The 288,358-nt window shown below is 40.9% G+C and overlaps 3 protein-coding genes across 5 annotated transcripts; 2 read left to right on the top strand and 1 right to left on the bottom strand.

The window, feature by feature from the left end:
* Window positions 1–629: 629 nt before the first annotated feature.
* On the bottom strand, window positions 630–88,495 carry snx17 (sorting nexin 17). Its single transcript, XM_048531027.2, has 15 exons — window positions 88,313–88,495; window positions 58,562–58,636; window positions 57,449–57,566; window positions 56,308–56,372; window positions 53,953–54,063; window positions 40,962–41,049; window positions 36,224–36,311; window positions 30,288–30,357; window positions 28,744–28,836; window positions 18,356–18,559; window positions 17,947–18,069; window positions 14,022–14,099; window positions 8,499–8,573; window positions 6,909–6,950; window positions 630–2,409 (listed from the first exon to the last, which is right to left on the bottom strand). Exons 1-15 carry the CDS (start codon window positions 88,370–88,372, stop codon window positions 2,296–2,298), a joined length of 1,404 nt encoding a protein of 467 aa, XP_048386984.1. The 5' UTR covers window positions 88,373–88,495; the 3' UTR covers window positions 630–2,295.
* A 142-nt stretch (window positions 88,496–88,637) lies between these two features.
* eif2b4 (eukaryotic translation initiation factor 2B, subunit 4 delta) lies at window positions 88,638–136,530 on the top strand. Of its 3 annotated transcripts, none has more exons than XM_048531022.1 (13): window positions 88,638–88,885; window positions 97,774–97,805; window positions 108,865–109,015; window positions 110,677–110,865; window positions 111,549–111,631; window positions 119,831–119,922; window positions 122,228–122,342; window positions 126,314–126,390; window positions 129,814–129,916; window positions 132,429–132,556; window positions 133,566–133,740; window positions 134,885–135,065; window positions 136,227–136,530. In XM_048531022.1, the coding sequence occupies exons 1-13, from the start codon at window positions 88,822–88,824 to the stop codon at window positions 136,421–136,423; spliced, it is 1,587 nt and encodes a 528-aa protein (XP_048386979.1). In that variant the 5' UTR covers window positions 88,638–88,821; the 3' UTR covers window positions 136,424–136,530. The 3 variants fall into 3 exon arrangements, with proteins under 3 accessions (XP_048386979.1, XP_048386977.1, XP_048386978.1); XM_048531020.1 differs by lacking the exon at window positions 88,638–88,885 and adding an exon at window positions 95,641–95,747; XM_048531021.1 differs by lacking the exon at window positions 88,638–88,885 and adding an exon at window positions 95,641–95,747 and having other exon boundaries at window positions 110,680–110,865.
* An 18,513-nt stretch (window positions 136,531–155,043) lies between these two features.
* LOC132209559 (putative proline-rich protein 21) lies at window positions 155,044–156,087 on the top strand. Its single transcript, XM_059645692.1, has one exon. The coding sequence runs from the start codon at window positions 155,044–155,046 to the stop codon at window positions 156,085–156,087; it is 1,044 nt and encodes a 347-aa protein (XP_059501675.1).
* The last annotated feature ends 132,271 nt before the right edge of the window (window positions 156,088–288,358 follow it).

Below are 288,358 nucleotides of genomic sequence, written 5' to 3' on the forward strand. Positions count from 1 at the left end.
ATGCATGTATGAACTGATATTTACAATGTTGTCACAATGAGTTACCCTCACACTACATCAAATTTTATTTTTGATCATTCATTTTATCTTCCAGTTTTGTCATAACAGGCTTTGAATTCAATACTCTTCCCAACAGTTGTTTATTTTTGTTAGTTCTTCTATTGATGTACAATTTTCAGTCACCTCTCTATGGGATTTATGCAGATGACTGCAACCACTGCATTTTCAGAGAAAGCTTTACAACAAAATTGCACCAGATTTTTTTTGCATCATTATGTTGAAAAATTATCTGCCAAAATTTAACAGGGTAAGCAATCAATGACTGGAATCAAGGCAACATTGTTTCAGGATATGGTTGTATAGGCATGAATTATTTTTCTTTGGGCTACTTAAAACGGGTTCTGATCCTGACAAATGGCTACAAGTGAAACAAAAGGTATAAAAAAACACTGCTGGCACCGTTATATTTTTACTAACAAGTTTAAGGGGGTAGGAAGGGCTTAGTTTAATAGTAACTAATATTAAACATGATAATTGTCAGTGAAGCGAAGTACCAATACCAGAATGGTGATTTAAGAGAATGAGACAGCAATTAAAACTTGTTAACTAACAGAGAACTTAAAAGCTGGTAAAGCATTTGCATTTATTTTTGCTCAGACTGGTGGATGGCTAGTGGTTTTAAGACAGTCAACAGTTGAATTATTGAGAACATCTAAAATAGATGTTACACCTTGGTATAAGGAGAAACGTACCACTTTTAGCAACAATAAGAATGGGCTCAATCTTAATCTGTATCATACTTGCACTCATGCTACGTGCTCAATATTTCAGCTAAGAAGCAATCTTCTGGTACCTCTTCTTACCCATGTTATCGCTTAAAACACTTAACAATAGAGTTCAGTCAGATTGCATGGAGGAAACCTCAATAAGATGGATGTACTCATTAGAATACAACAGGGATTTTCATTTTAAAATACTTAAATGCTTCACAGCTGACTTCACATCATAAATAACCTTAGTAAGCATAGATTAAATAATTAAAATGGAAATATGCAAAAAAACCAAACTCCGGTTGTTCAGTTTGGTGCTAAAGGTCTCAAACAGCATTTAGGAAAGGGGTAAATAAATGATTGCAACCCCTGTAGGTTTTGCATTTGTCAACAATGCAATGCTGAGGGCTTCAGCAGAATCAGTATGTCTTGCCTGCTGCAGTATCTCTACAAATAACATTTCATTTGGATTAAATTGTTACAATTTGGCCCAAAATTGCTCGAATTGTTTTGGTTTTCCATACGCCTTGTTCTGAAGATGCAGATATTGTTCAAACGGGTTTAAATTTGCAAGATGGATAGGGTAAGCACACTGACATACCAGCGTGTCAATACAAGGGCTAAAATAATCAAACCATTCCTAAAATTAGGATTAGCCCCTTGTGGCCTATTCAATGAAAGTGACAATGATCTAGATACACCCTCCAAATTCCTGCAGTTGAAGCCAAGACTGCAGACCAAAATTAAATCGAAGTAACTGAACAATTTGTCTTGTGCAAGTATAATATCAGGTCACTAAGTGGAATTAAGTATATTATTGCGCAGATAAACATTTAATAAAGTTCATACAGATGGAAATATGATTGACACCAGCCATAAGCCACCAGCATAATGTACAACTATTGCAATGAAGAGATAACAGACACTTTGATCTTGCATTGAATGAACAAATATTCAGAATGTACAGTAAATTTTGCCACAGTGATCACCATTGAAAAATAGGCTATACTTTTCTCTGCAACCTAGATTACATTTAAGTAGCCAATATGGTGCTTTACATCTAAAAGAAATCTTTAGTTTCTACACTAGCTGGGTGCTCTGGCTTGGCAACAAAATCACTGCTACAATTCTGTAAACAATTTAGTGTCATCATTCTTTTCGTAAAGTAGAAGACATTTCAACTAAGTTCAGTCTGCAATGAGTTTCCAGGTATCATTGAGAAATACTGTTAACTGCCATTGATATTTTGTGTAAACACAAGAGAATCTTATGAATTTTCAAAAGAAATTTGAGCTGTTGTGCAAAATACTCTAGTAAACGATAATTTGGTGTTAATCACGATCACAAACAACAGATCATGAGCATTTAACTTTGTTGCTTCTTGACACATATGACACATGATGACATCTTCCGAACAACAATCATGGTTCAATCCTTCGGTAGATTCTGTGCAAACTGATCAGATGCAAGTGCAAGATTTCAATTTTCCCCCAGGCAATCAGTGAATGGTTCACCTGGAAAAACTTCACAAATCATCATCACCAATTCCCTCAAAGGCATAGTTACCATGGAAGTCATTTGCACTGATGTCATTGGAGGAAGTTCCGATTCCCCGGATGCTAACAGAAGACAGTTTACTCTGCAAAATGATAGATGGAGTAAAAGATATAAATTGGTGAATAAAATGCTTAAGTTGACAAAAAAAACTAAGTTTAAAATATTCACAACAATTGAAAATATTTTATGCTTGAACAAGTTAGCATTGTATTCACAATTTGACAAACTGAACTAGTGGATAATTTGTAAATTCGGTATTAAATAGATCAACACAGTATTACAAAGAATAAAGAAAATTACAAGCACAGGAACTGGCCCTTTGGCCCTCCAAGCCTGCAGCGATCCAGATCCTCTACCTAAACCTATCACCTATTTTCCAAGGATCTGTCCCCTGCCCATTCATGTATGTCTAGATACATCTTAAATAACGCTATCGTGCCTGCCTCTACCACCTCCGCTGACAACGCATTCCAGGCACCCACCACACACTGCGTAAAGAAGTTTCCATGCATATCTCCCTTAAACATTTCCCCTCTCAACTTGAAATCATGAGCTTTAGTAATTGAATCCCCCACACTCGGAAAAAGCTTCTTGCAATCCACCCTGTATGCCTCTCATGATTTTGTAGACCTCAATCGGGTCCCCCCTCAACCACTGTCTTTCTAATGTAAATAATCCTAATCTACTCAAGTTCTCTTCATAGCTACTTCCCTCCATATCAGGCAAACCTTCTGTGTAGCCCCCTCCAAAGCACTCACATCCTTTTGGTACTAGATGCAAAAGCATGCATCCAGGCTTTCAGGTCTTTGTTCTGCAGATTATAGAAAGATGTAGGAGAAACAGGGTAGTGCTGACGGGAGATTTTAATTTTCCCAACGTTGATGGGGATTCACTTAGTGTTGGGGTTTGGATGGAGCAGAATTTATCAGGAGCATCCAGGAGGTTTTATGGAACAGTATGTAAACAGTCAAACTTGGGACGGGGCCATACTGGACCTGGTGTTGGGGAATGAGCCCAGCCAGGCGGTTGAAGTTTCAGTAGGGCATTACTTTGGGAACAGTGATCACAATTCTGTAAGTTTTAGAATACTCATGTACAAAGATGAGAGTGGTCCTCAAGGAGGAGTGCTAAATTGGGGGAAGGCCAACGATAGCAAAATGTGACAGGAGCTGGGGAATGTGAATTGGGAGCAGCTGTTTGAGGGTAAATCCACATTTGATGTGTGACAGGCTTTAAAAGAGAGGATGATTAGAGTGCATGACAGACATGCTCCTGTGAAAATGAGGGATAGGAAGAGCAAGATTAGGAAACCATGGACGACAGGTGAAATTGTGAGACTAGCAAAGAGGAAAAAGGTAGCATAACGACTAGGCAACCAAAAACAGACAAAGCTTTGGAAGAATATGGGGAAAGTAGGACCAATCTGAAATGAGGAACTAAGAGGGCTAAAAGGGGTCATGAAATGTCTTTAGCAAACAAGGTTAAGGAATATCCCAAACCCTTTTATTCGTTATACAAGGAGCAAAAGGGTAACTAGAGAAAGCGTTGTCCATTCAAGGACAAAGGAGAGAAATCATGCGAGGAGTCAGAGAAAATCAGTGAGATTCTTAATGAGTACTGTGTGTCGGTATTCACCAAGGAGAGGGACATGACCGATATTGAGGTTAGGGATAGATGTTTGATTACTCTCGGTCAAGTCAACCTGGGGGGGGGGGGGGGGGGGGTGCGGCGCAGTGGTAGTGTTGGGTATTATAAAAGGCATATGGTGGACAAGTCCCCAGGTCCGGATAGGATTTATCCCAGGTTACTGAGGGAAGTGAGAGAAGAAATAGCTGGGGCCTTAACAACAGCAGCATCCTTGAGCACAGGTGAGGTCCCAGAGGAATGGAGAATTGCGAATATTCTCTTTGTTTAAGAAGGGTCGTAAGGATAATTCAGGTAATCATAGACAGATAAGCCTGACATCAGTGGTGGGGAAGCTGCTGGAGAAGATACTAAGGGATAGGAACTATTTATATTTGGAAGAAAATGGGCTTATTAGTGATAAACAGCATGGCTTTATGCAGGGTAGGTCATGTCTTACCAATTGAACAGAATTCTTTGAGGAAGTGACAAAATTGATAGATGAGGGAAAGGCTGTAGATGTCACATACATGGACTTCAGTAAGGTGTTTGATAAGATTCCCCATGGTAGGCTGATGGAGAAAGTGAAGTCGCATGATGTCCAGGGTGTACTAGCTGGATGGATAGAGAACTGACTGGGCAACAGGAGACAGAGTTGTAATGGGAGGGAGTTTCACAAAATAGAGAACTGAGAGGTGATCCACAGGGATCCGTGTTAGGACCACTGTTGTTTGTGATATACAGAAATGATCTGGAGAAAGGTATAGGTAGTCTGATTAGCAAGTCTGCAGATGACACTAAGATTAGTGGAGTAGCAGACAGTGAAGGGGACTGTCGGAGAATGCAGCAGAATATAGACAGATCGGAGAGTTGGGTGGAGAAACGGCAGATGGAGTTCAATCCAGGCAAATGCGAGGCGGTGCATTTTGGAAGATCCAATTCAAGAGCGAACTATATGGAAAAGCCCTGGGGAAAACTGAAGCACAGAGAGATCTGGATGTTCAGGTCCATTGTACCCTGAAGGTGGAAACGCAGGTGGATAGAGTGGTCAAGGCGGCATACGGCATACATCGGACGGGATATTGAGTACAAGAGTTGGCAGGTCACGTTACAGTTGTATAGGACTTCGGTTTGACTACATTTGAAATACTGCACAGAGTTCTGGTCACCACATTACCAAAAGGATGTGGATGCTTTGGACAGGGTGCAGAGAAGGTTCACCAGGATGTTGTCTGGTATGGAGGGTGCTAGCTATGAAGAGAAGTTGAGTAGATTAGGATTATTTACATTTGAAAGACGGTGGTTGAAGGGGGAACCTAATTGAGGTCTACAAAATCATGAGGGGTATAGACGGGGTGGATAGCAAGAAGTTCCCGCCTCCCACCCCAGAGTGGGGGAACTCAATTAGTAAGGTCATGATTTCAAGGTGAGAGAGGAAAGGTTCAAGGAAGATATGTGTGGAAAGTTCTTTACGCAGAGGGTGGTGGGTGCCTGGAACGCATTGCCAGCAGAGGTGGTAGAGGCGTTATTTAAAATGTATCTAGACAGATACATGAATGGGCAGGGAGCAGAGGGATACAGATCCTTGGAAAATAGCTGACAGGTTTAGGTAGAGGATCTGGATCGATGTAGGCTTAGAGGGCCAAAGGGTCTGTGCTGCAATCATCTTTGTTCTGTTCTCATACTGCCTCAGTTTTTTTTAATAGTCAATTTTACAGCATGGAAACAAGCCCTTAGTCCAGCTCATCCATGCTGACCAGATATTCAAATCCGACCTAGTCCCATTTTCAGCATTTGGCCCATTCCCCTGTAAATCATTCTTATTTACGTACTCATACAGACATCTTTTAAAAGTTAACTGTGCCCACCTCCACCACAATGTGAAAAAGTTGCCCCTCAAGTCCCTTTTAAATCTTCCCCCCAACTCACCTGAAACCTATGCTCTCTAGTTTTGAGATTCCTATTCTGGGGAAAAGGACTTGGTTATTTATCCTGCATACAACTTCATGATTTTATAAACCTCTATAAGCTAACTCCCAAGCCTCTGAAACTCCAGGGGAAAAGAGCCCCAGCATATCTCTTTTGCCTAAACCTTCCAAGCCCTGACAACATCATTGCAAATTTTTACTGAACCTTTTCAATTTTAACAACATCTTTCCTATAGCAGGGAGGCCAGAAGAGAATGCAGTACTTTAAAAGTTGCTTTACAAATATCCTGGTAGCTGCAACGTGACATCCCAACTCCTTTATTTAATGCACTGAACTATGAAGGCGAGCATGCCAAACACTTTGTTTACCACGCTGTCTACCTCAGACTTCATTTTAAGGAAGTACGCATCTGCACCCTTAGGTCTCTGCCTTCGGCAACACTTCCCTGGACCTTACTATTAAGTGTGCAAGTCCTGCCCTGATTTGCCTTAGATAAATGTGAGGTGTTGCATTTTGGTAAGTTAAACTCAGTCTGCCACCTACAGCCCATCTGATCAAGGATCTGTTGTACATTGAGGTAACCTTCTGTGCTATCCACTACACCACTAATTTTCATCAACGATGGCTATTAATGCAGAAAAATATCCATGGAGCTAACTTTTCCTGTCTTAAATATTCTAAAAAAAATGGTGCGCTCTGGAAAGTACAGCAATTCTTTTGATGAGTGGAGTAACTACAATCTGAAACGTAACATGTAATTCACCACATCTCAATACACTTGCCTTTTGATATTAACCAGTAGGCAATGTCTGTATTAGTCAAATTACATGGAAAAGTAGCACACGCTGAAGATAGTTCGTGTTTATAATGTACACTCAAGCAGCACCAACCAGATTGATGGTTATCTAAATCTTCTACGTTAAGTTGAAAGAACACTTAGACATTATTAGACCTAAGATAGTAGCAGACCAACATTCAGTCTGCAAATTAAATGTCCCGTTTCAAGTCAGCTTGAATAATTTTACTCACTGAGAGTTTGACAATAGGTTCTCTGTTTGAATCAGGAGAATCCTAAAGAAATTAAAAAACAGTTATACGAAGAGTAACAAACCATGAGCTTAAAGAAGTTCTTTGAACAGCAATTAATTTCATCATTTACTTCAAGGAAATACTAACAAAATCCAGAAATCATTGCTACAGTGACAACTGATGCTTTTTCAATTTTTTTGCAAGGTCAGTAAATGAAATATATCAATTATATTGCTGCTGCAAATCATATTTAAGGTGAGACGGTTATGTCAGTGAGGTTAAAAATCAAATTGTCAACTGTAGTCACACAGTTACTTTGTACTCTAAGCGAGATCACAAGTTATATTGCTTATTTATTTTACATGGTTCCAGTCATATACTTTTTTTTTTGTAGTTTTCCTTCCTGGGCACAAATATTGCTGGTAAAGGCTGTATTTATTGCTCATTCACAACTGTTCACAAAAGTGGTGGTTCGCCCCCTTCTTCAACAGCTGTATTCAATGAAGACCAAGAGAGACAGGATCAGAAATAGGCTGTTTAGCCTGGAGTCTGCTCTGCCAATCAATTAGATCATGGCTGATCTGATAATCCGTAACTCCACTTTCTTGCTTTATCCTCATAACCTTTGAATCCCTTAATGATTACAAGTCCATATCTCTTAATCTTGAATATTCTTAATAAGCAAGCCTTTGCAGGGAAGAATTCCAGATTCACTACCCACAGAAGTAATTCATCATCTGAGCCTTAAATAGGTGATCCTTTATTGTGAGATTATATAAATGGTTCTATGCTCTCCAAGTGGGAAGAAAACTCTCACTACCTACCCTGTCAATTCACCAGAGAATCTTAGATTTACTCATGGATTCTACACTTTGGTTGTTCAATACAAAATTACTTCTTACAAATAAAGTAAAAATGAGATCAGAACATTAAGAATGCTGCATTACCTTCTTTCACTTTTTGCCCATACCTTCTAAATGTCCTTGAATAGTCTGTCACACTTAGTCACTCTGCGGCAGTCTCTTTAATAGCAATTAAAATTTACCCATTATTTTCCAGGCTGAAATGTATTCATTTCTTTGTCTCCAAAATTCTCTCTCTTTTTGGACTCCATCTCCACCTGCTGTTTACTCCTTCCCTCTCCCTCTCCTCCTTCTTTAGCAAATATACCAATCTTTTTCCAGCTACAATTAGTTCTGAACTGTCATCACTGGACCCGAAGTAGGTTATGCTTTCTCTCCAAAGATGCCGCCAGACCTGTTGATTTTTATTTTTTTCTCTCCCCCAGCAGCGTGCTTTTGACTTCTGGCATCCACAGTTCTTTGGCTTTCTTTAAAAATTTAACAGAACTGCTTTTGACGCCTATGCATCAGCATAGCAGTTTTGTATGCACATGATATAGGATGAAAGTCACAAGATGATCACAATACAAAGCCCCAATTTCATCATTAGCCTTTTGCATTGTAGATGGTGAAGTCCAAGCTAGACAAGGGAGTTCTTAAATCCTCGATGAACATGGCAGCAAAAAGACACTTCTTTTTACTCAATTTATTGAGTGGTAAACAAAACTGCAAAGAAAAATGTTCTAACCAGGAGTGGGGGAGATTTCACAGCTTGTTGGCTGTCTGACCGATGTAACGCACCATTCATGCGCTTCTTTAGCATCTAAAATTTGAAGAAAATAGAAAACATTACAAATTTAAACATGGTTCGTTCTGACTGAACCCCCATTTGTCTACAGCTGAAACAAAGCGAGGATTTGATTGTCACCCTCAAGGAAGCAATAATTATTTGTGAATTAGAAGAAAGTTTACAGTGGGGCTTCATGGGGTTGACATGACGACTCCCGTTCTTCCTGATCTATGTTAATAACCTACACCTTAGCACATAGGATAATTTCAAAAGGTGTGGATGATATAAAACTTGCCAGTTGTGCTGGTGACAAGGTCAATCTGGAACTTCAAAAGAATTGAGCAAAAAGTGGCAAATGCACTTTTTTGCAAAGGAGTATGAAGTGATTCAATTGGGTAGGAAGAATGTCGAGAATGTGAAATAGTTGGTACAATTCAAGAGGGTGCAGGAGTAATGAAACTGGCTGCTAAGTGCATGAATTACTAAAGGTGGTGAGGCAGATTGAGAGAGTACTTAATAAAACATTCACCATTAACGGTGGCAGAAAATACAAATGCTGGGAAATTATGCTAAACCTAGAGACACCAATTTGGCCTCAATTGGTGCATTAGCCCCAGTTCTGGGTACCATACGTTAACATTGGAAAAGCATTGTATGCAGAGGAGATTCACAACAGTAATCCCAGGGATGAGGAACTTGAATCACGTACATCGAATAAAGATGATGGGAATGGTTTCCTTGGAGCACAGGGAGCTGGAAGGAGATATGATAAATAGTCAGAAGCATGAGGAGCTGGAGAAACTGTTCACATTGATGGAAGGATTTGGATTAAGTGGGTGCGGATTTATGGTAATTGGCAAAAGTAGCACTAGTGACAAGAGGAAAGCTTTTTCAATCAGAGCAGTAGAGGCAGATTCAGAACATTCAACAGGAAATTGGTTTATGATCTGAAGAGGAAGCATGTGCAGGGCTACAGGGAGAACATGAGTGGCATTATTAGGTCAACTGTTCTCTTAAGATCCCAGCACAGACATGAGGCAAGTGGTTTCTGCTCTGCTGTCCACTTTGTGATCTACCAGCTTAAACCTGGACTTAGACTCCTGCTGTTACGTAAAGCATACATTAATTGAGTCACTAGTCTTTTCTCAGCACTGCCTTGCAAACACAGCCTCCATCTGCAGAAGGCCAAATGCAGCAGGTGTACTGAAATACAATAACTCAAGTCACACATGGTACCATTCCTTTCTCATTGACATCATCCAGGACAAAGCAGTCCACTTAACTGGCAGCACATCTACATGAATCCACTCCCTCCACCACTGATGCTCAGTAGCACTGTGTACTATACACAAAATGCACTGCAGAAATTCACTAAACAGAGCAACTTTCAAACCCACAATTATTTCCATGTAGAAGGGCAAGGGCAACGGATGCATGGGAATACCACCACCTGCAAGTTCCCTTCCAACCATTCATCAATCTGAGATAATAAAGTGTGAAGCTGGATGAACACAGCAGGCCAAGCAGCATCTCAGGAGCACGAAAGCTGACGTTACGGGCCTAGACCCTTCATCAGAGAGGGGGATGGGGTGAGGGTTCTGGAATAAATAGGGAGAGAGGGGGAGGCGGACCGAAGATGGAGAGGAAAGAAGATAGGTGGACAGGAGAGTATAGGTGGGGAGGTAGGGAGGGGATAGGTCAGTCCAGGGAAGACAGACAGGTCAAGGAGGTGGGATAAGGTTAGTAGGTAGGAAATGGAGGTGCGGCTTGGGGTGGGAGGAAGGGATGGGTGAGAGGAAGAACAGGTTAGAGAGGCAGAGACAGGCTGGGCTGGTTTTGGGATGCAGTGGGGGGAGGGGATGAACTGGGCTGGTTTTGGGATGCGGTGGGGGTTGGGTCTAGGCCCGAAACGTTAGCTTTTGTGCTCCTGAGATGCTGCTTGGCCTGCCTGTGTTCATCCAGCTTCACACTTTATTATCTTGGATTCTCCAGCATCTGCAGTTCCCATTATCACTCATTCAACAATCTGACTTGAAATATACCAATTCTTCACTGTTGCTGGGTCAACAATCCTGTGATTCCCTCCCTAAGAGCATTGTGGGTCAACCTACAGCATGTGGACTGCAGTGGTTCAAAGAAGGCAGCTCACCTCCACCTTCTCAAAGGCAAGTGGAGACAGGCTAGCCAACATTAATGTGCACATTTCATGAATGAATTTTTTCAAAAAGCATTATAGAAGCATCTTCAAACATATAACTGTGGTCTCATTCATTGTGCCACCACCTTCTCAGGGATATCTAGTGATGAGTACTAAATTGGCAAGGACATCCATTTTTCAACAACTGATTTTTAAAAAACCTCCCTCAAAGAATTCACTGAACTTTGATGCGTCAGCGCAGCATCATGTACGCTTTTGAACAATAATGCCTAATACTACTTATGCTTAGAATGAGGATCACTTTTCCTTCTGACAATACTCCTGTCAAACGTTGTGAAGTATTTTTTTTGCCACATTAAAAATATACTAACGCATGCTACTGATACTGAGGCAGGTTAATGCTCACAATATTCTAATGTTTCTGAGACCAATACAATATACATGCTGAGCTAACAAGGTGTAGACCTGGATGAACACATCAGGCCAAGCAGCAGAGGAGTAGGAAAGCTGACGTTTCGGGCCTAGACCCTTCTTCAGAAATGGGGGAGGGGAAGGGGATTCTGAAAGAAATAGGGAGAGAGGGGGAGGCGGAGGCGGATAGGAGATGAATAAAGGAAAAAGATTGCTGGAGAGGAGACAGACAGGTCGAACAGGCGGGGTGGCGCCAGTAAAGGTGAGTGTAGGTGTGCAGTTAGGGAGCGGATAGGTCAGTCCAGGGAGGACGGACAGGTCAAGGGGGCGGGATGAGCCTAGTAGGTAGGGGGTAGGGGTGCGGCTTGAGGTGGGAGGAAGAATAAGTTAGGGAGGCAGGGACAAGCTGGGCTAGTTTTAGGATGTGGGAGTGGGAGGGGAGATTTTGAAGCTTGTGAAGTCCACATTGATATTATTGTGCTGCAGGGTTCCTAAGCAAAATATGAGATGCTGTTCCTGCAGCCTTCGGGTGGCATCGCTGTGGCACTGCAGGAGGCCCAGGATGGACATGTCATCTACGGAATGGGAGGGGAAGTTGAAATGGTTTGCGACTGGGAGGTGCAATTGCTTAGTGCGAACCAAGCATAGGTGTTCCATAGACACGTCCTCCTACCGCCCCCTTGATCATGACCCCACCCTCGGCCACCAAAATGGCATCTCCCAGACCACTCATGACCTCATCACTTCAGGTAACCTCCCACCCACAGCCTCCAACCTCATCATACCCCAATCCACACTGCCTGCTTCTATCTCCTTCCCAAAATCCACAAACCTGACTGTCCTGGTCGACCTATTGTCTCCTCCTGCTCTTGCCCACTGAAGTTATCTTTACTTATCTCGACTCCATTTGCTTCCCCTTGGTCCAGTAACTCCTCATCAATGTCTGTGACACCACCCATGCCCTCCACCTCCTCAAATTCCCATTCCCTGGTCCCCAACACCTCATCTTTACCATGGACTTCCAGTCCCTATACACCTGGATTCCCCATGCAGACAGCCTAAACGCTCTCCACTTCTTCCTGTGCCGCAGGCCCAACCAGTCCCCCCCCACTGACACCCTTATCCACTTAGCCGAACTTGTCCACATCCTTAACAACTTCTATTTCAATTCTTCCAACCTCCTACAGACAAAGGGGGTGACCATGGATACCCGCCTAGGCCCAAGCTATGCCTGCCTCTTTGTAGGTTGAGTGGAACAATCCCTCTTCCATAGCTACACTGGCCCTAAACCCCACGTCTTCCTCCGTTACATTGATGCCTGTATCAGCGCCGCCTCGTGTTCCCACGGGGAGCTCCAACAGTTCATTCCCTTCACCAACACCTTCCACCCCAACCTTAAGTTCACCTGGACCATCTCTGATACCTCTCTCTCCTTCCTGGATCTCTGTTTCAATCTCTGGCAACCACCTGGAAACTGATATCCACTTCAAGCCCACCGACTTCCACAGCTGCCTAGAATACACTTCCCTCCATCTGCCTTCCAGCAAAAATGCCAGCCCCGATTCCAATTACTTCGCCTCCAGCACATCTGCTCCCAGGATGAGACATTCCACTCCCGTACATCTTGGATGTCCTTGTTTTTCAAAGACCACGACATACCCCCTCAGTGGTAGAGAATGCCTTCGACCGTGTCTCTCACATTTCGCATAACTCATCCCTCACACCCCGTCCCCGCAATAACAACCAAAACAGAATCCCCCTCATCCTCATGTACCACCCCACCAATTTCCGGATCCAAAGCATCATCCTCCGACACTTCTGCCATCTGCAATCTGACCCGACCGCCAAAGGCATTTTTTCCTCCACAACCTTATCTGCTTTCCAGAGGGGCCACTGTCTCTGTGACTTCCTTGTCCGCTCCACACTCCCCTCCAGCCCCACCACACTTGGCACTTTTCCCTGCAACCACAGGAAGTGCTACACCTGCCCCTGCACCTCCCCCATCACGACCTTCCATATCAAGCAGATGTTTACCTGCACATCTGCTAACGTGGTATACTGTATCTACTGTTCCAGATGTGGCCTCCTCTACATCGGGGAAATTAAGCCGAGGCTTGGGGACTGCTTTGCGGACCACCTACGTTCGGTTCGCACTAAACAAGCGCACCTCCCAGTCGCGAACCATTTCAGCTCCCCCTCCCATTCCCTAGACGACATGTCCATCCTGGGCCTCCTGCAGTGCCACAACGATGCCACCCAAAGGCTGCAGGAACAGCATCTCATTTTTTGCTTGGGAACCCTGCAGCCCAAGGGTATCCATGTGGACTTCACAAGCTTCAAAATCTCTCCTCCCCCAATTGCATCCCAAAACCAGCCCAGCTCGTCCCCACCTCCCTAACCATTCCTCCCAACTCAAGCCCCACCCCCATATCCTACCCACTAACCTCATCCGTCCTCCTTGACCTGTCTGTCCTCCCTGGACTGGCCTATCCCCTCCCTAACTCCCACCTACACTCACCTTTATTGGCTCCACCCCCACCTCCTTGACCTGTCTGTCTCCTCTCCAGCTATCTTCTCCTTTGTCCATTTTCTAACGGCCTCCCTCTCTCTCCCTATTTAATTCAGAAACATCTTCCCCTTCCCCATTTCTGAAGAGGAGTCTAGGCCCAAAATGTCAGCTTTCGGCTCCTCTGGTGGTGCTTGGCCTGCTGTGTTCATCCAGCTCTACACCTTGTTATCTCAGATTCTCCAGCATCTGCAGTTCCTACTATCCCTGAAACAGGATACGTGCTGCACATTTTCCGTTAGGCATGAGACATGACACCATACACTAGGCTTGTGGGATATACTCTTGCTTAAACTTTATACGGGCATCTGACCTAAGAAACAAACATTTTAAAAAATTAGTTTACCTTCTTTATATTGCCACCTGATTTCTTCACCATGAGCTCATCCACCATTGCTTGCAAAGAAATACTCATCATTATTGCCTAATAAAAAAAACCAAAAACAAATCAGAACAAATTTCAACTCTCAGCAGCATACTGAATCAGTGCATGTACTACTGTACTTTTACATTGTTACATGCTGTTTAGGATAGCAAACACTGGAACATTACTGTGTTGTGTCACATAATTTTGAAGTGCTGCCATTAAAGTTGGATAACATTACAGCTGAAAGCGCAGACTGCTGATGGGACCCGGCAGGAGCCTAAAAGGGGGAAATGTTTAGAGAACAGAGGATGTGAATAGCACTGGACACTGCATAAAACTGCAAGTCAGTATCGGCTAGGCCTGCATTAAAAAAAACCTGTCTTTAAAGGTAGTGCTGAATTTGAGAAAAAGTCAAAACACCAAATTCATGGAAATTAGCAATATAATTACTAGCTTTCCGGGTTGTTGAAACAACAACAGATTCATCTATACAGAAAATAGTGGTGTTAATGTTTTGAATGCAATGACCCTTCGTCAGTGCTGACTTGAAATGTTAAATATTTTCTTTTTAGATACTGCCAGATCTGAATTTCTGCTTTTGTTTTGGCTCTTCAGTGTCCGCCATTCTTTGTTTTGTTATAATTCTATCAAGGTTACTTAAAGTAAATCGTGTCGCCTGACAAATAATGAACATCTGCAAATGTCACCAAGGAAAATTACATTCTGCCTCAATTATAAATAAGTCTGGATAAACAAAGTTGGACAACTATTCACGGGTGTAAGTTTGCTCGCTGAGCTGGAAGGTTCGTTTTCAGATGTTTCATCACCATTCTAGGTAACATCATCAGTGAGCCTCCGGTGATGCGGTGGTGATATGTCCTGCTTTCTATTTGTGTGTTCAGGTTTCCTTGGGTTGGTGATGTCGTTTCCTGTCTAGAATAGTGACGAAACATCTGAAAACGAACCTTCCAGCTCAGCGAGCAAACTTACATCTAGAACCTCAACCTGAGCTACAAATTTTCTCAAAACTCGCTAACTACTCACCATCTGTCCTTCAAGGCCTATTGGTCCCTATTAGGCCACTAGTACTTGACATTTATCTACTTAAATGTGTGCCTTGAGTCAGTCAATCAATTGATAAAAAGACTCAATGAAAATCAAAAGACCTGTGGAAGCAGTAAATGAGGAACAAAAACAGATGTTGTTAGAAAAGCTCAGCAGGTTTGGCAGCATCTGTGAAGAAAAAAAAAAGTCAGAGTTAAGGTTTCAGGTCAGTGGCCCTTCCTGACAGCTGGAGTTTTTCTTTAAATGCTGCCAGACCTGCTGAGCTTTTCTAGCAACTTCCATTTTTGTTCATGATAAAATGGCTCAGCTTGTTGAGCCAAATAAGAAAGCAGACAGAACTTGGATCAGACTAAGCATACAAGCAATTGTGCTTTTGACAGCCTCACTGTAAATTATACTAAGATCTTCGAAAATAGATGTCAAAACTTCAAAAAGTCAAAAGAAATAAGAATAAAAAAATTACACCAAATCTAGTTTATTTTGAAGGCACTAAACTTTTGGATTTTAACAGTGTTAAGAGGACTTCAGATGCAAAAATAACGACAGCAATAACATATTTGTAAGTTTGGTTGGCTGCACAAAAGGATGGAAGAAAAGAAATGTAATGACAATAAAGATCAATAACCCCACAAGTCATCTCAGAGATATTCCTGATGGATACAGATGACCAAACTCTAAAACCATTAAACTCAAGCATAACCTCATGCATTAGTTACTCGCACCAGGAGATAGCTTTATTGTTAAAGCTGTTGATGTATAAAGGATTTTAACTGCAAATGTAATTTTGCTAACTTGATTAGAGATTTAAGAGAAATGTTAAAAATGAGGGATATAGGGAGAGTAACTACAGAAGATTGACGGAAAGGTCAAGAATCAGATGATAGCAAGATAAGGTGAAGGCAAAAACAACAGGAACACAATTTTTCTTTTCGAATACAAGTGTTTACAATCTTTAAAGCGCTGCCTGAGACCTGAGTATGGCAGAAGCAGATTCCACTACTATCAGAGGGAAAAGCATGAGCCACCTAAATCAGAAAAAAGCCTTGCAGTATATAGGAAAAAAGTAGGACAACAAAGCTATGAGTTGCTTTTACAAACAGCTAGCATGGATGGCACCTGCTAAACTAGCTCCTTCCATGATGTAACTGTTTGACAAAAAATGATGAGTATTCAGTAAAATTATTATAAGGCAAATTCTGATGTTGAGATACTGCAACATACTTAAATTATGCCATGTTTATAAAGTTTAAAATTGGCCAGTTATTTGGAAATTTCCAAATGGCTGCATTATTCATGCTTTTTTGAGGCATTAGCAACGTTAATGCATGAATTTTTGTATTTTGAAGTTTTTGTAGACTTCAGCATCACTATCTCACTCTCAATTACATCATGCCTTTGTAGTGAATAGTTGGCTTATGTTAAATTGAGGCCTTTTCTTAAGCTTTAACGATCAAAGATAAAGTTTCAGACAATTAATGAATTAAAGCAAAATAAATCAAACATTCATTGATACTGTTAAATTAATATCCTTTGCATTAATTATGACTCAAATTTTCTAGCATTATGATGGATCTAGAAAGGAGGGGTGGCAATTAAAGAAACAAAAATCATTTAGCCAACACAACTGGGATAACTTAAACACTTCTATGGACGGAAAAAAATTCTACTAGTGTTTGAAGTTCAGTAATTGTTAAAATTGAACAAGTTAACAGTATGAATGATTTCTGTAACACATTCAGTATGACCCCAGCATTGTTCTTCCCAAATTTACTCCGCACTAACAATAGTGACCAAGATACCTAAAAACATAGCCATGGCAGATGTTAAGCTGATGACCAGTAATTTCTTTTCTTTCTCCTTTTGTTGAATAGATAAGTTACATTCAATATTTTCCAATCTAAAGGAACCTTCCCGAACCAAGAGTGTTTCATAAAATTAAAGTGGAATGCATCAATTATTTTAACACCACTTATGATCTGCAAATGAAGCCGATCAGGACTTAGCAACTTGTGAGCCTGCTATTGCATGTATTTGCTCAGTTCCACTTCCTGGCGACTGTGATTTTCTTCAGTTCCTTTCTCCCACTGCCTTCAGTTACGTCTGGGATGCTATTTGTATGTACTACAGTCGATCTCTATCTCCCCATTTTCCATCAATTCCTTTCTATAGGACCAATCTCATTTGATTAACTCCTCTTTTAAATATAGAAAATATTTAAAATAGAAAATCTAATTATTTTATATTTCTAGAAATTTTCTTTCGTGTTCCAACTTAGCTGAGGCATTACATCAGCCGTGAGCCTACTGAATGAAGGGCGGGCCAAATGGCCTAATTCTCCTCGCAATTTATATTTCTGGATTCATACAAACTTTTTTTTGATGCTTTGCCGCCAACCAAAGCTATTACACATGACTTAAAACAGATCCAAATTCAACCGTCACTATCTTTAATGTGATGAGATTCACAAATGAACAAAAACTGAAAGAACTGTGGATGCTCTAAATCAGGGGGGACAAAAAGTTGCTGGAAAAGCTGAGCAGGTCTGGCAGCATCTGGGAAGGTAAAAACAGAGTTACTATTTTGGGCCCAGTGACCCGAAACATTAACTGTTTTTAGCTTCACAGAGACTGCCAGGCCTACAAAGCTTTTCCAGCAACTTCGTTTTTGTTCACAAATGAACGTTAACCTTGAAGACCCTTCTAAGTAAAAGTGGATAGTTATTTCAGGAGTTCTGTGATCCAGTCATTCTAGCATTGTCAAAGTGAACAGCTCACTTATTTTGTTATTAAGGCACCATAAGTAAAATATTTTAATATTCAAAATCAATAATATGCCTCACCTGGGGGCTAGAAATAGTCACCCACTGGAGTCGGTCTTTGCTCATCAGATATTCAAAAGCCAATTCCAATTTGGTCTCTGTTTTTCCTGGGATGTTTGCAGTGCCATTTGTTACAGGAACTTGCTAGTGTTTAAAAACAACAAAATAATTAAATATACAAGCATGCTGAAACAAATTTGAATTTAGTTCAACATTTTGATTATCCAGAAAACAAATTCATAGTTTCTGCAGCAATTAAAATCATTGTAATTTTAAATTTAATACAAGCAACTCTTGCTCAAAATCAAGGGAAGAATTTAACTCTTAATTTTTACTTTTTTTTTAAGAAGTTGTGAACTTTCTGTGGAGAGTTTTTTTTAAGAAATAAAAAGGGACAGTAAGGTGTTTAAAAACCTTCTATAATACTTACTGAGGAAGTAACACGCCAGCATCTCATGCGCGTGACCTTGAAACTACCTTCTTTGATTTGGTCATTGGGTAACTTGACATGAAAATTTAGTTCATTATTACCGGCGCTGACTATTACATGACATTCTCTCTCTGGAAAATCAGTGATGCATGGGTCAAACTTGATATATCCATAATACTTCAGCGTTTGAGCGAGGCTGATAAACTGCACAAAAGCACAAATATTTACATCTTTACAGACAGTACCTTTAAAGTTGACAAAATCCTTTGCTAAAATGGAAAATAAAAAGATGTACACTAAAAGAAAGACTAAAAACATTGTTTCTTTACATCAGGAAGGCAGAAGTCTACAGCATGGTGACACTATTTTCTTTTAAAACACACCACACAAAGAGAAAATAAAACATTTATCTTGCCTTAGATTCGCTCAGGATTTTCCAAAACATTCTGTGGCCAAGGAAGTACTTTTGACACTGTGCTAATATAGGAATTACAAGCAATGCAAGTAAAGCAAGGCTAACACACAGCAATGAAATAAACAGCCAAGTTATTTCGTAAAGTGCTGATTACAAAAAAGCAGAAACTTTGTTCGCTCTCTCTGACAAAGGCACTTGCCTGTAACCATAAAGTACGCCTAACTTTGTGATGTAAGCTGTTTGGCCTACGTTTTCCCACACAGTCCTCCAGGCTTTTAATCAGCTATGAGATCGATTTGGACATAGTGTTGATGTTCCGATAATTTACACAGAGTCATTGAAGACCATCAGGTTTAAGAACAAAGAAAACTACAGCACAGGAACAGGCCTTTTGGCCCTCCAAATGTACACCTCTATACAGATCCTCTATATAAACCTGTCAGCTATTTTCCAAGGATCTGTATCCCTCTGCTCCCTTCCCGTTCATGTATCTGTCTAGATACATCTTAAATGACACTATCGCGCCTGCATTTACCACCTCTGCTAGCAATGCATTCCAGGCACCCACCACCCTCTGCGTAAAGAACTTTCCATGCATATCTCCCTTAAAAATTTCCCCTCTCACCTTGAAATCGTGACCCTAGTAATTGAGACCCCTACCCTGGGAGAAAGCTATCCACCTTGTCTATAACCGCTCATGATTTTGTAGACCTCAGTCAGGTTCCCCCAATAATCTCCATCTTTACAATATAAATAATCCTAATCTACACAATCTTTCTCTTTAGCTAGCTAGGAAGATGATCAGCAAACTCCACTTGCTTTGACTCAGCTCGATGTCATCGTCTTGGAGTATGACTTCCACTAACTTCCGTACCTGTGCTGCCTTGAGGATTAAGCCTGTAGTGGTGTTGTTTTATTTGAACAGCCTTCCCATCCTATTTTTATGTACACCCCCATAGTGCTGCAACAAGCCTTTCAATGCAATTCTCTGTTCCTGAGACAAACAGCTTACTACCCTATCTCAGTCTTTCAGGACTTCCTTATTATTCAGTTCATTCTGAGGCACATCAAAATCCACATCATCTGGATTTGATTCCCTGTCATATTAATATTTCATTATGTTCATATAACACCCAATAATTTTTTCTTCCCTATCTGTCCTCTTTACCAGATAATTCACCTGACTTAGCTTCTCAACCTGATATGGATCACTCAACCTTGGAGGCATCTCTACCACTGATACCATCACCAATACTTTATCCTCATGGGCAAACATGCGAGTTTTATCCGCTTCTTGCTTCATTATGTGCTGCACCACCTTCAGATAGTGTCCAGCTACTCTGTTTAATCTCTCAGCTCAGATGCATAATCCAACTGTGAAACTTCTGACTCCAGACCTATCCGCTTTTCATTAATTTTAAAAGGCCCTATTAGTGCCCAAATATCAATTCAAATGTAGTAAAAACAGTTGTTTCATTTGGAGCATCTCCAATAGTAAATAATATAAATAGGATACCCTTATCCCAATCAATTGGGTAAACCTGGCAATAAGCTGTCAGTATGGTCTTTTGGTTCTGATGCCACCTTTTTAATGCTCCCTGGGATTCAGGACGGTATGCACTTGACTTAAAGTGTTGGATGTATAAGCTATCCATGACCTTCTCAAATAGTTTGGCAGTAAAACTGGAGCCTTCGTCTGACTGGATCTCCCTGGGTCCAACATAATGGGTAAAGAAAGTAAGCAACTCCTCCCCAGCCTTCTTTGCCTTGACAGTCCATAATGGAGTTGCCCCTGGAAATCTGAGAGACAAATTCATTATGGTCAGCAAACACTGGTTCCTACTTTTAGTTTGAGAGAGGAGACCTACACAATAAATCATGACCCGTGTGAAAGGTTTTTCAAATTGTGGGAATTGGCATCAAAGGTGCTGGTTTTATTATTGTCTGTGGCTTTCCTGGTATTTGACATATGACAGCAATCAGCAACATAATCTGATGAACTTCTGCCTACTTCTCTGCACTAACCTACTACGGTCTCTGTTTCCATCTTAGGATTCTAACCTCAAGGTAAGAACATTGTAAAATACATTGATTCCTTTTCTGAGTAGGCTTATGATAGAAATCTTTTGTCGTCTCATTTTTGTTGTAACTCCATTACTCTTTCAGAGCTAAACACCTTTGCTTGATCCTCTACTTGTTTGAGTTTTTCCTTTACCATTTCATCAACCAGAGTGTCAGCTAACTGGACTTCAATTTTTTTGTCTTTCCCTTCTGACTTTAACTTCTCATTCTGGACTGGTCACCACAGAGTCTGGAAAAATTCTAGGTTTTTTTTAAAACTCCTCAGTTCCCTGGTTTTCTTTTGGCTTCTCCAATCCCATGGGCATTACTCCAACCTCTCAGCCAGGTAGGGTGTTTTCAAAAACAAACTGTATTCCTGGAACAGACACTTTCAGTTGCTCCCACTGTCACTTCCCCAGTCTTGGTTGAGCTTTCCAACCTTATCTTACAGAGGGGAACACTAAATCTCTCTTCATTTATCCTACAGATCATCAGTTTCTCAGGTAACATTTCACGAGTACAAATACTTTAATCTCTTACTTTTAGAGACTGACCAACTCCTGTATCTCAATATTTTAACTTCGTTACCTTCTTCCCCTGTTCTTCCTGCATAAACCTCACCCACAGGGGTGAAGTCTTTGAAGAGATTGGACACTATTACTATCTGGCCCATGACTAGGCTGTGCACTTTCCTACAGTTCCTAGATTTCTCTTGGGATTTCTTTCATCATCGCAACTAATCCCATTGGTTTGGCCTCTTTTACCACATCCTTCTACCCAGAGCCTCTTTCAATCCACCAGCACTGTGACTGTGTGTGTTCACCTCTCACAGTGGAAACACCTGAGGCCTTTTGCTTCTTTTTCGCCCTCTTTGGGTTACTTTTTCCATGTGATAAACTGTTCCCAGCATGATCTACTTTTTGTTTTTCATCGAAGGATCTCCTTTGTCCCCCAATTTCTATCCCTCACAGAATAAAATTGCTGTGATAAGCTAGATTTTGATTTATGTACTAACACACATTCATTCACCATTTCTGCGGATCTTCTCACTGTTTTAGCTTCCTGTTCCTCAAGTCTGATCTCTTTTGGAAGTTTTTAAACTCTTCCAGCAGAATAATCTAAGACCCTCATATGTCTTTTCTACGTTCATGCTCTCATACATCTATTGAAGTTGTTATGTTTAATTCTTTCAAATTCAACACAAGAATGACTTGTTTCCTTTCTTATATTTCTGAACTGCAGTGTGTGTTTCTGGTACCAAAACAGCCTGCTTTACTTCTTCATATTCTCTTGACACCTCGCCTAACAGCACTGCACACAACTCATTATCCCTATCAACCAAGTTGATCTGAATTAACATTACCCACAGTCTCTGGCCAGTTCATCCATTTAGTCAATCTCTCAAAGAAAAGGAAAATGGCTTCTACACCTTTTCCTCAACTGTTGGTAATGTACTGAGTTTTTTTTAATACAAAAAGACATAAGACATTAATCCCCAAGTTTGTTTAAATCTGCTGGGACCTTTCATAACCCAAACCCAATCAAATTTTATCCAAATCTGTTCAGATCCCACACATGATCAGGCCAGGTTTGGATTCTAGCTACCAATCTGTTATAAAGAAGTGGTAAAGTGGAAGAAATCCATGATACTCACTTTACAAGCTACTAATAACAACTTGTTTAACTAACTCTAATTAGTGAGCAACTTAACAGAGAACAAATTAACAGAACTACTAACAAACGGAACAATTCCCTCCTCAACTATTCCCGAATAAAACAAAATTCTAATCGTACGATGTTTCAATAAATATCAGTCCCACTTACATAAACCAAAAGAAAAACAAAGAAAATTAAACTTATGCTCTCAAAATTACAGCCAGAATAGGTCTTCCCGAATGTTCTTAGCCTTCTCCGTCCTTTTCCATTCACAAATATTTTTTCCCATCGAGTGAGTCAGGAATATTAGTTAAGAGAGCCATTGTAACTTAATTTAGATGGTGCTACTCAGAGCTTAGAGATTTCTTCGAAAGCCAGATTTTCTCTCTTCAGATGGCAATTTGCTCTGAAACAGATTTTCAGGTGCCTTCTTCTTTTACACCCTTGATAACCTATTAATGTCCTAGAGTAGAAATTGGTTCTTGGTTGTCAAAATCAGATTTAGAATTAATTTGGTTTTGGCCTCTAGGGCCTGGCTTAAATTTACGGACTAAATTCAAAAACCTGTTGCCTTGCTAAAAATGCTGCTTTGCCTGCTAATGGTATATCCTTTTGATACAATGTTTCAATGTCAAGAACTCTGCACATGTTGCTGACCGTAGCCAATTTTTTTTTTAAGGTTTGGAGATTGAAAAGAATCTTTCAAAGAAACCACACACTCTTTCACCCATCATTTTACTAAAATTCTAACATCATGCCTTCCAATCCACAAATGCTACACCCAACTTTGCAACACTGTGCTAAATGGGTAGATTTTGAACAGATCCAACAACTCAAGATGGGGCACATACAACGCACTGTGGGCTACCAGTAGCAGCAGTGCACTCCAACAATCTTCAGCCTCATGGCCCAGCAAAGACCCCACTATCATTATCATCAAGCTAGGCACAAGACCCTGGTTCAACGGAAGGTGTAGAGTGCATGCCTGCAGCAGTGCCATGCATATAAAAAATGATGTGCCAAGCCGAACCTACAAAACATAACTGCTTGCTTGGCAAATAGCGTAAGCAGCTAGTAACGCAATCAAGTGACTACAAAACCAGTGCGGTCTTATCTCTGCAATCCCGGCCACCGCTAGTCATGAGCAGTAGTGGTCAATTAAACAATTCACTAGAGGAGGGGCCTCCACAAGAATCCCCATTCTCAATAATGGAGTCCAGGATATCAATGCAAAAGTTAAAACTCAAGCATAAGCAACAACTGTCAGCCAGAAGTATTGAAAGGATGATCCATTTCGGCCTTCTTCAGAGGTCAATCACATTTACAGCTGCCAGTCTTCAGCCAATTCAATTCACTCCACACGGTATCAACAAACAGTTGAAGGTACCAGATACTGCAAAGGTCTTGCCAATAACACTGAAGATGACTGCTTCAGAACTTTCTGCAATTTTTGCCAGGTTGTTCCAGTACAATTATAACACTGACATCTACCTGTTCAGATGGAGAAATGCTCCTGTAGTCAAAAAGCAGGAAAAATACAACATGCCCAATTACCACTCCATCAGTCTACTCTGAATCACCAGAGGCAAGATGTCATCACTGCTATCAAGCAGCACTTGCTTAGAAATAACCTGTTCATTGAATCTCAGCTCAGGCGCTGCCAAGGCCTCTGATCATTTGACCTCATTATAACTTTTGTCCAAACAGGGCCACAACAGCCAAATTCCAGAGATGAAGTGAGTGATTGCCCTTGACATTAAAGCTGCATTAGACTGAGTATGGAATCAAAGGATTCTCACAAACTGCAATCAGAATCAGGGGAAAGTTTTCTGCTGGTTGGAATCTTACCTGACACAAAAGGAAGATGGTTGTGATATTTGGAAGTCAGTCATCTCAGCTCCAGAACATCTTTGCAGAAGTTCCTCAGCACAGTATCCTTGGATCAGATATTTTCAGCTGCTTCAGTAACCTTCCTTCCACAAGGTCAGAAATGGGGATGTTCACTGATGACTGCACATTTGTGACTCCTCAAATAATGAAGCAGTCCATGTTTAAATGCAACAAAATCAAGAAAAATATCCAAATTTGCGCTGACAGGTGGCAAGTAACATTCACACCATACTATTTCCAAGCACTGACCCTGAACAGAGAATCTAACCATTACTCCTCAATATTCAATACTATCACCACTGAATTCCTCCCTATCAACATTCTGGGTCCTACCATTGAACTGACCTAGTCACGCAAGTACTGCAGCTACAAGAGCAGATCAGAGTCTAGGAACCTTTCAGTAACTGAATTGACTCCCCAAACCCTTTTTACAGTACAAGACAGAAGTGTGATGAAATATTCCCCACTTGCTTAGGCGAGGTGTAGCTCCAACAACAAACAGCAGCAAAATTACTCAAGTGCAAGGAGACTGAAGTGCAAGACAGATTGAAACTAATGTAGAACCCCAAAAACATTGGCTCTATCTTAAGCTTCACTACTATTCAACAAATGTAATCTTTTAAAACTGCCACCAGAGCACACTGTCATTTTTTGCTTCATTCAACAGTGAAGTTAATCAAAAAAATTAACTTTCAAGTTCGTATGTACAATTTTCAAATGACTGAGTGTAGGTTCTAACATTCACAAAAGGCTGCTGGTAGCCAATTTACTGCATCATCATACTGATAACATTAAATAATCTGAAACATGTACTTGAAAAGTTTAAAAGGAGATATACATCAAATATTCATCACAATATGGTATTCAGATGACACGTAAGACTGTTATGCAAAACCTATTTTCACTAAGCTTTAATTTTGTTCCATCAAAATGAGCCTATCAATTGCTAACCCTAATACCTTGATGACTGAGCAGGTATTCATGAAATAGGTAAAAACAGAATAAGGCTACCTTGTATCAAAGCTTTTAATGCTTGTGCTTCAAAAATACATGCATTTATGCATAAAAAGTCCAGGAACAGGCACGGAAAGAAGGGAAATAGTGAAGTATCCAACTGACACCAATAACAGAAAAATCAGGATAAGGAATGCAGGCAATGGTAAAATATTACATACTTTTCCCCAATATACCAAGATAAGAACTATGATAGGAGACATTAATGAGGTCAAAGAAATAAAATTATCCTAAGATTGAAAAGGTGTGGTTTGAATGAATCAAGTTTACAGAGGATAAAAACTTCTGTCCACATTGATAGCATCCTTACATAAAAGTGTTGGAGGATAGGTGACTGAGGATTTCTTACATAAAAAGATATTAAGCAGAATAACAGGAAGCTGACTACACGCCATGGAATTTAAAATAGATTCAGATCAGTAGCAAGGTACAAAGTTGTGTTTCACATAGATCAGTAACTGGAGCATGGTTGTTCAATATCTACACAAAATGTGATGGTCTCAGGAAATAGAAGGTCACCAGATGCCATCAGATTGGGGGTGTCGTTAATGTAGAGGACTGCAATAAAGAACACAGAACTGTACAGCACAGTACAGGGCCCTTCAACCCACAATGTTGTGCTGACGTATTATCCTAGTAAATTCAATCTAACCTGCATACCCGACATTTTACTACCCTCCATGTGTCTATCCACAAGTCGCTTAAAAGTCTCAAGTCTCCACTACCACTGCCTCCAGCGCATTCCACATGCCCACCACTCTGAAGAATCTACCTCTGACATCTCCCCTATACCTTCCTCCAATCACCTTTAAATTAAGTCTCCTCATAACAGCCATTTCAAAGAGAGGAATAAATGAGCAAAGCTTGCAGAATGGGGATTTAATTGCTAAAGCACAGATAACTCAACAGGTAGAACAATTTGGTAGCAATTCAGAGGGTACATGCTCATCAGGAAATAGTATACATGGAGTACAACAGCAGATAAATAAATTGAAGTAGTGACCCAGGTTGACAAGATCATTGAAGCAGCAAGGAAAGCACAGGAGTTTGTTTCAAAACAGAATTGAAAAGCAGAAAGGCTGCGAAAAACATCTTTGAAACATTGGTTGAAGTACTATGCAGTTCATAGCTACATATTCTATTAAAAATACTAGTAAGAGTGCAATAGAAATCCATAATCATTATATAAAAATTGAAGAGGTTATCCCCATCAGCAATTTCTGAACGGCCTTCTCTTTCTACAAAGAAAAAGAAATAGATGTGAAGGAAGGCCAAGTAGAGTCCTTTTAAGATTAAAGAAAGGGCTTGATATAGTAGCAAAACAAAAAATACACTTGTGGATAAGACTAGAACTGTCCTAAATCTAAAAATAGTCACCAATAAAATTTCAGACTTAAATAGCATAGTTCAAATATATTGTGCAAATCCACCAGAAGAAATAATTACTTTGCATTGTTACAAGTGTCTCATTTTATCATTTGTGTTTGAGTGCAACTTTTTTCTAGGAATTAAATTTTTAATTACAAAAACAAATGACAAACTGACCGAAGATATTGGCAAATAACTTTAAAATAACCACAACTCAAAACTTAGCCCATGTTCACTTAAAAAGGTTTGAAGTTGGAGGTGTGAAAACAAACTGATAGTCAATTCTTGGCTGCACAATGGAGACAGACTCTGGGAAGACTGCAGCCAGAAATAAAAGTTATTCATCTGGGTCCCAAAATTCATCATAGAATCCCTAGTGTGGAAACAGACCATTTCGGCCCAACAAATCCACACCACTCCTCCGAAGAGCATCCCACACTGACTCTCACCCCTACCCCTGCATTTCCCCACGTCTAACCCACCTAACCTAAATATCCCTGGACACTATGGGCAATTCAGCATACTCAAACCACCTACCCTGCACATCTTTAGACTGTTGGAGAAAACCAAAGCACCTGGAGGAAACCCACGCAGACACGGGGAGAATGTGCAAACTCCACACAGGCAGTTGCCAGAGGGTGGAATTGAACCCAGGTCCCTGGCGCTGTGAGACAGCAGTGCTAAGCACAGAGCCACCATGCCACCCAAATTGGAGGGATGTTTTGAATAGTTTTACTGTATCTGGGACATCCTAGATGTGGCATTTTGCCACGGGGATAGATTGCAGGGTCATTTTCTTCTTATTTGGGTATCATTTGTGCACTTGTTGCACAAAAATTGCTTCATCTTCGGCATAAATTTCAGATGGCAGTGACGTCTATGCTTGCAATGTGGGGTGGAGATCACATTTTGGCTAGAAAGAAGTTGGAATTTTTGCATGGCAACAAGGGCCATTAAGTATCGGGTGCTGCTCAGAATAGCATCAATATTGAGGAGAATCAAAGTAAATTTATGAAGAGATAATGGCAAACTTTGTTTAGACCTAGGAAGAATCCTCAAAATTCTGTCACATATGGGAAGCTTGTGTAGAAATGCAAGTGGAACTGAAAGTTATGTTGAAACAAAGAAAAGCTAATGCTGAAGAGGAGATTGAACTAGAATTGTTTTAATATGACTTTCCCCTTAGATATCAACGTTAACACTCTGATCAGTTCACAATAATCTAATTGCTCAGACAGCAAGTCCATCATGGATTGCTGTAACTTCACCACAACAGATAAAAACTATCCCATGAACTTAGTAAAAGGGATAGAAATGACTGACATGAGGGGTAGGGAATGTTTAAAAAGCAAACGTTTCAATAAAAAGGTTGATTGAAAAGGTTTTAACGGAGGGAGAAAAGAAAGATGCAGAAAGGTTTCAAAAATGATTATGCAGGTGGGGTTTAGGCAGCTGAAAACTTTGCTTTTGAGCAACTGAATGAGAAATTTAGATTACGCATCGGATGACAGGGAGCCAGTACACACAGGTGAGAACAGGAGGAACAGTATTTATTAAATAGCTGAAATCGAATTTGAATAATATAGGATGGAACACTGCCCAATGAGAAGAAATGATTTCCATATGTATTTGGCAAACTTATAAGAAGTTATTTTGCAGTTAGTGAATTTACATGAAATACTTAACAAACACATATTTGTGATTTTATCGATGTTAATTATGTCACAGTGAGGTTTTCCAGAAATACTGTCAAGATCATTTCAAAGCTACAATTAAATGCCATAATTGCAAATTTCTATTTTTCACTGTGGAGCTAAAACATTTCCACAGTACCCTCTGTCCACCTACATCATAATGAAATTATGCATCAAAAATTGTTAAAATGGCAAGAAATTAAGAAATTGAGAATAAATGCTAGTTTTCAAAAACAGCTTTCCTTCTGTACTGATCACTCTGTGTTCACTCTTCACACCAGAGTCCTAACCTCTTTTTTGGAGCCTTTTTCTTGAAGTGATTTCAGCTGTCGGTGTTGCTCCTTATTGACCAGGATCCACCCTCGTTCAATATCAGCCACAGTCTATGACAAAGGAATTATTTCAGTGAATAAAAACCAGCTTTTGAAAGTGTAGTTGACATGCATAATCAAGACAGCAGTAGCATGGATGCATGCCTCCGGCAGGAGCTTTCACTGAGGAAGGATCATGCAGGTAGGCAACTGTAAACATATGACATGAGAAATTTTGAATCAAATGACCATTTATTTCACATCACCTGTCTCGTCCCATAAAAATATGGAATTCACATTTGTGCCTTGAAGATGTTAATCACCTGAACAGGAAACCTCAGTTGAATGGATTGTAGATATGTTTATAAAAATGTAATTTACAGTGCACCTTGGGACAAATTATAACAGATGATTCTGAACAATGGAATAAAAACAGAATTTAATCACATGACATCCCAAAGCATTTCATGCCTAAATTTCTAACAGTTCTAACTAACAATCTCTGTAATAATGTAGGAAAATACAGTAGCCCATTTGAGCACATCAAGATCCCACAAACAGCATGGAGATACAACTCTAGGCTATGATACTTGGTGATCATACATGAAAGAATTGGTTTAGTCATTCTGCCACTATTTAATAATAGTGTACTGGAACACAGGAACACAAGTAAGTCATTCAGCCCTTGAGCCTATTCCACCAATGAGATTATGATCTGTGACTTCATACAGTATACCTGCCTTTGGTCTACATCCCTTGATATTTTTGCACAACAAAAAATTTATTGACCTCATTTAAAATTACCAAGTGACCCAGTATCCGGCGTTGTTTGAGGAAGAGTTCCATCCTGTGCACAAAACTGCTTCTGAACAACTCTCCTGAATGGTCTGGCCCTAATTCTCAGGTAATGTCCCCTAGTTCTAGAATCACCAACTAATTAAAATAATTTACTTGATCAACCTGGTCATCGATGCAAAGCAGACATTTAAAACCTCCACTGTGCCCCTGTATGCGCAGCAAATCCTAACTGTCTTCAATTTAAAAGACGACATAACGAATATAACATCTTGTAGAAGACAATCCTAAAATGGTGTTTACGCTCAAGCAGTGAACTGTTCAGACTACTCCACAGGCCACTCTTCTGCTTCCTTCATTTTAAAAATGGAACTTCTCCATCATTTGGTGCTACAGTAAATGGTCAGGAATGTTCAAAATAGTTTAGATTAAGAAAATATATTTATGATTATTTTTTCTAACAAAACAGATTTTGTCAAGTAAAATGTGAGGGGAGATAAAAATGTAGGATATATTAAAAAAATGAAGGAAGTGAAGAAGAGAAATGATAGAATATTTCAATAAAAAAAGCAAGGGAAAGGAAAACACATTCTTCTGTGACTCTTGGCGTTCTTAATTTTGATACGCTAACTGAAAAACAAAATGAAGACTAAATCAACATTGAAGACTTCAATCTGATTACAATGCTTGAGTTGCATCAAATACTTGGCAACTAAGACTCCTCCTACCTGAGCATATAATAGACTCAATCCAACCCGATTTTCCATAACATCATCATCATAAGCAGTGTCCCAATAGCTGTAAACAAAACATGGTTATCAGTACAAGGTAATTATTTGCATGTGTGGTATCTCAAACAATCGACGATGGATTTAAAGGTCATCATTAGACTCTTCATTCCAGATTTTTACTGAATTTGAATTTCACCATCTACCTTCCCCACATTATTAGCTGGGTTCTAGATTAACAGTGATAATACCACTGGGCTCTCACTGCCCCTATAAAAGCAAAATACTGTGGATGCTGCAATTTGAAATTAAACATTGAAAAGGCAGACTAAGGTCAGGCAGCAATTGTGGAGAGAACACAGTTAATGTTTCAGGGCTGTGATCAGAGTACCAGCAGTATGTTTTTAATTCACAAGTACTTGTGTTAAAGGGCTACAAAATGGAAATGTTAAACAATTTCTCCATTATCAGATGCCACCAGATCTGAGTATATCAGCACTTTGTTTATATTCCATAAATATGAGTTCTGAGGGAGGTGGCTGAGGAAATAGCAGAGGCTTTGGTCGTGATCTTTCAAACGTCACTGGAGTTGGGAAAAGTCCCAGATGATTGGAAAATTGCAGTTGTAACTCCCTTGTTTAAGAAACGATCAAGGCAAAAGATGGAAAATTGTAGGCCGATTAAGTAGTTGGTAAAATTCTTGAACCCATTGTCAAGGATGACATTTCTAAATTCCTGGAAGTGCAGGGTCAGATTAAAACAAGTCAGCATGGTTTTAGTAAGGGGAGGTCGTGCCTGACAAACCTGTTAGAATTCTTTGAAGAGGTAACAAGTATGTTAGACCAGGGAAACCCAGTAGATGTTATCTATCTAGACTTCCAAAAGGCCTTTGATACAGTGCCTCACGGGAGGCTGCTGAGCAAGGTGAGGGCCCATGGTGTTCGAGGTGAGCTACTGGCTTGGATTGAGGATTGGCTGTCTGACAGAAGGCAGAGAGTTGGGGGATAAGAGGCTCTTTCTCGGAATGGCAACCGGTGACGAGCGGTGTCCCGCAGGGTTCAGTGTTGGGGCCACAGCTGTTCACCTTATATATTAATGATCTGGATGATGGGACTGGGGGCATTCTGGCAAAGTTTGCCGATGATACGACGATAGGTGGACAGGCAGGTAGTACTGAGGAGGTGGGGAAGCTGCAGAAAGATTTAGACAGTTAGGAGAGTGGTCCAGGAAATGGCTGATAAAATTCAATGTGAGTAAATGTGAGGTTTTGCACTTTGGAAAAAAGAATACAGGCATGGACTATTTACTAAATGGTGAGAAAATGCGCAAATCAGAAGTGCAAAGGGATCTGGGAGTGTTGGTCCAGGATTCTCTAATGGTTAACTTGCAGGTAGAGTCCGTAATTAAGAAAGCGAATGTAATGTTGTCGTTTATCTCAAGTGGGTTGGAATATAAAAGCAGCGATGTGCTTCTGAGGCTTTATAAGGGTCTAGTTAGGCCCCATTTAGAATACTGTGTCCAATTTTGGGTCCCACACCTCAGGAAGGACATACTGGCATTGGAGCGCGTCCTGCGTAGATTCACACGGATGATCCCTGGAATGGTAGGTTTAACGCATGATGAACGGCTAAGGATCCTGGGATTGTACTCATTAGAGATAGAAGGTTGACGGGAGATCTAATAGAAACTTACAAGATAACGTATGGTTTAGAAGGGGTGGGCACTAGGAAGTTGTTCCCATTAGGTGGGGAGACTAGGACCCGTGGACACAGCCTTAAAATTAGACGGGATAAATTTAAAACTGAAATGAGACGACATTTCTTCAGCCAGAGAGTGGTGGGTTTATGGAATTCATTGCCGCAGAGTGCAGTGGAGGCCGGGACGTTGAATGCCTTCAAGGCAGAGATCGACAAGTTCTTGATCTCAAAAGGAATCAAGGGCTACGGGGAGAGTGCAGGGAAGTGGTGTTGAAATGCCCATCAGCCATGATTTAAATGGCAAAGTGGACTTGATGGACCAAATGGCTCCATTCCTATGTCTTATGGTCTTATGCACTAATGTTGCTTGGTATTTCATATAAAAGGAACATTACTGCAGACAGGCACATACTTGCAATTACCAAAAAAACTCTTCCTAGCCAAATTTGACAGCTGATTTGAAGCTATGCTATCCAGCACGTGAGCCACCAAAATAGCAGACCAAATAATTACAGTTGACTTGGGTCTTTTGTTGAAATGTTAATTTTGTTTCAGACTATCTTCGTTTACTTCATGATCATTGAGTGAAACTTGACCAACTGACATGGTCAAATTATTGCTGAAACAATTTAAAGTCAGTGCTTCTGCTCCTTTTCAAAAATTACTGCAGCCGATGCAAGTCTCAGGCATTAAATACAGACAACTGAATTAAAAATAGAAAGAAAACATCCATATTCCATCACCAACTTGAGCGTAATTGAGTCATTACACAGAAGAAAGGCACTCACATTTCTAAGATCATCTCCGAAGAGAACAAAAAGGCACTGGTGGTAATGTTACTGTAATGTTACTGTAATAGTAACAAAGATCCAGGTTACTGCCAAAGACAGATTATGGGTTCAAATTACATCATGGCAGAATGTGAAACATGAAATTAATAAACTGAAATTAAGAGCAACTTTAATGGTGACCCTCAGAATAGTGTCAGGTGTCATTTCGCTAATGCTCTTTGGGGAAGGAAATGTGCCATCGTCACCTGCGTGTCTGGCTTGCATAAATCAAACTCACTGTGAAGTTGGCTCTTCAATGTCTCGTTGAATCAAACCACGAAGTCTGAAGAAAGGAATGAGACTGAATGGAGCAACTAACGTTGACCTAGTCACTGGAAATTACAGACAAAACCAGCTTGTTGACACTGCAAAGTCTTATCTCTCAACATCTGCTGGCTTCTGCTGAAATTGGGAGAGCTGCCTGACATTCTTATGCTATCATATTTCATTGTGTCCCAGACACCACCATCACCATGCCTGCACACATCCTGGCCCATTATCAAATCAGAATCACTGGTAGTGGTAGTGGCGGGGCAGTGACATTCAGTTAAGTAGTTGGGAACACAACACTGACACTAGATTTGAAGAGGTTTCTAGGGATCAGGTCAAACATTGACTAGGAAGCTTCTTACTGCTTATCACCTACCTTTACCCGCTTTAGCTGAATTAGTACTTCCCAATGTTGAACACTATTTGGAGAAAACATATTGCTAGACAAGGGTATAAGACGTAGAGAACTTCAATATCTACCACAGACAGTGGCTTAGTAGCACCACTACTGACTGAGCAGGCCAAGTCATGAAGTATATAACTATTAGACCAGGTCTTTTGAAGGCAAGAAAAACAAAAGAAAAACTTGCTTAACCCAATTCTTGCCATCAACCGTTACAGATGTGTCGGTCCATGAAACCAAATCCCCATCATATTGTGCGGCACCATCACTGTACCATCTGGAACAGTTTCAAACAGACCAAACAACTCAAAACTGGGAACTGATGCAGTGCTGTGGATGAGTAGCAGCACCATGCTAACCTCACAGCTTGGGATTATTCCCTCCAGTGCACCATTACTACCAAGACATGGGAAAAACCCTTAACTCAATGGAGAGTGCCGAAGGGCCAGAAGCAGCACAAGCATACCTAGAAATGTCATTTTGGCGAAACTACACAGGACCATGGATGGGAAACAGCAGAAGCAGAATGCAATAGACACGGTTAAGCCTATATCATTAGCAACAGATCTGACCAAAGCTCTGTAATCTTGGTGCAGCCAGTCATGGATGGTGGTGGACAGTTAATTATCAAGAGGCAGATCCACAAATATTCCCAGCCTCAGCAATGCAACAGCCAGACACATGAAGTGCTGCATCTAGCATCAGATAGAAGTGTTAAGGGGATGATTCCTTCTCAGCCTCTTGAATGTCCCTAGTAACACGGATACCAATCTTGAGCCAATTTTACTTGTATTAAGAAATAATTGATAGCATTGGATATTGCAAAGCATATGGGCTCTGACAACGTAACAGTAGTGCTGAAGATGCGCTCTAAACAGAAGCGTCTCTAGCCAAGCTGTTTCATTATATCTATAGACATTGCTATTTACAGAGAAACCAGGTCAAATCCAACCCATGTCAGTCACTACTCAGTCAGCCCATTCTTGATCAAAGTGCTGGAAGCAGTTGCTGACAGAGCTTCAGTGGCATCGGTCAGCAATCATCTACTCATGACATTCAATTTGAGTTTCAAAAAAGAGCCTTTCTGCTATAGACCCCATAGCAGCCCAGGTCCAAATACAGTCAAAGAGCTAAATTCCTGAGACAAGAGAACAATGACTGTGCTCAATAACAAGGCATTATAGAGAGCACAAAGGAACTTGGTGGTGGTTGTTGGGGTCAATCATTTAAGTCCCAGAACATCAGTGAAGGAGTTAGTCAGGGTAGTTTCCTAGGGTCAAACAGCCTCAGCTACTTCAATGACAGTCCCTCCATCGTGAGGTCAGAAGTGGAGATGTTTGTCGATGTCTACACAATATCTAATACCATAGTTAACCCTCAGATGAGAAACAGCCTTTGCCCAAACAGAACAAAACCTGCACAATACCCAGTCTAGGGTTGATAAATGGCAAATAAAATGTGTCACATTCACGCACGCTTCAACAAGTGAGAATCTCATCATTATTCTTTAGTGTTCAATAGCATTAACATTGCTAAATCTCCCTAAGATCCTGAGGGTTGCCTACTGATCAGAAACTGAACTGATTGCCATCTAAGTATTGTGGCTACAACAGCAATGCAGAAGTTAGGAACCCTGCAACGAGTAACTCAGCTCGAGTCTCTCGGATGCCTACCCATCATCTACAAGGCGTGAGTCAGGAATACTCCCCAGTTGCCTAGACGAGGGCAGCTCAAGCACTGCAACACCATCCAGGACAAAGCAGCCCTCTTGATTACAGCCCCAATCATGACCTTCAACAAACACTCCCTTCACCAATGTGCAGTGTCAGGAGTACGTACCATCTACAAACAATTCAGTGTCAATTTTTAAACAGAAGCCAAAGTGGAAGATACATTAGGAATATACTACCAGAGAAAATAAAAACCTCAACAAATCATTCGCACATGCTAATATATAGGCAGACTAGATTTAAAGCAAAAACAAGCTTATTAAGAAACAAGATGAACTTGTTAAATGATAACTTGATAAAATAGAACACAAAATGAATTGACTCATGGTGCAGGGTAGTCAATGGGAATGACTTTAAACAATGTTTAAATCACAAGGATGGCTATGAATTATTCTCATTGATATTCCAAGCGGTGATGCCCAATTCATTGAAAATTCTCCTTTCTCTACCTACTCGAAATTATGTTTGGCAAGAGAAGCAAGAAATTTTTCAGCAACTAAAGAAATTGATCATTTAAATGCAATCTCTTATTTTTACAGTAGGAAAAAGTATTAAAACAATAAACGAGGTCTCAATTTAAGTAAAAGGTAAACAGATAGAAAGATTCACCCGAAGAATTTAACAGCAAAACAAAACATTGTTTATAAAAGTAATAACTATGTCACCAAGAAAACTAAAAGGATTCACATTACATATCTGAAACATTCTATAGTGCAAGATCAGCAGCATACTTACTACCTGTTAGTACAAACAACATCTTAAAACTGGTGTTTAAGGGTTACAGAATTCTTGATCTGATTTGGTAACTTGCTTTCCTTTTATTAAGCAGATAACTAAATGTAAAGACGATCAGTGCTCACCATTTAACCAAACTCTCACTGCAGTAATGTTCTAAATCAAATCGGAACAAAATGTACCACCACAACAGAAAGCAGTAATTTACTAAATATCAAACTACAGGAAACAGCATCGAGTAATAATTTAAAATATAACATTAATTTATCACCTCTTTCGCAGCACAATTCTATACTCTGTGTTTTTCAAACTTGTAATCGAAATATATGGCAGTTCAAACTCCTGCAGCTTGCGTACAACTGAAAAGTAACAAAACAATTCATAAAGTTGAAATTAGTAAGGATTGAAAATCTCGATCAATATCCAAATAAACATCATGGAGTATTCTTTCAGATTATACATTGATGTTTCTTTTCTAGTTGCCTATGTCACCACTTTTTTTTATTAAACTAGCGCAAGGCAAAATTAAGTGACATAAGATTAAAAGACAAGATGGGGTTAGAGGGAAAAAATAAAGGGATAGCAGGGAAGGAGATATGGGAGCAGGCAAGCAGTCACCAGGTACACTGAAATGAAGGAGTGTATGAAAGAGATACAATTAGCATTAACTCGCCATTTGAGTTGCACTATGCAACTTGATCATGGTGAATCAGGTGCAGCTTACTCTTTCAGATCAACTAGGGCATACAAAGTGGCAAAACTAATCATAGCTGGAGAGTTTTTTGTTAGAAATCACAAGAGGATGACTAGAAAGCCAATTGAAAAGATAAAATTGGTTTTAAAAATAAATGGACAAATATGAAAACACACCAAGTGCTTCTATGGGTATATACAAAGATCGAATAGGTAAACTATGTGTGGGACCCTGCGAGGATGAAACTGGGGATTTAACAACAGGAAATGGAAATGATCATTTAAACCAAGATTTTGCATCGTACTTCACTGTTGAGGACACTATGAGCGTCCCAAAAACAACAGGTAATACAAAAACACAATCTTTGTCACAAGGGACAAAGTATTGACAAATTAAAGTCACCAAGACCTAATAACCTGCAAAGGGTAGGGAGGGAAGTGGCTGCAAAGAAAACGAGAGCATTTGTTAAAATATTCCAGAAACATTTTAGTGGATTGGAAAACCATTAATGTGACACCTGTTTTCAAGCAGAGGGAGGGAGACAGGGAGACAAACAGCAGGAAATTATTGGCTAGTTAACCTAACATCTCTTGTTGGGAAAATGCTAGAATTCATTAAGAAACAGCATTTAATAAAGCTAAACGCAATCAAATAGTCAACACGATTGTGTAAAAGGGAAATCATATTTGCCAAATTTGATTATTCTTTGAGGATATAACAAGTTGATACAGGGAAACTAGCACATCTAGTGTATTAGAGATAACAAGTGTAGAGGTGGATGAACACAGCAGGTCAGCAGCATCAGAGGAGCAGGAAGGCTGACATTTTGGGCCTAGACTGTTCTTCAGCCTTCCTGCTCCTCTGATGCTGCTTAGCCTGCTGTGTTCATCCAGCTCTACACCTTGTTATCTCAGATTCTCCAGCATCTGCAGTTCCTAATATCTTTGAAACACCTAGTGTATTTCCATTTACAGAAGGCATTCAATAAGGTGCCATAAAAGATTATCTCACAATACTTGTCTCCGTTCTATAGAGCAACATTCTGAAACTTGAAAGGGTTCAGAAAAGATTTACAAGGATGTTGCCAGTGTTGGAGGGTTTGAGCAATAGGGAGAGGCTGAATAGGCTGGGGCTATGTTCACTGGTGCATCAGAGGCTGAGAGGTGACCTTATCGAGGTTTATAAAATCGTGAGGGGCATGAATAGAAAAATAGACAAAATCTTTTTCCTGGGGTGGGTGAGTCCAAAACCAGAAGGGATAGGGTGAAGGTGAGAGGGGGGGAAAAAAAAAACTTAACGAGGGACCTGAAGGGCATGTTTTTTCCCCCACAGAGAGGGAGGTGCATGTACGGAATAAACTGCCAGAGAATGCGGTGGCGGAGGCTGGCACAATTATCACATTTAAAAGGGTATGTGGATGGGTTTGTGCATAGTCCTCTAAACCCCTCCTATCAGCCAAATGGGACTAGATTTATCTAGGATATCTGGTCAGCGGGGATGAGTTCGATCGATGTGTCTATTTCCATGCTGTATATCTCTATGACTCCATAAGATAGTAGCTCAATGTAGTAGGGTTAATATAGGTACATGGATTGAAGGTTGGATAAGACAGATGACCGGAGTCTGGAATAATGGATCAACTTTAGGTTGGAAAGGTGCAAATAGTGGAGTGCCACAAGGATGAGTTCTAGGGCCTCAATTATCTACCACCTATAACAATAATAATTGAGAGGACAGCTAGAGTCTAATGCATCCACAATTCGGCGATATAAAAATAAGTGGGACGGCATGCAATGATGAAGACAGAAGGAATCTGCAAGTAGTATAGATAAGTTGAAAAATTGGGCAAAAACTTGGGAGATGAAGTTTAATGCAAAGTATAAAGTCATGCACCTTGGCAAGAATAATCAAAAGGCAGATTATTTAAAAAGAGGGAGATTCCAAAGAAATTGCAGTAGAGAGACAGGATATTACTGTGAATGAAATGCAGGTGCATTAAGTAATTAAGGTGACAAATGGAATTTTGGTCTCAAAAGCTCAGGGCTTGAAATTTAAAATAGCGAAGTCTTATAACAAAAACTTGAGGACTTGGTGAGGTCACATTTGAAATACTTTGTACAGTCTTGATTCCCCTATTTAAGAAAGGATGTACACACATTGGAGTGATTCAGGAGAGATTCACCAGGCACATATCTGGAATTAACAGCTGACTTGATCTTGCTGAAACATACAAGATTCAGAGAAGGTTTATCAGAGTAGATAGAGAACTTTTCCACTAGGGGGGAATCTTGAAAAACAAAGTCAAAAGGGACATTAATTTAAAAATGAGATGCAAAGGAATTTCTTCTCCCATAATATAGTGAACATATGGGATTCTCAATCCCAAAGACACGTGGAAGCTAGATCACAAAAGATTTAGAGGTGGCCGCTTTGACAGGAAAGAGGAGATAGACAAGGCCTATATCCCCCGGAGTTTAGAAGAGGTAGGAGGTAATTTAATTGAATCCCTGAAGGGACTTGACAAGGTGGATGTTCAAAGGATGTGACCTCTTATGAGAGAATATAGAAGTAAGAGCCACCATTTAAAAATAAGAGGATATCCATTTAAAAGGGAGTTGAAGAAACTGTTCTGCCTTTGGAATTCCCTTCTTTGAGCAGCAGTGGATGCAGAATCATTAAATATTTTAAGGCAGAGGTAGTAGATTCTTTATTACCAAGGGGATGAAAGAATATTGGGGATTGCAGAGTTGAGGTTAAAAATCAGATCAGCCATGATCTTACTGAATGGTGAAGCAGGCTCACAAGGCCTTTTGTTCATCATTTGTATGAGAGACCTGGATAAATTCTTGAAATATTTGAGACGTGCGGGCTACGATGAAAGAGAGTTTGAGGCCTGGGACCAGACCAGGTGGTTATCTTATTGAATGGCAGGGCAAGCATGAGAGATCAAATGGCCCACATCTGTTGCATCTCTTATACTTTATGTACTTCACAGAAGCAAGTCAGGTTTTAAGGGTATTTTGGCACTCAAAATACATGACAAAGTTTGTAACAGTTTTTCCACCCATAAGTCATTAGAGCTTTGATCCACCTGATTTTAAGAGCATCTGCCCAATAGATCTGGGTCACTCTTTCCTTGGAGTGTAGGGGCTGAGGGGGTAATCTTAGAAAGCTGTATAAAATCACGAGGGGCACAGATTGGTGAACAGCCAGGGTCTTTTCTCCAGGCTAGGGGAACCTATGAGCGTTAGCTTTGACCTAAAGGTCAGAGCGGAAAAATTTAAAAAAGGGACAAGGGGAGCAACATTTCTCAGAGAGGGTGTTGCTTATATGTAATAAGCTGCCAGGGGAAGTGATGGAGGCTAGTGCAATTATAACGGTTAAAAGACATTTGTACAGGTACATGGGCAGGAAAGGTTCAGAGTGATAAAGGGCCAAACACGGGCAAATAGGACTTGCTCAGCTTAGGAAACCTGGTCAGCAGAGAGGAGTTAGGCCAAAAGGGTCTGTTTCTATGCTGTACTATTCTATTTCCGATTTGGCATACTGATTTTTGCAGCATTGCCGACACTCAATCCTTCAATCTCGGATTTAATTAAAAATACTGAGCACCTGTTTTCAAAAATAAACACTTCAAAATCATGCCACGATGGGCTTGTAGAACTGACAGGAAAAGGATACAATCTAAACTGCAATGTATTCTACAAAGAGTGGATATGATAGAGTGCTAATTACTGTCTTTGTCAACACAGTTATTATTGTTAGTTCACCTATTTCTTCCTATTTTGGAAGAGATGTAAGACTAATTAATTCTCTGGCAGAATTATGAGCAGTCAGGACTTTCTGCGAAGAGTTAATTTCCTTGTTTTTTTGGGCTCTCCAATCACACCAAGGAAGTCAAGAAAACATGCAAACATGCTTCTGAGTATTCAAAACCTAGCCGCTAAATGAACGTGCAATCTTGGATGTCACTTCTTACAAAGGATCATCTGTCTTACACTTCAACAATTTCCAAGATGGTAGAATATCTACCAATATCTAGAATATCAATTTCTATGACATGGCCATGAAAAGGAAGAAATAGAACTAAAAATAGCAACAGTAGAAATCAAAGTTCATTACCCACAAATTAGCAGTTTTTGCTCAAGTTTCATTTTCAGTTCTAACAGAAATGAAAAGTCAACTAGGACCAAGATTTTCCAACTAAATATATGGATGCAAGTTTAGGTTGATAGCTTACACTGTAAAAGATTTAACTGAAGGGAGCAATGTGTAGATATTAAAATCAGACAGGCAATTTAATCCATAAACTTACAAGAACAACTATCACTTCCTTCCCGGATAAGAAAAAGGCTGAAGTATCCGACCAGATCATCAGGAAGGTCCAGCTTTGCTGCAACTGCCTTTAAAAACAAAGAGTCAAAATGCCTCTGCAAATAATGTTAAAATTAATTCAAGTTAAGTTCCAGAGATACCAACATACAAATCAGAAGCATGAAATAGGCCACTCAGCTTCTTCATTCAGTTCTAACATTCAGTAGGACTACAGCTGATCAGATTATTCCACATTTCTGCCTACCATTTGTAACCCATCGCCCTCTTAAGAATTTATCAAAACTGTTCGAAATATATTTAAAGATTCTCAAAGTTTTGGTAAAGATCTGAAAGCTTCATGTTTCTAGTGATGGCCTGGGATGAAAGGGAGTATAACACCTCAGTTCTAAATTCTCCTAGAAGATAAAAGACCATCTCCACATTACCCCTGTTATCGACCAGACCAAACCCCCTTCAAAAATATCCAGGAGATCAGTCTGGATCCCAGCTTTTATCTTATTTAAAGGCAAGTGTAAGGTGGTGTGCTCCAGATGTAATTTGACTGGTTACACCAAACAACTTTAAGCAAAACACACTTTGTTTGTATTTTAATTATAGATTAAGAAGAAGAAATGGTCCAAGTTTAACTTTGGAAAACGTAACTAAATAATAGATTATTTAGTTACTAAAGCAACTGTTCCAATGTAGTAACGTTGCATAAACGTACCCCTGGAAAAGACAAATTCATTAAAACAGACTCTCACATATAAAAAAGGTTTCTCCAATCCAGGAGAAAAGTACAGCAACAGAAAATTCTGACCGAAAAAGAAAACTCGACTGTTTTGCTGTAGCAGGGACAGAGGTATGGCCGCTTCAAAATGCCAAATGCTGAAGGATAAACGAAAACCAGAGCCCGAGTCTACCCATTCATGCTGCTTCTACTGTTCCAACTATGAAAACAAACCCCATAGGTGCTCAAGCTGCTTACATTATTGGCTTGGAACAGACTGCTCAGTACTTGTGTCTCAATTTCTCCTTATATTTAAAAAAAAATCATATAAAGCTAAAACATCATCACAACCCTCCATAGATTCCAGGATCAATTACACCAGCTCTACCTCAAGTATAAATAAACACAGCTTGACCAAGCTTTCCTCACAATTTGAACACATATCTGCTGAGTGAACCTTTTCTGATCTGCTTCTAACGCATTTATATCCTTCCTTTAGGGGCCAAGAGTCTTAGGCAGATTTTTCACCACCAGAAAAGATCCTTTAGTCCTTCGTGCCCACATTGGTCATTAAATTTATCCATCTATTTGAAACCAGTTATTCAGATTTTGCCTGTAACTTTGTTTGAAGTGTTCATCAAAATACTTAAGTATCTTGAGGGTGTTTGCCTCTACCACATTTTTAGGCAGCAAATTCAAGATGCTGTCAACCCTCTGGGGTATTTTCTTTCTCCCCCTCAAATCCCCTGCTCCTTATTTTGAAACTGTGCTCCTATTTACGGACTCTGACTGCAGGGAAAAGTTGTGCCCTATATGCCCTGTCTACGCACCTCAGCAATTTGTACACCTCAAACAGATGTCCCCGTTGCCCTCTCTGGTCTCAAAAAGAAACAAACAGAGACAAAAATCTCTCTATGTAACTTAGCTTCAGGCTGGACAAGATCATAGTAAAGCAGTGTCTCCTTCCGGTGTGGTGACCAGAATCGTACAAAGCTCTCCATACGTGATCTCACTAGTGCTCTGTATAATTCAATCTTCCTACTTCTGTATTCAATTCCACTACAATAAACAAGAACATTTACCTTTCCTAATTAATTTCTGTAGCTAATAGGGTTTTGCAACTCATGCACTAGGACAGTCAAATGCCTCTGTACATCAGAGTTATGCAACCTCTCAACACATTCTTCCAGCCAAAATGGACAATTTTGCATTTTCACTCATTACCCTCCATTTGCCAGTTCTTTTTCAAGTCACTTAGTCTATATCCATTTGTAGCTTTTTATTATCTGCTTCACAAATTTCTCCCCTCGATCTTTGTGTTGTGAGTAAATTTAGCATCAATACTTTTGGTCCATTCACTCAAGTCATAAGCTGAACTTCTAAAGGATTCAGGACTTGGCACGGATCCCTGCAGTACATTGCTTGGTGCACCTTCACAAACAAGAAGTGACCCAGTTCCACTTACTGCTTCCCACTAGTTCATCTATTTTCAATCTATGCATTTGCACTGCCATACACCCTGAGATTTTACTTTCTGCAATAGCCCTGGATGTGGTACTTTATTAAATGCCTCCTAGAAATCCAAACAATCCAAGTATGTTCACCAATTTCCCTTTATTCATAGCCTGTGCTATTTCCTCAAAGAAATCTGATAAATTACTGGCACAGTGGCTCAGCGGTTAGCACTACTACCTCAGATCCAGGGACCCAGGTTCTATTCCAGCATCGGATGACTGTGCAAACTTCACACAGACAATGCCCCATGTTTCCTTTGGGTGCTCTAATTTCCTTCCACAGTCTCAAGATAGGCAGATTAGGTGGATTAGCCATGGTAAAACATGGGGTTAGGAGGATAAGATAAATGGCTGGTCTGGGTAAGATGCTCTTTGGAGAGTTGGTGTAGACTCGATGGGCTGAATGGCCTCTTTCTAGGATTCTATGAAATTGATTAAACTTTATTTCCCTTTCAAAAAAGCAAAAATATTCAATGTACTAACGGTCAAAGTGCCCCAGTATAAGTTATTCAATAACGGTTATGAACTTTCCCATGAGAGATGTTAAGATAAATGGTCTAATTTTTTTTGCCTACCGTTTCTTCTCTTCTTTGAATAACCGGTTACATTACCTTCTAATCTGAGAACAGTTGCCTAAATCAAGGGAGTTTCAGAAAATTCAACAAGTTTCTACCTCTTTAGGAAATTCTTTCAAGGTCACTGAATGCAGTCCAGTAAGTTGCTCAGGACTATTTCCCTCGAGCAATTAGCTAGTTTCTTTGTCCCTTCCTTTTCCAGATTTACTGCTTTTTATAGCATACTATGTAAATCCCATTAGTCAAATACCTGTTCAATACATCTGCCATCTCCTTATTTTCCATGATTAATTCCCAGGCTCACTTTCTGTACGACCAACACTACCTTTTAAAAATATCTTTCTTTTTGTAAAGCTTGCTTATATTCCAGGGAAAATTTCTCCTGGAGACTCTGTACCTTCTTAACATTTTAGGCATTCTTTGCTGTATTTTATGTTATGGACAATCGGCAAATCTGATACCATTACAAATGGCAGGGTCCTCTGCTTGCTCTGAAGTACGACACTGAGCTTGAAACGTGAACTGTTTTTCTCTCCCTAAAGCATTCATATACTTGATAGACGGTATTTTACACATGCCCATTCTAAGAGTAGGAAGCAAAGGGGAGTTGTGCAGACAGCAAGGGAAGGAAGGACAATATTGATCAAACTGCATTTTTTAAATTCAACATTAGTTAGCTTGTTAGACATTATGCACCAACTTGATCTTTTGTTTCCCAGTCGGGAACTGACATTTCACAAATATTATTGTATAGGTACTTAACTATACAACTGTGTGTGCTGTAAATTGGAGACAAAAATAGAAATTTCGAAGAGTTCAGCAACATGTGCCGACAGAAATCAGAGTAAACTTTTCATTCTGATGAAGGGTCACCTGAGTCAAAACATTAACTCTACTTTCTCTTCACAGATGCTACCAGGCCTGGTGAACTTTTCCAGCAATTTCTGTGTGTGTTACAGTATGGATACTGGAGGATAATTTGGTTCCCAATAAACTTGGTGAATAAATTCAAATGGCAATTTTTTTGGCACTTTCAGAGTTGACATATCTTTCTATATGTTATACCGAACAGCTAGCAAGAATTTTGTTTAAGTAACCAAACTAATCAACTTGGAATCATTTTCATGGTAACGGTCTCACTTTTTGACGTGTGTTACATTTCTTCAAAATTTACAAATTCTTTATTATGAAACTTTGCTTTTAAAATGTGTTCTCCTCCCATGCATGATTCCAAAGGTAGGTCCCTTAACTTGGTCTCTCATAGCCGTAGGCTCATGTAAAATCATGTCGACAACACCATCTACAAAGACAATCTCTTTGGGATATTCTGTTTCCTTCTTTGCAATTATAATCTGCAGAATATTCGCTATTGTACTTAAAGAAGCAAAAAAGAATTTGCGGAGACGAAAAGAGAATTTGCCAGGTTTTTGGCTTGAAGTTAAATAATACTTCTTTGTTTAAATACAAAAAAAGTAACCCCAAAGAAGGTAGCATTCATGAAAGATGACGCTGAATTGCAATATTTAAATTGAGATAAATTATTTCTGTACATTTTCCCACACTTACCCTTCATAAGGCCATAAGACAGAGGAGTGGAAGTAAGGCCATTCGGCCATCAAGTGCACTCCGCCATTTAAATCATGGCTGATGGACATTTCAACACCACTTCCCTGCACTCTCCCCATAGCCCTTGATTCCTTTTGAGATCAAGAACTTGTCGATCTCTGCCCTGAAGGCATCTAACGTCCTGGCCTCCACTGCACTCCGTGGCAATGAATTCCACAAGCCCACCACTCTCTGGCTGAAGAAATGTCATCTCATTTCCATTTTAAATTTACCCCCTCTAATTTTAAGGCTGTGCCCACGGGTCCTAGTCTCCCCGCCTAACGGAAACAACTTCCTAGCATCCACCCCTTCTAAGCCATACATTATCTTGTAAGTTTCTATTACATCTCCCTTCAACCTTCTAAACTCTAATGAGTACAATCCCAGGATCCTTAGCCGTTCATCATACATTAAACCTACCATTCCAGGGATCATCCGTGAGAATCTCCACTGGAGACGCTCCAGTGCCTGTAGGTCCTCCCTGAGGTGTGGGGCCCAAAATTGGACACAGTATTCTAAATGGGGCCTAACTAGAGCTTTATAAAGTCTCAGAAGCACATTGCTGCTTTTATGTTCCAACCCTCGAGATAAACAACAACATTACATTCACTTTCTTAATCACAGACTCTACCTGCAAGTTAACTTCTGGAGAATCCTGGACCAACACTCCCAGATCCCTTTGCACTTCTGCTTTACAAATTTTCTCACCATTTAGAAAATAGTCCATGCCTGTATTCTTTTTTCCAAAGTGCAAAACTTCACATTTGCTCAGGTTGAATTTCATCAGCCATTTCCTGGACCACTCTCCTAAACTGTCTAAATCTTTCTGCAGCCTCTCCACCACCTCAGTACTACCTGCCTGTTCACCTATCTTCGTATCATCAGCAAACTTCGCCAGAATGCCCTCAGTCACTTCATTCGTTAATATCTAAAAGGTGAACAGCTGTGGCCCCAACACTGAACCCTGCGGCACACCACTCGTCACCGGGTGACATTCTGAAAAAGAGCCTTTTATCCCAACTCTCTGCCTTCTGTCAGACAGCCAATCCTCAATCCAAGCCAGTAACTCACCTTGAATACCATGGGCCCTCACCTTGCTCAGCAGCCTCCCGTGATGCACCGTATCAAAGGCCTTTTGGAAGTCTAGATAGATAACATCTACTGGGTTTCCCTGGTCTAACATACTTGTTACCTCTTCAAAGAATTCTATCAGGTTTGTCAGGGACGACCTCCCCTTACTAAAACCATGCTGACTTGTTTTAATCTGACCCTGCACTTCCAGAAATTTAGAAATCTCATCCTTGACAATGGGTCCAAGAATTTTACCAACTACCGAGGTTAGGCTAATCGGCCTATAATTTTCCATCTTTTGCCCTGATCCTTTCTTAAACAAGTGGGTTACAACAGCAATTTTCCAATCATCTGGGACTTTCCCCAATTCCAGTGACTTTTGAAAGATCACAACCAAAGCCTCTGCTATTTCCTCAGCACTCTAGGATGTAGCCCATCGGGGCCAGGAGATTTATCATAATTATCAACTGAGTAGAATTACAACCGTTGAATTCTTTTAAAGGTTTCTCTTTTGCTCTCCTGACCTATGATTCTATTTTGAAATCATACACATTCCCCCCACCCCCTCAACAGTCCTATTATTTGACAATCCAGCATTTAACAGCCACTGACCAAACTCCTTGCTCAGTCAAAATCACTATCGCATTCCCAGTGACTGCTTCATTGGAAAACCTAGACACCTGATTTGTAAGGATATGATTTTAGGATAAATACATACATTCATTTAGAGTTTATATCTTATAATATATATTAAATGGGATTGGTTAAAGACTGGTAGCCCAGAACAGGGGTTCCCAAACTGTGGGCATGACTTCCCTCATAGGAGTCACCAGCCAAAATGCTGAAATCAGGAGCTCTAACTGAGTACACCAACTTTCTGAACCCTCAAATGTCGTTTCAATTAGTGGGCATGACATAACATGGCAATAGTGGACATGTTTGAGGCCTGATTTTATACTTTTGAGGCCTAATTAGAAGTATAAAATCACTCAGCAACAAGATACTTGCTCTTCACTTTAAAAGCCACATTCTGCCCTCTCCCTTGAATCCACTGTCAATCAAGATGAGATCACAATGATAAGATTCTAAATAAATTTGTGATAAGCAATGAATTGAGCCTGCTAACTGGTGAGTCAGAACCAGACAAAACACGCGAAAACCTCAAAATCCATTCTGGTTTACAAACGTTTACAAACAGCAAAGTACAGAGCTAATAGTAAGGTTCTTGGTAGCGTTGATGAGGAGAGAGATCTCTGTGTCCATGTACAAAGATCCTTGAAAGTTGCCACCCAGGATGACAGGGCTGTTAAGAAGGCATTCAGTGTTTTAGCTTTTAGTAATAGAGGGATTGAGTTCCAGAACCAAGAGGTTATGCTGCAGCTGTACAAAACTATGGTGCGGCCGCACTTGGAGTATTGCGTACGGTTCTGGTCACCACATTATAAGAAGGATGTGGAAGCTTTGGAAAGGATGCAGAGGAGATTTGCGAGGATGTTGCCTGGTATGGAGGGAAGGTCTTACGAGGAAAGGCTGAGGGACTTGAGGCTGTTTTCATTAGAAGAAGGTTGAGAGGTGACTTAATTGAGACATATAAAATAATCAGAGGGTTAGACAGGGTGGAGAGGGAGAGCCTTTTTCCTAGGATGGTGACAGCGAGCACGAGGGGGCATAGCTTTAAATTGAGGGGTGAAAGATATAGGACAGATGTCAGAGGTAGTTTCTTTAGTCGGAGAGTAGTAAGGGAATGGAACGCTTTGCCTGCAATGGTAGTAGATTCGGCAACTTTAAGTACATTTAAGTCATCATTGGACAAGCATATGGACGTACGTGGAATTGTGTAGGTTAGATGGACCTTCAGATCGGTATGACAGGTTGGCACAACATCGAGGGCTGAAGGGCCTATACTGTGCTGTAATGTTCAATGTTCTATGTTACTCTGGGAAGAGAATCTTGCCAATGCATGAAATGTTCTACTAAACATGGTTTATTTCAGAATCATAGAATCCCGACAGTGTGTAAACCGGTCATTCAACCCAACAAGTTCACGCAGACCCTCAGAGCATCCCACTCAGATGCATCCCCCTATAATCCACCTAATATGCAGATCCCTGAACACTATGGGAAATTTAGCATGGCCAATCCACCAAGCCTGCACATCTTTGAGCTGTCGGAGGAAACCAGAGGAAGCCCACACAGATACTGGGAGAATGTGCAAATTCCACAGTCACCCCAGGGTGGAATTGAACCTGGGCCCTGGGCACTGAGAGGCAGCAGTGTTAAGACTGAGCCATCATGCCGTCCAAATCTCTTCTGAAATAGCCTGGTAAAAGCTAAACTGGATAGAGACAAACACTCATAACAATCAAATTGAAATGAAGTAATCTGAGCTTCGGTGATCTGCAAAATCATCTTCACAGAGATAATGGGAACTGCAGATGCTGGAGAATCCAAGATAATAAAGTGTGGGGCTTGTCGAACACAGCAGGCCAAGCAGCATCTTAGGAGCACAAAAGCTGACGTTTCAGGCCTCGGCCCTTAATCAGATAAAGGGTCTAGACCTGAAACGTCAGCTTTTGTGCTCCTAAGATGCTGCTTGGCCTGCTGTGTTAATCCAGCTAGGGGCTGCTCCTCTATTTTTTAAAAAACTAGACAAGGACAATTATTGAAAGCATGAAAACAGAGTTGGTTAAAAGGATATTGTAAATTAAGTTATAAAGGATAGGTCAGTACAGATGTAATGGCAGACACGTAAGGGGGTATTTTAGACTATACAGAATATACATTCCAAACGACAAGAACAATTCCAATGGGTCCACTATTGGAGATTGGCTAGAAATACTGAAGTTAGTAATAAACTTTTTTAAAAAAAGCACAAATGTGCAGAGAGGTCAGAAAATTGAACTGAACATTAAGAAAGAAAAAATTAATAAAGAGGGGAATTTAGTGTATAATTAATAACACAACATATTGAAATCGGTTGTTGAGATTTGTTTTTAACACGTATATACTTAGAGAATAAACAAGGCATATGATTCTACATAGAAAATGAAATTTGAGAAGGAATACTCGAATGGAAGGAAGTGGCAGATGTATTAATCAATGTTTTGCATCAGTTTTCGGTATAGAAAACTAATTACAGGAGCTGTCATAAATCAGAAAACGGAACAGAAGGAAAACTCAGGAAAGTCATGATCGTGAGGTAAGTGGTACTGAGCAAATTGTTTGGGTTGTGTGTGGACACTTGTCTAAGTCATGCTAGGCTATATTTTTTTTTAAATTTATTCATTTACGGGATGAGGGTGTCACTAGCCAGGCAGCATTTAATGCTCATCCCTAATCGCCCAGATGGCAGTTAAGAGTTAATGACATTGCTGTGGGTCTGGAGTCACATGTAGGCCAGACCAGGTAAGGATGGCAGTTTCCTTCTCTAAAGGACATTTAGTGAACCAGGTGAGTTTTACCAAAAATCAACAATGGATTTATGGTCATTAGATTCTTAATTCCAGATATTTATTGAATTCAAATTCCAGCACCCCCAGAACATTATCTGGGCCTCTGGATTAATTGTCCAGCAATAATACCACTAGGCCATCGCCTCCCCTTATCTTAGGGGTCTTAAGAGAAATGTCTAGCAGATAGTTAATGCATTGGTTTTAACTGAAACTCCCTTGATTTGGGAACAATTCTACCTCAAAAGGGAGGGAAACAGAAGCCAGTTAACAGAACATCTGTGAAAGTGAACGTGTTCAAACTTATTAAGGAGGTTCTAGCAAAGCACTTGGACAAGGTCAAGATTAAAAGCAGACTCAATGTTTGTGAAAGTGACATCACGTTTAAGCAAGTTTTTAAGAGGTCCTACAAAAGGTAATCTGCTGTGGATGAAGGGAAAGTGGTGATGGTACTGTACTTATCAATTTCCTTCTGGAAATCTAAGATGTCAAATCAAAGGTTATTCTGGAAAAGCCCATGACGTAGGGAGAAACATATCTGCATGCCTAGAAAATTTGCTGGATAACAGAGAGACAGCAGATATTCAGACAATTACAAAAAAAAAGGCCATGTGGCCCAATGTATCAGTCAAACTTCTTTCCAAAATAATTCCTTTCTCCAGTTTTCGGCCACTGTCCTGGATGCAAAGGGAATGCAAGTGAATATCTGAAAAGCTGAATTATTCTAAAAATTTCTAAGTCAATCATCCCTTTACCCAGTGAGCTCCAAATGCCCACCACCATCTGAGGGAGAAAAATCTCTCAACTCTCCTCTTAGCCTTCTATCTCTTACTTTAAATCTGTGTGCCCTGGTTATTGACTTAAAAAAGTCTGTTCCCCTCTATTTTTACATTTCCATCAGGTTCACATTCAATTTTCGTTGCTCCAAGGAAAACAATCCCAGTTTATCCAACTTTTCATCATGTCTCAGACCCTCCAGACCCCAATAAGTCTCCTTGTAGACCCCCTGCGATGTGGGGTCCAGGACTATACATAACATTCCAGTTGTGGCCTAATCAACATTTTACAATTCTAGCAGAACCTTTGTTCCTGTATTCTATGCCTCCACTAATATAAACCAGTATCCTAGATGTCGCCATAATCCACCTTATCGACTTGCCTTGCTACCTTCAGGGATCTGCGGATGCTCTGATCCTTCATACTTTACAGGATCCTATCATTCAGTGTCATCCCTTGCTGTGTTAGCACTCCCCACTTGCATTAGTTCACTTTCCAGTTTGAATTCCATTTGCCGGTGCTCTATCCACTCGTCAGGACTGGAGGCTTTAAGTTATAGGGAGAGTCTGGTTAGGCAGGACGTTTTTCACTGGAGCACAAGAGGTTGACATTAGAGGTTTATGAGCAGCATTGTTAGAGTGATAGCAAGGTTATTTCCCCAAGGTAGGGGAGGTCGAAACTAGAGAGGACATTTTTTAAAAAGGGAGAACGATTTAAAAAGGATCTGAGGGGCAACTTTTTCCAGTATGGCTCAAATGTGGATTGAACTGCCAAAGGACATGGCAGATGCAGGTACAGTGACAACATTTAAAATATATTTGGACAGGCACATAAAGACAAAACATTTTGAGGTTTAAGGGCCAAATGTAGGCAAACAGGAATAGTTTATTTTGAGAAGTTTGATCAACATGGACAAATTGGACTGAAGGGTCTGCTTCCACACTGTATGTCCGAGAAATAGGCAACTCATTTAGGACTATGATGAGCTTCTGCACTCAGAGGGTGGTGAATCTTGGAAGTCAGGTTCCAAGCTCTCTAGGTACAAAGTTTTCAATGAAATTCACGACAGAGTTTGATGTTAGTAGTAAATACAAATCGATCAAAGGATATCAGGATAGCATGGGAAATGCAGAGTCAGGTAGTCAGCCACGCCTTAAATGGCCCACCCCTTTTCCCATGCTCCTACTAAGACAACCAAAAGACTGAGATGGCATAGGCTGGAAGGATTATAGTTTTAAAAATAATTTTACTCCACAAAAGTGAAATTAAGAAAGTCCCAATAACTAGTTCAGCAGTCAGTTAGACTAAAATATTAGAAATACAATGAATCCAAAAACTTACGATTTTAATGTGAACTTTCAAATCCAATTCTCTTTCATCTCACATTTGACTTGCATTCCAGTTAATTCAAGCTCAGAACTCACATGACAGTAGGTTACTGTCAAATAGGTTTATTTGTCCACCCCTGTCCAATACCAGCACCTCCAATTAATGCAAGACAGTTAAGTACCAGAGGTTAATGTATCATTTAAAGATTCTTGTAAGGGTAGAGATTTCTTCAGCTATCTGCTTGCTTTATGCAAATTGTCCCTTCAAATCTCTTCAAACTACCCCATGGTTACAGATACCTGGATTAGCACAGGCATCACTTGTATTTTAAGTTCTTAACAATTTTCAAGTCTGGAGGCTTGCATCTTTCTCTTTTTAGTTCAGCTACTCTGGAAGTTCAGCTTACACAGGAGTTCCTCACTTGAATTTTAAACTCTTTGGCTAGCAAACAAAATTTCAAATGAATTCTGCTTGAAAGAGATGTTTCCTGCCCCAAGCTTGTTCAAATCAAAACTCCGTTCTAGGTCATAAGCATACCAACAATCTACTTGCCTCTATAACTGGTCTTTTGCTGATTTTGATGTCTATTGTTAATCACATAGAAAACTTGATCACATGAAGTGAACAATCACCTAGTTCTTAAAATATAGGCTTTCCCCACAATCAACATTATTTAACCGTGTCCTCAGCAATCTGATGGTCAGGATTTGACCTTAATCAGTCCAGGAGAATGACACTAGGACTTTTCCTCATCACCATAGGTATAATACTGTTTAAATGATCTTATTTGGTATGCACTCCAAAAGCCCATAAGAATATCATATTATTCCAACCATATGCTTCAAAGGCCTGCACACCATAATTAGCCAGTTCTATGACCAAACTTTTTATGCAACTATAATGGTAATATTTGCCTAAACTCTTTGGCTAGCAAACAAAATTACAAATGAATTCTGCTTGAAAGAAGTGGCTCGGTATGTCCCATCCACTAAAAACTAGATAAATTCTAATTACCCAGTTACCATCCTTTCAACTTTTCTCAAAAAGTTCAGCAAATTGACAGTAGCAGTTAAAAAATCTTGCCATTAAGCAAAAAGCATTGGTTGCATTGAGGTGGAGCAAACCTAGCCCTGGACAGTACTATTTCTAAGAGGATGGCAATGCAAGTAAAAAGACCAAGAAGTCTTTCTAGATAGATGAGCCACAATTGGGCTCTTGGATTCCTTCTGCAGAATTTCCATAATCACAGACATGAATTAGTCTGTATTTTTCGAGGCATAGAATACTGGCCCCCAGCATACTTTAAGAAAACACATTTCTACGAAAAAGCACAAACAAAATTGAAAGTACTTCATAGAATATTCCGAATCAGAACTCCATTTCACAATGCAAGGCATCTTAGGAAGTTTTTTGTTTTAATTCTCAGGAATATGGACTGGTTAGATCTACCATCAGTGACCTAGAGTAGTAGTGGGTTGTCATCTTGAACCACTCCAGTTCTGGTTCATGACATTTGCTATTTTTATTCTCCTTCTGTCATTAATGGTGTTACTAAGTAGTGAGTCAATTACAAAGCAAAGTCAGAAAATTTGAATAGAACAATACCAGACCCAAGGAATGGACTTTTGTACAATTTTATCCAGCATCTTTCAAAAGTCAACTCTTAAGATTTGTCACACAAGAATGCTCCAAACTCAAAATTAACAATTTTTAAATATTATGTTGTTTGGTAAGGAAGTTATTTAGTTCTGGAATAATAAAATGGCTCAGAAATAAACTTAAAAACTGCTAACGTCTACTGAGCATAACCAAATGCCTCTTTGCAAACAAACTGAACATTTCTACACAGGTTATCTGCCAGAATATCTTGAACAAACTTAGATAGGATCAAAGTTTATTCGCTAATATGACTTGGGGTTTCATTTATAACTTTTTTTTTTACCTCTAGCACATCTTCTGTCTGGTCTGAACTGAAAATATTGACTGTTACTTTCTGTCCATTGGACAGGTAGACATCAAACTGTACCTCTTGTGTTGGAATCTGCTGAGTTTCCTACATGTGCCAAAAGAAAGAACAATTAAAAAGGCTTAGATCAACTCTAATCTCTTAACATCAATTAACTTTGATTAATTAACAATTGAGCTACCACCAGACAAATAGAAATAGAGAGCTGCCACTACCAAATGAATGTATAGTTAACTACAAGGACAGCCAGAACTGTGAATGCTCGAGTCAGGGATAATACACTATGGAGCTGGAAGAGCACAGTAAGCCAGGCAGCATCAGAGGAGCAGGAAAGTTGACATTTTGGGTCAGGATCCTTCTTCAGAAATGGGGAGGACAAATGGAGCTCAGGATCAGAGGGGGGGGGGGGGGGGGGGGGGGGGTGGGGGGGGAGAGAAGATGGGGCCAGGCAAGGTAGGTGGGGTGGTGATAAGTGAGTGCAGGCGGGGAGTGGTCAGTGGGATGGGTGGGGCAGATAGGTGCAAGTGAAGATGGACAGGTTGTGTCAGCTCAAGGAGGTGGGAATGAGAGGGAGGGGTGGACATGGGATGAGGCTGGGGATGGGGAGATTTTAAAACCGGTGAACTCCATGTTTAGGCGACTGGGCTGTAGGCTCCTGAGGCAGAATATATGAGGTACTGCTCGTCCAGTTTGTGGGTGGTGTCATCGTGACACTGGAGGTGGCCCAGCATAGGCATGTCACTGAGGGAGTGGGAACCACAAACTGGGGTAACAGTGGGTTAACATCTTGAACCACTCCATATTCTGCCTCAGGAGCTGACAGCCTCACGGTCTAAGTGTGGATTTCACCAGTTTTAAAATTTCTCCATCCCCAGCCCCATCCCATGCTCAACCCTCCCTCTTACCCTGCCTCCTTGAGCTGACACAACCTGTCCATCTTCTCTCCCAACTTTCCGCCCCACCCATCCCATTAACCAATCCCCACCAACTCCCTATTTGCACTCACCTATTACCATCCCACCTACCTTCCCCAGCTCCACCCCTCCCCTCCCCACTCTATCTATTTCTGAGCTTCATTGCCCCTCCTTATTTCTGAAGAAGGGTCCCAACCTGAAATGTCAACTTTCCCGCTCTTCTGATGCTGCCTGGCCTGCTGTGTTCTTCCAGCTACAGATTGTGTTATAGTTAACTACACCTTCTACTATATCATTGAAAGCAAACATTTAGCTCAACATTTTATGGAACAAATCAAGTTTGAACATTTTGTTAACTTCAGAAGTAGAGAGGTGCTAACTTAGATTTTGCTTCACTCCAAGCATTTGAAAAAGAAGTGTAATAATGTTCTCAGCATTCTACTTGTGAAAAGTAATACAAGTGTTATGATTTCTTTATGTGAATGCCACACTTTCATCACTGGCAGTACTATTTGGCAGATTCGAAAACATCAGCCAGAATTACACCAGCTCTTTTTCTAAATTGGATTGTCAAGTTAAGTCAACTAAACAAGCACATGACTTTACAAATGACAGATGACAAGTTACCATCAACAAATATTAGGAAAACACAGTTTGCCACACCTTTTACTCGTTCTTTGATTTTACTGCTGACAAACAACTACAATGTCAAGAACAGAGCTGTTTGCCACTATCATGCACCTCTTTTACAGTACTGTTGTATAATAGGACATGGCTTCGCAAGTTTAAATATTAGAAAGTTTCAGACAATTTCTGGACTTGAAAATAGAACCGAAGATATTAAACCTCTCATGTTACTTTAAAAAACTGGATCTATTCTGGGTGGATGAACTAAGGTGGGCTACAATGGCTGCAGTTGTGTGTATTCATGTTGTGAAATACAGCAACTTTTTACAGAAGATAACATGACGTCCAACTTGAATGGCCACTTAGTTTAAGCTAAGAATGTTTCTCAAGACAAAAAGAGGGAGATTTTTGCTCACGTTCAATATAGTCAAACCTTTTGAAAACTCATTTGAACAGCAGACAAGAGCTCATCTTACTATCACATCACAAGGGTAACATTGCTTTAATGCTATACTGGAATGCCAGCCTAAATCAGAGTTATACCTTGAAGTTTGGGGTGAATTGTCAGCCACGAGTGCTACCAATTAGGTAAAGGTCATATCAATGAGAAATTAAATTAAAGCTGCTGATCAAACATTTTAGAACGCATCACAATAATTAATATCGTCCTTTACTGTACCATGATGAGTGTTCTATTTCCTCATGAGTGTATATCAAAAGGAAAGAAAACATGCACAACCTTTTGCAAAAACTCCTTTCGATATATTCTTGACCATAAACATCAACATACCTGTTGAGCTTTTCTCAAAAAGCTGTTGAATGCCTCACTGCCACCCAGCAAGGAATCTTGGCGTACTAAAACAAAACAAGAATTAGTTTGAAGAAAATTTTTTCTTCTCAGGCGGATTATAGGAAAATCAGTCCCAGGTAATACAAACATTAATGCACCCACGTTATCAGTTTTGGGAGATTATTGGACATTCTAATGATGAGTTTAGCCAAACATGACTGAATCATTTTATAAGACATGTAGAAGCTGCAAAAGGGTACAATGGATTGATGCAAAATAAAATTCAAGTATAACTGAATGCAATTAAGCTTACTAATGAGACTGGCCAGGCAACTGGCCCAGAAACCAGGGTTAGAATCGTCATGATTCAAGTAGTAATAATGCCAATCTTACTGCAATGAAACATTGTACTTTTAATTTTCCCAACTGCCCTATCTGCAGAGCTCTGCTACATCTGTGTCAATAACTGAAGGGTAGCAAAAGCATGGAAATATTTTAATTATAAACCTCTCAGCTGGAGGGGAAGAGTTCAAAGGCAAAAACTGACAATCATGTGGAACCTTGGTTGTGATGCCAAGTAAAAAGAACCACATAAACCTTGTTCAAACAACAGATCAGTGATTGCCATGCAAAGCAAATACTGAGTTTCATTTCACTTGTCTAACTCTTGGGTTTACTAATATGGTAAGGTTCTCAGTAACAGGAACTTGAATAATCAAAACATATTTTCAAAGTACAATGCAACTAAGGCAGATTAGGCTAAGAGGAAGGAAACAGCCCTTCCCCAATAATGCTTCACTGAGGAAAAGAAATGCTAACTGAACAAATAGACACATGGAGGATAGTAAAACTTAGGGTACACAGGGTAGTTTGATCTTAGTAAGATAATAATTCAGCACAACATCATAGGCCAAAGGGCCTGTACTGCTCTATGTTCTAACCTGTAATTCAGGCTTGAGGTGGGCTGAGTAAAATTACCAATTTTCAGAATCCATTATAATTTAAATTCCTTTAGAACAGTGTTAATAAGGCATTTGATTTACTTCAGCAATCTCTGTGCCCGAGTCCAAATATCAAAGCACAAATTGCTAATTCTGATTCAAATTACAGGTTAAAACAGAACTGGTTAACACAAGCTTACCACTCTGAATGTACTTTTCTAATTGCTCCCTTCGCTGTTCTACTTCTGCAGTCGTTAACGTGAAAATCTTTTTAGGGGGAAAGTGAGGAAGTACACTGGCCCCATATTCTTTTCTCAGCTGAAAGAAAATACAGGATGAAATACAAAATACGCAACCAATTCTAAACTCATGTTTCTTGAAAAAAGGAAATTCTTGTAGACTTGCATCTTGCTAATAGTATGATACGTATTGGTCCTGATCACCTTGGGAGAGGTTCTGCCACTTCATTAAACATCTTTGACTTTCCGCAGAAACAGTTACTGGTGAACAACTTAAATGGATCCTTAATTAAATTTAGTTGCGCTAAGCACACTGCCACCTAAAGCAATACCAAGTTAAATAGCCGAAACTGGCCTGGAAGCAGATTTTATGAATCTTATGAGAACTGTAATAAATTAAAGGATTTCAGGAAAGGAATTCCAGTGCTTAGGACCAAGGCAGCTGAGGCCATGAATGGCATAAGTTTAAACATTTTGATATGGACACTCAAAGCAAAACATACTTTTGTTTTTGAGCAGCTTTAGTATTGTATGACCAAGAAATGTTCAAAATAGTTAAGTCAGGGCACATTTATGAAGATTCGGACTTAATGTCTCAGGTTGATACTCTTTCTTCAAAACTGAAGATGGATAAATTTGTAAAGGTTTTTAAGCCAGGAGAAGGGAGGAGGGGGCAGGTGGAACAAAAGGAACAACTAAGAGATCGGAGGCAGATTCTTTCACGATACAAAAACAAAGATTTCTTCACGGTATAGCATATAAAGACGGCAAAGTTGTGCCGAAATGAGGTGCGAATATATACAGAAGTTCTGCATTTGCTTTGTTAGTTTGCTAAATATTTTTCTCATAATTGTTCATGTTATTCTGCAGTGAAAATCCATTATGCCTTTTGAACCAAATTCATTACTTTGAAGTTAGTTTCTTTGAAGGGAACGTTCTTTAAGTTAAAAGTAACTAAGTCATAAGCAAAATAATGATCAATTCCCGTCCGGCAGACTTATCAGGAAATAATTTGATGGAAAATAGCAGTTTGTGAATGGAGCTATCATGCCTTCCAAATATAAAAAAAATCACCTGCTCATGCAATCCATAGAGTTGACTGTATCGGACGCGACAATGTAACACTCCATTCACATGAATGTTGTAGGCCTGTAGAAGAGGAGAAATTAGTGTTAACTATACATTATTTATGGAGAAAAACGGATGCCGACTTAACTTCAAAAAGTGATACATTCGTGTTCACATACTTCCATTCAACTGACGATTTTGTCAACGTTCTTGCTAAACACCCCACTTTTCAGTGGAATTACACTCATTGCTTTTATTGTGTCATTTTCGAATTCAAATCTCGCATCTACATTGGACTACTATATAATCGAAGTTGTTTAATTAATTTCACCTCCACAGATGCTGCTAGACCTGCTGAGCTTTTCCAGCAACTTTGTTTTTGTTTCCGATTTACAGCATCCGCAGTTCTTTTGGTTCTTATTTAATCAAACTTAGGGCTTCTTCACCCAAAAGGTTGCGAATCTGTGGAAGTGCCTGCCCAGCGAAGTTACTGAGGCTTCCTCACTGAACGTTTTTAAAGGTGAGACAGATACTTTTTGAATAGTAAAGGAATTAAAGGGTTACGGTGAGAGGCGGGGTTAAATGAAGCTGAGGTCATGAAAAGCTCAGCCATGATCTTATTGAATGGCGAGCAGGCTTGAAGGGCCAGATGGCCTACTCCTGCTCCTGGTTCTTATATTCTTATATGACGAATACCAGAACAATAATAGCAATAGAAATCAGGACGAGTACATCAAATGCAAGAGACAGACCAAGGCTGGAATGAGGAAGGCTAAAAAGGAAACATGTAGATAGATTAGCAGGCTGCACTAAATCAAACAGAAAGATGTTGTTCAAACACATTAAATAGTAAAAGATTAGCGAAGGATAAAGTCGGTCCTATAAGGAAGTAGCAGGGTAAGCTGTTCACTGAAGCAATGGATGTGGCAGAGGTATTAGATTAAATATTTCACTCTGTCTTTACCAAATTTGAACATAGTGACAATGGCCTAATTGAAAATGTGGGCAACTGAGCAGTATAGTAATAAAGCAAAGGTTCTAAGAAAGACCTAACAGGACTCCAGGTAGAGAAGTCATCAGACCTGGATGGGGTGCACTCTAGATTGCGAACAGGGCTAAGGGAGCAAATAGCGGATCCAGTGACAGAAATTTTCCAGGCATCTCTGAACACAGGAGTAGTCCCAGAAACTTGGAAGATTGCAATGTGACAACATTGTTTGAGGGACAAAGGATAACTCAAGAAACTACAGACCTGACATCTTGACATCAAGACATCAGTGGGAAAACTGATGAAAGCCAAAAATACAGGATACAATAAGCAGAGAAAAAGTAATTAATATTAAAACAGTCAATATGACTTTGTCAAGACAGGTCATGTTTCTCAAAGTTCTGAATGAGGTGACGAGACAGAAAATGACAGCACTGCTATGGATATTGTATATTTGGGCTTCATACAGTGACACATGTCAGTTGGTTAGCAAAACAGAAATGTTTTGGATTGTTTCAGAGCTAGTAGGAACTGCAGATGCTGGAGAATGAGATAACAAGGTGTCGAACTTGATGAACACAGCAGGCCAAGCAGCGTGAGAGGAGCAGGAAAGCTGATGTTTCGGACCTAGACCCTACTTCAGGTAAATCTTCAAAAACAAGTTGACCTTATTGAGGAGTTCTAAATTATGAACAATTTTGACAGGATAAAGAAGGATACTATGTTTCCACTAGTTGGTTTGTCAGTCAATGTCAGGATTCTAAGCAAGACAGCTCGGAGCGAGGAGGAAAACTTATATAACTCAGAACCCTTACCATATGGGTACAGACTATTCAGCCTATTGAAGCCACTCTGACTCTCCAAAAAGCATGCCTCACAGATGACACCACTTCTCCCCCCCCCCCCTCTCTCTTCCCCCCCCCCCCCCCCCCCAACCAAACCCTACCATTCTAACAGTCAGTCTTAGGATTTGGGATGCATAGCCTGGTGCAGTGAATGAGGTGGATTCCATAGGAGGTTTAAAAGACAGATGGATAGATATCTGAAAGTGATCAATTTACAGGGTATGGAGATGCAGCAGCAGGAGAATGGGACTAACTGGATAGCCCTTTCCAGAAGCCGGTACAGACATAGGGGAAATCGAATAGATTATTTAGAACAATGTTTGTGGATATATTGCCAGTCAAGTGTGCTACTTTGTCATCAATGGTGTCAAACTTCTTGAACACTGTTGGAGTGCCCTGATCCTTGCAAGAGAGGAGTATTTCATCACACTCCTGACTTGTGCGTTGAAGACAGTAGACAGAACAATGAAAATAGTTATTGCTGCAGGATTCTGAGCTTCTGATGTGTTTCATGGAGCCAGTAATTTGATGACTGGTTGAGCTGGGTTTCTGGCCAATGGTTGTGGAGAACTGAGTGATGGTGCCATTAAGGAGCAACGATCAGATTCACTGTTGTTGGAGATACACATTGAAACCCTACAGTGTGGAACCAATGATTCTACGAACATTCCAGTGGCATTTCCCATTACTTGCTAAATCTGTATGCTAGCTTTGTGATTTATACATAATGACTCCCAAATCTGTGCTGAAGCTTTCTGCACTTTCTTCATTTAAATAATATTCAACTCCTGTATTGTTTCCCTGAATAATGCATCTGCTTTCATTCTAGACACTTCATTTAAGACTCTAGAATGAAATACATCAAAACCCCAACACCTATCAGCACACTGCTCCAACAACCCAGTTCCAACTCTCTAGGTGGTTTTAATTTTCCACCCACCCTTCCATTTCCTGATTTAATTGCTACTTCTGTGATATGCATTCCACCAACTTCCCCAAGAAAGCCAAGAATACAATGAAGAGCACACACAATGTTCATAACACACACCAGCTTCAGTACTTTGACTATCATTTCTGCTCTGTTAGGATATCCTGATTTGGCAAAAAACTTTTCACAATGTCTCTCTATATTGCGCCAAACGTTGGTCAGAGTAGGCATGCATCTGCTTAAATTGCAGCAACTGGAGTTAAGTCAGGGACAACTTAATTGAACTACATGATCCAAAGGTGTCTTGCGAGCATGCAAATGGAAAGGATGTTTATTCTAATGGAGGATTTAGAACTAGAGGTAGCGGTTTCAAAATAAATTTAAAACAGCAAAAACAAGTCAACTGTATATCTAAGGGTTTTCTTTGAAATCTTTTTCCTCATAGGTGATGAAAACAGAGTCCTTGAATATTTCATGGAAAAGTTGATTCTTGATGAAAGGCGGGTGAAAGGTTGTCACGAGTGAACAAGCATGTGGAATAACCAAAATCAGCCATGGTCTTACTAAATGGCTGACAGGGCATTGTTAAGTGTCCTACTCCGGCTCCTAATTTGTTGTATGTAACAAGAATCTGCCTATCCGCTGTTTTAATTCATAATCTTACGTATTTAAAGTCACCGAGCTCCAATACGCAATTTTGCATCGCTCTTAATTGTCTTGTTTTGTTGATAACTTAGCATCATGCATTTGATTTTCTCTGCATTGTTTGAACGACTAACTTATGCTCCTTCTAATTCTCCCTTGTTTCATCTGTTTTCCGAGTTACTGTACATAACAATATTAACTGCAAAATCAAAATCCTCTCCACCCCTCTCACCCACTCCAACCTCTCCCCCGCAGAACGGGCAGCCCTCCGCTCCAACCCCAACCTCACCATCAAACCCGCAGACAAGGGAGGCGCAGTGGTAGTATGGCGCACTGACCTCTACATCGCCGAGGCCAGACGCCAACTCTCCGACACCACCTCCTACCGCCCCCTCGATCATGACCCCACACCCGAGCACCAAACCATCATCTCCAACACCATTCACGACCTCATCACCTCAGGGGACCTCCCACCCACAGCCTCCAACCTCATTGTTCCCCAACCCCGCACGGCCCGTTTCTATCTCCTTCCCAAAATCCACAAACCTGCCTGCCCTGGTCGACCCATCGTCTCAGCCTACTCCTGCCCCACCGAACTCATCTCCACCTATCTGGACTCCATTTTCTCCCCTTTGGTCCAGGAACTCCCCACCTACGTCCGTGACACCACCCACGCCCTCCACCTCCTCCAGGACTTCCAATTCCCTGGCCCCCAACACCTCATATTCACCATGGACGTCCAGTCCCTGTACACCTGCATTCCGCATGGAGATGGCCTCAAGGCCCTCCGCTTCTTCCTGTCCCGCAGGCCCGACCAGTCCCCCTCCACCGACACTCTCATCCGCCTAGCTGAACTCATCCTCACACTCAACAACTTCTCTTTTGACTCCTCCCACTTCCTACAGACTAAGGGGGTGGCCATGGCCACCCGCATGGGCCCCAGCTATGCCTGCCTCTTTGTAGGTTACGTGGAACAGTCCCTCTTCCGCACCTACACAGGCCCCAAACCCCACCTCTTCCTCCGGTACATTGATGACTGCCGCCTCTTGCTCCCCAGAGGAGCTCGAACAGTTCATCCACTTCACCAACACCTTCCACCCCAACCTTCAGTTCACCTGGGCCATCTCCAGCACATCCCTCACCTTCCTGGACCTCTCAGTCTCCATCTCAGGCAACCAGCTTGTAACTGATGTCCATTTCAAGCCCACCGACTCCCACAGCTACCGAGAATACACCTCCTCCCACCCACCCTCCTGCAAAAATTCCATCCCCTTTTCCCAATTCCTCCGCCTCTGCCGCATCGGCTCCCACGATAAGACATTCCACTCCCGCACATCCCAGATGTCCAAGTTCTTTAAGGACCGCAACTTTCCCCCCACAGTGATCGAGAACGCCCTTGACCGCGTCTCCCTTATTTCCCGCAACACATCCCTCACACCCCGCCCCCGCCACAACCGCCCTAAGAGGATCCCCCTCGTTCTCACACACCACCCTACCAACCTCCGGATACAACGCATCATCCTCCAACACTTCCGCCATTTACAATCCGACCCCACCACCCAAGACATTTTTCCATCCCCACCCCTGTCTGCTTTCCGGAGAGACCACTCTCTCCGTGACTCCCTTGTTCGCTCCACACTGCCCTCCAACCCCACCACACCCGGCACCTTCCCCTGCAACCGCAGGAAATGCTACACTTGCCCCCACACCTCCTCCCTTACCCCTATCCCAGGCCCCAAGATGACATTCCACATTAAGCAGGAGGTTCACCTGCACATCTGCCAATGTGGTATACTGCATCCACTGTACCCGGTGCGGCTTCCTCTACATTGGGGAAACCAAGCGGAGGCTTGGGGACCGCTTTGCAGAACACCTCCGCTCAGTTCGCAACAAACAACTGCACCTCCCAGTCGCAAACCATTTCCACTCCCCCTCTCATTCTCCAGATGACATGTCCATCATGGGCCTCCTGCACTGCCACAATGATGCCACCCGAAGGTTGCAGGAACAGCAACTCATATTCCGCCTGGGAACCCTGCAGCCATATGGTATCAATGTGGACTTCACCAGTTTCAAAATCTCCCCTTCCCCTACTGCATCCCTAAACCAGCCCAGTTCGTCCCCTCCCCCCACTGCACCACACAACCAGCCCAGCTCTTCCCCCCCACCCACTGCATCCCAAAACCAGTCCAACCTGTCTCTGCCTCCCTAACCGGTTCTTCCTCTCACCCATCCCTTCCTCCCACCCCAAGCCGCACCCCCATCTACCTACTAACCTCATCCCACCTCCTTGACCTGTCCGTCTTCCCTGGACTGACCTATCCCCTCCCTACCTCCCCACCTATACTCTCTCCACCTATCTTCTTTACTCTCCATCTTCGGTCCGCCTCCCCCTCTCTCCCTATTTATTCCAGGTCCCTCTCCCCATCCCCCTCTCTGATGAAGGGTCTAGGCCCGAAACGTCAGCTTTTGTGCTCCTGAGATGCTGCTTGGCCTGCTGTGTTCATCCAGCCTCACATTTTATTATCTTGGAATTCTCCAGCATCTGCAGTTCCCATTATCTCTCTCTAGGATCTTTCTTCTTGTTTGTATGGTAGAGCCACTTTTGTCTTACTGGCTAATTATTGAGGACAATGATAAACAAAGCTGCTTGGAATAATCAGTTTCAACAGTCTATTTTAATTCAAAAAGGCTCAATCACATCCAAGAATTGTATTTTGTTAGACATCACTGAAACTACATAAGATCTGGAATCCCTTGTGTCTTCGGAAATTTTGAACAATGATTTAGCTCTTAAATAAACAATTGAGATAAATGTAAAGCATGACTAAGTTACTTGGTAACCTCTAGAAAACAATGTTGTGCAGGACAGTGCATGGAAATCAAAATGTCTCCCCAAGGGAAATACCAATGGTAATGGGGTTTTGCGTTAAACAATACTCAACTTAAATTTACACAAATCATTGAAATAGTAACCATGACGAGTCTTAAGTATTACCAATCAATTGCTTGTGTACAGGTACGTAACATTGAAATCTTTTTAATAAATAGTTCTTGGTTCCCTCCAAATGCAGTAGCAGCTTATAAGACCTTAATCAAGAGCTAAAGTAACACATTGTCCAAATAAAGCCTATTTCATCATTCAATAAGAACATAGCTGAACTTGTTTTGTCTTTGGCTCTATTTTCCTCCCTGTCCCCAGAATGCACAACTCCCTTTCCATTCAAAAATCTGTCTAACTCGTACTGGAACATATTCAATGGACAAGGTGGCACTATTTACAGTGGAAGGAAATTGCACAGACCAAATCTTACAAGGATGAAAATTCAAGATGGAAATGACAAGTTATTTTTACACTGTCCACCCTAGTTCTAGATTTCTATACCATCCCCAAACTGATCCCAACAGGAATCATGTTTTTGGCAGGCACATTCCCCCACTGTGCACACCCCCCGCCGCCGCCGCCGCCGCACCCCCCCCCCCCCCCACCCCCGTCCCCTCTGAATCACTTTCAATACGGATGTCTCATTCTTCTAAGCTTCAAGCAATAAGGCCAATCTCGAAATAATCCATTCATCTCAGGAAGCAGCCTTATAAGCCTTATCTGAACTCCTTCCAATGCAAACATATACACGCTTGAGACATGAGAGAAAATCTGAACATGTATGGGCTCAGCATTGCTCTCTACAGCTGGAACAAAACTTGCCATTTTCAAACTCACCCCCTTTACAATAAAGGCTGACATTCCATTCGTCTTCCTAATTACACAGTGCACCTGCAATGAGATTCAGACACAAGAATGGCCAAGACAACAGTGTCGTGATCGTGTCCCACCTGAATCAAGAGGCCTGGATTCAAGGCCCACCAGTCTACAGGTGAACATCTCTGAATAGTTTTGTTAAAACATATCTACAAAGGATAGCATTCTGCAGTTTCTTTAAGAAATTTTGGTTTACTTTTCTTTCTGCTAAAATTACAAACACATTTCCTACATCTTCAATCAAATTTTTGTCTCATTCTATCACTATCAACTGGTTCTTCCCTACAACATGCCCTCCTACCAGTCTGGCTCGTAAGTAAATTTAACAATACACTCCTTTCAACCAAGCAATTAATATGGATTTGTAAATAATTGAGCGCCAGACACCAATTCCTGTGGAACTTATTAGTTACTGTGTCAACCTGAAAATAACATTTATCCAGGCTCTGTTTGCTATAATCTAGCCAATTCTTGGTGATGCTAATATTCACCATGGAATAACACAAGCGCTCTTTATCCTGTGCAGTATTCTTACGTTGCACCTTATGAATTTTGTTTTAAGAACTCAAATATACTAAATCCACTGGCTCCATGTTACTTGCTACATCCTCAATGAAATCTAATAGATTGGTCAGCATAAGAAATAGATAGATGAAATTTTGTGTGGCAGAGTAGTAATACCCCACCTTCTGCAACTGAAGATCCAAATTCAAATCCTCCCTTACCCCACATGTCAATGTTGGAAGAGATTGGTTAAAAATTACAGTTTAGGGGGAAAAAAGTGGACAAGGCATTCAACCCGTCAAACCTCTTTTGCCTTTCAACAAGATCTTCGCAACACATGCTTCTGCACTACTCTCATATCTTGTGGTGTCTGTAATATATAATGATCCTCCAAAACATTCTGGGATAAACATTTAATCATCCTGCCACTGTCCCCTTTATAAAGCATATTGACTTTGCCTGATTGTTTCCTTTAAGGAACATGTGTGTTGCTAAAAAAAAATTTTGTCAAGGGCTTTAATCCTCATCAAGCAACTTTTGCTGCCCTCTTCCTTCGTGTATTGTGTTTCTTGGTTGTTTACTCCCATGTTCTAGTATCTCCCTCTTTTAAAGAAAAAATGTAACTACTGTTGACATGTAGCAATCCATCTGGTTCACTAATGTTCGCGAGGAAGGGAAATCTGATATGCTTATCTCATCTGGCCTACATAGGATTCCACAGCAATGCGACTGACTCTTAAGTGCCCTTTGGCTTAGGCAGTGACACCCATATTCCCATGAACTAATAAAAGCAACACTGACTAATGCAGAGATACAACAGTAGCTTGCCATCTTTCATTGTTATTGTGCCATAAGTACATTTTCACATCAGAAGATGCATCCTCAAGAAAACAAAAAATTGCTGAACCACCCAAAAGCACAGAAACATCAAGCAACGCTACAAAACACCAACAGTAAAATCTTTGGTCCAGAAAACAAATGCTTAAAAAAGTAGCATGCCATTCCAGAAACATGCAAATTCTATTCTTCTACCAATTGTTTCCTTAAGTTGCTGCATGCAGACAGTTGGGTACTCAAATTGGTTTAAGACAAATGCAGTTTATGGCTGACTTCTTTCAACAGTTCAGAATTCTCATCTTCAACTTTCATGGCTTGAAGTGGTTCTTTTCAAACCTTCATAAGAGGCAGAACAAATTCAGAAGGCTCTTAATATGAATGGGATATTTGGCATTAACAGAGTTATAAAAGCCAAATTAAATCTTTATGTTCCATGGGTAAATAAACCCTAAATTGGGGCATTGTTTCATTCTGGGCACTGCATGTCAAGAGATATGCCAAGAGTTTAGAGAGTTACTAAAATGGTACCAAAAATTGTGACATTTAGAAGAGATTTTGGTTTATCTCTGTGATATTACAGGTGGTGTTCAAAAATCAAAGAATTCGAATAGACTAAGCAAGAAAATCGTGTAGGTTAGATGGGCTTCAGATTGGTATGGCAGGTCGGCACAACAATCGAGGACTGAAGGGCCTGTACTGTGCTGTAATGTTCTAAAGACACGTTTCCAGTTCTAAATGAAACCGATTTTCATTATTCTACAAAAAAAACTAGGAGAGGAGAATTTTCTTCAAATACATGCTGCATAATGGAAGTGCACTGCCTAAAATGGTGGCAGAATCAATTCCATTACAATCTTCAGGGGAAAAAACAAAAATCGATAAATACTTAGAAGGGGTAAAATTTACAAAGTAAGGTAGTTAATTTGATAGCTACAATAAAGAGCTAAAAACAGAGACCAAATAGCCTTCTCTGTTGTGCTATTTACATGTTTCAAACTCCCGAGGCCTCGAAGATTATCAAAACTTGCTTCCTGATTAACGTGCATACACCAATTAAGATGATATTCTCAGGCCCAGGGAGTTTGACTGGCTGTAAGAACTTCCACCTTGCCAAATGCAAATGGCAGGAAAAGCAACAGGATTGTAAACAAGAAAGCACAGAAGAACAGGTTAGCGAAATAAAGTATTCCAGTATCTAAATCATATGCAAGTTCACGTCATTTTACTGGCTTAATAAATGGGAAGAAAGTATCAAGGGGATCAAAAAAGCTTAGCGACTAATAGAGCAGAGACCTCAAAATTGCAATGAACTTGCATCATGCATTTGGCTCGAAGTCCTCTATCAATGGCAGCATAAGATTTTATTTTATTCATGTGGGTTATGCTGACAAGGTCAGCATTTACTACCCATCCCTACTTGTCATAGAATTCCTACAGTGTGGAAACAGGCCATTCAGCCGAACAAGTTCACACTGACTCGCCGACTGATTTTGCGAAGAAGCTGGGCCGTTGTCTTCTTGGGCTGCTACAACCCATTTGATGTAGGTACACTCAATGTTGTTTAGGAGGTATCCGTAAACACTATTCGATCAGACAGTAGTGGGAGCAGGTTTGGAAGATGTTGTCTAACAATCCTTGGTCAATTTTGACAGCGCATTTTTGCATCCCGCTGGTGCTACTGTTTGCGAGTTTTGAGAAGTTTGTTGGGAGTGGGCGGGGAGGGAACAGGGCAGGGGGATTGAGTGTAACACAAATCAAGTCGACTGATTTGTTTTGAAGGATGTCAGGCTTTGGGTACGTTTTCTGAAGTACACACATATCCAGACAAGTGGAGGTGCTCCGTAACAATCATGACCTATCTTTTATAGATGATGGGCAGGCTTCCGGAGTCAGGCGGTGAGTTATGCACGGCAGAGTTCCTAGCTTCTGATTTAATCTTGTAACCATAATATTTCTATAGCTAGGATCTGGGGAGAGAGAAACGGTTTCCATCAAGTCTAGTATGACACCACTTCGGAACTAAAATGGAGCTGGAAAATGGTGTGTTTTTATGTTGTTGCTATTATGTCAACAACGTAAGAAACACCATTTTCCAACTTCTTTTATTTCTGAAGAGGAAATCACACTTCACAACCTGTTTTTCCTCTCGCTTCATAGACATTGCCTGTCAAATTTCCAACATTCACACTATTTTGTTTTTAGTTATATGGCAAGTCCAGTTCAGATTTTGATCAGTGATCAAAATCCCCTAGGATGTTCATTGTAGTTGATTCAACATGGGTAATTCATCAAATGTCACAGAACAACAGCTAGATTCTCGCTTCTTAGAGACAGTCATTGGCGGACACTTGTGGCAGAAATGTTGCTGGCTAATTATGAGCTCAAGCCTGGATACTGTGCAGGTCTTGTTGCATATAGAAACAAGCTGCTTCAGTGCTTGAGGAGGCACAAATGGCATTGAACTTTGTTTGCTAATGATTGTATGTTCTATTTCTGACATTATGATGGGTAAAGGCCCCTGATGAAGCCCCGAAGATGGAGCAACCTAGAACACTGCCCCCAGAAACTCCCACATTGGTGTTCTGGAGTTGAGGTGATGGCATCCAACAACCATTACAACTGTGCTTTGTGCTAGATTTGACTCCAACCAGAAGACCTTTCCCCAATTTTGCATCAACTCTGCTTTCACTACAGTTTCCTAAATGCCACACAATGTTAAATACAGCAGATACTCTCACTTCCCTGATGGAGTTCAGTTCTTTTGTCCATGTTTGAACCAAGGTTATAATGAGGTCAGGAACTCCTGTCCCTGCTGAAACCAAAACTTGAGTGTCAGCAAGCAGGCTATTAAGAAACAAATACTGCTTGATAGTACCATTGACAAATCCTCCCATCACTGGTTGAAAATAGTCTCACTGTACAGTAATTGCCCAGGTTAGATTTGTCCTGCTTTTAATGAACATGACAGTCTTGGACAATTCTCCACATTGTATGGTAGGTGCCAGTACTGTACATATTAGCTAGGAGCACAATAACTTCTGAAGAACAAATCTTCAACGTTATTGCCCAAAGTTGTCAGGGCCCATAACTGAAGACACTAGATGCTGTAAAGTTAATTTCTTGATATCACATTAAGTGAATTGAATGGACTGAAGGCTGACATTAGTAATTCTGGGACTTAAGGAAGCCAAGAAACATCATCCACTTGACATTGTTGGCTGCATATTGGTATCTATATCTTTTGCACTAATGTGATAGTCTCCCCCATCACAGAGGATGGCAATACCGAAATAGTTCAGTTTAAATCAAATTAATGCAGTGGTGGCCCAAATGATTCAACAGTTAAATGTGTCACTTGTGGTAGCTCTTAGCCTTAGAGATAGGAATGTAGGAAACAGGAGTGAAAGAATTGTTGATTCAACACCTCAACCATGTTTCACCATTCAGCTTGATCATAGCTGAACTTTCACCTTGATGCCGCTGTTCCGCACTGACCACAAATCCCTTGAACTTTTTTTAACATCTAGAAATCTATTCATCACTACCTTAAATATGTTCAACGCCTGAGCTTCTGCAGCTCTCAAAATGGTGATGAATCACTGGGATTCTTGACCCAAGGTGAAGAAATTCCTCATGATCTCTAAATTGCCAAACCCTTAGTCCAAAACAGTGTCGCTCAGTATAAAACCCCAAAACCAAGGGAAACATCTTCCCGTCACCCAACGTATCTAAGTCCTTTAAAAATTTCTCAAGTTGTTTGGAGGTCAATCATTCTTCCAAATTCTGGAGATTATAGGCCCAGACTCTAGAATTGTTTCTTTTCAGACGAATCTAATACCCTACCAGTCTAGTTGGTTCTGTAACTCTCTCGGCATCAGATATATTCTTCCTTAGTCAGGAGATCAAAACTAGACAATATGCCAAGTGTAGTCTCACCAAGGCTCAAGATAATTTCAACAAGACATTTTTATTCCTATACTTTAATCCTCATGATAAAAGTTAACATATTATTTGCTTTTGAATCACTCTTACTGTACCTTCATGTTGTCTTTCAGTGATTCAAACAGGACACCAGTCTCTCTTTGGGAAGCCATGGCTTCCCAATTTCTCACTGTTCAACTAAAAGTCTGCATTTCTGTTTCTCCAAAGTGGAAAATTCAGTTTTCACAAATTATACTCCATCTGCCATATATTTGCTTACACATTTAACCTAAAATCACTTTGAAACCTCTTCACATCACCATCACAACACACATTCCCATATAGCTTGGTGTCACCAGCACACTTGGAAGTATTACACTTGATCCTCACATCCAGATAATTGATATAGATCATGAATGGCTGAGACCCAAACACTGACCCCTGTGGTATCATAAGAACTAGGAGTAGGAGTAGGCCATCTGACCCCTCAAGCCTGACCCACCATTTAATAAGATCATGGCTGATCTTTTTGAGACTCAGCTCCACTTACCTGCCAAGTCACCATAACCCTTAATTCCTTTACTGTTCAAAAATTTATCTTGCCTTGCCTTAAAAACATTCTGCATGGTAGCTTCAACTGCTTCACTGGACGGGGAATTCCACAGATTCACAACCCTTTGGGTGAAAACGTTCCTCTTGACCTTAATCCTACATTTGCCTCCCTTTATTTTGAGGCAAGTCCCAGTTTCACCTACTAGCAGAAGCAACCTGCCTCCACCTTATCTATTCTCTTCATAATCTTATATGTTTCTAGAAGATCTCCCCTCATTCTTCTGAATTCCAATGAGTACAATCCCAGTCTACTCAGTCTCTCCTCATAATCCAACCCTCTCAACTCTGGAATCAACCGAAGTGAATCTCCTCTGCACCCCCTCCAGTGCTAGTATATCTCTTCTCAAGTAAGGAGACCAAAACCGCACACAGTACTCAAGGTGCAGCCTCACCAGGACCCTATACAACTGCAGCATAGCCTCCCTGTTTTTAAACTCCATCCCTCTAGCAATGGCAGACAAAATTCCATTTGCCTTTTTAAATTATCTGCTGCACCTGCAATCCTATTTCTAGCGATTCATGCAAAAGGTCACCCTCTGCACAGCAGCATGCTGCAATTTTTTTTACCATTTACAACATAGTCCATTTTGCTGTTATTCCTATCAAAATGGATCACCTCACACTTATCAACATTGTACTCCATCTGCCAGACCTTTGCTCACTTAGACTAACTCTATCTCTCTGCAGACGCAGTGTCTTCTGCACACTTTGCTCTACCACTCACCTTAGTGTCATCTGCAAATTTTGACACACCACACTTAGTCCCCAACTCCAAATCATCTGTTGAAATTGTAAACAATTACGGTCCCAACACTGATTCCTGAAGCACAACACTAGCCACTGACCACCAACCAGAAAAACACCCGTTTACCGCTATTCTTTGCTTTCTACTGGTCAACCAATCCTCTACCCATGCCAGTACATTACCTGTAATACCGTGCAACTTTATCTTATATAGCAGCCTTTGATGTGGCACCTTGTCAAATGTCTTCTGGAAATCCAGATGCATCACGTCTACAGGTTCCCCATTATCCACCATGCAAGTAATGTTCTCAAAGAATTCCACCAAATTAGTTAAACATGGCCTACCCTCATGAACACATACTGGGTGTTCTCAATGGGACAATCTATAACCAGATGTCTTGCTATTTCTTCCTTAACAATAGTTTCAAGCATTTTCCCCCTAACGAAGTTAGGCTAAATGGCCAACACAGTTACGTGTTTTTTGTCTATTTCCTTTTTTAAAAACAGTGGCATCACATTGGCTCTTTTCCAATCTGTGGGAACCACCCCACTGTCCAGTGAATTTTGGTAAATAATTACTACCTCATTTGTTATTTCCCCCATCACCTCTTTTCGTACTCTAGGATGCATTTCATCAGGCCCAGGAGACTTGTCTACCTTTAGCCCCATTAGCTCACCCAGCACTGCCTCCTTCGTGATAATGATAGTTTCTAGGTCCTCACCAGCTGTAGCCTTCTTGCCACTAGTTTTCAGCATGTTAATTTGTGTCTTCCACTGTGAAGACCGACATGAAATAACTGTTTAATGACTCGGCTGTTTCCTCATTCCCCAGTATTAAATTGGCCTTCTCATCCTTTAAAAGGGCCAATGTTTACCTTCGCCACTCTTTTACAATTTACATATTTATGTAAACTTTTACTGCCTGTTTTTATATTCTGAGCTAGTTTGCTCTCAATCTCCCTTACCTTTCTTTATAACATTTTTTGCGACTTCCTGTTGGCCATTAAAGATTTCCCAGTCGACTAGTTTCCCACTACATTTTGCTTTTTTGTACGTGTTTTGTTTCCAATCTGATATTTCTTTAGACATCCATGGCTGGCTCTCTCTTCTCCTACAGTTGTTCTTTATCACTGGAATTTACTTCTGCTAAGCACTGAAAAATATCCTACTCACCAGTACTTTCCCATCTGAGAATAATCCATTCAGTCCAGTGTTTTTGATCCATTAGCCAATGCTCAATTGAGTCAGCACGTTAATCACAAGTTTGTGGTGCAGTGGCAGTGTCCTTACATCTGGACCAGAAGGTCCAGCTTCAAAGTCCCTCCTGCCATGAAGATGCATTTGATCAAAATTATCTACTACCCCAGCCCCAAGTGATCAAGTATTAGTTACTAAGCTCTTACTATGGGACAAATCAAAACCTGCTAAAAGTCCCAATATATTGCATCCACCGGCTCCCTTCATCTATTTTGTTAGTTACAACCTCAAAATGTTAACTTGCTTGTAAGAATAAACTGCCTTTCACAAATACCTGTTGACTTGCCCCATCCTATGGTGGTGTTCCAAGTATCTTGTCCCTTAAAATCCGTTACAGCATTTGCCCTCCTACCTGTGTTAGATTTACAGGCATGTACTTCTATATTTGTTCTCACCCTTTCATAACATTTTAAACAGTGAAGTTACATTTACTACCTTCTGATCACCAAGTGCTATACTCAACAGCACAAAATTTTCAACGATTATCAGTACTGCTTCGCTTAAATTTAGCCACCGCTTCCAACTTGCTAGGCTGTAGATCACAGGGATTGACCATCTGATGTCTCATTAGTTTCTGTAAACATGTAATATTGGATAAATAATTTCATGCAATTCCTCATTCCTTGGCTCTCTGGTATTTTTGTGAATTTTTTAAAACAAAGTATTTCTCAATGAAGACAGAGGCAGAGTATTGATTACTCTGTCAGCCATATTCTTACTCCTTGTTTTAAATTTTCCTGTCTGCTATGAGCCCATGCTTGATTTTGCGAATCATCTTCTTTTCCCCATACATCTAGCATCTTCTATAGCTCCTTTTCATAATTCTTGTTCATTTATAGTCATGTTTTGTTTTCCATTTCTTTCAGTTAATTTGCTCTCCTTTGAGCCAAACGTTGTTCTGAATCTTAAGGTTTATGATGTTTTAGTAACGTTATAAAACCTGTTTCTTTAATCTAAGACAAATTTTCGACTTCCTTATTAGACACAGTTCATTCACGATTCCAGTGAGATTTCAAAACTAACGTAAACTTATCATAGAACATGTCTTAATTTCTTACTTAACTACCAGCTTGTCTTTTCACGTAGCCCGTTAATCTTCAAGAGCCACCTGGACCCTCATATCACTGGTGTTTTTAAGAATAAAGACAGTAGTTTTGAAGTACATCATTTTAAAACTGAATGTAAAATTCTACCATAACAGGTACTCATCCTCAAAAGGCTCCTTCACAATAAGTAGCCCTTTCTCAGTGCACAATGACAGACTAAAGTAGCCCATTATCTGATTGATTCAAATTTGATTTCTTTATCACTTGCCCTAACTGAAAACTAGCTTGACGTAATTCATTCTCCAGGACACCCAAATCCATCTAAACCATGAGCTCTGCATGTGGCCTTTATTTAAATAGAAGTTATTTTCAATTATTCTTGTGAGAATGAAGTTGTTTACTTTCTTTTATGATGCTCCATTTGCCAAATTTTTGCCTACACACTGAAGCTACCCTTATCCTTACGCAGTCTGTCTATCTCTTCTAATCAACATACTTGTACACCAATCTTGCTATCATGCACAAATTCAGTGACCACATATCAGCATCCTCACCCAAGTCAGATAGGGATTGTAAGTCGATGATATCCTTGCACGAAATCCTATCACACTCCATTCGTTACCGCTTGCCATTTTTTAAAAGTTGAATTTATCTCTACCACGTAGCTAATCAATCCTTCAACCATGTGAATATATTGCCCTTTTTCCAATGTGCTTTCAATTTGTACAGCAATTTTTGATGTGGCTCCCTGTCAAATGCCTTTTGGAAATCAAGTACACCGTGCATACTGGTTCCCCTCAGTCCACCATGAATAATCTATATTTTTGCCTAAGTGAATAAGTAAGCACAAACTCACTTTCACAAAGTGTTCATGTTGGGCCAAATGATGACAGCTATTTCTTTTTTGTTTTAAAAAGAATCCTGCTACACCCTCCGAACTAAGAGATTTTTTAACTTTCCCCATGTTAAGCTGACTGCTCTGTAGTTTATTTTCCCAACTACTTTCCTAAAGAAAAAGTGTTATTCTTCAGACCACCGGGACCATTCTAGAATCTAAGGATTTTTGCACAATTATAAACAAATAATCTGTTAAATTTAAGTCACCACTTCTTAAAGAGGCTCAGGTGTAAGGCCCGAGGACTTGTCAACCTCCACGTCCAAGAGTTTGCCTCACATCCTTTCCTTGCTAATAGTGGCTTTATAGGGAAAAAAAAGGTTCACACCTCCTGATCCAGTTTCAACTAGCTTTGGAAAGTTTCCCCAAGACTTCCGCCATGAATATAGGCACAAAATATCTATTTGAAGTTTCTAGGCACTCACTGACAGACAGACACTAACTTTAGTTAGTCTTTTCTTTTTAAAATTGTTGTAGAAACACTTCCTACCAATTTTTAAGTCCGGAGCTAACTTTCTCCCCCCTCATTCTCAGCTTTCTGCATTGTTATTTTTTCACTCATTCTTGATTCTCAAAGTCAATCTAATTCTCTGACTTACCATTTATTTTTTCACATTTCTTTCAAATTTAATACTAACCTTAACTTCCTTATTTAGTCATAATGCATCCATCACAAAGAGGCTTTCTTTCTCAGTGGGACAAATTGTTGCTGAGACTTACTAAAATGTCCCCTTAAAAATCTGCCACCGTAACACTGCAGATCAGCTATACAAAATGTTCATGGCAGATTGCTCTGATCACCATCACAGAGATATTCCCTCAAGACATTATTGATTAATGCTGTCTCATTGCTAGGTCTAGGACAGCCTCCACCCTAACTGGTTCTGGAACATACTGCTCAAAGAAAGTGCCCTAATGACAACCTATAAACTCCCTTATCAAATTACCTTTGCCAATCTAATCAACATGTAGACGAAAGTGACCTAGAATTACTGCAATATATTACTTCCTTCACAATCTGTCCACTGTAGCTACTGTTAGGGGCATATAGCTACTCCCACAAGTAATCCTATACTTTCACTATTTATCGAAAAAGTCGAATTTAACTCTTGGGTTTTCAAGCTGGCCACCTCTCAGTACTGAATTGATGTTATCCTGAACACAGCTACCTGTCATTTTGTTATCCTAATTTCAAATTCCCTTCAACGTTCCAGGTCCATAAGATATCGGAACAAAAAATTCGGCCATTTGGCCCATGGCCTCTGCTGTGCCATTCAAACTTTATGGAGATATTCCGCAGCCCCTTTCTCCACTACCTTTGATCTCTTTACTAATCAAGGATGACACTACAACTTGTCGCCACAGAAGGCTGTGGAGGCCAAGTTTCAGTTTCACCAGTCCCAGCCTTGGTCGTCCTCCAGATATTACCCTAAATCAACCTGTTAGAGATTGTATTACACATTTGTACAACAGGTGGGATTTAAACCCAGGTCTCCTGGCTCTGAAGTATGGATAATACTGCTGCAACACAAGCGTCCTTGGTCAGCTTCCAATCATGTCCCTGTAATATTGATCAGGGGAAACACTTATCTCCACCTGTGCTAACAATTCATCCCTTTTTCACTAAAAATGGCATGCACAGACACTGTGCGTTAAATGCCTTTTTAAGCCTTTTTTTGCAACTTCTGGTCTTGCCTGATGCTGTAACACTTAAAATATTTATGTTTTGTCCCAATCACATTCTAATAATTACATATATTGCCACTTTGGTCTCTTGCTTTGTTGTTGCCCTTTACAATAACACTTTTTACTTCCATCGTTTAAATTCCTCTCCACCACCGCCATAATACAATTCGCCAGAACACTCGTCCCAGCACACACACAACATTGCAGCTTAGTTTCCCCAATGCTGGTGCCAGTCTCCTAAGAATCAAACCAATTTCTCCCATACCAGTCTTTAAGCAACACATTCGTCAACTCTCATCTTATTTAGCTTGTTTGCTCCTGTCCCAGATAATCATCTCTTCGGTTAACTTTGAGGTACTGCTTGAGGTCCCAATAGATCTCTTTCTTTCTCAGCAAAGCATTTTTTTAAAAAACTATTTGTTGTTCATACCTGTGTGGACCACAACCACTAGGCTCAAACACTCCCACTGCAAGATCTATTCCTGTCCAGAGAGATCATAAAAGCTGATACTAAGATGGTAAGAGATAATGGGAACTGCAGATGCTGGAGAATCCAAAATAATAAAATGTGAGGCTGGATGAACACAGCAGGCCAAGCAGCATCTCAGGAGCACTAAGATGGCAACATTTGTTTGCACTCTACTTCTTGGCTGCAGACAGCCATAACTAGTTGCTTACATTGCTGTCCGTAAGTACCTTTATATTCCTATTCACTTCCTTTGTTTCCTGTAGCATGAAGTTTAGTCAGTTTGCTAACTCACAATGCTACCATGCTTTCATCCATACAGGATATAGGGACCTGTTGGATAACCGTAAAAGACAAGACTCTTCCGCCTGTAGAGTCTCCGTACCAGTCTCAACATCAAATACATTACCTTAAACACTCTACCAAAAAGACAAAGTCCCAATCTGTTCCAAGTGATGATCACTCAGTTATGCTGAGAAACATTCCAAGTTATCGTGGAGCCTAACTGGAAGTTTACCTTCTCAGTTTGAAGTTGAACCAGAGCTTTTTTTCTTCCAAATCATTTCTAAAATTTGGACAAGTGAATATCTGAAAAGAACATTTTTCATTGACTTGCGTAAGCCAAATATATTTGAATGCTGCATTTCAACATCAACTTTCAAATGCTGGCTAATGTTAACCAGATAAGGTTGATGTTATGTCCACATTCTAGCTCTTGGGATTGATTTTTTTTTCAAATACACAAGTTAATCCTGTAAAGCTTTGTTTTCATAAATCAGTAAAATTCAAAACACCATTTCATCCATACTCAGGGGGGCTCTGGCTAAGATGAGAACACCTTAACTATCTATGACGTAACATCTGTTACTTATCATAATTTAGCCTAAGAAAATATAAGCTATGCAGAGAATCTATTTTTCAAGCTTCAAGTATAGATTGATACAATGCAAAATCAATGTACCATAGGCAAATGGAGAACCTGGTTAGCATGCACGTTAAGGTGAATGCCACACTGTGAGACTAGATCATGCGGTACTGTGTCCATGGACTGAGTCCCTGCAGTGCACTACCACATATTTGGGACTGAGCTTGTGATCTTAAACTATGTTAAGGTTCGTAGATCAGAATTAACTTAACACTCTCTTCATTCCTACTTACAAACGTTTTCCTAACTGCTCTTACTTCATACAAGATTTCAAAATGTATTTTTGTTCATGAACAGTTGCCAACGATCCTTTGCGTTGCATCAGTAAACCTACGTTACAAAAAACTTGCCAGAATTTTCCATATCAAGTCAACCAATGGCCCAAACAAACCAATACTGTTAAAAATCTAGTTACTTTGGAACACAAACTTGATCGTTTAAGTAAGGTAATTTCTTAGCCTGCAAGTTACCCTAGTTATTAGCTATCTTATTAATCTAACTTTTTTTTTTACACAGGCAATGTAATACAAGTTAATCTACATCTCCTCAATAAAACATGAAAACCTTAACTTAGTTGAAAGCTTGCTGTCTTCCAGTCTTCCATTCTTCAACCTACTTAACATTTTCTGAAGGGGGTGGATCAATGGTCAATGGTTGTGGTACATACCACCAGTGCCACTGACATACCTTAAAGGATGAAACCTTACAAACTGAGTACAGGGAATTAGGATGTACTTTAAAAAATAGGAACATCAGGATTATCATCAGCAACATGTGTTAATAAGCAAAGAAATAACAAGATATAATCAGGATATGCTCAGATCCCTGGTTCAGAGAAAGATGAGATCAGCACAAACAGACTTCATCTGAGCAGCATTGTGACCAAATATATCAGTGGTGTTGGCCACGTGAGGGGAATAGAACTGCTAGTGCTTTTATGGAAGGCTTAAACTTGAATGGTGAAGGTAATCGGGGTGACAGAAGGAAAGGAGAGAGATTAAAGGCAGAAACAGAAGCTGAAAAAGTACTAAGAAATAAACAAGACCATAAAGCTAAGCTGAATAAAAGTTAAAAAGGACAAGTCTAAGTCGCTGTTCTAAAGTAATAAGTGTTGCAAAAGGTAGATAAATCAACAACACAAGTAGACATGATACAGCTGCAGTTAGAGACACAGCTATAGTGTTATCAGAGATGGGAGCTGAACTTCTGGGGTATTCAAAATTCAGGGAGGACAAAAAAATTAGGGAAATGAGGTGTGATAGCATTGTTAGTAAGTGAGCCCAATGCAATAGTAAAGGAGGAAATAGGCTCAGAACATCATGTGGAATCTGTACAAGTAGAGATCAGAAACACTAAGGGGCGGAAAACATCATTGAGGGGTGTCCACAGGCCCCGGACAACTGAGATGCAACTAAGGAAAGGCATTAAAGTGCAGATCCATGCAACAGGATGCAATTGTAATCATGGGTGACGTTACACATAAATTGGGCAAACCAAACTAGTAATACTGTGGAGGAGGATTTCCTGGAGTCTATACGTGATTTTTTTTTAAGACCAATATGTCAAGAAATCAACAAGAGAGCATGAGTTCATAGATTGACTGGTGGGAGATGAGAAAGAATTAGTTAACTACTTTGCAGGACAGGGTCCATTGGAGAAGATGCGTGACCATAAAGTGATAGAATTGTTCATTAAGGTAAAAAATGAAGAAGTTGAATCTGAACCTAGAGCCTTGAATCTGAACAAAAGGAACAACGGTGGAATGAAGTGCAATTTGGCAATAATGGATTGGGAAATCTTACGTAGAAAAAAGATAACAGTAGATAAACCATGGCTAATATTTAAGGTGTATATACATGAATTACATCAGTTATTCATTAATTTCTGGTGCAAAAATAAATCAGGTAAAGTAGTTCAACAATTGGTCACATAAGAATTTAGGGATAGTATTAGATCTAAAGAGGGGACATATAAAATTGCCAGAAAAAGCAACAAGCCTGAGGACTGGAAACAGTTTAGAATTCAGCAAAAGACAACAAAAGGTTAATCAAGTGGGGGAAAAAATAAAATTATAGCAAGCTTACAGTAAAACTGACTGTGAAAGCTTACAAAAATGTGAAAAGAAAAAGATTAGGAAAGCTAAATGTAGGCCCCTTACAGACAGAAACAATGGAAATTACAATGGGGAGCAAAGTAATGGTGGAAGAACTGAACGCACATTTTGGTTATGTCTTCAGAAGACAATATTCTCAAATATTAAAGAAACCAAGAATCTCATCGGGGAAGGAATTGAAGAACATCAATATGGGTTTAAAAAGAAGTGCTAGATAAATTAGCGGGAGTTAAATGCTGACAAATTTGAAGGATCTGATGTCTACACAAAAGACACTGAATATTTCCAGATTCATTTTATTTTATTGATGGTCATCTTCCAAAATTCTGTACAGTCTGGAAGAATTCCAACAGATTGGACAGTGGCAAGTGCAATCCTACTATTTTAAAAAAGGAGCAAGTGAAAAGCAGAATTACAGAACAGCTTAACATCAGTAGTGCGGAAAACACTTGAAATTACTGATAACTGAACAGTTAAAGCATTCATGGGATTGTACAAGTCAGCAGGACTTTCTGAAAGGGAAGACATGCTTAACCAAGTACTGGAGTTTTTTGAGGATTAACTAGTAGAATAGATATGGGAGAATCAGTGGATGTGGCGCATTTAGATTTCACGAAGGTTTTTGATACAATCCCATATAAGGTGAACAGGCAAAAAAATTTAAACACATGGGAGTAGGGTCATATACTGGCATAGATTGCGAATCAGTTGACATTGTGTGATGGGCAGCAACCAGTGATATACAGCACGGACTGGTACTTAGAACATGGACATTCACAATTTTGTTTTAGAAATGATTTGGACAAGGGATTAAATTAGATTAGATTTCCTAGTGTGGAAACAGGCCCTTCGGCCCAACAAGTCCACACCGCCCCTTGAAGCATCCCACAGCGACCCATCCCCCTATAACCCACACACCAACCCCTGAACTCCACAGGCAATTTAGCATGGCCGATCCACCTAGCCTGCACATCTTCGGACTGTGGTATGAAACCTGAACACGCGGAGGAAACCCACGCAGACATGGGAAGAATGTGCAAACTCCACACAGACAGCTGCCCGAGGCTGGAATTGAACCTGGGTCTCTGACGCTGTGAGGCTGCAGTGCTAGCCACTGAGCCACCGTGCCGCCCCAAATGCTACATTCCCAATTGCTGCCACCACAAAACTATCCCAAAAATTCTAACATGAGGTTGGATTGAAAGTTGTCAAGAGAATGTAAGGATGTTTCAGGACAATCTAGACAAGTCAAATGTGGGGATAAGCACACAAAAGATGCAGTATCATGTGGATAAACATGAAGGTACATATTGTGGTGTGAATGGTAGTCATACTTAAATGGTGATATATTGGGAAATGTGGATATATATCGGGATCTGGCTGTCCTTGTACTAAAGTAAACAGGCAGGTGCAGCAAGCAATCAGAAAAGCAAACAGCATACTGGCGATTATTGCAAGAGGAAAGAATTCAGAAACAGCGATGCCTTACCGCAGTTACTTAGGGCCTTGGTGAGGCTGGACTTATGGGGGCGTGCAGTTTTGGTTTCCCCATATAAGTGAAGATATGGTTGCCATAGATAGAGTACTGTAAAGCTTCACTAGACTGACAACACTGGGAATGATAGGGTTGGCTTTGAGGACATATTGGCTTGAATAACCTGTATTCACTAGGGTTTTTAGAAGAATATGAGGGGATCTAATTGGAATATAGAAAATTAAACAAACTAAACACAGGGAGGATGTTTTCTCCGGTTGGGGAGTTTAGGATCGAGAGTCTAGGATGAGGAGTCACAGACTCAAGATACATGGTAGGCTATTTAACTCTGAGAAAGAAGGAAAAGACTAGGAACCAGTTCTTCACTGAGTGGTCAACCTGTGGAAACTGCTACCACAGAAGGCTCGACGGGCTGGGTCAATTAGTACATTCAAGAGAGATTGCTAAACTTTCAGATACTAAAGACACGAAGGAGTACATAGAGAAGACAGAAATATGGCACTGAAATAGAAGACAAGCCGTGCGAAATGAATGGTGGAGCAGGCTCAATCATGGGCTTCATTACAAAAGGAATTAGAATAAAAGCAGATAACTCCACATAATTTCCTAAAACTTTGGTTAGATCGTAACTAGAGTGCGACCGGTTCTCGTCACCGCACTTTGACAGGAAGTACTGGAATTCTTTGAATGGATGCAGATAAAATTTACCAGAATTACTCTGAGAAAGGATTACAACTGCAAAGAAAAACAGGGGTTACTCGCCTTGAAAAGAGAATCAATAGAAGGGTTTCTTTCTAAAAGGTAGAAAGTTCTAGCAGGCTCAGACAAAAGTACTCAAAGAAACGTTCTTCTGATTAGTTTATGACGCAAGGACTAGGGAACAGAGTTATGTTTCTGGCAAAGTGAGGTGGAACGGCTGAGAAGAGCTTTGCTCTTTGGTGGTATTAGTCAAGAATTCATTACTGGAGCAGTGAAGTGAAGACAATTTGTGATTTCAAAAGGAAATCTTATTACTCAAAATAATTTCACGTAGTTGATGGGATAGAATAGCAGAATGGGGCTGGCTGGTTGTTAAACAATGTTATCAAGAATCCGATGAGCCAAACTGCCTCCTCTGCTGCCATGCTAAGCAACTGGACTGGACTGCTCTCCAGAGATTTGGCATTGACTTGTTGGGAAGGAAAGACCTTCAAGAAGCTGAATAATCATCTGTGCTATGATGAACGTATGTGATATGAAGGTTGCATTCTTGCTGTCTTGGAAACTTCTTGACCCAACACTAAGCATTTCAAATGAGTTTGGAAAGTTCTCAAAAATAATCAACATACTTCAAGTTTAGTATGTACATCACCACAGGACAAATTTATAGCTAAACTTGCAAGCGAAAAATATTCTTAAACCTCCTCCCTCCAGATGCACAGCAGAAAAGACGTAACAGACTTCCAAATGACCCAAGCTAGTGGAAAACAACTAGGCCACTGCTGAGACACGAAGAGCTCAGAAAGCAATTCGGAAGAATGGTTCTAAGTTAAATGCATACCACTTGTTAATACAACAATTGTGCATTTTTTTGCTTGTGATATTAGGTAAAGTTACTAACAAAAATAATCAGGTATTCTTAAAGTTTTTTTTGCATTGCAACAAGCTGGGTGAAGCACAAACCAATCGTTGTCAAATACAATTATGATGAAAAACATGCTAAACAAAACCCAAGATTCCAAATTCATGAGAGCCAAATTGAAAGGCACTGTCCTTGTGACGTCTGACCAGATCAGAGTTTTTCAATCAAATGCTTTAACGAAAAAGGAACCTGCCACACTGAATCAATGCAACCTAAGGGAGACTGCTCCATACCACGCAGCTGAATATTAATACTTCGCTGCAATAAACAATGCCCTGTCAGCCTACATTCCACTTCAAATTCAAAACGAAATGGCTACATAGTCAAAGAAGCTCAGACAAGTGCGGGCAGCTTGGTGACTGAGTGGTTAGCATGTGTGCCTCACATGTACCAGTCACCTGGGTTCAATTCTAGCCTTTGGTGATCAGTTATGTGGAGTTTGCACTTTCTCAGCGTCTGTATCGGTTTTCTGCAGGGGTACTCCGATTTCCTCCCACATTTCAAAGTGCAGGTTGTTTGGATTGGTCATGCTAAATTTCCCTTTAGTGTCCAGTCTAGATGGATTAGCCATAGTTAATGTGGGGCTTGGGGGATAAAGATGGATGGAGGCACGGAGTGGTGGGGGGGTAACAGTGTCTGGGTTGGGGGCTCTTCAGATTCTCAGTACAAGCCTGATGGGCCAAAGGCCTCTTTCCACACCGCAGGAATTCTATGATTCTGACTATTTAGCACAAGAGACTCATTTGTTATCAGAATTAACGAGACAAATTTCACCCCCACATCCTCAGAAGAATCAAGAAAGGGCCAATCTTGTCAAACAAACCACAAACAGTTAGGGAAGCCCATTTTAACTCCTTTGGGAAACATTTGTTCTATGTTTCTAACTTGGACTCATTAAAAAAGATGTTTATGCAGTGAAATAAGAATTGAATTCAAAGCAGCATGCATGCAACAGCCACCTCTATGACAGCTTATTCTCCAGATCACGGCCAAATTTCAAACCATAACCATTTTCTTGTTTCATAACAGACAGAAACTTGAAACTATGACAATTATTTCAAATAGCTTGCACACCAAGTCAGCTATCAACTAAACAATCACATCACTAGAATACAGTAGCCAAACAGAAACCTTGGCTCAGTGATGGAAATCTCATCTCTATTCAAAAGATATGGATTCAATTCCAAACTCCAAATATTTTGGCAAATAATCTGCTTTAACAACAATGAATTGAGGCCAAACAAGGATTAGGCCATTCGGTCTTATCTGTTCATGGCTGATTTACTGCTTTAATTCTTTAATTTAATTGGGTGGCACGGTGGCTCAGTGGTTAGCACTGCAGCCTCACATCACCAGGGACCTGGGTTCAATTCCGGCCTCGGGTAACTGTCTGTGCAGAGTTTGCACGTTCTCCCCACGTCTGCATGGGTTTCCTCCAGGTGCTCTGGTTTCCTCCCACAGTCCAAAGATGTGCAGGCTGGATGGATCGGCCATGCTAAAATTGCCCAGAGTGTTCAGGGGTGTGTGAGTTATAGGGGGATGGGTCTGGGTGGGATGCTCCAAAGGGCAGTGTGGACTTGTTTGGCCGAAGGGCCTGTTCCCACACTGTAGGGAATCTAATCTAATCTAATCTTCCACATAATCTGATGATACTCCGAAACACAACATTAAAATAGGAATATGACATTTATCCAATACATTTAACAAAGTTCCAAGATGTTTTACAGGAAAAATATAAAAATGAACTGACACCAGATCACATAACATTACCAAAAGCTTTGTTCAAGAGAAGTTTTAAAGTGAACTCAAGGAAGAAAACAAGCAAGGTAGAGGCTGAGAGGTGGAGATGTGTTTCAGACCTTAAGGTGTAGGCAACCAAAAGCAGTCACTAATGACAGCGAATAAAATCAGGGATGCTCAAGGCAATTAAAGCAGAGAAACTGTGATACTGGTGAGGCTTGTGGGATTGGAAAAAATTAGAGATAGGGGCTGCCATAAAGCGATTTGAAATATAGAGGATGATAATTTTAAAATCTAGTCATGCTTGCCAGGGAGCCAGAAAGTTGGTGTAACGCGTTATGCAACGGGACTGGGATGAATGCTAAAGGGAATAGAATGTGAGCACCTGTCAGGAGTGTGATGAGACTTCTGCACTTCTAAAGATGCACAAAATTCTGAATTACATTCTCATCTCAGTTCTTTATAGTTGATCCTTTATCCTGAATTCATATCCCTGTATTCTGGACAGGAAAAACAACCTCAGTCTACACAATACGGACCTGGAAGAAGTAGCCAGGCAGCATCAGAGGAGCAGGCAAGTTGACATTTCAGGTCAGGACCCTTCTTCAGGGGGGGGAGATTTTAAAATGAGGAACAAGAACAGAAGTTGCTGGAAAAGCTCAACAGATCTGGCAGCATCTGTGAAGAAAAATTCAGAGTTAACGTTTCAGATCCGGTGACCCTTCAAAACCCGAAACGTTAACTCTTCTTCAAAGGTGCTGTCAGACCTGCCGAGCTATTCCTGCAAATTCTGTTTTTGTTCATGATTTGCAACATCTGCAGTTTTTTTCCATTCTTATCTGGGGAAATTTTAAAACTGGTGAATTCAAACCAATTTTAAAAATCTCCCTACCGCCAGCCTCATCCCACGTCCAACCTTCTCTCTTATTCCCGCCTCCTTAACCTGACACTACTTGTCCATCTTCTCTCCCACTTATCTGCCCCTTGCCATCCCAGTGACCAATCCCCAACCACTCCCTACCTGCACTCACCTATCACCATCTCACCTCTATTTATTTCTGAGCTCCCTTCCCCCTCTCCTGTCTGAAGAAGGGTCCTGACCCGAAACGTCAAATTTCTTGCTCATCCGATGCTGCCTGGCCTGGTGTGTTCCATACTGTCAGAGATAATGGGAACTGCAGATGCTGGAGATTCCAAGATAATAAAATGTGAGGCTGGATGAACACAGCAGGCCAAGCAGCATCTCAGGAGCACAAAAGCTGACGTTTCGGGCCTAGACCCTTCATCAGAGTGTTCCATACTGTGTTGTTTCTGACTCCAGCATCTGCACTTTTTCTTATTTCAACCTCAGAGTCTAACCTATCAACATAAACTAGCCTTCCAAATCAAATATTAAAATCAAGGTTCCACCTCTGCTGGAGGTGAACCATCCCACATCACTAGTCGGTGAGTAAGTTCACCAGATGAACCAACCTCACCATTATCCCTCAATTTACATCATTTACTGTTTGTGGGATCGTCAGCGACAACCACCTAAACCAATTACTAAAACTGAAGTGTCACGAGGTCCTGAAAAGCGCTATTTGAATGCAAGTGGTTAAAGAACTTCCCTATTATTTAGATTGGCGTTCAAACGATCCACTTTTGAAGTATTAAAGCAATTTTACATTCATAAATATGCCACGGCTTCACACTCTTGCCTTCGAGTACGCAGTTAAATTGAATAAGACAAGTGAGAAAAGACAGATTCGCTTGATTATTATCTCAGCTTCAAAATATTTGAGACATACTTCTTTCTGAATGAACGTATTCACGACCATAGCGTCGAAGTGCACTATGAAGAATTTTACATATTGATTCTTTGCTTAAGAAAAACTTTTTTTGGACATCTTTCCAAGATGTTTATCTGAAGCGTGCAGCCGGCTAAGACTCAATTCCACAGATTATCTTGCATACGTCTAAAGATCCAATCTTTCCAACAAACCTTCCCCAGGTTCTGGAGAAAATCAGCCTGTTGAGCTTACAAATGTTTCCTCCGAATTTCAGTAAGCAACATGGACCATCGCTCCCTCCGTGAGGTGAGTTTCTACAGCAATTGCTACTTGAAACGAGAGCAACGTCCGTCTTCAATACTATTGCCTCAAGCTTAAATCGGCGATTTGACAGCGTTACCTTGCATTTTCGACAGAACACTCAACTTCAGTGAAACAAAAAGTGGACTGAATGTTTCAGAAGGGCAAAAACTCTTGGCCAAGCAAAAGCATGGAGTTAGAGTTTACCGCTGTTGTTTGCATTAGGCTTGTAACATCTTTATTTTCCGCCGCCCCATGCCCCGAAGTGCCAGCAAGTGTTAATTTCCCCAAAACCATTTTTACACTTTCAAGAACTGACACGTCGGTGGATTGGCAAGAGAGACTGTAGAAGAATTACAAACCCCTCCTCCTCTTTCTTACACACACACACACACACTCTCTCTCTCTCTCTCTCTTCATCACCCCAAATCACCAATCTCCAGGCAAGAAACTGGTAGCACCTCAACTGCCAACCTTAAACTCACGGTTTCTGGTTGGCGGAGGGTAGATCCTGTTCTGGCAAAACAAAAACCCTCCTCTTCCTCTCTTACTTACCTATTCTCTCTCTCACACACACACACACACACACACACACTCCTCATCACCCCAAGTCACCAATCTCCAGGCAAGAAACTGGTAGCCGCTCCATCTACTCACCACATACGTGGATCCGTTGCCGGCGCTCAGCACCTCAGTCTCCGGGATGGAAAAATGCATCGTATCCACAGAGCAGTGCCCAGGCTGAGATCTCCTGTTTAGAAAGTTCCAGCAAGCAACAGCGCCCGCATAAACAGCTCTACCAGCAGCCTACGCCCGCCATCTTGTCCGTGCGAGTGAGCAACATGGGGGCGGGGCTCTTTCTCAGCACACCAAGTTCCCAAACTCCATAACGTATCAGCGGCGCGTGTGATCCACACAACAACAACGTCACCCCCTCCCCCCTTTTTACACAATGGTCCGGCCCAACTGAGTCCGACTTCGCCAAGGTCTGGACATTATCAAGTCTGAACGGGGAGAGGGATGGTTACAAAATACTCACTCTTCAGCTCTTTCCGTAAAAGGAAACAATCGTTTCCGATTACGACCTGTTGAGTCTAAACCCCATCTGGATGCGAGCGATGTGTTGGGTACGGATTTATTCGTGATTTCGGTTTTATGATGGTTTGATGCTGACCTCTGTCTCCCCCGCAGACACAATGATAGCTCCAGTTGGCCGGAGCTGTGATCTCGGTGAGTGCCCCGACTTGGCATCAGGCGGTGCTGGCCGCAGCACAGGGCCAAGTTGGCCGTTATTTAATTTAACACGCATTTGGATCTCAGCGCGTAAACATCAAAACCGCGCAAACCTCGAAGGAAAGCTTTCACGCACACACAGAGACAGTGAGCCTTTGGAGGAAAAAATGACTCCAGATGCTGGAATCTAAACTGAACACAAAAACTGCTCGAGATACAGTGGGTCAGGCATCATCCATGGAGAGAAAGAAAGCTAATGTTTCGAGTCTAGGTGATCCTTCATCAGAGCTGGTGAAGTTCAGCTCTAATAAAGAGTCATCTAGACTCGAAACGTTGCTTTGTTTTCTCTCCGTGGATGCTGCCTGACCCACTGTTACCTCCAGCTCTGTTTTGTTTTCATTGAGCTTTTGAATAACTGCACTGCTGAGATAAGCGTTTTTAATTGTGAGGGTGTCAACGTTTTTGTCAGGGGCTTGGAGGTGGGGCGGGCAGTTGAGGCCGAGATTGGATGCTTCCTGGTCTTGTATTGAATGGCGGAGCAGGGGCCGGGCGAGAGAATGGATCCTGCTCCTGTTTCTTGTGTTCAGACACAGCGCACGAGCTTTTCCACACCACTGGAAAGACTTTGTCCCTAGACAACCTCTCCTGTTAGAAAATCTCTCTATATTACAACACAGATGCTCTTTTCCTCCTGAAGTGGCAATGTCACTGGACTACTAATCCAGAAACTCAGGCTAAGTTTCTGGACACATGTTCAAATCCATCCAACACAGTGTAGAGCTGGACGCGTACAGCAAGCTGGGCAGCATCAGCAGAGCAGGAAAGTTGACATTTCAGGCCAGAAGGTGCGCCATCAGCTCCACACTGTCTTATCTCTGACTCCAGCATTGGCAATTCTTACTATCTCATGGCACATACTGGAGTTTGTTTTCAATAAAGTTATCCCCAAATGGCAACTGTATAACGATTGTCAGTTATCATAACAACCCATCTGGTTCACTAATGACCTTATGTGAAGAAAATCTGTTAGTGTTGCCTGACATAATTCCAGTCCCACGGCAATGTGGTTCATTCTTAACTACCCTCTGGTTGCCTAACCAACAATCCTCTATATTCCATGAAGGAATGTAAACAAAGACACTCAGATACTCTTCCACCATAAACACAGTTGTTACAATACATGAAGAGGCCATTTGGCTGTCATGTCACCACCAACTCTCTGAACATTTTCACATGGTGACAAAGTCTTGCCTGTTCCACAAAACCCTGCACATTATTTATTTTTAAGTAATCATCCAGTGCCCTCTTGGATGCCTTGCCTGAATGTGCCTCCAACACATCGTGAGGCAGTGCATTTCAAACCCAGATCCGTGATGATTTTTCCATCACCACACATTTGCTTCTTTGCAAAACACTTAAAAATTGTGTTCTCTGATTTTTGATCTTTTTACAAGTGGGAACAGTTTCTTCCTTTCTACTGTGTCCACAGTCCTCATAATTTTGAAACTTCTGTCAAATCTCCCATCAGCCTTCTCTCCCAGGAAAACAGTTCCAATGTTTCCAATCAATCCTCAAAACTGAAGCTTCTCATCTGTGGAACGATTCTCGTAAACATCTTCTGTGCTGTCTGAAATATGTTCACATCCATCCCAAAGTAGGACACACAGAATTTTACACAATACTCCAGCAAACGTCTAATCAGTTACAATTTAGGTTCCCTGCTCCCATACACTAATCTCCGATTAATTAAGACTAGAATTCTCTATGCTTAATCAATAACTCTCTCTACCTACCTACCACCCGAATGACTTACATTTACACCCCGGTCTTACTGCTCTTGGACACCATTTAGAATAGTACCCTTACTTTATACTTTCTCTCCATGTTCTTTGTACCAATGTGTATTGCATCATACTTTTGACACTGAAATTTGTCTGCCACCTATTCATCTAGGCCACCGGTCTATCTCTTTTAAAATTCTATAATGTTGTCACAATAGATGAGCCCACTCTCCAGAGTCAGTGCTGTGCTACTCACTGTATTTAAGTCTGCCCAATATGAGGCACAGTGGACGTGATTTTCATACAAGTCCAAAACAAAAGCACAGAGGGCAGCAGGAACATTCATACATGACTGTCCGCAACCTCACATTAGCCTTTGACTCCACCAAACCACAGGTACGAGACAGCATTTTCATAGAATCTCTACCGTGTGGGAAAAGGCCATTCAGCCCATCAAGTCTGAACTGACTGTTCAAAAAGCATCCCACCCAGATCCTAGGCCCCCTACCATATCCGAATAGCCTCACAATTCCACATTTACCATGGCTAATTCACCTAGCTTGCAAACCCTATACACTATGGACAATTTAGTATGGCCAATTCACCTAACCTGCACATCTTTGGCCCATTGGAGGAAACCAGGACGTGCAAAGGAAACCCATGTAGACACGGGGAGAATGTGCAAACTCCACTCAGACATTCACCAGGACTGGACTTGAACCCAGGTCCCTGGATCTATAATTGATTGATTGTTGTTAGGCATGGGCACTCAGAGTTATGGAGTTGAGATATTTGGACATTGGTTATGAGACAAAACAAAATATGTAACAATTGATCCTACTGAAGTTTTGGTCATCTGAAGAAATTTGTCAGCATTCTCCTGCATGACAAGACACAAAACATGATCCTCATCCTCCCAGACAGAACCATCGCAGACCTAATATGTGTGCAAACTGGAAGATGGTCATTCACAAGGAATGCTCTTCTCCATCTTCCTTGCTTTAACAATCCACCACATATCCATGATACATGCCATAAGACCATAAGATATAGGAGCAGAATTCGAGTCATGGCTGATACATTTCTCAAACTTATTCTCTGCCTTCTTCCTATACTTGATCTCCTTGCCAAACAAGAACCTTTTATATGTCTTAAATGCATTCACTGACTTGGCCTCCACAACCTTATGAGGAAATGAGTTCCACAGATTCACCACCCTCTGGCTGAAGAAATTCCACCTTATCTCAGTTCTAAAGAGTCATCCATTCACTCTGAGACTGTGCCCTCAGGTACTACTCTCTACTACTTGTGGAAACATCTTCTCCATATCCTCTTTATTGAGGGCTCTCAGTATCCTGGAAGTTTCAATGATATTTGCCATCATCCTTCTGAACTGCATCGAGTGGCATAAAACTTCTGCCCATGATGAACGTGAAACTATTCAAATGGCTTTACTTCTAATCCAGAACCAAGACAATCAAGGGGGCATAGCTTTAAATTGAGGGGTGATAGATATAGGACAGATGTCAAGGTAGTTTCTTTACTCAGAGAGTAGTAGGGGAATGGAACACTTCGCCTGCAACGGTAGTAGATTCGCCAACTTTAGGTACATTTAAGTCGTCATTGGATAAGCATATGGACGTACATGGAATAGTGTAGGTTAGATGGGCTTGAGATCGGTATGACAGGTCGGCACAACATCGAGGGCCGAAGGGCCTGTACTGTGCTGTAATGTTCTATTTTCCATAATCCCAATATCTGTTATGGAGCTGCAGTACACAGATGTCCCTGCATATGCACATACTCAGTGGCTGAACTCCAATCCAGGCACTCACCAAAGAATACTAGAGGAATAGGCGATAGGCTAAACATCTGAAAGATAACAAAACCTGGGTTCAAATCTTATCTGCTCTAGAAGTATGTCATTATATCTCTTAGCAGATTGATCAGAAAATATTTTCTACCAACCTGCTCCTGTCATGAACTGCTGTCCTCCAATTATCAACATTTATGGTCAGCTATTGGATGGATCAATTCTCATACCTTGGAAGCACCTTTTCATCAAGGGCAGATATCAGCAATGAAATTCAAACTCAAGTGTGCCAACACAATCTTTGGCCACATGAAGTGATGGAAAATCATCCTTGCTTTTGACAGACTGTCTAAAAAAATAGTATTTCATAATGACCAATCATAGAAAGCCATGTAACCAGTTCTGTTGGTGACACAATAATTAGCGATGAAGTGTCGTGCACCATCTCTGGCACTTATGCCTTTCCTGAGATAAGTAGACCAAAACCACACATAATAATTGAATTGTGGTCTCACCAAGCCTCTATACAATTGCAGTTAGATATTGGTAGTCCAATACCCTCAAAATGAAGATCACCATACAGTTTACTTTTCTTATTGATTGTTGCTTCATGCTAGCTTTTGTGACCCGTAAATAAAGTTATCCTGGTCCCCACACTTACCAGCTTCTCACTACTTATGAAATATTGCCTTTTTTTAATTAAAGTAAATAACTTTACACACTTTCATATTTTATTCCATCTACCATGTGCTTGCCCATTCACTTAGCCAATCCAAGAACACTTAAACTCCCCTTGGGTCCATCTTATAACACTCCCATCTAGTTTTATCAGCAGCTGTTTTGAAAATATTTCAACTGTCCCGCATCCAATCAATAATATAGATTAAATACAAAAGCAAAGTACTGTAGTTGCTCAGAATCTGAACATGAAAGAAAAATGCCAGAAATACCAGTGCTTGTGGAGAAAAACAGTCTGCATTCAGGTGGTGGTGGTGGTGGGGAAATTATTGGAAAAGATTCTCAGGGACAAGAGTAATATGCATTTAGAAGCAAATAATTTATTAGTAATAGACAACATAGTTTTGTGAATGAGAGGTCATGCTTCACTAACTTGATCAAGTTTTTTGACGAGGTGATATGGATGCTTGATGAAGGAAAAGTAGTTGATTTTGTCTGTATGGACTTCAGTAAAGCCTTTGACAAGGTCTCTCATGGCAGACTGATGCAAAAAGTGAAGTCACATGGTATTGGGGTGAGTGGGCAGAATGGATACAGAAATGGATAACAAAGTGTGGGACTGGATGAACACAGCAGGCCAAGCAGCATTTTAGGAGCACAAAAACTGACATTTTGGGCCTAGACCCTTCATCATTTTTTCTGATGAAGGGTCTAGGCCTGAAACGTCAGCTTTTGTGCTCCTAAGATGCTGCTTGGCCTGCTGTGTTCATCCAGCCCCACACTTTGTTATCTTGAATTCCCCAGCATTTGCAGTTCCCATTATCTCTGGATACAGAATTGGCTTAGTCATAGGACATAGATGGTAGTAGTGGAAAGATGTTTTTCAGAATGGAGAGTTGTGACTAGTGGTGTTCCACAGGGATCAGGGCTGGGACTTCTGCTGTTCATGGTCTACACAAATGATTTGGAGGAAAACATAGATAGTCTAATTAGTAAGGTTGAGGATGGTACATAGATTGATAGAGTTGTGGATGGTTAGGAGGATTGTCAGAGAATACAGCAGGATATAGATCAGAGGCATGAGCAGAAAAGTGGCAGATGGAGTTTAATCTGGGCAAATGTGAGGTGATGCATTTTGGAAGGTCAAATACAGGTGGAAATCACGTAGTGAATGTCAGAATCCTTAGGAGATAACACTGTGTGAAGCTGGAGGAACACAGTAGACTGGGCAGCATCAGAGGAGCAGGAAAGTTGATGTTTCGGGCCTGGATAAAAAAAAACAAATGGACTTCAGATGCTTCCAATCAGGAGCAGAAACAAAGTTGCTGGAAAAGCTCAGCAGGTCTGGCAGTGTCTATGAAGGAAAAAACAGAGTTAATGTTTCAGGTCTCGTGACCTTTCCGCAGAAATGGGGAGGGGGAAGGGAGCTCAGGAATAAATAGAGAGAGGAGGGGGTCATGCTGGGAAAGTGATAGGTGAGTGAAGGAAGGGAGTGGTTGGGGATTGGTGGGAGAGAAGATGGACAGGTTGTGTCAGGTCAAGGAGGCAGGGGTTTAGGAGATTTTAAAACTGGTTTGAATTTACCAGTTTTAAAATCTCACCAAATAGAAATGGAAAGAACTGTTGCTGTAAATCAGGAACAAAAACAGAAGTTGCTGGAAAAGCTCAGCAGGTCTGGCAGCATCAGTAAAGAAAAAATCAGAGTTAAAGTTTTGGGCATTTCTTCAAAATTCTGAAGAAAGATCCCGACCTGAAATGTCAATCTTCCCCTGATGCTGCCTGGCCTGCTGTGTTTCTCCAGGTCCAACCTATGTTATCTCTGACCCAGTTCTTACATTCTTTGGGTGAGTTAGGACCCTTAGGAGTATTAATTAGCAGAGGGATCCAGGTGTGTGGGCCCACAGATCACTGAAGGTGGCAGTGCAGGGAGATAAGTTAATAAAAAGTCTACAGCATGATTACCTTAATTGGAAGATGTGTTGAGTACAAGAATAGATAAGTTATGCTGCAACTTTATGGAACTTTAGTTGTGTCACACTTGGAAAATTACACACAGTTCTGGTCACCACACTATCAGAGGATGTTGAAGCTTTGGAGAGGGTAAAAAAAAGGTTTATTAGGATGTAGCCTAGCAGCATTCATGGGAGTCCTGGATGAATTTGTGAATAGGAAAGGAATAGAGGGAAGACAGTTTTAGTATGGAAGGGCAAAATGTGTTGGTGCAGGCTTGAAGGGCCTGTTCCTCTTCAGTGTTGTTCATTGTTTTGTTAATATGTAAGGTCAATGGAAGGTCAGCAACATAAATATCAATTTTCTCAACACAAATGCTGCTAGCCCTAAGTACTCCCAGCATTTTCTATTTTTTTTAATGTCAGTAAGTCCACATTCGAGAGGGAACATACATAGTGGATAACATGCACGTATCCACTTTTCACTCTTTCGCGGATGGGGGGGGGTGGGGTGAGGTGTCAGAGACAGAGAGAGGGGTATGCGCAGGCGCAGTAACGCATAGTGTATAGAATGTCTGAAGGAGATAGAGTGTGTCCCCGCGTTCCGGGTAGCAGCGTGAGCGCAGCTTCTGCTCCGGGTAAGCTTCGATTAACTCTTAAGTTATTCAACAGAAGGGATAGATTACAATTACAAGAAAGTCTTGAGCTTTTACTGAAAGAATTATTGTTGGGCGGCCTCGTGTAATTCTATCACCGGAAGTTGATGCAATTCCCGCGACGCAGAATATGTTGCTTTCCTGAGACTCCTGGTTTTGCTAATTCCAAGATGTTCATTTCTGTTTTCGTCTGCGAAGAGCCCCGTAACACATACCCATTTTGTTATGTGTGACTGTTATTCATCTTAGAGCCTTATAATTTAATTCGAAAGAATTTAGAAGGTTGTTGCTGGGGTTGGAGGGTTTGAACTCAAAGGAGAGGCTAAATAGGCTGGGACTACTATCCTTGGAGTGTTGAGGCTGAGGGGTGACCTTATCGATGTTTTATAAAATCATGAGGGGTATGGATAGGGTGAATAGTCAATATCTTTTCTTTGGGGTGGGGGAGTGCAAAACTAGAGGGCATAGGTTTAAAGGTCAACTTTTTCATGCAGAGGGTCGTGCATGTATGGAATGAGCTGCCAGAGGAGGTGCTAGAGGCTGGTATGATTACAGCATTTAAAATGCATCAGGTTGAGTATATGAATAGGAAAGGTTAAGAAGGATATGGGCCAAATTCAGGCAAATGGGACTAGATTTATATTGGATATCTGGTTGGCTGAAGAGTCATGTTTCTGTGTTGTACATCTCTATGATTCTAAATTCCAGCAGCAGAAGCTTGAGATTGATTGATGATTTTCATATCTTTTCCACCAGGAATGATGGAAATCAGAAACAAAAACAAAAACTGATGGAAAAGCTCAGCAAAGCCGAAAACATCTGCAGGAAAGAAAGTAGACTTAACATTTTGGATCCAGTGACATTTCATCAGAACCCAAAATGTTAACTCTGCTTTTTTTCCACAGATGCTGTTGGATCTGCTGAGATTTTCCAACAATTTCTGCATGTTTGTATTATTCCTGTCCTTTTTGGTGAGCAGGGCAATTTGTACAATTCAATCTACATTAAAAAAGTGAAAAACTCAGAAGAATATTAGCAAATCTCAGCTAGTCAGGGCGTATATATATGACAGTAAAGTTAATATTTGAGTAATCTGACGGCAGGAAGTATTGTGGTTGAAATACCTAGATGTATACAGAAAAAGTTCAAGAATTCCCTGTGAGGTGATTAGCCAGAGGGACAAAAGATGTTTGGGTGACATACTTGTAAGGCAAAAGAAAACCTGTTGAGAACAAAAGACGTGCAAGACCCAAGGACTGTATGTATCATTAAAGGAACAACATAATGAAGATAAGTATGAAAAAACAAAGTGCAGGAAGTTCAACTGGTGTGGGTTTTTGGAGAAAGTGGAAGACAAATTGAGATGCAGACACCTTCCAAGATTGTGACCCCATCAGTATCTAACTCAGTATCCCTTGTATTAACTTGTGGGTTAAGAATGTTAACTTTGGACAAAAGTAAAATCAGGAGTTAATTGCCTGAAGCAAGTTCAAGGTCTGTCTTTATTTAATGGTTTTATTTAAAATTAGAAGTATATTCAGTCAGATCTGTTTTAGAAGTGTGACATTTGGAAAATGGTCACATTTTATTAACATGTTTAATAGATATAGTTGGCCAGTGCTGAAATATGTTCTCAACCCTTTTACCATTTGCTGTCTCATAAATGAGAAAGTATAATGCTGGCACAAGCTGGTTGGGCTGAATTGCCTGTTTTTGTCTGTATCCTATGTAATCCAGTTTACAACATTATAAACCACCAAATGATATAATTGATGTAGCAGAAATTAAAAACAGCCATCAGATGAGAGTCATGATATCAGTAAGATTTTTAATATTATTCTCCTTGGCTTCAACATTTCCTCCAAGAATTTCAAAGTAAGGCGAAGTAATAGGGCTAAAGCACACAAGGTCATAAAAGCCAGTAAAAATGACTGATCTTATTATCTTATCTATGAAAAGTACGTTAAACTCACTAACTTTTTTGCTGCGTTGTGTTTGTTTATTTTAGATGTCGAGAATAAGAAAATCAACCCACAAAAGGTAGGTGCTGTCTTTTTGTGTTGTCATAGTTGTTATAATTCTGGCCTCTACTGCCGAAGTTTATGTTAAGATCTGGTTAAGGATCAGTAACTTTATGTTTAAATGCTCAAAATGTAAGATGCAGTCGACTTAGTAAGGGAATAAAGCCACAAGACTCTATGGTTTTGAAAAGCAACAATAAACTTTACAATGTAGCAACCGTAGTGCATTTTGCAAGTGTGGATCAGGAGCTGAATAGGGGTTGCAAGTTTCAAGGCAGCAATGACTGCTTGTGGGGATCCTCTGTTTCTCAGGTCTTCTTTCCCCACCTTTGCTTTATTAGTTTTTCTCCAGTTCTAAGTTTTCTCCAAAAGCTTTCAGCAGTTTTCAAGCCTTGAAGTGGGCTCACAGTAGGAAAAGATATGGGAAGCAACTGCCCTGCAATACATGTTCTTTCCTACACTCAGAAATCACATGAGGATTTTGGATAATAAACTATGATCCTACACCAGGCAGCACACATCAGATAGTAAATAGGATCAAGATTGATGCCATAGATTTCTCAGCAATTCCCCTGCACCTGATGATAATGACATTGTGGATCATCAAATCCAATAAACTTCACAAGGTTTCACAATTCTTCACTTTTGCTCATCTGGTTTTTGAAGTACCTGCTCAAAGGCTGCTTAGTCATAGCCTACCTCAGTTACAGAATGTGCTTTTGTGAATTCTCCTTTCCTGAGATTCCTCTCCCCTGGACACCAAAATGTCGCTCCAGAACTTAGTCACAAGCATGACTCCAGCTCTTCATTGTCAACCGTCTTCAAATGTAAACTGCCACTGGATTTTTCCATGAGTTCTATATTCTCTCTAATCTTGTACAGTTTTCCCAACAAAATACTGCTTGTGGCCTTTTCAACCCATTCTCAGCTTTCCTGACTTTCATAGGGCATAATTTTGTGTGAGCCCCTTGTGTCTCCCAGAACTTCCCTAAGCAGTTGCTGCACTGAGCTATGCAATTACTCCAGGGTATTCCTGAACCTTTACTACGCAAAGTCTGTCGTTCTCTTGCCTTTAACAATGTAGAACATTTCTGTTCTTGTCTGTCTCCATCAGCCTGTGACTCTGGAATTGTATTAAATGATCAATTGAAAATCTCATTATAAATAGTGTCACTGTTGCTGGGCAGAGTGAAATGTTGCCACCCAGCAATTCATAGAGTTGTCCATTGGCTGAGCGTTACATTCTTATTACAGAATGTTGGAAATGATTTTCATTACACACGGAACGTAATGAGAATTTTTTCTAGTAGCAGAAGGTCATGGATTCTCCAGACTTTGACAGGGTGGTGAAAAACAGGGTCCTTGGATATTTATAAGGCTCAGGTTGATAGACTTTTGATAAGTAAGGGGGCGGAAATATTATTGGGGTGGATGTGAAGGTGGAGTAATTAGATCAGCCATCATCTAATTAAATGGGACAGTGTCCTTGGAGCAACTTTTCTTACTCTGCTTCTACTTCATATTTATGTTCAAATTTAACATCCAAATATCTAGTGTAACTAGAAATATTTGAGAACTTGTAAACCAAGTTTAATTTGAAATGACTGCAAATATTTTTATAAGAATGGATGTGACTTGAATTCTACCTTGTGAACTGTCTCACTATGTTTGACTGTTTTGTTTGAAAATCCTCCATTTTGAAATAGAGTCTGAAGCTTTATACTTGTGGATCTTTTTCGGTTTCGGGGTAGACTTTGGTAGCAATGTATGTGTACTTAATCCACAAACAGACAAAAAAAAATTAATTCTTTGATTTGCTTTTGGGATTAATGGACTCAGTTTTTGCATCAAGTAATTTACAAAGTAGTTGGTTCTTGTTTGATTTGAATGATTAAGTTAAAGTAGACCTCCCATATCAGTTGAATTCTAGAAAGCTTGTAGTTAGTGTTAATGGTCATGTGGTATGTAACTTTCACTCCAAGCAGTAAAACAAAAGTTAAAGGAACTAACTTAATGAAAAAAAAGAACTCAGGACCCTTGTGTTAAAACTTTTGTTTCCCCAGTTTAAACCTATGGAAACTGAATAAAAAGAGAAGGAAATAATTTCATTGGGTCTGCTGTGGTGTTGCTCATTGAAAAAGGAATAATAATAAACATTTTCTATGTAAAGTAGAGTCATAGTAGAGTTATACCACATGGAAACAGAAGCTTCGTTCCAACTTGCCCATGTTGACCTGACATCCGAAACTAATGTAGACCTCGTTGTCAGCATTTGGCCTATATCTCCCTCCAACCCTTCCCATTCACATACCCATGCTGATGCCTTTTAAATGTTGTGGTTGAGCCTGGCTCCGTCACCTCCTCTGGCAGCTCATTACAGAGTAATAGAGTTATACAGAACAGAAGTAGATAAATGCATTTATCATGTTAAAACATAGTTATCACTGTTGAGAAGATTTTTTTAGAAAGGCCCCTGGAAGTTACTGTCATGTTTTGGTCATAAAAACTGGGTCACAATGTGCCTGAGCTGGTTTCTAGCCTATAGCAATAAATATGGGGAACTCATGGACTTTGCCACTCTAATCAAGACCATCTAATAAATTGCCCTTGTCCAAAATCACTTCTCTAACAAACTTATTTCCTATCTCCTGTCGTGCACTTTTTCTTTAACTGGTCCATGAGACTCCCCTTGCTGCCTCAATCTTAATACCTTTAAACAACTAACTGCTGAACTTCCTTCTTGATCCCCATGCTATCCAGCATTTTAATTGCTCTATCTCCTGGTGTTGTACGCTTGCCTGCCTCACTGTCTGTACCCCCCTCTGTCGCCCCCTCCTCTCCTCCTGTCTTTTTAAAAAATCTGCCATCATTTCTCTTAAAACAAAACCTTGACCGCATTATCCTTGCTAATAACCATCCCATCCTCCACCTTATTATGCTGTTTGATCCTTGAACATTTTGCTGCCTTCTGAATCCCTGCCAATTTTTTCCAAAATTTATTATTGACGCCCTCCAATCGGGCTTATTTTTTTTTGATCCCTCTGCAGCTTTGATGCAGTTGACCCCCATTTCGCTTAAATGACATTCCCCTTCCACTTCCACACCACTATCCCTGATGTTCCAGAAGCATCAATCCTTGACCCCTGCCTATATCTATGTATGTGTTAGAGATGGTAGGAACTGCAGTTGCTTGAGAATCTGAGATAGCAAGGTGTGGAGCTGGATGAACACAGCAGGCCAAGCATCATCTTAGGAGGAGGAAAGCTGACATTTCGGGCCTCGACCCTTCTTCAGAAATGGGAGAGGGGAAGAGGGTTCTGAAATAAATAGAGAGAGAGAGGGAGGCGGATCGAAGATAGATAGAGGAGAAGGTGGGTGGAGAGGAGACAGACAGGTCAAAGAGGCGGGGATGGAGCCAGTAGAGGTGAGTGTAGGTGGGGAGTTAGGGAGGAGATACGTCAGTCCAGGGAGGACGGACAGGTCAAGGGGATGGGATGAGGTTAGTAGGTAGGAAATGGGGGTGCAGCTTGAGGTGGGAGATGGGAATAGGTGAGAAGAAGAACAGGTTAGGGAGGCGGGGATGAGCTGGGCTGGTTTTGGGATGCGGTAGGGGGAGGGGAGATTTTGAAGCTTGTGAAGTCCACATTGATACCATTGGGCTGCAGGGTTCCCAAGCGGTATATGAGTTGCTGCTCCTGCAACCTTTGGGTGGCTTTGTTGTGGCACTGCAGGAAGCCCGTGACGGACATGTCATCTGAGGAATAGGAGGGGTAGTTGAAATGGTTCGCGAGTGGGAGGTGCAGTTGTTTATTGCGAACCGAGTGTAGGTGTTCTGCAAAGTGGTCCCCAAGCCTCCGCTTGGTCTCCCCAATATAGAGGAAGCCACAACACGTACAGTGAATGCAATAAACCACATTGGCAGATGTGCAGGTGAACATCTGCTTGATGTGGAGAGTCATCTTGGGGCCTGGGATGGGGGTGAGGGAGGAGGTGTGGGGCAGGTGTAGTATTTCCTGCGGTTGCAGGGAAAAGTGCCTGGTATGGTGGGGCAGGAGGGGAGTGTGGAGCAGACAAGCGAGTCACGGAGAGAGTGGTCCCTCCGGAAAGCAGACAAGGGTGGGGAGGGAAAAATGTCTTTGATTGGTGGAGTCGGATTGCAAATGGCGGAAGTGTCGGAGGATGATGCATTGGATCTGGAAGTTGGTGGGGTGGTATGTGAGGACGAGGGGGATTCTTTTGGTTGTTATTGCGGGGACGGGGTGTGAGGGATAAGTAGCGGGAAATGTGGGAGACATAGTCGAGGGCGTTCTTGACCACTGCCGGGGGGGGGGGGGGTGTTGCGGTCCTTGAAAAATGAGGACATCTGAGATGTAGGGGAGTGGAATTCCTCATCCTGGGAGCGATGCGGCAGAGGTAAAGGAATTGGGAATAGGGGAATGGCATTTTTGCAGGAAGGTGGGTGGGAGGAGGTGTATTTTAGGTAGCTGTAGACTGGGAGGCACCTGGACTCTCTCGAACACCTCCCTCACCTTCCTGGACCCCTCCATCTCCATCTCGGGCAACCACCTAGAAACCGATATCCATTTCAAGCCCACAGACTCTCACAGCTACCGAGAATACACCACCTCCCAACCACCTTCCTGAAAAAAATGCCATCCACTATTCCCAATTCCTTTGCCTCTGCTGCATCTGCTCCTAGGATGAGGAATTCCACTCCTGTATATCTCAGGTGTCCTAGTTTTTCAACGACTGCAACTTACCCACCCCCCAGTAGTCAAGAACGCCCTTGACTGTGTCTCCCGCATTTCCCATAACTCATCCCTCACACCCCATCACCGCAATAACAACCAAAAGAATCCCCTTCGTCCACTCATACCACTCTATCAACCTCCGGATCCAACGCATTATCCTTTGACATTTCCGCCATTTGCAATCCGACCCCACCACCAAAGACAATTTTCCCCTCCCCACCCTTGTCTGCTTTCTGGAGGGAGCACTCTTTCTGTGACTTCCTTGTCCACTCCATACTCCCCTCCAGCCCCACCAGGCCTGGCACTTTTCCCTGCAATTGCAGGAAGCCCTACACCTGCCCCCACACCTGCTCCCTCACCTCCATCCCAGGCCCCAAGAAGACTTTCCATATCAAGCAGATGTTCACCTGCACATCTGCCAATGTGGTATACTGTATTCGCTATGCCTGTTATAACCTCTTCTACGTTGGGAATACCAGGCAGAGGCTTGGGGACCGCTTTGTAGAACACCTATGCTCGGTTCGCACTGAACAACTGCACCTCCCAGGCGTGAGCCATTTCAATTCCCCCTCCCACTCCTCAGATGATATGTCCATTCTGGGTCTCCTGCAGTGCCATCTGTAGGTTGCAGGAGCAGCAACTCATATTCCACTTGGGAGCCCTGCAGCTCGATGGTATCAATGTGGATTTCACAAGCTTCAAAACTCCCCTCCCCCTACCGCATCCCAAAACCAGCCCTACTCTTCCCTGCCTCCCTAACCTGTTCTTCCTCTCAACTATCCCCCCCTCCCACCTCAAGCCGCACCCCCATTTCCTATCAACTAACCTCATCCCACCCCCTTGACCTGTCTGTCCTCCCTGGACTGACCTGTCTCCTCTCTACCTCCCCACCTACACTCACCTCTGCTGGCTCCATCCCTGCCTCTTTAGCTCGTCTGTCTCCTCTCCACCTATCTTCTCCTCTATCCATCTTCAATCCACCTCCTCCCCTCTCCCTATTTGTTTCAGAACCCTCTTCCCCTCCCCCCATTCTGAAGAAGGGTTTAGACAGAAAACTGTATCAGTGATAATGAGAACTGCAGATGCTGGAGAATCCAAGATAATAAAATGTGAGGTTGGATGAACACAGCAGGTCCAGCTGCATCAAGATGCTGCTGGGCCTGCTGTGTTCATCCAGCCTCACATTTTATTATCTAGACAGAAAACATCAGCTTTTGTGCTCCTAAGATGCTGCTTGGCCTGCTGTGTTCATCCAGCTCCACACCTTGATATCTCCTATGTATGTGCAGTTGTTTAGTGACATTGTAAAGTACTGGTATTTATGCTAAGTATACATGTGTTTTGTTGACACGAATTGGCTGTAATGCGATTGAACAGCAGACACTGTTTGGATAATGCAAACTTTCTGCTGTGCAGGTGTAGTGATTTTCTAGAAAAATTTCTCTATAATGTAATTTTAATGGTGATTTTCCATAGCATAAGGCCACATAAGAATCCTGCTATCGCATTATAGATACTTGTACCGTGTTAGTTTTAGCTTTTTTATTGTGGACTCTCAACTTTGCCTTGCCATCAGCTCTCTTAACTCCATATCAGCCTGCCTAGCAAAATAGAAAGCTAGCATACAGACCGACAGTCAAAACAATTTTTTCTTGGTCAACTGTCTATCGTTTCTTTTCCCGAAAAATGAAAAAAACCCACAGCTTACCCCTTCATTTTCTTATATTTGAAGCGTATTGCATTAAGTTATGCCATTGCAGTACAGAAAGGTTGTGATTATATCGAACAGGATACTGAAAATTTTTAGCAATGTCGCTTAGGTCGGAGAGCATTAACCAAGAGAAAAGATTGAATAGGTTGTGTTTGTTTTGCTTTGAATAGGTGAGGCCGGTAGGCAATTGAGTGAAGGTGTGGAGAATTATTAGATGCCTAGATTAGAGTGGTAAAAGGATTTCTTTTGGTGAGGGAGTACTGTCCCTACCTGTGAACGAGAAGCTAACACATTATGCCACTCCACTGCTCAATGGGAAACAGAGGTGCATTCATTATGCAACCGAAGAGGTTGAGCATCCACTTGGTAATATTTCCTATATGCCCAATTCCAGCTGCTAAGAGTAGGAGAGATTTCTAATCAGCCATGTTTTTAAACATTATTTGTTCATGGTATATGGGATTCATTGTCTGGTGCAGCATTTATTACCATCCTTGGTAGTTTTTGAGAAAATGGTGGTGAGCAGACTTCTGGACCCATTGCAGTCCGTGTGCTGTCAATAGATCAAAAATGGCATTATGAAGGGAGTTCCAGAATCTTTGCCCACTGAAACTGAAGGAACAGCAGCATGTTTCCAAATTAGAATGACAAATGGAACATTCCCATTTTTATGTTGCTCATTTCCTAGATGGAAGTGGCCATTGGTGTGGAAGGTGCTGTCTGAGAGGCTTTGTTGAATGTAAAGAAAGTTTTAGCTTCTGTCATCACAATTCATAACTATAGATGACTTGTGTAAATATGCATATTGCCACAGCAGCTTGGATCCCATGGGGTCAGCTTAGTTCAGATGTGGATCAGTTTTGTGCCAAACGTGTGGGGTTCCCATTGCTGGGTCAGATGGATTTGGGACTGGCATCCTTGCCCTACCGGTGGGCCCAAGCTTCCTTCGGATGGAGAACTGGAGAAGGAGGTGATGGAGTGATAGGGAAAGACCTGTTTCCCTTAACTAGGTCAATAACTAGTGATAGATTTAAAGTGATTGACAGAAACATGGGAAAGGTGTCAAGGAGAATTTCTTTCACTCGGCTGTTGGAGGGGATCAACAAATCACTGCATGAAATGGTAGGAGAGGCACCAATCTTCATCAGATTAGAGAAAACAATACTTGGAAGTGTATCAAAGGTCATTTCCCCGACCTTCATTGCCTCTTTGAATTGACATCTTGTTGAGAGCAGTCCCTCCTATTTAACTTTGGAAAATCAGCTCAAAAGTCCACGTTTTGATGTCTGGAACTGAATGACTTTATTGGCATCCAAAGTGAGCATTTGGAACATGTTATTGATGAGTTGATGCCATGAGATTTGATCATCATGACACCTTCCACCAACTTCCTGATAATTGAATGTAAATTAATCAGAATGGTATTTGGCCAAATTGGATTTGTCTTGCCATTTTGCAAATAGGACCTACCCAGACAGCTTTATACTACCAAACGTTGTAGCTGAGCTGATAGTTTCTCTAAAGAGACAGTGGTGAAGTGGAGGTCTTCAACACAACAGTTGGAATGAATGGTTGCCAGGAAAACATTTGCCTTATGCAGCATGTCGACATGTAGTTCTTTCTTTTGCCCGTAGTTGCCAAATGATATCTAAGTGAAGTGATTGAAGCAAAATATTATGTTGAAGTCTGTCGCTTTCACAGAGGGCTAACTCTTGCCTGGCCTGCTATGAACATGCATTATTGTACAGATAGCATGAAAACACAATGTAGTTGAAGCCTGTCAACATAACTTTTGGGATACTGGTTGACTTGGGGTCACAATAAAGGGATGAAAATATCACCTAGTCACGTTGGGTCACGTACTGTCTTTGATTCATCAAGTTGGAACATAGCTAGACCATAGATTTGTCAGTGCAGTAGATGCTGTACAAGTAATTAGTATTTTGAAATCTCATGGAGCTGTATTATAAAATAAAACCTTAGATTGCTGCAAGTATTCTGGTTGGATAATTTTCCATAACCAGGCAAAATAAAATAAACATGATGAATGGCCTGAGGCTGGAGTCAGCTCTGTGATATTGCTGACTGATATCCTTGCTGATAAATATGTTTATTGTAATGTGTTGTTGTTAACAATTTTGAAATTTTGGTTTGATTCTTTATGCTCAGACAGTAAGCGATGCTGGCCCAATTTGGTCGTCTTTCTGAAAAATCAAGTCTGAGATTTAGGAGACTCGCACCCTACTCAGAATTTGATATTTTTTTGTGTCTGAAATAATAATCAATGTATCTTTGTTACTTAATTTACAGTAGATGAATAATGCACCACCCAAGCATTATCCTTCCAGAGAATACTCAGTCAGGTGGGAAGCATGCTGTGCTAGCTATTAGTCTGTACTGTATTTTAAGTAGCACAATGAATGTAAAAAAGGATGATTAATTTCAGTTTTTTAAAGAAAAGAAACAAGGCAGACCTTTTTTTTGAAATCTGTAATGGGGAAAGGTGCTTAATATCTTTTGGTGATCAATGTATGAATACTTTGCTAACCAGAGATATGTTAAAGACATGAATTATAAATTATATTCATACTTTAAAGATGCCTCCATGCTAATGGACGAGTGAAGCCGACTAAACATTGTCCATTGTCCAAGAAAACAAAGCATGGTAATACGAAACATTGAATCTTTGAAATGTGTGCTTTTGGACTTGGCCTATTGCGTACAGTTCTGGTCGCCCCATTGCAGGAAGGATGTGGAAGCCTTGGAAAAGTTGCAGAGGAGATTTACCAGGATGTTGTCTGGTCTGGAGCGAAGGCCTTATGAGGGAAGGCTGAGGGACTTGGGTCTGTTCTTATTGGAGAGAAGAAGGCTAAGAGGGGATTTAATAGAGACAAACAAGATGATCAGAGAATTAGATAGGGTAGACGGTGAGAGTCTTTTTCCAAGGGTGATGACATCGGCTTGTATGAGGGGGCATAGTTGCAAATTGAGGGGTGATAGATTTAAGACAGATGTCAGAGGCAGGTTCTTTACTCAGAGAGTGGTAAGGGTGTGGAATGCCCTGCCTGCCAATGTAGCTAACTCAGCCACATTGGGGGCATTTAAACATTCCTTGGATAAGCGTATGGCTGATGATGGGATAGTGTAGGGGGATGGGCTGAGATTAGTTCACAGGTCAGCGCAACATCGAGGGCCCAAGGACCAGTTCTGTACTGTATTGTTCTGTGTTCTACGACAAGCCATAAGCTGTATTTTTCCTGCAGTCTGCCAAATAGTGATGCGCTGTCAGCTTTGTGGAAAGCCCTGATTACCAGTAGTGATAAATCTGATCTTTTATTGAAATTCTGCGTTTTTATGAATGACACTGACTGTCTTGAACACTGTCAGAATTACTAGCTACCAGTACATAGATGAGGAACTGAAAATTCATGATGTAAGATTAGGGCCCAAATCTGCTGACCTAAATTGGAATCTTTTATTTCCAACCCAGATCAGGCCGACACAGTAGCTCATTGGCTAGCACCGTTGCCTCACAGTACCAGGTACCTGGGTTCAATTCCAGCCTTGGGCAACTCTTCGTTTGGAGTTTGCACAGTCTCTCTGTGTCTGCATGGGTTTCCTCCGGGTGCTCTGGTTTGCTCCCCCCTCCATTCCAAAGATGTGCAGGTTAGGTGAATTGGCAATGCTAAATTGCCCATTGCATCTAGGGTGGGAAATGCAGAGGTAATGCTGGGGATGGGCCTGGATGGAATGTTCTTCAGAGGATCAGTGTAGGCCAAATGGCCTGCTTCCACGCCATAGGGATTCTGTGATATGATTTTATGTTGTGTGGTCGGGTGGATTAGTGTGAGTGATTGGTGGATTCGTTGTACACTTGACCAAGTTTTAATCCCTTTGACATTTCCTCAGTAACTGTTTAAATAAGTTTGAACCTTCTAAGGTCACAGACTTCAGAGTTGACGACTTTTTTGTAAGGTTTCTGATGTAGACGACTGAGAGATCATGACATGCATCTTTGAGGGTGCATTCGCTCTCCAGCCATCTGGAGACCAGAATGTCTGTGTCTGTGCAATGGTGGATCGATACTTTGTGCTTGAGTGTGTCTCCTCTCATTTATTATTTTCAATTCTCATTTGGCTTCTGGTGACTTAGTTACTGTGTTTTCTTTTCAGGGAAGGAGATAATTATTTTTGTCAAATATGGTAGTATCATTAAACCAACTGGCCTATAGTTGTTAACATCTTTTATTGGGAAAATGTTAGAGCCTATATATAGATTGCAATAGCAGAGCATTTAGAAATTGATAATATGATCAAGTAGAAACCACCTAGCTTCGTAAAGAAAATCATGCTTGATATCTTAGAATAGTTTGCTGAGTTTTGCACTTTTAGGGAACTCTAGATAGCAACTGCAATTATTTACTATTCCCTCTGACTATACTTTACCTCAAAATACATTATTAACCAAGAATCATTCACATTTCACAGGAGATTTTCCGTTTTCCCCAGGTTAAATGTCGTATTCCGTTAATTGATTTTACTGTATAATGTAAAGTGGACTCTCTCTTCCTCAACAAATACAATGGCTTAAAGGCAACCCTTTGTTTACTTTCATAGTTAGAAGGGCAGGCGCTGTCCAAGGAAGAAAAACAGCGATTGAGGAAGGAGAAGAAACAGCAGAAGAAAAACAGGAAGCAAGATAAGACCACAGATGAAGGACGTTCTTTTTCGACAGATGACCCAAATAAACACCAGCAACAGCAGAAAGGTAATCTGCACACTCTCTTGCTGTCTCATGGCTAATTTATTTTTGCATGCAATCTCAAGCTAGCAGTATCAGAATTAGAACAGATTTTCTAGAAATACTGACATTAAATTCCTATTGGCCAAGGCGGTGCCTAATTAAAGGCTGGGTTCAATTTCTGTCTCCCACTACAAGAAGATTTATTGAAAATTTTAAAACTGTGAAGTTTGGAGAATTTACAGAAAAAGCTGGGTTAGTCTTTAAAACACCTGTTGACACCTGACGACAAATTGTATTTCCATGTCTATGAGATGTAACGTTTCCCCATGTAAAAGAGTTAGAAAAGATTAAAGTCTATTTCGTGTAAGAGACCCTTGGTCTAAGCCCGAAACGTCTGCTGTTGTGCAGCTAAGATGCTGCTTGGCCTGTGTTCATCCAGCTCTACACTTTGTTATCTCGGATTCTCCAGCATCTGCAATTCCCGTTACTTCTGAAGTCTATTTAGTGATTGTTTTTGAGATCTAATTGGTGACTAGCATTGATCCTGACAAACTGTGACAGTGTGAATACACATAGCTTGGCACTTGGTACTACTGTGAGGAGGAATAAATTGTGATTTGATGTTCCTATTCTTTCACTTCAATTCCTTGGGTCCCACCAGGAGGAGGAAAGAGAAGTACAGTGAGTCATGTTGGGCAACACGCATGTGCTTTTACAATGGCTAACGAGAGAAATGTTGCCTAGATCTTCTGATTTTTGAGTTAGTTGTAGACTGGGCATAGGATCCAATTTGTGAATGTGGAACCCTTGGAAGTTCCAATGCACTGACTGGATAAGATTTGCCTGGGAAGTTTGAACATGCCACAGGCAATTCTCCTGCTTCCCAGGACTCTTTAAAAACAAGTTTCCAATGGAATTCGAAACAGACTCTTCATGTGACGTACTTAGCTGAGGAGCTATTCAAGAAACGTTGCACATTTTGAATCCATAAATTACACCTGAGTAACTATACAACTGACACTTCGCTTCTCCCATGACTGACCACCAGTCTTTCCCTCATAATCTGACATTCCAATTCCCCACATAAACTCTTCCCACCATTCCCCTCAGCCTTTCAACTTCCCCAGCCAGTTACTTGCTGTGAACTGACCCTGTGCCCCAATCCGACAGCCCTGCATCCTTTCCACCTTACCAAGTCTCCTCAAACTTAGTCAATTAAATACTGAAAATCTGCTTAAATGCCCTAACGCTTTTCAGTGTACAGCTGGGTCAAAAAAGGAGCGAGTGGATGAAGGACAGGTACAAACATGGATATGACAGAATATGTTGATTCAGCTCAATGAAGAAGGACTCCTCATTATGCTTCACATTTCTGAAGAGACATGACAGGTTGAGTGACTACCTACAGTGATGTAAACATTCAATTTTTCTTTTGTAATTCGAATTGTTTTATTAATGTAGAAGTACTAGGTGAATTCAGTACTTTCTCTCAAGATAATTTTGTTCACTGCTGTTTACTTAGGGCTCTCCTAAGATCCTAGCTAACTACCGTGGGAGGAGGAATTGTTACAAACTACTGATGTCAATTGTTGTTTTTCACTGAATGCAGTTTGAAAAATTGAAGTGAATCAGATTTTAGTAAATTCTGATTAACTTTTCCCTAATTTCCTTTATTTTGACTTCAGTAGCAAATACACCATTAAACGAAACATTTGTCGATAGTGATAAAGTTTCAGCTGGAAAAAGCAAAGCTGAACATCGAGCGGAAAGGAAAACAAAACAAGAAGACCGTTCAAAACAATCCAAGAGACCTGACCAGAGCCAATCTGCTGCTTCATTGAAAGCAAAAGCTGTAGCCAGTGAGCCTCAGCAAGGTAAAAAGAAACACAATCAATATAATGGGTGGTGAATCCAACAGAGAAAAAGGAAGAAACAGCAAGTCATTGAAAAACCTGATCGCCATTAAAATTTATAATGCTGAAATAGTTGGAAATAATTCTTGTTTTCTCATTGTTTTGTATACCTAAACAAGTAAATAAGCAATTCTGTTTAATGTATTACTTTTGAAAAGACTTCTATTTAAATGTATGTGAATAATCCATTTTTTTGGATGCCTACTCCCATTGCATTCACAGCTATTAAATTAATCAGTAAAAAGTTTATATTTTCTAAAAATTGTAGTTCAGTTGCAATGGAAAGATGGTGTGCATGTACTGATACCTGATAAGGAGACTGATCAATTCATACTGGCTAGCCTAATTTCTTATTGATTTGAATTCCTAATAACTGAAGGAAGCTTAAGCGGTTTATAACTTTTTCCCCAGTCGAAAATAAAATTGACACTCTACCTACCATTTCTTCTTCTTTATATTATGTTCTGAATTTCTATTAACATTGCTGCTTGTTAGTTGTGAATGTTATTCCACTCAGAGGAAAGAATATGCAAAGGACAGTTGTAAAGAAAGATCTTAAAGAAATTGAGAATTTAATATGTATGTTTTTATTTGCCCGCACTCTCCTGAGTAATGAGAAAATCTTCTGACCACTTTTTCCACAGTAGTCAAGCGACTCCCAGATCATGTTCAGGCGGATGACCCTGCAGCTCTTAAAAAACTGGCCAAAAAACTGGAGCGGCAACAGGTACTGTTTTAAGACTAAAAACTTCTGTTTGATATAAATATTTTGATTCACCATTTTAAATTCCATTTTCTAACTCTTGATATATCCCTGTCAAATTTCCTGTAGTGTTGTGTTATTAGTTGTAAGAATAACAGAATAAAGATAGCAAGAGTTGATTTACCGTATGATTTTTAATCGAGGAAAACTTCCAGCCCTGACTGAGTGTTGAAGAATAACAGGAACAGCCCTGATCATTGTTAGATTTAAGGCTAGATTTTAATGTACATGTCTTGGAAATCCAGCATGTTGAAATACTTACCTATCTCTGTAGCGGCCTTCAATGAAAATTGTTTTTTCTCTGTCTACTTTATCATGCTTTAATTCTAATGACATTTTGTCAACATGTCAAAACACATTTTTAAAGCCATGCTTATTCACTTGCAGAAAGTGGGCCTTTCTAATGAAATTGTAATCCATCACTAACTACTGTTCACATGGCAGTGATGACCTGTCTTGATAGTCCAAGCAGTTCAAATGGTGAAAGTATTTCATTGCAGGGCGTTAGGAACGGAATTCCAGGAATTTTCTTCCTTATCAGTGAAAGACTTTAATATATTTTTAAGTCAGGACTGTATGAGATTAGTAGAACCTCAGGTGATCGTGGGTTTGGGAAATGCAGTCTGGAAAGCTTTTGATAAATTGCTGCAGTTTATCATCGAGATGGTGCATGTTGTATTCATTATTGTACAGGTGATGGAGGGAGTGAATGCTGAATGTGAATGAAGTGCTGATAAAGCAGGCTGCTTTGCCATTATGGTGCAAAGCTTCTTGATTTTTAGAGCTGTGCTCATCCTAGCAAATAATCCTGACTTATGCCTTGTAAATGGAAGAAAGGCCTTATGTATGATAGAATACCAAGCTTTTGCCCTCTTTCCTCAGTATCTATTCAGTGTTCAATTTAACTGTCGTACATGTTTCTCTGGAACCTTTACGGTCAATATTTGAGGCAGCCTGCCGGATATTTGAACAGGAACTGTAGATCTAAACTTGAGTTTGTAGATTTTGTTTTGAGAACTGCCGTATTTTCATGTTCATTTCTCTTTTTTTCCTAAATAAATTTCTCACATTAGAATGACATACCATGGCTTGCCCTGAATCTATAAATTCAGATCTTCTAGCTGAGAGCAGTGGCTAGCTGTATTTCCTTTCTGTTTTTCATCCATTAAGGAATTGTTGATTTTATTGAAGATTCAGGAAATTCAAGATCTTGCTTTAACACAAGAAGAAGCTGCAGATCTATGTGTTACTGCTTTTGGTGCAGTTGCCTTGTTGATTTTAACATGTCTTAAAATAGGTCAAAACATACAAAATCATGAGCCATGTCATCGGGACCACCGCTTATTTTGTAGGTTTTGGTGACTATTAATATTTTTAATCATGAATGATGCATAGATTTACATTCAATTTCATTCGGTGCTGAAACTGATCAAACTGCTTCGTGTCATTTGTGATGTACTTAATTGTGAATGTCTCTTACAGACTGATTCAGCTGATTGCTTTAAAAAGGTTCTCAAGCTTAAGGTTTGAAACTGTGTGCTAATTGTTTGTTTCCCTGTTTTGAGTGAGATTTTAGTAGGTAATTTTGAGAGTTCACAGTATAAATGTATAGTTTATTATTCAGTTTTCATTATCAAAAAGTAAAATATTTTATTGTATGCACATGACCAGTTCTTTCTGATCAACTCAAACTAGAGTCAAGTTTCTTGCTGCCTAAATTAATGTAACATGAAAATGAAGCAGATGAACTTAGTATGCAGTCCTGCTCCCGATGTAGTTTCCCCTACTTTAGGAAGACCAAATGCACACAGGACAGCTGGCTTGTAGAACACCTCCACTCAGTTTCCAGCATGACCCTGAGCTTCCTGTTTCTCACAATTTTAATTCATCATCTTTCTCTCTCATTTCTATCCTCGTTTGCTGCAGTGTTCCAGTGAAGCTCAATGCAAACTCAAGGAAAAGCACCTCAACTTCTTCATTTGGCATTTTGCAGGTTTCTTGACTCAATGTTGACCATAAACTCGATTCTCCATTATGCTTCTGTTCTCTTTGGCGTGCCGTAATCTTGTTTTATGTGCTCTGCTTTCAGATAGAGCTCTTCATTGTTCAGTTATTTGCACTCGCCCTGTTCAGCTGCTTTGTTTGTTTACCAAAATCATTGCATTGCACCCTTTGGTTTTTGTTCCTTCATATCTTTGGCGTTTAATCTCTCTCTCATTCCACCATATTGCAAACCTTCCCTTTTACCGTTCCTCCATTTCCACCCCTTAGTTGGTAATGAGCATGTCCTCTTTCTACCTTTAGAACTGTGTCTCTGTACACGGATGTTGCTTTCGAACATGCTATCTCTGCGAAAGGTTGGAATATTTAATCACCACTGGAAGGATGAATGAAAGAAAACCAAGTGACCAGAGACAATGGAAGTAACCAAACAACGTTAAAGATTAACTTAACTAGAACTCCGACACTGTTACATCAGTTGGAAAATTTTCTGCTGACTATGTCAAATACTTTGTGTTCATTTTCAGATTTCCAGCAGCCACAGTCTTTTGCTTTTACTTAGATGTCACCTGTCCTTAATTTGACTGTATTCATACTAGGTATCTCCCGTTTTACATAAGCATCTCCTCTTTTAGTGCATTTATCTATTCATTATTCACTCTTGCTGTCTCAGTCATTGCTACTGATCAAAGAACTTTTGTTTTCTTCAAAGCAACTTAAAATATTTTAGTCTACCACAAAAAAATCAGGTGTACTTTATGCTTTGAGGAAATTGTTGCTTTGTCAACCAAGAGCTGTGCTGGTGGCATTGGGGACATAATGGGGTCTTGAAAATCTTCTAATTGATGTAACAGTGTCAGAGTTCTAGTTAAGTTGATCTTTAGTGTTGTTTGGCTACTTCCGTTGTCTCTGGTCACTTGGTTTTCTTTCTTGCATTCTTTCAGTGGTGATTAAACATTCCAACCTTTTGCAGGGATGGCATGTCGAAAGGCTTCATTTGTCTTCTGTGATTTATTATTTAAGAGCCCTCTTGATCTTCTGGCCTAATTTGTTACTACTTTTGGATCTTCTCTCCACCCAGTTTACCTGCCATAACTCCACTAAGGCTAATATCTGTCACCAAGTCACCCTTTATTTACACATGAACAGTCCTTGACTTTTATCCTGCCTCATTGAGACAAAATCTCTGACATTCTCTTTTTACATGTCAGCCAATTTTTTTTATATATTTGCAGCCCCAATTAGGGAACTCGTTCTATGAGGTTGAGCTGGCTGATCTCGCTACAATCACGGCATCACCCTTCAGCTCCTCCTAAAGCGCAACATTGCCAAATTGTTGTTTTCCTTTCTTCCGCTTTCCCAATGCTGCAAGCTTCCTATCAATAATGTGTTGATGGCCAGACAGAGCATTGTACAATTGGAATTCTTGTTCCCAGAGTCTAACTGATGTTTCTTACAGTGTTGCTCAGTTTTATGAAAAGCACCTTTTGGCTGCTGCAGTCATTTTACAGATTTCATTACTGCATTTAGCAGTTAATGTTGTTGTGCGTCCTTGATTGTTGAATTGATTGACATTTTCTAACTTGTTTCCATTGACTAGGCAATTTCATGCTGGAAAGTCGTAGAACATAGAACAATACAGCGCAGAACAGGCCCTTCGGCCCTTGATGTTGCGCTGACCTGTGAACTAATCTCAGTCCATCTCGCTACACGATCCCATCATTATCCATATGCTTATCCAAGGACTGTTTAAATGCCCTCAGCGTGGCTGAGTTAACTACATTGGCAGGCAGGACGTTCCATGCCCTTGCCACTTTGAGTAAAGAACCTGCCTCTAACATCTGTCTTAAATCTATCACCCCTCAATTTGTAGCTGTGCCCCCTCGTACAAGCTGACGTCAATATCCTCGGAAAAAGACTCTCACTGTCCACCCTAAATAATCCTCTGATCATCTTCTTTGTCTCTATTAAATCCCCTTAGCCGCCTTCTCTCCAATGAGAACAGACCAAAGTCCCTCAGCCTTTATTCATAAGGCCTTCACTCCAGACCAGGCAACATCCTGGTAAATCTCCTCTGCACCTCTTCCAAGGCTTCCACATCCTTCCTGTAATGGGGCGACCAGAACTGCACACAGTATTCCAAGTGAGGCCGCACTAGCGTTTTGTACAGTTGCAGCATGACATCACGGCTCCGGAATTTAATCCCTCTACCAATAAAACCTAACATACTGTAAGCCTTCTTAACAGCACTATCAACCTGGTGGCAAGTTTCAGTGATCTATGTACATAGACACCAAGATCCCTCTGCACATCCACACTACCAAGAATCTTTCCATTGACTCAGTATTCTGCCTTCCTATTATTCTTCCCAAAGTGAACCACCTCACATTTATCCGCATTGAACTCCATTTGCCACCCTTCAGCCCACTTCTGCAGTTTATCCAAGTCTCTCTGCAACCTGCAACATTCTTCCACACTGTCCACCACTCCACTGACTTTAGTGTCCTCTGTAAACTTGCTAACCCATCCACCTATGCCTACGTCCACGTCATTTATAACAATGACAAACAGCAGTGGTCCCAAAACAGATCCTTGAGGCACACCACTCGTAACCGGACTCCAGGTTGAATATTTTCCATCAACCACCGCTCGTTGCCTTCTTACAGAAAGCCAGTTTCTAATCCACACTGCTAAATCTCCCTCCATCCCATGCCTCCGTATTTTCTCCGATAGCCTACCTTTTTATGTTATTACTATTATGTATGTTTTCTTACAGTTGAGTGTAAGCTAGCACCTTTTTTGCTTGGGATTGATTGATTTTTGCACATTGTCTTTATTTGTAGTGTATGGTGTCATTGATTTAGCAGTTCTCGCTGGTGACTCTTTCTCCAACCTTTATAACATGCATCTCTAAGTCCAGAGAAACAGTCTGCTGAGAAAATGAAGCATTTTCTAGCCCTTCTTTGGTCCAGTTATCCAATCTCATATATGGTCATTGTTATCTGATTCTTATGACTCAAAATTGCTGCTCCTGTTACAAACCACAAGACATGAAAGCAGAAGTACGCCCAGCTGATTTAGTAGTGGGAAAAGCTGTTCAAATGTGTGTAAGATCTCTTTGTGGTTGGTTGGCACACTGAGCTAGTTCATTGTTCCGCAGAAGTTTCATTATCCTGCTGGGTAACATCATCAGTGCAGCCTCCAATGAAGCACTGGTGTGTCTTCCTGCCTGTCATTTAAACTCTGGTGTCCGTTGAGCTGGATTACCTCATTTCTGATTTTCATTCGCAATGGACTGTTTATGGGGTGTAGCTCTGTGTTTATTGATGGCGTTCTTAGTAGAGTACCAGGCTTCTCAGAATCCCCGTGCTCGTCTCTGCTTCGCCTGTCCCAGGATCCTGGTATTGTCCCAATTGAACTGGTGGCTTTCCTTATCAATGTGAATGGAGATGAGTGAGTATTCGTTGTGTCTTTTTGTTGCCAGTTGATGTTCGTGTACCCTTCTGGCTAATTTGCTACCTGTCTGTCCAACGTCATGTTTGTCACAGTCTCTGCAGGGAATCTTGTCTTTGATGTTGGTCCTGTCCATAGTGGGTCTTTGGTCCGGGTGAGCAGTTAACATAGGGTTGATGTGGGCCTGTGTGCTACACTGATACCCAGTGGTTGTAGCAGCCTTGTGGTCAGTTCCCATGTGTTTCTGATGTAAGGTAGCGTGATGAGTGTGTCAGGGCGTGTAGTATCTTTGTTTGTGTAATAGGCATCCTCTGACCCAGTTTTTCAGGTATCTGTTGTCTTTAAATACTTGGAAGATATACTCTTTTTGGCGTAGTTCTATGCTGCTGCAGTGAGTTGTTGCCTGTTTAAATGTTCTCATGCAAATTTGTTTGTGTGTTAGGGTAGCTCCTGATGAAATTCAGTACTTGATCAGTGTGCATGGCTTTCCTGTGTACCTTCGTTAGGAAATCCCCATTGGTCCTGCGATCCACCATAACGCCCAGGAATGGGAGCTGTTCGTTGTTCTGTGGTGAATTTTATTCCAGTGAGGGTGTTGTTTAATAGTTTGTGTGTCTGCCCTAGTTTGGTCTGTTTAATAATGATGAAGGGGTCGTCCACATAGCACATCCATAGTTTTGGTTGGATTAGTGGAAGGGCCATACTTTCAAGTCCCTGCGTCACCACATCAGCTGTTAGTCCGGGGATGGGTGATCCCATGGACGTCCCGTTGATCTGTTCATCTATTTAGCCATTAAAGGTGAAGTGGGTGGTGTGGCATAGGACCAGTAGCTTCAGCATGGATTGTTGATGGGGAGTTTGTATCTCACACTGCCCGGTAATACCTGATTCCTGAGGCATCCATGTAGGAAGTAGAGTTGTTCATGGGTAGTGCTTCAGTTAATCCAACCAAAAGTATGGATACGCTATGTGGGTGACACCTTCGTCATTGTTAAAAGGACCAAACTAGAACTGAGCCAACCAGCCACAATATCCATAACCCAACTGACGAATCCATTCTAAAACCTAAGAGCACTTCTGAATAGGGGAGAAAAAGGAGCATAAGTAGGTCGCTTACCCTCCAATCTACCCTGTCGATCACCAAGATCAGTGGATAATGCATAGCTCCATTTTTCTGCTCTCTCCCCATAACCCTTACTTGTTAAACATCTGTCTTCTCGGCCTTAACTGTACCGAATGATCCAACATTGACAGCCTTCTGTGCTAAAAGGGACCTGTCCAGGTGTGAAAATTGTGCCAAGGATTTTAATGATTACAACTTCAAAGTGGTCTAGTAATAACTAAATAAAAATCTGGCTGAAATTGAGGACAGTATTTGGGAGTGGGTGCTCAGTAAGGTGCCTGGGAGATTAACCAGAATTTTTCTGAGATTTATGGACTTTATGTTGGGAGACAATGGGGCTGTTGGAACAAAGATTCAGAAAAAACTTGATGGAGGTGGCAAGATTGTGATGGGCTTGAATAAAGTATACAAAGAAAAGCTGTTCCAATTATCTGATGTTGCAAGGATTAAGATACATGATTAAAGATTTTCAACAAGTAATATAGGGGACTTATGAGGAACAGCTTTGAATGAAGCTGTTGAGTGGTAGTAACGTTGAACTCTTAAGAAATGAGCATTCTAGAAGCTGAGACGATTTATGATTTTGTATGGAAATTATATTTATCACTTGAGGGGAAATAAATATTGCGGGGGTAGACTAGATTGCTGTACAGGCAATTGGCATGGAATTGGTGATCTGAATGGCCACCACCTGTGTCATAATGAGCCTTTTGCTCCATGATTCAGTGCTGAGTATGAAGGCCTTATTCAAAGATGTGCTGAGCCGTGAGCTTCTGCTCTGTCTTATTGGGATAGCACAGGAGGCAGAGAACAAAAATATCGGATTGAATGTAGGGTGGGAAAATGACTGGAAGCTCAAGACCACTCTTGCAAATTGACCGAAGTGTGGAGTAGCAGTATTTTTGATCTCAAATGTAGAGAACACTGCACTTTAAGCACATAATTATTATATCACTAAGTTTTTCCACAGCTTTGAGAACCATGTTGATTATATTTATGTAGTCTGTGTTCTGTTCTCATGTTAATAGATCCTGCATCTGTATAAATTAACAACAGTACATATTTAACAATTTGTTAATCATATTTGTACTCTTTCTGGAGAGTAGATGCAGTATGAAAGACCTAAATAGATTAACTATCATTAAAAGAAGTTGTTGATTTATTTTTAACATGCAGTGTGAATGGAATCCAAAAGCAGTGCTCAGGTCTCCAATCCATGCATTTTATCATTTGACTGTTTGTTGGATTTTACTACAATGCACCTCTTTTGAGGATAATTAAATTTCACTTGCTTGGCACAGTAGTTCTATACAGTTTCACTTGGGTACAGAAACAAAGGTGAAGAATTCTATCCACATAACCATAATAGGCTTGCAAATTCCAGCTACATTGAAGCAATGAAAGTTGTTTGTACCTCAAGGACATAATATTACTACAAATAGTAGATTTGATTTGCCACCAAAGAATATTCATGATTTTACTTCAAGTATTTGTAGTATTGATGTATCAGTTTTGTTTTAGTTTGATATATAAAAAACATGCATTTTATTTTAAACAGGTATTTCAAATGTTTTCATTTATTATAGGTTCCACTTCGGCAAGATTATGGCAGCAAAGTCATTCTGTTTTTACACTTGCACCAATACAGCCGCAAAATGCCATTGACACAACAGCTGACGTAAGTAGGCCTTGTTTTAATATGTTGTTTTAACTGAATGTAGTAAGCATTCTAATTAAGTTGGAGCCATGAACAACTTGCCTACAATTATGATGTTGACATTTTCTCACATTGCAAATGTTTTGACTCACTATTTGTAAGTTTGTTGAGCGTTCATTTACAATCACAAAGCTACTTTACTCTTACTTGCTGGCATTGAAAAGGCAGAATATGTCATTTGTTTCTAGTCAAAACCCTGTGTTAAGCATGGATATTTTCATTAAACATTTTAATGTAATTTCTGGAATATAAATATGGGAATCTACATGAACCAAACAAGTCCTGCAGTATTTTGATTATTTAATTCCATTTCTGCAAAAACTCTACCAATGGCTTTTACATCTGGAAAATGAAATGAGTTCACCTTGCCATTATAGCCATGAAACAGAGTGCAAGGATACAGGAAAAACAAACAAGGGATAACTAGTCATTTCTGTTCCCTGTTGTTTAGAATTTTCTTTATAGTTAATGTTTCAGACTCAGTGACCCTTCTTCAGAACTTTAGAACCATCATTTCTGAAGAAGAGTCACTGGAACTGAAATGTTAACTCTGTTTTCTCTACAAAAATGCTGCCAGACCTGCTGAGATTTTTCTCAGCAATTCCTATTTGTTTCTGATTTCCAGCATCTGAAGTTGTTTAGGTTGTTTGGTAGTACAGAATTTTAGTCTTTTAAAAAAAAACTTTTTGTCTTACATTCATCAAGATGTTTTTAAAGTATACCAATATAAGAGGAAAGCCACCTAGAATGTGCGTGAGAAGAGAGCCCTGATTTGTTGGCAAATGGCCTCTGACTGGTAGAGGCATTGCCACAGAGCAATTATCCATTAACGCTGTTTGACAGTTAATTATCAAGCTTTGTTTAAATTACAAACCAGGAAGTTGCCTCTGATTGGTCAGGGCATTATATTGATATGTGAATCAGCAAATGGCTGTCATCTGTTTTATTAAGTTGACATGGGTGTAATGCATGTATGTTCCTTCTGCTTGCAAAGGATGCAGCTTGTGTAGTAATATATGTAAGTTCCAATGCATACAAGTACACTACAATGCAAGCCCAATGGACAATCCTAAATTTGTTTTCAGCTGTTACCGTGTAGTAGCAAACGCATGGTGTTTGCCACTATTAGGATGTTATTGGCAAACCCAAAAGAAGTTCTGCCTATCGCACAAGTGAGTAATATGGTGTATGAATTTCAGTACCAATGTAAATGCTGTGTTTGTAGTCCGAGCATCCCAAAGACTGGTAGGTTGTCTCGAACAGCATAAATGACCTATTCAGAATGAGAAAAATTATTGACCGTACCAACCAGCTCATGCTTGCATAGCTGCTAATATAATATACAATATTAGATGTGATTCTGAAATTGGACGCCACTGTTTGGACAATCCTAAGTGTGCAAAGATTTAACTCTGACAGCCAATTTCAGACTATCTCTTCTTTTTTTTTAAATCACCCTCTTCAGGCATGTTATGACTCACCTCGAGAGTAGGTGGGACTTAAACCAGGGCCTCCTGGCTCAGGGGAAGGGGCATACCACTGCACCACAGAGTCCCAGCTGTTTCGCTTGAAAATTTAAGTAAAACCTGATTGTTAATTAACAATCAGCATTATTGGGTGATTCTCCATGGCAGTAGCTCTACTAATCAGAGTTCTCTTGCCGATCCATCAGCACTTTTCTTTTGTACAGTATCCACTGTTAGTTTTCCTTTGAATTTGGCTTTCTATCTGGATGAGTGAAAGATCTAAAGCTTTATCAAAATGTGCCCTTTGCTCAGCAATGCTGAACTTGCTGTGGTGGCGTAGCAGAAAATGAAATTTGATCTTGAAAACAAGAACTTTTCTTTGGTTTTTGGGGTTTGGGTTTTTGCTTTTGACACATTACAATTTGACTTGATTATCATCAAGTTCATCCTTAAACAGAGTTGAAGATCCTCAGACAGCGGATGCAAAACTTTTATCCTTTGTTCTCTATGGCAATCTAATGATTATGTCTAAAATTGTGCAGTTTCACTACAGTTTGAATACTGTTTAGTGAGTTATTTGCCAGTGTTTAGATATAAAGATAGTGAATAGACTATCAAAGTTTATGTTTACATCAGTTTACTAATTCTGATATTATGGTTTTTACTATGCTACTTATGCTCAGCAATTAGCTTTTTTGGTGTAGCAAAACTTCATTTTAGGTACCGCCTTCAGCCTAAATATAACACTGTTCACAAATGTAATTGACATTTATGCTGCTATTTCTTTTGATTCTTTGCAGCATCCCCTCGACTGTGCTTCATCCTGCTATTGTACGTCTAGGATTGCAGTATTCTCAGGGAATTATCGTAGGATCTAATGCACGATGCATAGCATTACTACATGCTTTTAAACAGGTATGGAATATGAGTCTATGTCCTGAAGAACAGCTAAGATGTGTAGTATTAACAAAATAGCCCACCAAAGATGTGGTTGAGTCTTTGTAAGTTAATTCCTTTTTCTTTTTGTCTGCGTTATTTGTTTTCTGAAGTGAGGACTTTGGAAGCCATCCCAAAGTAGTAGTGACTGAAATTGATTATTTCTTCCGGTGTGTTGAGGAGTGGAACAATTTCACCTGATTTAAATTATTCCTTACAGTGCCGGAGTGACAATGGTGTTACATGGATTAATGTAAAGTTCCTTTATTTATGACATTCTGATGACTTATCTACATGGGAAACAATTCCACTTATTCTTAGGTCTGTTGGGTGAATTTTGTTGTTTTTGGCGTGCGACTCTTTTAGATCTGTGTATTCTTTTACTTCAAACTGGAAATTGTCTTTACTCGACAGGTTAATTTCTTTGGTCCCTCTTTTTAGTTCACTCCGCTGTCATTCTTATTCAAATAAAATCTGAGGAAAAAATGCAAACAATAGATAATAAAAATTTGAGGCAGAAAATGCTGGAAAATCACAGCAGATCAGTCAACATCTGTGAAGAGAGCAGACAAGATGCTATTTCTTCAAAATGAAAAATAGTGCATGCCATATAATTTAAAATAAGGAGGAAAATAATGCTCGTGTCTGCATTAAAAGGGACTTATTGGCAGAGGGGCAAAAAAGACTTTGCAGAAGCTGGTTGCGAAATGGAGAGTCGTCAATGCAATTTTTACACCTAGAGGATTCAGTAAATAGACCCGCAAGGGATGATGTCCATTTAGTCTTTTGAGACTGTACCATTTCTTTTGAAAATGTCAATCCAATTCTGCCCATCTTCTCCTGCCACCCTCCTCACCACCTGTACTTTTTTTTAAACCCTTCACGTATTTGTTCAGCTACCTTTTGAAAGTGATTGCAAATCTGTATCCACTGCTAACAGACAACATATATGAACAAGGAACAAGAGCAGGCTATTCACCCTTTCGAGCCTGCTGCACCATTCAACCAGATAAAGTTTAACCTCACCTTTACATATAGAACATTACAGCACAGTACAGGCCCTTCGGCCCTCGATGTTGTGCCGACTACTGCGCTGGCAAAAGAACGTTGTTCTGAAAACTGGCTTATGTAGCTCTGTGTTTCCCCAATAATCTTTCATCCCAGTGATAATCAAGAATTTATTTACCTCCGCCTTAAAAATATTTTAAAAGCATCTGCTTTTTCTGTAGAAGGGAATTCTGAAGACTATCCAATCTTTCAAGAGCCAGTATTTTTTCATCCTCTCTGTCTGAAATGGGCCACCCTTTATTTTTAAACTATGACTTCAAATTCTAGCCACCTGTTGTGTGAAAGTTTTTCCTAACTCTGCTGATTGACAAAGAAAAAATGATTCATAAGTTTGTTCCCTCTGTTTTAATGTATGTAAAATGTTGGAAATAATTTATTTTTGTTTACTCGATCGAAACTTTTAATAAATGCACCTCTATCAAATATCCTCTTTGTCCACTCTGCTCTTTGGATAGCTGCCTCAACTTCTCCAGTCTACCCCGATCCCTGTAAACATTTTAGTCCATCTTATCGATACCCTTTTATAGAAGCCTTCACATCCTCTTTCAGAAGTTGACATCCTTACTAAAGCATGGCTCTCAGAACTGAACACAATATCCCAGCTGGGACCAGGCTCATTTTTATCTTGGTTTGGCATAACTTAAAGGCTTTTGTAAACGTTCAATCTGTTTCTCAACCCCTTTTGTTACCTGCTTCATTTATTTGCTCTGCCACCTATTAAAGGCATTGTGCACAAAATCTTGCATGTCGCTATTCTTGCATACCCATAAAGATTCTACCTTTTTAGTTTATTTCTTTCTGTTCTTCCTAATGCAGTCTATCCCACATTTTTCTGTATTGCATTTGATACCATGTATCTGCCAACTTCACCCAGCCTGTCTATCATCTTGAAATTATTACTTTGTCTTTTACTGTTTACTGCAAATTTCATGTCATCTCCAAATTTGAGTTGTGCACTGTACCCACTCACCCATGCCCTAGTTACAGTGTCCACCAAAACTGTTCTGTGGGTAACACCCCTGTATACAGCCCCTTTGGTTGTGCCTTTTGCTGCAACTTTACTATCCTTCAGCCTTTGTGTCTCTGCTTCAAGTTTGTCAACAAGTCTTAATATGTGATCCATATGAAGCAAGGGACTTTTGGAAGTCCATAATCAGGATCAACTGTGTTGTCTTCAGTCACCATCTCCTTTACTACCCCAAAAAGTCAAGTTTGTCAATAAAATCAGTGCCTGCTCTGCTTTGTTAGTTTGTATTTGTCTAAGTGGGTGTTAATATTTGTTGTGGTTATTGTTTCCACAAACTTGTCCACCATCTAGATTAAAATGGTTGGTAATTGTCAGGCTTGTCCTTGTCCTTTTATTTGAGCAAGACTGTAATATTTGCAAACCTCCAGTTCTCTGGAACCACCCCTATATCCAAAGATGTTTGGAAGCTTGTGCTGAGTACCTCCTCGGTTTCCACCCACTTTTATTTTTCCTCGGCAAACTAAGTTGTACTTCATCCAGATTGGTCAAGTCTGCAGTTCTGAAGAAAAGTCATATTGAACTTGAAAAATTAACTTTGGAAAGAGGAACACTGATGCTGCAGACCTGCTGAGTTTCTCCAGCAATTTGTGGCTTCATTTTGGGTTTAGGTAAATACCTGACTGAAAATGAGAAAGAATTTCAATAAAGGTGAACAGAGAGAGATTTAAGAAAAAATTCAAGAGGATGGCAGATATTTCTTTGAATTTAAGAATCTGGCTAACATATTTTTCCCTTTCATGGATTAAGGTGTACAGCAGTATCTCAACTGTTGGTCTCGTTTAGTCTACTCAGGTCAGGATGTGAACTTAAGACCTTATTTATCTTGCTCATTTCCACACACAGCAGTCAGTTTACCCACGAGGTCATTTATCCCACTTGTCAGATTCAGAATTGGTCCAAGGGGAGTTTGTATGCTTCTACAAAGGACATGCATGGTGGTTAGCACTGCTGTCTCACAGCACCAGGGACCCAGGTTCGATCCCACCCTCTGGCAACTGCCTGTGAGGAGTTTGCACTTTCTCCGTGTCTGTGTGGGTTTCCGCCGGGTTCCTCCCACAGTCTAAAGACAAATTTAGGTGAATTGGCCTTGGTAAATTGCTCGTAGTGTTCAGGGATGTGCAGGTTAGGTGGATTAGCCATGGGAAATGCAGGGTTCCAGAGACAGGGTAGAGGGGTGGGCCGGGGTGGGATGCTCTTTGAATGATCAGGGTGAACCTGTTGGGCCTAAAGGCCTGCTTATACACCGCAGAGATTCGATGATTCTATGAAAAATCATTAAGATAAAGTGTCTTTGGATTAGACAAACATGTAATTGGAATACAATTCAGAAAAACCTAACCCTTGCCAAAACAGCATATCATTTATGTGTTTAATATTGGTAGTGAAACTGTTCCAGTCAGTTGTTTGCTCTTGAAATTTGAGCTACAGGCAAAAATCTGTAAGCATGTACCATTGGAAAATATGCAGCTTCTCTGAGATGAGAACGGAATATACAGTATTACCTGTCAATTCTTATCAATGGCAAACTGCTGTCAGGCCTTCTACAGTGAAGATGTAATTGGGTTTCTCAACTATTTACACAAACAAAGTGAAAAGTATCGCTTTGCCTATGGTGTCTTTAGGGGCAATAATATGTCAATCCTGGAAAAATGCCCTGATCACTTTTACATGCATTTGTTCCTACCTCAATATCTGACAACAACAGGTATGACTTGAAATAGTGTTTTTCAGTTACAGATGTTAAAATGTGACAGATCTTAAAATGTGTGATGCTAGAAGTAGATAATCTCATATGTTTCAAATGCCACTCTCTCAAAACAAAAGTTGTAATCGATTAGTTCCTATTCTGCTTCAGGTCATTCGTGACTACTCAACTCCACCAAATGAAGAGTTGTCAAGAGACTTGGTCAACAAACTGAAACCAGATATCAGGTATTTCTCGATTTTTCAATCAGAAAGCCTCAGGACCATAAGACATAGCAGCAGAAATTACGCCAGTCAGCCCCTTGAGTCTGCTCCGCCATTCCATCATGACTGATAAGTTTCTCAACACCATTCTCCTGTTTTCTCCCCATAACCGTTCACCCTTTGACAGTCAAGTACCTATCTGACGCTGTCTTAAGTAAACTCAATGAACTGGCCTCCAAAGCCTTCAGTGGCAGTGAATTCCATAGATTCACCACTAGCTGAAGAAGTTTCTCCTTATCTCCATTCTCGAAGGTCTTCCCTTTACTTTAAGGCTGTGCCTTCAGTCCTAGTCTCTCCTACCAATAAAAACATTTTCCCAACATCCTCTGTATCCAAACCCTCAGTAACTAGTCAAAACCAAGTGTAGCAAGAACAAATATTTTCCATATAACATGGTTTTTTTTTGGCATTTCTGCTTAGTTTACAGCTTTTCATTCATGATCTGGCACTAAAATATAACCAGTCTAATATCTATGTATGACTGTACTTATAAAGGTAAATAAAAGATGTTTCCATATTTCATAGCACTGAAACAATAACTAATAGTTAATATTCTCCTCCCACATTGCAAACGTTTTAAGTAAAGTTGATGAGTGTAGTGCTCCGCTTGCATAATTTTCCAGTGTCAGCCCATTCCATAATTATACACAGTCACCAATGCTGTGTTCGATTTACTCAGGCAGTTCCTTAATGGGGGCACTGCAAAATTGTTATGCCAGAAAAATTTAAAAGGATGCAGTCACTTAATTTTAAGCAGCTATGATTATAAAAGTGGTAAATCACTTACTCAAAAAGGCTCGGAAGCATTATAATCATGTACTTGCCTATACTGAGAGTCGAGAGAAGTTGAAAGACAATTAAAATTTCAGGGAGGTAGCATAATTTGGATATCCTGGATCTCTATCCCTCCCTGACACCCATACCTTGTGTCACAGGTATACCTTGCAATGTGATCTTACAAAAGGCTACCCATAAACAGACTACATCCATTATGGCTATCAGTATTTATAGGGGGGGCATTTGCAGTGGCTTAAGGGAGGGACAGTTGTCAGTCCTGCAGAATGCAAGAGCTGCTCGGATACTCAGAGCTTAGGGCACTACAAGTTAGAGGCACTCATTAAATGATCAAATGGAATTCTTTGACCATTGACCAGAACAATTTGAGCAGTGTACAGGCCTATGCCTGTGGATGTGCTGCTTAATTACAGTTGTACTGCCACTTGAATCTAAAAGCTCAAAGGCTGGCACTCAGATCTTCAATTATGCGGTGGTCTTTGATATGTTGTCAGTCTCTGGCTCCGCAAGGGATGATGTCAGGAGTGTCATGCGCTGTCACTAACGTTTCAGTAACTTATCAGAATATTGGATCATTGTCTTTTAAATATCTTAATTGGTTACCTGCCACTGCTACTTGGTCTCTGCCTTTGAGAGTAGCCCATCAAGGTGTGAACATCTCAGAGATTTTCAATTCCTCTCTGGCCACAGGAGAGTTGCCAGCAGACTGGAAGACAGCAGTGTGGTACCAGTATTCAAGAAAGGACCAAGGGATAAACCAGGAAACTATAACCCAGTCAGGATAACCTCTAAAAGGTGTCTCAACTATTGAAAACAATTCTACAAGACAAAATCAATCTGCACTAGAAGAGACTAAGATTAATCAAAAACAGTTGGCATGGTTTTGTTAAGGGGAAGTCATGCCTGACCAACTTGATTGAATTTTTCAAAGCGGTGACCAGGTATATAGATGAACGCATTGCATTTGACGTAGTCTGTGTGGACTTCAGTGAGACTTTTGATAAGGCCCCGTGTGGGAGACTGATTGCCAAGGTGAGAAATCATGTGACCCCAGGAAATTTGCCCAATTGGATCCAGAATTGATTAAGTGACAGGAAACAGAGGGTGATGGTTGACAAGTATTTTTAGAGTGGAAACCTGTGATCGGAGGCATTCCACTAGGATCAGTGTTGGTGCCCTTACTGTTTGTAGTATGTAAGGCCCCTTAGGTTAGTGGCCCAGGTAGCTAAAGTGGTTAAGATGGCATATTGGATGCCTTTACAAGCTGAGGTGTAGAGTTTTAACAGCTGGCAAGATACGCTATATTAAACCTGACTAGAGTATTGTGTGCTGTTTGGAATCCACGTTATAAGAGGTGGATGTAATTGCTCTGGAGAGGGTGCAGAGGTGATTCCTTGGGCAAGAGAATTTTAGTTATGAAGAGAAATTGGATAGACTGAAGTTGTTTCTCTTGGAGCATAAGAGACAAAGGTGGGCCACGATAGAGGTCTATAAAGTTATGAGGGGCATAGAGAAGATAGGAGGAAACGTTTTCCTTTGGAGTGATCAATTACCAGAGTGCATAAATTTAATGAGTGACAGGGAGTTTAAAATGAATGTGAAGAAGTTTTGTTTTTTCTCCCAGAGGGTGGTAAGAATCTTGAACTCACTGCCTGAAGGGATGGTGGAGACAGAAACCATCATAACTCCTAAGAAATATTTAGATGCCGACTTGCGTTACAAAGGCATACAGGGCAATGGGCCAGGTGCTGAAAAATGGAATTGGAATAGTTAAGTGGTTGTTTTTTGATCGCAGACTCAATGGGCTGAGTAGGTTTTTTTCCTGTACTGTAGACCTCTGTAACTCTAAGAGCAGACCTGGAGGACTCCAAATTTCCACGTTCACTCACCTCTAAATCCATGTCCAATGTATCAGAAAAATTCTAGCTAGAATGTGCCCAGCAGTAATGAATTAAATAAAAGACACAGTGTGTTGACATATGACATTTGGAGACAAGTGATGGGGTGGCATAATGCCTGGCCGTTGCTGACAGAGTAGATTTTGTGTTCTTGTGTTATGAGGGTTATCCTGAATTTGTTATCTAAAAGCACTGGGGTAAAACTTTCACCAAATGAACCGAAATGATTCAAGAGGGCAGTTCATTAACACTACCTCACAGGGATTTAGGAATGGGTAATTAACTCAATATTTTCCTTTAAAAAAAATTCCTGTTTATGATCGCTCCCCATCATGTGGCATGAATGATAAATGGCAAGAACTCTGAATGACAGGAGCATGCCCGTGGTGGAGTTAGTTAGGTTGCAGATTACTGCAATTAACGCATTTTACACAAGTTCTTTCAGCAAATCAAGGAACTTGTTTCTTTTGTCCACAGACCTTGGTAATTTAACAGTTCTTTATAATAATGAACATTCAATGCCTTTCCATGCCTACCTCAACAATCATTTGATAGTGCAGCCACTGGGAAGACAGGTTACTATCATTTAAGGCAATCTTGATTGAAAACGATACTCCAGTTAATTGACAGCATTTGTATGTGTTCTGTTCTTTTAAGGAATTTATTTTGTTGATGTATTGTTTCTGTTTTCCAGTTTTCTGAATCAATGCCGATCACACTCAGCTAGTATGGGCAATGCTATCAAATTCATTAAGAAGGAAATCTCAAATATTCCTGCAAGCGTAAAGGAGGATGAGGTAAGAACAGTTCTATACTTAAATGTGATACCTTTCTTCATAGGATGTTAAATACTTTTTAAAGAATTTGACAGGTTTGTGTGCAAGTCATAAAATGATGGACTTCTTTCAGAAAGAAGAAAAAAGAAAATTTAATTCAATAGGAACTTACTTTAAGTTGGTTTGCGTTAAATGCTGATTCAGTCAAGCAAAAACATAGGCTCAGTTACAACCCTGTTCTAGAATTATCATTGACATCATGTTCAATTCCTATGGCATTGCTAAAATTGTTTGGGTATTTGGGATACCTTATAACAATCATCTAAAATGTTTCACTGTTTGGAAGCAGATTTTTAACATATTTGGCTCAACCTCCCTTGTGAACAAGAAAAGAAAATAATCATTGGCTTGGTGTCAGTAGCAAAGAAGTTCCATATCTTTCTAAACTCTGCAATCTACAAAACCTAAAACCTTCCGGAAAAATAGTGGTTCATACTGGCTGCTGAATTTACTTAATTTAGAACCATGGTTTGTGTTATAGGTTGGTGTTAGCATAATTGAGTGGTCCTAATTCCACACCTTAATTTACAGTTATAGAGTCCGAGATCTACCGCACAGAAAAGGCCCTTCAGCCCATCAAGTTTGTGCCTGTCCAAACCAACCACCTACCTATTCTATTCCCATTCTGCAGCACTTGTTCTATAGTTTTGTATGACTTGGCATTACAAGAGTATATCTAAATGCTTCTTAAAAGTTATGATGGTTTCTGCTTCTATCACCCAACAGGCTTGAGTTCCAGGTTCCCTCCAATACTTGCAAGTGTTACTGATTGTTAAAGTAACTTGCTTTTGAAACCTAACTTGAGTTCAAGAAGAATTTAAAGAAATTAGTCACTGAGCAGATGATAATGTTATAATCATAGAAATGTCAGTATTATCTTTTGATAAATTTAGTAGCAAAGGTGAAATTGAAATATATAACTATCCTTCTCCTTCTCTGAGTATTTTACTGGAGTTACCAATGTTGTAATAACATCTTTAGTGTTCTTTTCTGACATAATTTGCAACATCAGTAAACTCTGACAGCACATTCTATGATAAATAATAGTTTCCATTTAGTACCCTGTTAATATCATGGAGAAAAATAGATTTGATTCTTAATTTTCCTAATATGGCCACATAAAAGTTAAACTCTTTAATCATTGGCAGAATTTCTGTCTCAAAGATCAAAAGATAGTCATGCAGCGCATTAAGCTTATCAGTGATTTTGGCCTAAAGTTACAGAGGTTTGCAGCATGGAAACATGCCCTTTGGCCCAATTTCTCCATACTGCTCAGTTTTCACAATTAAACCAGTCCCATTTACCTGTATTGGGTCCATATCCCTCCTTACCTACCTCATCCGTGTATCTGTCCAAATGTTTCTTAAATAACGAAATTGTGCTTGCCTGCACCGCTACATCTGGAACCTGTTTCAGATACTCACCACCCTCTGTGTGGGGAAAAAAATTACCCCTCTGAGCCCTTTTGTATCTGTCCCCTCTCACCTTCAATCTTTGCCCTTTAGTTTTAGACTTCCGTACCATAGGGAAATGGTATTAGCTGTCTACCTTATCTATACCCAAACAATTTTACAGACCCTCATAAGGTCACCGCTCAGTCTCCTATGCTGTAGGGAAAAATGGTCTTAGCCTATCCAGCGCCTCCTTCCAGTCCATGTAGCATCCTGGTAAATCTTTACTGCACTCTTTCTAGTTTAATAATATCCTTTCTATAGTAGGGTGAACAAAACTGCATGCAGCACTCCAAATGTGGCCTTACCAACGTTTTGTAAGCTTTTGCAACAAGACATTGCAACTACTATAGTCGGTGTTCTGACCAGTGAAAGAAAGCAAGCTGAAAGCCTTCATCACTACACTGACCACCATATTACTGATGACTTAGGATTGATTTTATCAGTCTTTGGTTGACTGCCCCCACAAGATGTGTTTCTGCTCGCTGACACCAGGTGATGTGCTTCTGACAGATCGTATGTTCAGAGTAAATACATTTTCTACACATAAATCAGCAAAAATTTCATGAGGGTTCATCTGTTCCTCTAATACTATTCCAATTTGTAACTGATTCACCCAAGATTAATCATTCATTCTTTGGCCAAACAACACTTCTTGAGTGAGGTGAGCCTTGAGTTTGGAACAATTGCTCAGACACCATTTTGATTCCATTCTGTACTACCCGGCGGTATCACATTGAAGTGTAGGTTCCACTTTTTCCTGCTGAAGTCATTTGATGCCCTGTTGGTTTTATTTTACATATTGATGGATTGCTTAAAATCTTCAAGTTTTTCTGGCTTTGCTATATTTTTTAATCCAATCTGGATAAGCTGCACATGGCCTGCTTTATGTTTTTTTTACAGACAGTTCAGGACCCGTTTTTGCTGCAGCCCCAATTACTCTTTTTGTATATGATCTGTCGTTTCTTACTCTGTCTTAAAAGTAACAAATATCCATAAGCTTGTCTGTTGCTTTATTCCAGGCGAAAGAAACGCTATTAAATTGCATAGATAAATACGTAAAAGAGAAGATTCAACTGGCTGCTAAAGCCATATCAAAATCAGCGTCTGAGAAAATTAATGATGGTGACGTAATTCTGGTATATGGATGGTAAGTTATTTTAGAAATGTTGAGTTGTTAAATCATTAATCCCGCATTAATGTTTTCTAGGACTGTAGCACAATAGCTACGAAATAAAATAGTTGCTTGAAATGATTGTGTTTGCATCTAAGGACAAGTCTAAATTTAAACGCTTCTGTTTATTTTAATTTGGAGACCCACATGTCTTTTGACATTTGCATACTCTTCTGTGCAGTGCACCAATTCGATGTGTATCCTACTCGATATCACTGAGTATCTCTGTTTACCAGAGAGCAGGTTAGCATTTATTTGGAGATGATTGATTTTTGCCTGATGGAAGAGGTTGTAGGCGATCATTACCAGGGTCCGATGGGTTTTTGATTGTGGCAGTGAGCCATGTAAATGGAGTCCATGGATGGAAGGTTGGCTTCTGTGACAGCCTGGGCTGTGCACCCCACCTCCTGTAGTTTTTTTTCCGGTCCTGGGCAGAGCAGTTACCATATTGTGCTGTTAAGCCCCTCGACATTTGCTTTCAATTGTGCATCAACAGAAGTTGGTGATAGACCTTTATTGGCATGCCAAATTTCCTGAGCCACCTAAGGAAGAAGCGGCATTGTTGTGCCTTCTTGACTGTCGCAATAGGTGGGGCGTCCAAGACAGGTGGTTGCTTATCGTCACTCCAGGGACCTTGATGTTGTTCACCCTCTCAACCTCAGTTCCGTTGATGTAGATGTTCTCCTCCTTTCTTTCTGAAGTCAATGATCAGTTCATTAGTTTTGCCATTGTTGAATGACAGATTGTCATTACACCCACAGAATGGCATGAGAGGAAGTTGTAATTTGCAAATTGGAAATTTCAAACTAGATTCCTTGTCTTGAACAAAGTTAGTTAAATTTTCTTGAAAATGATTGTAGAATGATGAAGTACAAGAGGTTGTCGGTGCACCATGCTCTATGCTGTCTCTGAATTGTAAGTCATGACATTATGCGTTAAATTGCATTCTCATTTAGAAAAGGTCACATTTTATCTTATTTTTCAGTTCTTCTTTAGTGACCTCTATCCTTTGTGATGCACACAAGGCAAAGAAGTTCAAGGTTATAGTGGTAGACAGCCGGCCGAAACTGGAAGGAAGAGAGGCACTCCGGAGATTAGTGCGGAATGGGATTCGCTGCACTTATGTTCTCATTAGTGCTGTGTCTTACATTCTGCCTGAGGTGTGTTTGTAAATGTCCTTTTAATGACTTTTTGTTTGTCACTTTAAAAAGTTATTACTTTTTCTGCTTAGCATTGCCTGCCTTTTTTGAAAATCAAACTTTTTACTGTTCGTTGAGACACAAGATCTTGGGGAACTGTGTGACTAGAAAATACTTCCTTTCGTTATACCCACTTTGTATCTTTTGCGTACAGATAACATTGTTGACTAGAAAGTTTACCAATAATGACACTGAAATATTTTCATTGGCCCCTGCCAGGCTACGCTGTTGCATTGTCTCCTTACCATCACTAGATGCTCAGGAAGTACCTTTGGGGCCCACAGTGCTGCTTTGCTGATTGGATTCTATGTAAGAGAGTATAAAAATTAAGGCATGCTCCGCCAGGCCAGGACTTTGTAGCTAGAGAAAAGCATCTTCATTTATGTGACAGTCCGATGTTTATAACTTTCTGATTGGCTCTGACTGTCTGATCAGTGTGAAAGGTACAGAGAGAAACAATGAACAATGTGCACAAAAGTTATTTTGTGAAACACACTGAAGGAGGGGTGTGCAGAAAAATTCACATGCAAAAGAAAGATACTTCAAATGTTAGAAATCTGAAATAAAATCTGGGAATGCTGTGGTTCTGGAAACAGTAAGTGTTTCAAGTCATGACCTTGAATTATAAATACATATCTTACACATTCAACAATAGTAAGTATATATGCAAGCACAGAATAGAACTCGGGCTGGGGTGCAGCAGTGAATGTGTAAATGATAAAGTGTGACAGAGGAAAGAATGTAGCTGAAATCTGTAGGAGGAAACCAGGCGCACAGTAGTAGACTAGGAAAGTATTACAGAATCAGAATGCGAAATCAGCAAAGGTGGAACTTGCATTTGAAATACGAGTTTTTTTTGTAATGTTTCACCTTGCACACTTTACTCCCGCCTTCAAAATATATGTGACATCTGAAATTACAGAGGGAATGGTATGATTCAAATAATGTACAGTTTTTGGTGACTGAAAAACGTTCAACATTTGAGTAGCTTTTCGTCTCCCCTCAAGTAATTAACTTAAGCTGCTTGGAAATGTTTTACTTCTTAGAATGGCATTTGGTTGATCCCAGAATTTTTATTAACTATCCAACATCATTTTCCACGTAGGTTTCTAAAGTGTTCCTGGGTGCACATGCCCTACTGGCAAATGGCTATGTAATGTCACGTGTGGGAACATCACAGATAGCACTTGTGGCTAAAGCATACAATGTACCAGTCCTGGTCTGCTGTGAAACACACAAGTTTTGTGAAAGAGTTCAGACGGATTCATTTGTATCAAATGAACTAGGCAAGTTTATTTTCTATCTCCCTTAAACAATTACAGTTTTGAATGAAGCGGTGGACTGTTTATAAAGCTACATAATAGATCTTAAGTTAAATGAAGGCACATTAATAATATAGCTTTATTCGCAAGTGTTTCTGGAGGATGAAAATACTTCTAGCTACTCATTTGAGAAACAATTAAGCTGATTTTTAAAAAAAATTATTTCTTTTAAAATCTCCTTTCGCTAGCACTGTTTGTGTTTTAGATGCAAAGTTTCATATTACTCTTCACCTGGCTCTGAGTGTGTTAGGGAATTTAGCAGAGGAGGTTGCTGGTGGTTCAGAGTGAAAATAAAATGCCATAGCCATAGAAAAATTAGGATTTTTTTCTCCCGTTCAGGATGATAAATTTAAGTGGATAGCTTAGAAATTGTTTGTGGAGAGTGATGTTAACCTTCTCTCAATATTTCTGTCAATACTGAAATAATGTTGAACTACTTTGTTCTTAACAGTTTTGTCTGTATAATCATATATCCTGTTTCAAGCTGGGACTTGTTGGTCAATAGTCGACACATAAACTGCTTACATTAATCATGTCTTCAACTGTGCTTGTGCTATATAAAACTAATAGTGTAGTCATTTTAGTTCTTGCATCAGATTTGGCATTAGTAGTGAAATATGAGACTTCACGAGTAAAATTAAACAATTGAAAAATTAAAGGTAATCATTTATAATTCACTTGCCTTACTCCACTTTTCCCATTACTTTAATTTTTTTTGCTCTGTTTATTTACTCTTTACTATTTTTTAAATATAACTTCAGATAAAAAATTAAAATATATATTTGTTTTCTGTTGCATAAGTTTCATTGCCTCTTTTGGAACTATGAATAAGATTGGAAAATTTGCCCCTTGACCGAGACGCAACTACAAAGATTTATGCCCATACTATTGTGGCTTTGGGCATTAAAATTTGGTCTTGTCATTATTGCGAGTACTTAATCTTCTGAGGAATTTGTTTTGAAAAACAAGACATTTGCTGTGGCAAAACAAACTACCATGTTCATAGGGCTAACAGATCAATTATAACTAGAAAAGATAACTCACATTTTCCAACCAATAAAGCCCAGTGATAGGTGTGAGTTCATAGTAGCCCAGTGAATGAATTTTCAAACTTTTCTAATGCAGATGACCCTGATGACCTTTTCATGACTCGGAATGGAAGCACTCCACTGAAGAGTTGGCACTCAAATCCGAAACTGCACCTTCTTAACCTAGTATATGACGTCACACCACCTGACTTTGTTGATTTGGTAATCACAGATTTGGGAATGATCCCTTGTACCTCAGTTCCAGTTGTACTCCGTGTAAAGAACGTGGAGTGATGGGACATTGTGAAACCATCTGATGAATTGCAATGGATCGTGATGATTGTGGTTACAGTATTAATCAAGTTTTGCTGGTATCTATAATAAAACATAGGTTCACTCTTTCTTTGTGTTCTTCGTGGAATGACCATGAGAAAATTTGTTGAATTTGTTTCAACATGATTGTAAATGCTGAACATGCTGTCAGTGTCCCCTTTCAAATAACTCCCATAGATCCTGTTGAACAAGTCAGAGCAAAAATCTCTGGTTTAATCCTCAGTCCTTGATAGATGTCATGCTGGAAGTACTCATCAATTATTTTATTTGTTTAGCTTTCCAGCTGGGAGGATCTAGGAGCAGCTTGAGATGAGTGACTCATCCCCATAATACAACAACAAAAACATTGAATTTTTTTTTTCTGTCCATACTTGTTGTTAAGGGATTTCACAAAGAATTATGAGCCGCCGAAGGGGATATTAGGAATTGCAGCTCGATTCTTGGTCAAACCGTTGAGCTTCGTAAGAGACCATGTAATGAATTGCAATCTGCGTTTTGCTGAAGGGACATTAGACTTGAAACGTTAACACTGTTCTCTCCACAAATGCTGTCAGACAACTAAGTTTCTGTTTTTGTAATGAATAATAAGGTTTTCAGAATTGAAGAGCATAGATGCATGAGGATTTCCACAAATGTATGACAAACTTAAATGGGTACTTGGGAGTTTATGACTCGATGGATTAGGAAGCCAGAGGCACAGGATCATTGTGTGAGGGCTTGGGTTCAAATCCTATCATGGCAGCTAGTGGAATTGATGTTCCATTATGTAAAAAATCTGGAATTAAATGTTGGTAAGAATGGCCACCTTGACAGCTATAGTGATCTTTATCCATCAAGTTGAGTGACATCCTTTAGGGAAGAAAATCTGCCAACTTTACATGGACTGGCGCATATGTAACTCCAGATCCATTGAAAGATTGAATGCAACTGCTTTCTGACATTGCCAACAAGCCACTAAATTCAAGGACAGTTAGGAGGGTCAGCAAGCACTGACCTTATCAGGAATGCCTACATCCCAGAAAGTACATTTTTAAAAATGACAATTTGAGTCAACAGAAACATGGGTGCTACTTGATTATCGAGATCGGATGCAGGACATGAGACAGACACGGGATATTTAAATGCACTGGAGGTTCATGGAGGATGGGAGAAAATTGGTATTGTCTGCTCTGGAGTTGAGAAAGACATGGATGAGTACTTCACGGAGGGATAGCGTTGTGAAGAGCTGAAGCAGATGGTGTTATAGAGATGGATCGGCAGACTAGGTGGTGTAGAGAATATAGGGTTGAAATCTTAGCTCAGCTGCATTGCTGTGATGCTATACTTCCTAAACTCATCAGGCAGCAGAAACATGCAGCATCCACGTGAAACTCTGTATTCCTGTGAGGCAGAAATGGTGCTGCAAGATGAACATGACTGAAAGTTTGCAAACTGTACAAGGGTCACCATGGGGTTTCAAGAAGAAATTTCCCTAATGAGTACTGTGGGAAAGGTATTTAACTGCTTTGCTCTTATCAAAATGCAGACACATTTCAAATCTTGATGCATCCATCCGGAACCCCAGTGTGGCATTTCACTGGAAAAGTAACTCCGAGCTTCAGCCCAGTGAATGCCTTGAACAAGAGAGATCGCTATAAATTACATTCATTGATCTCATCAAGACTTTCAGTAAGGGTGGCCTATTAAAACTGCTGGAGAGCATTGGTGTGCCACCACTGAAGCTGCTCACCACAATCTCTTGCCAAGAGAATATGAAGGGTAAGGTTGCCTGTGATGGGGCAACTCTGAATCCTTTATGACCTGCAATGGGAGAAAACAGGATTGCGTTCTGGCACGGGCGTACTTAGATATATTCTCTTCGTTATTATATGCCTTCAGATCCTCAGTAGAGGGTGTTAACACGCAAACTAGAATTGTCAGTTGTTCAACTTTGTTGACCTAAGATCCGAAACAATGGTATGCCAAGTTCACATCGGAGAATTCCTTGCCTTGATGATGCAGCACTAACATTCCAGATCAAGGAGTACCTTCAGCATCAATTGGACATACTCTTTCATGAGTAGTGGTTTTTATCTGAATAGGATCCAAGATGTCGTTTTCACCTTGTAGTGGAAATGCTGGAGTTGTTGAAAATTTCATAATTCTAGGCTGCTCAGTCATCAGACATCTGGCAATTGGTGCTGAAATCAACACACGCATTGAGCTCACCAGCCCTGGTCCCATAGCATGTTAATATTGTCAACATGTACATGTTGCTAAACTAATGATTTATGCACTTGCTCAGCTGCGTTTCATAAGACGCTTGATGGCTGTATACTCAAGGTCCTCAGCTGCTAACTGCCCACTGGGTCACAACCTTCTAGAGATCCATACCCCGACCAAGTGGAGACATACAAGTGAAATGCAAAGATGCGAATGTTGACACTGATAGTTAGGACACAGTCACTGACATTTGTGACCTCTGGAGACCTGAGAGTTGCTTGGATTCCAGGCTCACTGTTACCCCCTGCAGTAAAGGTGCTTGAGGTGCTTTGCCAGAGTCAGTCTGTTGAACCACACCAGCTGACAAGAACACAGAAATCACCAACAGTGAGCAAATGATCATTTTGAGTCAGAAGACTACCATCAATAATGATTAGTCTGCTTCAGCCTGAAAGTGGGCAGGAAGAAGTTAAAAATTAATGATGATGCTGTTTATTTTTTTTGACAGGACTGGAGGTATTGGCTTCTGTCAAAATGTTTAAGCAGAAGTAGTTACAGTTCATCAATGGCTAGTTATTTGAAGCTGTCTTACAACATAGACTGTTGGAGTTTCAAGAACTGAAAACTCAGTGCCGTAAGTAGATGTGAAAGCTTCTGCAGTAATATGGGTGTAGGACAGAATTTAGATATGCAAAGTTAGGAAGCCAAGGCCTATTGAGGATCTGGATTTAATGTGTAGGGACTGGATGTGAAGTCACTGCTGGAGATGTAGCTACAATTAAATTTGTAAGAATGGACAATCTTAGCAAGATGAACAGAGATAAAAGTTACATAAAGATTGTGCTTTCAAGTGCATCACAAACTGTAAGGAGTTCAAAGAATTCAAATCCACCAATGTTAGACTCATTGCGTTATTATTGTTTGTATTTAGAAATGGAAGGGGTGTAATCTGTAAATTTTAAAATTAAATGAATAAAGCGCTAGGAAGGCACAGATGAGTGGAAGTAAATACACAGTCATGTGGAAACTGGACACAGATTTGACATTCCAATTGTTTGTGCTTTCAAAGTATATAACCCATTACTGCTGCAGATGTTCTGAACTTTTCACTTCTGACTGGTTAGAAATTTATTTGAAACAGGAAAGATGTTAATATGGAATTTCTAGCTAATTCCAGTCATCTATTAACTTGCACCATACATTTATATGTCTGTCAAGAACAGGTGAAATGTGAGCAGTTTTTTTAAATAGCGCACACAAATCATATTTCTGTTCACCGTTGTTATCTATACCATCAGTGACTTTGATCACAGTGATTTTCAATATACAGTGTTCAAGAGAAATTGTTGACTGACCTCTGGTGTGGTTATGGTAGCATGTTTTAAACATTCATTGCATACTATTTCTCAATACAGGGTAAACATGCTTTGCATGTATATTTACTATATTAAAGAAGTTTATCACCATTCAGTAACTCGTGTGTGTATATATTTATTTTTACAAAGAAAAGTCTATTACCATACAACAAGCAAATTGGTAAAGCTCTGTGATTTTAAAAAAAAAGCCCTCCAGCTCTACTTTTCATGTTATTTCATTTTCAACAAATTTGCAAGTAAAAGTACAAATGCATATGTAATAAGTAGCTGTTACAACAATCCTCAATGATTGGGTCTCTATTTACTAATCAGAATTGCAACAATTACATTGGAGATGGAGCTATTTCATTGTGCAAACACAAATATAGCTAACACTGTTTGTGGTAGGTTTACATACTGTTATACTGCTCATTCAAGGGGACTGTTGCACTGTTATTAACTTTCTAAGTAAATCCTGTGGAATTGCTGAAACCTTTCAGTTTTACAATTAATCCAGAAATTTTACTTGAGAGTTAGCACCTCCTGTTCCCCTTCTTGAGCCTTCCCTTGCAATGCATAACTATTTGAGAGATGCAGTCAATCTAATCCTAAACCACAGTCAGTATTGTTCACAATTAGTTGCGAGGCACATTGTTCTCCGAAACACTTGTGATATTTCAGTCAAATTTATTATTATTGCAGAAGTGTTAACAGGACTGCAGCTTTTAAACAGGAAGATTTTACTTTTGCCAATAGATGGCAGCAATGTTCTGAGTAATGGTGCAGTTTTCAACAAATGCCCAATTTAAACTTCAGTCCCGTTCCTAACTGTAATTACATCTTATAATTTGTTTTTAAAAAAATCCAGCTTTCAGTTTACTTGTACTTCCTATTTATGGCTTCATGTGAGACTTGTGTTTCAGAATACTCCTGAAGAGTGCTTTTAGATCTTTTGTTATGTTATAAAGGCATTTATAAATAAGCTATTGTCGTTATTGTCTCTCTTGTTTGTTTCCCTAAATGGGGTGGAAAAAATGAAGTGACAATGGAACCGAAGACCTGAATAATGTTACTGAATTACATAACAAGGGTTGTAGTATATTACACCAACTTGTGGTTGGGCTGGGGACTGTACAAAAGTTGTTGTGCGAGGAACAGGTCTGCTCAGTGCGTTACTGCTGTTCTTGTATTCTGCTCAGTTGCATTTATTTCTTTCTCCATTCTTAGGATAACCAGTGAAGCTTGTAATGTAACCCACTAGAAAGCATTAGTGGCTTGCTGAAAACAACCTGTATTCAATAGGTACCTGTTTGCTGTTGTGCTCCTGAGATGCTGCTTGGCCTGCTGTGTTCATCCAGCCTCACATTTTATTATCTTGGAATCTCCAGCATCTGCAGTTCCCATTATCTCTGCTGTAAACAAATAGTTTCTTTGAATTGCCACATGTTTTGATGAGCCCACAGTTCCTTGTTGATTATGGCCGAGAGACAAAACAAAATCAGTAACAAGAATTCATACTCTCAGTATTCTAGCAATGTACTACCAAGTGGATACAAACCTGCAGTGATTTCTTGACAGCTTGTTAGAGTTCTTTGCCACACTTGTCAAATACTATCTTATTTAAGGCAATTGTACTCCCCTCATTTCCAGAAGACAACTCTTAAGTCCTTATTTGGACCCTGGTTGTCACTGACATCTGGCTCTGAATGGACCTGGAGGAACCCAAAATGAGCATTGATGAACAAATTATTGCTGAAGTGCCAGCTGATTGCAATGTTGATGAAATTCTAATACTTTTCTGGTTGTTTGCAAATAGATTGATAGTGATAATTTGAAATTTTAAAAAAACACAAAACAGTAGAAATTATACGTTGATTTGGCAAGAACTGTGCATTTTTAAATAAAAGTTAATATCTGAAGCTGATGACTTTTTATCAGATCTCCAGTTGTTATCCAATCCATGCAGGACGGCAATCAATACGTTGAAGACAATGTTGAACTAATTCACCAAAATGGTAAATGCATGGGAGAGACAGAGATGCTCAACCTGTGTGACACTCAGGTTAGATGTTATTTTGATCAGCAAATTGAGACATGGGGAAGACCTTACAACCATGCAAAATCATGTTAGAAAAATGGGTTCTGATGGAATGTCACAGACCTGAAAAGTTAGTTCTATGCTTTTACCATTTTCTGTTTTAAGATGTTAATGTGATAATTTTAAAAATAAATGGTTCTAAAGAAGCTGTAAATGACCACAACAAAATCATTATTAACCAGTGTCTGCTGCAGAACAAAATGGGCGCAGTGAGTTATAATTTGAAATTGTTGAACTCTATGTTGAGTCTGCAAATCTGAAAAGCGACTAATTTTTAATTAAAAGGTCAGATAGTGTTTCTTGAGCTTCCATTACACTTTATTACAAGGTTGGAAGCTGAGAACAAGAAGCTTAAACTGCAAATGGGACAGTGAATTATAGCAATCAAGATCTTGGTTATGGTCCACATGGAGATTCTCCATGCTTCTTAGTGTGCAACATTAAATTTTTAACATGTTGAAAAGTTATTAATAAAAGCTGAGTTCTGTCTCATATGTAATGTAATATCACAAAACATCTCAGCCACAGTCATGGCCCTGACTGAAAAAGTGAAAGCTGGTTGTTGTTTTGAGGGCAATAAATCAGAAATCTGCAGTTTTTCCAGCAATTTTAATATTTTTATTGCAGATTCCCAGTAGCTGCGCACTTTATTTACATGGATACAGATACGTTCTTGGAAGAGAATCAATATTTTAAATGAGGCTGTGAAGTTTAGAAAATAGCTGAATCATTCCAATTGCATTAGTCTGAGAATATAACTATTAATATTGTGCTTATACCAATTCCTAATTTACATGGTGCACCCTGAGTCAGGTGTCAGGGTGACACTGCTGCTCCATTGCAACATCTAGGTGGTTTAAATTAATGCATCTACCAGCAGCTATATTCACAGGATAGTTCTGTTTTTCAATCAAGTTTGCTATTGCATCTTGAAAATGTTATTAATGCTAATCTAAGACTTTAGCCACGTTAGTGATTTCTGTATCTGACAGATGCTCTTAACAGGGTGGTTCTTTTTAATCAGGTCAGCCGATATGTACATGACATCTTTCATGCTGCAGGGCCCTGAGGACCATGCCGTGGGGAGGAGGTGGGGGCGTGGGGAAACAATGTTTGAGCCAAATACCATCAGCATAACAGCATGCTGGAGTGTTTTATGAAGAAAATATGCTTGAAATACATCAAGCACACGTTTTGGAGCCTTGGTTTCTCACTGCTGGAATTCTGAATGACAAAGGTATTACAATTTTTATGCACACAACTAATATGGATAAATAACACTTCAGTTTTGGGACACTGGGTAGTACAGTTAATAAAAGTGTTCGTCTTTTAGGAAGTTCTGGGTTTTTTATTCATTGGGATGAAAATTTTTTTCCTGTTTGTTATCAGGGTTTTTTAAAAATGTATTCATTTATTAGAGATGGGCAACCAGCATTAATTACTGCCTGGGATTGAACTTTTGTTGAGCTACCACCTTGGTTTTAACTGAGTTACTTGCTATGCCAAGTTGGTTAGGGTCAACCACACTGTTATAAATCCTATGTAAGCCAAATAAGGTAGGGTGGCAGATTCCTTCTCTCAAGGACATTTGTGATCCAGATGGGATTTTATGACGCTCCAGTTTCTGAAAGATCTTCATTGCTATTGCAAGCCTTTTATGACAAATTTATTTCATTAACTGAATTTAAATTGCCCACCTGTATGGTTTTAGTTGGTTGTATTGATTTCTGTGTTTGAAAATTGAGACATTCCTCAAATGGGCAATCAACTCCATGAGATTATTAACCCCATGGTGAAATTGAAAATTGCATTTTCTTTTTGCCAAGGTTAATTTTCTTCCTTTTAAAGTAACATTTCTCATATTGGCTTACACATAAGAAACAGGAGTAGGCCACTCAGCCTGTCACACTTCCACTGTCATTCAATAAGATAATGGCTGATTTTATTTTGACCTAAACTTCACATTCCTCTCTACCCCTTTTTCATTTCTTAGTGTTTTTACTTTAAGAATTGTATTATGGACTGAAATTGATCAGTCATAAGTCCATCATCACTTGTGTCAGCTTTTGGCTTGGAACTTGTGCCTTCAACGAGTGACATCATTTTCAAAATTAACCAGCATCCAACATTGTTCCGACTGAAATGGCAAAAATATATCTTTCGGTCATTTGATGATGATTTCAGTAGCTTTTCAATGTAGGGTATAGTTCAAAGACAAATAGCTTGAGATGTGGCGGAACCTGGTCTACCATCCAGCCCAATCAGTGATGGATGAAGAATAGAAATTCCCTTTCTTCTCGGTGAGTCATTCCTCTGTGTGTGTGTCTCGCTCTCTCTCTCGCACTCTCGCTCTCTCTCTCCCGCCACACAAATGCTGCCCGACCTGTGGATTTTCACCAGTATTCCTTGTGTTTGTTTTCATGCAGTGTTCACTTCCTTTCTGTCCTCCAGCTCTCTGCTTAGTCATTGAAAAAAACTAAGAGACTTTTCAAAACGTGTACAGTTATGCGATTGAAGTTCTACATCTCTGACCAGCTTCCTATTTTTCTTCTGTGACAAAAATCAACTTATTGTGCAAGTCGCACTTATGCAGAGGTTGCTTTGCTAGGAATGTAGGATCTGGCACCTAATTTTAACATTGGACTTTGTGATAAGTTCTACCAATGACAAAACAAACAGTTTTTCACTTTGTTTGCCTGACAAATCATGGTCAATCTTCAGAAAAGTGACCAGCATTCGTGAAATTTCAGGGTATTTGAAGTTTGCAATGATACTGAATCATTCATAGGACTCTATTTAAACTATCATATATATTATCAGCAGCTTTAATTGATCAGTATTCCATTGTAATCCAGAACATAATATTTTTAGGAATTTCTGCCTGAGTGTAACCAGATTGTAAGGACACAGTATTACAAAAAGATACGAGAAAAATGCGCAGGCCAGGTAGCATCAGAAGTATGGGAAAGTTGACATTTCAGCTCAAGATCCTTCTTTAGAAATGGGGACGGGGAGGGAGCTAGGAAATAAATAGAGAGAGAGAGGAAGAGTGGGGCTAGGGAAAATAGGTGGGATAGTGATAGGTGAATGCAGGTAGGGAGTGGTGGGGATTAGCCAATCGAATGATTGGGGGGGGAATAGGTAGGAAAGAAGATGGACTGATTGTGACAGGTCAGTGTGGTGGGAATGAGAGGGTGGGTTGGACATGGGATGACGTGGGGGTTGGGGAGATTTTAAAACTGGTGAATCCCATCTTTAGGCTGTCAAGCTGTAGGCTCCCCAGGCAGAACATGAGCTGTTGCATCTCCAGTTTGCATGCGATGTCATTGTGGCACTGGAGGAGGTCCACAATGGACATGTCACCCAAGGAGTGGGAGGGGAGTTAAATGATTGGCATCTGTGGGGAGTATGGAGAGGATGAGCGGTGAGCAGTCCCTATGACAGGCATATAGGGAAGGGAAATATTTCTTTGGTTGTGGGGTTGGATTATAGGTGGCAGAATTGGTGGAGAATGATGTGCTGGATGCGGCGGTTGGTGAGATGATATGTGAGGAACAGGGGGATTCTGACTTTTCGGGGGAAGGGGGTGTGAGGGCAGAAGTGCAGGAGATGTAAGAGATGCGGTTGAGGGCATTTTTGCTCGCTGGAGGGGAAATGCTGCGGTCTTTGAAATAGAAGGACATCTGGGATGTCTGGGAGCAAATCTCTCCATCTTAGGAGCAGATGTGGTGGAGGTGGAGAAATTAGGAGTAGGGATCACATTCTTTCAGTAGGGTGAGTGAGAAGAGGTCTAGTCTAGGTCACTATGGGAGTCAGTGAAATAGATGTCAGTGTTGAGGCGGTTACGAGATGGAGACGGAGAGGCCCAGGAAGGGGAGGGTGGGTAGAGGTTGGGTGGATTGGCCATGCTGAATTGCCCATAGTGTTCAGGGATGTGTAGATTAGGTGGGTTATGTGGGATGCTCTGAGGTTAAATGTGAAGGGCCTGTTTCCACACTGTAGGGATTCTATGATCTATGGACATGGTGTATGTAAGTTTAAGGTTGGGATGAAAGGTGTTAGTAAAGTTGATTGAACTGTTCAAGCTCCTAATGCAGATACAATCATCACTGTAGCGGAGGAAGAGGTGAGGGATAGTGCTGGTGGAATAGTAGAAAAGGAACTGTTCCGCATATGCATGCCTCTTCGTAGGATAGCTTGGGCCCATGAGGGTGGCCATGGCCACCCCTTAGTTTTCAGGAAGTGGGAGGAGTTAAAGGAGAAGTTGTTCAGGGTAAGGTCCCCTTCTGTTAGGCAGACAAGAGTGTCAGTGGAGGGGGACTGGTTGGGCCTGAGAGAGAGGAAGAAGCGGAGGGCTTTTAAACCATCTGCGGGGCGGGGGGGGTGGGGGGGGGGATACAATTTGTGCAGGAATTGAATGCCCATAATGAAGATTTGATGTCGGGGCCAGGGAACTGGAAGTCTTGGAGGTGGAGGGCATGGGTGGTGACTTGGGCGTAGGTGGGGAGTTCCAGTCCAATTGTGGCCCCCACCCACAATGCTTTGTCTGATATACCCATGATACCATCAGTGCTGTTTCCCTGTCCCGTCCAGAATTGGAAAAGTTCATCAATTTTTCCTTCCAGTTTCCACCCTGCCCTCACTTTCAGTTGGTCTATGTCTGACTCCACCTTTCCCTTCCTTGACATCTCTGTTTCCATTTCTGGGGATAGACTGGCCATTTATGTCCACTATAAACCCACCAAATCGCACCCTGCTTCCTGTAAGGACTCCTTTCCATTCTCCCAGTTCTTCTGTCTCCCTCTCATATGTTCCGATGAGGCCAACTTCGACTAGGCAGCCTCTGAAATGTCCACCTTTCTCAAATAAGGATACCCCAGCACTGTTGTTGACAGGACCTCAACCAGGTCCGACCTAGCTCCCGCATTTCTGCCCATGTCCCCGTCTTCTCTCCTGCAACAGTGATAGGGTTGCCCTTGTCCATACCTACCATCCCAGCAGCATCCACATCTAGAAGATCATCAAACACCTTTGCTACCACCAGACACACATTCCCATCCCCTACCTTGTGTGCCTTCTGCAGGGTCTGTTCTCTCTGGGACACCCCAGTCCACACTTACTTCACAACCATTGCCCACTGCCACCTGCCCTGCCCCCCCAGCCTGGCACCTTCCCCTGCAAGTGCTAAAGGTGTAATACCTGTCCATTTACCTCCTCCCTCCCCTATATCCGAGGGCCCAAACATACCTTGTAGGTGAGGCAGCACTTCTGAAATTCTCACAATCATAGTCTATTGCACAATGTGGTCTCCTCTCCATTGGGGAAATGAAGCTACACTGAGTGACTGCTTCACAGAACATCTATGTTCTGTTCACTAAAAAGACCTTGAGCTTGTTGCCTGTGACTTTAACACACCATCCTGTTTCCTGGCCAACATCTTTGTCTCAGGCTTGCTGCAGTGTTCCAGTGAAGCTCAACGTAAGCTGGAAGAACAACACCTCATTTTCTGCTTGGGTACCTTGCAGCTCTATGGACTGTATCAAGTTCAATAATTTTAGGGCCTGAACTCTCCTATTGCCCTGCCCACATACCAGGCCTTGTTATTGCATCATTAACAGCCATTACTCTCTGCCCTCCCCAAGCCAGATCGTTATCACCTCCTTTGTCTATCCAACTGCCCTTCTCTCTCTTTGGGCTGTAATACTTGTTTACCCCCCCCCCTCCCAACCCTGCTATCTTCTGCATATGAACCGACATTTTCCTAATGTCACTGGACCCAAAACGTTAACTCTGATTTTTCTTCACATGTGCTGCCAAACCTGCTTAGCTTTTCTAGCAATGTCCATTTTAGTTCCTGATTTACAGCTTCCTCACTTCTTTTGGTTTTTACTTAGATGGTAGCTATGTAATTCAAATGATCAGTGGAGCTGAAGTATGCCCTTAGCAGTATGTGAGAGGCTAAAAATATGAGGTATTGTATTAAAATGCATATTTTTGACAAAGGAATAAGGAAAGCCCGTTGCAATTTGCCATTGGTGTATTAAAAAAACCTTTGCTATATCATTATAAGAGGATAACTACCCTGATCTGGAACTGGATGCACAATTTTGTGACTGATGTACTTTTGATAAAATGAATAGATATCCTGGAGAATAATTGGAAGACATTTGGTCTGGATGGAATACTCGTTGGCAAGTTGGTGCAGACTCAGTGGGCTGAATGGCCTCTCCTTGCACTGCGGCAATTCTATGACTATGAGTATGGCTGAATGTTATTATTCAAATGGCATACTTGGAGCTGTGGTGAACTGGTGTGAATAAAGAACAGTTACTGCAACAAAAAATACAGATAATAGAAGTACTGAGTGGACACTCCTAGCCTTGCATCCCATCGCCCTGACTGAGATTTGTTATTTTAACACAAAGCATAGATAAAAACTGAAGCAGGACTTATTAGCATGCCTCTTACTAAATCAGGAAAGCTCCACAATCAGATTTTAAACTGAATTTCAAAAGTGCAAAATGTGTAAGATCTATTATGTTAGTTTGAGCAGTACCAACTAGATCTAGATCAAAGCAGTCCAACCTGTTTTTTGTTTTTAAAAAGATTGTTATCTTTCTCTTGGAGTTGATGGTATTCAGGCTCTTAGACCAAATATACATTTGGTGGTTCTGTTCACGAGAAACTTAAATTTTTGATGCAGTGCAATTTGCCATTTAGCAAGCAGAACAGTCGTATTTTGAGTTGAGAAAATGTTTGTCGTCAAATGTCAGATTTCCATTATGAAATCTAGTGTCTTGGAATACATCCAATGTGAATAGTCAAGTTGCCCCATCCTGTACTGTCATATGCCAGACTAAAATTGTAACCTGTGAGATAATTAAAGTTTTTCTAAGATTTTGCATATAATATATCAAATTAGGTTATGCTACTTTCCAAATAGCGCTGATTTATAAAGTAAGGAGCATAAGACAAAATGGTTTAGCCATAGTTTCCTCAATTATCAGCTGGCTTGGTTTATGATTGCTGGAGGATATATCCATAATAGAAACTGTTGAAATCCAAATGATATACAGTACATCAATGGGTCTGGCAGTCACATGTTATGCCTTGTTCCATCCTGCTGTATATTTGCCATACTCAATCTTGGTTTAATAGTTCCCCAGAGTAACATCTTGAATAGTGCATGCATTCTGTTAAGCAAATTGTATGACTATTATAAAGGTAGCGTTGGAAAACATAATTAATTTTAGTTTTAATGGACATCTTTGACATCACTTTCTTCCACTCTGGTAATGTAAATCTAATTTCATTAAAATAATTTTCAATTTTCTTAAATGTTGTGGTTCAATTTACGTATGTTACATTGTTGATAGACTTTAGAAACCAATTAAATTACCAAGAGCAAAAGCAAGTTAAGAGACAAAGGGCCTGATATTCAACCATTGACTATAGTATGTCAATGCTAGGCGCATTTCCCTGAATTTGTCTCCCTGCCATTATTAGTGGAAGCATTCACCCACATTAAAATATGAGATAGACCTTGATGTTGTGCAATAGCGTAATAGAAACCAAGTCCGTTTTGCAACTCTTCCCATTATTGTCGTTAAGTTCAATGGAACTGAAAGTCAGGAAATATAAAATGAGTTTTTGATGTGGTGTCAGTCTTCTTGCACTATTGCAAAAAGACAGTATGTACTCCAAAAGTATCAAACTGCTATGCATTGGCATAATATGGCAGAATTTCAAGATTGCAAAAATTATCATTTAAATAAACAAAGGAAGCCTTGGGTAGTTGAACGTTTTTCTTACGTATTGAAGAAAGGCCTTTACAATTAAGAGCATAATCCAAAGAGTTATTTATCATCAGAAATCATCTTTTGGCTTGACTTCCTCAGCAACAAGATATATTCTACTAGGGCAATTTATTCTAATGAAGGAGCAAAATGTGTCAGTTTATACTTTTAACTCTCATATTTTGGATTCCAGCTCTGTTGTAATGCTGTACTTCTGAGAGAAGACACTACGTATCGTCTTTAATATTAATCCAAATGAGGGCAATACTTTGAAGCTAAGATTTATACAACATTTTATGTCTGTTTCTGTGAATGTTTATTTAGGATTAAGCAAGACTGCAACTGTTGCAGTCAAGGATTCTGTACAGACTAACAGATAATTCAGAGAGCACTTATTTCCAAGCAAGTTACTGCAAAATATCTTCTGATTTTGATTCAGTATTTTTGAGATATTTGGATTCATCAGCGCAAACTTTAAAGTATCTTTGCTACTGAATCTTAAAACAATCTCATGATCAAACATACCTGGAATGTGACCTTTCTCACAGAGTGCATTGAGTGACCTTAATAAAAGAAGAATTAAAAGCGGTTCTAATGTCCTACCAATAAAATTGTCGTGTAAATCATCTAAGCCAAAGGGCTTTATGCTGGTATGTCAATAACGATTTTTTAAAGAAGTAATCTACTTCTGCAAATTTTGCATTCTGTGTGATAATATTTATGGTTTCTAATTTTGTTACTGTATTCATAGAATTTAGAAATTTTCAATATTTTTATCAACAAGGTTTAGGCTTACAGTAGGGCAGCTGACTTAGGAGTTTCAGTATTTGCACTGGAAGTATACGTCCCTAATTTCCTTTGTGGCATGCTAATTTTTTTTTCTACATTTAAATGTTCTGGCTCTTTTCCAGGAAAAGCAAATTTCAGCTTTTTAGTAAGTCTTTTTTTTTTACCCTGTGCTCAGATTCCTAATTGCCAATGTTTTTAGTCAAAGGATATAAAGACATTTGGCAGGATTCAGCTTGAATGTCTTGATTGGGTTTTTCAGAGCTATTAGATTTTGCTTTATCCCCTTCATAATTGCTTACATGAAATCATACAAAGTTTTAGAGAGTCTCTCAGCTTAAGTAATTACTGCTGCAGCTGTGATATGTAGAGTTCCCATTCATCTTGTATCCAAGACAGAACCTTAAATGCTTGATTTTAAAAAAAAGTCAACTTGCAATTTAAAGAGTGCAATCAATTAACACATCTAAAATAATTTCCCTACTAATTATTAAACATACAATAATGGATGTTGGCAAAAGATGAAAGTCAGAATAAGCATCTGTAAAATGCAAATTTTCCCTTATTTAAAAACAAATGCAACTACTTGGAGATACTTTCCAACCCTATCAGGAATGCAAGTTATCAGAGATAATGGGAACTGCAGATGCTGGAGAATCCAAGATAACAAAGTGTGAAGCTGGATGAACACAGCAGGCCAAGCAGCATCTCAGGAGCACAAAAGCTGATGTTTCGGGCCTAGACCCTTCTCTGATGAAGGGTCTAGGCCCGAAACGTCAGCTTTTGTGCTCCTGAGATGCTGCTTGGCCTGCTGTGTTCATCCAGCTCCACACTTTGATTTGCAGTGGGACATTGTTTGTCAGTAGGAAAGGCATACACGTCTTTAATGAATGAATTCTGATTAGGAACAGCTTTAGCTTTCTTCTATATTATCATGTTTTCAACATTTTCTGTGTTGGAGTGGAGTGGAGTGCAAACCCTGTCTTCTGTTAGTTTTCCTTTCCTCCCTCCACATCTGATTTGATCTCTCTTGCTCCCTTACACTTCGGAGAGAAGTGCATTCTCCACACATGGAAAGTGGCACACGTAGGTATTCAATCTGTCTTATTCCTCTCTATCCCTGCTTTCAGTACTGCCACAAACATTTCCCTTCTGGCTATCTTTTGTTTCACCTTTAAACCTGTCCCATCTATAACTTGTTGACCCTTCTTTTTGCTTACTCAGGTGGGCCTCAATCTTCACTTACCAGTCTCCACATCTTCTAACTGTCCAAACAACAAACATATCTGTTCCACTGCCTGTCCCTGGGCTGGCACTAATAGGGCCAATATGGCACCTCTCCTCCAGCCTGGACCAACTCACTTTAGCCGGCTCCTCATTCCAGTTGTGAAACCTTTCTGGCCTGGACCCAGAAACTGTGGAGAATACATGCTTGCATAGCCACATTGTTGTTTACCTTCTGATATGTTCTCCCATTTTCCAACATCACCTTCCCAATTTAGTGGCAAAGGGTACTTGTTTCCTGCTGCTAGTGTCAGTGTATTCTTCAACGATCCAGCTTGCCCTATGTTTCTAGAGACACTATTCACATGTGGATCAAAACTTAGTACTCCCAGATTCCCTCACCCTGTGGCACTCAGCATAAAATGGCCAGCGCCCTGGTCCTATGACCACATCAGTCAGGAGGCCAAGGGTTTGCCCAACTTCTCCCTAAAGCGTGACCCCAAATCCTGCAATTCAGACATAGAGTAACCTCTTACTGTTCTTGAGTTTTGTGGGTTCTGTCTTCCTACCTGTATTGCTTTATTTATTATTAAGGGCCATGCTGTTAGTCCCTTCTCTGAGGAAAGCTCTGGAGGGAAATCATCCCCTTCCCCATCTGTCCATTCAGACACTGAATCAAATAAATACCAAAATGTCTCAATCCCAGTGGTCGGGATTCCATTGTAAGGTTAATAACGCATGCACTTTGACTGGGTCAATTTTCCAATTCCACCTTTTTGCTCTCTGTTTCTGTTGTACTGTGGCCAGACTGCATACTGTCTGATAACAAAGTGTGGAGCCAGATGAACACAGCAGACCAAGCAGCATCTCAGGAGCACAACAGCTGATGTTTCGCGCCCACATCCTCCTTCATTTGCATACTGTCTGATTCTGTTTCTCCTCTGTCTTCTCAGCTCTTTCCTATGGGGTCTTAACTGCTTCTGTTAGGATAACGTTATGCTATTCTACCACCAATGATGTGGCCTCGACCCACCAGTATTTGGCCTGGCACTCTTCCAATTCGCTATATGTAGAATGCAAAGCTGTTAACAATATCCATCCCATTTGCGGTAAAATGTCCTTGCTTTTGGGGAAGCCTGTCTCCTGCAAGCACTCATGTACCGCAGTCTGTATGAATAACCCTCCTTTCTCATTTTTTCCAGTTATAACCATCCCCCATCCTTTCGGGGGTCCTAATTGTGCAAACATGGTAGCTGCAGTCCAAAATCCAGAGTCTACCACATTCCACGCTGGAATATAGAAGGTCTCTGGAGCAAAAGGTTGCTTTTCCCTTCTCTGAGGCATTTTCCTGAATCCCATCACTCATTGCCAAACTAACTTGGATCACAGTGTGTATCCGAGTGATTCTTTTCAGTTTCGGGTAAATATAATTAGCAGATGACATGACAAAAGCAATTTGCTTAAATATGAATGCTTAATAAGTAATAATTATGATTATAGTGTTAATAATAAATAATTATAGTGGTAGTAATAAATGGAAGAGAAAAGAGAAAAAGCAGCAAGTCTCATGCCCTTTTGCTTGTCAGGGGCCTTTCGATCAATAGTTGGTCTGGAGGCTTAGGTTCGTTCACAATTCCGAGTTGAGGTGATGTCCCGCAGCTTGGAATTAAACACTCTCTCTCTCTCTTTCACAGTGCAACAAACAGGCAGTGCAAAGAAAGCAGATACAGAAGACAAAATACAGCTCTGGGAAAACATGTAGCAGGTGCCATCTTCAACCCATTAAGGAATGTTAACACAACTCATCCAAGGTCATGTGGCTGGTCGAGTATCATCATAAACTTTAGCCATTCAGCCCATCCTAAACAACAGAGTAGTCTGTGTCTTTAGCGGGTGTTGCCGGTGGCAACCACAGCTCGAAGTTGACTCGGGGTGGTTATTAAAGCAAGCCTCTCTAGACTCAGGCCAGTTTCCAAGGAGATCACTCCAGCCTTTCACCATGCTTCAGCCACTGACAGCAAACTATTTGCAGTCAGAAGGATCAGGCAGTGTCACAAGCTTTACCCCCATTGGCACTTTTTTCATTAAAAATGTTTCTGCTGCTGTCTTGAAAGTATGCAAGTATAGCAACAGAAAATTGATTTTGGAGGATGAGTTCATGGAAAATGCAAAATCTTACCAAAAGCTGCCCTCCAAAACAATGTAACAAAAAAAACACAATAAAAACTGAAAGAACTGGATGCTGTAAATCCAAAACAAAAACATGAGTCATTGGAAAATCTTAGTAGGTCTGGCTGCATCTGTGAAGAGAAATTAGAGTTAATGTTTTGGATCTGGTGACCCTTCCTCAGATCACTTCCTTAAAAAAAAACATAATATTCCACAAACATTTCTGGATGGGGCCCTTTTGCAATATCACAGATCATGGGGATTTTCAACAAATGTTGACACATTTTGGAAACCATCTGGCAATTTTGACATGCTGCAGGATACAGTAATCAACGAAAGGAACACTGTCAACACAGCAGCCTTTTTATTTATGTTGCAGTAATAATGGCCTTGGTTTTAAAGGATCAGGCAGGTACTAGTCACATAAGCCTCACAAGGATAGAATAGGATATCCTTTATTGTCACATGTGCTCCAGCACAGAAGTACAAAAGTACAGGGAAAAGTATTTACAATGGCGCCATCTTAAGTACAATTACCTAGGTACAAATCTAGATACAAAGAGTAAAAAAAGTAGTGCTGTTACAGAATAAAAAATAATATAGATTTGCATGAAACAGTGAAAAAGTCCAGAATGATAATAAATGATCATAAGTACTTAAGCTCCAGTCCATGCCTGCAGCCCTAGAGCACGAAGCCCTGCTGCCTCCATGTGCTGCATCCATCCAGGACTTGCTCCGCTGCCACTCCAGGAATCATGTTTGCTCTGCTGCGGGTCTTGGCCTCTGCTCGCTCTGCCATGGGATTCGGTCCATGCTCGCTCCACCACAGGACTCAGTCTATGTTTGCTCCACCGCGGGACTTGGTCCATGCTCGCTCTGTCATGTGATTCGGTCTATGCTCGCTTCACCATGGGCCTCAGTCTATGTTTGCTCCACCGCGGGACTTGGTCCATGCTCGCTCTGTCATGTGATTCGGTCTATGCTCGCTTCACCATGGGACTGGTCGATGCTTGCTTCACCATGGGACTCGGTCTATGTTTGCTTCGTCATGGGACTCAGTCAATGCTCGCTCCAACATGGAACTCGGTCTATGCTCGCTCTGTCATGGGATTCGGTCCATGCTCGCTCTGTCATGGGATTCGGTCCATGCTCGCTCTGTCATGGGACTCTGTCCATGCTGTCTTCACCATGGGACTCTGTCCATGCTTGCCCCACCATAGGACTCGGTCCATGCTTGCTCCACCACAGGACTCTGTCCATGCTGTCTTCACCACGGGACTCTGTCCATGCTTGCTCCATAACAGGACTCTGTCCATGCTGTCTTCACAACGGGACTCTGTCCATGCTTGCCCCACCATAGGACTCGGTCCATGCTTGCTCCACCATGGGACTCTGTCCAAGCTTGCTCCACCAGGGACTCTGTCCATGCTCGCTCCACCACGGGACTCTGTCCATGCTTGCTCCATGACGGGACTCCGTCCGTGCTGTCTTCACCACAGGACTCTGTCCATGCTTGGTCCACCACGGGACTCGGTCCATGCTTGCTCCACCACGGGACTCTGTCCATGCTGTCTTCACCATGGGACTCTGTCCATGCTCGCTCCACCGCGGGACTCTGTCCGTGCTCGCTTCACCGCGGGACTCTGTCCGTGCTCGCTTCACCACGGGACTCTGTCCGTGCTCGCTTCACCACGGGACTCTGTCCGTGCTCGCTTCACCACGGGACTCTGTCCGTGCTCGCTTCACCACGGGACTCTGTCCGTGCTCGCTTCACCACGGGACTCTGTCCGTGCTCGCTTCACCACGGGACTCTGTCCGTGCTCGCTTCACCGCGGGACTCTGTCCGTGCTCGCTCCACCGCGGGACTTGGTCCATGCTTGCTCCACCATGGGACGCAGTCCATGCGCACTCGGCCTGTGCGTGCTTCAATCCATCATGGGACACAGCCCACTCACACTACTCCTTGCCTCAACTCTCTGGGTAATAATTAAATGATCTTAGAATTCTATCCAAAACCAGATGGAGCCTGTACCTCGGGCAGGAGGAGTTCAGTGGCAAGTGGCTGTTGCCAGGGGTTCAGTGGGAATGACCTTCATTGAAAGGTGGTGTTGTATATGTTTGGGAAAAGTACCCTGTATGTGATTTGGAGGCGCAGGAGGTAGTTCTGGAGAGAAGGTTTCCCCGATATTAAAGTAATTTGGATAATGGGGTGGTTGATAGGGTTCTGAGGCTATCAGAGGCAAATGAGAGAGAAAAAGGGGCCTTTAACTGGAGCAGCTTCAAATTCATCCGATATAATTTTCTATATTTTAAACAGAAGCTTGGCAGACCATATCTACCCTATCCAATTATTTAATGTCAGTAATAGAACATTCTTCAGCATTTGTTTTATAGACTGCAACACATGGTTGAAAACTGGTGTCTATTGTTGTCTTGGCCACAGCATTTATATTGTTTTGTCTTCCAGAGTTCCTGTTCAACAAAATAATTTTTTAATCTTTGTTTTTATTAATTCATGGAATGCTATTCCAGCATTTACCATTTTTTTTTATCATAAGAGTCAGCCACATCAGACCAAGTTAGGACGCAACTTTCCTGCTCCTCTGATGCTGCCTGGCCTGTTGTGCTCCTCCAGCTCCTCACTGTGTTATCTCTGACTCCAGCATCGGCAGTTCTTACGATCTCTGACCAGGTAAGGAGAGCAGTCTCCTTCCCTACAGGATATTAGTGACCCAGATGAGTTTTCTCCACAATCAGCAGTTGATTTTTGGTCGTTATTAGAGTCTTAATTCCAGATTTTCATTGAATTCAAATTCCACCATCTACTGTAGTGAATTCAAACCCGGATCTCAGTACATTACCTTGGTCACTAGATTAACTGTCCAGTGATAATATCACTAGGCCATCACTTTCCCCTCATTCATTTTTTGACCCTTGCAACAGACACGACCATTTAAATTGCTATCATGTATATATTGGTTATGAAAACCATTTTGCTTAGGTCTTTATTGGAATGAAACTGCTTTTCTTTCTTTTTAATCTAGGGTGCCAGTAGAAAGTGATATTTAGCTTACTATAAATACATCCATGTAACAAGTTAGTGCTATGCTTGAAATTAGGAGAATTATGACACTGGAAAATTAATAGCAGAAAACAGTTGTCCTTCTTGTAAATTATTTCATATGCACCTTGCACCATCAAGCTAAATGTGGGTTAAATGGGGTTTGTAGACAATTCTCTCTGGCACTTCTTTCTTAGCAGTTAATGAGAACTAAATGGGATTGCTAGCCCTCTTTGATGTTCTGAAAAGTCAGTGGAGGACGTACCTTGATTACTCTTGATATCATTGTTTTTTCATGGATCATAGAATCCCCTACAGTGTGGAAACAGGCCCTTTGGCCCAACAAGTCCAGACTGACTGTCAGAGCATTTCACCCAGACCCATCCCCTGAATCTACACATCACTGAACCCTAAGGGAAATTTAGCATGGTCAATCCACCTAGCCTGCACATCCTTGAACTGTGGGAGGAAACCAGAGCACCTAGAGGAAATCCATGCAGACATGGGGAGAATGTGCAAACTTCACACTGACAGTCACCCAAGGGTGTAATTGAACCCAGGTCCCTGGCGCTGTGAGGTAGCAGTGCTAACCACCCAGCCACTGTGCCAGGCTAGTAGAATGTCATTGTACAATGCATGATATTGCACACACCTTTTCATTATTTAAACTTCGAGCCCTGCATAATGGCTCGTTTACAAACAAGTTAGTCATTCTCAAACTTACCATGCTTACTAGAGTAATTGGTCATCAGTCCTACAGTTTGGTAGGAAGACGGGAGAAGGAAGCTAACCTGGGACGTTTACACTCTGAGGTTGAAAAATTCCAATGAAGTCAACTATTTCCATCAGAGGGAAATCTATAAAACTAGTATTTGAAGTACGTTTGTGCGGCACAACATTCAGCAAGATCTTTACCAGCTAGATACATCCTGCTTAAATGTACCACATACCTGGCTTGGATTTGCTTGCATTTCTCTGAGTAAGTTTTAGCTTAGCTTAGTTGGCTGAGAGAATCGGATTTGGGGGAGATGATTGCCCTTAGGATGTTAGTGTCCAAAGAGTCTAATTGACATGTTCTTGAGTAACTCAGTGACAAGCTATGAAATACTTAGTTCATTCTTGAATGTTTGATTTCCTTATTTTTTTCTAGAGCAAGTCATTTTCCAAACCATATACATGCTTGAATTGTTCAGGTCAGGCAACGTCTGAGGGCGGTGAAAGATTGTTGCCCTGAAACAATAACTTTGTTACTCTCTACAGTGATTGCCTGATCAGCTGAGCACTTCTGGGATTCTTTGGTTCATTTCACATTTCAAGCAATTTGCAATACTTGCTATTGTGAATCTTTTTCTGTTCTTTCCTGAAGCAATTTTTAATTCCTTACTGTATTATGGCTTTATAGACATTGTTTTTATCTGGTGCATTTCATCCAAGTTGACAATTGTTCATTATGAGCCTTAACAGTAAATAGTTCCACAGTGGGTGCCGAACTACTGAACCAAATCCTGTCCTTCTGAAGTTCTCATCTTTTATTTGCAACAGAATTTCCTGCATCAAAGCTGTTAATAGGAACAATAATTGGTTTATCCTAAATTATTGGCACCAAGTCCAAAACAGATTCTTGCATTTGCAATGTTTTGAGATCAGCTAATTTGGTGCAGGCAAAGGATCAAATCTAAATATTTCCTGGTATTGGGATCAGCTAATCATTGAGTAATCATTGGAGGAGGTGAATGTCTTGTTTTAAAGTTGTGAAACAATTGAAAAATTGTGGATCATAGTATAGTCTTTCAGGTTGATGTTTTTAAAAAAAGTATTTAGTCATTGAAATAGCAAGGAACAGATAATGAAAATAAAATGAAACAATGAACAAATTAGGAAGAGAAATAGTAAAAAACAAAGGGAAAAAAAATGAAATAAAACCTGATATTTATTTTGGTTGGCATAAAGGCAGCCACTTTACTGTCTACACTGTACATAGTCATCTCATTAAATGCATACACCCTAAAGCACTTGCAGAAGAAATTAGAGAAAAAAAATTGAAATGTTAGTTATGGACAGTGCATAATATAGCATAAAATTACAAAAGCATATTAAATGGGCAAAACTGTGATACAGTTCAGTGTAAGCAAGTGTGAGATTATCCATTTTGGACTGAAAAAGGATGGATAGATTCTATGAAGTGAAATACAATGAATGTCAAGACAGACTAAGTATTCAGGCGCATAAATCTTTAAAATGTCTCAAACAAGTGCAAAATAAAAACAAAAAAGCAAAAGGAATGCTACCCTTGATATTTGGAGGACTGGAGTATAAGGATGCAGAAATGATGCTGCAGTTGTACAAAACCCTGCTTAGACCCTACTTGGACTACTGAGAGGAGATCAGGGCACCATACCTTAGCAAATATTGATCTTGGAGGAAGTAAAATGTGAATTTACAAGACTGATACTTGGATTTCAGAACTTAAGTTGTGAGGAGAGATTACGTAAGCTTCTTTTTTAATTCAAGCACAGAATATGGGTATTGATAGCCCGGCCAGCGTTTATTGCACATCTCTAATGGATCAGAGGGCAGCTAAGAGTGAACCACGTTTGTGTGGGTTTGCAGTCTGCTCATAGGCAAGGTGAATAGCGCGGATTACTATGGTGAGTGGGAAGGAAACAGTGACAGGTTATGAGTGGTACACTCAAGAGTTTGGAATTGTGCAATGAGCTAATCATGATCCCAAAATATGAACTAATTTCTTGCATTTATAAAACACTCATTATATTGCGCTTATTTTTAGATGTAGGTACTTTTCTGAGGTATCACCCGAAATCACATAGAGTCATAAAGTCCATCAAGTCTGCACTGACATAAATACTAATAAGGTCTCATTAATCCCAATTTCTGCACTCGTCATATCCTTGAATGTTATGATATTTCAAGTGCTAATCGAATATTTTTTCTAGGTTGGAAGGTTTCAGGCTTCCACTACCTTCCCAGGCAGTGCATTCCAGCTTCCCACCACCCTCTGTATGAAAAGGTTTTTTTTCTCAAAACCCCTCTAAATTTCCTGCTTCTTACACTAAACCTTCTTACACCAAACACTCAATCAAGCTGCCGTCTATTCACCCTGTCCATAGCCGTAAAATCTTCTACACCTCAGTCATGACAACCCTCAGCCTTCACTGCTCTAAAGAAAACAGTCCAAGTCTGTCAAGTCTTACCTCAGAGCTCAATTTTTTCCTTCCTAGACAACATCCTGGTGAATCTCCTCTGCCAGCACATCCTTCCTGTTGTGATTCATAGATACTAGGACTGCCTGGTTGGTAAGTGTGCCCGCTGCAGTAGTGGCAGCAAACATAACCTTAATAAAATACCTCAAGTCACCATTACTACTCAGAGCGGAGTCCTGGAGAGGATTTATTCGATTCTATCTCACTGTATCCAGCAAAGGGAATTTAAGCTGTTGCAACTATTCCAGGAATGCATTTGATGTCAGCAGCTTGTGTGTGCTGAATAATTTCTGAACCAGAATACTATTTAGGCCAGCCCATGACTTTTGTTTTCATGAGTTTATCCATTACTTGCCAAAAGTACTTTAAATCATTGAATCCCTACAGTGTGGAAACAGACCCTTTTGCCCAACAAGTTCACACTGACCCTCAGAACATCCCGCCCAGAACCATTCCCCTATAACCCACCTAATCTACACATCCCTGAACACTATGGGCAATTTGGTTCCTTGTCAAATGCAATGATCTGATTGGATAAGTTGGGATAAAGACAGTTGGGAGAAAAGATCTCAATAGGGAAAATCAGAACTAATACCAGCCAGGATCAAAAACATTGATGACAGTTGTTTATAGGTCCCTATTAGTCCTTAATGTGTAGGGCACAATAGAAATCAGAAAGTTAATCATTCATGTAGTAAGGTATTACAATAATCAAAGGACACATTAATCTGAATATACACTGGGCAATGTAAACCTGCAGTAATAATGAAAAGGATGAATTCTTGGGATGTTTACAATACGCAGATCAGAATGCTAAGGAACCAACTGGAAAAAAATTTGGATCGAGTGTTGAATAATAAAAAAAAGATATTAGCAACCTATTATAAAGAGGACTATAGGGAAGCGTAACTATGATAAAATAGAATTTTCTACTGAATTTGAAAGTGATTTAGGTAGGTCTGAAGCTACATGAGATTGCAGAAACAGGACATTTAGCATTACCAGTGCATGCTGGTATTTATGCTCTATTTGAACCTTCTTTGGCATCAGACGAAATGAGAGTCTTTAATTTAGAGAGAGTTCATTAGCCTAGATTGAAAAGGAAGTTACTTTCAAATTATAATGATGGACAAGTGTTGATTCATATTTAAAAATTATAACTGTATATAGTTGTGTAATAGCTGAGTTAAATGTTTAGACAAAATTAGGGAGTAGACATTTACCTGAGTAGCAGTAGGGAGAAGTTGAAATCACCTTCTCCCATTGAGGCTTGCATCGCTTAGCTTTGGTAAAGTTGTCAAGCTGGTGACTGGTTCCACCAGCCCTGACTCCTATAGAGTGCAAAGGAATTAAAAATGCACAAATATAAGGGGTTGATCAGCCAACTTCAAAGGTGTGCTACTCATTTGATTCAATTTCCCAGGCACCTGGGAGCTTTTACTTCAGCAGCAAATTGAAGGTAGGTACAAAGAGTTTGGATGCTTTTTAAAAATGAATAATGCTTTGGTCAAACATCAGGGTCACCTTACATGAAATTGACTGTTTGCAGAGACCAAGAACTGCAGATACTGGAATCAGAGCCAGTACAGTGCGGAGCCAGAGGAAGCTGAAGGCCCTAGGCCTGAAACGTTCACTCTCTGCTCCTCTGATGCTGCCTGACCTGCTGTGTTCCTCCAGCTCCACACTGTATTAAAATTGAACATTGGCCGAGTACATAAATGCAAATTGACCCAATATCGACAAAATTTTCTGGTCACCTTTTTAAAATTTTGTTTATGTAGAATTTTTGAAATTTCTTCCCTATCATTATTTTATTCCCATCCCACAGACCACATGTATGCCTAATAAAACCCAAAAGAACTGCGGGTGCTGTAAATCAGAGACAAAAATAGAAACTGCTGGAAAAGCTCAGCAGGCCTGGCAGCATCTGTGGAGAGAATCAGAATTAACGTTTCAGGTCACATGACCCTTCCTCAGTACTGAGGAACTTGTGGCAATGTTCTGATGAAGAATCAATCCACCTGAAATGTTAACTCTGAATCTATTCACAAACCCGCTGAGCTTTTCCAACAGTTTCTATGTTTGCCCCATACATTTGCCTCTTGTTGGCAATTGAAACATGTTCCTTTTTAAAGAAGAGATTCATATTTCATGAGCACCATTCTGCTATGTAACTCTGAGTTGGGTCAGTAATTTTGAATTTTCATTGACCATTGCCTGATGTAGGACTGAATCGCCTCAACAAGTCATTATTAAGGAAGGATTTTAACAGCTTGTATAAAATGTAAGTGCACAGGAGAAAAAAAAGGAAATACAAAGAAGCCTCATACAAAGTTCAAGTAATTACCTTACATATAAATATTTTTGGAAAAAATTGGAACCTTTCTACCATTGTGTTTCCTGAGGCATATATCCTAACTTAATTTGGCATTCTGTTTGTATCTGGTGTTATGCACAGTGCATTATATGTAAATCTCAAAGAAATGAAACAGATCTCTTATTAAAATAATAACATTATCTCCTATTAAAGAAGAAAATCAACAGCATGTCTGGCTTGAAAATTGCAATCTAATGGCAGGGCTGGGTTTGTACCTGTAATTAAAACGAAATATCCATTATTTATTAGTCAAGTGAGAGCCAATTTCATTAGATTCCACACACATTATAAGTGTTCGTTCAAAGACTGAGGATGGATTTTCATAGGAAAAGAAAGGAAGTCATAGAGTCATGGAGATGTACATCATGGAAACGGACCGTTAAATCCAATTCATCCATGTCGAACTGATCTCCTGAATAAATCTATTCCTTTTGCCAGCACTTGATGCACATGCTTCTAAATCCTTCCTGTTCATATACCTATGAAAATGCCTTTCAAATGTTCTAATTGTACTTGCCTCCACCACTTCCTCTGGCAGCTCATTCCATATAGGCACCACTCTCTGCATGAAAAAGTTATCCCTTAGGTTCCTTTTAAATCTTTCCCCCTCACCTTAAACCTATGTCCTCTGGTTTTGGACTTCTCCACCCCGGAGAAAAGAATTTGTCTATTTATCCTAACCATGCCCCTCATGATTTTATAACCTCTATAAAATCATCTTTCAGCCTCGGATGCTCCAGGGAAAATAGCCCCAGCGTATTCAGCCACTCCTTGAGCTCAAACCCCCCAACCCTGGAAACATCCTTGTAAATCTTTTCTGAACCCTTTCAAGTTTCACAACATCTCTCCTTTAGCAGGGAGACCAGAAGTGCATGCAGTATTCCAAAAGTGGCCTAACCAATGTCCTGTACAGATGCAACATGACCTTCCAATTCCTATACTCAATGCACTGACTAATAAAGGCAAGTACAAGAAATGTCTTCTTCACTATCCTATCTACCTGCAATTCCACTTCGAAGGAACTATGACCCTGCACTCCAAGGTCTCTTTGTTCATCAACTGTCCCCAGGACCTTACCAGGAAGTGTATAAGCCTAAGATGATCCCAATGGAAAGTACATGTAAAGTATAATCATCATTTTGTAATTTGTCAAAGTTACGTACTATTGTGATTTCGAGTATAGTTATACAGAATAAGTTAATTTGCAGGTGCAGCAGGTAATTAGGGAGGCAAATGGAATATTGTCCTTCATTGCTGGAGGGATAGGGAGGCTATGCTGCAGCTGCTTAGGGTGCTGGTAAGGCCACATCTGGAATACTGTCTCCAGTTTACTTATCCTTACCTGAGAAAGGATGTACTGGCACTGGAGGGGGTGCAGAGGAAGTTCACTAGGTTGATTTCAGAGTTAAGAGAGTTGGCTTAAGAGGACAGTTTGAGTAAACTGGGATTATACTCATTGGAATTTAGAAGAATGATGGAGGATCTGAAGGAGGATCTTATAGAAACAATTAAAATTATGAAGGGAATAGATAAGATAGAAGCAGAGAGGTTGTTCCCACTGGCAGGTGAAATTAGAACTAGGAGACATAGCCTCAAAATAATGGGGAGCAGATTTAGGACTGGAGTTGAGGGGGGAAACCTCTTCATCCAAAGGGTTGTGAATCTATAGAATTTGCTGCCCAGTGAAGCAGTTGAGGCTGCCTCACTGAATGTCTTTAAGGCAAAGATAGATTTTTGAACAGTGAAAGAATTAAGAGTTTTTGTGAGTGGATAGGTAAGTGGAACTAAATTCATGAAAAGATCAACCATGATCTTATTGGATGGAAGAGCAGGCTCGACAAGCCAGGTTGCCTACTCCTCCTCCTACGTTGGAATGTGTATACAAAATCTGCTATTTTGCTTTCAAATATGAATTGAGGGAAAAATCTAACATAACTTAAATATAATCTATATCATCCTGTTATATTTCAGCAGAAATTATATGTGATATTCTCATTATAACTTGACATACATTAATATTTGCAATGATACAACGGCAATATTTACATATTGCCGTTAAATGTTGCAAGACACTTTCTATATTCTCCAAAAAAAAAGAATGTCCCAAAGGAAGAGTTTCAGTATTCCTAAGGCATTATTTGCATGGTAAGGATTCTAGAAAATATTGCTTTGGGAAATGAAAATCAGCTTGACATGTTTAACTCCCTCTATAAGCCTGGTACAGTGGACTCTTTTGTCATGTCAACAATTTTTTTATTTAAATGCAGTGTTACATTTACAGTAACTTTCCCCTTCCACATTTGTTCAAGTTAGCTGGAGTGAGATCTCCAGAGAGCAGTTTTGATACAATGTGGAATGATGCCAACTTCAGTATCAGATACTGCAACAGTGTATCACCTTATCAGTCAGCTCATTTTCGATGAACTGTGGTGTCAATGGTTTCTGTGGTTTTGTTTCTAAGTACATTTTCATCCAGACTTGTCTATGTGCTCTCCTGTGGATGAGAAAAACTAATATGCAAAAAACTGTCCAGCTGGTTTATAATCAGTTTTAGCACAACCTTTGGATTAGCTGTTTAGATTGATACACAGTCTATTGAAGTCTATTCATTTGGTCATGAATCACATATTAAACTTTTACCTTTGTGGTAGTTTTGCTATTCTCACATGATTGGTACATATAGGGGTACAAATACTTGTTATTATCAAATCAAAACCTCGTAGCACTCACTGGCATTACATTGTTGAAACTGACACCAACTTTACACACCATAACACATTATTCTTGTCGAGATGGCTAAGTTTTTAAAGCAAATTTGAACTCCCATTGACCAACTTAAAGCAATCAAATGAGACAATTTTGACTTTTAAGATTTTTCTTTAACAAACTAAAAGCAAACTTGACTAAACACTGCTTGTGGGTAGCTTATGTTCTAAGCTTTGGAAAAATCCCCTTGATAATGTTTTAACATGGCCAGAATTTTCTTCTATGTTTATATTTTACTCTGTCCAATAAGTGGACACTTCGTTCTCCAAGAACCAGTAAATGTGATTCTTGGGACTGGGTTTTTGCCATGGTCAAATGGACTCAAAGGACTGTCTAAAAAGAACAGGACCCAGTGTATTAGTATCTGGATATCATCATATTGGTCTACGATATTATGTAAGCTGAGTGGGTAAAGAAATTAACAGCACTCCTGTGATTTTCAAATCACCAATTAGCAAGATATTATGCTTCTTAAAGATCTAATTTGATGCAATTTTTCCTTGAACTTGACATTCTTTGCCAACGAACTGCAAAGAATTTGTGTGATCTTTATGCTAAGCATGAGGAGGCAGCACAAGATGTAAAAACTTTCCACTGGACACATAGCTTCAGGTAGCTGCGATAGCTACATTGATATGTTTTTGGATTTTGGTCATCAACAGTTTTGAGACTGACATTGGAAATAAAGAGCGATTGAGAAGCCAGCACGGCTTTAAATTGGTGGCTGTGATCCAATTCCTGTTCCAGCCTCCTTCACGCAGCCTCCTCTTTGCTCTGCAGATTGGCCACACTCTGCTAGAGGCCCTGCTGGGTGTCCAACACTTGCCTCACTGAGCTGAGATGACAGAGGCAAGAGCAAGTGGAATGCTCGCTTTCCATTATGTCTCACTCATCCCACCAAAAATTGTAAAACAGGTCTCAAGATCTCCTCTGCCAGTCGTGAATATTAATGGAGGCTATAACCAACTTGAAGCAAAGTCAGAAAGAATGAACAGAAACATTAGAAGCCTTTATAGTCGAGCTTATTGCATCAAGGACAGTTTAACAAAGGGAACAATTGGAGCAGATGCCATTGTATCTTTAAATTGACTATTTGGAATCGATGTAGTTAAGGTATCTGGGGACTGCACAAGGTGGTGAGATTACTTTGCAAATTGGTCATTGTGTTTGCATCTAAACTGTAAACCATCCTGAGCCATCAGTAAAACACCTGTGTGTACAATCTGAGGTGCCTGCATTGTATCAGCTGTGCAGTGGAAATTAGTTCCAGGAATTAACAAATAATTGGGAGCTCTTATGTGTCCTTCTTCTTAAAGGGCTGTTGTGAAGCATGTGGCAAAAATGTTGAGCACACGTTTCCCTTCACATTAAATACACTAATTTGAGCAGCAGTTAATCTGTGTGGAATAACGCTTCTGTACCTCAACTGGGGCTCACTGTTGTGTGATCACAGAAGGAATAGAGAAACAATGTAAACGGCATCTGAATCCACAATCTTTCAGGAAAAAAAAGGCATTCAAAAAAAAATTTAATGGAGATGATGCGGAAATTTGATATATCATAGGGAGGAAGTGAAAGAAATTTGTACCAGAACTGTGAACTGCTGCACAAGATATGCAGCCATCAAATGGAGTGAATCCATGTCATGTGGTGGTTGGTTCCTCCCTGGAATTCAGTATCTCCAGCAATAGTCACCTTGAGGCACTTCAATTCTTTGTGAGCAGCAGGACTGAAATGGGCAAGAGCTGCTATTTTTAATGAGTTGTTTTTAGTCCAACATTCTTAAAGGGACACTAACTCTGTTGTATTGCAAGCTGCTTTTTCCTGTGTGTCTGAAAATTGGTGTTAGCATAGAATAGCTGATTATGAATCAAGACATTGAGGCTTGAGCTCATAATGTCCACCATGGATGCTCAAGATCCAATGTTGTCCTGCCATCGGGACTAAAACTGGGACCTGAGCACACAATGATCGTCAGCAGGACTCTGGGAAGCTTTTTTTTGACATGCAGTAATCAATGAAGAGGCTGATGTCAACATGGCCGCCTGATTTGAGGGAAGTGGTCCATCTCCCAGAGCTGCTAGATCACTCAGATCCAGCTCAGCCCCTGCTGAGACTGCAAGGAGAAGGACAGGGCTTCTTCTGCGACAGATGCTTGGGCCCTTAAACAGCTGGGACTGTTACTTGGGTCTACCGAAAACTTGAAGTGCTGCTGATGTCTGGGCCCCACCCATGGAAGACCCCTTGGAGCATCTGGCAGCATAACCTGGCCAGCTCCAAAATAGCAGGCCCCACCTGCACTTATGCTAGAGCAGCTATGGCCTTAGGCTTGGCTATTCCAGCCCCAGCCACAACACCATCCTCCTTCAGGGTCCTTACCAAGGGCCTAGGGGTCATGGCCTACTCCTTCCCGGATAAGACCATTGAGGCCTGCAGTAGGGCCATGGCTAGTGTGGTCAACCCACAGGACATGGTTACTGCAGCCAAGATTAACAAGAAGGCTCTATTTTTCCTGCAGTCTGAGTACACAGTGCACCTGGCTGTGCAAAAGTGCGGGTGTGACAATTCTTTGCATGTTGGCCCTTTGGAGGACACAACCCAGAAGGCCGTGATTTTTCCAATGTCTCACCCTTCATAGATGGAGTGCATCAAGGACATCCCTGCCAGTGTCACTGGGGGACTGGATTCAGCTGGGGACACCAGATTGGGCCTCACTGTCTCTCCATGGAGGAGGAGTCAGTGGCCAAGGACGACTACCCAGAGGAGCGTTTGCACTCGGTGGTGGGCACTGGTGAGGATGCTGTGTTCAGCGAGGTTTCAGACTCCCTAGTGGAAACCATCGAGCTCACCGTCAACCCCATCAAGGAGCTCCAGGACTTTATCGAAGATACTCATGGTCACTGTGATAGAGTCTGGCTGATTCTTGACTGCTTGGGCTGGTTTTCGATTCCACCCAGGCTGACCCAGAATGGCTGGCAGCGGTTCAGAACGTTCCTCATTGCACCCACAGAGAGGGTTAGGGACGTTTATGCCCCTTCCCTGTGCTTCTACTGAGTGTTTGTAATGGTTTTGCTGTACTGGTGATGGTTGCACAATATTACTGACAATGAAGGCTACCAAAGTCATTCTCTATATCAATGGCAGCACAGGGTCACAACGCTGATTCCAAAATTTCTCAGCCCTTCAGGACGGGACGTATGTGGTGTGCTTCCTGCTAGAAACCTATACTGCCTTGGAAGACAAAGCAACTGGCTCCTGGAGTGGCAAGGAAGAGCCTACATAAGTCACCTCACCTAATACTCCAACAGGTTGGCTATTTTTTAGGCCCCACATTTTCAGCCAGAGATCTTGGGGCCAAGGAGCCTGTGCCAGGCATTTGCTTCACCTGACGGTGCAGCTGGGGTGGGGGGTGGGGGGGGGGGGGCGGCATGCAGTGCTTCACATGTAAACGTATATGCTGTATCAATTGGACTGAGGCAAACGCGCTTCTGCGGAGAAGCGTTTGCTCATCCCTCCTCCATCAATGAAGCCCATGCCTCGTCTTTGGGATTTTAACTACATCCACAAGGACAGAGATCATGGCGATGCCCATTCAAGTTTGCCATCAGGGAGGTAGTTGGGGGACTTAGTAAAACCCTGAGACCTGGTGGATGTCTGGTGGAATCTCCATCCTGATTCCATCACGTTCACCTTCGTAAGGTCTGGGGTCAGAGTGTCAACAATTGACTGCCTGTACACTTCACAGGCACGCACTTCTTGCATTCTGGTTACCTCCTTCGGCTCTCAGGGGGTGGGAGGCCAAGTCACTGAGGCTGGAAGTCTGACTGGAGTTCTTTAGGTTATGCTGGGATGTCCTGGTTGGCTGGGAGAGCGGGTGGGGTTTGGGCAGATGGGCGTTTGGGGAGGTGGTGGGGTGACTATGCACAGGTCCTGTCAGAGAGTCTTACAGCCAGAGAGTTGCCCCTTTTTTGGTGTAGGCTGGTCATCATGCTGTTGCCAAAGAAAGGGGACCTTTGTTCTCTTAAGAACTTGCATGTGAACCCCCACCTCAGCACATATTGCAAAATCTTCAACAGGGTTTTGGCTTCTTGCCTGGCATTCATGCTGGCCCACATGATCTACCCCGACCAGTCATACACGACCCTGGACCTGAGGATTCATGGCAATCTGGTCTGGGATCTCATCCATTTTTGTCAGGGGACTGGTCTGTCGAGGATTTTCCTATTTCTCAATCAGGATAATGCATTAGATAGGGTTGATCATGAGTGTCTGCTCGGGATTCTGTGGGCATTCAGGTTCAGGATGCAGTTCGTCACCCAGATCTGACTTTTGTACAGCGCCACATTGTCTAGTTAAAGTTGACGGGTGCCTGACAGCACCCCCTTGCTTTGGGAGAGGGGTACTTCAGGCCTGGCCAGCAGTATTCTCTGTGCTTGGAGTCTTTCCTGTGTGTCTCATGAAGGAAGTTGTCGGGCCTAGATTTGCACAAGCCAGACATGGGCATAGTCCTTTTGGCTGGTGCCGACAATGTGCTCCTCATTTTCACTGACCTGGCTGACCTGGGGACGAAGCACGAGTGCTAGGTGGTATACTTGATGGCATCTTCCTCCAGGGTCAACTAGCCCAAATGTTCCCAATGCCTGGTCAGTCTATGATAGGTTGACTCTCTGCCGGAGGAGTTACGGGGATTCAGCTGGAGTACCACACACCTTGTCTGTCTGAGGTCTACCTTAGCCCAACTGAGGTATCCTGGCGGCGAATAGTCAGGAGCTGGAGGCCAAAGTCTTGGCTCACCTAGACCGCTGGACAGGATTTCTCTGAATGCTATCTTACAGAGGGAGAGTGCTGGTCATAAAGCAGCTGGCGGCCTCCATGTTGTGGCACTAGCTGGTCCCTTTGGTCCCTCCTCCTGTTTTTGTCGGTGACAAAAGAATACCAGAGAATGTTGGTTCACTTCTTCTGAGACAAAAAGATGCACTGGGTTGTGCCACAGGTTTTGACTTTCCCTATTGAGGACTGCACTCAGTCACTGGTGTGGGTCCGCACTCAGCTGGTGACTCTCTGCCTTCCGAACTTGAAACAAAACTGTTTTCACATTGAGCCTCCTCCAAGATGGTGCACCCTTGCAACATATATTTTACACCAGGTAAGCATACTCAACTACAACACGCAGCTCGTGTTTCTCAACTGTGATGATTTGCAGGTCACCCTTAGGATGTTGCCTGTCTTTTACCAGGACCTCAACACTGTCTGCGACGTGATTGACTCGTGCCGGGCCTACCCTCTGTCAGGTGTAGTGGCTGTTGCTAGCAAGCTATTGCTCAGGAATCCACACCTGCACGACTGCGTGTGAGAGTGCTGGCAGAGAGGAAGGCCGTGGCTGCAGGGATGACCAGGGAACACACTGGGTGGGCCTGGGCTGGATGCTGCCACAGGAATTGGCACATAGAGTTGCAATGGACATCTGGCTTGCGGTTGCTGCCATTCAATGTGTTAAAACAGCAGTGCTCAGACTCAACAACGTCCGACAGTTGGAGGATGCTCAGGTGTGCGGTAGAATCCCATCTGCGTGTACCCCTGCTCAGATGGAATTTCACATTGGCCCCAGGATCCTGAACTTTCGCCGGGAGCCTTTGCCCCACTACGTGCATTGCCGCTGAAATTTAGTTCTGTATTTTACAGATGCCAAATGGCAGGCCATGTACAGGCTGCTACAGCACACTGTTCACCTCTTCTCCTTTTATCCAGAGCCTGGACACACTTTGGCATGCCCATCTACCACCGGGCAGTGTGGATCCCCAGTTGGGGGCTCTCAGGAGTCCGCTCGCTTACCCTCGGGGATCTGGGGTGGGGCTGTGTTGCATGCAGCAATTCCAAGCTACTGCAGACTGCATTGGCTCGCAGACTCTCAGTCCAGCTGCTGGATTTGTGGCACAGTGGAGTCGTGGACCATGCATGTATTGGGTGTGGACATTTGCACCCCCTTTTCAGTTAGCTTAAGAACCTTCTTTTGTGTTTTTGGTTGCACTTGGGCACCAGACTCATGATCTTTGGGCACCCATTGCAGAGTGGAGCAGGTAGGTCGGAGGGTTTCCTCGTAGGTCTGCTCCTGGGCCTGGCTAAGCTGGCCATTAACAGGCCCAGGCAGTGTGCATTGGAGGGGGTCATTATGGCTGACTGGCTGCCTGTGTGCCACAGTTATGCTCGAGCCCATGTGCCCTTGGAGAGGGCACATGCAGTATCCACGAGCACTCGGTGCCTTTAGCGAAAGGTGGATGACATGGGAGGAGGGATTTTGGAGTGTTTTATTTCCTCCTCCAACTCTACTTTTATTTGATCTCTATCCTATCCTTCTCTTTTTTCACGTAAATGTTGCTTGTGCCAAGCTTTGCTTGTTACTGGCTCACTGGCCACATCGGTGATTTTTCTGGTGGTGGAAAGATCAAATAAACTTATGAACAGAGGATTCAGAATCACTTCAGTTCAGGGACTGACTCTGAGCGGGCTTGCCACAACAAGTGAACTGTGCACATGTGAATGAAGGATGACTTGGTAATGGGATATAGGCCTCTGTGCAGTTATTTCAGTTTCCTAATTTGTTATACTTTCAGATAGTCTTAGAGATGTACAGCACAGAAGCAAATCTTTCAGCCCAACTCGTCCATGCTGACCAGATATCATAAACAAATCTAGCCCCATTTGCCAGCATTTGGCCCATATCCCTCTAAATCCTTCCTATGCATATACCCATCCAGATGCCTTTTAAATATTATAATTGTACCAATCTCCCTTAACTTCCTCTGGCAGCTCATTCCACACACATGCCATTCTCTGCATGAAAATGTTACCTCTTAAGTTCATTTTAAATCTTTTCTCTCTCACCTTAAACCTATGCCATCTCATTTTCTGCTCCCCTATCCCAGGGACAACAAACGTTGTCCATTTTACCCTATTCAAGCCCCTCATGATTTTATAATCCACTATAAGGTCAATCCTCAGCCTCCGACATTGCAGGGAAAGTAGCTCCAGCCTATTTAGCCTTTCCCTATAGCTCAAAACCTCCAACCTTGGCAATGTCCTTGAAACTCTTTTCTGAGCCCTTTCCAGTTTCACAATCTCCTTCCTATAGCAGGAAGACCAGAATTGCATGAAGTATTCCAAAATGTCCTGTGCAGCTGCAACATGACCTCCCACCTCCTATACTCTATGCACTGACCAATAAAGACAAGTATACCAAATGCCTTCTTCACTATCCTATCTACCTGCGACTCCACTTTTAAGGAACTATGAAACTGCACTCCAAGGTCTCTGTGTGCAGCAACATTCCTGAGAACCTTATCATTAAGTCCATAAGCTCTGCCCTGATTTGCCTTTCCAAAGCTGCAGCAACTCTCAATTATCTAAATTAAACTCCGTCTGCTGCTGCTTGGGCCATTGACCCACCTGAGGTCATAATCTGAGGTAACCTTCTTCGCTAACTACCACACCTCCAAATTTTGGTATCATCTGCAAATTTTACTAACCATACCCCCTTTGTTCACATCCACATCATCTGTATAAATGAGAGAAACAGTGGACTTAGCACAGACCCTTGTGGCACACTGCAGGTCACAGGCTTCCGGTCTGACTCAACCCTCCACTACCCTCTCTGTCTTCTACCTCCAAAACTGCTAAAGAATGAACTGGCTCCCCTTCTTTATTCACCACACCCTTGTCTGGTTGCAACAAAGTTAAAACCCTTTCCTTGTGGATATCTTTCTCCCAGATCCAGAGAAAGGAGCTAAATTAAACAGGTTTTCTTGAATTAACAATAAGAATAAGTTTATTAATAAGATACATTGGAAGTACTATTGAACTACATACATGCATTAGAAATAAGAGGTGAATCCAAAAAGATAAAAATTAAAACAAAATCATTTAAACATCTGTTTCTGAATTGTTAGCAAAGAGCAGATAGTTGAATGTTTTGCAGCAGACATTACCGGCAGAATTGATATTAGGAGATGAGCAGTTGGGCTCACAATACTTAGTTTTACAGATTGATTGAGCACAATTGCTTTTGAGCACGATCGAATTCCAGCATTCAGAGGGATAAATAGAGTCGTTGTCCTTCGTCCTTTTTAACTGGTTGACAACACTTGAAATTAAGGAAAGGACTTTTACCTGCAACACAGGGGTAAACCTGGATACAGTTCTTAACTGTGACCTTCACAGCACATTAATACTCAATTTCAGGATGGTCTATATGAGAGGGTTTAGTCCCACTAATCTACTCAGTATAACTGAAACTGACTTTTTAACTGTGCATTCTTGGAAGTAAAACAGAAGTGGTCTTTTGATGAGGGGGTGAGAGTCAATATCCCTCTCATTATCTCTTCTGGTTAGATTTCTTTCTGTTTGAAGTTTTGATGATAATTTACCTGTGCAACATTTCATTGGGTTGACACAAGACTTTGCCACACAGTCACTGAACTAAATCTACAGTTTTCTGTAGCAGTCCTCCCTTTTAAAACAACACAGTTTAGAGATAAAAGTGAAAATGGTGTCTATGAATACTTCAAGGATCTGATCTATTGTCATATCAGAAAAGAAGCAATGTGCAAAGGCAGGACACTGGTACTAAGTTCAAATGCCCAGGGAACTGGAGAAGACATGGTAAGCTGAATGGCCTCCATTTGTACAGAATAAATTCTACGATTCTATAACTGCATCTCAGTGTAAAGTGAAAATCCCAATCAATGACCAATTCCAAGATGACAAAGTGTGGAGCTGGATGAACACAGCAGGCCAAGCAGCATCTTAGATGCTGCTTGGCCTGCTGTGTTCATCCAGCTCCACACTTTGTTATCTCGGATTCTTCAGCTTCTGCAGTTCCCATTACCTCTGATACAATGGCCAATTCCCCTGTGGCATGCTTATGATAGTGAAACAATCCTTAATCCTGTATTCTACTCCAGTATATTGCATGTAAAATCTTCCATGGCTTTTATGCTGTATCTTCCGCTAACCTCTTATACCGCTAATTCTTTATTTTTGGATATTCTCCTTTCTATTAGTGCAATATTGCATACCATACTTTAGTTGCCTTGGTTTCACACTCCAGTCCTCCTTCTGAAACTTGGCATCATCAACTCCTATTCCTCTTTTAAACCCCACCCTTCAATTGAGTTTTGATTATTCTAGCTAATCCTTTAACATTTGATCCATGAACCTTCTTCAGTAAATATGCTGAATTTCAGTCAAGAAACCACAACAAAACTTGAGCCAATGGGACTCAGGAGGAAAACTCTCTGCTGTGGGAATCATATCTGGCACAAAGGAAGATGGATGTAGTTGTCCGAGGACAATTGCTTCTGCTTTAAGAAATCTCTGCAGGATTTCTTTAGGGTGGTGTTTTGGCCCAACCATCTTCAGCTGCTTCATCAATAACCTTCCTTCAACCGTAAGCATCACATAAACAAAGATTCAGTTGCTCCACAAAGGATGTTTTGTCGCAACAATGTGTACCACCTACAAGATGCACTACAGAAATTCACCAAGGCTCCTTCCAAATACTCAATCACTACCATCTGGAAGAACATGGGCAGGAGAAATATCAGAACAACACCACTTGGAGCCACTCACAATCTTGTCATGTAAGTATTTCACTGCTTCTTCAGTGATGCTGGTCAGGAACTCCCTTACTCATGGGACTGTGTCCACCAACAGTAAATAGACTGCAGCAATTTGAGAAGATGGCTGGACCATCACTTTTTGACAGTTATAGGTAATAATGATGTAACATTTCCTTTTGATATTCTTATGGTTGTTATGTGAGGAAGATATAATAATTTTCCATGGCTTGACTCACATATTCTACATATAGCTACCAAAAAAAAGTAAGAACAGCCTCTTGAACCTAGTCTGCTATTCAATAAGATCATGACTGAACCAACATTCCTCACATTTACTTTTCTACCCTATCCCCCTAACCCTTGATTCCCTTACTGATCAAAAATCTATCTTAACCTTAAATGTACACAAGGATTCTGCTCCCATTGTTCTCTGCAGCAAGAAGTTCCAAAGACTCTTAATCCTCAGGGAAGAAATTCCTCCTGATCTCAGTCTTAAATTAACAGACCTTCTGGTTTTACACTCTCCCATGAGGAAAAGCATCCTCTCAGCATTTACCCTGTCAAGCCCCTTAATGATCCTTTATGTTTCAAGGTCGGCTGCAAATGTTTCTTTCTGGAACGGTATTCCAATAATTTCACAATTTCTGACTCACAAGTAGAAATGGTATTGCTCATGTATGGAAATTCAGAAGATAAATGTTTTTAATAATCAGGACAAAAATAGCCTTGTGATTGGGAGGACGTTGTACATCATTTACTCTGAATGACTTTGCGTATATGAATGCAAGTCCAATAGCCAGATTGGTGAGCAGAAACAACATCTATGATGAATATGGGAGAATTAGTTATATTCATTGGAGTAAGAAAAAAAATGTCAAAAGCTAAGTCAGGTGACAGATGATGGTGACCTGATGTCTCTAGGTGGCTAAGGTGTTCCCAATTTTTACTTGAACCAATGCATGAGCACAAAGGATATATGTCAGATTCTTCTGGGGTCCTTTTTCTCTTATCCACATTGGGTCACTATGAGGCCTCACTGCAGTCCCAACAGGGCAGTCTGTGTGAGAAGCAGCAGTGGCTTTTGTGGCCTCTGAGCCTGTGGGAACTGTGTTGTTCCCAGGGGAATTTGAAATAGGTTCTGTTTTCCCTTTCTTTCTGGGGCCTAATGGAGCATTCCTCTTCCTCTTGATCCTACAAAGAAACTTTAGATTATATCTCAAAGAAGAAGCTTCGATGCCACCGGAGCTGTGGAGTTTTCCACCAACTCGTGCTTTGATTTCAGATTTCCAGGATCCACTGGTTTTGCTACTATTTAAACTTGTCCTCTTCTAGTCATGGATTCTCTCCATAATGGGTTACTTGCATCCATAATACATCATCAAGGCTCGAGTCTATGCTTTAAGCAATACCAAAAGCAAAAGGCAGTCAGGATTTAACAAAGAGTTTGATGAGTAAAAAATATTGTAATGGCAGTGGCAATAACTGCATTTCTTTTTCAGTTGCAATACAATTGGATAGTGTTAAAATTAAATCAGTTGTTTGTGAGAAAAGTTGAGTGGAAATATTGTGGAAGATCAGGAAATCACAAAATGGTAAATTGGTTTTTGCAATAATGATTTCTTTGGCTCAGGAACATGTGAAAATCTGTAAAACACATCACAAAGAATTATGCCAGATGCTATGCACCCTAAATGCTTAAACAAAAGAGTAATAAAATTAACCAAAATGTAATTATATTCATAAGGCTTTTCAGATTAAACTAAAGATTGGGAAGAAATGTTAATATTTCAGCCCACGAGTCGGGAGTCTAGAAATTATTAATCATATAGGATCATAGTGGGAGAACACTTTATACTGGATTCAATTAATTGGCATGCCAAGAGTTCAGAAGTCAATTGGTTTTATTAGCGGTTGGATCATATCTTGTGACCCCATTGATGTTCTTTGAGGAGGTATGTTTGCCATCTCTAACTTTGATTATTCCATTGCTCTCCTGGTCAACATCTTGTTACAACCTGGTGAACAGTGAGCAAGGCTTCTCTCCTTTTAATATCTTCTCAGTTGGTCACAACAAATATTGTTTAATTTTTCATTTTACTGCATGTAGCAATTATGCTTCAATTGATTAAATTAACCAGATCATAAGAGAAGGCCAAAGCTTTTGGGTGAAAGGTAATGTTTTTAGAAAAAAAATGACAATTACGCACACACAAAAAACACTTATGAGTTTGTAAAGAAGGTGGAAGGAAGGGTACCTGTTACAGACAGGAAAATAATGGTAGCTGCAATTTACAGTTGTTTTTAGGCTCTTTAAATTGTGAATGAAATCTGAGTCCCAGTTGTTTAGCCAGTGCTTTGTTTCCTCCATAGTGGCAAAGTTACAGCTGTACAGAATCCTCAACAAATCTTTGCTACTATTACAAGTTGCTTTTCATGAGTTAGTGTTAAAGATTGAAGTAGAGAATGAGAGGGGAGAGGGGAGATTTCTGTATCCCTACTGTATACAGCCCATATTGTTTTTTTTCTCCTTGATGTGGCTAAGCCAGCATTTATTGCCTTTGGAGATAGTAGGAACTGCCAATGTTGGAGTCTGGATAACAAGGTGTGCAGCTGGATGAGCACAGCAGGCCAGGCAGCATCAGTGGAGCAGAAAAGCTGGCGTTTCTGGCCTTCCCTAATTACCCATAGGGCAGTTAAGAGTCAACCACATTGATGTGAGCCTGGAGTCACACGTACACCAGACCAAGTAAGGATGGCTGTTTCCTGCCCTGAGGGAAATTAATGATGGGTTTTTTTGACAATCGACAATGGATTCATGGTCATTATTAAACTGTTAATTCTGGAGTTTTATTGAATTCATGACCTATCATTTGCATTGTGCAATTCAAACCCGGGACCCCCATTACCTGGGTGTCTGGATTAACAGTCTAACTTGCTTACAACGTGTGACTGACATTCCCAATCTTCAGTATCTTTTCTAAACTGATCACAACATAGACAATTTCACATATCGATAATAAATGGTTATTGGGCAACTGTGAATGAAACAAAAGGCACAAATTTATTGATACTTTTCTGCATTTCCCAGGTTTCTGATTAAAATAATAATTGTAAGGCAACATTTTTCTGTATGGATGTTGCGTGGTCTCGTCAGATGATGATAGCAGCCATTCTAGATTAGCTTCTTTTTTGAAAAACGGTTTTAGTGCATGAAAGTCTCAGGCATTACAGTCAATTGATAAAAGTTGATTAAACCTCTGCCCATATTTTATTCCATACAGTGGTCTTATTTGCCCATTAGCCTCATCCTCTCTGACCTACATTGTAATCCACTTTATAAGCCTTACGTTCACAGATCTCATTCTGGTGTTTAAGTCTATCCATGCCTCTTAATTCCAATTTCTGTAGTATCCTCCACCACAAAAGTGCTCCACAAATTTTCCATTTCATTGGCTTTGAGTATTTTCCTATACCAGGTGCCTAAACCTGATACTTTGGAATTCATTCAGCTCCTCTTTTGAGATCATTTTCTAAAAACGCCCCTAGTGGCTCCATCCAGGTTTGGCATCCAACTTTTTTCTTACTCTTTGCTCTGTGAAGGACCTTGTAACATTTCTTCTATCTTAAGATGCCATATAGTGCAAGCTGTCATAATGAACTAGTAGAAGAGGTGATGGCCTAGTGGGATTATAGTTTGACTGCTAATCCAGAGACCCTGGTCATGCTCTGGGGTCTTTGGTTTGAAATACACATGGCTGATGATGGAATGTGAATTCAATAAAAATCTGGAATGAAGAATCTAATTATGAACATGAATCCATTTTGATTGTCAGAAAAACTCATCTGGTTCATGAATGCCATTTATCTTTACTTCGTCTGGCCTACATGTGATTCCAAACCCACACCAATGTGGTTGACTCTTAATTGCCCTTTGGGCAATTAGGGAAAACGATTAGTGCTGGCGTAGCCTGTGACACCCTCATCCCATGAATGAATTACAGAAAAGGCTAATCATTTGTCATACTTATTTGAATTTTTAAAAGGCATTTTATGTCTGTATTTGAGATTTCCAATGAACAACAAGACAAATGGAATTGTTATCAGATCAAATGAAAATGACTTTATTAACTGAACCAGAAAATGATGTGGACCACATCCATAAACAACTACTCCCGCCACCACTGGCACTCAGTAGCAGCAGTTACTAATTCCAGTTACAAGATCCACTGCAAAAATTCACAAATGCTCCTTAGACAGCACCTTTCAGACACACAACCACTACCGTCTAGAAGGATGGAGGCAGTAGTTACAAAGGAACACCTCCACATGCACATTCACCTTGAAGCCACTCACAACCCTGACTTGGAAATATATAACCATTCCTTCAGTCTTGCTGGGTTAAAATCCTGGAACTCCTTCTTAATGGTTTTGCGGGCTGGAAATACTCAGCAATGGTTCAAGGAGATAGCTCATCACCATCCTCTCAAGGGTAACGAGGGATGATGGCCAGCCAGCGACACCCAAATCTCAGGAATGAATAAAAAGATATGTTATTTTTAATGAGTTAGGACAGGTCTTCTACACTCAGTTGTTTGTGCATTTTCAAACCAGTGAAAGATTACAGCTCATAGTAGTAGTTAGTCTCTAGGTAACTCTGCATACATATGCGTGCAAAGGAAAATGTTTACGTGATGCGAATACCTTTTTAAAAACTCGTTAACATAATATTTCCCCTTGCCATAAATAATTTTCCAACAACTCAAACTATAAATAATTCCAGTATTATGTTTACTTACACTAGGGATATATTAGGATATTTCAGTAATATTATTCTAAAATACATGTATCCCTGCCAACTTGATACTTCCCAATGAAAATTTTCATTTCCCCTGTATAAGAAATTGAAAACTAAAATACAATGCAATGGACTTGCTGTAGTTATAACCTCTAAAATGTGATACAGTGAGTTCCTGATATGAAAAATCTTCAACAGATCTAGTACCTTTCCACTATTGGTCTGATTTGCAAGCCAGGTGAGTGTGTACTCAGATAAAGAATTTAATAATTACCCAAGCTTGATAAAGAACTAAATTTTGCATTATACAACTTTTATTAAAAATGCTCAATTTAGATGTGCAGTTCTGAAATAGCATTGAATGTGTAGCTATTATTACTCTTGAATAATTAATCAATTCATATTGCAGATATTTTAATCAACTGGTTTAGACATGTTGTGACATAACTCAGAGGCAGGTGGGATTTGAACCCAGAGGTTTAGGTTAGATTCCCTACAGTGTGGAAACAGGCCCTTTGGCCCAACAAGTCCACAACGCCCCTTGAAGCATCCCACCCAGGCCCATCCCCCTATAACCCACACACCCTGAACACTATGGGCAATTTAGCATGGCCGATCCACCTAGCCTGCACATCTTTGGACTGTGGGAGGAAACCCGCGCAGACACGGGGAGAATGTGCAAACTCCACACAGACAGTTGCCCGAGGCTGGAATCAAACCCGGGTCCCTGGTGCTGTGAGGCTGCAGTGCTAACCACTGAGCCACCGTGCCGTTGTATCACAAAATCTATAATCCATAATATATTCTTAGTGGGAAATATTAAATTGAAACATTGCCTTAAACAAATTGAGGTGGCACGGTGGCTCAGTGGTTAGCATTGCAGCCTCACAGCACCAGGGGCCCAGGTTCGATTCCAACCTCAGGCAACTGTCTGTGTGGAGTTTGCACGTTCTCCTCGTGTCTGCGTGGGTTTCCTCCGGGTGCTCCAGTTTCCTCCCACAGTCCAAAGATGTGCAGGCTAGGTGGATTGGCCATGCTAAATTGCCCGTAGTGTTCAGGGGTGTGTGGGTTATAGGGGGATGGGTTTGGGTGGGATGCTTTAGGGGCAGCATGGACTTGTTGGGCCAAAGGGCCTGTTTCCACACTATAGGGAATCTAATCGAAAATTAACTGTGGAATGCCACTAATTATACAAATTATCTTTATTACAGATCTTAAATCAGTTACTTGGGAATTTATCATAGCGTATATTTCAGTGGAAAAATTTTGGAGAATTTTTAAGAAAAACTGCTATCAATGCAGCAAGAGTTTCAAACACATTTACTCTGTTCCAATTTTGCTTAATCTGCCAATTGAGCCTCCAGTCTCAGGGCAGCATTCTACTCTCTCTTGCTGTGATTTTATTTCTGCACATGCAGATTTCTGACTTTTCAGAAGTAGATCACCAATTTACCAGTTTCAAATTGAATAAAGTTCCATGCTGTTAATCAGTGTTATCTGAAATTGATCTGATGCCATGAAAACCAATTTCTTACGGGAACCCTACAATTGCACCTAGAGGATGCTTTTATCGTACTAGTTTAGGCTGGATTTAAATGCAGGCTTCAAAGGTGAAAACAGAATAACTTAAACAATTTATCATTTATTTCCCCCAGATAATCAGCTTTGATGTTGAAAAGAGAGGTTGCAGATGTACAAATAATAGGAAGTCAGTCTTTCTTTCTATGGGAAATCAACTAATAATTCAAAAGGAAGTTTTTGGCTACGTAGCCAGGTATGTTCAAGTTCAGATGAAACAATTTTGAGAGCCAACTGGCCTTTTTCTTGCTCCAAATATATTTAGACTTTCATATCTTGAAATTACATATTTTATGTGAAAATATCAGGGAACTTTTAATGACCTGTGATACCCACACTCTGCTGAATAAAAACATATTACAAGATAATTAGCTTTAACTTTTTATCGCAGTTTCAGTCTTCATTCACCATTGGATTTTTAATATTAGTGTCTGATGATTTAATTCCTGTGGACCATGCTTTACAGGAACTAAAATGAGGACAGTAAAGGTTGGAAAATCTACATGCACTTAACTAAGCATGTTAATTACATAGATAAAATAAGTGAGTCCAATGAATATTAAGTATATATTAAATATGGAGCTGAATACAATATCAATATTAAAAGAGTTGTTCCAATTTTTTATTGCTAATTAGTCTAGTGAGGGATACATTCTTTCTAACAATGAAAACAACATTGATTTTCAAAAACATTTCTGCTTTCTATCTATTTTGTTGTCTACTGTAGTCTAGTTGCAGATGTGAATTTGAGAATTGGTCCAGCAGAAGGTAACATTGACAGAGGAAGATGAGCCACACAGCCTCTGGAAGGTAAAAACATTCCAGTCAAAGAACAAGCTCATTACTATCATCATCCCTGTTAAGAGTAAATGATTATAATTTGAATAGAATCAGTTGTTGCTTGTTTTATTGGAATTTTCTAATGGCATGTCAACACTTTTATACTTAAACAAAAAAAGAGTCAGTTTTTCAAATATTACATTAAAGGGGAACATATGGAACATTCGGAAGCTAGCAGGTTCTTCCAGTAGACAAAAGAAAAGCATAAGCATTGCATTGGTACATGGTAGATGGCCTTGCTAAGTCCACTTATTAAACTGGTTTACTCTCAATAATAACTTAATACACTCACTGAGATCATGGAGACTCGTTGTTCAGTTCACCTTTTACTATCCTGGGTGTTATATTATACAGTGATACAGATCACAGATGATCAAACTAAACCGAGGAACAGGCTTGACCTATTTCTGTTCCAATAATAAATTTGTAGAAAAACTGTAGCAATTAATCTCTATCAAATAATCTACAACAGGCCCAGATGTGAGGTGTGGAAAACCCCAGTGATGGAGAGTTTGGAGAAGCTTAGTTCCACCTTCCTCTCAAACATGCTGCATTTAGCACATGTCATGTCTCCAATTAATCACAAACTATATCTCAAAACAGTATTTTCTGAAACAATGTAATAAAATGTGAGGCTGGATGAACACAGCAGGCCAAGCAGCATCTCAGGAGCACAAAAGCTGACGTTTCGGGCCTAGACCCTTCATCAGAGAGGCTCCTGAGATGCTGCTTGGCCTGCTGTGTTCATCCAGCCTCACATTTTATTATCTTGGAATTCTCCAGCATCTGCAGTTCCCATTATCTCTTTTCTGAAACAATAATTGCTAAAGCTATGATCTTGTACAGCAGTTGATTGCTTAGAAATTCCTGAAAAATGAAATATTTGTATGCTGCATCCATCACCATGACTGAGAAGGGGATTGCAATGGACCTGAAGCTCAATAGGTGGAAGAGCATTCAAGAGAGTAGCGAGAAGAGGGTAGTGAGGAGCAATTGAGATGGATTCTGGGAGAAATCGCTTTGCTGACCACAGAAGGTGGTCATGGAGAACTCAGTGTCAAACAAAACTGAAACATAACAATATTGTAGCATTTGCTTCCCTCCTTCTCAAAGCAAGAAAGAGAAATTCTAGAAATTTTGTTAAAAATTTTGGTTGTGGCTTAGAAACGGCAGTGTGGTCAAAGTGCTGATGCTGAGGTCAAACTGCAGACTTTGGTGAGCGTTGGGCTTCGCTAAGGAGGGCAAGTGGCACTAAGGTACTGCAAGGTAAACTTTTTCCTTTTCTTTTAATACAGTAGTTACGAGAGGGGAAGCAATAGCAGTCAGTGGAGTGGTATGCTCCTCCTGTCAGATAAGAGAGATCAGGGTGAAGTCAAATGTTGCTGATAACTACATTTTCAGGAAGTCTGTCCACCTGCAGGCTCCTCGCAGACCAAATATATTTGTTGGTGCGACTTTTGGACTCATTGAGAAGCATAGAGGAGGTAGAGGTTTTATAAATAGGAGTTTCAGGGATATGGTCACACCAAAGGTTCAGCCAAATAAATGGGTGACTGTCAGGAGCAGGGTTTGAGGGGATCAGGTAGTGCTGGAGGCCCCTGTGGCCATTCCCCTCTCAAACAGTTATACTGTTCTGAATAGTGTTGGGGAAATGGCCTCTCATGGGAAAGCAATAGCAGCAACCAGATCAGTGGTACCACTAATATCTCTGTTATACGGCAGGGAGGGTTGAAGTGTCGACAAATGGTGGTGATAGGGCACTCAGTAGCCAGGGGTACAAATAGGTATTTCTGTGGCCATGAGTGAGACTCCAGAATGGTTTGCTTCCTCCCTGGTGCCAGGAGCAAAGATATCTCAGAGCAGGCGCGGGATATTCAGAAAGTGGAAAGTGAGCCATTAGATATTGTTGTCCGTATTGGTATTAACAACATAGCAGGAAGACAGAAGGGGCCCTGCAAAGGGAATTTAGGGAGACAGGTAGAAAGTTGAAAAGCAGGACCTCAATGGTTGTAGTTTCAGGATTCCTTCCTGTGACACAAACCACTGTTGCCAGAAATAGGAAGATAATGCAGCCGAATGCATGGCTAAAAAGCTGATGTACAAAGGAGGGCTCCAGATACATGGATCATTGGGATCTATTCCAGATTGATCTGAAACTCAGTTGGACTCACCACATAAATGCAGTGGCCACAAGACAGGCCGGATGCTAGGAATACAGCGGTGAATGAATCACCTCCTGACTCCACAAAGCCTGTCCACCCATCTACAAGGCACAAGTCAGGAGTGTGATGGAATGCTCCCCATTTGCCTGAATGAGTGCAGCCTCAAGAACACTCAAGATGCTTACACCATCCGGGGCAAAGCAGCCCATTTGATTGGCACTGCATCCACATGCATCCACTCCCTCCACCACCAGAGCTCGGTGGCAGCAGTGCGTACTATCTACAAGATGCACTGCAGAAATTCACCAAAGACAGCACCTGCCAACCCAGGACCATTTCTATCTAGTAGGACAAAGGCAGAGGATATATGGGAACACCACCTTCTTCAAATTCCCCTCCAACCCACTTACCATGGTGCCTTGGAACTATATTGCCATTCTTTCCTAGTCACTAGGTCAAAATCCTGGAAGTCCCTCTTCAGTGACATTGTGGGTCAATTCACAGAAGGTACACTGCAGCGGTTCAAGAAGTCAGCTCACTATCACCTTCTCAAGGGCAGCTAAGGATGGGCAATAAATGTTGGCCTAGCCAGTGACACCCTTATCCCATGAATGAATTTAAAATTGCCATGTTGTAGATGTATAAAACTTTAGTTAGATCAAATATGGAGTGTTGTGTACTATGATGGATGCTAAATATAGGAAGGATATGGAGACTTTGGAGAAGGTGCAAAAATGGTTTACCAGGATGCTGTCTGAATTGGAGTGTAGAGTCATACAGCATGGAAACAGATCTTACAGTCTAACCAGTCCATGCCAAACATAGTCTCAAGCTAAACTAGCCCCACCTACCTACTCCTGGCCTATATCTCTCCAAACCTTTCCAACTTATGTACTTATCCAAACTTGAATTGTTTTCGCTAGAACATTGGAGGCTAAGGATTGACCTAATAGATGTATATAGAATGATTAGAAGCATACGTAGAGTGCATACTTGGAGGCAAGGCGTTTTATGCAGAGGCTTGTAGATGCCTGGGATGTCCTGCCAGAGGAGGTGGTTAAAAACAGATACAATAGCAATATGTAAGAGGCATTTAGACAGACACATGAACAGGCAATTAATGGCTAATCTGGAATAAGACGCAGCTATAATACTGAGGAAAAGCAAGTTCTGGAACAGCGAGTGCAGCCTGTGAAAGAAAAGAAAGGTGTGGGCGGCTGGGCTTGTTGCAGATATCTGTCGTGGGCAGAGGTGGTGTTAATTAGAAGGTTATGTTGGAAAGGCAGTGGTTGTTCAGCCTGCAGTAGAAATAATAACAGAGAGATAGAGGTGTACAAGATTGTGACAGGTTTAGATTAGGTGGATAAGGGAAAACGCAGCACACTAACCAGTTATATGAGAAATAAGGGACTGACACTTAAGGGGAATGTATGGATGACTTTTAATACACAGTGAGTGGTAATTATCCAGAACTCAATGCCCACAAAGATGCGGGATATGGAAACAGTTAAAGGTTTCAAAGGAAATTAGATGCCTACATTAAGGAGTAAACTAGCAGGGCTATATGATCTGTGTTGGGGAGATAATTTAATGGATTTTTCTCTGGGAAGTTGCCAAGAACTTCAAGGCCTGAATGACCTTATTCTTTGCCATAAATGACACTGGTAGTGTCTTCTGCGCTTAATAATAATTAGCTTGAGGTGGGAAGGGCATGTAATACGGCAGATTGGAGGCATACCCAAATCCTGCTACCTCCCTACCTCCACCAGATTTAAGTTCTGGATGGGAAGGCTAAAGTCCCACCATGTCTTTCTGCCCCATTGCCAAATGAAGCCCAGAAGTGACCAACTAATAACCACTTAAAGGCCTCATAATCTTCAATTAAATCATGGTAGATATGATTCTGTTGTTGGACATTGCTTGCTGAATGATCACAACTGTGTTATGAATTATGCTAACAAGCAATTTAAGTTTATTAGGTAAGCTCATAATGTGGCTTGCTTACGCTTGCTAGAGTCATCACACATTCATACAGGGGACCTATCCTCTGGAATATTTCTAGCAATTATGACTTTTTTGAATTAAACAAAAGCATGAGGAATAGTTCCTTGATACAGTCGCTACGATATTGCATTCACCAATCAGAGTTGACTAGTCAAACAATCTGTACCCTTGTGCAGTAATTTATCGTGTCTGTGTAGGAGAGGCTGAGCTGAAGAGCTTCAGTGATACTCAAGGATTTATGCTGACAGCTAAAGAGGGGGTGTACAGGAGGGGGAGTTGGGAGAACACCATGTTTATCTTGCAGATGTTAATCCTTACCAGCAAGACTGTGTGTCTTTCAAAGAAAAGCCTTTGTGCTTGGAAATAGCTTTGGGGGGAATCTTGTGTATTCCATTGTATGGAAAATGAATTGAGGCTTAAGTCAGAAACACAAGAGTTCTCCTCCTGTAAGTTACAGGTTAATTTTTAATAGAAAATGTCATCCCCAGAGGGTGCATGCATGCAAATAACAAGACAATGTAGCTGTCTCAGTCATTCTGCAATTTATGCCAGCTCACTGTTCTCCTCTGGTAAATGTACTAAAATCAGATAAAATATTTCTTTTTAACTGACAAATGTGCTCCAAGAGTTCCGAACTACAGTGTTCAAAAAGGGGTAGTGAGTATTGAGGGGAACAGTAGAAATAGTTCAAATGATCTGCAATGACAGTGATTTTGAGATGAGTAATGAAATTAAGGAAGTCACCTTTTTATTACTATTTTTCTAAGTAGTAATTTGAATAAATGATTCTAATCAATTAACCTTCAGCTTTCACTGTACTCCTGGTTACTGAATAAACAGGCTGACTAAGGCAACAAAATGTTTGGCACCATTCAATTAATGATTTTGGGTAATAAAATGTGAAGCTGGATGAACACAGCAGGCCAAGCAGCATCTCAGGAGCACAAAAGCTGACGTTTCGGGCCTAGACCCTTCATCTGATGAAGGGTCTAGGCCCGAAACGTCAGCTTTTGTGGTCCTGAGGTGCTGCTTGGCCTGCTGTGTTCATGCAGTTTCACACTTTATTATCTTGGGTATTGCTTCGTTGTTTCTTAAATGTAGAAAGTATGTTTGTTAGTCCAGTGTCTGGGAGTTTGGCAGAAGAGCCCAATATTACCATCTGAAAAAACTAACTCAATGAACTCAGAGATAATGGGAACTGCAGATGCTGGAGAATCTGAGATAACAAAGTGTGGAGCTGGATGAACACAGCAGGCCAAGCAGCATCTTAGGAGCACAAAAGCTGACGTTTCGGGCCTAGACCCTTCATCAGAAAAGGGGGATGGGGAGAGAATTCTGAAATAAATAGGGAGAGAGGGGGAGGTGGACCAAAGATGGATAAAGGAGAAGATAGGTGGAGAGGAGAGTATAGGTGGGGAGGTAGGGAGGGCATAGGTCAGTCCGGGCAGGATGGACAGGTCAAGGGGGCAGGATGTGGTTAGTAGATAGGAAATGGAGGTGCAGCTTGAGGTGAGAGGAGGGTATAGGTGAGAGGAAGAACAGGTTGGGGAGGTGGGGATGAGCTGAGCTGGTTTTGGAATGCGGTGGGGGGAAGGGAGATTTTGAAGCTGGTGAAGTCCACATTGATACCATTGGGCTGCAGGGTTCCCAAGCGGAATATGAGTTGCTGTTCCTGCAACCTTCGGGTGGCATCATTGCGGCACTGCAGGAGGCCCATGATGGACGTGTCATCTAAAGAATGGGAGGGGGAGTGGAAATGGTTTGCGACTGGGAGGTGCAGTTGTTTAGTGCGAACCGAGCGGAGGTGTTCTGCAAAGCGGTCCCCAAGCCTCCGCTTGGTTTCCCCGATGTAGAGGAAGCCACAGCGTGTTCAGCGGATGCAGTATACCACATTGGCGGATGTGCAGGTGAACATCTGCTTGATGTGGGAAGTCATCTTGGGGCCTGGGATAATGAACCCATTATTGTCGCTGTTGCAGGGACCTGACCAATATCTTGCTTGGCTTGTATTTTGCAGGAAGAAAAGATGAAATTTAGTGTAACATTTTTTATGCATATTTATTCGCACCAGTCTGTTTAAAACCAGGTTTACTCACCCTGCCTCAGTTTCAACATGGCAGAAAACCTGGAGGAATGTCATAACATTTCTTTCCCTGTTTACAATTTTAACACAAGGATTCCACCAGTCTTTTACAAAAAGGAATCAGGAGAAACTTGTTGAAGCTTTCCTTTCATTCATTGCATCTGGACAGGTAACCAGCTATGAACAAATGACAGTATATTTGTTGCAGAGATTCTTACCATATGATTGAGTGAAATTTCTCACCGAATCTTGCCAAAATCATCAAATTAATTGCCTCTTCTGCCCCTGTGACACATTTGGTTTCTGCCCCGTTTTATTACATTCCATTCCCAGAAAAAACAACCTCTCACTGGCTTCCCCAAATTGAGTGGCATCCCTGCCACAAATGCTGGCTTTAGAAGCCTATTGTCCACTGGACAAGCACCGTTAACCCCGAATTGCTTTAGACAGGTTCTGACATTTGCCCTAGACATGGCAGACAGAGGGAAATCAGCACTCTGCTGTACAAATGATCCTGGAACTGCCGCCACTGCTGTACAGAGTGGCGCACAGGCAGGACTTCCTGTTCCCTGAGGATCAGGAGCAGACACCATGACACCGAGCCATGCTAGCCAATTTGAGTTTGATCAGACATCCAGAGGAATGCCCAGCCCTATAGGAAAAAGGCTAAGGTCTTTCTCCACTCCACAAGTATACATTCCATCATTTTTTTTTGCTAGATCAAACTATCTCTGCCACTGTACCCACCTTCCAACAAAATTGATGCTCTACCACTGTGACTGATGCCTGCAATATCATTGCCACTTGCCCTCTTCCACTGCAGCCCTGAACACCATTAACACTACCTGCCCTCTGTGTTGCCTTCTTTCTCGCCCACCTCCCAACAGTAATAGCTGTGCCTCCGATTTTCAATAATAGCAACCTCGTTCTCTTTCCAGGAGGAAAACAGCTCACAGTAGGACAGAAAGAGTCAAGATAAGCAGTGTGCTGCATGTCATTCAGCTCCTCACTCCTTATGAAGCGTGGTCCCTGACACTGATTGCCCCAAGTGGGGCCTTGAATAGTATTGGAGTCTGCCCTTGACTCATGGTGCTGGGTTGCCCTGAACAATGGACATCCTTCTTAACCTGACTCTTGGCTAAGGCTAGCTGTGAACAATGGTAAGCTTCTAGACTTTGTGTCTGTGCTAAATGGCAGGGTAAGGCATTAATACCATGCACCTAGTATGTCTGACCGAGGGAGCAAAATGCATAAAAGGCAAGGAAATACAATGTACGGATTCTATGATATCCATGCAGGCTCACATTGAGTGAGTACCATAAGAGCAAGTCAACAGTACAGAGATTTAGCCTTGTTGATTCTATGAGCTTGATACATATCTTTGTAGCAGCACGATAATGTTATTTGCTGGGGCAACCTGAGATTAAGAATTGAATTGAAATACCATCCCAAGTGGTTGGGCCATGTGCCACGAAGATTCTCAGAGGCTGGTCAGATGCCAGTGTCTGTGGACATGGCGTACATGTGACACTGACAAAGTGGCGAAGGTTACTTCCTAAGGGGCTGCTTCCTATAGTGCTGAGAATTCTTCAAGATGGCTGAAACTGTTTTAGCTTGGTGGCAATCTCGGACAAGGCTGGAGCAAGCGCTGAGGTGTTTGTGTCTGGCGTCCAACACAGAACATGTTTGGAACAAGCAGCGAGTTCTGGTTTCAATGGTTAAGTTTCCCCAACAATAGTTTGTTTGGTGAGTTTGGTAAGACTGCAAATGAAGGATGAATATGCTGAGTTGAGTAGTTAATGAGACACATAATAAGCAATAATGGGCATCAGTTGGGAAATCATTGCCTGTCATTTTGTTTCAGAAAGGCATAAAAGATGCGGTGGGGGGGGGATGATCTCGATAACAACTTAGCCCTCTGCGAACATCTTGCATGATTCTGTCATATATTTCACTGTAGCTCATGTCATTCAGATTGTTATGCAATTCCTCTCTTTGATTTTGTTTGCAAAATGCTAGTTTCATGTCATTTAGGTAACCTCCAATTTTGTTTTACATGCAATTTTTCTCCTTCCATGACTACCAGTAGCCTTGTCATTAACTTTCTTTTTTGAGTTTTACTGCAATTCTGAAGCCAATTATTTTCTACTTCTATTTCCAAAATGCTTCTCTCTTTTTAGGTCTTCGTTATTGAGCAGCATATTGAGTAATGGTCCTCTCTTTTGATGGAGCAATGCCATCTTAGGTGCTAAGTTAATTGACATTGCAAAGCCCGTGAGACCTGTGAAGCATAGAATCAGTGTGCTAGAATGGAGAGGCCTGGATATTGTCTTCAATTGGTTGTTGGGTCTCAGTATCATAATTGTGGAGAGCTATGGATGTCACTTGGGCTCCCTGACATTGCATGTTAACCAGGCCTGATCAATATTACTTCTTTGGGTGCAGCTCAATTGTGAAAGTGAATCCAGGAAGAAAGTGGAAATGATTGTAGAAAGGGGAGATGATTGGGCAGGGGTGAGGGGTTGAAAACCTGAGCCAAGAGCAGCTGCTGTCTAAATAAGAGTGCTTTGTCATTATCTCGTGTAGACCTCCATGCAACAGCCTCTCAGACAGTGCAGGTAACCCTTTGATTGTCCTTCTCTGTTTTCCCCTGTTTGGGCAGGTATGGTTCACTCAGGTTATAATGAAGTGAAACTTGAAGCTGAAGCGTCAGTCATGCTAACCTGGAAGATGCTAATTATTCACTTTCATGTTGACAAAACATTACTGAAACCCTCAGAGTTAAATAAAATAGCTTTTTAGGATGAAGAAAAGTAAAACACAATACTGAAGTGATAATAGAAAAGAGAATTTACGGCACTTAGGATATGAGTATCATGGAGCGTAATGCGATCCATGTGAATACTCCTGATGGCTGTGGCCTGAGCTATAATGTTTGTCAGTGTGACTCAAACATCTTCTTTGTGAGCATGCCTAGACAGGGCCATAGGATTTGAATTTTGACAAGTTGGAATGACTCTACACCTTATTCAAAATGGAAATATCTGCAATTCTGGTATGAATCATTCTTGCAGAGAGCAAGGTTGGGTGTGGGGAACAGCGTCAATTTTACACATTCATAATTCACTGAAGTTTGAAAGAATTAAGTGCAGCTGGCTGTGATTCAAAGTAATTGCCATCACTACTGGATCTTAACTTGTATAAGTTACTTCTTTGTGAAAGAAATATTAAAACTAGTGCTCAGTTTTCAGATCAATAATTTTCCTTTTGAAGAATGCAAAAATTTTTGAGTAATGTCACAGAAGTTCAACTACTACAAACATAGGCATGGGGCTGACACCCATTGGCCTTGGAAGATGGAGCCTGTAACCTTGGGAATCACACCAAGTCAGGCCTCCTGACTCAAGCACTTGGGTTGGATGAAGGATAAGTAAAGGAACATTGTGTTAAGTAATAATAGTACAGTTGTATTTCACATCAAAGAGGCACGTGAGCGTGTAGGTAGGTGTTAGCCTCTCAATATTATCACTAAGTTGTTAATCCAGAGATCAGGTAATGTTCCAGAGTCCCAGGTTTGAATCTCTCTATGACAGATGGTGGATTGAATTCAATTTTAAAAAGACAAAAATCTGAAATTAAGAGTCTAATGATGGTCATGAAATCATTGCCAATTATCAGGAGAAACATTGTATCAGTGATAATGGGAACTGCAGATGCTGGAGAATCCAAAATAATAAAGTGTGAAGCTGGATGAACACAGCAGGACAAGCAGCATCTCAGGAGCACAAAAGCTTTTGTGCTCCTGAGATGCTGCTTGGCCTGCTGTGTTCATCCAGCTTCACACTTTATTATCAGGAGAAACAATCTGGTTCACTAATTTTCTTCAGGGAAGAACACTGATACATGAGACTCCAGGCCCACAGCAATATGTGACTCTTAGCAGCCCTCTGGATAATTAGGAGTGGGCAATAAATGTTGTCTTGGCCATTGACACTCACATCCTGTGAAAAAATAAAAGAATCTCTGGGAATTACAAGGAAGCAACTTGCACCAAGGTGAAGGAGGACATAAAGGTTTTATTCCAAGCCAAGGATGTGCAATCTGCAATGGTCACACCTGGATATGATGAAAAACTAGTGCAGGAGCAGGCTCACATTAACCAAAAAATTGGTTACAGGAATAAATGTTATGGTATAACAGGATCTGATACTATAGCCTATACATGCATATAGCATGCATTGACAATTAAAGGCCACACCTCTAAATTTCCATGCTGTTTCAAGGCTATTTCATTGGTACATCAAAGCATTTACAGGTGTTCCTTTTATTCATTAGGGGGAGAGCACATTAAACTTCTCAATGCATGTGGCAGAGGGTCCAGGGTTGTTGGAAAAAGCAGGTTTCCCCAAGCCCACGTTCGGGCTATGATAACTCTGACCTCGAGTTTTCTTCTGAGTTTGCACTCAAGACCACCCAAAAAGAGGTCACAGCAAAATAGCTCAGATTTGAAAAACTGGAAGCTGGAATTTACAGCCAAAAAGTCCCAAATTCTTCACTTTTCTGACAGTATTCCTGATACCCCTGACAGTATAAAACTTTAGGCTGCACTTGTGTACAGTTCTGGTTGCCACACTACCATAAGCATGTGGGTGTTTTGGAGAGGGTTCAGAAACAGTTTACCAAATGTTAGATAACAAAGTGTGGAGCTGAATGAACACAGCAGGCCAAGCACATCTTAGGAGCACAAAAGCTGACGTTTCGGGCCTAGTCCCTTCATCAGAAAAAGGGGATGGGGAGAAGATTCTGAAATAAATAGGGAGAGAGGCGGAGGCAGTCCAAAGATTGATAGAGGAGAAGATAGGTGGAGAGGAGAGTATTGGTGGGGAGGTAGGAAGGGGATAGGTCAGTCTAGGGAGGACGGACAGGTCAAGGGGGTGGGATGAGGTTAGTAGGTAGGAAATGGAGCTGCAGCTTGAGGAGGGAGGAGGGGACAAGTTAGAGGAAGAACAGGTTGGGGAGGTGGGGATGAGCTGGGCTGGTTTTGGGATTCGGTAGGGGGAAGGGAGATTTTGAAGCTTGTGAAATCCACATTGATACCATTGGGCTGCAGGGTTCCCAAGTGGAATATGAGCTGCTGTTCCTGCAACCTTCGGGTGACATTGTTGTGGCACTGCAGAAGGCCCATGATGGACGTGTCATCTAAGGAATCGGAGGGGGAGTTGAAATGGTTCGTGACTGGGAAATGCAGTTGTTTATTGCGAACCGAGTGTAGATGTTCTGCAAAGCGGTCCCCAAGCCTCCACTTGGTTTCCCCAATGTAGAGAAAGCCACAACGGGCACAGCGGATGCAGTATACCACATTGGCGGAAGTGCAGGTGAACATCTGCTTGATATGGAGAGTCATCATGGGGCCTGGGATAGGGATGAGGGAGGAGGTGTGGGGGCAAGTGTAGCACTTCCTGCGGTTGCAGGGGAAGGTGCCGGGTGTGGTGGGGTTGGAGGGCAGTATGGAGCAGACAAGCTAGTCCCGGAGAGAGTGGTCTCTCCGGAAGGCAGACAAGGGTGGGGATGGAAAAATGTCTTTAGTGGTGGGGTCGGATTGTAGATGGTGGAAGTGTCAGAAGATGATGCGTTGTATCCGGAGGTTGATGGGGTGGAATGTGAGGTCTAGGGAGATTCTCTTTTGTTGGTTATTGCGGGGACGGGGTGTGAGGGATGAGGTGCGGGAAATGTGGGAGACTCGGTCGAAGGCGTTCTCGACCACTGTGGGGGAGATGTTGAGGTCCTTGAAGAACGAGAACATCTGGGATGTGCGGGAGTGGAATGCCTCATCCTGGGAGCAGATGTAGCAGAGGCAAAGGAATAGGGGATGGAATATTTTCACGAAGGTGGGTGGAAGGAGGTGTATTCTAGGTAGCTGTGGGAGTCTGTAGGCTTGAAATGGACATCAGTTTCTAGGTGGTTGCCTGAGATAGAGACAGAGAGGTCCAGGAAGGTGAGGGATGTGTTGGAGATGGTCCAGGTGAACTTGAGGTTGGGGTGGAAGGTGTTGGTGAAGTGGATGAACTGTTCGAGCACCTCTTGGGAGCAAGAGGCGCCGCCGATACAGTCATCAATGTAACGGAGGAAGAGGTGGGGTTTAGGGCCAGTGTAGGTGCGCAAGAGGGACTGTTCCACGTAACCTACAAAGAGGCAGGCATAGCTTGGGCCCATACGGGTGCCCATGGACCATCTCTAACACATCCCTCACCTTCCTGGACATCTCTGTCTCTATCTCAGGCAACCACCTAGAAACCGATGTCCATTTCAAGCCTTCAGACTCCCACAGCTACCTAGAATGCACCTCCTCCCACCCACCTTTGTGAAAAAATTCCATCCCCTGTTCCTTTGCCTCTGCCGCATCTGCTCCCAGGATGAGGCATTCCACTCCCGCACATCCCAGATGTCCTCGTTCTTCAAGGACCTCAACATCCCCCCCAGAGTGGTTGAGAACACCCTCGACCGAGTCTCCCACATTTCCCGCACCTCATCCCTCACACCCCGCCCTGCAATAACCACAAAAGAGAATGTCCCTAGTCCTCACATACCACCCCATCAACCTCCGGATACAACGCATCATCTTCTGACACTTCCACCATCTACAATCCGACCCCACCACTAAAGACATTTTTCCATCCCCACCTTTGTCTGCCTTCCAGAGAGGCCACTCTCTCCGCGACTCCCTTGTCTGCTCCACACTCCCGTTCAACCCCACCACACCCAGGACTTCCCCTGGAATCGCAGGAAGTGCTACACCTGGCCCCACACCTCCTCCCTCACCCCCATCCCAGACCCCAAGATGACTTTCCACATCAAGCAGAAGTTCACCTGCTCATCCGCCAATGTGGTATACTGCATCCGCTGTATCCGTTGTGGCTTCCTCTACACTGAAGATATCAAGCGGAGGCTTGGGGACTGTTTTGCAGAACGTCTATGCTTGGTTTGCAATAAGCAACTGCACCTCCCAGTCGCGAACCACTTCAACTCCCCCTCCCATTCCTTAGACGACATGTCCATCCTGGGTCTCCTGCAGTGCCACAACAATGTCACCCGAAGGTTGCAGGAACAGCAACTCATATACTGCTTGGGAATCCTGCAGCCCAATGGTATCAATGTGGATTTCACCAGCTTCAAAATCTCCCCTCCCCCCACTGCATCCCAAAACCAGCCCAGCCTGTCCCGCCTCCCCAACCTGTTCTTCCTCTCACCTATACCCTCCTCCCACCTCAAGCCATACATCCATTTCCTACCTACTAACCACATCCCACCCCCTTGACCTGTCAGTCCTCCCTGGACTGACCTATCCCCTTCCTACCTCCCCACTAATACTCTCCTCTCCACCTATCTTCTCCTTTATCCATCTTTGGTCCACCTCCCCCTCTCTCCCTATTTATTTCAGAATCTTCTCCCTATCCCCCTTTTCTGATGAAGGGTCTAGGCCTGAAACATCAGCTTTTGTGCTCCTGAGATGCTGCTTGGCCTGCTGTGTTCATCCAGCTCCACACTTTGTTATCTCAGATTCTCCAGCATCTGCAGTTCCCATTATCTCTTACCAGAATGTTGCCTGGTTTATGAGCAGAGACAGGACAAGTTTGTTTTCATTTAAACGTCGAAGGCTGAAGGGCAACCTAATCGAAGTTTACAAAATTATGAGAGGATTGGATCCAATGGATAGTCAGTTTTACCAAAGTAGAAATGTAAATTATCGGGGAACATAGATTTAAGGTAAGAGGTGGTAAGTTTAAAGGTGATGGAAGCTTTTTGTTGACACAGAAGGTGGTATGTGCTTGCAATGCATTGCTAGGAGAGGTGGTAGAAGCAAGTACAATTGCACTGTTTAAGAAGCATCTTGACAGATATGAATAGGGAGAAAATACAGGGATATGGACATTGTAGAGTCAAAACGTTTTTCGTTTAGAAAGCACCATGTGTTTGTGCATTATTGGTGGGCTGAAGGGTCTGTTCCTGTGCTGTACTGTTCTTCGTTCTCTGTTCTTTGTTCTGTTTCTACCTCCAACAGGATACAATAACGTGTATTTTTCCACCTGACATTTATCATTGTTATAATTCTAAAACTCATAGTGGGGGGGGGGAGTGCGAAAGGTATGGTTCATTCTTCAACATAACTAAGGCTAAGTTGTCTGCAGAATTTCAATATATTTGAAGTTGAAAATTCAGGTTAGTTTGTCAGATACATAAACATTATTCCCTATTGTTTATAAATTCTTTTCCTTTAAAATTAATTACATTCGATACACAGAACATTTTTTTTCTGTTGGTTCTTGTTGCTGCCTTGTTTGCCAGATGCAGCTCCAGTATTGTAATGAGAGATGATAATAGGCTGCACCAAGCAATGAAACATAAGTCATAATAGTCACTAAATTGTCTATTTAGATTCTTCATTATCCCACTAAAGATGGAAATCCTAACAACAAACAGCAAGATTTTTTTTGAGGATTATAACCATTTTGGCAGAAAAAAAGCTACTAAACCAAAACTACAAAAGCTAACAAATATTTTCAAAAGACAATACAGCATCAAAACTGACAATAACTCAAACGCAGCTATGAAAGCAGGCCTGCCACTTCAGGTAGATGCCACAAAAGCTCAATGGGATATATCCTTGTTGTAACCTGAGCTGCAGATATCTTCCACAACCACCCATTTAGATTGCTTGCAAACATGCGAAGAAGTCTGGTTTCTGATATAGTGTGTCTTAAAGTGTCTGGAAAGCGATAGGAGTTTTGATCTAATTTCTGGTGAGGTGACCTGTTACTATTTCCTCCCACAAAAATGTTAATGTTGACACTTTGTGATCTAAATTTAATATTTTTGTGTACCACTTTATGCTCTTAAATCAGGCACAGCAATAACTAATTTGCCAGAGCAGAGGCTCACAGCCAAGCTGCCTGAGTATTGCTGCCTTTGCTAAATTGGATGGCGTCTTTTTGAAAGTGACACCAGCAGTTGCTTGAAATCAAGGATGGCTGAACAGCAAATGTTCTCATTTCAATCTTGAATTGTCTGTTTTTTAATTGTTGAATGAAATTGTTGTAATTTGGTTGGAGCACATTGCATGGCCTGCCCAACATTTCTTGAGCTTAACCAACTTAACCAACAGACATCATAGAAACTGCTGGAGTCCAGCCAAAAATCTGAACATTGTTGTAACTTACGCAGTTGGACAATCCTGACATGTTTCTGCTGTGTCCATTTAAAAATGACTGCAGGCTGCTATTAGCCTACACTTGTTACCACTTTTGTAATTGCCTCCTAGTGCTCCCCTCAATCTTATTTGCTGTTCTACTGCATGTGTTGAACTTGCATAGGCTGATGATTGAGTTGCAACAGAATTTGTGATCTGCATTTGGGATTTGACTAATGTTCTGCTGGACGTGGGATATTGCCCGTTCCTAATCACCCTGGGAAGGTGGTGATAAAACAACATTTTGAAGCACTGCAATCTGTAGGAGGTAGGAACACCACATTACCATCTGGAGTGAAGGTAAAGGATTTTGACCCAGCATCTGCAAAAGAAAACCAATATAGTTCCAAATTGGAAGGTGCATGCTTGGTAGGGAACTTATAATGTTGCCATGTACCTACTGCCCTCATCCTTCTAGGTGGTGGAGGTTATGACTTTGGAAAGTGTTGTTGAAAGAGCTGTTTGTGAGTTAAAGTAGTGCACTTTGGTAGACACTGCTGTCACTGTGTGTCAATTGTGGAGAAGATGAATATTTAAGATGATAAATAGGGTACCAATCATGTGGGCTGTTTTGTACTGGATGTTGTTGGGCTTCATGGTTGTTGCTGCATCTACACTCTTCCAGACAATTGGGAAGGATTCATCAGAGACATGACTTCTGCATTATATTGATAGACAGACATTGGGGAGTGAGGAAGTGATAAACTTATCACAGAATTCCTAGCCTCTGACCTATTTTCATAGCCACAGTATTTATACAGTGTGCCAGTTAAGCTTCTTGTTAATAGGGCATTCTTTTGATGATGGAAGACTCAGCAATGATAATACTATTGAAAATCAAGGAGAGATGGTTTGATTCACTCAGTTATTACCTGGCACTTGTCGAGCATGAATGATTTTACACTTAACTGCACAGGCTTAGATCTTAATGAGAACTTGCTGCATATGGACATGAACTGCTTTGGTATGAACATACCAGGAACATTGTGCCATAATCAATAAACAACACTTTACGATGGAGAATTATAATTGATGAAACAACTGTAGGTATTTAGCCCTGGGGTACTAACCTGAGGATCTCCTTCAGTCATGTCTCATGACCTCCAATAATCACAATCATCTTCTTTTATGCCAGTTATGACTCCAGTCAATGGAGAGTTTTCCTGATTCCCATTGGCTCTAGTTTTGCTGGTGTTCCTTGATGCCATACTCAAACAAAAGCTCCCTTGATGTCAAGGGCTTTCAGATCCATCTCACCAAATAATGGCCAAATTTGGGTTTAGGCACCTTTTCTGTTGTGTTTTGTTTTGCATTTTTCAGTCTCTGTCTTTTTTTATGAAAGTTTAATGGTAGTAGGCCGTTTCAACAGGAAACAAGTAGTTGTGCTGATTCAGAAATGCTCTTTCACAGGGAAATTAAAGAGCATCATTTTTGAAGATTAACTCTGTTTAGAACATTCCATTTTTATTTCTATTCTAAACAAAATTCAAAACAAATAGCTGGTGAAAATCAAAAAATGAAGCAATCTGTCGCAAAAATGAAATGAAAAAGAATAAAAATGTCAAAACTCAGTGTTTCCATGTGTCTCACCTTCCAATTCATGTCATACATTTATGTTCATGTTGATCTCACCAAATCTAAACAGGTAAACTTCATTGTACTGCAGAATGCCTTTAGTGCCAATCATCCTTCCCTTATTTTCTCCCTTGCCTCAACTCTATAAATCCTGCCTTATGTTCCCACAATGTAAATGGTGTGGGAACAAGGGAAATTACAACTTACTGCATTGTGCAGATATCTTTAAATACCACTGATCTAACATTAAAGTTTATCTTGGTTTATACATGCTGTATTTTTGGTTTATCCACCCATATACTTGATACCTGGGTGGCAGTTAATAATAAAACAAAAGCCGGTATTTGATTTGATCTCCCACAGCTCAGGAAAAGTAAGGATCTTTGTTTAATAAACAGAAAATTGTGCCACGCTCACAATTTTGATCAGTGTTGAGTTTTACTTTGAAGAGTACAGCCATCTGTAATGTTATCTCTAAATTGTTAAGTGGGTAGGAAAATAGCTTGGATAAAACGTATCACCGAAATCTGAGAAACTGAATGGAGGAAAGTCGTACTACACTGTGGCAAATTTTAGGGGAAGACCCTTAGCAGTGAAATTTATGGTGACATACAGCTGGATAATACCTGGTTAAATCCAAAGGTTGTAAACATATACCTTAGGGAGAGACAGCAGATTCAAGTCAGAGTGGAATGGCTTCGGAAATATAGGTAAATTGAGTGTATTTCATTATACATTATTTGACAGACTATGCAACAGCTCTTATTTTGATTGCATCCACAGGGATAGACAGCAAGTGAAAGGTCAGCCAATGTATTCATCCATGTATTCTTTAAGTACCTCTTCTGAGAGTTGAAGCAAGATAATATTGTCCTAAAATTTACATAAGTGGCAGAAATGGTATTGTAAACCTCAAGGCAAAATATGAGCAAGTACAGCTTGAAAATAATATCCAGTAAGCTGATGACAAATTAGGCAAATGCAAAGCAGTTACTCCATGGCAATAGAATTTCTGCCTCCTAGCGCTGTTAAGCATAACTGTTTATGTCAATGCGCACTCAGTTATGATATTTGGGCATTTTGCAAATGAATCAAAATTAAGTTCGTAAAGATTTAGTTTTGATTTGTATTGAGGAAACTGTTTCATATCTTTGCCAGGATGCAATATCATGTGTTTTTAATGTTCTAGAAGAATAACACACTTTTTCAAATAAAAGTGCAGCAGTTAGGCAAATGAATAAAATCTCAGACATATTCTAAGATTTGTCCAAAAACAGTACATGGCTGATATCTTCAGATATTTTCCATGACTCAGTGGTATGATTGATTGGAAGAGAATTAAAACTAATTAAAGTAATTAACTAATTTGGTAATTAAAGTACAGTCTGCCTCCCTTCAATTGTATGGTGCAACTATTAGTTTAAGATGCTTTAGGCCATGTTGAAATAATTGATTTAATCCCAAGTGTTTGTTTGTGACATACCATAATTCAACATGAAGTTTAAATATATGAAAATTGCAAAACAGATGAGTGCATGTTCCACCCTTGCACCATCCAAGGTTGAATAGCTCATGAGTTTCATGGTATAAAGTCACATGATGATGAATGTCTCTCTGACGATGTGATAGGGAGCTGTTGCAAAGGAATCATGAAAACTCCAACTTCTCCTTGAGACAGCAAGTTTAGGAGGACTGAAAATATTGTTTTATTTTTCTTCATCTATATATTGGGTAGACTGAAACCAGTAACTTCAAACTGCACCACAAAATCCTTTCCTTGTTCACTGACTTCAACCCCTTCCTGGCATTTGTGTGATGTTTCGTCAGACTGCTTGTAACATTGGTGTCATATTAGACCATAAGTTATGGTCATGGTGAAAAAAGGTGACAAATATTCAATCGGTTCATCATTCAATTCTAATTTCTGAGACTTCAATAACAAAAATGGTTTAAAATAGGACAAAAGCTGATTTAAAATATCTGCTGTGATTGCCTGAATAATTTAAGCCGAACATTGAGATGAGAGGCTATCTGTGGAGTATTCAGGTTGGAAAAACAATGAGTACATTTAGAAATATACAAATTGACCTATATGACAGAGAAAACGAAAATTCGAATGTACACTACAGCTGGAAGGCTGTTTCTCTTCCTGCCTCTTTTCTCAACCTGAAACCTAAATACCTGGCTTAAAAGGAACTTGGAACAATAATATTGGCTCACTGAGAACTCAAGATCTGTAAGCTTCATTTCAGGTGAAGAAACACAGCAACCACTATGCAGTCAGGGTAAAAGCCATTCTGCTAAATTAAAGACTCTAGAATTTTAAGTTGTGATTGCTTTTACCTTCTTATCTAAACTATATACCCCCCCATGTCTCTGTTTATTTATCTACATTCCTGTCACTCAAGAAAGTTTTTTTATTAGTTGGGTCCTTCATTTTGATCTTGTTAACAAAACTTTAATTGAAGTTCTGCATGCTAATCTGCATGCTAACAAAGAAAATAAAAGTTGACTAATTGAGAGAAGGTTTGAAAGACTGGAGATGATCATGCACTCTTCAGCTGATTATGACAACTTTGCAGGCCCAACACATGGTTTGAACCCATTGATTAATGGAAGAATTGGAGAGGGGAAATGAATTATTCCTTTAAAATCTGTTAGAAAATCTATGGTATGGTTTTCTTTTAGTTTTTAAGATTTAAAAATGCCAAGACATCCATGCTTGATGGCAACTTTTTCGTGGACCATGATGAAACAACCTATGCTAAACTAAAAGCCTTGTTCATGGGAGAATTAAATGAAGTAGCTAAGTACTAACTGAAAGCCAAGAAATCTGAAATTGCAAAAAAGCATGGCAAATATCTTGGGCCAAAAACTGAGGATAATGAGACAAACAAATTGAAGTTGGAACACCTACGGTTGGAATTAGAATTCCAATTGGGATTAAAATGAGAGGAGCTGACCACCCTTCCTAGAATTTGAGAGTGGCCTCTGATCAATATGCATGCCATCACTAAGGTTGCCTATTTCTATCCATAATAGCTATTTTATTCCACAAACCTCCATGCATGCCTTTGTTAACTACAGACTTGACAATTTAATGTACTCCTGACTTCTATGTATTATCCTCCGTAACTGCGGCATCTTTTAAAACTGTGCTATTTATGCCATTACTTGCATTAAGTCCAGATCATGTATTGCCCCTGTGCTCACTAATCTAAATTGGCTCTCGGATAAGCAAAATCTCAACAATAAATATTCAATCCTGTTTTCAAATCCTTCCATTGCCTGCTCCTCCTTCCCTCTGTAATCTCCTCTAGTTTTACCATCCTCTGAGAATTGTTCTCATGGACCTCATGAATATCCCTGATTTTACTGTTTCACCACTGATGACCATGTCTTCAGTTGCCTAGGTTTTAAGATCTTTTCGCTCTTTAAATGTATGTTTCCATATTTTTCCTTCCTTCCTTTCAGATGATCTTTAAAACTTGCCTTCTACTTAACAAACCTTTTGATTGTTTGCCTACCTATCACTTTATGTGCCTTGGTGTCAAATTTTATTTGAAAACAATCCCGTGAAATTCCTTGGGACATTTTACGTTGTTTACTTTGAATCATGAGTTGCTCTTGTCTTTCCCCACAGTGAACTATAACATCATAATCTTTTTTTTGTCTTTTTAATTTGAGCTTCAGGCATGGGATAGTTTGTGTTTTGCAGAGGCTATGTGTAACTGTTACAGCATAGATTAACCTGATGGGGAAAATGTTTCAGGCCGTTTAATACCAAGAAATGTTTCTGCTGCTCTTGTGCAATGGAATTCGACAAACAACAACATCAGCACAATCATGTCTACCTCTTCTGTACAATAAGATGGAGGCAGTAATTCCTGAGAGTCACAGTGACTTAAAGTAACTAGTACTTTTTGATTCAAAAACAGAAATTATTGGAGAAACACAACAGGTTTGTCAGTATCTGTAGAGAGAAAACAGAGTGAATGTTTGAGTTCAGTGTCCCTTCTTCAGAGCTGATATCATCCAGGAAAAAGTGGAATTTATCTTGTTGACAGCAAATAGAAGGATAAAGAGTGAGTGGATAGGGATTTTTGGGATCTGACTCCACCTATCTTCTCATTCATTCATTCCCATCTTCCCTACCCGCGCTCCACCATTCACTGTCATCGAGACTAATACAATGTTTTCCCAAATGCTATAAGTTCTGAAGAAGGACCAATGGGCTTGAAATATTCTTTCTGTTTTCTCTCAACAGATGCTGCCAGAGCTTGAGTTTCTCCGGCAATATCTGTTTTTGTTCCAGATTTCCAGCACTTGCTGCTTTTAGCTTTATTGTGTGTTTTGTAATGTACCAATGTTTTCCAAATAAAAAAAGCCATGAATATCCCTTGCATTTTCTTTTAGAGGACATTTGGCAAAGCAAAGTTCAAAATGACTAACCAGTTATTTGAAACAGCAAATTAGAATTAAGCAAACATAACTTTACAAATTAAATGAATGTAATTCACAGGAGAATAGAAGCATATCAAGACATTGAAGTCAGAAGTACATTGGATTGACAAGTCTATAGATAACAAAGATGAAGGTCTGAGCGTAATTGAGCTATTACAGAAGTGGGAGCGGCAGCCTTACTGATGGAATGCAATCTGTTTTTGATCAAGACATAATTAAGGGCAGTGAAAACAGTTAAATTGAGAAAAATGTAGTTAGCAGTGGCAGTACTAATAACAAATATTTCTAACAAATATTTGCTGTCATAAAGACTTGGCATCTATTTACAGATGCCCTTGAATGGACTCAAAAGGGCTCCCGAGGTATTTAAGTATCAAATGATTCATTCGTGTCAGTCTCATTCCTTTGAATGATTCTCAACTAACCCCCACAAGGGGTGCACAATAGATAAGAATATTCTGAATATTGAAATATCTGATGACATATTAGGAAGAAAAAGAAGCCATAAATAGACCAGGCTGTTGGTCAGGCAGATATGCATCTGAGGGGGATTTAAAGAAAGGGCATTTGCTATGTTAGAATCTAATCTATACCTTTAACAGTTCATTCATGACTATGGAAGAAGAGTCATACTAAACTCAAAACATGAACTCTGTTTCTCTCTCCACAGATGCTGCTGACTGATTGAGTTTCTTCGGTGCTTTTTGTTTCACCCAAGTATGGGATTATTCTCTTGGACTTGAAGGATACGTGGCCACAGTATTCAAATCCGATCGAAGGACCAGGCTTACATTGGTTGATTAAATGTGTTAATAACTTTTCATTGGTAAGATGTGTTAAATACCCAAAATAATTGATCACTTGAATAAAGACAGGATTAACTTGTTAACTGATCTTGGAAATAAGCTTTTAGATGTATAGTCCATTGGAGGAGATGCCACGCATGACTACCATTTATTGCTCATCCTGATTAAAATTTAAGAGTCAACTGCATTGCTGTGTATCAGAGATCACATTAAGACTAAAATATCAGGTAAGGATGACAGATACCCTCCAATATGTTCTTCCAACAATCAACAGTCATTGCCTTTGGGCTAGCTTTTAATTCTAAATTTTTATGCATTAGACTGGGATTTTGGATTATTACTTCAAAGACGTTATTACTACAACATCAGCTCCCCTTACTTCACTGTCTGATGTTCCTTTTGGGGTTGGGTGTGAGGGTGGAGACAGGAATACTTTCTGCCACTGTACTTTGTAGAGAAAGCAGCCTTCCGACTTTGGGGAGCTTCATTTATCTTTTTTTTAAAGTATGGCTGGCATTATGGGCAGCACAATCAATTACATTTCAAAACCAGATTGTGTACATTACAACTTCAGACCCACCCAACCAGCTTCGAGCTGTCCCTGGGTGTAACATTGCTCAGATTCAAATTTCACTATCAACTCTCACCAGCACTGTTCCAAAACTTTACTTCTTAACCAAACACCACCAGCTTTGGCGCTCTGTTTGAAAAACTTATTTCCATCCTGTTTCCGACGTTTCGGGATATGGAATTCTCAACGGCCTGAATGGGGGAAACAGATGATTACCTAGCTGACGACCATTCAGTGCCTAGTAGTAAGGATCTGTGAGCAAAAACCACACTAAGTGAGATCACAATAAATTGAAGATCGTATCTCGATTAATAAACAAGCGAAGGAATTTCATTTGAGCATGTTCAAACATCTGCTTTGCACAATTTCAATCCTTTAGATCTACCAAGATTCAATGTGCAGTTAGGTTTAATTAAAGAAATATCTCTTTCATAATCTCAGCAACAAATAAAACTCTCATTAATCACCATAATGGAAGCTAGCCTGCACATTATGTGAATCTTTCATTGTCCTGTGTATAGAATTATAATGCAAGCAATGTAACAGAATGAAATATGCCGTGGGTGGTGGTTTAATCACTCATAAGCTGACTGACATGGATTTTTAATGCATATTGTATATGAAAGTATATTAATAAAAATAAGCACAAGGTTACTTGTGAAAATGCCTTTGAATTTAACTGGTTGGAATCACTCAGATTAATAAAATCTCTAAACGGTTGATTCTTTACAAAAATAGACTGGTTGATTGTTTTACCCTTTGAGAATTGAATGTTGATGTTATCACTGAAATGTTGCTGGTCATAAGTCCAAATGGTGTGGAGTTATGTAACATTAGTTCTGTGGATGAGCATAAAGCAAAAGTATTCAGGAGCGATGCGTAAAAATTGACGTCGCAGTGGGCTCAGTTGGGGAGTAAATTGCATTAACAGCAACTGGTTCATACCTTACACTTCAATTTGAGCAGATGCTGGTCACAGGAAAATCTATGAAACATCTGTGAAAACTTGACAATAACTCAGCTCTTCCCAGCTGGATAGAAATAGGTGGCTAAACAATGGCTGGTTGAAGGATTGTTTTATTCCAATATTGAGTGGTGTCGGTCCTGGTGGTGAGACCGAAGGACTCCGTATGTCTAACCTAATGAACCTTTGACATCTTACAACACTCTCAGCTGCAATGCAAGTGGCTGATGTTGTGGTGGATGCATCGCTTCCTTCCTTTCTATCATATCCTCATCCAAAGATGAGTGTTGACCTCCGTCATCCTCCTCTACCTGCCTTTGCTCCTGTGTGCATACTGATATCACAGTAAGATCTTAAGGTTACTCTCTATGCTGATGTTTGACACCACATCAGAAGAGAAAATACATGTCTAAGGTACTTATCAATCCTGATCTTTTTGATTTAAAATCTTCGTAGGTTGATAAAGTAATGCCGTATGCCAAACATTTGCCAGAGAAGTATAGACTTCATATATACTTCTTACTGCCTCAGAAAAGCAACCAACATAATCAAAGACTCCTCATGCCCTAGTTTTACTCTCTTCCATCAGGCAGAAGATATGAAGGTTTGTATACATGTATGAGCATATTCAAGAACAGCTTATTCCCTCTTGTTATCAGGCGTTTGAATGGACCTTTTTAATGTTAATGTTGATCTCTCTCTGCATCTTCTCAGCAGCTGTAACATTGTATCTTGAACTCTGTCCTGATACCCTGATGTACTTTGCACTTGTATACTATGATCTATCTGTAAAACACGTAAGGCAACACTTTTTACTGTAAGTCAGTACATGTGACAATAATAAATCAAGTCAGAGAGAAACAAGATAATAGCTACAATCAGTGAACTGGGATAATGCCAAGTTTAAGCATCGATTTGAACTACTGATAGAATTCATCAGCTCTCCTGGTCCGTTTCTCAAGTTTGGAAACATGTAGCCCTCAGGTTAGACCTGAAATTAGAAACAATTTAAGAATGCCTCATTTATGTCTCCTAAGGACATTAATTACACTAATAAGTGGCCCATTTGTATACAATATTATATCCATGATTTCAACAAGTAGGTTTCTTACACCCATGCTAAACTTGAAAGTAGATATATTGGAAATAGGTTGCTTATCTGGGCAAAAACTCGGGAATTTTGACTTCTGACTCTTGTAAATAATGGGCCACAGTAGCAAACAGTGCACAAGAAGGCCTCATAGAAAGCAAGATAATAAATGTCACACAAACATGTATGCTTTGCTGAAAAAAAAACACATTTTGTCGAAGTTTGACTTCCTGCACTTGTCAGGACAATTTGTAAGAAATACTGAAGTAAAAAGGAAAGAACATTTATTAAAACATCCATCGATGCATTCAATAGGATTTTTTTTTTGTTCGCTTTTGGTTAAAGGTATCTAACTTGCTTTCAGCGCGATTGAGCCAGTTAGTGTATTGTGGTCAGCCAGTTATGGTATATAATCCACAGTAACATTGTTGAACATGGAACCCAGACCATATATAAGTCTGTGATATGATGGCAATGTATATAGTTAGTGTTGTTAATAAACTGCAAGACATTTGTCTCAACAAAAACCCTGTCTTTGGTGTATATGTTATGTTAGCTAATGTAAGGGGCTGCATTCAGTGCAGTTGATGCTGGCGATAGCATTAAACCTAAGAAATAACCTCATTGATTGTCCCTAAGGTGTTGGGATTTAAAGTGATGCAAGTTGATAGACTATTTGTCATTATTTTTACACAATTGTAAGTGATGCTTTGCTTCAAAGAAACATTCAAGAGTGTCTTTGACTGTATTTTCATTATCCTATTCTGGAAAGAAAAGTTCTGTTGTAATTCTGGTGAATCTCTTCCCCATATCCTTGCAAGATTAATACAGCATACCTAGAATATGCTGCCCAATATTGAAAATAATTCTTTTATAAGGTCTGGCTCTCTTCCAGTCAACTGACTGTAACCGCTAAATTAATGTCATCCATAAACTTGGAGATATTGATCTCTATTCTTTCATGTCTTTAAGGTATCTATCAGTGAAAAATGGATCCCTGTTAAACAGCACTTTTCACACTCCTTTAATCAGAGGACCCCAATTATTTCCCCCCCACCTCCAAACTATCTACCAGCTAATGACAAGCCTTTTAAATTTTGTATGCTTTAATTTTTGAGAACAATCTTTTGTGTGGAGTAATCTACTTATCTTGTTTAAAGATGTTACCTATAAAATAAAAATGAAGGTGGTTGCCTTTACTTTACGGGCTGCCCTGCTGGACTATACGGCTACAGAAAATGTCAAAGAAATTGGATATGTTAAAGTGCCAGATATTTCCTGAAAATCTCCTCTTTTGTGTGGATGTGGAACAAGTTATGATTAACTACTTACATTTGGAACTTTAATACATCTGTGAGTATCTCTGTAATATTATACCATTTTTATAAACTCTAGAAATGCTCCACACTATCTAAATTATTTGTCCTCACTTTATTATAGCCAAGAAAAAGACTTCTTATTGGGATAACAAGGTGTAGATCTGGATGAACACAGCAGGCCAAGCAGCATCAGAGGAGCAGGAAGCTGACGTTTCGGGCCCAGACCCTTCTTCAGAAAAATTGTTGGCACATTTGTTCAAAAATACTTAATTGTACACAACAGTCACATCATAATACTGCAATTTATTCCCCTTGTTTTGCCCTTAAACAAAACCTTTTAATTTATTTTTATTGTGTAATGCAACAAGGAACAGCACACTTTGGAATCGAAAGAAATTGTTTGAGCTAAATAGGGCAGTATTGTGGAAAGTTCAGTGTTTACAAACTTTAATAGACCAGTCAAGTTTCCCATTGCAGATATGATGTTACAAAATATTGGGGCAGAGAGGAAAAATCACTACTGTTGCTACATCAATATCCAACTATAGGGAAACCCTCAAAGTGATTAGTGACTGTAATTTATCTAATTATTTCTATTGAATAATTGTCGCTGAAAGCATGAAGGATAATTTTTTGCCTCATATGGTATTCCCTTCTGCCCATCCATTTTAAAGTCCCTAGTTTCTATGTTTGTCTTTCAAATCCCACCTCTTTCCCCAAGCGCCACAACAAATCTCAGGAAGGAATTTTGCTGGTGACACATATCCAGACAGTTACCATATTACTGTATAGAACTGATTGCTGGCATCATACACTATAGTTGATGACGTGCTTTCTGACTCTACTTAGCTCCACTGGAACTATGAGTCTTTTCAACATATTTTCATGACAATCCCCGAACAGCTGTAGGTCAAGCCATTTACCTAAGCCCTTGAAGTACACGATCTTGCTGTTTTGATATGTTGGGCTTTAATTGTTCATGAGACAGGAATATTTCTGGCTAGGCCAGAATTTATTGTCTACCCATAATAACCTGGAGCTATTCAACTTCATGAAGGGACAATACTTAACTTGTGTGAAGAAGCAGTCTCAGGAAGTTATAAATCATCACAGAATTGCACAAGACACAATCAAACTAGATTCAGCCAGGTTTGTTTGTCCAGTGGTGGTGAGAGGAAATGGGGAGAGATGGCTAGATGGTTATAATGCAAGATTTTCATCATATTACGTTGTTGGATGAGGACTGTCAGTTTTTATCGCGTTTCATAGAACACCTACAGCGTGGAAGTGGGCCATTCAGCCCATCAAGCCCATACTGACCCTCTGAAGAGTATCGCACCCAGACCCACCACCCTACATTATCCCTGTAACCCTGCATTTCCAATGGCTAATCCACCTAGCCTGTACATCCCTGGATACTATGGACGAATTAGCATGGCCAATCCACTTAACCTACACATCTCTGGACTGTGGAGCAGCTAGAAGAAACCAGCACACAAACAGGGACAATGTGCTAACTCTGCACAGACAGTTGTCCAAGGCTGGAATCGAACCCAGGTCTCTGGCCTTGTGAAGCAGCAGTGCTAATCAATGAGCCCACTGTGTTGCCCCACTCTTACACATTTTGGAAGTGAGTGTGAAATTGATTATTTCATCTTCCTGTTGCTGATTTTGGGCAGAGTGGAAATCTGATGACTGAGGAGAAGGTGTTATTGAATGTGGCTTTCCACTCTCATTGCCCCTCCTGGGAGGATTTTCAATTGACATGTTTTTGGTTTGCATGTTAATGACAGACCTTCATTTAGCCATTATTGCAATCAATCTTTGATTACCATTTATTTAAGCTTCTGCAGTAAAGTAGACTGGGTTTGAATCAGAGGCAGAGCCCTGATTTTAGCTGAAGTGGGTGGGTGAAGTTAAGACTGGTGGGCCAACCAGCACAGGGCCTGTTATATTTTATCTCTCATACTTGTACCCTGCCTGAGTTCAGGATTGACTATATGAAACTGGTTGATGTGAGATGAGTAAAGCAGAAGAGACAGTTTCTGGTACTTAGGAGAGTTAGTGAGTGATTGTGGTCAGGGCAGAAAAGCAGGAGAGAAGCTCATAAAAAACATTTCTCTCTGACGTGAATCTATATTTCTAAGAGTTGACGATAATGTTGATTGAATTAGCTAAAATGGGGACAAGAACAAGACACAGGCCTGTTGTCCTATTGCTATACTGTCAAGTAATGACAACGAGAGTGTACCGAATAATAAATATGTTGCTTCAAATTAACATGTCACCGCAGTCTAAAATGTGTCAGATCTGCAAATATTGAAATAGGCACACCCATCTGTTGATGAGTTTATGTATATGTTGTAACCAATCTCTGTAGATATTTACTGAATTGTTGTATATTTCTGTCAAATTGTGCACTTCTTTCAGATAATGCCCTACTCTCCATAAACAAATTCACTAATCTACGATTATGCATGCATATGAGGAGGCTACCAATATTAAAATGTTGCAATATAAACAAATTTCTATTTGCTCACCATTACAGATAAATGCCAGACAAAGTCTCTGACCAGACCTAGTGTGAACTGCTGTTACCAACATGTACAGCATTTTTTTTGTCTACTTCAAAGAGATGTACTTTGAATACAGTAGGTCGATTCATAGTGACCCTGACCAACACAACAGATTGTATCAAAGTGTTAGGAGTACCGTCAGTTGTGCATATGGAGCCCAGATAACACCAGCCCAATAAGTAAGGAAAATCCATAGCCAGAAGGAGAGGATGTTCCTAAGTATGCAAGGCGAAGGCTCAACTGTGACAGGAAAACTGACTAGTCTCTAGCTGCTGCTGCTATCCATCCCCCATAGTCCAATAATATGTAAATATTACCATTATTGCACCATAAATAAGCTTAAGTTGAATTCTGTTTAATATTAATATTGTCCCCTGAAGTCATGCAGAGTTAAAATCTCCCAGTAATTGATGGTAATAAATATTAATAAAGCAGCGATGTAGGTAGGGAAGAGGGGGCTAGCTGTCACAAACATATATGAAACAGACTTAGATTCAGATTTGCTATTAAAGGTCTGTGTCATCTTATTGAGGCGTTTAGCAGGTATGCTTAGTTACTGATATCCTGGGGTGCTCATGGGTGGGGTTGAGGTGGTGACAGTGAGGATACAGTGATATCTGAGAGGAGACCAGGGGCGCTTCTCCCAAAAAATAGTGTCAATGATTGAAAATTGCATTTGACATGATTCTCTAGGTTTGTGCCAGTCTAAAATACACGAGCAGATGAGGAGAGCTCTATGCCAGGTAAAATCCCCACTTAAATACCAGAACCCTCGGAGGATAAAACCTTACTCCTGCAAATGAAACTCCTCCTGAAAACATTTAATTTTGATCACAAAGTAATCACAACTTTTGTAACAATATGCTAAGCTGCTTTTCTACAGGCTCAGTGATAATGGGAACTGCAGATGCTGGAGAATCCAAGATAATAAAATGTGAGGCTGGATGAACACAGCAGACCCAGCAGCATCTCAGGAGCACAAAAGCTGACGTTTCGGGCCTAGACCCTTCATCAGAGCAGGGGATGGGGTGAGGGTTCTGGAATAAATAGGGAGAGAGGGGGAGGTGGACCGAAGATGGAGAGAAAAGAAGATAGGTGGAGAGGAGAGTATAGGTGGGGAGGTAGGGAGGGGATAGGTCAGTCCAGGGAAGACGGACAGGTCAAGGAGGTGGGATGAGGTTAGTAGGTAGGAGATGGAGGTGCGGCTTGGGGTGGGAGGAAGGGATGGGTGAGAGGAAGAACAGGTTAGGGAAGCAGAGACAGGTTGGACTGGTTTTGGGACGCTTTACACTTTTTACACTTTTTACACTTGCCCCTACACCTCCTCCCTCACCCCTATCCCAGGCCCCAAGATGACTTTCCACATTAAGCAGAGGTTCACCTGCACATCTGCCAATGTGGTATACTGCATCCATTGTACCCGGTGTGGCTTCCTCTACATTGGGGAAACCAAGCAGAGGCTTGGGGACCGCTTTGCAGAACACCACCTCTCGGTTCGCAATAAACAACTGCACTTCCCAGTTGCAAACCATTTCAACTCCCCCTCCCATTCTTTAGATGACATGTCCATCATGGGCCTCCTGCACTGCCACAATGATGCCACCCGAAGGTTGCAGGAACAGCAACTCATATTCCGCTTGGGAACCCTGCAGCCCAATGGTATCAATGTGGACTTCACCAGCTTCAAAATCTCCCCTTCCCCCACCGCATCTCAAAACCAGCCCAGTTCGTCCCCTCCCCCCACTACACCACACAACCAGCCCAGCTCTTCCCCTCCACCCACTGCATCCGAAAACCAGTCCAACCTGTCTCTGCTTCCCTAACCTGTTCTTCCTCTCACCCATCCCTTCCTCCCACCCCAAGCTGCACCTCCATCTCCTACCTACTAACCTCATCCCATCTCCTTGACCTGTCCGTCTTCCCTGAACTGACTATCCCCTCCCTACCTCCCCACCTACACTCTCCTCTCCACCTATCTTCTTTTCTCTCCATCTTCGGTCCGCCTCCCCCTCGCTCCCTATTCATTCCAGAACCCTCTCCCCATCCCCCTCTCTGATGAAAGGTCTAGGCCTGAAATGTCAGCTTTTGTGTTCCTGAGATGCTGCTGGGCCTGCTGTGTTCATCCAGCCTCATATTTTATTCTCTTTCTACAGGCTCACATTGCTGCAATGAAAGGAACAACAACTAACATCTAAATAACACTTTTAATGTAGTAAAACATCTCAATGTGCTTCACTGGAACATTACGAAGGAAAGTATGATGCTCAGTGATATAAAGAGATAATGGCTGCGATTTTACAGACCTCTGGGTGTTGAATGATTGGCTGAGAGTGTTTGCAAAGTGCGGCACCTTGGCAATGACATCATATCATTGAGCCCAATAATGATCTACCCACACTGCAATTTGACCTGTGGTAGTGTAGTTGTTGGGTGGCCTGCTCAACCCTGGCCATGATGGACCACTGACTTGGGCAATTAATTATAGTTTATTAATCTAACCTATAAAACCCTAAGGTTTTTCTCATGGCAGGGGAGGCAGTGGCACGTGCTGTCCCTCCAGGTAAAACCTGGTGGACTGATGACTAGGCAAGGGGAGTGATGCCTTCTTTTTGACCACCCTGTGCCCTTCAAAAGCCCTCATGCAATGTTTTCCCGGCCTCTCATTCCACCCTGCACAGCCCCAGTGAGATCCCTTTTTCCCTTACCTGCAAGATGTTGGCATTGCTGGCTGGTCAGCATTTATTGCCTGTCTCTAGTTGCCCTTGAAAAGGTGGTGGTGAGCTGTGCCTTGGACTGGTGCAATCCATGTGCTTTAGGTACAGCCACAATGCCATTTGATGGGCAATTCCAGGATTTTAACCCAGTGACGGTAAAGGAACACCAATATATTTGCATGCCAGAATGGTCAGTGGCTTGGAGGGAAACGTGGAGGTGGTGGTGTTTCCATGTACCTACTGCCCTTGTCCTTCTAGATGGAAGTGGTCATGGGCTGGGAAGGTGTTGTCTAAGGATCTTTGGTGAATTTCTGCAGTGCATATTGTAAATAGCACACACGACTGCTACTGATCATTGGTGGTGTATTGACTGAATATTTGTGGATGTGGTGTCAGATAAGCAGCCTGTTTTGTCCTGGATGGTGTCAAGCATCTTGAGAGATGTTGGAAATGCACCCATCCAGGCAAGCGAGGAGTATTCCATTACATTCCTGACTTGTACCTTGCAGATGGTGGACAGCATTTGAAGAAAGTCAGAAGTCACATGACACCAGATTAAAGTCCAAAAGGTTTATTTAAAATCACAAGCGTTCAGAGTGATGCTCCTTCATAAAGTGACAACTTCAATTTTGTCTCGGCCCTCAGCCTTTGAAGGATCTAGTATCTCTAATCATTTCTTGATATCAAATGAAGTGAGTCAAATTGGCTGAAGACTGGTATCTGTCATTCTGAGGACCACAGGAGGAGGCGGTGATGGATCATCCACTTGGTACTTCTGGCTGAAGAGCGTTGCAAATATTTCAGCTTTATCTTTTTGCATTGATGTGTTTGGCTGTTATGTCTTTGAGAATAGGGATATTTGTGGAACTTTCTCCTTCAGTGCGTTGTTCAATTACTAACCACCATTAATGCAGAGCTTAGATTTGACCCACTTATCTTTATTTATCGTTCATGCTTATACTGTTTGGTATGCTAGCAATACTATTTTGACACTTGATTTTTAGGCATGCTTGATGCTGTCCCTGATATGCCCTCCTGTACTCTTCATTGAACCAGGGTTGACTTCTAGCTTGATAATGGTACAGTGGGGGATATGATAGGCCATGAGGTCACAGATTGTGTTGGGAGTACAATTCTGCTGCTGTTGAAGGCCCACAGCACCTCTTCGAAGGCCAGTCTTGATTTATTAGGACTGTTTGAAATCTGTCCCATTTAGCACAGCACAATTTAACACACAGCACAATGGTGAGTATTTACAATGTGAATGTGAGAGTTCATCTCCACAAGGATTGTATGGTGGTCACTCTTATCATGGAAAGATGCATCTGCAGTTGGTAGGTTGTTGAGAATGAGGTCAAGTATGTTTGTCATTCTTATTGGTTCCCTCACCACCTTCTGCTGACTAAGTCTAGTAGCTGAGTCTTTTACGGACCTGACCAGCTTGATCAGTAGTACTGCTGCTGAGTAGTACTGCTGTTGATGGTGGGCACTGAAATCCCCCACCCAGAGTACATTCTGCACCCTTGTCACCCTCAGTACTTTGTCTATGTGCTGTTCAACATGGAGAAGTGCTGATTCTTCAATCGTGGGGCATTGTACGCAGTAATCAGCAGAAGGCTTCCTTTTCCATATTTAACCAGTGCCATTTGACTTCATGATGTCTAATGCTAACTTGCCGACTCCCAGGGCAAGTCCCTCCTCAAAGTCTGTGCCGCCACCTCTGCTGAGCCTATCCTGCTGGTGGGACAGGACATATCTGGTATCTGAGAAATTGTCTGTAAGCTATGATTCCATGAAAAGGGCTATTGCTTAACTAATCTGTGCAACAGCTCCCTCAGTTTTGGCACTAGTTCCCCAGACTTTGCAGAGTCGACTGGGCAGTTTTGGCTGTTGTCTTTTCTGGTGCCTCTGTCAATTCATCTCTTTTCTGAGACTTTGTAGCAATTGATGAATTGAGTGGCTTGTCATTTCAGGGGACAGCTGAGGCTCAACCACTTTGCTGTTGGCCTGAAGTCACATGCAGGCCAGACCAGAAGGATGTTAGTGAACCCCCAGATAGATTTTTCCACTACGGTTTCACGGTCATTATCAGATTCCCGATTCCAGATATTTATTAAAGTCAAATGCTGCCATCTATCATGGTGAGATTGGAATCTAGCTCATCAGCACATTACCTGGGATTCTTGAATAATAATCTGTTGATAATACCACTTAGCCATCACCTCTTCTGGATGTGACCATACCAAGGCTCTATGATGTCTTCTTCAGAGGGCATGTATAAATTGCCAACTGTAGACACTGTCCTGGCAATGTTGGGACAAGCAAAGCACCAGCCATGTGTCAAGTCTCATGTCTGCTGGAGTTCAGATAAGTAAGGAGCAGCTTGATTGATTTTTTTTTTGAGAAAATGCCAAGGTGTGTAGATGACAGTAGTGCAGTTGATGGAGTCTACATGGATTTCAATAAGGCTTTAACAAGGTTTGCATGGCAAATTGGTTAAGAAACTGAGAGCCCATTGGACCCAGAGTAATTTGAAAAATTGCATCTAAGTTTAGCTTAGTGGCAGGAAGCACAGATCAATAGTTGAAAGGCATTTTTGTGAGTTGAAGCCCGATGCTAGATATATTAAATTAAATATTAATGATCCAGATATGAATGCTTTGGTGTACAGGGATCTGGGTACCCTTGTGTATGAATTGTAGAAACCTAGTATGCAATGCCAGTGAGTAATAAGGAGCCAAAATGGAATTTTGGGATCAATTGTTAAAGTAATAAAGAGTAGAAATACAGAAGAAGTGTTGTTGCTACTGTTCAAGGCATGACTGAGACCGCACCTGGATTGCTGTGTATAGTTTTCATCCCCTTAGTTAAGGAAGTCTATAATTTCAGACAAGGATTGATAAATTAATTCCAGAGATGAAAGATTTGTTTTGTGATGAGAGGTTGAACAGTTTAACCCTATACTCACAAGAGTTTAGAAGAATGAAAAGTGATTTAATTAAGATGCATAAAATGCTATAAAGGATTGGCAAAGTAGATATAAAGCAGATGTTTCCCCTTGTGAGAAATCTCGAAAAAGTCCTGGTTTTAGTCTAAGGAGTGGCAGATTAAAATTACTTCTCTCAAAGGGTCTTGGACCTGTGGAATTCTCTACCCCAGAGTGCTGATAATTCTGGAACACTGATTTAATTTATGGAGAAGACAGACAGATTTTTTAATTAGTTAAGGGTTATGGGGACTGGGCAGGAAGGTGCAGTTGAGGCTGAGATGAGGACATGATTACATTAAATGGCAGAGCAGGCTTGAGGTAAATTCCTGTTCTTAGTTCTTATGAAGGAGCATGATCATTAAGTTCACAGATGACTCAAAGATTGGTGATGTGGTAAACAATGAGGGGGAAAGCCTCAGACTACAGGATGATACAGTTGAATGATCAGATAGGTTGAATGCAGTCAAATGGAATTTAATCTTGAAAAGAATGAGGTGATGCATTTTGGAAAGACTAACAAGGTAAGGGAGTACACTTTGAATGATAGGACCTTAGGAAGTATAGAGGATTAGAGGGACTTTGATGTACAAGTTTATAGATCCTTAAAAACATCTGGGCAGGTAGATAAAAGACTATAACCGCATATCAGGCCAGGCAGCATCAGAGGAACAGGAGATTTGATGTTTCGGATCAGGACCCTTCTTCAGAAATGGGGGAGGGGGAAGGGAGTTCTGAAATAAGGCTCCCGAGGTGGAATATAAGGTGCTGCTCTCCAGATTGCAGATGCTGTAAAACTTTGACTCTATGAAACATATATAAAATCCTGCAGAATCTTGACAAAGTAGATGTGGAGACAATGTTTCTTCTTGTGAGAGAATCTGGACTAAGTGCTCCAGATTAAAACATCAGGAGTCACCTAATTAAAGTGGAGTTTAAGTGATTTTTGTTCTGTCAGAGGGTCGTAAGTCCTTGGAACTCTCTCCTTGAAAAGCTAGTGGAAGTAAAATCCTCGAATATTTTGAACGCAGAGTTAAATTTATTCTTGTTAAGTGAGGGGATGGAAAGCTATCAGAGGTAGGTGGGAATACAGATGTGAGGTTACAAATAGATCGGCCATGATTTTATTGAATGACAGGATAGGCTCAAGAGGTTGAATGGCCTACTCCTGCTCCTGATTCTTATGTTTCTATGTTCATAGTCTAGAATCTGAGCTTCCTGATGTTACTGTACATTGCACACACAAACTGACTGGCTGCACTGTTTCATTGATTCCACCTGACAGAGAGAATGACATGCAGGTACATGCATAGTGAAATATCACATGTTGTAGTGTTATGTCTTAAATGTACAGCCCTGACTTCTCTGGAATCTATGCCATAGTACAATGATATTTTTGGGCTCTTCATCCAAGTCATCTACATATTGTTGAAAAAGTCTAAAGAATAGTAAGTCTAAATTATTTTTACTATATTGAATGGCAAGTTATGTTAAAAGACCCCAAACTTCCATACCAGGTGAGAACATAGAAATAATGTGAAACTAATTGAAGTTATACACTGGGCAGGTAGAAAATTCTGTTTGTTGAACATGTTTTGGTAAAATAGATAAAGCAAACGTTTGATTTAATAAACTGAAACATATTTCATTGAGCAAACTTGAATGAGCAAAGCTTCAAGATACACAAGTCTTGGGAAACACTTCTCAAATATACCTGGGAAGTATCCCTTTGAGATGTTAAATATGAAGGCACCTGGAGCTACTCAAGGTCAGGTAAAGTTCTATTGTAACTCTGTTCGTATCTACAACTACAGTTCCTGATGCCATTTTGCCTCAGCGAAATAGTGAATGCCCACATAAAACTGAGTAATAAAACGTAAAAAATGGTTAGCTCAGTTGCCTACACAGCTGGTTTATAATGCAAAGTGATTCCAATAGTACAATTTCAACACAAATATTTTATCTGGTCCATCTCTGACTCCTGCTGCCTTCCCTTTCTTGACGTCTCTGTTTCCATTTCTCAGAATAGGCTCGCCATTGAAATTCCTGACAAACTGACCAACTCCTACAATTACCTTGACGATACATCCACAGGCCATGCTTGCTGTAACAACTCCATCCTATACTCCCAGTTTCTCCATCTCCATCATATCTGTTCTGATGATGTTAACAATTGTAGGGGGGTGTCGGAAATATCCACCCTTGGCCTTAACTGATGATTCCCCACTACTGTAGTTGATAGGACCTTCAGTCATGTCCCGCCCATTTCCCAGACTTCTATCCTCTCCCCTTCCATCCCAAAACCAGCCTCCTTACCTAAAGGTTCATAAGCCTCCATTTCTGTCATCTCCATTGGGATGCCACCAGAAGACACTTACTCTGCTCCCCTCCGTTTGTCAGCTTTTCATGGATCAGGGCTTTGAAAACTTCTGATTTCAAATAAACTTGTTGGACTATAACCTGGTGTTGTGTGAATTCTGACCTTCAAAGCTCAGCATTGAGTTTAGCAATTTCAAAATGTGAACACGTTCCTCTGTGTTCATTACCTGCTGCCACATCCCTAAGATGTGTTTTGTACGGGTTGGTTTCATTCTAAACAGAATGACAATGTAAGATCTAGTCAAGTTAATTACTAAATTTAAGGAAATGTGTTGTTTAAGCCAGGGAATACAACTTTAGTCTAACATGACATTAATACATCTAGGGAATCTCCACCAATGAAGCAAAACCCTGTCATTTAAATCTGGACAAACAAGCTCAAGTAGAAACAGAATTTTAATATATGTTAGAATATTAAGTGTGGCTCTCTGATCTGGAATAGGAGGCCCGGATTCATGTCTCACATGTTCCAGAGGAGCGTAATAACACCTCTGAACTGTTTGATTAGAAAAATAGGTTAAACAAAAAGAAAAAAAAAGTCATGGGACGGGTTCTCATGGCGCTGTGCTAGTGTCTCTACCTCTAAGTCAGGAGGCTCAAGTTCAAGCTCCATCTACGCTGGTGGTATGTAATAACACCTTTGAACAGGTTAGTTGGGAAAATACCTGCAATGTCACCTGATTCAAGCTGATGAAAGCAGTTTGATTTCTCAAGTGTATTAGCTCCTAAACTGGATGAGTTGACTCAACACATGAAAGAAAAAGTAACTGCATTAACAAAACCGGAATCATACCCAATTCCTCACTTGGAAGATCGATAGGAATTAGCAGCGCCTCATTCCTCACTAAGGACAACTTACTGAAGGGATAGCAGAAAGTGTGTTTGACATTAAAACTCAAGGAGATATCTGCTTTTGTTACATCAAATGGGTTGTATCAATGGTGAGTCTTGCTATTCAGGTTTAAAAACTGCTCCAATCACTTTCCAAAGCCTTAAGAACAAAATTTTGGCTATTGTTTCTAATTGTATGGTTTACTTGGGCAATTTATCAATATACAGCAACACCTGTCATGGATAATATTATTGTTGATGCACTATCTAGAATGTAATGATGTTGTAGTTTGGAGAGTGACATGGTATTTAAAAGCCATAAAGCTTTTGTATAATGAGTAAATAGGGATGAATGAATGAAGTTTGAATTCTTGCTTGTGTGTGTTGTATATGATTTTATGATTACATAACAATGAAATGTGTTTGGAAGCAGCATTTCTTTCTCAACAATGGAAGCATGCTGGAAATGCATATTTAAGACTATGTGAAAAACTGGAAGGTATGATACTGTTTGGACACTTGCTGAATTGTAAAGGATTTTTGCCATGTGGCTTCCTGACCCAATTCACTTTCTAAAATGATTGAACATAAGCTTTAATGAGGCCAGGTAGAATTGGTGTACTGAGATATTGAAGTTTATGAAGGAGTAAAGATTTCAAATTATTTGCAGAGATTCACAGATTCATAGACATTTATGTGCATTGAAAACAAGTTCTCCTCAACCCTCCTTTTATCCTTTCACCTCTCAACTTAAATCTTTGCCCTCTGGTTATTGACCCATCTACTGATGTAAAAAAAGTTCCTTTCTATCCATTTGATCAATGCACCTCATAATTGCAAACCGTTCTATCAAGTTCATTCTCAATCTTCAACACATAAAGGAAAACAACTCCAGTTTATCTAATCTTACCTCATTGCTCAGACCCTCTAGCTCAGGCAGTCCCCTGGTAAGACTCCTCTGTATCCTTTCTAGCGCAATCAAATCCTTCCTATAGGATTACTTGCACTGCTTCAATTCTGGCCTAAACAGCCAAAATAATCTCTTGCTCTTGTATTCTGTACTTCAACTAAGGATGTCAGGTATCCCGTATGCCTTCTCAACCATTTTATCTACCTGCCCTGCTGCCTTCACAGATCTGTGCGGATGGACACCAGTACTTTCTGGGGTGCTACCATCCTTATTGTAATTCCTTGCCACATTAGCTTGCTAACAGATTAGCAGAAGGGCCATATTTTCAAGTCTCTGCATCACCGCTTCAGCTATTAGACTGGAGATAGGTGATCCCATGGGTGTCCCATTGACTTGTTCTTGGCTCTACTGCTAATCCAACCAAAACTATAGATACGCTACGTGGATGACACCTTTGTCGTTATTAAATGGACCGAACTAGAGGAGACACACAAACTAAGAAACAATATGCCAAAAAGAAGACGAAGAAGAAAAACTGGGTCAGAAGTTGCCTATTATATGAACAACACCAGGAAGACACTACACGTCCCAACACCCTCATCATTCTACCTTACATCAAGAAAACATCTGAACTAACCTCAAGACTTCTGCAACCACTAAGCATCAGAGTTGCACATAAACCCACATCAACCCTATACCAACTGATAACCCAAACCAAAGACCCACTACCGATTAAATTCAGGACCAATGTCATATACAAGATTCCCTGCAGAGACTGTGACAAACACTACATCGGATGGACAGGAAGGAAATTAGCTACAAGAGCACACGACCATCAACTGGCAACAAAAAGACACAACCAATACTCACTCATCTCCATTCACATCGATAAGGAAAACCATCAGTTCAATTGGGACAGTACCAGGATCCTGTGAGAGTTGAAGCAGAGACGAGCATGGGAATTGCTGGAAACCTGGTTCTCCATGAAGAAAGCCATCAATAAACACATACAGCTAAAGCCTGCGTACACTCCATTGCAAAGGAAAAACTGGAAGTGAGGTAACCCAGCTCAACGAACACTAGAGTTTAAATACCAAATAGGAAACACAACAGCGCCTCATTGGAAACTGCACTGATGATGTTACCCAGCAGGGTAATGAACCAGCTCGGCGAGATAACCAACCACAACAGTGTGTTTCTCTTTACTGATCTTTACAAGACATCATCCCTCCTCACAGTGATAATTGATTTCTTGATCAATACTGTAGCAATTCTTTCTCTTCTATTCCATTTCTTTGTTGTCTGGATATCCTTTAACCACAAATGTTGAATTCCCAATCTTCACCATCTTTTGGTCAAATCTTGGTTATAGCTGCAATACCATACTCCCACATCTCAATTTGTACCTTCAGCTCCTTCGGTCTTATTCCTACTTCCTCTGTCTCCTAAGAATCTCAACCATCTACAGTGTCATGACCCACCAAAGAGGAACTGTCCCTGACACAATTTTTCCAAGGCTGATAAATGGTTTGAAAGTGAGATGCACTCAATGCATTCCCTCACTAGCTGTCTAACCATCTTCTTCTGTTTCTGCCTGCACTTCCTTAAGCTGTGGGGTGCCTGAATGTGCTATCCATGAGTCTCTTGTCTCATGAGAACACAATGGTGCATCCTACTGCCCCTCAAGCTCCAAAACACTGAGCTTGATTTTTCTGGCAAGACGCACCCTACGGTTTGTACCGCTAGGATTTCCCACATCATGCAGGATTTGCAAACCAAAGGACTGAGCCCCATAGACTATCTTGACTAAATAGAATATGGACCCTCGCTTCTCTTAACCCTTATTTCTACTTCAGTACAGACTACTTTGTTCTCATTTAGGTCCCAAATCTACTTGGGTTGTTTTGCTTTTGCAAGGATTCTCCCTCACCGGATTCTCTCCTACTTTTTACTTTAGGATAGTTTCCCTTTAACTATCATTTACTGAAATGGAATCATGTATTAGGCCACTGAAATATGCTGAGACTTGCCCCTTGGCATTCAAGCACAAATGTTCTATTCCTTGTGTGCTGCCACCAACCACCAGGATTAATTTTACAAGTCATCTGCTCTTGTTTGAAGTTTGCTATAACCTTTGTTATATTCCCCACTGTACAGAAACAACCATGCACACAAATAATCCTGGACATGGGTGAGAACCACCACATGGTGTAAGACACAATGCAAAAGTAAACTGCCTTTAACCAACACTGTCAGTAATTGTTAACAGTAATTCATCGATAACAGCTTACTCTCTGAGAATCAGAAAGACGAAGCACAAGTTGGAGAGGGAGAGAAGATGAAAAATAATTCTGGTGATAAATTGAAAACAGGAAAGAAAAGAAGAAAGACAAAAGCTGAACAGAGGTAAAACGTCAAAACAGCACATATGTTCTTGAGTGCCATGCAACAACAGAATGCTAAAAGTACCATCTCTTCACTGCAATCTTAAATAAAATAAAATGAAATAATCTTAGAAATGTTTTAGAAGTGAAAATGACAGATTCTTATTCTACTGTTTTGGTTCATGATCAGGAAGTCTTCAATTAAATACATTTTCACTGTAAAGGTATTCTGTCCATAATTTGCTCCTTAGCAACCACTAACTCCTTGCCCAAGGCACCGATTAGCACTGCAGCCGTGACTGAGGCTAGCCCTGGTTTCCGAGGCAACAACGTATACCTCTTCAACCAGTATCCTCTAGTATTGGCAGTAGGCCTGTAGTCTTCTGTATTCTTCTGTTGTTGCACACTCGGAATTATAGTTAATTATTCAGAAGAGTGCTGTCATTAGTTGATTAGAAATTTTGGTTAATCCTGGCCAGAAAATTGAGATTATTGAAAGTTTTGTAAGTTTATAACATTGTATGCTTTTTTTTGTAACATGTTGCTAAAAATAATCTAACAACAGTACTGTTACTCACAGATTTTTTAAAAATATATCTTTGCTTTTTGTTTTATTTCTAATCACCCTCTAAACATATTCTAAAACTTCTCACTTTTGTTTGAGTGAGCTATAAACTTTGACCCTTATAAATGTATCTTGAGCTGAATAAATCAGGATAGCTAAAATAATCTTACATATTATTGGATAATCATCGAAGACTAAGCCCTCACTCAAATGATCCAGTATAAGTGAAAATATTATTCTAAATTTTGATCTGATTGTGGTTTAGACCTGAGTGGTTAATGTTTTGCTATTGATGCCAGTTTGTGGAGCAGATTTGATTGTTTTCAGGGAGAAGCTAGTGGGAAGAATTTAAAGACAAAAGCATAATTGAAAAGGAATCAATTGAAGACTATAGATTTGGAAAACTCCCTAAAATCATTAGTATTTTCATCATGATTGAATTGGTTTGGGATTAAGAAGTATGTTGTGCTGGATGTTTAGGCATTCATGTGTCTTCATTGTCCTACCTCATTGACTATCCAAGTTTGATTTGTAATAAAAGTATTTGCACAATCCAATTACTTTCCCAAGTAAGGTCTGAAAACCTCTTTGGATACAATTGTATGAGTCTAGGCTGACAGAGCACCTCTTGAACAGTCGAACCTACATGGCATTCCCAATTTTTTTTCAAAATATATTGGTTTTGATGATTCCCATAAGAAAATTCACTGCTAATGCTGCTGGATCAAACTAAAATTGTAGAATTGGTATAATGGATCAATACAATCTGAGTGCAACATGCAAACATTTCAATCCTTTATATCATGTACTATCAATCTAAATCCTGAGCAAAATCTCTTACTGGTTTCACAAGGGAATTCCTTCAAAATGGGTCTAACACATCTGAACTTCAGAGGCTAGCTCACTGCTTGACAGATTTGAGCTCCTAAAGTTGGCCGATTCTTCAGTGCAGTACAATGGGAATGTGATTCGATTGGACACCGGTCTTTATAATGAGATTTGAAAGTAGGGCCCATATGCCCACTTGGCTGAATGTAAAATATGGCTCTATTCAACAAAGTATAGATGAGCTCTTCAGGTGTTCTGCCCAACATTTATTCTCTAACTTTTATCACTAAAATGGTGTTATCTGGGTGTGCACTATATGCAGTTTGTTTGCTGCGTTTTCTACTTTACAACAATGAATAGTTGGACTCATATAAGTTGTAAACACTCTCATAAATTTCTACTTAGTGATAATTCATCTGAACAGTATTCCAAGACAACAAAATGTGAGGCTGGATGAACACAGCAGGCCAAGCAGCACCTCAGGAGCACAAAAGCTGACGCTCCGGGCCTAGACCCTTCATCAGAGAGGCCTGCTGTGTTCATCCAGCCTCACATTTTGTTGTCTTGGAGTCTCCAGCATCTGCAGTTCCCATTATCTCTGAACAGTATTCCAGTAAGCTTTTCAGGATGCTGTGCTTTTCTCTATCATTAGTATTCAATTCCCCTTGGGCTCATATTAAGAGCTGTATTGGTAAGAGTCAATTTGTTTTTAGTCATTTAAAGGGTCATGTCACAACCCCTTAAAACTCTAACATTGGTGTGTAGATTTGGTATATTTCTGATGCAGATTGCCAATCCACTTTTCTGTTTTCCACATTTCTGAGAGGAAATACCATTCAGGGTTCATTCAGAAATGCAGACCCATACTTCCATTCTGACAGTTTTGTTTCTTAGTGAAGAACTGGCAGGGAAGGTAGGGAACTGTCAGTGAAACCATGCTGTTTTTTCACAGATGCCACCTGATGTCTAGAGGTTATGGTGCCAGATGTTTAAATTGTCAGGGTGCCAGGTAAGCAGGGTGCCAAGGCGTAGGGTACCAGGGTAGGATGCCAAATGAGTAGAGAGTTGGGTGCCAGGTAAGTAAGACATCAGTTGGGTAGGGTGCCAGCTGGGAAGGGTGTTAGGTATGTAGGATGCCAAGTGGGAGGGGGGTTGCGTGTCAAGTGGAAGGAGTTCCAAATAAGTAGGGTGCCACAGTGTAAGGTTACAAGGCAATGCAATGTTTAGGATAGGTCAGATCTGGTGAGGCACAGGAAGGGTGGGTAGCAGATCTGGGGGATGGAGGAAGTTAGAGTTTGGTGGGTTGGGTGGGAGGGGGTGTGTAAACAAATCAGGGCTGGCAGCAAGGAATGTGGGCAGTTGGTCCAGGTCTTTTGAGGAGTTCCAGGTGCAAAGGAATTGCTCAGTGGAATGTTCACTTTCCAGGCTGATTCCTTTTGGAGTCTACTATGATGGGAATTCTTCAAGGTCCCATCGATTTGGAAAAAATGATAGTTAGCCTGTAGGGAAGTCTGGTCTAATATTGCACAAGATTAACTCTCGGTACAACCAAAACACATTCTACCTATTAAACAGTCTCAGTCACAAATGTAATTGTGTAGATGGTCTCAAAGATTTCCCTGTATTAGTATTATTCCTTATGTTATAAGAATAGATTACCATATGCATAAAGCTCATCTATGTATTACTTTATAATGAGAGTGCAAACTAATAACAGTACTCACACAAAAATCATTAGTGGCACATACGGATTATTGCAATACTCCTTTCACTATGAGAACCTAGATTTTAATCTAGCTTAGTTAACGACCCTTCTTTCTTTAGAAGAGTACTGCATAAGACAGGACTTAGGCGATTTCAATCATAATAAATGCAAATTCATAACACATAGTTTCCATAATTTGCTTCAAGTTGACACTAAAAAGGCAGTTTCTCAGAGAATCCAATGTAAGTGATTTTTCTGCCATTGGCAGTAAGGCAAATTTTTGCGGCAGTGAAGGAGTGGCTTGTGTAAAGGGTAGATGTTACAGATCAGCATGCCTGCAGCACAACTTGATGTGACTTGAGTGAAAATCATCTGCAGTGTGCTGACTACTGCGCTCAATACCCTGATATGCACTCCTGCCACACAAAGCTCTGCAGGGCATGGTGCTAATTCCTGAAATCTTGTCCCAAATATCTCACTCATGTATATAGTAGACTTGTGGGATTCATGACATTAATGCCTAAAGTGGAAAAGTTCTCTTTTCCTGAACATGACATTTGTCACCCTAATGAGCACAAAGAAAAATAATGAGACTGGCAATTTGTAACAGTTGTCATCCCATGTCCTCTATCACATTCATAGCTGAATGGAACATTAATGTCTTGCAATATGAAGCTGAAAAGGAAAATACCCCTTTCAGACTTTAGCAATGTATTTTTTCTTTATTATTCGCTTACTAAAATGATTGGCTACAGTAAACTTGTTATATAGAAGAGTGTCCAAACATAGATACAGAACACACAAAACTTTTCAGAATGTTGGTAGTAAACAATAATTTGCCATCTTTATTGGTACATATTAAAGAATTCAATAACAGCAGAAGTTGACCACTCTGCCCCTCAATCCAGCTGCATCTTTCAAAAAGATCTGTTTATATTTTGATTTCCTCAGGCTCTTTTCCCCTAATCCTGAGCTTAGCAAGACATTATCTACTCATATAGCTATAGAGCAGCAATTCACTGAAAAAATAATACTGTACTGACATGGAAATAATCAAGTTGTCCATGTGACTAATATCAAAGTATTAAATGCAGCTTTTTGTGTTTGAAACTTCGCAAAGTGAACAAAACCCTGCAAAGACCAAACACGTTACAACAACTAAACAATACTTTTCAGTTCCGCCTCAGCTTGTGACAATGAGGTGGAACAATTTGCAATAATGATATCTGCGACCCAACAGTCAATAGCACTCTTCCCTCTGAATTCAAATATTTTTGGTTCTTGATTTGGAATTACCTTGCTGTTCCTTCACTGTTGCTGCATCAAAATCCTGGGGCCCTCTTTCTATCAGCAGTGTGGACATCCTTATAACACAAGGCTGCAGCAGTTCAATAAGGTGGCTCATAATGATCTTCCCCAGGGTAATTGTGGATAGCAATAAGTTCTAGCCTAATTAAAGACAGCCATATGTCATAAACAAATTAAAAATCACCATTCTCTCATTTGTTCTCCCTTTCCTCCTTTCCCCCTTCCACATCCCCAGTCCATGTTTTGCAAAGGTCAAGAAAAGTCTTTGACAGAGACTCCGAATGCATCACAGCCAAGGTGCAGTTCATTTTAGTTTTATAAATTATTTGTAACATACGTTTTAGAACAGAAACACTGGATGCTTATTTTGCATATTTTACAGATAGATTTTCAGTAAGTGAAAAGAAACTGGCAAGTATTAATAGTCTCAAGAAGAAGGGATCAAGGCAAATGGGAAGCAGAGAACACTTGTAAGGAAGTTATAGATGGGTGATGCTTTGTGTTAATTCAAATACATTTAAAACATTATTAGTACAGATGTGAAAATCACATATCAGATGAAGCTGGGACATATTCTGAAGAACTCATGAAATGGTCTTGTGTGGTGATGGGCTGGTTGTAGTAGAAGGTAAATTGCATTGGAATACCAGCAATGGCACTACTACACAGTCTAGTCTTGAGGCTATCATCTTGATATTGTCTAAGTTACAGAGGGAAGATGCTTAAAAAATATCAAGGGCATAAATTGATTTTTGACAGTAGCATGAAATGGATGGTAGTAAATTGATGGTCTGTTTCACAGCCCCTCTGAATTTGAATTTTCCCCATTTAAGTCAATATGTAGATCCATTTTCAGTGTCTTTTTATTATTGATTTGTAAATATCTATAATTTGCATCACGTTTGTTTGATTTACTATGCAATATAATAGAAAATGAATCACTTATGCTCACAAAATACTTTTACCAATGTGGTTGGATGGGTTTTTCTAAGTCGAATACTAGTGTCTGTAGTTACTAGTCTGAAGTTTAACTTTCAACGCTGCCTGGTGAACAGGACTCAGAGATACTCAAATTGCACCAAAAAAGTAGGTCATTTAAGGTTAAATGTTATACACTTAGAAAAGATTTCAGATCTGTACTGATGGCACCATATGTTTATCTCAGTTTATGTCAAATCAATTGTCTTTGTTGCTGTGTACTCTTGATATTCAGCCATGCCTGAGTGATGAGCTGTGAGCTGGGAAACTAAGAAGATAGCAAAAATTGCAGATGCTGGAGTCAGAGTCAATGCAGTGTGGAGCTGGAGGAACACAATAGGTCAGGCATATTCAGAAGAGCAGGAAAGCCGATGTTTCAGGTTTACACCCTTCTTAAGTAGGAAGAGGTTTATCTTATGCATAGCACCACTCCTGTGAGTATACTCCTGGCCTTGAGAAGGTGGTGGCATAGTGGTCATGTCACTGGACTCATAATCCAGAGCCCTAAGCTGATATTCTGGGGTACGGGTTTCAATTCCACCATAGCAGGTAGTGACATTTGAAAAAAGGTGAATATCTGGTATTAAAAATAAAACATTGACGTAGTAGTTACCATATAGACATTGTCAATTGTCGTGAAAAGCCATTTGGTTCACTAATGTCCTTTAGGGAAGGAAATCTGCCATCTTTATCTGGTCTGGCTTACTCGTGACTCCAATTCCACATTAGTGCTGTTGGCACTTAACTGCCCTTTGGGCTATTATGCATGGCAATAAATATTGCCCTAACCCATGCTGTCCACATCGCATGAATGAATTTTAAAAATGCCATTAGTACCCTCTGTCTCCATTCAGAAACAAAAACTATCCATTGGAGTATATCTGATGCTTATTGCTACAGGCCAGTAAGCAGTCAATACTTTTTATTATTCACCGAACTGTGCTGGAAAAGTGCATGCATGAGAACATTGGATGAGGAGAGCATTCAGCTTGACTGAATGACAGTTTAACTTTGCACCAGCCCTTATTCTTATTCAAAGCAGTAACTAGAATAAGGCACAAGCAAAATGCTCTGCACAGCTGTTCCACATTGTGGATCAACAGAGGTGAGAGTTATATATTCTAAATAGTAATATCATACTACAGATTCAATGCCAAGATATTAATTTATTATTGGAATGTTTCCTTACTTGCAATTCTGTACAACCAGTTCACGTTTATGTTCAAATTTTAACAGTTAAATAATACGACCACTGCTGAAAGGACAGCAGCAGAATTCTGAATGTACTGTGCCATTGCTTTACACATGCTGAAGAACAGGGCTCAGTATGGTAATGCTAAATATTGAATTCACTGCAAAACACTTCTAGGCACACTCCAGTCAGTAGCTTTGTGAACTAACTATGATCTATACTTCTTCCAGCAACAGTAGGAGAACGGTATTGTAAATAGTTGCGCGATCCTTGGAAATGAAACAATGTTACCATCTGCCTTTAGCTGTAATCCAATTCAATTTTAAAAATTATTTATTCATGAGATTTAGGGTCTCTTCGTAAGGTATTTGTTACCCATTTCGAACTGCCCCTGAGAAGGTGGAGGTGAGCTGCCATCTTGAATCACTGCAGTGATGCAAATACATTCAAAACGCTGCTAGGGAAGGGAGTGCCAGGATTTTGACCTCATAACAGTGAAGAGGCAGTAATATCATTCCAAGATAGGATGGTTTTAATTTCTCTCTCAGGGGAACGACAACAATTTAGCATGTATGACCCTTGTTTTTACCATGAACAGTGAATGGCTAGCCTTTGTTAACAAAAAGCATTAGCAGTGTTATATAAATAGTAGGAACTGCTGACATGACATGGTGTGAGGCTGGATGAACACAGCAGGCCAAGCAGCATCAGAGGAACAGGAAGGTTTGATGTTTGGGTCGAGACCCTTCGTCAGAAAAATTGATTTTTCTGAAGAAGGGTCTCGACCTGAAATGTCAAACTTCCCTGCTCCTCTGATGCTGCTTGGCCTGCTGTGTTCATCCAGCTTCAGCAGTGTTATATATTTTGTTTCGATGTTGATTCTTGTCACAGTAATGTTTTGCTTAGTTATTCATTGTAATTATATGGAAAATGTGGCTGAAATGAGTGTTTGTACATTTAGAGCACCCTACTTTCCTTCATGGCTAACCCCCTCAGGAGACTTCAGTACTCAGCTTGCGTTCAGTGATGGTTCCACAATTTCTGATGCTCCATATAATCTCTTTAATACCCAGTGCTTCCACTGGTGTTGGACAGAGAGTTTCTGACAAACACAAGACTGACTAGGATGGCTAGATAATAAAATGTGAGGCTGGATGAACACAGCAGGCCCAGCAGCATCTCAGGAGCACAAAAGCTGACGTTTCGGGCCTAGACCCTTCATCAGAGAGGGAGATGGGGTGGGGGAACTGGAATAAATAGGGAGAGAGGGGGAGGCGGACCGAAGATGGAGAGAAAAGAAGATAGGTGGAGAGGAGAGTATAGGTGGGGAGGTAGGGAGGGGATAGGTCAGTCCAGGGAAGACGGACAGGTCAAGGAGGTGGGATGAGGTTAGTAGGTAGGAGATGGAGGTGCAGCTTGGGGTGGGAGGAAGGGATGGGTGAGAGGAAGAACAGGTCAGGGAGGCAGAGACAGGCTGGACTGGTTTTGGGATGCAGTGGGTGGAGGGGAAGAGCTGGGCTGGTTGTGTGGTGCAGTGGGGGGAGGGGACGAACTGGGCTGGTTTTGGGATGCGGTGGGGGAAGGGGAGATTTTGAAGCTGGTGAAGTCCACATTGATACCATTGGGCTGCAGGGTTCCCAAGCGGAATATGAGTTGCTGTTCCTGCAACCTTCGGGTGGCATCATTGCGGCACTGCAGGAGGCCCATGATGGACATGTCATCTAAAGAATGGGAGGGGGAGTGGAAATGGTGTGCGACTGGGAGGTGCAGTTGTTTATTGCGAACCGAGCGGAGGTGTTATGCAAAGCGGTCTCCAAGCCTCCGCTTGGTTTCCCCAATGTAGAGGAGGCAATAGATGCAATATACTACATTGGCAGATGTGCAGGTGAACCTCTGCTTAACGTGGAAAGTCATCTTGGGGCCTGGGATAGGGGTGAGGGAGGAGGTGTGGGGGCAAGTGTAGCATTTCCTGCAGTTGCAGGGGAAGGCGCCGGGTGTGGTGGGGTTGGAGGGCAGTGTGGAGCGAACAAGGGAGTCACGGAGAGAGTGGTCTCTCCGGAAAGCAGACGAGGGTGGGGATGGAAAAATATCTTGGTTGGTGGGATCAGATTGTAGATGGCGGAAGTGTTGGAGGATGGTGCGTTGTATCCGGAGGTTGGTGGGGTGGTGTGTGAGAACGAGGGGGATCCTCTTTGGGCGGTTGTGGCGGGGGCGGGGTGTGAGGGATGTGTTGCGGGAAATGCGGGAGACGCGGTCAAGGGCGTTCTCAACCACTGTGGGGGGAAAGTTGCGGTCCTTGACATCAAACTTGGACATCTGGGATGTGCGGGAGTGGAATGCCTCATCGTGGGAGCAGATGCGGCGGAGGCGGAGGAATTGGGAATAGGGATGGAATTTTTGCAGGAGGGTGGGTGGGAGGAAGTGTATCCTAGGTAGTTGTGGGAGTCGGTGGGCTTGAAATGGACATCAGTTACAAGCTGGTTGCCTGAGATGGAGACTGAGAGGTCCAGGAAGGTGAGGGATGTGCTGGAGATGGCCCAGGTGAACTGAAGGTTGTGGTGGAAGGTGTTGGTGAAGTGGATGAACTGTTCGAGCTCCTCTGGGGAGCAAGAGGCGGCGCCGATACAGTCATCAATGTAACGGAGGAAGAGGTGGGGTTTGGGGCCTGTGTAGGTGCGGAAGAAGAAGTGTTCCACGTAACCTACAAAGAGACAGGCATAGCTGGGGCCCATGCGGGTGCCCATGGCCACCCCATTTGTCTGTAGGAAGTGGGAGGAATCGAAAGAGAAGTTGTTGAGCGTGAGGATGAGTTCGGCTAGGCGGATGAGGGTGTCGGTGGAGGGGGACTGGTCAGGCCTGCGGGACAGGAAGAAGCGGAGGGCCTTGAGACCATCTGCATGAGGAATACAGGTGTATAGGGACTGGACGTCCATGATGAAAATGAGGTGTTGGGGGCCAGGGAATTGGAAGTCCTGGAGGACGTGGAGGTCGTGGGTGGTGTCACAGACGTAGGTAGGGAGTTGCTGGACCAAAGGGGAGAAAATGGAGTCCAGATAGGTGGAGATGAGTTGGTGGGGCAGGAGCAGGCTGAGACGATGGGTCGACCAGGGCAGGCAGGTTTGTGGATTTTGGGAAGGAGATAGAAGCGGGCCCTGCGGGGTTGGGGAACAATGAGATTGGAGGCTGTGGGTGGGAGGTCCCCTGAGGTGATGAGGCCATGAATGGTGTTGGAGATGATGGTTTGGTGTTCGGGTGTGGGGTCATGATCGAGGGGGCGGTAGGATGTGGTGTCAGAGAGTTGGCGTTTGGCCTCGGCGATGTAGAGGTCAGTGCGCCATACTACCACTGCGCCACCCTTGTCTGTGGGTTTGATGGTGAAGTTGGGGTTGGAGCGGAGGGAGCGGAGGGTTGCCTGTTCTGCGGGGGAGAGGTTGGAGTGGGTGAGAGGGGTGGAGAGGTTGAGGCGGTTAATGTCTCGACGGCAGTTGGAGATGAAGAGGTCGAGGGAAGGTAGGAGGCATGGGTGTGGTGTCCAGGAGGAGGACTTGTGTTGGAAGCGGGCGAAGGGGTCAATGGAGGGAGGGTTAGGTTCCTGGTTGAAGAAGTAAGCATGGGGGCGAAGGCGGCAGAAAAACTGTTCTATGTCCAACCGTGACTGGTCCTCTCCACCTATCTTCTTTTCTCTCCATCTTCGGTCCGCCTCCCCCCTCCCTATTTCTTCCAGAACCCTCACCCCATCCCACTCTCTGATGAAGGGTCTAGGCCTGAAACATCAGCTTTTGTGCTCCTGAGATGCTGCTTGGCCTGCTGTGTTCATCCAGCCTCACATTTTATTATCTTGGATTCTCCAGCATCTGCAGTTCCCATTATCACAAGACTGACTAGGACGGCTAACCCTGGAGTAAAGACTTTCCCAGAGAATTAACTCCTGCCGACATTTTTATTTCCCCGAGAATGCCTGTTGCCTGTAAAATGGTATCCATTGTGAAAATACTGAGGTGATGGCAATCAGACACACGCTGCCATTATTCTTCTACATATCTGACCTCCTGACTCCTTAAAGTTTCTCTACCACTTACAAGTCACAAGTGGGAGTTAATAGGATATGTTCACTTAACTGAATGAGTGAATCTCCAAACAGCATTCAAGAAATTTGATGTTATCCAGCCAAAGCAGACAGCCCAACAGGCACCTCAATCAAATATTCACTTTTTCTAACATTGAGGCAGGTACAGGATATATTGCAAAAATTATTTGTCTCCCAAACTCCACGTACAAGGAAAGGGCAACATTTGCTGGGAAATATCATCAAGCCACACATCATGCCAACTTGTGCCATATTGTCCAGTTCCTTTGTCATCACAAAGTCAAAATTCAAGAATGCCCAATGTTATGTGAAGCTTAATAGTTTATGAAGAATACTCGTCACTACCTTTGTACCTGCCGCTCAGGATCAACAGTATATACCCTAGCCTGTGACACCCATATCCCATGAATGAACACAAAGAAGTTACATTTTGTTTACTTAAAAAAACAGCTTTTTGAATGGATATATGTGTGTCACCAGCAGATCCAGTGATTAGTGCCCATCTCAAATTGCCCTTGAACTAAGAGGCTTGTTCAACCAGAATAGAAGACAGTTAACAATCAATGCCATTAATGTGAGGTGGGAGTCGCATGTAAACCAGACACATGTAAAATGGCAGATTTCCATCCCTAAAGGACACATTTAAACAAGTTCTTTTAAAAAAAGAGACAATCCATGCCCTTTAATAGCATTATTACTGACATTACCTTCAGTTTCTATTTCATTAATTGAGTTGAAGTTCTGCCAGCTGCAATCTTGAGATTTGGAGCGCTGTTGCCAGAGCTTTTCTTTGAGTCTTTTGATTACTGACAGCACTAGCATTATCAAAATGCCACTATATTTCAAAATATGCATCAACAAGAATTTCAACTAACTCATCCATAAGGTGAAACTAATAAACTTAACCTGATCTAGACCATAGATAACAAAATGTGGAGCTGGATGAACACAGCAGGCCAAGCAGCATCTAAGGAGCACAAAAGCTGATGTTTCGGGCCTAGACCCTTCCCGAAACACCAGCTTTTGTGCTCCTAAGATGCTGCTTGGCCTGCTCTGTTCATCCAGCTCCACACTTTGTAATCTCGGATTCTCCAGCATCTGCAGTTCCCATAATCCCTGATCTAGACTCTGTAGGGATTTGATGCAGATGAGAATTATCTGCATTCACAATATGGCAATGCTACTATTTTGAAGAAGAAATGATTTTTGTGTGTAGTTTTAATTGTCTGTGTATTTTCATCTTGAATGGCGGAACAGGATTAAAGGGCCAATGGCCTATTCCTGCTCCTAGTTTCTATGTTGAATTGAGTATAGCCACATCATTGGAAATATACCTTTTAGAATGGAATTCTGAAGAAAGGCCCACAAAAGTATCATTTTGTCTTTATTTTGAAAAACAACTGAACAACTTGCATTAAATGTCAAACGCTTCCAACCCATGATACAAAATTCCTGTTTACAATAACAGTTGGTGAGCATTCATATTGTGTTTCTCACTTATAATATTTTAAGTTAGAAATAAAACTCGGTTCAGAGGCACATCACTTATATATTTTGATGGTGTTTCAAAATTGATGGAGTTCATTGAGGTGGGCATCAACTTCTCTCTACCTATGTCTCTTGAGGTTGACTGACTGAGAACAATTTATTCAACCATTGAAAACAGGAGCTTCTGTTGTAGAAAATTCTACTTTGAAAGGTGGCAATTAAAAAACTTGCTGTATAGATGTAGGCAATGTCGGACATTGCTAAATTTTACTGGTATGTTATTTGTTCTCTAGGATTTCACTCCAGATGCACAATAGCTTAAAAAAATGTTATCAAAAAAAGCAGTTAAACACAAAGAATCAGGGAAGGTTGAAAAAATCATAACATAGTGTCCAACATTTGATATTATTCTATGTAACTATTGAACAATGCGGGTTGTGCTAAAAATTATATTAGCAACCAATTTAAGATTTCTAGTCAGGCTTGCAAATTGGCTCACTTTTACACTTGCTAGAAGTTACTTATATTCATGCCTGGGGCCTTCTCCTCTGCACAAAGGAGGAATATTCTCAGGCATTGGGCCTTTTTCAATTAAACAAAAGCAAGGGGGGCAATTGTCCCTGGTGCATTCTCCATGGCAACATCACAACTAAACAGAGAGGACTTGCCCTCAGAGATAATGGGAACTGCAGATGCTGGAGAATCCAAGATAACAAAGTGTGAAGCTGGATGAACACAGCAGGCCATGCAGCATCTCAGGAGCACAAAAGCTGACGTGAAGGGTCTAGGCCCAAAATGTCAGCTTTTGTGCTCCTGAGATGCTGCTTGGCCTGCTGTGTTCATCCAGCTTCACACTTTATTATCTTAGAGAGGACTTGCCTTTCCTGTTTTTAAACAAAAGCATGGGGGATAAAGGAGTCCTGATACATTCTTGAAGCCGATGCCTTTTTAAAGCAGATGGCATCCTTCTTCCCAAGTAGTATAATTTGTTGTTCCCTTTGAAATTTGGTATTCTTGCATCTGCCCTGATGAGCACTAGACAAAAATCTTTGCTAGCATATCTGATTTTATAGGTACACTTGATCAAAGAATATTTTAAATTGGCAACACAAAAAGCAAATAAAAAACCAAAAGAACTGTGGATGCTGGAAATCAGAAACAAAAACACATATTGCTGAAAAAACTCAGCAGGTCTAGCAGCATCTGTGGAGAGAAATCAGAATGAACTGATTTCAGATTCAGTTTCCCTTCTCCAGAACCGACAAAAAGCAAGCGACTTTTTAAGTGCTGAGATTGAATCTGAAGAAAGGTGCCACCTTATGCTGCTCAATTCATGTCAGTACTGAGTATTGAAAATGCACTTCCTGAGTTGAACTGTGCACATCTTGTGGAAATTGGTTTGGCAGTAGTGAAAATAAGGACTAATAAACTTGAAGCCCACTGTGTCTCCATTTTAATTTACATCTTGTGCAGGCCAATGAGGCACCCACAGGATGAAAAAGAGTCCTATTTAAAACATACAAATTCTATTCAATGGTGTCATCTGTGCTCAGCCTGTAACATCGGCTCCTGTTCAGGCTTCAGGTTAATTTTGGTTTCCCTGCTATTAAAACTTACTGGCAAATAGATCTTAGTCAGAAGAAGCCTGCAATAAATGTTTTAATGCTTCTTTTTAGGCTGGTAAAATCAGGAGTAAACTTCCTTGGCTGGGTTTTGCCTGAACTCTCCGACACCACTCTCTGCCTTCCAACTCAATGGGTTTGGGTACATTCTAGGAGTTTTGTTTTAATTAGGATCTTTCATGGTTCTAAATAAGCGTAACCGAAACAGATCCTAAATTTGCCCAATAGTGCAAAATGTGCACTGCAAAGTTGGCAGTCTAAATTACATCTCCATTTGAATTGACAGAAAACCCAGGAGAGTTGTAGATGAATAAACTCACAGCATTGGAAACTCTGCCATACATTATGATGCAATGTTGTGCAATGGATGCTAAGCAGGTCATGTTTTGAGCACTGAAGGATTTTGGTTAGCAGCATCTGTGAATGGAAACATCCACAAGATCATTTACAGATTCAGGTGCAATTGAAGAAATTATGTTCTGATCCCTTTGGCCAAGGTTATCATAAATGCCTGCCTTAGAGCAGGGCTCTGTGTGATTTCCATTTTGTGACACAAATGGGATTTGCCATGGAAAAATATATTTTTCATGTTTTATACCCTGCTTTTGCCTGGGGAGTGAACCAGAATAGAGGAGATAGAGCCTGAATTAATGTGGCAACACTTAAACTTTTATTAGTTTCATGGTATTTGGGGTAAAGATTCACTTCTGCAATCCATTAAAATTAATGGACAGAGAAACATGAGCTGGCAGTGTGCAATTCCATGATACGTTTTCATAGTGTATATTGAAAGAATAGGAACAGAATTATTTCTCTTTGTCAATATTCCAATGCACAATAGATCTGCCTTAATCTACTTTCTAAAATAAAACAGAGATTTCACATTAGCTAAACAATGCTTCCCACTAGCGTTACCAGAAAAAATATTTATTTTTGAGTTAAATATAAATGTAGGGGACTCCCTGCTAAAGTAGAAAAACCTCATTGGTAATATGTGCTTTCCAGATTCTAGTATAATTTTCATTCACCAATACTATTTTAGAAATGAACAGTTAGATAACAAGATTGGATTAGATTGGTCAAAAGACTCCTGAGAAAAGTTTGATGTAATTTATTGTGGCCAGTCTATTTTACTCCTCTCACACAAAGGAATTAGGAACAGGAGTGGCAATTCTGCCCTTCAAGCCTGCTCCGCCTTGCACCTTTTTGGGGCTTTAGTTAAAAACAATTAATTGATTTCCCAGTGTTCAAATGTGCATCCATTGGACACTGCCCACCAGCTACAGATATGATCATAAGATCAGCTCCCAGACTGCAATGCATGGGCCTCTGCAGTCCATAGTGATGGAGGCAGCACATCAAGCCAGGAGTCTTGTTAATGCTCTTCATGACAGAATTGTAAGGGCATTAAAAAAAAGCAATGTTGATCAGTTTTTCATCTGGAGCCCCTCTGGATATGTCTGTTGATAACCTCACTGCTGTTTCCTGGTCAAGCCTCCTAGTAAAAATGGCAGTCACTGGGACCCAACATGCATTTGCTGAAAAGAACTCAGCTGCTTTCAGGCAGGTGCTCTTGATACCTGCAATAAAAGTTTTGGAGTTCAGCTTCTGGTGGGTCCAGATAAGGTAATCATTTTGCACATTTTACTTGCTCATCTTTGAACTGGCAGGCAGGTGGGGTTAAAATCATATATTTCTTTCTCCGTCTGTCTTTACCTCTCTGTCTGTCTGTCTCTCTCTCTCTCCATGGAGCATCGTCATTGTTCAAGAGTTGTCAAACATGTCTCATGCCATAACGTCATCATGGGACAAGGTGAGGAGGCAGGATAGAGAAAGACTTCCTGTGATATAAAGGTTGAAGCAGTGCTGTTCGTATCATTTGTAATGGCAAAGTGAGGAGAATTAGTTGGTTCCCCCTTTGCAACATCATTGGCTGCTTGCAACAAAGATTTAATGATCTTTTTAGCCATTAGCTACACCAATGAAAATATAGTTAACTAGTTTACCAGAAATAAATAAAAAGCTAATTACAAGGTTTTCTTGAGTGAAAAGAAGAGCAATTTCATTACCTGCCAATCTTGCAAAAAATTGTAAAAAGAGTAATGTATCAAACACACTCCGAAATAGATACAAAATTTAGATGGGGATAGTACAAAAAGAAAGATAAAGAATAACAGCTTATAGTTCTTAGCGTGTTCTTGAGGCATTAAGTTTTAACATGAGAACACAGTTGGTTAGGTGTACCTCAAATCAATAGTAGCTGTTAATATTGCCAATGTCTTTTGACATCTTAATGATCAGATGTTTCCCTCCAGTATCATTCTGTCCTTTGTCATTTGAGAGCTTGAGAAAAGTAGGGAGAGCGAGGGAAAGTTCTACCACTTCACTTACAAATTCACCTCACTGCATTGCCAAAAACACAGCCCCTCAAATACAAGTTTGTGTAGACAATGTTTGAGTTCCTTGTTTTCAAACTAGTTAAATACAGACAGTGTTTTCTTTAACCTCCAGAAAACTTTCGTAAATGAAAGTATAAATCAACCAGGAGTTGTAAATTTGGTTGACTAGTTTCAGCCTCTATGCTAACCTGTTCAGTGTAGTCAGAGTCAGGATATTCTGCTCATAAGGAGTGAGGAGCGGAATGATAGGTATCCCACTGTGCAAGAGTCAGGAGGGTTGGTGCTCTGGGAGGGTGGGATGAGCGAGAGCTGTTAAGTTGACATAACTGATGTAATAATGAGAATTGTACTCCATGAGTCTTGGTGAAAGTTGCATGCATTGGCAGAGTTAGAATAGGCAGTGACCCCTTGAGTGTGAGGTAACAGGGAGAAGATGGTGGCATTGTTTTTGAGGAGCAGGGTGCATCATTAAGCTTCTTCCTGCATGGTTGTGTATTGTGTTTAACCCAGAACTTTGCAATGACCTGGGCCACTATCTTGACCCAGCTGGCCGAGTCTGCTGGCATGGCCTGTCTTGCCATACTGTCATATAAAAGCACTGCCCTCTTCTCCAACAGCACCTCCAGGTTCCTGTGGGTGAAGTGAGAAGCTAACTTGCCTTTCTGGATTATTGCCTTTGGGACTATGATGCAGGAACACAGTGTGGAGAGCGGATCCTTACCTGCAGCATCTGAAGTGCAGTGCAGCTGATGTTGAAATCTGGCACCAATGGCACAAACATGTCAAAGCCCTGCCAGTGATGAGCATTTCCACCTCTCCGGCCTTACGATCCTAAGGGACTTGTACTGAAGAAACAGGTCACACAACTAATGAGACGAAGAGCGGAAGATTGTATGAGAAAAGTTGCCACGGGCCAAGGTGCAATGAATCTCAATAAAACACTGCTAAACAAAATGGGAATACTCACGCATTGATCGATCAGCACTGAAACTTTGCATACATCACTTAGCATTGTTAACAGTCCTGACTGTTAATTTTTATGGAAACCTTTTAAATTTGAATGATAGATGACTCCTCTTTAAATATCAGCACTGATGGGGATGGGTTGGACTGACGGATCTGTCTCTGTGCTGTGTACCTTTATGACTCCGTCAGAATTTGCCCTGTGCAGTTATGTATCACTAGGTGGCAGTATACACCCACACACACACACACACACACCACCTGAATAAAAGTTGAGGTGGAAGCTGATGATGGGTTCTTTTCGGGGCCAATGAAAGCGATTGTTAGTTAATTCATAATAAATTCAATAAAACAGTATTAATGCTTCCCTAAGTTCAAAATTTAAATCTTGATTGTGTTTATTTGATAGAATCTTAAAGTTTAAATATATTTGAAACTGAAATATGTTTTCAAAAATAAACAAAACCTGTTACACTTTGAATAATTTGAAGCTTTCAATCTCTTCTTCCTGTCTGTTGTTGACATCCACTGCCTTTTTTTTAACTAAACTCTCAACTTTCAGAGCAAAATGCAGCCTGAAATGATACTTCCATGACACAACTGAGTCAATATATCAGATGAATGAGGATGGTAGCTCAGTGCAAATGCCAATCCACCACTAATCTAAAATTCTGTACTACTGTGTTGATGACATGTATTTGAATTCCACAATGGCAACTGAGGGAGGCAGTTTAATATCTAATTAATTGACAAATCTAGACAAATGGCTAATCTTAGTTTCAGAAATAATGAAACTACCAAAATTTTGTAAAAAAAAAACTTTTTCACTAATGCCCCTTGCCTGGTTTGGCCTATGTGCGACTCCAAACTTGAAGTAGTGTGGTTGATTCTTAACGGCCTTCTGAATTGATCTAGCTTGCCATTCAAGCAGAACATTGAAACAAGGAACAAGGGTAGGTCACTCAGGCCTTTGAACCTGCTCCAGCAGTGAATAAGATCATCGCTGATCTGATTTTAACCTCAATTCTACATCCCTGCTAGATCAAGAATAGACCTACCTCTGCAGTAAAAAACTTTAAAGATTATGTAACCACTGCCTTTGAGGAAGGAAATTTCAAAGGCTCATAACACTTTGAGAGAAATAAGTGTTTTGTTATCTCTGTTTCAAATGTGCACACTCCCCCACCCCTAATTTTTAGACAATGATCTATAGTTCTAGATTTTCCCACAAGAGGAAACTTGCTTTTACCATCCACCTGGTCAACTCTTCTCAGAATCTTATAAGTGTCAATTAAGTCACTTCTGACTTTTCTGAACTCTGGACGATAGAGGATTAGCCTGTCTAGCTTTTTATTATGTGGCAATCCATTCATTCCAGGTATTAACCTAGTATACCTTCTCTGAACTAATTTTTACCCATTAACATCCTTCTGTAAGTATGGTGACCATTACTCTCACCAATGCCCTGTATAACTGAAGCATAACCTCACTCTATTCCCCTCAAAATGAACCATATCATTCTATTGGCTTTCCTGATTACTTGTTGTACCAGCATATATGCACTAAGACACCCAGATCTCTCCATATCTCAGAGCTTTGCAATCTTTCGTCATTTACGTAATATGCCCCTTTGTTTTCTTTCTACCAAAATGGACAATTTTACACTTTTTCATATCGTACTTAATTTGCCAGATATTTGCTTACTCACTTAACCTACTTATATCCCTTTATAGGCCCCTTATGTCCTCCTTACAATGCACTTTCCCACCTATCTTTGTGTCATCAATAAATTTAGCTACCATATCTTTCATCTCTCATCCAAATTATTCATATGAATTGTAGAAAGCTGAGGTCCCAGCACTGAGCCCTGTAGCACACCACTTGTGATATTCTGCTAGTCTGAAAAAGGCCCAATTACTCTTAAGCTTTGCTGCCCACTGGCAAGCCAATCTTGTTTCCATGCCAAAATGTTATCCACTACACAATAAACTTTTATTTTCCCCAGTAACGTTACCATAACTCTTCTGGAAATCTAAATACAATGTACCCACCACTTTAGATTGTATTTGATCTTTTCTATGTCATACTCCTGCTTTATCTCCACATTTCTTAATGTTATTAGTCTCCAGAAACTTCATGACTTTTGTCTTGAGCTTGCTCAATGATTGAGCTACCACAGCCCTGTGGGGTAGAGAATTCAAAGATTCACCACCCTCTGTGAAGAAGTTACTCCTCATCTCACTCTTAAATGGATTTCTCCTTAACCTGAGATTATATTCACTGTGTCTAGAGTCATGAGTCAAAAGAAACATCCTAATTACTTTCACCCTGTCACATCTTGCAAGAATTTTATAAGCTTCAATGAGATCATCTCCCATTCTTTGAAGCTCTAGTTAATGCAGACCCAATCTCTTTAATCCCTCCACATAAAACAATCATCCCAGGGATTAATTTGATGAGCCTCTGTTGAACTCAATCCGTGGCAAGATAAACCATTGATAGATAAGAAGATCAAAATTGTGTGAGAATTTGCCATGGCTCCAAACAACATAGAGTAATACATGATAATAAAATGTGAGGCTGGATGAACACAGCAGGCCGAGCAGCATCTCAGGAGCACAAAAGCTGATGTTTCGGGCCTAGACCCTTCATCAGAGAGGGGGATGGGGAGAGGGTTCTGGAATAAATAGGGAGAGAGGGAGAGGCGGACCGAAGATGGAGAGAAAAGAAGATAGGTGGAGAGAGTATAGGTGGGGAGGTAGGGAGGGGATAGGTCAGTCCAGGGAAGACGGACAGGTCAAGGAGGTGGGATGAGGTTAGTAGGTAGATGGGGGTGCAGCTTGGGAGGAAGGGATGGGTGAGAGGAAGAACAGGTTAGGGAGGCCTCCCTCATATTATCTTGGATTCTCCAGCATCTGCAGTTCCCATTATCTCTGATAGAGTAATACATCTTTACTTCTGCACTCAGATCCCCTCCAAAAAATGCCAGTTTATTTACCTTTTTAATTGTTTGCTCCATCTGCATGCTAGATTACAGTAACTCATGGGCAAGTGCACCCAGATCCCTTTCCATTTCGCAACTTCTCATCATTTAAGAAACATTCTGTCTTTCTGATTGTTTTACCAAAGTGAATAACATAATCTTTATTAACAATACATTCTATCAGCCATGTTCTAGTCTAAAGATACCACACATTAGGCTACTAGCTAAATTAAGAGCACATGGTGTTGGAGGTAATGTATTAGCATGGATAGAAGATTGTCCAATTAAAAGAAGGCAGAGAATTGCGGTGAGAGGGATATTTCAGCCTAAGAACCTGTAACTAAGAGTCAGAAGTCACACGACACCAGGTTACAGTCCAACAGGTTTATTTAAGGTCGCAAGCTTTCAGAGTGCTGCTCCTTCGTCAGGCGAAGTGAGCACTTTACCTGATGAAACAGCAGCACTCTGAAAGCTTGTGTTTTCAAATAAAGCTGTTGGACTGTAACCTGGTGTCATGTGGCTTCTGACTTTGTCAACCCTGGTCCAGTGCCATCATTCTCACATCATACCTAGTGAAGTGCCACAGGGACCAGTGCTGGGGCCACAACTATTTGCAATATATATTGGTGATATGGATGAGGGACATCAACGTACTGTAGCTTGATTTTCAGATGACACAAAAATAGGGTAAACAAGCGGTGAAGATGACACAAAGAGTTTTCAGAAAGATATTGAAGGTTAAGCAAGTGGGCAAAGTATTGGCAGAGGAATATAATGTGGGAAAATGTGCTCTGATGTACTTTGGCAGGAAGAATAGGGGAACCAGATGTTATTTAAATGAAGAAAAAGGCTGGACAGTGGATCTGAGAATTATCAGATCAGCCATGATCACTTTGAATGGCAGATTCGGCTTGATGAACTCAATGGACTAATTCTACAAATATATCTTTATGGCTTATAATTAGTAGCCAATCCAAGATTTTTGAAACCTTCTTGCACCCTCCTCATAACTTATTTTTCCACCAGTGTTAGTGTTATTGGAAAATTTTGAAATATTACAATTGGCCACACATCCAAGTCCTTTATATAGATTGTGAACAGTTGGAGATAGAGCGCTGACACTTGTAGCAAACTCTTTGTAAGAGTTTGCCATTCAGAGAATGACACATTTATTCCAATTCTTCACTTACTGCCTCAATCCAAATAATATATTCCACGCATTCCATGCACTTTAATTTTATTTATTAAGTGTGTGTTCCATTTTATTAGAAATCTTCTGAATATCCAATTACACGTCATCTATTGGTACCCCTTTTCCTGTGCTTTAACTAAGTTACCACATCCTTTTAAATAAATTCTAGCATTTTCCCTACCACAAGACATCAAGCTGAAATTTCTGTACTTTCTGTAATTTCTCCACCCTTGCTCTTTCTCCATTCTTAAATAGTGGGACTACATTTGCTACCGTGTCATCAACAGGAAGCTTCACAGCGTGAATAGATAATCATCTATGTATACATTGCACCCTCCTCATAACTTATTTTTCCACCAGGTTTACTGTCATTGTCACTGGAGGAGGCCCAGGATGGACATGTCATCCAAGGAGTAGGTGGGCGAGTTAAAGTGGTTCGTGACTGGGAGGTGTTGTCGTCTGTCATGAACCGAGCGTAGGTGCTCCACAAAGCGGTCTCGAAGACTCTGCTTGGTTTCCCTAATGTAGAGGAGGCCACATCGGGAACAGCGGATACAGTACACTACATTAACAGATGTGCAGGTGAACATCTGTTCAGTGTGGAAGGTTTTCTTGGGGCCAGGGATAGACGTGAGTAGGGAGGTACAGGGGCAGGTGTAGCCCTTCCTGCGGTTACAGGGAAAAGTGCCAGGAGTGTTGGGGCTAGTGAAGAGTGTGGAGTGGACGAGGGAGTTACGGAGAGAGCGATCCTTCTGGAAGGTAGATAGGGGTGGGGAGGGAAACATATCCTTAGCAGTGGGTCAGATTGCAGGTGGCAGATGTGACGGAGATTGATGTGTTGGATCTGGAGGTTCTTGGGGTGATATGTGACAAAAACCTCCCCATCCCTGACCTCATGCTCTCCGCTCAACATTTGTCCTTAATGCACTTGCAAAATTTCTTTGGATTCTCCTTCGCCCTATTTACCATAGCTAACTCATATCCCCTTTTTGCTCTCCTGATTTCTGTCTTGAGTATATTCCTACTATGCTTATACTCCTCTAGGCATTCACTTCATTCCAGCTGCCTATACCTGACATATACAATTTTCTTTTTCTTGACCAGACACTCAATTTCTCTAGTCATCCAGCATTCTCTACATTTACCTGCCTTCCCACTAATAGAAACATACTGTCTCTATGCTCTCATTATCTTAATTTTAAACCGCCTCCCACTTTCCAACCGTGAATCAGTTATCCCAACTGAAACCCCAATGACATGCTTGTGGCCTGTTTAAGTTTGGTGACAAACATAGACCTGTTGAAACCAGTGCTAAGTTTGAACTCCTAGCCCATCTGCCACAGGGATTAATATACGATGGTAAGGGTATAAGGGCTTCTGTTGAATAAACCTGAGTCAGAGTCTGAAAATACAGCAAAATTATGAATTCCACCTTAGGGATTGGAGAATAATTTACTTTTTTTTGTTTGGATTGAACAATACATGTGTTACAGTCTTTCAATGGATGTTCTCACATTCTGTTTTTCATTTGGCTAGAATGCCACAATATGCAAGAGTGGAGCAATTCAATGTTTGTCAGTGAAAGGCTTCGCAAAGGAACTCATTTGTTAATTTCTCCAAACCTCAGTGTTTCCATGTTATCATGAGCTGGATTGGTGAGACTGCAAATTCTTTCAAATTATCCCTTGATGAATCCCATAGAAATTCATTCATCTTTCATTCTCTGAATTTGTTTCAGGCTGCTGGTTAACTGTCAGTATTTATGTTGCTGATATGGACACAATATTTATGTATTACACTGCCAGGAGAAATCAGAAACTCAGCTGTCTGCTGAAACAACGCAATGCTCTTTAATGAGAAAAAGTCCTTTGATGTCATTCCCCTGTCTTGAATTTTAAAAAAAACCGACCTGCAGTAAAAATCTGATAAAATCACACCGTCAAAACAAGTTGATATCGCAGTGTTAACTGACGGATGACACAGTGAGATTGGTCGCTCTTGTAGTGTAATAAATAATGACCATGTTATTAAATGCATTTGATAGAAGCGCATTGCTCCAATTTGCATTTTCAACAGTACAAACGCTTAAATCTTACTTTGATGATTTAATTGATTATAAACAAAAACTGAGAACTGACACATTGGTCAGGATTTTTCCTTTCTGAATTTAAGTGAGCGATTGGGGATGTTCGATATCGACCAAGCACACACCCTCACTGTCTAGAAAACTTGATGAATCGTACAGTTTGACCTGTTGAGAGCTGACTGGTAAGCTTTGGTGAATATTTTGGTGACAGTAGACCTTGACAGTAGTTCCCTCACTCCCCCAGATGCTGCCGGCCAATCAGAAGTCTGTGTCCTAAAGACCAGCAGTTAGAGTCTTCAGAGACTCTAACAGCATTTGCTTTTTGGGTGGGAGTGAGAGTGATGGATGGTGGTCAGGAGAGTCTAGGCAAGGGCGGAGATATGACTTTCAGAGGTTACCTTTTTGGCCATCATTTATGCCTCCAATTGTTCCCAGAGTGGGCAAAGACACCCTATATTTTGTCTTCTCGTCACCTCTGTCACCAACTCTCGTGAAGGGAAACTACCTTCTATTGTTACTCAGTAGATCGAACCAACTGGAAAATATTGCTTTTTTTGCTGGGAAAAAAGTGAAAATTAAAAGCATAACATTAGTTACTTGCGGCCAACCAAGAATCCAAGCCGTGTTTATGGGTCTTTGATTACGTGGCAATATGCAATATAAAACATTTCACTGATTGTGTGTCAGAGTGTGGTGGAATAGTTCGGTAAGGCAATTTTCCAATTTAAGTGCACAAGATAATGCTCAATTTTGACATTTATTTTACCATTGTTGGACTGGTGACACTAATATTGAAGAATTATTGATTATATTGTACTCATTTCACATTTATGAAGCTTTTCATTCATGGGTATATGACTAAATCAGCAATTATTGCCATCCATCATTGCCCAGAAGACAGTTAAGAGTCAACCATGTTGCTATTGATCTGCAGCTACCAACCACGTTAGTGAACTAGATGGGGTTTTTGGAACATTCATGGTGGTTATGTGATTATATTAGGCCAGTTTTTTAATTGAATTCTAATCTTACCATTTCATCATGGAATTTGAATCCATGATCCCAGAACACGTTACCAGCCTCACGACATTACCACTATGCCATAACCCTCCTGATACTTGTTAGATAATTACTAGGAAGTATTCCATCTTACAATTCATTACCCAGTCAACTATTGTAGCAGAACTCGGATACTTTGTTTTAGTGCGGACAGTACTATAACAATAAAAACTGAAAGAACTGTGGGTGCTGTAAATCAGGAACCAAAACAGAAGTTGCTGGAAAAGTTCAGCAGGTCTGGAAGCATCTGTGAAGACAAAAATCAGAGTTAACATTTTGGGTCCAGTAACCCTGCCTCAGAACAGAATACTGTTTACAGTGGTAAAAAATGAAGCTGATGTAAACCATTGACCAGAATTATTCCACAAAATATATGTCCCAAAAGCATAATTCAATGATATATTTTCAAGAAAAAAATTCTCAAGTGGAGTGGGAACAGATTTGGTTCCGATTCATTAACTAAAGCAGATGATGCTAAATCAGGCACAGGTTATATACCTCATTTGATTTTACTCTCTGTTGACTACCCATAATTTGACAGGTTAAGTTAAATGGCCCCCTCTCTATTAAGAATAACCAATTATTTTTAAAACCCTGACAGCCTTTTGTCACATAGTTTAGCTTAGATTTGGTAGTGCCAGCTTCAAAAGAATTGAGATGAGAATATGCAACATATAGATTCTAAATATTAAAAATGACCAACGTTTGTGGTTGCTTATCCTTTCAAGGCTTTTCCTTGTAGTTAATTTGACTTTTGCCATTTAAAAGTATATGCTGCAGGGCTATATACCTTGGTAGAAATGCAAGGATTTTATAGGAAAAATCTTTCTTGAGTTTGATTGGTTTTGAGAGCAACTTTTGTTGCAGACAATTTAGTTGTTCTTAAACAATGATTACAGCACTACTGTCTTTCATTCTTTGGTAACCCTGTGCTGTCTGACAGTGTCTGAAGGTAACAGCTGCAATGTTACCAGTGCCTCACATATACATACTGTGTGATATAGAATGCGAATGGGCACTGAGGCATCTACGTTACTGGAGGCCTCATGTATGCCTGCAATGATGCCATCTGTGCTTCAACGGCGCACATTAGCATAGGTACTGGTTTATCTCAAGCAATCATTGTCGGTCTCTTCCTCAGGTAAGCATCAACAAGAAAAACAATCTGAAGTGAACAGAAAAAAAAGGCATGAAATTAGAGAAATTTACAAAGTTTGACAAATTGCATCTTGGAGTAGCCACGAGCAAATGGCTTGTGATGATTAATAAGTGCAACAATAATTGCATTTCATTAAGATTGATGGCACCCCATTTAACCTCCCCTCTCATTTCAGCCCTAAAGTAGAAAAAGATGAAGTTCTCATCTATAATAGCTCCTGCAATGTCTCCATGGCGATGAAGGCAGTGATAGAGTGTGAGGTGCTTCGACAGCCAGAGCTGGTTACTGTGAAGATAACAGAGGCATTCAAACACTGGGGACAAAACATTGAGGTGTCATAATATTACAGAGCCTATTAGCTAACCCTTACACTGTCACAAATTGTTAGAGATTCAAACAAGGTTTTCTCAAGTGTCAAAGCATGTAGGCCCTTAATATTAATTTACACAGGAGGCCCTTCCTTTTTCAAAGACACATTGGATATGTCTTATTTGAAGTGAGGTGACAAGTGTAAATCATTTTAATGAAAAGTCTTAAATGCTGTCCCATACTGTCATATTGTTATGGATTATAAAATTGATGGCATTTGAAAATCCTGACTAGTTCAGCTTACAATATAGTATCTGGGCTGCATTTGTGACTACTTTCTGACTGCTATCATACCTTATCTCTGCCAAAAGCTGGATTTTACTATTTCATAACAAATTGTACATCATAGTATATTAATGTTAATTGTATACTGTTTAATTAAACGTGGTATTGGGCCTTTCAGATTTTTCAAAATATTGAAGATTTGGTGTTCTTGGATAAGTACTGCATGCTTATAGACATTGATAGCCCTATTTTACAGACAATACATCAGATTTCACAAGATATGACTAAAACCTCATGGAACATTGAAAAGAGAACTTTTTAATCAGAGATCTGATCTGAGATCTTCTGTGTTGAGTCACTGGTGACATGGAGTAAAATGTAGCTTTAATGAGAAAATCTAATGGTGATGTTTGTCTATTTTGAATATATTCACATTTATTGTTATATACTTTCCATTGGTATTGAAAATGAGATTAGAGAACTACATTACTAAATTGTTTGGGTATCTCATAACTGTGATCTAAGGTGGACTGAAGCCAAAGTCAAAGACCATTCACTAATTTCTTGGGAAATGACTGAAAATTTCATTGCTTATATGAAACAGGGGGAAATTAAGACTGGATTGTTGGTAATAATGCCACCTCAACCTCCTCTGTAGATCATAGTGAGGTGTATGAGTGTAGGTTCAAGCTGCTAGAAATATCAAATCAACATGCGAAGGGAGAGAGCCACATATAATAGGCTCCTTCTCTTTTATCTTGCTAATGCCAAGGAAATGAACATTCCTCAACACTATGAAGGCCTATAATGACATCTACTTTTGCACAGAGGAGTCCAAAATGTTGACTATGTTTAATAGCTTTTGGCTTCTGGTTAAGAATAACTTAGCAAGCTTTCCTACAATGATCCCAGTTAAACAGTTCCTCACTTTGTATCACCTTGTTACCTTCTTTTGGATATTTCTGGTCAAGGTTATGACTAACTGCATAGCTGCACAATAGACTGAGGAAACTAGTCATGTGGAAATTTAGGAAGGAAAATAGGAACAGAAATGGACAATTTCACTCCTTGAACCCATTCTGCCATTCAATTAGATCATATATGATCTGTACTTTAACTCATTCACCCACCTTGGCTCTAGAACCCTTAATTCACTCAAGAGGAAAGAGGAGCACAACAAATTGAAGATGATTTGGAAAAGAGTCTGCAGCCTGCAATATCACTTCAAGATGTTTGCATTAAAATAGACTGTATTGGGTGCTAGACATTAAAGTCAATATTAGGTAATCATCTACTTATGGAAAGCACATAGCCCAGGTACTTGAGTCTGGTAGTTGTCAGGATAGGGGTGCACAACTTTACATCAAGGAGGTACATGACACACACTGCTGGTTGATGTAGATTAAAAAAAAAACATTCAAAGCTCAGCTCAATGTTACAGATCTATGTAGTTTGGAAGAAGAGAATTCCAAAGATTCACAAGATTTCAACGAAGAAATTTCCCTTAATTCTGGACCTAAATGGCTGACCCCTTGTGAGATTTTTACCCCACGTTCTAGATTCTCTAGTGAGGAGAAACATTTTCTCAGCATCTACCCATAAGAAGCCTTTAGGACTTTCACAAATTCCAACTTGATCATCTCTCACTCTTCTAACTGGCAGGGAATATGGATTAAAATTACTCAATGTCCTTACTGGATAACGACCTTTCTTAGGAACCAGTATGGTGCATGTTTGCTGAACTCTGTTCCAGGGCATGTAGTGTACACAGTACACCAGATGTGACCTCCCCGATGCTCTCTATAATGTGGAAGAACTCTTTACTCTGACACATGAAAACTCAATGTGCAAAGTCCTTACTGGTTGTATGCTATGCTTGCAAGCATATTTCCCAGCTGCATGAGACGAGGTTCCTTTGGTTTTCTGAGCATTTACAGAATTTTTAGATTTATTTCATATTTTCAGCATCTAAAATATTTTCTTTTGCATTACTGAAATTTTTCACAACTGTTAACTGTTGGAAAGTGTGTATCTGATTGAGTCAGCACTCAGATTGATTCTGAATTGGTGGTGAAATGAATCATTGACGCACATTGTTTATAATGATGGTCAGGAACATTTGCGAGGCTCAGCTACAGAAACATGCTGACATGAACGTCCCTTTCAGAAGGTGGTCAATTAAGACGCTAACTCTGCATTCACTTTCCAGTTAAGGATGCAGTGAGTTTCTAACGCAGGTGGCTCAATAAGAGAAAAAAAGCAGGTACCTCAGATGTTGGAGATCTGAAACTAAACCGAAGTGCCAGAGTCACTCAGCATATCTGGCAGCATCTGTGGAGAAAGGGGCTGAGTTAACATTTCAAGTCAAATTTGACTCTTCTTCAGTACTGCTGATTGGTTGTGAAGAACAGTCATACTGGACTCAAAGCATTAGCTTTGTTTCTCTCCCCACAGATGCTGCCAGACCTGGCCTGATTAAAGTTGGACTGGATAGATGGCAGTACCATCAGGAAAGTTGAGGTTGCAGAAGAGGTACTCTTGGACATCCATTTAAATGTTCAAAATAAGGAAGGCTATTTGCCCTCAGGACCATCAGTATGGAAAGGTAACACTAAACTAGAAGGTTTGCGGCTGAGTAGACTCTCTTTTCATTCCTGCAACCTTTTTAATGCGCTGGCGGGAGGAGGTACCATTGGCCCTCTAACCTGTTCCTGGCAGGTTGCTTCAAGTTGATTCTAGACTTTGGAATCAGTGGGAGGTTTTGGCATCTTTAAGATGCCATATGAATCTTGCTCCTTAACTGAGCTGACTGGTTACCTCCTGGATGGGTAGCCTTTGCTGTTGTAAAACTGCCAGCAGCACAAAGAAATGGAAGCTTTGGAGAGCTGACCCACTGTACAATTACCCACATTTCTCCAGCCCTACCATCTCCACAGGGCACAGAAGATTTCATTCCTGAATGATTTCACATCTAAGTTGGGACAGCTATACAAGATGTCAGAGAGACCACATTTGGAGTACTGTATACAGTTGTGGTTGCATGTCTATAGAAATGATATTATTAAACCAGAAACAGTACAGAAAAGACTTACACTACCTGGACTGTAAGGTTTATTATGTATGGAAAGGTGGGATAGGCTGGGACTCTTTTCACTGGAATGTAGGACACTGACGGGTGACCTTACAGAAGTATATAAAATTATGAGAAGCATAGATAAGGTAAATGGTATCAGTGATAATGGGAACTGCAGATGCTGGAGAATCCAAGATAATAAAATGTGAGGCTGGATGAACACAGCAGGCCAAGCAGCATCTCAGGAGCACAAAAGCTGACGTTTCGGGCCTAGACCCTTCATCAGAGAGGGGGATGGGGAGAGGGAACTGGAATAAATAGGGAGAGAGGGGGAGGTGGACTAAAGATGGAGAGAAAAGAAGATAGGTGGAGAGGTGAGTATAGGTGGGGAGGTAGGGAGGGGATAGGTCAGTCCAGGGAAGACGGTCCCCAAGCCTCTGCTTGGTTTCCCCAATGTAGAGGAAGCCACACCGGGTACAATGGATACAGTATACCACATTGGCAGAGGTGCAGGTGAACCTCTGCTTAATATGGAAAGTCATCTTGGGGCCTGGGATAGGGGTGAGGGAGGAGGTGTGGGGGCAAGTGTAGCATTTCCTGCAGTTGCAGGGGAAGGTGCCGGGTGATGTCCATTTCAAGCCCACCGACTCCCACAACTACCTAGAATACACCTCCTACCACCCACCCTCCGGCAAAAATTCCATCCCCTATTCCCAATTCCTCCGCCTCTGCCGCATCTGCTCCCATGATGAGGCATTTCACTCCCGCACATCCCAGATGTCCAAGTTCTTCAAGGACTGCAACTTTCCCCCCACAGTGGTCGAGGACGCCCTTGACCGCGTCTCCTGCATTTCCCGCAACACATCCCTCACACCCTGCCCCCAACACAACCGCCCAAAGAGGATCCCCCTCATTCTCACACACCACCCCACCAACCTCCGGATACAACGCATCATCCTCCGACACTTCCGCCATCTACAATCCGACCCCACCACCCAAGACATTTTTCCATCCCCACCCTTGTCTGCTTTCTGGAGAGACCACTCTCTCCGTGACTCCCTTGTTCGCTCCACATTGCCCTCCAACCCCACCACACCCGGCACCTTCCCCTGAAACCGCAGGAAATGCTACACTTGCCCCCACACCTCCTCCCTCACCCCTATCCCAGACCCCAAGATGACTTTCCATATTAAGCAGAGGTTCACCTGCACATCTCCCAATGTGGTATACTGTATCCATTGTACCCGGTGTGGCTTCCTCTACATTGGGGAAACCAAGCGGAGGCTTGGGGACCGCTTTGCATAACACCTCTGCTCGGTTCGCAATAAACAACTGCACCTCCCAGTCGCACACCATTTCCACTCCCCCTCCCATTCTTTAGATGGCATGTTCATCATGGGCCTCCTGCAGTGCCACAATGATGCCACCCGAAGGTTGCAGGAACAGCAACTCATATTCCACTTGGGAACCCTGCAGCCCAATGGTATCAATGTGGACTTCACCAGCTTCAAAATCTCCCCTTCCCCCACCGCCTCCCAAAACCAGCCCAGTTCGTCCCCTCCCCCCACTGCACCACACAACCAGCCCAGCTCTTCCCCTCCACCCACTGCATCCCAAAACCAGTCCAGCCTGTCTCTGCCTCCCTAACCTGTTCTTCCTCTCACCCATCCCTTCCTCCCACCCCAAGCCGCACCTCCATCTCCTACCTACTAACCTCATCCCACCTCCTTGACCTGTCTGTCTTCCCTGGACTGACCTATCCCCTCCCTACCTCCCCACCTGTACTCTCCTCTCCACCTATCTTCTTTTCTCTTCATCTTCGGTCCGCCTCCCACTCTCTCCCTATTTATTCCAGAACCCTCACCCCATCCTCCTCTCTGATGACGGGTCAAGGCCCGAAATGTCAGCTTTTGTGCTCCTGAGATGCTGCTGGGCCTGCTGTGTTCATCCAGCCTCACATTTTGTATTTAAGGTAAATGGTAGACAGCTTTTCCCAATGGTAGGGTTGCCTAAAACCAGAGGGTGTAGGTTTAAGGTGAGAGAGGAGAGATAGAAAATGGTCCAGAAAGGCAATTTTTTTCACACAGAAGGTGGTCTGGAACAGGCTTCCAGAGGAAGTGGTGGAAGTGAGTAAAATTTTGTTAATTAAGAAACATTTAGACAGATACATGGTTTGGATAGGTATGGAAGGATATCGACCAAATGCAGGAAAATAGGGCTGGGTTATATTGTGAAAAGTGAGCGGCATAGAGGAGTTGGCTGAAGGGCCTGTTTTCACACTGCAGACCTTTCTGACCCTATGACTCTATGGTGGAAATGTTGGTAAGTAGTGGAGGGATCTTGAGGCCCCCAGACTGGGCTTTAATGAGTCATCTCCCTTAGCATGGGATTTGTTTTTTAGTGGCACAATATTTGAAGATAAACTTGGCGGAACAGCCAACGGCATTGTTGTTCTATTTGTAAAGAAATATAAATCACTCATTTCCTCCCAAATGTAATGCAAATCGAGTATTTGGAAAATGAAGCTCTTGCACTGTGCAGAAAATGGTGGAGCAGGGGTGATCTGTATACTGGAATGTGAAGCTTTTAGCAGCATTGATAATCTCCTTTCAAATATGTTTGTTTATCATGCAGAAAAGAAAAAAAAACTAATGTTAAAATGTTAGCCATCTATATTTATCTTTCTCTAAAACTATTTCAATGCCTATCATGCCCCACCCTGGAACCTGAAGATTCTGTTTATCCAGCCACCAGTGCATTCAGACTAAATTAACCTTAAAACATATTGGCCACAATTGTTTGCACTTTGCTTTAGAGGATTAATAATGTCTTTTAACAACAACATCTGACTTTTCGCCATGTATACATTAAAGTTTGAACAGATTTTAAGGCATTGGCTCCAATTTTAACCCTGCCTGCTTGGTGGAAAGCAAAAGCTGCCAGGCAGAAGTTCTGATTCTGGGCACCATGTTATCCCTACTGCCTTGAGATGGGAGCCAGTGTCAGGATATTTCAAGAAAGACGCGAAGTGAAAGTTTACCAGGCTTCACGCTGAGCCTGAAATGGACACTATTCTGGTGCAAAAACAGAAATTGAAGAAAAAGTTCGGCAGGTCTGGCAGCATCTGTGGAGAGAAATCAGAGTTAATGTTTCAGGCCAAGTGAACATTCCTCAGAACTATTCTGGTGCTTAGGCCTCAAGATACTGTACTTTGGTTCTTGGTTAAAATTGGACTATAGAATTCCATATTATTAAAAGAATTTTCAGTGTTGAAACAAGAAATTCAGCGCAAATAGCCCATGTTGGAAAATATTTGTACTCCACACAGACCTCCTCCCAGTCCTGTTACATCTTCCCACTCTATCCCTATGTCTCTCCATTGTCTTGTCCTATATATACATTGGAAAATGTTTTTAAAAATGTGGTTTTCTTGGGATATGGCTGAGCTTAAGCAGAAATTTCAATATTTGGAACAAAATTCGGCAACCTTCTGAGCTATTCCCACATACTCTCATTCCTAGTTTCTTTGCGGCAGAGTACATTGAATGACAGAAGATCCTATCTTGACTGTCACCTCATGGCTACAGCTGTCAAACTAATCCCATTCTCTTGCATTCTGTCTATAAACCTTCTTCTGTTCCATTAAATCATGCCGTGGTCTTTTCCTCAGTTGTTTCCAGTGGTAAAGCATGTATTCCATTTTCTGACAATCTGTGCCAAATAATTTCTCCTAGTGTTTTCCTTGTTGAGCATGAATCATTAAATTGATGATCATATATCTGTGACTCCTCTACCAGAGGAAATATTCACCCTACAAAACCATTTGGGATTTTAAAAATTATCGCATTGTCTCTTAGTCTTTTCTAACAGTGGAAATAGCATTGAGATACCTTCTTGGAGATGGTCCTTCCTGCTGTAACCTCAGTAGAAAATTGGCTGGATACCAGAGAGCATTAATGTTTAGAGATATACCTATTGAATTTCAAATGATTGCCTACTACATTTCTCAAAAAAAAATTGCCCATGAGATCCGCGTGTTCCTGGTGAGGTCAATTATGGCTGTCCCTAACTGCCTTGGAGAAAGTGATGATGAGCATGGTCAGGAAGAGGGGTATGTTATGACCCCCTAACTGGGGTCTGAGTTGTTGTTTCTAACAGGGCCCACTGGGCTTGGGTCAGGACAGATCACTGTGCTGGGTCAGAGGCAGCATCAGTGTACTCAGGTTGGGGTACGTGGTCACTGAGCCTGCACTGAGGAACAGATTCAGGTATCTAGGCCAGGAGCTAATGGTTTCCACCCTTGGCCCTGTGGTGACCTGCCAGCCTGAACTGCTGCAGTCCACGTGCTGCAAATACACCCATGGTTTTGTTAGGAAGAACGTTCCATGATTTTATGTGGTGAAGGAAAATTGATATAGTCCAAATCACAAAGCATTTACCAGAGAAAACCATTGTCAAGTGCAAGACAACCAGAAAAGCTACTGGTTTCCAAGTGGCGCATCCTGCACTTTTTGAACACAAACCAATTACTGCAAGTCTTTAAAAGTATTGTCACTGATCCTGGCATTCTCTTTCACCAGGATTGGCAGCCCCAAGGCTCTGGTGGGAACCCAATGCTGTTGCCCTTAAGGTGGCATTGAATTTCTTTGCTACTACTTCTTTCCTGGGGGGCACAGAGTGTGCATATGGCATATCCCTGGCTGCTGCAAACTATTATATAAACGATGTTGCAACACCTTATTCTGAAAGGTCAATAGTTTCTTCAGGTTTTTGGCTGATGCAGAGCCAGGCTCCATGAGCAGTTAGCTTCAGGGCCATCGCCCGACTCCCACAGGAGCAGATGGTGATTACTTTCCCTTATGCAGCTACAAGAGCTCCATGGGGTCAGCCACCAGCATACATCAATCTGAAAGGATTTACTCACTTAAAGTACAATTGGTCTGCAACTGCATACATGGATTATGCAAGATTGTGCTCGATTTCCAAGGAATTCACATGATTCCTGCATCTTACACTACTCCTAGCTTTTAGAGCTCTTTGAGGCCTCTGCCCAAGCTGAATTCTGGCCTTTGACACTAGTGTCCTATCCCCACTCTTTCCTGAAGGAAAGTTACGTGAAGCTCAAGCTTCAACCAGCGCTATCAGAGAGGAATCCATGAGGTTATTGCAATTCTGCTTCCACTGCCTTGCCTGTTTTGGTGGACCACGGCACCACAATCCACAAAGGATATCACAGTTTGCTGATTTTTGCAGGGTGTGAGGTACCCAACTGATCAGTGTCTCATTGACTGCAAACCATTGCCTTGTTCTCTACCTCGTTGAATGCTGAGTAGGGCAGACATTTGTCATGGGTGAAGGCTGTTCCCAGGGATACCTGGTGCACACTTGGACGTAAATTGCTAAAGCAACACAGGGCTGTGAGGGCTGTGTAGTAGCAAGTAACCTTGGCCGATCTCTTTGTCATCAGGGAGATTACTAGTTATGTTCGATAGAGTCAAGATTACTAAACTTGACACATACAAGAACACCTAATAAAGTAGAATGCAAACACAGAGCAACATTGTTGCCTCCACAAATCTCAGATATTCTTTCGTCCCCTGGAATCATCCATGATTTGCGACCATGAAACATGCCAAGATTATAAGCCTTCTGAATAAGTGAATCCCAATAAATGACCCTGTTGCATACATGAATAAAGTGAATCAAATATAACATGATATATTTACATGGGAAGAAGTGTCCAGTGCTGAATGCCCATGCCAAGTTTCTTCTCTCATGAAGCCTTAAACTTAATCTTCCTCTTGCCATGTTTTGGCATGACCCTGGGTTCTGAGATGGAGGTAAGCTGCTGGGTTTGCTGCATCATTGCCAGTGAAGATTTTGTCAGACATCTTCTACAGGGCCAAGTCATGATAAGCTACTGGAATTTCCTTCCCCATGGCCAATCCCTTGTAAGTCATGCCAGATTCTCTTTCTCAAGTAAACTGGTCACCTGGTTTGTCATTAAGCACTTCATAAAACTGCAACTGGCCTCTGCCTCTGTTCAGGCATATACATCGACCCTCATGAGAGCTCTAGTGATACAATGCCACTGTACCATGGTGTATCTTCATTGGCATACTTCTGACACCAGACCCAGGATCTCGGTTCATCACATGCTGTTTACCCCTTCTATGATCTCTCTACAACTCAGCACTGTCAGATGGAAGGGTCATTTCTTGTGAAATTCTGAAAAATGTAAATAATTCAAATCTGTGAACATTTTTTGAACCTTAACCTCTAAAATTAAAGCACCTGGAGGAGCTAAACAAATAGAATTACAGATTTTATTGGCAAAGTAGGGATCAAGTGCAACTTTTTGTTGTAGGTGCTGATAACTGTATCATTGGCAGTTGACATACTTCATTCCTTCGACATTTCTATGTCGATAATTATGCAGGTTGTATATTCATTCCGAATTGTTACCCTTAGCCAAGACAAATTAGTGTAATGATTAACATTGTGATTAAAACTAAGTAACAGAATTGGCCAGTAAATGTTGCATTGGCCTATATATTTATTACATGTTTTCTTGCAAATGATAAGCAGCACCGTTTGAAGATTCAAAGGATAATAATGTACACTTTCATTGTTTCCTACTGAATTAACTGCTGTGCTTTGCTTGACATTTAATATCAGAAAAACAAGCAAGCAGCTGACTTTTGCAACCAAAATAAATGATCTGATAACGTGCCATTTGACAGATTAGTCAATATATATTAATCCTTACAGTAACTAAAACTCTGTGACTTGACAAGGACAGTTGTGGCCCAGATATTAGTACTCACAGTATGGCTTCATGAGCCTTTTCTCTTTTGTTGGAAGAAAAACGTGATCCTTTGAATCATAATTTAGAGCTTCTGGAATTTTAACTGACTGGAAAATATGGTGATTGTCAGGAGAAAAATTATGACTTTGAAAGGTGTTTTAAGAGTAGGGAGGTCTGGAAAACATGGTGAACATTAGCTTATAATGTAGAGCAGAGTTATGTAATAATTCGTTAAAATTTCCAGTCCTGATAATTACACTCACTCTGGTGAATAACAAAAATACCGCTTACACGTCTTCATATTTTGTGTCCTTAAATCACAGAAGGAAAATTAAAAAGTTCAGTATTTGCCGATCAGGAGACGGCACTGAATTGTCAATTCGTATATAGTTTCCTTACTCAGAGGGCTGCTCTTTCATTAGAGAAAGAAAACCAGTGGTGGTTTGACCTGAGGGTCACCATGCCTCAGGCTAGGGAAAGGTTGAGTTGGAGACCCCTTCATCGTAACATAAGCCAATTTCAGGAATTGAACCTATGCTGATGATTTTACTTTGTGCTGCAAGCCCATCCTCCAGCCAACTGAACTAAACTGATGCTTTGATGAGAGAGAAAGCCCAGTGGCACTATGGTGACTTTATCCTTACATTAACTTGACCTTATCTTTATCTTTATCTTTACCATCACCCTCACATATTCCCCTCCCTTTGATACATCCAATAGCTTTCCACTTCTCCTTTTAACCTTAAACTTCACCAATTGAAGCAGAGAGAGGCATCATCAGAGCTATTAGGTTGTACTTGCTTATCAAAAACCTGTTCACTAATACTCAATTTGAGTTGCACCAAGGTCACTCAATCACTGACCTCATTACAGCCTTGATTCAAGCATGGACAGAAGAGCTGAATTCCAGAGTAGAAGTGGGATTTACATTGACATCAAGGCCACATTTGACCAAGTGTGGCATCAAGGAGCCTGAAGAAAACAAGGTCGGATGGGCACTGGGGGAAAACACACTGCTGATAGGAGTCAAACCTGGCATGGGGGAAGGTGTTTATGGTTGGAGGTCAATCACCTCAGCTTCAGGCATCATTACAGGGACTCTAAGATGTACCAAAAATATAATAGCAGACCTATGTTGTCTGCATTCCAAGCTCCCAGACAATCCCTAAACTAGTTTATGACTTTACAGCATGCCAGACCTGTTGAACTTGTCAACAATGGATTTGCAACAGAGTGAAATTAAAACATTTGATGACCCTCAAAATTGCTCAATTATTGCTCACCCAACTTTACAAATAATGGATCTTGGTCACCAAGTATATCAATTAATTTGTAATAATAATACAGCAGAGCGCAGATGAACTATAAGGCAATCCAACTGATATGTGTGGCCTAAACCCATTCTTCTTTGATTGCAACCTCCATAACTGACAGAACGATAACACAGTTAAGAGACAAACTTAAGAAAAGCATCATAAGTTGAGGGTGTGGTAATCATTTCAACAATGAATACCAAGTCTTCATGAAATCTTATGTGTTGTATGACAGGAATATAGGATTGTATTTTGCTTGAATTCTGAAGTCACTGGTCAATGCAAACATCTTCTGTAGATCTCTGGGGACTTTTCATGATTTCCTGTAGGCTGTGGTTCTTTTCTCAGGAGTTTCAACAATACAATGACTAGAAATTGACTAGAGAGAGCATAACCAAAACCAAAACCCAGTCCTGCATTCCAAAGAAATGCTGCCTCCTGCCAAGAAACCCAATCAAAACAATTTCACCCTTCAGTTTCTCTTTCTTTTCAACATTCTCTGTGGTTGGCCAGTGAGTACCAGTCCTCCCTTGATTGACCAATTGAATATCCAACCAGTTGCTAGCCCTGAGCATTACAACATCTCAGCGTCAGTTCGTCTAGACTGTTCTTAGAGCCATATTAAATGGCTTTCTCTTTCCAGGCCAATTCTCAACAGCAAACATCAGTTTTTTTGTTTTCTTCTTTTTTTTATAAAAAACCTGCTGCTCCAAGTAGAAATTTCAATTCTCAGATAAAAATCACAGTTCCAAAGTGAAAATGAGGAAAATAATTTTAAAATGATAGTTTTAACAATAGTGCCTTTCACAACTACTTTATCTTGAAGAACAAGGCAGTAGATATATGGGAACATCATCACCTGTGATTCTCCTCCAAGCCACTCACCAATGTCTTGGAAATACATTGTTGTTCTTTCACGTTCTCTAGTTTAAAGTTATGGAACTCCATTGCCCCAGTGACATTGTGGATATACGTAGTGAGGCAATGGTCTTGTGGTATTACCAGTAGATTGTTAGTCCAGAGACCCAGATAATGTTCTCGGAACCTGGGTTTGAATCCCACCATACCACATGGTGAAATTTGAATTCAGTAAAAAAAACCTGGAAATAAGAGTCTAATGAATCCATTGTCAATTGTCGGGGAAAAACCCATCTGGTTCAATAATATCCTTTAGAGAGAGAAACAGCCATCATTTCCTAGGCTGGCCTAAATGTGATTCCAAATCCACAGCAATGTGGTTGACACTTAATAGTCCTCTGGGTAATTAGAGATGGGCAATAAATGTTGTTCTAGCAAGCAAAGCCTTCATCCCATGAATGAATTAAAGATAAAACTTTCATCAAATGAACCACAGTAATTTAAGAAGGCAGTTCACCATCAACTTCTCAATGGATCAAGGATGGGCTATAAATATGTCCCAAGCAGTCACACCCACAAATCATGGATCAATTCAAAAAAATGACCCAATTACCATTTCCTTGTACGTGCCATCTTCCCATCTATGATCTCTCTACCACCCATTCTGAAAACTTCTGTTACCCTATTCAATGCCTTTCTTTTTCATTCAGGTGACCAATCCTAAATGTGCTTCTGATACTTGGCCCTGGCTCGGGAGCAGCTTCTGCACTGAATCCACTTAACCTCTCCCTATCCCCTCCCTCCTACCACTTTGACTGTGACTCTTCTGTCCACCATCAGCACCCTCAGTTTGACCTTTAGGAGCCTGTCACTAGTAACAATGGGCCCTCTTTCAATCCCTGGGTGGCATGCCCATCTGGCATCTCTTACAGGACACCACACCCAGGGTACTAGAACATTCCCTTCACTGGAATTCTCTGTTCGCAAATACCACCCTCTATTCCCTTACCCTTCCCTCCACTGCAACATTCTGCATCTCAACATTATACATTTAACACCCTATGCCTTGTGCCAGAGTTCTTAATGAGAAAGTGCCTTTAATCACAATTGTACAAAACCGACTTGTGAATTGTGATTGTGAATTGAATGCCACAAGATTCCCTTGTGCTACTATCTTTATCCTGAGGGTAAGATTTTATTGTAAACTTCTTTATGCTAGTGAGTATTCATGCATATGTATTACAGGTATCAGCCCACCATAGGCCAGTGTAATATTTGACATATTGTAAACATTTTGCTGACTTTCGCGAGGCATCTTAATCCACTATCATGAAATTGAAATTTTGCCTTCTGACTAATTAAGTTACTCTGCGTACCTACTCTTCCCTGTATTGTGGGCTCCGTGAAACTCTCCCTGCACAGAGACAAATGAACACAAAATTTTGAAATCAGCTTCACAAAGCTCTGACTTAATTTCTTATATCATTAATTTCCACACCAACACAGGGATGGCTTAAAACATGCAAAGCTTTTTTTTGTTGTTTTCGTCAAACTCATAATTATGGAGTCCAATAGAGTAGATGAGAGGGAAAATGGGCCTTTATGAACTGTTGATTATATTGGCAGATTAGTCTATCACAGCATCTTGTCCCATTTCTAATCACAAGCCTAAAACAAGACGATCGCTGTATGGAAATTGTGTTACTTCTTATGGCCTCCTGGAATATTCTACGATTGAATGGTGCCTTTGGAATTAAAACTCTTCAAGTTACTGTCAGTCTTAGGAAAGTTTGGGATTTTATCACGTGATAGTACTGAATTTCTCATCAATATAGTTCTTCACTGGTAAAGAAGGTACCTTCCTCTGGTAACCACAGGCATTTCAGTTAGATGGATGGGTGACCTAGGCCAGTGTCAAACTTCGATTGATGCCACTATAAACCCCAGCATTTTCCAATGATTTGTAAATCTCTGATAGAGTGTGTTATCTATTTACTTGCATCAGGGCATTGCCCTGCAGTCATTTAGAAGGTCAAACCATGAGGACAATCTTTGTTGCATTAAGTGAGGAAAAGACCCCACAAAAATAAAAGCAGCTGTTGGGGCTGTGGAGTAGGATAAGCTAAATTACTTCCCTTCAGCAGGATAGTCCTCAGGCTATGTTCTGAATGCAGAGAGGAAGCTACAAAACAGCACACATTAACTTTTATAACAAGGAGTATAGTTTAACTCCTGTGCTGCTGAATTTCTCATTGTGTTGGGGAAAGGGGCCACAAAGTATGTCAAGCAGGTAGCCTAGAATATTAAAAAAGAGTCAGGAAATGGTAGCCGCAAATGATGTACTGTGCAACATGTGAGAAATGTAGCACTGGTTCTACATTACTACTCTTACACCACTGCTGCATCCTGGGCTCCAACAAGGCAGCATCTCTTTTACACAGCTTGTTTCAAATCCTCATTCTTTTGCCTAAGAGAGCTCCATGCATGGACTCACATACAGGGACACAGCGAAAGACGTTCTCTAAGCAGTTAAACTCTAATTGTTTACAAGGTCAGGATGGCAATGGCTGTACAGTGAAAATGTTTTAATTAACTCCAGATGAAGTTAAATAGGGCCCAGGAAATGCAAAGGGCACCCTGTAATACTTAAATTGGTGTGAAAATTGCATATCATACAGAAACAAAATCAAACATCTTTTGATTGTCTCCTTCAGGGAGTCGGCTCCCTAGAGTTAAGTTAAATCTGACTATGGATTTAAATTGCAACTTGTGAGTGTGTGTAAAGTAATAATGTGGTATGAATTTACCCTAAATGCTAGCAAAACCTATAATAGGAGGTTGCATGAATGTCATAACATTTTTGCCGTGCCATAAGGAGAAAATTAATTTAAAATTTGCACTGGAGCCCTTTGGTTCATAATTCAAGTGCCAGATTTGCCTTAAACGTCTGTTACTGATAATAAGATTTATGTTATTTGCTGTTGCTACTAAGTTTATTCTTTATTTAATGTTGCTCTGGCTCAGTGCTGAAGGTTCAATGGATTTCTTCAATTTGAACTAAATATCTCATTCATCCATCTGAAGGTAATCTGGTTTATGTTTTAAAAATAGTTGGCTTTGTTCAGTCTTCTGGATTCACATCACTTTTGTACGGCCTTGTAAACTATGGATGAAAGTTATCAATTTAGTAGTGTAAGTGTAATGTCACATAGGTAGGCAGGATTAGATGTTCTGAGCTATGTAATGTGATATAATTATGTGAGGTAGATAAATTGAGGCATGAGACTTACAAGGACATTACGGTATTTTGCAGCTTTTTGCCTGTGTATTCAGGTGTGGATAATATACTGATAGATATTCAAAGCTGGGGATTTGCTACAAATGTTATATAATATATTGCTGTATTATACTAATCAATTATTCCTGGCATCAGAGGTCCTGCTTACTGTGATCCAACAGGAGTTTGAATTACACAGGATGGAGGGGAAATTACCCCATTGAAACTTCCCAGGAATCCTTTAAAATTCAATAAAGATAGCAACCAAGAAGTTGCTTCCATACGTGGAGGTGACAGAATGAGAGAGTCTGTAAGGAGCTCCTGAGACAGACTGTGACTGAGCAAGCAGTGACAACAGCAATGGCTCATCAGTTTCACTGGAGCAGTAGCAGTGAGAGACACCACTGAAGAGGGTTAGGGGATGCCAAGTGGGGAAAAGCTGTAGAAGAAACACGAGGCAATCAAGGTTACACAGATGCAGGGCCGAGGGTGAAAAGTGCTGCCAGCGGGACCAAGGTTGCAGCAAGGACAGGAAATACAGCAGGGAAGAGGCTGTAAAGAAGAGAAGCTGTCTAGGCAAGAGAGGCTAGATGGGTAGATTGAGGCTGTCGGGGTTGGTGGGGTTGGGGGCATGTTGTGGAACGCTTGATGTTGTGTGGGCAAGGGTACGGAAGACCAGTGAGGTTAGTTGTATTGGGAGACAGCCTGTAAAAAGAGAGAGAGAGAAAGAAGACAGAGGCTGCAGATGGGGAAATGGCTGACAAAGTTCAGAGTAGCTGAAGGTGAGACAGGCAATGTTGGAGTGGAAGGTTGCCAAGGATAAGACAAGCTGTGAGGACAGACAGTAGTGTTAAAACTATCAACAAAGAAAAACTCAGCCAGCTGGGAGCCATGAAAATATTCAGTAACTGAAGTAGTGAATTCCTACAAATGAATGTGAAACGTGCAGTTTAAGGCTGGATAACTTCAGATAAAATATGTGAAGTCAGCATTATGTTCATTGGATAATTGAATGCTGAAGAGTTTTATGCAATCCTGAATACATAAATAGGAAAGGTTTGGAGGGATGTGGGCCAGGAGCAGGCAGGTGGGACTAGTTTAATTTGGGATTATGTCTTACATGGATTGGTTAGATTGAAGGGCATGTTTCCGTGCTGTATGACTCTATCACTCTATATGTTATCACACCTTAAAACATTTCATATTTTTGAGGTGCTGTGACTGTAATAAAGGCAAACAGGCAGCTATTTTTGCATATGCTCAGGCCATGTGATGGAGTCCTCTGAAGTGATGGATTAAAGTTCCACACTTCGAGGAGGTAAGGGTTCAATCCTAATGCTGCCACTGTTGATTCTCCTTGAAAGTATTTTAGTAAATCACTTTAGTCTGATAAGAAACACCTTAGTTGTTGGAGGTGATTGTGGTGCAGTGATTAAAGTCACTAGATGAGTAACCTCAAGACCCAGCATAATGATTTGGGGCACTGGTTCAAATTCTACCATAGCAACTGGTGAAATTTAATTTCAATTAATAAACCTGGAAATAAAAGCTAATCTTAGTTATGGTGACCATGAAGTTACCATTGATTGGCATATGCAAAACAAACCCCGTATTCTTTGATAATGTGGCTTTGGGAGGGATTTGCCATCCTTACCTGGACTGGCCTATATGTGACACTGAACCCACATCATTGTAGCTGACTCTTAACTGCTCTCAAGGGCAATTGGGAATCGGCAGTAAATGCTGTCCTTACCAGCAATGTCCATATCCTATGGAAGAGTTTAAAAAACAAAATCGTACAACAGGCATTTGGTAAACCTACTTATGACCATAGGAAATGCCAAAGTATTTTACAGACAATAACATTGAATGGAAGTGAAATCATTATTATATTGAAGGAATTGTATTAAGGAAAGTTATTTATTAATTTAGAGGAATCTTTGACACAGAGCTTACCTGAAAATTACAAGCAAATCTCTCATGAGTGAAATTGTATCAGTGATAATGAGAATTGCAGATGCTGGAGAATCCAAGATAACAAAGTGTGGAGCTGGATGAACACAGCAGGCCAAGCAGCATCTCAGGAGCACAAAAGCTGACGTTTCGGGCCGAGACCCTTCATCAGAGAGGGGGATGGGGAGAGGGAACTGGAATAAATAGGGAGAGAGGGGGAGGTGGACCGAAGATGGAGAGAAAACAAGATAGGTAGAGAGGAGAGTATAGGTGAGGAGGTTGGGAGGGGATTAGTCAGTCCAGGGAAGATGGACAGGTCAAGGAGGTGGGATGAGGTGGTAGGCATGAAACGGAGGTGCGGCTTGAGGTGGGAGTTTAAGGGATGGGTGAGAGGAAGAGCAGGTTAGGGAAGCAGAGACAGGCTGGGCTGTTTTGAGATGCAGTCGGGGGAGTGGGCGAGCTGGGCTGGTTTTATGATGCAGTGGGGGAAGGGGAGATTTTAAAGCTTGTGAAGTCCATGTTGATACCATTGGGCTGCAGGGTTCCCAAGCGGAATATGAGTTGCTGTTCCTGCAAACTTCGGGTGGCATCATTGTGGCACTGCAGGAGGCCCATGATGGACATGTCGTCTGAGGAATGGGAGGGGGAGTTGAAATGGTTCACGACTGGGAGGTGCAGTTGTTTGTTGCAAACCAAGCGGAAGTGTTCCGCAAAGCGGTCCCCAAGCCTCCGCTTGGTTTCCCCAATGTAGAGGAAGCCACACTGGGTGCAATGGATACAATATACCACATTGGCAGATGTGCAGGAATCTGATCCTGCACATCTGCCAATCTGGTATACTGTATCCATTGTACCCGGTGTGGCTTCCTCTAAATTGGGGAAACCAAGCGGAGGCTTGGGGATCGCTTTGCAGAACACCTCCGCTCAGTTCGCAACAAACAACTGCACCTCCCAGTCGTGAACCATTTCAACTCCCCCTCCCATTCCTCAGACGACATGTCCATCACGGGCCTCCTGCAGTGCCACAATGATGCCACCCGAAGGTTGCAGGAACAGCAACTCATATTCCGCTTGGGAACCCTGCAGCCCAATGGTATCAATGTGGACTTCACAAGCTTTAAAATCTCCCCTTCCCCCAGTGCATTCCAAAACCAGCCCAGTTCTTCTCCTCCCCCCACTGCATCCCAAAACCAGCCCAGCCTGTCTCTGCTTCCCTAACCTGCTCTTCCTCTCACCCATTCCTTCCTCCCATCTCAAGCCGCACCTCCATTTCCTGCCTACCACCTCATCCCACCTCCTTGGCCTGTCCATCTCCCCTGGACTGACCAATCCCCTCCCTACCTCCTCACCTATACTCTCCCCCCTACCTATCTTGTTTTCTCTCCATCTTCGGTCCACCTCCCCCTCTCTCCCTATTTATTCCAGTTCCCTCTCCCCATCCCCCTCTCTGATGAAGGGTCTCGGCCCGAAACGTCAGATTTTGTGCTCCTGAGATGCTGCTTGGCCTGCTGTGTTCGTCCAGCTCCACACTTTGTTATCTCTCATGAGTGAAAGTAGGAAACAATTCAGTGCATGAAAGGTGGTGGACATTTGAAACTCCCTTTAACTATCATCAGCTAGCTTTTTTTAAATTCATTCACAGGATATTGATGTTACTGGTTAAGGAAGCATTTGTTGTTCATTCCTAATTGTTCTTGAAAAGGTGGCAATAAACAGCTTTCTTAATCTCAATTAATATCAATGCTACATCCAAATTTTAAATACAAATCTGAGATTGAGATCTGAGATGCAGTTAAATAAAGGATAATAATTATCTGGTTAAAATGTTCCAGGTTTGTGAATTTATCTAGAAAACATATTTGATTACAAAAGTTCACAGAAGCTGTGCCCAGAGTGAGGGGTTTTGTGTGTGTAAGCGTGTCAGTTATTTTGAAAACAGAAATGTTTGCTTACTTATCCCTGCTAGGTTCTTGTGCTAGTTTAGTACTATGTACCTAGGGTGTTATGATTTCTCTGTATTTTGTGGCTTTATGTTTCAAGGGAAGAATAAGTATTGATGAATTGCTTTAATTCTGCTCCCACATGAGCTCACTTGGGTCGAAATGGAATTTCCATTTCCAACGGAAAATTCCATTCCACGGACTTCCTTCAGTTTTGAAGAAAGATCAGAGAAGTTGAGACTATTTTCCTTGGTGAATAGAAGGCTAAGGAGAGATTTGATAGTTTTTAAAATCATGGGGGTTCCGGAAACAGTGCATAGTGTGAAACTGTTCCCAGTTATCAATGGAGCAGGAGATAGAAGGCACATTTTAAAAAATATTTTGCAAAAGACACAAATCCAAAGTGAGAAAAATCTTTTTTAACACAGCAAGTAGTTAGGGTCCAGAACGCATTTTTTAAAACAATATGCAATCAATCTCTCCAGACACATGACTTTGGCAAGTGGGACTTGAATTTTAATCTGATTGAGACAATCAAGAGTGCATTAAATGATTATTTCAATGATAACAATGTGCAATAGTGTTAAGGTAAAGGGAGCAGATTGGCACGAAGTTAAAATGTTCAACAAGCCAGTACAGACACAATGGGCTGAAGTGCACCGTTTAACTGGTGTGGTTCAAATGCTCCATGTGTCCACACAAACTTGGAAGGTAGTGCTCCCATATGATTCCATCACCTAAAAAAGGGAGTAGTGTGAATTAAAAAGGAGGCCCTGGAAACCAAAAGCATAGGACGCAAAATGTATCTCAAAATGTAGTCCTTGAGAAAATCTCAGGAAAGCCATCGAGGTGAAAAAGCGTCTTTGGTCCTTAGATCCAAATCCATTTCCATTATTACATTAGAATCAAGCTCGCCAGCAAGAGTGGTGTTCTCGTTGTTTGCTGTACTGATCACTACCTTGTACAGGTTAAGCATCCGCTCTTGAATACTTTCTCCAATTTCTCCCTGACCCAGAACTTCACCATTGAACGTAAAATTATTACTTCTATGACCATCACTAATCTCATCTCATCTTGCCTCCCCCACAGCCTCCCACCTCACAGTGTCCCCCAGCCCCTATAGCCTGCTTTTTCTATCTTCTTCCCAAAATCCATGAACAAGACTGCCCAGGCAGACCATTGATTTTGTCTATTCCTGTCCCCAAAACTTACTTCTTCCTATCTTGACTCGATTTTTTGTCTCCCTTGCCCGGTCTCTTCCCACTAGCATCCAGATTTTTCTGATATTGTAAGTCAGTTTCAAAATTTTGCATTTGTTTGTACCAACTGCCTCCTGTTCTTCATTGAAGTATATTCCCTTTACATCAGGATGGTCTAAGGGCTCTCCACATCATCTCTGAATGAAGGATTGAATAGCCCCAGCTAACATCAGCCTCCTCTGCCTAGCCAAGATCATTTTCACAATTTGACCAAACTTTCCTTTAGCTCTTCTCACTTTCTTCATGTTAAAGGTAAGGCCATAGGGACACAGAGTAAAAAAATCTCCGCGAACAGCAACAATAACACTATAATTTAACATTCAGTTTGATAATGAGAAACTTGAGTCAGAAACAACTGTGCTAAACTTAACTAAGGGTAATTACATTTGGAAAGAGAACACAGCTGGCTGGAGTAGATAGTTAAGCATTATGGCCATTGCAGTGAACGTTACCAGCAGCATCACTGTTGAGATTCTTTGATTTGTTTCCTGAGTAAATTTTCCATTTTGTTGTAAACTGATTTGCAGCCGTTAGAGTTAGAGAGATCCTTTGCCTTCAATAAAGAGTAAACAATGGAGAGTCATTTGATTGTGACCTTCACAACGCACTAATGCATGAATGCAGGCTGGTACTTGTTTATGTGAGAACATTTAGTCCCATTAATCCAGTTCAGTCGAATTGAAACTGGCTTTTTAAAGAAAAAAACATTCATGTGTATTCCTCCAAGTGAAAAATGCAGAATTTGCCGCTGATTTGGTCAGAATCTGCACAGGATAGCTTACTGTTTTCAGGGGAATCTTTCTGCCCCTTGTTATCTTAGAACAAAAGAGCAAAAGAGAAATATGGCACAGAAACAAGCCCTTCAGCCCTCCAAGCCTGTGCTGGTAATCATGCACTGACTAAACTAAAAAAAAACTTCTGCCCTTATTAAGTCTATATCCCTCTATCCCCTCCCTTTTCATGTAACCATCCAGATGCGTCTTAAATGGCACCAGTGTGCCTGCTCCCACCACTTCCTCTGGCAAAGCATTCCAGGCTCACTTCTGTGTGAAAAACATTCCTTGCCCATCTCCCTTAAACTTTTGATCTCTCACCGTGAACCTATGCCCCCTTGTAATTGAAACTTCAACCCTGGGGGAAAAGCCTCTGACTATCCACCCTATCTAGGCCTCTCATAATTTTGTCGACCTCTATCATGTCTTCTGTCAGCCGTCGTCTTACCAATGAAAACAATCCTAGTCTTTTTAACCTTTCTTCATAGCCGATGCCCCTGAGACCAGACAACATCCTGGTGAACCTTCTCTGTACTGTCTCCAAAATTCCATTCAACATAGATTTCTGAACGACTGTCAGTCACAATGTACTGTCCTAGTCTCTTGTTAATGCCTATTGCCGCAACCATCTTTGAAGGCCAGTCCATTCTCTTTTGCAAACAGACTTTTCATGAAGACTGGCATTTTAAAATAATTTCTATGCAGAAAGAAAGACTCAACTCATCCACTGGTTTGCTGGAAGCTTCTCCTGCTTCAGCAGGGGACATCCACAGTTCCACTTTATTGCCAAGTCTGATTTAGAACATAGAAAAGTACAGCACAGTACAGGCCCTTCGGCCCACGATGTTGTGCTGTGGAATATTCCTAATCCAAAGGATTTCTTTGCAGATCAAACATTGCACATATGCACTGTTACAGTTGTAAAGTCAGATACTAATAAAACTTGGCTCATTCTTGTACACATACTTCTCCTATAATGCAATAGCTCTTGTGTGACCTCATGCTATCGAAATTTGTCATAGAATATTTTGTTAAAGGGAAATCACAATACATCTACAGCAGAAAGTTTGCGTTATCCAAAGTGTCTACTATTTATCAATTGTATACAGCCAATTCACGTTCGTGAAATGCATGTTCTAGAATAACTACCTGTATACGCTTATAAATACACAAATGGCCACAAGAAGTTGTCATTACATTAAATAGACAAGTCTTTGAAGATGGAAGGATAAATTAGATTCCGGATTATAGGATCAGAGTACAAAAACAAGGAAGTGATATGAAGCACTGAGAAAGCACTAGGTAGGCCCTTATTGGAATAACATTGGCAATTCTAGGCATCATATTTCAGGAACAACTTCAAGCCCATGGACGGAATAGTTTCTGAAGAAGGGTCCCAACCTGAAATGTCAGCTTTAGTGCGCTTGTGATGCTGCCTGGTCTGCTGTGCTCCTCCAGCTCCACACTGTATTATCTCTGACTCGAGCATTGGCAGTTCTTACTATCTCGTAGTGAATTGGCAGTTCTCCTCCTTAGAACAAAGAAACTTTGAGGAAGTTTGATGCAAGTGTGCAAAACATTGAAGTGTATTGATAGAGCAACGTTGAAGAAATTGTTACCAGTGACAGAATCATTGGTAACAAGAGAATGCAGTTTAAGATAATTGACACAAAGACAGGAGTGGTCATGACAAAACAAGCTTTGCATAGGATGCTTTATTATTTGAAGCAGAGTGTATGGAAGGGTGGTGATAAGCAGAAAAAAATAACTTTCAATTAGAAATTGGATAAACTGTTGAAGGGAAGAAAAAGCATTGGGTTATAGAGGAAGTGCAAGGAAGTGGAATTAATTTGACAGTTCTTTTGAACAGTTGGCACAGGATAAGCTTCTTTTAGCATTGTATCATATGCTTCTAAGCATTAGAATGGGAAACTGCTTTGTAACAGTGAACATGCAAATTCCAAGTATAAGATGCACTCATTAAAACGGTTTTGTTATCATTAGTCTTCATGGGTAGGTGGTTGTTTGAGTATTTTTTTGTATGGGTACTATGGCTCTTGGTACAAATTTAGGCCAGGCCTTTGAGTAACTGTTTATTGTGATGGTAATGCTGTGGTACAGGAGGCTCAAAGGCTAGCCAGAGTCCACCTTCTCACTAGAACACTACCAAGCTTGAATTAGAAGGGTATATCCACTCCCCCCATTCTGGCCTCCCAACTCTGGGCCACAATTGTTGATGGTGAAAAAGGTGTGGTGTGTAGCCACGCTCTAGGAAACACAGTAAAACCTGCTCCTGAATTAAGTAAGTGCTTTGTATCAACATTTTAACTTTTAACATTGATCAATAATTCTGATCCATCTGATTATCTTTGTGTAAGGCCAACAACATCCCATTTGATCAAGAAATTATGTGACTTTCATGTGAATGCTTTCTCTTGCTCAGCTTGCTCTGTTCTGGATCTAACCTATGGATATTTGGTTCAAAAGACCAACTCACATTGCAAACTTGCTGAAGGTGGTCAATTTTTCAGCCGTGTAGGCTCTGAAATTCCTTTGCCGGATAATTCTTTTTTTCGGCGATCCTTCTTTGCACCATAACATCAGTACCTCAAAAGGAAAGTTTCCTGCTTTTCCCCATTTTTGGTGGGGACTGCTACAACTTTATACAAATTAGGGACACTGTATAAATCTTTGATAACTACTAGTTTCTGTGACCCCTGACTGGACAGAATACATTCACTAAAAAAATTCTTGTGACAAAAATATGCAGCAAAGGCTGACTGGAAATCTGTTCAAGTTTCATCAGCAGCTTACCTCATTAAAAACCTCTTCAGATATAGTTACCATAGTTTTTAGGAAAGTACAGATTTAGAGCTTTCTCTACTTCGGATCGGAATCTGAGGCAAATCTGTGCATGTGGATCTCAGTGCTCTTCCCATCTAAGTGCTTGTTGCAGATCTTTGACTACATCAAAGAGCCTTGGAAAAGGCAGGGGTTACTCAGCTAACACTTAACATGCTGCTTCTTTTGAGTATATCTCACATTAGGTAAGGTGACAAGCGGCCAGCTTGGGGAAACCTTCTCAGAATCCTCCTGGCTCGTAATTCTACCTTGCCCATGGTTGCTCAAACTTGCATAGTGGTTCTTCGGATTCCTCTGAGGGAAAAAAAAACACTTTCTTTAAACTAAACTCTCCATTACTATCACACCTTTGACAATGTTCTGGTGAAGGTTCTTTGGATATAATCCCAGCCAGTTTCATGAGCTGGTCAGTCATTTTGATTTTACATTACACTTGATGGTATATCTATGGAGTGGGAAACTCTTGAGCTATGCACAGTCCAAGCTTTGAAGGGCCTATAACACCTTCTACGATGGTCACAATAACCTTGGTTCCTGGTTACTGCTGTGGTCTATTAACTGAACCAAATGTCCCTGCAGTCCGAATTTGACCCATTGCATAATTCCTCTACTGTTTCTGCTCACCTAAACTATGATTAATGTATTGGAGTGATCAGGTTAGTATCTAGCAGCAGTAAAAACAGAAAATTCTCAGTGGGTTAGGACAAAAACAGAGTCAATGTTTCACGTTATGACTTTAGAACTGGGAAAAGTAATAGATTTTAAGCAAATGAATTTAGGAATGATGAAAAATGAACTAAGAAGACTGGTGGAAGGGCATTACATGGATGCATTAAATTAAAACATTAAACAATTCTTTTTTCTAAAAACATCTGACTTGTTTCTTTTCTGTGTGAGTCTCATTCTCTCTCATACCCCCAAATAGGTGGTCTTTGAGAACAGCAATATTAGAAATTGAACCCTTATCTACACATGGAATGTTTGCATTTCCCGTTATTTCTTCATTCACCATGCACTGTGATTTTGAAATGGTGAATTTAATCATAGCAGCTGCAAAAGATGATTTTGGTAAATGTCAAATGATGACGTACAAGTGCAGGAATTAATACAACTGTGAAGAAGCTTATTCTCTGAATAAAAAAAAAAGATACTCTTGTTCTTTGATGTAGAAATTACTAGATGACCTTTGCCAAGGCTCAGTTGCCCATGGAAAACTGAGTTTATGGTTGATTCCAGTTACCTACTTGGAAATATGCAATAAGAGGAAGAAGTAAATTTCACAAACTTATTTCGACTTATTTTACTCGTCCTTCTTTTGAAGTCATTTCTCTGTGACTTTTGTGACAACCAGTCTCAGAATTCCAGCTGGTTTATGGGCTGTCTACCACAAGATGGAGACAATGTTACAGTGGGGAATAGTCAGACCCTGTTACGAATACTAGTTTGCTGTACCTCCTGTGTGTCAAAGTCAGGTTGTCTCTATGATTTTAATCGACTGTTTATGAAAGTGTCTGAACTGATTGCATTGCTGAATAATGATCAGATCACAGCTGTGTTGAGGGAGGATACATCGGAGGAATCTTGCAGTGAAGCATTGTGGATGAAGCTCAGAAATAGGAAGGGTGAAATCACAATGTTGAGAGTTTTCTATAGACCTCCCAACAGCCTATGTGAGACAGAGGAGTGGATATGTAGTCAGGTACTAGAAAGGTTGGAAAAAGCAGGATAGTTGTGGTGGGTGACTCCAATTTTCCTCTTATAGACTGGTACTCCATTAGAGCCAGGGCTCGGATGGAGAGCAATTTGTTAGGTGTGTCCAGGAGGGCCTTTTGACACAGTATGTTGACAGTTCAACCAGAGAGGAGTGGTACGAGGGAAAGAGCCAGAACAGATGATCGATGTTTCAGTAGGAGAGCATTTTGGTCTTTGTGTCCATAACGCCATAGGATTTTGAGCAGTCATGGGCAAGGACAAGAGTGGCCCACAGGTGAAGGTGTTTAATTGGGCAAGGACCAATTACATCCAAATTAGACAAGAACCAGGGAATGTAGATTGGGTCTAGGCCCAATATGTCACCTTTTGTGCTCCTGAGATGCTGCTGGGCCTGCTGTGTTCATCCAGCCTCACATTTTATTATCTTTAATGTAGATTGGGAGCAGTTATTTGAGGGCAAATCTACATCTGGCATGAGGGAGGCTTTTAAGACCAGTTGATTAGAATGCAGGACATCCATGCTGCCAAAAAACTGAAGGATAGGAATGGCAGGATCTAGGAACCACAGATAACAAGGGGAACTGTAAACTTAGTCAAAATGAAAAAGTTGCATATGATAGGCCTGGGCAGCCACAAACTAGCAAAGCCCTTGAGGTGTATAGAGAAATTAGGAAGGAGCTTAAACATAGTATTAGTAGACTAAAAGGGACCATGAATGCCTTTAACAAACAGGGTCAAGGAGAATCTCCAGGCTTTTTATGCATTAATTAAAAGAAAGAAGGTAGCAAGGGAAAAAGTAGGTCCCTCTCAATGACAAAGGAGGGAAGTTATACATGGAGACACATGAAGTAGGAGAGATTGTTAATGAGTACTTTGTATCAGTACTCACTGAGGAGAAGGACATGACTGATATTGAGGTCAGTGATGAGTGTGTAAATACTCTAGAGAATGTCAGTATATTAAAGAGGGAAGTTTTGGGTACCCTAAATTGCATTAAGATAGACCAATCCATAAGGCCAGATGGAACCTATCCCAGATTACTACAAGAGGCAAAGGAGGAAATAGCTGGGGAATTATCAGATATCTTCACATCTTCCTTGGCCAAAGGCGAGGTTCCAGAGGACTAGAGATTAGCCAAAGTTGTTCTCTTGTTTAAGGAAGGAAGCAGGGATAATCCAGGAAATTGTGAGATGGTGAGTCTGACATCTGTGGTGGGGAAGCTCTTGGAGAAGATATTGGGGGACAGGATATATGTATATTTGGAAGTAAATGGACTAGTTAGTGACAAACAGCATGGTCTCATACAGGGAAGGTCATGTCTCACCAACTTGTTTGAACATTTTGAAGAGGTGACAATGATAATTGATGAGTGAAGTGCTGTGGATATAGTTTATGTGGGCTTTAGTAAGGCATTTGATACAGTCCCACATGGAAAATCACGTGGGATTTGGTGCAGGCTAGCTAGCTGGATACAAAACTGACTTGGTCATAGATGACAGAGGGTAGTGGTAGAAGGGTGTTTTTCAGAACCAAGACTGGAAGCTAGGCGTGTTCCACAGGGATCAGTCTTGGGTCCTTTTTTGTTTGTACTGTAAATATATAATTGATCCGGAAGAAAATGTGGGTGGTCTGCTTAAATTTGCAGATGACATGAAGATTGGTGGCGTTGCTGATAGTGCTGATGATTATGAAAGGATACAACAGGATATAGATAGATTGGCGATTTGGGCACAGAAATGGCAGATGGAGTTTAATCCAGACAAATGTGATGTAGTGCATTTTGGAGGATCGAATTTAAGTGCAAATTATACTGTAAATGAACTCTTAAGAAAATTAACGTACAGATGATTTGGGCGTGCAGGTCCACAGTTCCCTAAAAGTGGTATTATAGGCGGCCAAAGTGATTAAGAAGGCATTTAGCATGCTCGCTTTCATTGGCCGGGACATGGAGTACAACAGTTGGCAAATCATGTTGTAGCTGTATAAAACCCTTGTTAGGCTGCATTTTGAGTATTGTGTGCAGTTTTGGTTACCACATTACCAGAAGGACATGGAAGCTTTGGAGAGAGTACAGAGAATGTGTACCAGGACGTTGCCCATTCTTGAGGGCATTGCCGATGAGGAAAGATTAAAAAGATTAGGATTGTTTTCACTGGAAAGACAGTGGCTGAGAGGAGACTAAATAGAGATCCACAAAATTATGAGATGCAGAGATAGGGGAGATACTCAGAAGCTTTTTCCAAAGGTTGAAATTTCAGTTAGAAGGGGGCATAGGTTCAAGATGAGACGGCAAAAGTTTAAGGATGACGCAAGGCAAGTTTCTCGTGCCGAGAGTGGTAGTTGCCTGGAATGCACTGCCAGTAGCGCTGATGGAAGCAGGCACATCGGTGACATTTAAGAGACATCTGGATGATTACATGAATAGTGAGGCAATAGAGCGATATGGATCAAATAACGGCAGGAGGTTTGTTTTTTAGTTTAGTCAGAGCATGATTGCCAGCACAGGCTTGGAGGGCCAAAGGGCCAGTTCCTGTGCCATACTTCTCTTTTGTTCTTTTGATTTTGTTTTCTTTTGGTGTTGAGACCAGAGTGGATGGGCTCACATTACTTCGAAAATAGTTATCACCACAACTGATGAAGGCTCAACATGAATGGTATATAGCCATCTTCATTTTCGTGAAGGAACTATCTTAAAAAGTACTTGTTTAAAAGTATATTGGTTATCTGTTTAAACATTCACAGGTGTATTCAAGAAATATAAAATGCTGATATATTTTACTCAACAAACATGAATAAAGAACAATGGGTAAATCTACAGGAACAATTTTAGCAATGTGTTACATAATATATTCAAACATTACTAATGTCTTTCCAAAAGACACCATTTGTCTTTGGCATTATTTCTAAACTTTTACATGATGTTGCAGAGTTACCCAAAAACACAGAGAAAACTGATCAAGAAATTGAGTAAATTAAGTTGAATAAACACTGTATTTTAGCCATAATATTGGTGGTTATGAAAAAAAAGCATATTTACATACACTGCTGTCAGTCCTGGGTGCAGACAATCAACAGCAAGCCAAGTGTTCTACAGGACAGTAAATCCTGAAATATATGGGGGACTCTTTGCCAATTCTACATCATAGGAAAATGATGTACATTATTCTTTCACCACTCCAGTGGACTGCATTCTGCTATGTGACAAGATTGTCTGAAGTCATTCCCATTTTCTCCTCTTTTGTAGCCTCAACTTCACCGAAAAGATTTACCGTTGCACTCTTTTCAGTTTCACGCATTCTTTTTAGTGCCAGCTCTGAGGCTTTCCTACTTCTACCATCAAGGCAAGTTGTAGAAGCTTCGATTTAGCAGCAATCCAGACAGCAGGCAAACGAAATCCCACATGTTTATGGCGTGAATCTAACAAAGATGCACTAAGCGCATATTTGGCAGTCATGTCAGTACTGTTTTGATTCTTGCAATGTTCCCAGACAGAGCCAGACAGCAGCCTTGAAATCACAAACTCAAAAGGAATTTTGATTTTGAGGTGAGTTTGGAGAAGACCGTCATAGATGGGTGAAAGTTGAAATTGAAACCGACTGTTCGGCAGGCGTGACAGTCGTAGCAATTGTAAGGTGGAAAGAAGTAGCAAGGTTTCTTCAATTTGTTGTCATTGCTGAAGTGTTTGTGCATCAGATTGTTTTGTTACGGACTTCTCTGAAAGCACAGCGGTTGTGGCTGACCTGTGCTCATTGTGTTCTTCAAACACGTCACGTGCCAAATTCCAACTGGTTTACAAGACTGGATCAGGTGGTGTTGTTTGGTCTGAAGTTATGTTTGTTTTCTTTTGAGTACTTTTCAGAGCTCTGAAGTACTGAAGAAGGGTTGCAGCTTTCCTTCCCTTGATGCCATAAGATCTGTTGAGTTTCTCTGGCAATTCCTGTTTTTGTCCTGGATTTCCACTATAATGTTTAATTTTTCAGCCAGCTTTTCCACTGTACATTATTTTGTCATATTTTCAGTTTAAATGCAGATCAAAGCTTCTAATTCTCAATATAATTGCAAGTATCAGTCATGCAGCTTTCTGCAGTTAATGCTGTCCAATAGTCAGTGGTGCAGTGACTGTAATAGCGTATTCCAAATTCTCCCTGTAAAGCTTTAATGCAGTTCTCATAACATTACATGTGGTGTTACTCTCTGTTTCGCAGACACACGGCACTCAAATCTTTAAAAATTCATCAATGCACAAAAACCCGTGCCCTCGGTGACATGTACGGGCGCAAATCTGCACATACCATATCATACTCACAGTCACATAGTTTCCTGTAGCACGGAGACAGGCCCTTCAGTCGAAACGGGTCCATGGTGACAAAATGTCCATCCACGCTAACCCCATTTTCCTGCACTTCGTGTGACCCTTTCTGAAAATGGGAGCAGGGTCACAGGACCTGAAATATTAACTCTGATTTCTCAAGTATGCTACCAGACTTGCTGAGCTTTTATAGCAACTTCGGATTTCGTTTCATTTGATTACTGCCTTCATTTTCACATGATACAGAAGGATGCTTGAGCATTAGATGGTTCTGCACTGTGCCAGTGCTGTTTACATGCCTCAGTCCTGCACTGCACAGTTTACATATAATTGTGTTTCCTCCATTTTTGTGAAATGATTTCAGGTACTGTTCCTTTTCACTTGCTTAATCTTTAGAATACTGGTGTATTTCCTGCTGTGGAAAGGCGATTTCTAAAAATTGCATAACTAAAGAGCTACTAGTATTGCTGCACTCTTTAAAGTACTATAATGTTACAAAATTATGTTGTCAATCTGTTTTATACAGAACGGCAAGATATTAATGGCAAAGCCATCATTTATCGCTTTAACATTTACTGTTTTACAACCTTACTTCTTAATATAATCCTTTATTTAAAAATGGATTAAGATTTTTTCAGCTGAGAGACTAAACAAACAGTTTAATTAGAGATAATGGGAACTGCAGATGCTGGAGATTCCAAGATAATAAAATGTGAGGCTGGATGAACACAGCAGGCCAAGCAGCATCTCAGGAGCACAGTTTAACAGTTTAATTACTTTCTTCATTAAGTTCCCTTTTGTGAATTTAGTTATTATCAGAGCGGTCAGAGATTCCGTTCAGTATGAATGGATGCATTGAAAGTTTAATAGCTCTAACATGTAACTATTAAAGGTTTAACTCATTGCCAAAGCTTTGTTCAATAAAAATGTTCTATTTGACAGCGTATTCTTACTGCATAATTCTGTCTTAATATTTCTGTCTGAATTCAGGAATTTAATGCGCTTCACATAAACACTCAGGCCTCAGAAGTCTACATGTCCATAAAATAATTAATCCTAGTTATAGATGCAATTTCACTACTGGTATTATTACTTCCAGCCACTTGGCGTCAGTAGTGGTCCAGGTGAACAATCTTGTTCTGGGCTGAATTTTATTTTTTCACTGAAAAAGTATCACTGCCAGGACCAAAATCAGGAACTGGCCTGTATGAGCCAGTTGCAGGACCCTGGGGACCATTTTGCTGGTGGCAGCCAATTAATGGCCATTGCCAACAAGATGATCATCGAACTGACTTGCAGGGCCAATAGCTCAGCAGAACTGCTGTTACGGAAGTCCGCTATCAAAGGCTGCGGATTGGCAATGCCACGGTAACCTCAGAGAGAGGTGGTTTATTTTCCTGACTTTGGGAAACTGGCACAATAACCAGGAACACTATTTTTATTATGCTCCTGATCCAGTTCATCACCCCATGGACAACTGGAAATGAGAACTCCAGTGCAGTACTCATCGTGGGTGGTCTTCTATCAGAGGCACTGTCTTTCAGATAAGATATAGAGTCATTGAGTCATACAGCATGGAAACAGACCATGCTGAAACTAAAGTAAACTAGTGTTACCTGTTGGCTTCTGGCCCATATCCATCCAAACTTCTCCTATACATGTACTTTACTAAGTGTCTGTTAAACATTGTAGCCATGCTTGAATCCATCAGCGTCTCAGGTGGTTCATTCCATACTGAACCACTCTCTCTGTGTAAAACATTTTCCCCTTTTGAAATCCCCAATCCTAGAAAAGGACACTTACCTTTAACCCTGTACATCCAGTCTTTTTTGCCTCTAATGTGGATACTAAAGATCCCATGGCATGTTCTGGTCAATATTTATCCATGAACCAACGCCACTATAAATAGATTACCTGGCCATTATCTCATTTGTTATTGCAGTTTGCAACATGGTTGCCATGTTTCCTAATTACAAGTGACTAAATTTTAAAAAATGCTTAATTAACCATAAAATGTTTTGGAGCCTCCGGGGTTCATGGATGGCAGTATAAAAATGCTAACCTTTCTTTCTTTCACTTACTAACCTAGCACTCCTTGCTGTTTTTCATACAAATGTCGTAAGTTGCGATGACTCTCCCTCTCGTATGTTATTTATTTTAAACTTTCTAGCCATGTTGATGGATGACAGAATACAACAACGCATTATGTATCTAGACCCAAGGCTTTATAGATATTTCCTCTATTTGCTGACTGTTGTCCTAAAAGAAATGAGTTTACAGACAATACAGAAGAGGTCCTTTGGCCCACTGAGTCTGCACTGACAGAAAACCATTTGAAATAATAAAGTTAAAAATAATTTATGATGAATCTGAAAGAAGCTAGAAAGTCATAGCCAAATGGATTTTCAGCGTAACGGATCAATAAAATCTGAATCAAACAAATTTAAACAGACAATCGTGACCAAGTTACTTCAATGATTTGATCAGACTTAATTACAATTGGGCAACTGAGTGTTCAGTTTCTCTCTCAATTCCATTCTTTCCTTTTCCTCGAAGTAACAACAGTTTCTATCTGCGTATTTTCTGCCTCCCAGGGCTATTGAACAAAAGTCTGTGCTGTCTCCCAAATTCATTCTCTGACTGATGCTCGTTGTTTCTCTTGGCTGACCTAAGCATGATTTCTTCTCTCAATGATTCTTTCCAGATCCTGCTTCCTCCTTTCTCCTACTTTGTTCACCCCCTTACTCTTTCTCAGTAAGATCAGTATTCTGGATCTGTTTCTACTCCATCCTACCTGGAAATATTTCCCAACATCCCTCCTGAATGGTCTGACCCGAATTTTTAGACCAGACTCCCTAGTTCTAGAATCCCCAATCAATCCTGTCTTTGCCTATTGATGTCTTGAAGACTTCAATCAAATCACCCCTTAACTTTCTCTATTGTAGAGAAAACAGGCCTAATTTGTAACAACCCCTGAAATCTAGGTATCATTGTAGTAAGCCTATGATATGCTCACTTTAAGACAATATATCCTTCTGAAAGAAATCAACCAAAGAGCTGTGGATTCTGGAAATCAGAAACAAAAACAGATGTTAACTCTGTTTTCTCTCTACAGATGCTGCCGGGCCTGATGAGATTTTACAGTAATTTATGCCTTTGTTTCTGAAATTCTTCCTAAATTGTGGTGCCCAGATCAGTTCACAAGTAGGGTCCAATCATCATCATTGAGAACTGCAGTATAACTTGTATTCCAATTTTCTAGATATAAAGGCTAGAACTCCATTAGCTTCCCTAAGTTCGTGCCATCAGCAAATTTGGATATGACTTTCAATACAGCTATCTATGCCAAATGAACTGGACCAGGTTCCATCTCAGGGTTGTTCTTTGAACACTTACCGATGCAGTGCCTACCTGGACGCTCACAGTGCCCCTGCCTTGTCTTTCATTTTTGTGCTTGGTCCTATCAATGGGGGCTTAAACATTTTAGAACATTTGTTTTGACCTGCCTGTTAAGTGATCTCACATTTCCAGGCAGCTTGTCCTGGTCATTAGGAGAGATCAGTCAAGGAAGTGAGTGGAATAAGTTTCTGCATGGCACCGTGCCATGTCAAATTCACATCTATAAATCCCAGGAGCATATTACACAAAATACACTGTACTTCCTGCAAGCAAATAGCCATGTCTATTGGGGAATAGTCCTCAGTTATGCCCAGGGAAATGCCTGTCAGTCAGGAAGCCTGGGCACAGTAAGCTAGGGGCAGCCTCTCATATCAGTCCAGGTGCTTAAATATGGCCAGTCAGCTATTTGGGGCAGTGAGTGTGGGGTCCTCTCCTGTAGAGGCTGAGAATCTGAGTGTGTGGCACCTCACGACTCATCTTGGCACTTTCTACTGCACTAAGGGCGATTTTCCTTCAGTCACTGGAATCTAGAAGAATGTTGGGGCACCATGTTGAAGCCTATAACGTTTGAACAAGACTGGAAAGGGTAAATGCAGGAAAGATGTTCCCATGTCCAAAGAGTCCAAATCAGAGGTCACACTCAACGGATACCAGGTAGGCCATTCAGGGCTGAGGTGAGGACAATTTTTTTTCACCCAGAGTGGTGAGCCTGTAGAATTCCGTTGATTGAAAGAGGTTGATGTCAAAATATCAATTGCTTTCATGTAGTAATTAGATACAATTTTTAGGGCTAAAGGAATCAAGGGGTAGGGAGAAACAGTGGGAACAGAATACAGGATTTGGTTAGTTAGCCCACGATCATATTGAATAATAGAGCAAAATCAAAGGGCCAAGTGGCCTACTCTTGTATGCTTGTATTTTCTACTTTTTCTCCTGGAAAGAGCCAAATAGAGGGATTGAGTGGGATTAAAGTGGCTGACACAGCTGTTAGAACTAGTGCAGTTTGGAGAAAAGTCGTGGGACACCTGACTGAGTGAGGCCATGCAGCATTAGTTATATGGGAGGATTGTGTGTTCGTAAGGACTGAGGTAAGATAATGCATGGAAACATGAAAATGGTAGATCATGAGCCTTGGGGACAACCTTGGACCAGGCTTCCATATTCTGGTGTCACAGCCTCCTTTGCCAATCTGGGGGGAAGAGCATTGTCCTCGTTCGAACCACTCTGTCTATCAGGACTTTCAGGCCCCTCTTCACAAATAGGGTGTGTATTTCCCCTTATCTGCCACATCAGGGTAAATGTCCACCCTGTCTATCCCTCTCATGATTTTGTAGACCTCAATCAGGTCCCTCCTTAATGTTTGTCCTTCTAATGTAAATAATCCTAATCTACTCAACCTCTCTTCATAGCTAGCGCCCTGCATACCAGGCAACATCCTGGTGAACCTCCTCTGCACCGTCTCCAAAGCATCCGCATTGTTTTGGTAATGTGGCGACCAGAACTGTACACAGTATTCCAAATGTGGCCTAACCAAAGTCCTATAAAACTGTAACATGACGTGCCAACTCTTGTATTCAACGGCCATCTGATGAATGAAAGAATACTGTATGCCTTCTTGACTACTCTATCGACCTGCGTTGCCACCTTCAGGGTACAAAGGACCTGAACACCCACATCTCTCTGTGTATCAACTTTCCCCAGAGCTTGTCCATTTACCATATAGTTTGATCTTGAATTGGATTTTCCAAAATGCATAACCTTGCATTTGCCTGGATTGAACTCCATCTGCCATTTCTCCGCCCAAATCTCCAATCTATCTATATTCTGATGCATTCTCTGACAGTCCCCTTCACTATCTGCTACTCCACCAATCTTTGTGTATTCTGCAAACTTGCTAATCAGGCCATCTATACCTTCCTTCAGGTCATTTATGTACATCACAAACAACAGTGGTCCCAACACGAATCCCTGTGGAACACCACTAGTAAAAGTTCTCCATTTTGAGAAACTCCCTTCCACTGCATTAGTCTTCAGAATACTCTTCCTTTTGCCTTTGAAAAAAGCTTGTTGGCCAAAGTGCCTTTCTTTTTCAGAAATTCAGTCTGTCCAATCAGAAATCTATTTTTATTCTTGCTTTTCCTGAATTCCGTGTACTTTTATTTGTTCATGGGTTTATAGGATCTCAGACTAAAGCATTATTTATTGACCACCCCAACTGCCCAAACACTAGCTAGGACTCAACTGTATTGTTGTAGGTCTGTAATTACACATAGGCCAGATCAGGTAAGGATGGCAGATTTCCTTCCATAAAGGACATTCACGAGTCAGATGGTTTTTCAGGAAAATTGACAATGATTACATTGGTTGTCATTGGTGGTGCAGTGGCCCAGTGGTATTGTAACTCTTTGTTGATTACTGATAATTAAATAATGGGTTATAAACCTATCACAGTAGATGGTGAATTTGAATTCAGCAAAAAAAATCTGGAATTAGATGTCTAAAGATGACCATGAAACCATTGTTGATTTCCATACTGAAAAACAAATCTGGTTTACTAATGTCTTTTGTAAAAGGCATCTATGTAGGCCTTAGCTGGCCAGGCCTACATGTGACTCCAGACCCAAGATTGGGATTGACTCTTAACAGCACTCTGAAATGGCCTAGAAAGCCACTCAGCTGAATTCAAGAGTTGGGCGATGAATAGGCCCAGTCAGTGATGGCTACATCCGTTGAGTGAATTATGGAAAGAAATTAAGTTAAATTTCATCATCTGTCTCAGTGGGGTTTGAAGCCATGTCCCTATGACCATTAGCCTGGAATTCATGAATTACAAGTCATCACCATTTCTATATTACCATTACCTCCACTGTGTACAGTTTGTGCATGTGTTTGGGAGACGTTTAGAGGGATAAGCATTTATATTCACATATTACCCACTGGGTATGTTTAATCAATTATTGCATCTTCATTGAATACGTTTTGTTTCGGTAACAAGATAAAATGCTTATTTAGAAGCCTGATTGATTGATCTTTCCTTAGCTTAACATTGTTCATTTTGACAACTTTGTATTTTGTGCTGTGACCTGTGAAGCAGTGGGAAGAGAATCTCAGTGGAAATACTGTATTTCTGGGTTGTATATCAGATTTCAAACATCAACTGTATTTTTCATTTTTTTTCACTTTGGTAGGGTCCAATTTTGTGTTGGCGCTGACATTTGTTTTCAGAATGCATTTGTCTTGAAGTCTGAGACACACTGTGCTCAGCTGCCTGTAGGATGCTGCTTTTGTTAAACAGGACTTGTCCATTTGAATGTCATGGCAGCCCAGCATCGCAGAGTTCCAGGGAGGTTACATGTGACACCAGGAATGGGGCAGCTCTAAGCATTTCTCTCCAAAGCCAATGGCTACAGCTGTGAATGCTGAGCTTACTTTTGTCAGGTCTTAGAGGACTTCATCATCCACTTGGTTTAGTTAGCAAGGTACACTCAGGATGCAGACCTTCTGGCTTCACCATTTGGTCTGTTGTTTTGTTTGTTTACTGTGTCTATGGGTTTGTGGTCAGGATCAGTTTGGTGCAAAATGACTGGGTGGAATCTTACCAGGGTCTGACTGATGCAGCTTATGGCTAGATGTGTGGTAACAGCGGATGAGGTGGTCATCTGTATGCCAATGTCATCTCTTTGCAATAGTCCTGCTTTTCTCTAGCAGTGTAGTGATATTCTCACCATGCAGCTGCAAGTTCCCAATCGATGATTGTTATTGCTTGTTAAATGTTAGCAGTCTAACTCACCATGGAGTGGGGTGTTACCAAACTCGCCACTCAAACTGGCTATTGGGAAAACTTGGTAATGCAACCAGAGTGGGTTCTTGTTCAATTCAATCTGCTGCTTGCTCCAAGTAGGATACTGGGTAACAATAACCTGGGTACACTCTATGAGCACTGGATGGATGCACGCCATATCCATGGACATTGGCATCTTACATCTGCTGGTCACAAAGAACCCTCATATCACATCTCTGACCCACTTATAGATCACTAGTCAACTTTAATGCTTCACCTTGGGTTGCACCAGCTACTATCTTTGCAAAGTTACAGATAGGACGCTATGCACTTGGGGAAATGCACTTAGTTCATGGGCTGGACGAGATTGTATCTCTGGACTGTTCACTCACTGTTATAGTGAACACTGTCTCTGAGCATCCCTGTCTTGCTTTTCGGTTCTTTTCCCCCTCAATCAGAGATACGTGGCTCAAATTACTGCTGTCCTCTGTGCCACTTAGAACAGGCAGAAGGGCAAGGAAAGCTTGCCTTTGTAGTCAGCAGGCCTCAGCCCTGTCTGTGTAGATAGCCTTTGCTTCGGGGATCCTAGCAAAATAATTCAACTGCAGACCCTAGAACCAGCCCAGTTTCTGCTTGGTGTAGTCAGAAATAGAAGCCTCTACTGGTAAGAGGTGAAGATATAATCCCACCCCTTGTCCCTCCCCCCAACCTCACTCTACCTCATCTCCCCCACAGCTAGTTTGATTGCAATGTTGAGATTTTGGTGCAAAGTAATGTAATAGAAGTGTGATTAATTCATGTAATATGCATGAGCAGTTAATTTCTGTGAGCAGATTGATAAGGCTAATCAATTGTGTCTAATGTAAAGCATTTCAAGAAGTCACATGAATTGTTCCATGGAGACATTGTGCCCTGCCAGCATGTTCATTGTATATCAATAACTTAATGGTTTGATTAATTTTTAGTGAATAATTATAATTTCCATGCCTCCTATTATAGAGAATGCTATGGTTAATATTTTAAAACATAAACAAACTGAACATATGTATGATCCCTCTTCAAGATGTGGAATTCTGTCATCTTGGCAATTTGGCCATCATTACTGTCCCGTGGGAGGCAATGGGGTGAGTCACCAAAGTGAATCCAAGTATCAGGAATAACACGGTGTGAAGCTGGATGAATGCAACAGGCCAAACAGCATCAGAGGACCAGGAAAGTTTGACGTTTCGGGTCGGGACCCTTCTTCAGAAATGGAGAAACAGAGGCCTGGATTTTTAACCTAATTTTTAAAGATGGCTGCCTGAACATCAAGCCTGGGGGACAGCATACAAGGGCAGGCTATGTAAAATGTCATGATGGATGACCCTGGAAGTAATGAGGAAGATTTTGTATTGTGGTGACAGGCTGTTTGCAAGGCCAGACTTGG

This window comes from Stegostoma tigrinum, chromosome 4 (assembly GCF_030684315.1).
Source record: "Stegostoma tigrinum isolate sSteTig4 chromosome 4, sSteTig4.hap1, whole genome shotgun sequence".
Classification (NCBI taxonomy): domain Eukaryota; kingdom Metazoa; phylum Chordata; class Chondrichthyes; order Orectolobiformes; family Stegostomatidae; genus Stegostoma; species Stegostoma tigrinum.

What these genes read in the sequence shown, in the direction of transcription:
- eif2b4 (XM_048531020.1), top strand. Translation starts at nt 95,681, where the DNA reads ATGTCTGAAGGAGATAGAGTGTGTCCCCGCGTTCCGGGTAGCAGCGTG. An exon ending in AAACTGAAACCAGATATCAG is followed by an intron (nt 126,391 to 129,813) that starts GTATTTCTCGAT and finishes TCTGTTTTCCAG; the next exon opens with TTTTCTGAATCAATGCCGAT. An exon ending in GTAATTCTGGTATATGGATG is followed by an intron (nt 132,557 to 133,565) that starts GTAAGTTATTTT and finishes CTTATTTTTCAG; the next exon opens with TTCTTCTTTAGTGACCTCTA.
- snx17 (XM_048531027.2), bottom strand. Translation starts at nt 88,372, where the DNA reads ATGCATTTTTCCATCCCGGAGACTGAGGTGCTGAGCGCCGGCAACGGA. An exon ending in AGAATTGTGCTGCGAAAGAG is followed by an intron (nt 30,358 to 36,223) that starts GTGATAAATTAA and finishes TTTTGTTTACAG; the next exon opens with CTATTGGGACACTGCTTATG. An exon ending in CAGGTGGCAATATAAAGAAG is followed by an intron (nt 8,574 to 14,021) that starts GTAAACTAATTT and finishes TTCAAATTTTAG; the next exon opens with ATGCTAAAGAAGCGCATGAA.
- LOC132209559 (XM_059645692.1), top strand. Translation starts at nt 155,044, where the DNA reads ATGCTCGCTCTGTCATGTGATTCGGTCTATGCTCGCTTCACCATGGGA.